Source organism: Manis pentadactyla, chromosome 3 (genome assembly GCF_030020395.1).
Source record: "Manis pentadactyla isolate mManPen7 chromosome 3, mManPen7.hap1, whole genome shotgun sequence".
Taxonomy (NCBI): domain Eukaryota; kingdom Metazoa; phylum Chordata; class Mammalia; order Pholidota; family Manidae; genus Manis; species Manis pentadactyla.
This window is the reverse complement of record NC_080021.1, coordinates 117,339,115-117,627,472: the sequence shown is the minus strand read 5'-3', so window position 1 is coordinate 117,627,472 and position 288,358 is coordinate 117,339,115. Positions and strand designations below refer to the sequence as shown.

Here is a 288,358-nt window from a genome sequence, read left to right as displayed (position 1 = left end):
GTTATTGTAGTGATGGTTACAGTTACACATAATTACCAAGATTCATCAGACACATTAAAATGCATGAATTTACTGTGTATAAATGATACCTTCACAAAAGAAAAAAAGGCAATGGGAAGGTTTTGACAGTGCCTTAAGTTGTGTAAGTGGTTGTGGAAAATTATTTTAGCAGCTGTGTAGAGAATGGTTTGGGGATGATATCAGCAAGGAGGCGATTGCAGAAGTCCAGGCAAGAACAGGCCAGAGTCTGAACAAAGAGCTGGTGGGTTGGAATAGGTGATTTCCAACTACCCTGGAGAAAGGCGAGGGCAATTAAACAGCTATCATTTGCTGCAGCTTGAGTCCATTGTCTCTTTTAATTCTCCCAGTCCCTGAGAAGGAGAGTATTATCCTTCCTTACAGAGAAGAATTGACTCAGAGAAGTTAAGAGAATCCTAGGAGTATGGGCAATGTCCCCTGCTGCTGGCTATCTTCTTTTCCTACCAGAATTCATTCCACTGATGTTCAGCCCTTAAGATCTTCCTTGGTCATATTTGTTTATATTGTAGAATGTGTTTGTTACATAAAACATGACAGGTTTAGCTATTAGGTAGTCTTCCTTTTTAAAGATGATAGACCATAGATCTCGGAAATCATTAGCCAAATGTATATCAACCTTCAGACCTATACTACACCTTACATCCACATTCAGGGAAAAGGAAACCAGACCATGCCCAAGTCACACATTAATATTGGATTATTCTTTAAAATATCTGATAACTCAACATCATAGATTTCATGCTTCTCTGTATCCCCATTATGTGTAGCACTGTGCATTATTCTTGAAGTACAATAATTATTTATTGATGGGTTGGCCTTGACTAGAATCTTATTTGTTTGATTTGGGGAAAAAATGAAGGCATTTGAGCAGACTTTAACCATAACCACAGAAGTTATTTTTTTTATAAATGCCACTATAAGAATGAAAGATCTCAAGGGAAATAGAATTTATCATTCCCATTCACATGTATTGACCAATAAAATATATCTGTGCACATACATGATTGAGGGGACCACTTACTGTATGAATGTGGAATGGCTCCAACATGTACCAGATGCTTATTTATCTACATATTTGCTTTAAGGCCTGCATTCCTTAGGCCTGCAGACCTCCAGGAGAGTGTCTGTGTTCTTTACCAGGGTTACTGGCATCTTTAAGGATCAATAAACAGCTATTGACTGAATGTGCTGGGTACCATATAATGAGGCAGGCACTTTATGAGTTATCTCACTGAACCCTCTCAACAGCCTAAAGGGTTAAGTATCATTCTCACTAGACAGATAAGCAAAAGAGAGCTTAAGTGACTTGAAGATCTTATAGCAAGTAGCCATACCCAATAGGAATTTGAAACCAGAGCTATGAAGTCCTGGAAAGGCCTGGGCTCTTTTCCATTGAGAATAGGAACCACCCAGGAACCATATGTCTGGAAAAATTACTAACCCTGTGGTCTTGCTACTCTTCCCCTGCTGCCCACTTAAAAAAAACAAGGACCCACATACGTGCCACCGCAACCATCCACTGGAAAATAATTATAATTTCAGATTTAGATTTTTTTTAACTCATGAGTTATCAGCCAGTAGGTTGTAAGCTGAATCTGATCCTCCAACATGTTCTGTTTGGCATGGTGGTGGTTTTAAAACTGAATTTGAATTTTTACACAGCCCCCACCAGGCATCATGCTCTTGGACTAGACTCTTGTGCTCATTTACCTTACCTGCCCACTCCCTTGCAGGCAAAACTAAATTGGCTACATTAAAACCGACTCCCAGCTAAAAGGCTAATACCCCTGCGGGAGGCTAATACTTCAAACTATTAGTAGTTTGTACCTTATTGTGACTAAGTTTAAAATCCTCTATTGAGGAGAGGTTTTTGTGGAGAAATAGAGCAGTTGAGTGAGGAAAGGAAGCACTGTGAGCTGGGAGGGCGGGAAACCTGAGTCCTTCCGTGCTTTTCCCATAATCCTCTGTAACTCCCCATCCTCTCCATCTCTCAAAGCTGTCCTTTGTCCATCTGCCCAGCTCTCAATTAAAACTCCCTAACCAATCATTTCCTACTAGTTTGCATTCATTTCTCTGGAAAATTAAATAACCAAAATAATTAGAGGGTAAGGCAATAAAGCTCACTGATGATGTGTAACTCAGACATGCTTAATGCCTCAACCTCATTAAAAGCTCACTTCCCTCTCTGCTGACATTTGAGTAGTCTGAGCCATCGTCCTCTATGACTGATGGAAGTCCGGTAGTTTTATAATAATTTATAAATAATTAAGTAATACATAATAAATATGTTTATTTGTGTAAACATATTTATATACTATTTATCTATTTGTATACATAAATAATATAAAATATACTTATTATATTGATTGTTTATAACATTACATATTTTTTACATCATATCTATATTTATTATTTATATAGAATTATTTTTATGTATATTTTAAATATGTATTTATTATATAAATGCATATTTATATAATAAACATAAATAATAAATAATTTAATTATATATTTAATTATAAATTTAAAAATCAACTTTTATTGACTACTTATTATGTGCCAGGTATTTTTTGTTGTTGTTGTTATCATTAATCTACAATTACATGAAGAACATTATGTTTACTAGGCTCTCCCCTTCACCAAGTCCCCTCCACATACCTCATTATAGCCACTGTCCATCAGTGTAGTAAGATGCTGTAGAATCACTACTTGTCTTCACTATGTTGCACAGCCCTCCCCATGCCCCCCGCTACATGCTAATTATACATGCTAATCGTAACACTCCCTTTCTTTTTCCCCCACCCTTTTCCCTCCTTTCCCACCCATCCTCCCTAGTCCCTTTCCTTTTGGTAACTGTTAGTTCATTCTTGGGTTCTGTGATTCTGTTGCTGTTTTGTTCCTTCAGTTTTTCTTTATTCTTATACTCCACATATGAGTGAAATCATTTGATACTTGTCTTTCTCCACCTGGCTTATTTCACTGAGCATAATACCCTCTAGCTCCATCCCTGTTGTTGCAAATGGTAGGATTTGTTTTCTTCTTATGGCTGAATAATATTCCATTGTGTATATGTCCCACATCTTCTTTATCCATTCATCTACTGAAGGACATTTAGGTTGCTTCCATTTCTTGGCTATTGTAAATAGTGCTATGATAAACATAGGGGTGCATCTGTCTTTTTCAAACTGGGCTGCTGCATTCTTAGGGTAAATTCCTAGAAGTGGTATTCCTTGGTCAAATGGTATTTCTATTTTGAGCTTTTTGAGGAACCTCCAAACTGCTTTCCACAATAGTTGAACTAATTTATATTCCCACCAGCAGTGTAGGAGGGTTCCCCTTTCTCCACAACCTTGCCAACATGTGTTGTTGTTTGTCTTTTGGATGGTGGCAATCCTTACTGGTGTAAGGTGGTATCACATTGTGGTTTTAATTTGCATTTCTCTGATGACTAGTGATGTGGAGCATCTTTTCATGTGTCTGTTGGCCATCTGAATTTCCTCTTTGGAGAAGTGTCTATTCAGATTCTCTGCCCATTTTTTAATTGGATTATTTGCTTTTTGTTTGTTGAGGTCATGAGCTCTTTATATATTTTGGATGTCAACCCTTTATCGGATCTGTCATTTATGAATATATTCTCCTATACTGTAGGATGCCTTTTTGTTCTATTGATAGTGTCCTTTGCTGTACAGAAGCTTTTCGGCTTGATATAGTCCCACTTGTTCATTTTTGCTTTTGTTTCCCTTGCCCGTGGAGATATGTTCTTGAAGAAGTTGCTCATGTTTATGTCCAAGAGATTTTTGCCTATGTTTTTTTCTAAGAGTTTTATGGTTTCATGACTTACATCCAGGTCTTTGATACATTTTGAATTTACTTTTGTGTATGGGATTAGACAGTGATCCAGTTTCATTCTCTTTCATGTAGCTGTCCAGTTTTGCCAGTACCATCTGTTGAAGAGACTGTCATTTCCCCATTGTATGTCCATGGCTCCTTTATCATATATAAATTGACCATATATGTTTGGGTTAATGTCTGGCGTCTCTATTCTGTTCCACTGGTCTGTTGTGCCAGGTATTTTTATCTTAGTTTAAATAAGAACACCCCGACACACATATACATCTGCATGAATAATCAATGATTTCCAAAGACAGAAAAGAGAAAAAACCATATTTAGGAAAAATATATATGTCCTAAAGAAATCATTATTTGCAGGGCTCTAACTTCCAGAATGAAGACAAACGGAACTTTTACTTAGAAGAACAAAGCTCCTCATTTGCTTGGATCTTTTGTTATAAAATAGTATCTTTACTGACAAGTCCACTAACATGTTTTTACAAAAACAGGGGAACAAGGGAACAGTCTGCCCTTAGAGATGTTTAAGACCTCTCTGTAACAGGAAGCTGAATCTTAAAAGTATCTCACAGATTTAAAGATCCCAGAACCCAGATAACCAGGTTATTTGAGCTGTTTGAGCTCTCTCCCTCTAGTTGATGTAGAACTGAGAACCCCCCGCTTATGAGGAGCATAAGCTCTACTTACTCCTGACTCACCAAGGCTTCCAGGTCCCAGTGTTTTCAATTTTCATAGTCTTGATAGGAGATGATTTCAATATCAAAATCTCTGAGATATATAATTGAAATTTTCCACTGTGATAACAGTGAAACTATAAACTTACTATAATATTAAAATAATTTTTCAAGTATAGTATATTGCAGTTAGGTAAAAGCGTACTGATTTCTGCAATTTAAGTGGAAATACATCAAGAAAAGAGATGGATTGATGGGTAGATAGGGTAATGGATAGTCGTATGGATGCATGATAAAGTATAGTGAAATGTTAGTGAATGTAAAATCTGTGGTATGTGTACAGATGTGTACTATAAAGTTCTTTTGATTTTGCTGTAAGTGTAAATTTTTATTTTTATTTTAAAAAATTTGTTGTAAATTTAAAAATTAAAGGTGAGGGAGTAGACTAATAGATCAATAGGGTCCTCAATCCTAGCGAGCCCAGACACATACCAATGGCTATAGGAGGTTTTGATGTTTGGCAGTAGCAATATAAAGTAGTGGAGGATGATTGTTTAATAAATGGTGCTGGGAAAAGAAGCTGTCCATAAAAAAAAAAAGATTACTACCTCAACTAGCCCTATTGTCTAGAGTTTTCCACTAAACTGCTCCAGGTCTGTTTTTTTCTCTATTGTAACCCCAGGCCCTGGTGCTTACTAGGTGGTCACTAAATATTTGTTGAATGAAGGATATAGGAATGAAGACCTCAGTCCTGGAAGATGCACTGTGTGTTGCAGAGTTCCTCTGATTTGTGCTGTTGCCAAGGGTTGGTGGTAAGAACCAGGGAGCTGAGTCCTGAGGCCACCGTCTTCCCTGTTCCTTGTCATCTGGGCTAAAGCCACTGTCACACCAACTCTTGATTGCATGTAAGCAAACTCAATGATGAGTGCTACCAGCTTGTCCTAGACTTCACTCAGTGGCTGACTGCACTCTCTTTAAGAGTTGGAACGGAATTTGTGGTTGTTTGTACTTCCTAAGGCTCTAACAAGTAGGACAGGGGAGTAGGATTTGGGGTGGGGTGGGGGCAAGGAGGAAATAATAATGTAGGCATAAATGACTGATCCCAAGTTGCAGATAATATATTCACAAAATATACATGACAGATATTTGTATTAGAAATGCATGTATATTACATATATGTGTGTGAGTGTGTATGTACATGTGTGTGTAAAGAGATAGCAAAAAATTATATTGTGAACTTAGCCCAGTCTTACACACATTTCCTTTATAGCCCTGAAAAAGAAAACCAAGTTATTTTACAGTGAGACAAATTTGGCAAAAGACACTTTGAACTACTTTCCCATATTGATTTGAAGGTTTTGTAGTCAGGACACACATTGTTCTCTGATGCTGGTAAATCATCTGCTTATTCTCAGCACACCAATGATAAAATGGAAAAGTTGCATGTGAATTATAGATACTCTACTTAGAGTTCCCATTTTGACTTGCTGAATCAATCAAAGTGTGTTTTGTTCCATTTTATCATAAACATTAGTATTTACATTTTAGTAGAGTCTAACATTATTATAAGTCTACTAAATCTTAAAATTCAAAGAAATAACCTAAATAAAAGTGCTCTATTGATCTTCAGTTTTCCTCAAGTATAAAGTAAAGTGGAAACTTGGCAAATACTCTATATATTATTATGTATTACATAGACTGTATATTTCATAGATAGCTAATATGAAAAATATGTTTCTCACAAAAAGGAGCCCATTTTATCTTTGCTTAGATAAGCCAAATATGTGGCAAAGCAACTCTTCTGTTTATTTTAATATATAAATTCAAATAACCTTTTGAGTAAGTCAAAGAAGATAAAGTGTTGCCTATAAAAGAAATGTTTAAGAACAAAGATTCCTCTTACCTAAAATATTTGCTGTTATATGAATGAAAAGACACGTTTTCCTTCTAGTGGTTTCATCATTCATCAACAGTAAAGTCAGCTCTTTATTCTCATGAGCATTAGAACAACCAACTGCAAATATGCTGAGTACAAATAATTTTTAGAAACACCGAACAATCATATGCATTTTAATGTTGTGAATAAAAGGTTTGATGCCTAATAGGTTTATCTAGCAAACAAGCTATTGTAATATTATTCTACTGCCAGTACTATGTAATCACTACCATGAATGAGATATGAACAGTTCTAGGATTTTGGAAAAGACCATACACAGCCCTTATAAAGGTTGTGTTTATACAGCTTTGCCATAGTTAAGTAACCTGATTAGTTTGCATATTTGTGCAGCTGAAACCTGTACCCAAAGGTGAGTCTGCAGTTGTCCTGATTGAGGTGGTACACTCCTGCAAAAGGCTTACCTGGAACAGACATGTCACAACATGATTAGGATTAGGTTGAGAGAAACTTCACCTTCTTGACATAAAAAATCCCCTACTTTAATCCCGTCTGTAACTAAGATGCCTATGATAAAATATTAGACTGTAGTTTCATAAATATTGGACTTCAGGGTCTCCAAAGTAAGAGAGAAATTCTCATTAGCTTTTAGATTGGCTTTGTCCTGACTTCTAATCTTGTGGAGTAACAGTCATAAGCAAATCTAAAAGGCAGGTGGTCAGTGGTGACATGTCAAGGTTCAAGGTTCCAAAGGTTCTTCACCATTAAGAGACACACTGAGAAGGAGTTTTATGCCTACCAGTTAGAAAAGCTGAAAGTACCTGAAGTATGGGAAGCACTGACTGAAAATGAACTTCAAATTGTTTGCCTTTCAATTCAGCTATTTAGACATTTGATTTTTGTTCTTTAACTATGGCAAAACTGTGTACACACAACCTTTATAAGGGCTGTGCATGGTCTTTTCCAAAATCCTAGAACTGTTCATATATCATTCATGGTAGTGATTACATAGTACTGGCAGTAGAATAATATAACAAAAAGAGCAGCTGATGGAAGGGCACAAACTGACAGTTCTTACTATATTAAAAATCAAGTCTTTTGCAGAAATTGACAACATAAAGACTTCCTAAGTACACAGTAACATTGGTGTAGTGGATACCGTGATGTGCCCCCCAAACTCCCAAATCAGTTTATGACCAAGGCTGACTGTGGCTCACAGCTTCCCTGGGAATTGCCCTTCACAGAAGGTATATATAAAATTATGAACCTTTCCCAGGGCTGCCAACATCCAGTGATTAGCCCTTCATCTCAATTAGAACAACTTTGATGGACCATCCCATAAAAATCACTGAAGGCCTCTGTTGCAACTGCATCATGGCTCAGTGTCTCTGCTTAATACTGCTTTCCTCATTTTCTTGCAGGTGATGTTAATGAACACATACACCAGTTAACCTCCTGGAAGCACATTTCTGCTTCAGAGACTTTTCCTCTTCAAACCCAAACCAAGACATCTGGCAAAACTCTTGGGTAGCTAGAGTGGCCAATTAAGTGTGGAAGGTTCAGCATTCACAGTTCTCTTTTATCCCCCTGATACTCTGCTAAAATACCAGTAAAGAAACATAAAAGTTCTAAAGTTCTAAAGTTGCAAGTGTAAGGAAAACTTGAAAGATCATCAGCAAATAGGATTTTGGCAAAATGTTGAAAATGTGTAACTGCCTAAACAGCTTGGAGTATGCTAAAACCTAAGCATGTGGAGCAAAAAGCCAAGAAGTAAGTCAATTCTTCACACAGAATACCAGAAAGCCTCAGGGAAATGTAGACACCAGGAGGTAAGGATACTGTGTAGAGTATTGGGTGATTCAGTTTAAAGTTTACATAGGGAACTGTTAAAATGCAGTTCTCCCCAACTGATGTGCCAGAAGGTTGTTCCCTCCCCCAGCACAACAGAAGAAAGAAAGTGCACTCTCTGGAGAAGTTGAACCAGAGAGGCTGTGGGTTCAGGAACACCAGACACAGGTGAAGAGAGGGACAAGTTGCCTTACTGAAAACGGGGAGATAAAAGTCTACAGACTGAGTATTGAGGTCACCCAACCCTACTCACCTCCAAAAAGATTGGCCACCACACTTATGTTCACCTTGCAAGAAATGAAAGAATTCCTCTCCAGGGAAACTAACCAACCTGAAAGAGATTCTATGGAATGACATCTAGAATTCTCCTAATGAAATTGCTAGATTCTGACCAATCACACAGTGCTAAAGTCCATTAATCTAAAACCTAACTCACATGCACAGAGCTTCCAATAAGTGTTTAATTTCTTACTCAAATACAGTAGAACACCAAGGGCCACCACACATTTGAGGAAATCCTCTGATATGAGTGGCACAGACTCAAACAAACCATGAAGAAAATTTAGAAAACAGAAGAAAAATAAGAAACAAAACAAAAAGAGATGCTCAGAATGATAAGAGAAGATAGTACTCTATGAAGCAAGAACAAATTTAATGAAAATGTCCATTCAGAGAATAAAAATTCAGAAAAGCAAATATACATTTCAGGGGGGGGTCAACATACTAAAGACATTAGTGCATACACATACACATACACATACACAATAACCAATAGAAGAATTGAAAATAAACTCGAGAGTCTTCCAAAAATGAGATCTAAAGAGATGGAATAATAAAACTAAAGGGACAGAAAATAAGGAAGACAAGAGATGTACAGATAAAAAGAAACTGAAAGTTACCTGGAAGACAGAGAAAGACAAATACCAACTGACTTCCCTCATTTGTGGAGTATAACAATGAAGCAAAACTGAAGGAACAAAATAGCAGCAGACTCACAGACTCCAAGAAGGGACAAGTGGTTACCAAAGGGGAGAGGTGTGGGGGGGATGGGTGGGAAGGGAGGGAGAAGGGGATTGTGGGGTATCATGATTGGTGCACATGGTGTGTGAGGGGTCACGGGGAGGACAGTGTAGCTCAGAAAAGACAAATAGGGACTCTGTGGCATCTTAGTACACTGATAGACAGTGGCTGCAACGGGGTATGGGGGGCGACTTGATAATAAGGGTGAATGTAATAACCACATTGTTTTTCTTGTGAAACTTTCATAAGAGTGTATCTCAATGATACCTTAATTTTAAAAAGTAGAACAACAACAACAAAAAAAAAAGTTGCCAGGAAAAAAAATGCAAATCACATACAATGATCAGGACTCAGAAGGAATCAGACTTCTCAATGACAACAAGAGTGAGGAGACTGGGAAAATGCCTTCAAAATATCAAGAGTAGCTTTCTACTTCTGATGGAGATTAGGAATGTGTTAGTAATAAACAATTAGGGGGAAAGGGAGGGATTATTAACTCCAGGAAAAAAAAAAGTTGTACAAGATAGGCAGTGTAATTCTAGTGTGCTATTTGGCTAAGCTGTGAATAATATTTAGGATGTAAGTACTGTATACTAATTTAACTAAAGAATGGTAATAGAAATACATTGGGAAGATAGGGGAAGACTATGTGTGTGTTGATTCAGATGAGAGGCAGTGTAAAAGTTATAACTTCATTTAACAAGAATAAATAATTAATAAATCAACAAGCAGCACTAAAAGAATTATTTAAGACATGTAGGTAAATACCAGAAGAAATTGCCAAAAGAATTAAAGTGACTGACCTAAAGAATGGAAATGAGGATTGGAGTGGGTGGAGCAAGAACTTCTGTTGCACAACTCATAATTTTACTTTTAAACTATGAAGAGTTACTTATCAAAGTGTTACTTTGATAAAAACGTTTTTAAAAAACATGTTCTAAAGAATTAAACTGTGGTATTAATAGAGTTCAGGGATTTTCTGTCTGGCCTGTGAAATGATTCTGTTGTGAAAAAACATTTGCAGAATGTGGGCCTTGAGGAAAGATGAATGATTTGGATGGGCCTAAGGTAGAGAAATTTGGGGTGGGATCACATTACTTTAAAATTAACAAATTATAAGGGGGGGACAGTGAAAAGGCCAGATGACGAGTCACAAAAGTAAGCAGTGGGACAATGGCAATATCCTACTTATATTAGGGGAAGTCAGATAATCTAAGTCGAGGAATGTGAATTTGTTTGCATAAGAAGAAAAGTGAGTTGCAGGTTCTTGAGGAAGGAAATGATGTGATGAAAGCAGTGTTCTAGGGAATTTTTTTTTTTTTAGATAATTATTTTTTATTGAAGGGTAGTTGACGCACAGTATTACATTACATTACTTTCAAGTGTACAACACAGTGATAAAACATTTATATACATAATTCTAGGTTCCAGCTATTACCCTACCAAGCTGTTACAATATCTTGACTGTATTCCTTATGCTATACATTACATCCCGGTTACTTATTTAATTTACCATTGGAAGTCTGTCCTTTTTTTTTTTTTTTTTTTTTTTTGTGAGGGCATCTCTCATATTTATTGATCAAATGGTTGTTAACGACAATAAAATTCTGTATAGGGGAGTCAATGCTCAATGCACAATCATTAATCCACCCCAAGCCTAATTTTCGTCAGTCTCCAATCTTCTGAGGCATAACAAATAAGTTCTTACATGGAGAAAAAATTCTTACATAATGAATAAGTGACATAGTGAACAGTATAAGGGCAGTCATCACAGAAACTTTCGGTTTTGCTCATGCATTATGAACTATAAACAGTCAGTTCAAATATGAATACTCATTTGGTTTTTATACTTGATTTATATGTGGATACCACATTCCTCTCTTTATTATTATTATTTTTAATAAAATGCTGAAGTGGTAGGTAGATACAAAATAAAGGTAGAAAACATAGTTTAGTGTTGTAAGAGAGCAAATGTAGATGATCAGGTGTGTGCCTGTAGACTATGTGTTAATCCAAGCTAGACAAGGGCAATAAAACATTCACGTATGCAGAAGATTTCTCTCAGAACGGGGGGGTGAGGTTCTAAGCCTCACCTCTGTTGATCCCCAATTTCTCACCTGATGACACCCCTGCGACAGTGCCTGTCTTAGGTTGTTCCTCCCTTGAGGAATCTTACCCGTCTCTGGCTAACCAGTCATCTTCCGGGGCCGTACAGGGAAATGTAGAGTTGGTAAGTGAGAGAGAAGCCTTATTGTTTGAAATGGTTAGCTTTTTATTTCTTTGCATATTTATGCCCTGTAGCTTCTATGCCCAGCATTTGTCTTGAGGTATCTTTACCACTTGGAAGAATTATGATACTCGGTAAATTTGATATGAGGCACGAATTCTATTTAAGGGTTGTAATTAGGAAGGAAGAAGAAAAGCTATAGAAGTAGCAGGCAGAAGAAAACATGGGAAGATTGATTATTTCTTTGACATATCTTCTTGTAGAGTAACTTCGGCATGTATATGTTTTAAACTACTACTTAAATTGAACACACACATTAACATAACAAGAGTATAGTTACATAACCAAAGCATACCTGTAATTACCAGCCATCTCCAGTGAAACCAAGAAAACCAGTTAGGCACCTTAGGCATTTGTGAAAACTTATCTATGATATGGTGGATATTGTCCAACTGAACTTGAACAGTCTGAGAGAAATCAGACAAATTAAAACAACCCATTCCTGGGGAATGTTCCCATCCCTTATGTTCTTTTAACAGTAAATAGTCTGTAGTTGTAAGATTTTGGAGCACTACAATTTGCACTTCTCCTAATTCTTGATTGAGTTCCAACAGTATAGATCCAGTCAAATTTGTTGTTTTACTGTATGCACAGGCCAGCTTAGCTATTTCTTTCCTCATTCCCATGGCAAGTCCAGGAACTGGTGGGATGAGTGCATCTACAGCTATAGCAGTGCGTGGATCTTTGTTGGGGTTTTTTGATGAACATCTGGCATGAGTCTTCCAGAGAGTGCTGATGTTGGAAGTTCTTTTTCATATCGTATCTTAGTTCATTTTTGGGGTAGCCCAATTAGGCTTTGATCCTCTGTATAAACGCAAACAGACCCTTTGCCTACACTTTTATATGCCCTTTATACCCTTGTGTAGAACTCATTGGAGGTCACCACACAGGAACTGCCCTTTTTTTTTTTCTTGGTATCACTAATCTACATTTACATGATGAATATTATGTTTACTAGGCTCTCCCCTATAACATGTCCCCCCTATAGACTCCTTTACAGTCACTGTCCATCAGCATAGCAAAATGTTGTAGAATCACTACTTGCCTTCTCTGTGTTGTACAGCCCTCCCTTTTCTCCTACCCCCCCATGCATGCTAATCTTAATACCCCCCTACTTCTCCCCTCCCATTATCCCTCCCTACCCACCCATCCTCCCCAGTCCCTTTCCCTTTGGTACCTGTTAGTCCATTCTTGAGTTCTGTGATTCTGCTGCTGTTTGGTTCCTTCAGTTTTTCCTTTGTTCTTATATTCCACAGATAAGTGAAATCATTTGGTATTTCTCTTTCACCGCTTGGCTTGTTTCACTGAGCATAATACCCTCCAGCTCCATCCATGTTGCTGCAAATGGTTGGATTCGCCCTTTTCTTATGGCTGAGTAGTATTCCATTGTGTATATGTACCACATCTTCTTTATCCATTCATCTATCGATGGACATTTAGGTTGCTTCCAATTCTTGGCTATTGTAAATACTGCTGCAATAAACATAGGGGTGCACTGATCTTTCTCATACTTGATTGCTGCATTCTTAGGGTAAATTCCTAGGAGTGCAATTCCTGGGTCAAATGGTAAGTCTGTTTTGAGCATTTTGATGTACCTCCATACTGCTTTCCACAATGGTTGAACTAACTTACATTCCCACCAGCAGTGTAGGAGGGTTCCCCTTTCTCCACAGCCTCGCCAACATTTGTTGTTGTTTGTCTTTTGGATGGCAGCCATCCTTACTGGTATGAGGTGATACCTCATTGTAGTTTTAATTCGCATTTCTCTGATAATTAGCGATGTGGAGCATCTTTTCATGTGTCTGTTGGCCATCCGTATTTCTTTTTTGGAGAACTGTCTGTTCAGTTCCTCTGCCCATTTTTTAATTGGGTTATTTGTTTTTTGTTTGCTGAGGCGTGTGAGCTCTTTATATATTCTGGACATCAAGCCTTTATCGGATGTGTCATTTTCAAATATATTCTCCCATACTGTAGGGATCCTTTTTGTTCTGTTGAGGGTGTCTTTTGCTGTACAGAAGCTTTTCAGCTTAATATAGTCCCACTTACTCATTTTTGCTGTTGTTTTCCTTGCCCGGGGAGATATGTTCAAGAAGAGGTCACTCATGTTTATGTCTAAGAGGTTTTTGCCTATGTTTTCTTCCAAGAGTTTAATGGTTTCATGACTTACATTCAGGTCTTTGATCCATTTGGAGTTTACTTTTGCATATGGGGTTAGACAATGGTCCAGTTTCATTCTCCTACATGTAGCTGTCCAGTTTTGCCAGCACCATCTGTTGAAGAGACTGTCATTTCGCCATTGTATGTCCATGGCTCCTTTATCAAATATTAATTGACCATATATGTCTGGGTTAATGTCTGGATTCTCTAGTCTGTTCCATTGGTCTGTGGCTCTGCTCTTGTGCCAGTACAAAATTGTCTTGATTACTATGGCTTTATAGTAGAGCTTGAAGTTGGGGAGTGAGATCCCGCCTACTTTATTCTTCTTTCTCAGGATTGCTTTGGCTATTCGGGGTCTTTGGAGTTTCCATATGAATTTTTGAATGATTTGTTCCAGTTCATTGAAGAATGTTGCTGGTAGTTTCATAGGGATTGCATCAAATCTGTATATTGCTTTGGGCAGGATGGCCATTTTGATGATATTAATTCTTCCTAGCCACGAGCATGGGATGAGTTTCCATCTGTTAGTGTCCCCTTTAATTTCTCTTAAGAGTGACTTGTAGTTTTCAGAGTATAAGTCTTTCACTTCTTTGGTTAGGTTTATTCCTAGGTATTTTATTTTTTTTGATGGAACTGTGAATGGAGTTGTTTTCCTGATTTCTCTTTCTGTTGGTTCAATGTTGGTGTATAGGAAAGCCACAGATTTCTGTGTGTTGATTTTGTATCCTGCAACTTTGCTGTATTCCGATATCAGTTCTAGTAGTTTTGGGGTGGAGTCTTTAGGGTTTTTTATGTACAGTATCATGTCATCTGCAAATAGTGACAGTTTAACTTCTTCTTTACCAATCTGGATTCCTTGTATTTGTTTTGTCTGATTGCCGTGGCTAGGACCTCCAGTACTCTGTTAAATAACAGTGGAGAGAGTGGGCATCCCTGTCTAGTTCCCGATCTCAGAGGAAATGCTTTCAGCTTCTCGCTGTTCAATATAATGTTGGCTGTGGGTTTATCATAGATGGCCTTTATTATGTTGAGGTACTTGCCCTCTATTCCCATTTTGCTGAGAGTTTTTATCATGAATGGATGTTGAACTTTTTCAAATGCTTTTTCAGCATCTATGGAGATGATCATGTGGTTTTTGTCTTTCTTTTTGTTGATGTGGTGGATGATGTTGATGGACTTTCGAATGTTGTACCATCCTTGGATCCCTGGGATGAATCCCACTTGGTCATGGTGTATGATCCTTTTCATGTATTTTTGAATTCGGTTTGCTAATATTTTGTTGAGTATTTTTGCATCTACGTTCATCAGGGATATTGGTCTGTAGTTTTCTTTTATGGTGGGGTCGTTGCCTGGTTTTGGTATTAGGGTGATGTTAGCTTCATAGAATAAGTTGGGAGTATCCCCTCCTCCTCTATTTTTTGGAAAGCTTTAAGGAGAATGGGTATTATGTCTTCCCTGTATGTCTGATAAAATTCCGAGGTAAATCCATCTGGCCCGGGCGTTTTTTTCTTTGGTAGTTTTTTGATTACCGCTTCAATTTCGTTGCTGGTAATTGGTCTGTTTAGATTTTCTGTTTCTTTCTGGGTCAATCTTGGAAGGTTGTATTTTTCTAGGAAGTTGTCCATTTCTCCTAGGTTTCCCAGCTTGTTAGCATATAGGTTTTCATAGTATTCTCTAATAATTCTTTGTATTTCTGTGGGGTCCGTCGTGATTTTTCCTTTCTCATTTCTGATACTGTTGATTTGTGTTGACTCTCTTTTTTTTAATAAGTCTGGCTAGAGGCTTATCTATTTTGTTTATTTTCTCGAAGAACCAGCTCTTGGTTTCATTGATTTTTGCTATTGTTTTATTCTTCTCAATTTTATTTATTTCTTCTCTGATCTTTATTATGTCCCTCCTTCTGCTGACCTTAGGCCTCATCTGTTCTTCTTTTTCCAATTTCGATAATTGTGACATTAGACCATTCATTTGGGGTTGCTCTTCTTTTTTTAAATAGGCTTGGATTGCTATATACTTTCCTCTTAAGACTGCTTTTGCTGTGTCCCACAGAAGTTGGAGCTCAGTGTTGTTGTTGTCATTTGTTTCCATATATTGCTGGATCTCCATTTTGATTTGGTCATTGATCTATTGATTATTTAGGAGCGTGTTGTTAAGCCTCCATGTGTTTGTGTGCCTCTTTGCTTTCTTTGTACAGTTCATTTCTAGTTTTATGCCTTTGTGGTCTGAAAAGTTGGTTGGTAGGATTTCAGTCTTTTGGAATTTTCTGAGGCTCTTTTTGTGGCCTAGTATGTGGTCTATTCTGGAGAATGTTCCATGTGCACTTGAGAAGAATGTATATCCTGTTGCTTTTGGATGTAGAGTTCTATAGATGTCTATTAGGTCCATCTGCTCTACTGTGTTGTTCAGTGCTTCTGTGTCCTTACTTATTTTCTGCCCGGTGGATCTATCCTTTGGGGTGAGTGGTGTGTTGAAGTCTCCTAGAATGAATGCATTGCAGTCTATATCCCCCTTTAGTTCTGTTAGTATTTGTTTCACATATGCTGGTGCTCCTGTGTTGTGTGCATATATATTTAGAATGGTTATATCCTCTTGTTTGACTGAGCCCTTTATCATTATGTAGTGTCCTTCTTTATCTCTTGTTACTTTCTTTGTTTTGAAGTCTATTTTGTCTGATATTAGTACTGCAACCCCTGCTTTCTTCTCACTGTTGTTTGCTTGAAATATGTTTTTCCATCCCTTGACTTTTAGTCTGTACATATCTTTGGGTTTGAGGTGAGTTTCTTGTAAGCAGCATATAGATGGGTCTTGCTTTTTTATCCATTCTGTTACTCTGTGTCTTTTGATTGGTGCATTCAACCCATTAACATTTAGGGTGACTATTGAAAGATATGTACTTATTGCCATTGCAGGCTTTAAATTCGTGGTTACCAAAGGTTCAAGGTTATCCTCTTTAGTATCTTACTGCCTAACTTAGCTCGCTTATTGAGCTGTTATATACACTGTCTGGAGATTCTTTTCTTCTCTCCCTTCTTGTTCCTCCTCCTCGATTCTTCATATGTTGGGTGTTTTGTGCTGTGCTCTTTCTAGGAGTACTCCCATCTAGAGCAGTCCCTGTAAGATGTTCTGTAGAGGTGGTTTGTGGAAAGCAAATTCCCTCAGCTTTTGTTTGTCTGGGAATTGTTTATCCCACCGTCATATTTGAATGATAGTCGTGTTGGATACAGTATCCTTGGTTCAAGGCCCTTCTGTTTCATTGTATTAAATATATCATGCCATTCTCTTCTGGCCTGTAGGGTTTCTGCCGAGAAATCTGATGTTAGCCTGATGGGTTTCCCTTTATAGGTGACCTTTTTCTCTCTAGCTGCCTTTAAAACTCTTTCCTTGTCCTTGATCTTTGCCATTTTAATTATTATGTGTCTTGGTGTTGTCCTTCTTGGATACTTTCTGTTGGGGGTTCTGTGTATTTCCGTGGTCTGTTCGATTATTTCCTCCCCCAGTTTGGGTAAGTTTTCAGCAATTATTTCTTCTAAGATACTTTCCATCTCTTTTCCTCTCTCTTCTTCTTCTGGGACCCCTATAATACGGATATTGTTCCTTTTGGATTGGTCACACAGTTCTCTTAATATTGTTTCATTCCTGGAGATCCTTTTGTCTCTCTCTATGTCAGCTTCTATGCGTTCCTGTTCTCTGATTTCAATTCCATCAATGGCCTCTTGCATTCTATCCATTCTGCTTATAAACCCTTCCAGAGTTTGTTTCATTTCTGCGATCTCCTTTCTGGCATCTGTGATCTCCCTCCGGACTTCATCCCATTTCTCTTGCGTATCTCTCTGCATCTCTGTCAGCATGTTTATGATTCTTATTTTGAATTCTTTTTCAGGGAGACTGGTTAGGTCTGTCTCCTTCTCTGGTGTTGTCTCTGTGATCTTTGTCTGCCTGTAGCTTTGCCTTTTCATGGTGATAGGAATAGTCTGCAGAACTGGGACGAGTGACGGCTGGAAGGACTTCCTTTCTTGTTGGTTTGTGGCCCTCCTCTCCTGGGAGAACAGCGACCTCTAGTGGCTTTTGCTGGGCAGCTGCGCTCAGACAGGGTTTCTTCTTCCTGCCCAGCTGCTATGGAGTTAATCTCAGCTGTTGCTGTGGGCGTGGCCTGGCTCGGGCAGCTACTCCAAAGTGGTGGAGTCGCATTGGAGCAGGAGCAGCTGGGAGGCTATTTATCTCCGTAAGGGGCCTCCCTGCTCCCTGCAGCCCAGGGGTTAGGGTGCCCAGAGATCCCCAGATTCCCTACCTCTGGATTTAGTGTCCCGCCCTGTCCCTTTAAGACTCCAAAAGAGCACCCGCCAAAACAAAACAACGACCACCAAAAAAAAAAAAAAAAAAAAATTTTTTTAATTAAAAAAAAAAGGTGGTCGCTCGTTTTCCTTTATTCTCCAGTGTCAGCCTCAGGCCTCTGCTCACCGGTCTTGCTGCCCTGTTTCCCTAGTATTGGGGGCCGTATCCCTTTAAGACTTCCAAAAAGCGCTTGCCATAACAAAACAAAAAAAAAAATGGGCGCTCGCTTTTCTGGTGTCCTCCGGCGCCAGGCCACAGGTGCCTGTTCACTGTTCTTGCTGCCCTGTTTCCCTAGTATTGGGGTCCCTATCCCTTTAAGACTTCCAAAAATCGCTCACCAGAACAAAACAGCAAAAAAGCAAAAAAAAATGGTCGCGCGCTTTTCTTATGTCCTCCAGCACCCGTCCTCCAGTGCCCGCTCACTGTTCTTGCTGCCCTGTTTCCCTAGCATCCAGGGCCCCCTGGGCACGTACTGTGTCTGCGCTCTGGCCCGGATGGCTGGGGCTGGGTGTTCAGCAGTCCTGGGCTCCGTCTCCCTCCCGCTCTGCCTATTCTTCTCCCGCGGGAGTTGGGGGGATGGGCGCTCAGCTCCTGCCGGGCCGGGGCTTGTATCTTACCCCCTTCGCGAGGCTCTGGGTTCTCTCAGGTGCGGATGTGGTCTGGATATTGTCCTGTGTCCTTTGGTCTTTGTTCTAGGAAGGGTTGTGTTTGTTATATTTTCATAGATATATGCTGTTTTGGGAGGAGATTTCTGCTGCTCTACTCACGCCGCCATCTTCCACCCCTCTCCTGTTCTAGGAAATTTTATCTGAAAACTGTGTGTAAAATAGTTGATATAAGAAGGAATTGTTTGGTCTTTTTCACCATTACATCACCAGCACCTATAACAGTGCCTGGCTCAGAGGAGAAGCTCAACCCATATTTACTGAATGGTCAAAGAGTAAAGAAGCTGGGAGCTGTTGTAGTAATTCAGGCATGAACTAATAAAGACTCGGACTAGGAAAGGGTAATGAAATGGAAAGGAACAGGTGCCTCTTGTACACATTTGAAAAAGAAAAATACTCTATTCCTATTCTAAATGCCTATATTTAAAAAGTCTTTTCACATTATGTATAAATTTTCTTATAGTAATAATGTTATAAACAGTAGTTAAGTTATTAGAACCCCCCAGCTCTAATTAATCTAAAATATGGTCCAATCTAAGTACATCTATTATACATAAGCAACATTTTAAAAGATAATTTCCAGGAGATAAATTTTAACTTCTGAGTTGTGGGTTATCATTCCAGTTATCTAGTGCTATATAACAAATTTTCAAAATTGAGTACCTTAAACCAGTAAGTATTTTATTACATCCTATTATTTTACGGGTTAGGAATTTGGGCAGGCCTCAGCTGGGTGATTCTTCTGATCCAAAGGGTAATTCACAATCTCCAATTGAGATTACTCACTGGTATTCAAGTGGTGGGTGTGCTGGTCTAGACATTTCAAGGTGGCTTCCCTTGCAAGTGTGGTGCCTGGGTGGGGTTGGCTGGAAGACTAGAATAAGCTGAGACTCTTGGGCTAGAATATTTACATATATATGGCCTCTCCAGTGGGAATTTTCAGGGAGGTTGGTCTTCTTAAGTGGTAGTTCAGAGCTCCCTGAAACAATGTTCCAACAGATGAAAGTGTGGGCCAAAAGGCTTCTTCTCAACAATGCACACACTATACAGTGTCACACTTCTGCCACATTGTACTGGTTACAAGTAAGTCAAAGGACCAACCTTCAAGGACAGAGTCTACACAATGGTGTGAATTCAGATATGCTTGATTCATTGGAGGACCAGCTTGGGTGGGTAACTTTCATGGTGGAGATTGAATGTTCTCGATTTGTGGAGATCCAAGTTTTCATAAGAGAAAGTTCCATTAATGGGTCTCAAACTGTACTCTCAAGGAAACCTACTCTTTCACCGCCAGTGCTGAATAATGTTTGGAAGAAATACTGGGATTAACTAGTTGGTGTTTTTCGATCAATCATTTGTTTCCATATGAAAGTATTTTTTTAAACCCTATTGTGAGAGGACAATTTTTAGAAATATTTTGTCTTCATATAGCATTTTCCTCCTTCCTGGCTCTGTACAGAGTTGGGCTCTTTGTGCTCACTTGCCCAGAAGCATGTACGTCAGTTCTGAAAGCAGAAGGCTCTTGCGGACACTTCCCTTTCTGGATTTTGTTTTCATTAAAGGCTGAGCTTCCAGAATCTGTGTGTGGGAGGAAGGAAGAGGGAAGAGTTGAATGGCAACTGAAGTGCCTTGAGCAGGAGAGGTACCCAGAGCTTCACAGCTTGGCCCTTCCATCCACTTCCTTTCCCTCCCCACACCCACAAAATCTCCTGAGTCACCTCTTTAGGACCTCTACTCCATGGAGAATTTGAAAATCACTGCTCTAGGTCAATCGCTTCTGTTTTGGGGAACAGATGGGAATGGTGGAGTGTAAGTTGAGAACTTCAGATATAGACATCGTGTTTCTCTTCTGTATGTACAGGTGATGATGGAAATAGTGGAGTTATGGATGACTGGAACTCTTTTAGACTGAAGTATGGAAGGATGTATCAGAAAGTATCAAATTGTCATCAAAGTTCTAAAATTAAGAAGTTGAATTAAGTATTGGCCAGTACTCTAGAGGGTAATTAATTGCATCCCTGGAATTACAAATTTGAGATTAAAGTAGAGAATCCTGAACAAGGTGGCCTATAAGCAGCTGAAGAGATGGAAATGTTATATAGGGGAAAAGGTCAGAGGTGTAGATGAGAAGTTCCAGTAATTGTTGCAGAAATGAGCTCAGGAAGAAACGAGCAGAAGGCTGAGTATAGAGCCTTCATGAGATCCTGCTGCAAAGGTTGAAAGCTGGTGAGCTGCCACAACCACCTTCTTTGTGTAAGCACTGCTGTTTTACTCACTGAAAACCTTGTTCTCTAAAATCATAGATTATCAGAAACTGCTGTTTGAAATTATAGCAGTAAGGATAAAACATTCCACTCTTGACTGGGGATCTAAGAGACAGAGAAGTGGCCTTGATTGATTTCCAACCCAGGTGCAGAGCTTTGGGACAAGGAGTTTCTGAAGACAACATTCCACATTTATCTTAACTTCAGAGTTCCCAAAGAAGCAGGACCTTGGGTTCACTTCTAGTTCAGACCTGCTGTCACAGCTCTGCTTTGTTTGGAGCCTATCAAAAAATGGCATCATTTAAACATTACCTAAGCTGCACACTTCCCCCAAAGTCTGGCAACAAGTCCATCAATTCCCTGTTTTGGTGAGATGCCCCACGGGCTCACAGTGTAAACTGTCTTCCCCTCATAGCAGCTGATCAATACACCTGAATCTGTTGAACTGTGGATTAAGTTCTGGACGTATTAGGATGATTGGGCGAGAACAGAGGGCACTGGAGGTTTTCAAAGGTCCAATCCTTTCTTTTACAATGAATCTAAAACTGGTAACCAGAGGAATGCCTATTTGTCTTGGCAGTTCTCTTTCCAAGGCAGTTCCACATGAAGAGCCACTGTGGCAACAATCTTCCAGAAACAGGAGGTGAAATCCTTACAAATTTCCTTTCCCTTTCTTATTCCTGTCTCCCCAGCCGCAAGCGCTTAAATGAGAGTCACGTCCCAGCCTTCCTTCCAATCTTCCTCTTACTGGCAAAGCAACCAAAAAAGATGAGCTAGGAATCAAACACATACAACCTCCAGACCAAGTAGAAAGCGCATACTTCCTTATAGCAAGACTGCATTTTATTTAAGCAACTACAACATAAAAGTAGCTTTCACAAATTCCTTGTTCCCTGAAGACAAAAGCAATGTGCATCACCCTCATCTCCAGGAACTCTACGGCGGGATGGGAGCTACAGCGGCTGCAGAAGAACCCAGGTTGCGCCTACGAAGGGCGTGCAGATAAATCGAACTACGACCCCGGGGCGAAGAGCCGCGGCGACGGGGCCCGGCGCGGTCGCCGATTGGTAGCCGATTGGTCGCGGGCCCTGCGCGCCTGCGCAGTGCTCCTCCCACGCCGCCCCTCCCGCCAGCCCGTCGCGGGTCTGCAGCCTCAGGAGTGATCGGGCGGCAGCCGGCAAGCCGGCGAGCAGACCGCCGGGTGGGCAGATTGTGGGCTTGGCCTCCGCTCTTCGAGAAGGAAAGAGGAGGCCTCTCTCCCGGTGTGCAGGCTCCCGCCTCAGGCCCTGCAGCTTGCCCAGGCCGGCGAGGGAGTCGCTGAGGAGCCAGGGACGCTCCGTCCGGTGCCGCCGCCATGGCTGCCATCATGGATCGGAAGTGAGCCTCTGGGCAACGGCTGCCTGCGCCGGCTCTTCGATTCAGGGTTCCCCAGCCACCCCTCCCGAGGGAAGCACGACGCGGCGGACTGCTGACCCTCTCGGCCTTCGCGACCCTAGACCCTCCGCTCGGGCCCGCTTCCTCCGAGACTGAGCGGCGGGGAGTGGCTCCCGGCCTCGGGCCCCAGCAGCGAGGAAGATGGCGGACCCGGCCGAGTGCAACATAAAAGTGATGTGTCGCTTCAGGCCTCTCAACGAGTCCGAGGTGATCCGCGGCGATAAGTATGTCGCCAAGTTTCAGGGAGAAGATACGGTCATGATCGCGGTAAGTGGCCCCTGTCCCGCTCCTGGGGGCCTGGTTGGGCCTGGAGTCCGCGGAAGTGGCGGGGTGCGGACCTGAGAAAGGGCTGCGTGGTCCCCGACTCCGACCCCTCCAGGCTGGTGGAGTTTGCTGGTTCCGAGAACCCGGAGGAGGGGGCCTGCGAGGCGCCGCGGGTGTCCTGGGCCGCCCCCACCCCGGCCTGCGGTTCCGGGACTCGCCCGGCGCCTCGTCTCAGTCGGGGACACTCCCCCACCTGCGGCGCTGGAGGAGCTGTTCTGAGAGCTAGTTGAATGAGTGTTTGCCAGTGTTTATGTGGTGTGTGCGGCTCCTGTTGCTGATGCTATTGGTGTTTTGGACTGCCCCTAAATGTAGCTTTCATAAAATATGTAACATGAAAGTTTAGCAGGGAAATTTGAGCTGAGACCAGCTCTACTGTACATTAAATCGTTTAAGATACTTAGTTTTATAGAAATATATAACTACATGTTGAACTGTATTGTTTCCCCATGGGAAGAGGAAAAAGCTACATACAGCTACAATTATATACCTGTACATCAGATGTTTACTGACCCGCCTTTTGAGTGATGAATGGATTTTCTTGTTAACAAATACAAATGGCGAATTGGGGACTGTAAAAAAGAAATAGTGGGTTTGCTTTTAAAATTGGAGAGATCAATTTTGTTTAATTTTCCAACAGATTTAGCCAGTTCAGATTGGGTCAAGTAAGTGCCCAGAAAGACCCATAATCTCACCTACACTGGGTTTTGTGGGCTAACAGTTTAGGAAAGAGTGTTAACTTTTTGTGTGTATATCAAAAGTATTAAAAAGCAAGTTGTTAAAAAAGTAAGATTTGACCAGTAAACTCGGTTTGTTGTATTAGATTTCTACTTCTACAGTTAAGATCAACCTCGAAGAAAATTGATTTTAATAATCCCGAGGATGTTGAAAATACTGTCTTTTGTAGTATAAAACATAATGTAACTAGAGTTGGCTGATCATTTCCAGGTAGACCAGAATGTAAGGTTGATTTTTTTTTGGTAGCCTAATCTCTATTATAGAAAGGTCTCTGAAAATAGCATTCCCAATTCATGGAGATTAAAATGGATAGTAAGACTGCATACAGAACAGTGGACTATGACTAAAAATTAAATTCGTTTTTCTTGGTACTGCCATGTGGCAGAACTTTTTTCTGCATTGCTACCATGGTACAAAATTTGAATGTTAATTTTTTCTCTAATGGTATTCCATATATAGCATACTGTTTGGACAGTTTAATTTGGAAATAGGACAAAGAGGTCACAGGAGATAGGAGTGATTTTAAAAGCATTGACGTAAAAGACAGGACTAAAGTTCTTCAGAGTTTTTATGTGAAGGTTTCCAAAGCTCAGTTCTAGAAAATGAATGTCATAGCTCCATGTTGTTTGATAGATTTTTGGCAAACAAGCCAGCCACTGCTGTGTGAAGACTGTCAGGCTGGTTTTTTTGTTAACAAGTACACAAGAAAAACTCTTGCTATAAATGACGTCATGGTGAGGCCAAGAAGTTAGTAGAGAAGTAGTCATCCTTTTCCTTTAGGATGATATATGTTGGCAAACAGGCTACTCTAGTTTCTCGTAGAGTTTTTGTGATGTGTCAGCCTCAGCAGTGGCTGACACATCAACACTATTTTCCTTTTTGACTTGTGTTAAGAACACCTTGCTTCTCCAGATTGTTCTGTGTGGTTACACAAAATCTGTATTACCAAGATTGTTTTGTTGGATGATAGAAATAAGATTTACAAAATGTGTCAGGATTAGCTTAGAGGGCAACCTCTGGTACGGCCCCAATATGACATAAAATATGAGGAAAGAGATAAATTATCACAGGAAGCACAAGCTTATTCTAGGTTCCTTCGGATAAAATAATCACAAGTTCCTTATATAAGTTTCCTTAGTAGTGTAAATAAATGATAATACTAGAAGTAATGTATTGGTGATTGACTCGTGAAAGTAATAAGTGGTTGGCTGTTAGATAAACTGGTAAGCATGTTAGTCTGTTTTTTAAAAAAGCATAAGCAAAAATACATTACTAACGAGTGACATAGTCTTAAAAAATGTAAGGCAATGTATTCGTTCTTTTGAGGAACTAATCTTCATATAGTAAGTCATTAATTACTGTGAAATGTCATATTTTCAATTTGTTCTAATGAAATTTTTTAAAAAGATTGGAAATTTATAAGGATAGCTGGGAGGAGTGAAAATTTTAAATCTCTTAAGTAAAATTAGCTCTTGGTTTGTGTTTTACTGGATCCCAATCCTGATTCCAAATAAATAGTTTAAGAAGGAATTGCTGCAATGCAACATTTAACACTATTTTAAACATGTTTTCAAAACATTTTTTACAGTCTTATGGATAAATCAAAGAATAAGTATTTCAGTTTATGTCACTGAAGTATAAGTATAGACAGTACCCCCATAGAAAATAATTTTTAAGGATTCTGGTTTTCATCTTAAATTGTTTCCAGTATTTTGTCCAAACTTTCTTCCTGTTACTTGTGTAGTCAGTGATTTTAATACAATGTAACCTTATGACAGTTAAGTCTTGTAATCCTATAGTGTTTCTCTGTGTTTTGCAGCCTTTTATACAGGTGTTTTTTGTAATTAAGTGTTTGGTGAAGTGATATAAATACCACAATTTGAAATGAAAGCAGTGAATTATCTTATGAAACCTTTAAATGATACAAATAGAATCTATTTGCTTTAAATAAGAGAACTTGTCACCAGTAAAAAAGAAAAAGAACAAGGGAAACATCTTATGTAGTTCAGCTGAGTCTGCTGATAGCACCAGTAAAAAATTAATGCAGAAAAAGTATTCCTCTTTCTATCTGTGCATCATAGAGGTGGGACATGTGTATTTGCATCGTTAAGTTTCTTTACTAATCATCATTCCTTATGTGGTATACTGTAGAGGATGACAGAAACAAAGCAGGCTGTTGGAGTTCATTGAAGTGAGAGGGGAGTAAACCGAATTAAGATCATCTTGCCCAGTTCCTTGCCTGCTGGACAGTATGTTCTCTTTTCAAGTGAATGATGATTTCATGCTTGATCTTGATTACCTTCTGATTATTAAAAGAGAAGGAGCCATCCATACATATCTTTAGAGTCAGGGAATGTTAGCCCATAGTTCAAACTAAGGAAAATCTAGTATGATATAAACCCATGTGATCTGAGGATCACTATTCAGAATTCCAGAGAAAGGCATGTTCCTGCCAGAAGGGTGTCCTTTATAACCAAATTTGGTATTCAGCTTGGTCTGTGCAGATTCAAACAGGAACCACGTCACTTAAGAATATCTAAGGTATGGTTGCAGTGCAAATAAACTTAATTCCTGTTTGGTTTTGGCCCCTTGAAGCCTAAGATAGATATGAATACATTTTGTGCCTTGGGGTATTTTTGAAGATACATATAAATAAAGGCTGAGTAATGTACATTTCAAAGCCAAGAACCATGTTTTTAAAATATAAATGTCCAACCTGTGAGTTTTCCTTTCTGTAGTTTATTTGAAAAAAATTTTCAAATTATTTCTCAGATTTTTAAATTAAGAAATATGCTTTAATTATAAACCATTAGCAGTAGTTTTTATGGTGGTCTTGCTTTTCATCCTAGGAAGCGAAGGGTCAGTTAATAACTATGGCTAGCTCTCTAATCAAAACATTTGCCTTTCTTAATACAATTATAACTTAGTTTCAGAATTAAAATAAGACTGTTTTGTCAACTTAATGCTAACCACTTAATTTTTATTTAACAGTGATAAAACTTCTGAAAAAAACTGAATCCTAGTTTAATTTTTTTTTTTGTTTGCATGTTCATATTTTAATAAGGTTTGTAGTGGTAGTTTGCATGTTTGCTCTAAGATGACACTAGAGTAAACCGCTGTATACAGCACTTTTGAGGCAGGCTTTGTTAACTACCTGTTATTTTGGGATATCTTTCTAAATGGTTTGTGAGCACTGTCTTTCAGTGTAAAAATGGGGGTATCACTTGAAGCTCAGTAGTGTTTTTCTAGTCTTTAAATGCTTACTTTAATAAAATTTTATATAATTTATTTTTGAGGGAGCAATTAGCTTCATTCTATGGGCTATTTTCTATTGATATTTTTCCTTGCAAGCAAAATTAGAATTAATCATTGTTTAATTTTTGCTTTTGTACTGTTTTTTTACTTATCTGTTATTAACTGTATGTTTTGGCTAGTTGCTGTCTGTTTTTGACTCTTACCAGGTTGTGAGTTTTTAATGCTACAGGCTGTCTCCATTTCAATTCAGTTAACATTACTTGGTCACTTATCTTAGAATCTGGTGTACAGCTTCTTAGCTTACTAGTGAAGACTCTACCCAGGCTTATTCTCTATTATTATTTAAACCCTACAGTTTGTATTAATTAAATACCATTTCTAAAATTGTTACTTATTTACAGTATCTGATACCTTGTAGGTGCTAAATAAATGTTTGTTGGATAAATGAAGAGGAAAGTTAATTTTTGTATAAAAAATAATAGCATGATTTATCTCTGGGTGGTGATTATTATATTTGTCTTCAGAATTGTTTATCATGAATATTTCTTGTACATACATCAGTAAAACAGTAGATAATCTTTTTTTAGCCACACCTGTAGAGATGAATGTTAGTATCTTAGCAAAATCTTAGCATAAGGGCACTATTAGATATATCATAGGCATAGAATAATCAGACATTGAAACACCTACTTTTAATTGATGCCAAAGTGAGGGCGTCTTAGTATATCCTTCAGGAATGCTGTCAGCTGCTGAGGGAAAACAACTAATAGTGGTGTGAATAAATAAGAGGTTATTTTTCTCACATAAAATGTCTGGAAAAAGGCCCTTAGTGCTACCGCTTACTGACTTTGTTATCCTGTCATCCTTAGTGACTTTTCATCATCCTGCAAAATGGATGCTATAGCTCTACATGTTCATTCCAGAAAGGAGAGAGGGCAGGTTCAACTGAGAAGGTTCTTTTTATTGAGAAAATAAAACCCTTCTCTGAGACCTCCCAGCAGACCATCACTTACTACATAGTATTCAGAACTGGGTCGTGTCGGCACTAGTTGCCAGGAGACTAGGCTAGCTGTTGGTTAGCTTTCCAGGGGAAGGGGAATTGAGAATGGCTTTGAATAGTCAGTCCTGTAGGAGTGTCTGCTTTATGGTTATTGTTACTGCAAGCTTTGGGGAGGGGGATTGTGGGACGTAGTTTCTAAAAAGTGGAGGCCTTTTTTAGGTAAGACCTAGGAAGTTTTCTATAATGTTGAAGGTTTGGGTTGGGGGAGGATCGCGATTGTTTTGTATTTTAGGGTCCAGCTTCCTTTCTTAATTTTAGAAGAGACTAGAGAGCAGGCATATACATATTTTTAAATACCCAGAACCCCCCTACCCCACTCTTATCTTTAGATGATCACTTTTCTCTACTAGATTACTAGATTGTTCATTCATGCCAGAATTTAAACTTCTTCAGGTCTTGCCCATCTTAAAGTATCTTCTTAGACCCACAACCAGAATTTAGCTCTCTACTTAGTTACCTCACAGTATTTTTTCAACCCTTTCCAGTCTGGCCTTTGTCACTGGATACTTTCCTGTTTTGCCTTGCCCTTGCAGCTATATTTGACATAATCACTCCCTCCTTGAAAGTCCTTCCTTAACTTGACTGGATGTTATACTCTATAATTTTTTTCATTCCATCCCTCTGGCTGCTTCTTGGGCCACATCTGTAGTTCTCTAAATGTGTCCTCAAGATGGAATCCCCAAGATCCTTTCTGGGGGCCTGCAAGGTGAAAACTATTTTCAAAATGACATTAAGGTGTTATATTCCCTTTTCACGGTGTTGGCATTTGCATTTGATCTTTAATCTACAACTTCTTTTGGATTCTTGAGTGCTACAAGCTCCTTTCTCCCTTATAATCCTTAAGCATCCAATTGGTAGACTATTTCTCCGAACATAACCCTCCCTCATGACTAATGCAGAGGAGAGCACCAGGGAGCTGTGTGCTGCTTATTCTTCAGTTCTTCAGTGTCCCTTCTCCAGTGTTTCCTGGTATTCTGCCTTCCCCAGATTCAGGTTCCCCTGTTAAATGCTCTCATAGCACTTTAATAGCACTCTGCTGCATGAGTCAGATTTTCAGTCACTTAATTGTGTGTCAGATGTCTGCCCCACTATTACTTAGGCTCCACTAAGCAGAGATTGAACTCTGTCTTGGTCATCATTCTAGCATACTGGGATTCCGTAAGTGTTAAGTGAGTGAGTATAGTACAAAGCTGAATGGAGTAGAGGGAAGAGCCTGGAATGGAAAGACAGGAGATTGGGGTTTGAATTTTACTTTGTCATTAACAACTTTTGTACCTTTCAGGATTCTAGTTTCCCTATCTGCAAGGTGAAATTAGTATTGAAAATAGTGTGTCAGTACCTGCCAGAGTACACTCATTAAGTAAAAGTTCACTCAGCAGTATTGGAGTGCCTCCCATAGTAAAGCGATTTACTGTGCCAGGCCCTGGAAATACAACAAAGACTAAAACAGACATTCTTGGTTTTGTGGAGTTTATTCTGGTAGATTTGTACTTGGTGATTCCAGAGGTCCTTTCCACACAGACTCTGTGACATGAAGTGATGCAGAGAGGGTATCCTATTTGGAAGGTTAATAGCTAATGACATCTTAAAGGAACTTAGAAATGTCCATTCACCTTTAATTTTGTGTAGTTGAACCCTTTGTTTCTGTTTTTCAGTCCAAGCCTTATGCATTTGATCGGGTGTTCCAGTCAAGCACATCTCAAGAGCAAGTGTATAATGACTGTGCAAAGAAGATTGTTAAAGGTAAAAGTATATTTAACCCAAGTTGTCCCAGCAATAAGTAACATTTGTTTGTGATCTTCCCACTTACTATAACTTTTTCATTTTCACTTACTTCCCACTTTTTCATTTTAATGCCCCTTTCTTCTTAGTTAATTGCAGAAGAAAGTTGCTTAAATAATTAGAAGGTAAAATACAATTAGTAAACATACTATTTCTCAAATTCCATGGTCTTAATTTATACACAGTATCTAGTGAAGAGTATTGTGAGAATTATAGCATAACCCACTTGCTCTTGGAAATGAATTTTTATTAGATATTCCCAGGAGAGTGTCTAAGGTAGCAATTCTAGAAAATGAAATGAAAATAAAATGGCTAGGCAGGTTTCTAAAAAGTAGTCAAAAATGGCCATCATTCCATTCCTTTGATATTCCTTCCCCAAAGACTTACTTGTAGTCAATAGAGAAACCCTTGAGGAATTTAACAGGGGTTATGAAGGGTGAGAAAAGCGTGTACTTTCCAGCTAATATTAACTTATACTAAGATATTGTTCAAGTTTGTATTTTCTAAAACTATAGGACCCTAGAACTGAAGAGGGTATTAAGTGATGAACTGGACTTTCCCTTGCTATAGAAATCCCTTTTATTGAGAGGATCTTAAAATTAAATAGCCGTTACTTTATGATACCATTTTTTTTGACAGCTCTAATTGTTAAAAAGTACTTCTTAGATTGAAGCAAAATCTTGTAGCCTTCACTGGGGTGGAGTGGTTGGGATTCATTATAAAAGTGAACAGGTTATGATTAAGTAAGAGTATAGAAAATCACCTAGTAACAGGAGAAGGTAGTTTATGGATAAAAGTAGGTTCATAGGTGCGATGGAGGGGAAATGTAGGTTTCTCTTCATAAGAATTCTATTTTGTCTATGTAACAAGGAGCAAACTCATCACAGCAAGTGAGGATGGGGGAGGCAATTCTAGGAAAAGGTACAGAAGTGAGAGGATTAGGGAAATGTGGCAGTATTGCCAGGCAGCATAAGGGCCCACTTGAGGTTAGCTGCCAGAGGAGTTGGATTTATCCAATTGGGGTTTTGCCAGATGAGTACAAAGAGGAAGAGAAAGGCAAGAGAATTGAGGTTGTAGTCAGGAGAGTAATGTTAATGCTGAACCATGGAATCTTAAGTGGGTGAGGGGAGGGCAAGGGTGCCAGGATTTGAGGGACAGTGGAAAATGTGATAAGATTGGTATGTTACAGTTCAGTGGAGTCAAGGTTTGTTAGAATCAGGTGGGTACTAGAAGGAGTAATAGGAGGTAGATGCTTAAAATTGAGGTGGAAATCTGGAAAAGGTCCAGATTATCATGATGGACAAGATCATGGAAAAATTAGGTCAAGGAACTGAGAAGCCAGGGTGTTTTAGTGGGATCATCTACTACATGATAATTCATTAACCAACAAGAATTATGTAACAGGAATGGTATCAGTGAGACACAGTGCCCTGGATGCTGAAATCTTCATAAAATGAGAGAGAATTAAACTTGAGATTCTATAAATGATTGCAGCAAAGAGGAATAGACAGTGTCATCTTTTGTTGTCGGCATCAAATAGTTTCCCAAATGCATCTCAGTTATATTACCTTCCTTCATTTTGACATACTTTTGTCTTAAACAACCTAAGATTACATTAGCTCTTTTAATAATATGAAGTTACAGATTCATGAACTCAGGGACAATTTAAATGTACAGATCATTTTTACATCTGCTGTAGCCAACATTAAATCACAATCCACACTTGAATATTGGAGTACTTTAATCTAAATGTAAGTCTTTAAAGTGTAGGTTCCATTTTCTTTTTAGCTCTTGATCATGTTTTGAGTTGTTTTTATAGTTACCTTACTAGGGATCTAAGTTGGCTGTTAGCACATTTGATAAGTCTGTTATGGTATCAGACACTGAAGTTTTGTTTTTTTAGGTCCTTTATTTAAGGACATTGGAGTTTGAAAAATATTACTCTAAATCATTTGTAAAATGCTTAATGGGCCATGGCCTTAGCCTAGTCTCTAAAACTGAAATAAGGTGGCAAGTAATTAAATCATACTGTGTATTCAACCAACTTTGGATTCTCTTACTGTACAGTTGTCCAGTTCTTAACTTACGAACGTATCCCTGAGAATATGATGAAAAGCTTGTGTCCTTTTCTGAAATCATGACAGATGACTGGCATTTCTCCCAAAGTATCAATTGAGTGACCCTGTTTGAAGGGAAAATGAGGATAGTTCAACCATAGCTCTTCCTTAGTGCAATTTTGTTAACACTTGTTGCAGTTCCTAGAATCTGTTATTTTCCCCTTTTTGAAAGTGATATATGACATTTCAAGTAAGTTATCATCTGTTACTTTCCTTCTTTATGGCTTTTAAAAGGTACACATGGTAGCTGTGAGGTTTTTATCCGTGGAATATAATTCTCTAATATCTAGAAACTTAGGTTCATTTAAAACAGTTCTTTGGTTGTCTTACCCATCTCAGCCTCACTCTCTCTTGATAGTGTTTATTCTGTTCCTTTTGAGGATGATGTTGTAGAAGATAGAAGAGAATAGGCATGCCTCTGTCTTACATCATCTATTCTAGGCAGTGCAAGTCTACTCATTTTTTTTCTGAGTGTTTTTAAAGCTCTTTTTATTTTTAGGGCCTTAGTTTTTGGTTTGTTTTTGTGAGACTGACTTGTCCTCCCTCTCTCATACTATTCTGGTGATTTTTATCTCTTTTGTGCATCCTTAGTTATGTAGTTTAGGTTATGTAAATTTCCCTTCTTGCCACAAAATTTTGGTCCCTTTCTTCATCAGCAAATTTCTGTTGCTTTGCCATTTGGAACCAGGTTTGCAGGATGGTTAAGATTGAGGACAAGCTTTGGAATCAGACAAACCTAGGTTGAAGTCAAGGCCCTACCACTTTCTAGCTTTGTGACCTTTGACAAGTTAACCTAACCTTTCTACGTCTGTATTTCTTCTGCAAAATAAGGGTACTGAGATGATTTAAAAAGATGATTCTCGAAAAAGTTCTTCACCCAGGGTCTGGTTTGAAGTAAGCATATAAGAGATACCAACTGCTCTTTATTTCCTCTATCTTTGAGAGAAGGTCCTGTCTTCTTAATTTAATCAGCCATACTTGTAGTTGGGATAACTCATAGCCTAAGATACTTTTACTCTACAAAAGTAGACTTCAAGCAATTGTTGTATTAGAATGTTTCTGTAGCTCTCTCTTGCCAGCTTTGTAATTTATATTTGAGAAGTATCACAGATCATTACATCCACCTGGCTGTAACTTAACTCCTTTTTATCTTCTCCCAAATGCTCTGTCGTTTTGGAGGAGCCTGGATATAGTAGCTGGTGGCACTTGACCTTGACAAGGATATGAATGTGACAAAGTTACCAGTAGATAAAGATTTAAGGGGTTGGGGGACAGGTGGTTGGTTCCTGGTGTGGAAATCAATGAAATATATGGGACAATCACTGGCAAACAGATCAAGTGGAAAGCCATGGTTAGAAACTCATGGTAGGCAAGGATCAGCAAAATGATGGACAAGATGGTATTTCTTTTGAGGTGTGATTTGACCAGAAAGCAGCTGGTACTCTCTGGGCCCCTGACAGTCCACTGAGGTTGCATTGTTTTAATAAATTTTTGTGCAGGTGTATAACTTTATTATGTATAGGGCTATTACTACCTTTCCCCTTTTGTAGATTCATTAGATAAGGTTTTTTTGAATAAGGCTTACCCAGTTTTATTCTCTTTTGAATTTTATATCTGAGTGATGTCTGCAAGTTTGTTTCCCTTGTATGAAGTAGTTGTCATTTATTCAGTATATACCATGTGCCAAGCATCATACCAGGCCTGCATAGAATCCTGTTTCCCTCTACAGTTTGCTGACCTGGACTCTCTGCCACTGTATCCACCTGTAATTTTCCAGATGTAGCTTGCCATATATTTATTTTAGTCCCTGTGTTCCTTGAGAACATAGTGTAGTGGCTGAGACCATGGCCTCAGGGTTACACGCTCGTGAGGAAAGCAGACAAGTAAATGGACAGTCACAGTACAGAGTGATAAGCATTATGATTAAGTGCAGATGCTCTAAGAACATATAGACTGTTACCCAGATTTATTTGGGGGTGGGTTTTGGAGTTGGGATGGAGGAAGAAGTCAGTCTTTAAGGATGCACAGAGAGTAGGAAAGAGAGGGACGAGTGTCTTCCAGGCATAGAGATGGCACATGGTCTAAGGCATGCCCACATGAGAAGAGGATCACCTGGGTGAGGAACAGCATACATTGTGGTGTGACTGAATCACATGGAAGTGTCAGATTTGACCATTCTTACTAACAAACACAGCAATATGAGAGGAAAGGTGGTGGGAGATAGCTGAAAAAGCAAACAAGAGCCAAGTCAGAAAATGCCTAATTTGATCTGATTACAGATACGTGATCTCTAGGATTTTCAAATAGAGGAGTATTATTGGTATTTATTTAAAAATCCATACTTAAGATTTGTGCATTTCATTATATTTTACCTCTGAGAAATAAAATTACAACATATTGATTTCTAGTTAATGGTATATGCATGATGTAGTATCTAAGTGTAAATGTATTAAGGTCTGCAGTTCATTTTGAAATGCATTAAAAATAAGATGGATAGATACATGATATTAAAGCAAACAGTAAAAGGACAGTGTTAATGGTAGAATCTGTGGTACAGGTTGTTCACTATGAAATTTACTCAGTTTTTCTGTATGTTTCATTTTCTTTAATAATAAAATATCAGGGATTAAATCACTAGAAAGCAGAGTTGGGAATGGATTTCAAGGTAGGCAAGAAGTGATTCTTTACGTAATTGATACAAATGATACTACTTCATTGATTAACATGGCATATCTAGAAATCACCTGATTAGTCATTATTATATCCCTTGCACCTGGAACAGAGCTTGGATCATAGTGAGTCTTCAGTAAATATTTGAATGTTGAATATCCCATAATCTCTGTAATCATATAAAATTTTTAGTTACGATTGAAGTCCCAAATACAAATGCATTGCATGCATCTCTTATCCTAGGAACTCTCATACTACTAATGTGATCTTGGGAAAGTCACTTAATCATTCACCTGCCAATATTTATTAAGTATTTATTGTAGTAGTTACTAGCTAATTGGATTATATCATGATTGGACCTTTTATAATGTAACAAAAATTTGGAATCTATCCTTAGGTTTTATATAACTTAAGCATATATAAGATCTTAAGATCTTATGCAGAGGATGTGATATAGACATACTGAGAACAATTATATATGAAGGAAGTGAATTGGAAAAGGTCTAGTGCTTTTTTCTCCAGATAATTTTTTGCAGTACTTTTATACTGCAACCCATCCTTTTAAATACAATTTTTGAAATTATGTTGCTTCCCTTCATAAAACATATTTTGAAGGAAAGTTTCAGATGTTTGGAATCTCTTAAAATCTTCCCAGGGAAGAAAGTATTGATGCCTTCTTCTGTAAATGCTTCTGTAGGAAATCTCTTAGTATCTAGTTAAGTTGTGCCCAATGTTGGGATTGTTCTTTTTTTCCTTCCTTTTTTTAATTCAATTACTAATTTAAAAAACAAGGATTAGCTTGCTTACTAATTTACTCTCCACTGTTACCATCTGCTTTTTCCAACTGAGGCCTTTCTATTTTACTTTGGCTTCCTCTGCATACAATTTTGTAGTACCTTTCTGGTTGCCAAACACAAAAAAGAACAAATTGAATCCCTAAAAACTGGAAATCAAAAGGTCACCATGTTCACTCACATTTTTTTTTTTTCCCTCAGCGCAGTAAAGGAAAACACTTAAATGTTAACGTAGAGTACACAAAGGGCTGGAAAAGATTTTTTTAAAATTTCACATGAACTTTGATAATTGGTTTTCATGGTAGAACTGGACTTGTTATACTTTGTATAAGGAGCACTGTTGTATGGGTTTGTAACACCAATTAGTTGTCCTTTTTCTAAAAGCTAATTTATATCTGTATGAATTGGTAAAATGTTTTTTTCCTTTAGGTCACATAAAGCTTTGAAATAAAGATGTAATAACATTGGAAGTATATACTGACATAAGAGATAATTATAAGCAATAAAGTTTAAAATTTGTTTCTTACCACAAAAAGTAGTCTGGGCTGGAGAGAAAGTAATTGCTTAGATGGATCATCACCAAGAAAGTTATTAATATATTTTTAACTTCTTTCCCTTAAATGTTTTTATAGTAACTCTTTCATCTACTAAACTTTGACTTTGATGGACTCTTTCATTGGTGTAAAGAAAATCTGAATCTCCCTCACCATTCTTCCACAAATATTAGGCACATTTGATTATGCATGGATAAGGAACAGGGTTAATGTGTGTGTGTGAATTTTTTCAGAGTGTTTTCTAACATTCTTCAGTAATTTCTTAAGAATCTTGCTTAAGGAAAAAAATCCCCTGAAGTATAAAATCTCTAAATTTCTCATAGATGTACTTGAGGGATACAATGGAACAATATTTGCTTACGGGCAGACATCCTCTGGGAAGACACACACAATGGAGGTAATATTTTATAATCTGTGCTTGGATGTACAGTACAGATAGTAAATTCATTCATTATTTATGAAATTATTTTACCATGCTTAAACATCTTTGTTTGCTCTTTTTTCTCTGTTATAGCAAATACCAGTAACATCATTAGAATCTAATCAGTTTCTGAGTTTGAATAGTGAAACTGTATGTAGCTTTGTTTTATCAACAAAATAAGAAATTTGCAAACATTTTAGAATTAAAACAGAATTTCTGTCAACCTACAATAATGGGAAATTTTGAGTGCTTAGGTGTTAGCAATTCTATTCAGAGTAATTAATTTTTTCTTCTTTGGTCCCCCACCCCCACCCTACCCCTGCCAAATATCTGCCACTCTTCTAATAAGAATGTATCCACAATTATTGGTGCTGCTGTTAAAACAGCTGTGGACCTGCTTAAGCTTTGCTACTAGAAAAACAGCCTATGATCTTCTGCCAGTGCTACAGAACATCTTTTATTGTTTATCTGAGCATTCTATGTAAATGACCACTTGTTTTAGTGTCATCCATGTTACTCATTTTCATAGAGAAGAAGGACATTACTAAGATTTGAGTGAATTTCCCTTGAAGCAGAAGGAACAATGCAGATTTATATGGAAGGAAACTAAAAGCTTTTTCTAGAATATGTTAATTTATAAGCATGGATAATTCATGATTAAATGAAAGGTTAAGATCAGTTGGTAACCCATGTGGTTGATATATACTGTATTTTTCTGTAACTCAACAAAATATGTCAGAGTTGAATTGCTTTTTTTAGATAGAGAGTGGTTTTAACTAAACAATGGCAACAATTACAATTCCTCTCCTCTCTTGACTATAAATTGTAGATTGAAAGTTTTGATTTTTAACTCATACCTTGTTTGTTTAAGAAGTCTAGTTTTGTTTTCTGTAGGGTAAACTTCATGATCCAGAAGGCATGGGAATTATTCCAAGAATAGTGCAAGATATTTTTAATTATATTTACTCCATGGATGAAAATTTGGAATTTCATATTAAGGTAAAAACCTTGGGGAAAGATTGTTCTTTTTTACACCTAGAATAATTCTGTTCCAAAAAATAGTAAGTGCTTTTTTAAAAACATTGTTAAATATTTTAAAAGGTTATTTTAAGGCAAGTATTGTTGAAAGATTGTTAGAGTTAATAGAATGATTATTAGATAACCTTAAACAAGTTAGCTGAGTCTCTTTTGCCTTACCCTTCTTCTCTGTAAAGGCATTTGTTTTACTATAGAATTCAAAGGTTCTTAATATTATAACTAGTCTAATCCATTTCAAATGGAGATATATAATGAAAATTGTTTTTTAGTTACATAAGCAATTAAATGAATTTAGGTCTTCCTAATAGAATGTGAGCTGTGGCTGAGTTGTTGCTCACTCTCTCCCCAAGTCTAGATGGTGCCAGGTACTCACATCCCAATAAATATTTAATGAATAAGTGAATAAATTACTTTATAATTTTAGTTGGTTCATCTTTTTTCCTTTATTTCTCTTAAGGTTTCATATTTTGAAATTTATTTGGATAAGATAAGGGACCTGTTAGATGGTAAGTAATCTTGCTCTCTGATCATTTTAAAATAGCACATGTTAGTAACTTCTTTTAGTAGTAGTGTGCCATTTCACAGTCACCTACATGAAATGGACTTAAATTATAGGAAACAGAGTCCTGAGCTTTCATTGTCTTATGAGCTGTCAGTTAGATATTCTCCTTGGGCAAACCAACCACTATGCCTTAATGTTCTGATTTCCAAAATGAGAGTGGTAGAGGTTATACTGGACCGAAAATTCTGTATTACGTCATTGGTTTTATTTAAATCCCCTATTTCTATAGCGTCTTGCTTTAATAGTGATGTTTTCACCTTTTTAAAGTTTACCTATTGCTCTCAGGTTTTATGGGAAAGGAAATCAATTGAATTAGTTATTTCATACCCAATATTCTAGGTTAGGAGAATGTTACTAATGTTACTTATTTTTCTTCTTCAGTTTCAAAGACCAACCTTTCAGTTCATGAAGATAAAAACCGAGTTCCCTATGTAAAGGTACTTAAAAGTAATAAGGCGAGAATTATAGCTATGTATGGTGACAGACGTTAACTAGACTTAATGTACTAATGATTTTTCTTAATGTAAAAATATTAAATCATCATGTTGTACACCTAAAACTAATAAAAGTTGTATGTGAAGTATACTTTAATAAAAAATAAATACATTTAAAAAAATAATATAGGTGATTGTTCAGAAAAGCCCTGTAATGGAATTTTTTATAGATATTGACATATCTTAAAAAATAATTTTATAGGGGTGCACAGAGCGTTTTGTATGTAGTCCAGATGAAGTTATGGATACTATAGATGAAGGAAAATCCAACAGACATGTAGCAGTTACAAGTAAGTAGAATAATTAATAATACTAGTCAAGGTACAAAACTGACTTAAGATATTTTTATCACTTGATTAATTAGAAGATTTTTCTTATGTAAAATAATACTATAGAAATTATTAGCAAGGGAAAGTCATGTTTGTTTATAGTTTGTGTAATTTCATTGCAGATATGAATGAACATAGCTCTAGGAGTCACAGTATATTTCTTATTAATGTAAAACAAGAGAACACACAAACTGAACAGAAGCTGAGTGGAAAACTTTATCTCGTTGATTTAGCTGGTAGTGAAAAGGTAAAGTCTTTTATATTCTGATGGAATATATCTAAGCATTTTTATAAACTTTAGCTTGAATTTGTACTTGTGCATTATTCATCGTTACATCTTGAAAATTTATCAAATGGATTTGGTAATATTTTTGAGTCTTTGATGTTTTATGAGTATGTAAACCAAGTAATCAGTTGCAGATAACTGTCATTTGAGCCAGAGTCCAGGTCAACCAGTAAGTGTTACTTTGGCTTAAGATGTATGTTTTTATTGAGAACTTGAACAAGTTCTTATGAATTTCATTAGGTATCTTTTTCCTAATTTTTAGTATCTATTTTATCCATATTGGCAGTGGGCTCCTTGTAAGAACATGGTTGTACATGTTTCCTTCCTGGGATGATTATTTAATTCTTAGAGTTCTATACAGCTTATTCTGGTTTATGGCAAAATCAAAATAAGTAACCTCTGTGAACATTTTTGCTACTCTGCTAATTTTGTTTCTTCTGATTAGAATGACATACCTGTTCCCTTCTACTCAAAAATCTTAAGTCTATCTCTCTAATTTTGCAAATTCTGAGAGGCCATTTCTTTAGCCAGTATTGCTAATGTATTATTATATCATATCTTTAACAATATTGTTTTACATTTTTTTAAAGAAGATTTGCTTTTATTTTGAATTCAGTCTTTCTAACAGTTAAAATGTCAACATTAATGCTTTAGCAAATTTTAAAAGGTTCCTCTTTTCTAATGTAGATTAACAAACTAGTACACTTCAAAAGTACATGTAAGTTGGTCATTTTCAAGATTACACACTAGAAATAAAATTTGGTATCTCCTTAATCATATTCTTACCATGCATCCAGTTACTTGACCAAGTTTTCAGAAGAATAATACTCAAGAAATAGTGATAGTTTAAATATTTGTTAGATAAAATTATGAAGCTTTCTATTTTGCTGATTATTGATGAGCTCTGAACTTTTTAGAAAATTCAAAGAAATAATCTTAAACTTGAAATTCTGTTTCATTCTTTTGAAATCTTATCTGTAGGTTAGTAAAACTGGAGCTGAAGGTGCTGTGCTAGATGAAGCTAAGAACATCAACAAGTCACTTTCTGCTCTTGGAAATGTCATTTCTGCTTTGGCTGAGGGTAGTGTGAGTATACATGTCTTCTGTTTCCCTTTTGTTATCTTACGGAGAATTCCTCAAATACTGATGTGTGTGTGTGTGTGTGTGTGTGTATATGCATAGATGTGAATGAAAGCAAGATACACTGTATTTGAGTCAGTGTATATAAATTAGTTTTTTTCAGAATTCATTAGTATGTATATCATTTCCCATCTTAATATTAAGCAGTTAAAATAACTGACATCACTTTGTAACTTACTTAAAGAACCATATTTATATAACAAATTTTATTATGTAAAACCTATTGGTCTTTTGTGTTGTTTTGTTTTTGTATGTAGACTTATGTTCCATACCGTGATAGTAAAATGACAAGAATCCTTCAAGATTCATTAGGTGGAAACTGTAGAACCACTATTGTAATTTGCTGTTCTCCATCATCGTACAATGAATCTGAAACAAAATCTACACTCCTTTTCGGTCAAAGGTTTGTGGTTAATACAAAGTCTAAATGGAGACAGGCCTCTTGTTTATTAAATTTAGGAAAATACCAGGTAGATATTTTTCACTTTGGTGTAATATTGTTAGTGTGCTAGACACAACTTTTTAATTGAGAGACAGATGATACAAGCAGGGTTCATACTTTAGACTGCTTGGGTTTGAGTTAAGTTTTAGTACATATTAAAGTCAAATGTTAACTTCAGTCAAATTTATTTGAGAAGTTTTAATTAAGCATTAAAGAAAATAAGCATTTGAATCAGGTAATAAAGTAGAAGTCTGACAAGTATTATCCTGTATTAAGCCTGTTGGCATATGTGACAGGTTCAAATAATGAACAACCATATATGAATGGTTAGTCTTGGAAAACTGGTAGTGGTGACTTTATCTTTGGCTTTCAATGGTAATTTCTTTTCTTAATTCAAGCTTGCAAATGAATTGGAAAAATATGGGCTCTTGTTTTTTATCCTCATCAGATTGTTGATTTTTCTTTTAAAAGCTATTCACAGATGTGGGAACTGAGCCACATTTATTTGGGTTGTGAATAAGCACTGTATTGATAGCCTTAGTATTTAGTCAAAGAGATAAGTGGCAAGAATAGTTGAGTTAAATTCCTTAGTCATAGATATGTATTGCAATGATAGATACCATGTGAAAATTATTTCAGTCACTTTCTTTTTTCCCCTAATTCTTTCTCTTAGGGCCAAAACAATTAAGAACACAGTTTGTGTCAATGTAGAGTTAACTGCAGAACAATGGAAAAAGAAGTATGAAAGAGAAAAAGAAAAAAATAAGACCCTGCGGAACACCATTCAGTGGCTTGAAAATGAACTCAACCGATGGCGTAATGGTAATAGGTTACAAATTTGTCATTTTGAGAATGTTGAATACAAATGTAGAGTCATTTTATAAATTTGAGACTGATAAAAAAATATACCCTTTTTCACTTTTTAGGCTTAGGGATCATCAAATAAAAATAAAATCTTTTATGTTAAATTCTGATTTTAACCTGAAATAATACATAGAAACACCGAGGCCAGCTAGGAAGCGGTACAAGTCACAAGATGGCAAGGTTCATTGGTTAGGGTGGAAGCAGTTAAAAACGTAACTGGGTGACTGGATTTAGAAGATAGGGGAGAGTTAAAGGTAATTCCAACTTTTCAAATCTCAGTGACTAGACAGAAAAGTTGGTAAGAGCCACTGAATTGAATAATACTAAAAGAAGGTTTTTTATTAACCATTCTATTTCAGGAGAGACGGTGCCTATTGATGAACAATTTGACAAAGAGAAAGCCAACTTGGAAGCTTTCGCAGTGGATAAGGATATTACTATTACCAATGATAAACCAGCAACCACCATTGGAGTCACTGGAAACTTTACTGATGCTGAAAGAAAAAAATGTGAAGAAGAAATTGCTAAACTGTACAAACAACTTGATGACAAGGTAGGTACTGTTCATGGTCAATTCTGTTGTAGCATCATCATTGACATAACTATTTTTCATTTTCTAATTTTGATATGGGTCCATGACATAATCTTCCTTGATTCTCTTAATCTTTTGAAAATCATGATAGTAACAAAAAATTAAAATCACAGTTTCTGTTTCTTTGCTGAACTATGAGGCATATCTCTTTTTCCCCTTCCTTAGGCTGAAAGAATTTTCTAAAGGAACTTGGGCATTGGGTCTTCAGAGAACATTAATGAAATGACCTCTTAGAATCAGGGAACTAGGGACTCTAATAATGAAGATGTTATAAGAGATTAGAGGAAACAACATAGAGTGAAAATACTATCTTCCTACTTTGGTTACATCAGTAATTAGTGGAAAAAATTAATTATGAACTAAGTAGAGAGTAAAGTAAAAACAAAAGCAATAAAAAGACCATAAAGAAATACTTGTGGTTGTGGTTTTTGTTTTTGTTTTTATGTGATATTTCTTAAGTATTTAAAGGAGAGATAGGAGGTTTGAAGTGGCTGAATGGCCATTATTATCAATAATAGCTTTAAACATGTTTATTATTTTTAGCATTTAAAGTTTTTAATGAATAGCCTGTATAAACTTAAGCTCTTTTTCTTACTGTATAACTGTTACAATTATTGGTAATTAAAAGAAATTCCATCTCTCAACATTTTCTTAAGAAAAGAGATTGAAATAAGCTACGTTGAATTTGGAGAAATGGTTTTGAAATATTTGGGGGGATAGTAATCTTACAGTTTGTGTTAGGGAATAGAAACAGTTATGAGCTATTGCGTTAATTTGTTACTTTAAAATTCTAGGATGAAGAAATCAATCAGCAGAGCCAGTTGGTAGAGAAACTGAAGACACAAATGTTGGATCAGGAAGAGGTAAGTTGAATACCTTTCATATTGCTTCCAGAAAAGCTTATAGGTTGTTATTATCATTTAAACATTTTTTTTTTAAATGGAAGAAATCTACAGAGCTCAGAATATACTGGAGTACATTTAAAAATTCTTTGAATATGCCCAGACTTCACTGTGGATATCCTTCCGATGAGCTTGATGTATGGATTGAGGCATTGTTTCTCAAGGCCACTAGGAATGTTTGCTTAATTCTTCCCATTTCATTGTTTTGTCTTGTGCATTATAGTACATAAAACATCCCTGGCCCCTAGTTCTAAGTGCCATTAGCATTCTGCCTTATTTGAAATACTCCCACACATTTCTAAATGCTCCACATGAATGAAAGCCACTAACCCCAGATGACTGCAGTATTTTCCTAACTTGTCTCTTGACTCCAGTTCATGTTTTATATGCTGATACCAAGTTTTCCTGAGGCACAGCTCAGGTGTCACTCCTTGCCCGGAGATAATCTAAATTTTTAAGCATATCTTCTAAACTTGTATTTCTTCCTTTTTCTGTGCACTGTTCATGAATGTAGTGTGCCTTATTCTTTCTACTACATTAATTTGTACATGACTACAGTCTCCCTATCGTAGCCACCTTCTCCAGGAATATCCTACAGAAATACCCCCTTTTACTACCAAACACTTAGTAGTGTTGTTTCTCTCCTTTGTGGCTCTTAACTTTCAATTTTGTGTTGCATTTTTGTATCTGTCTTCTATTCTGTAATAGAAGACAGTGCCTGTGCATGGTAGACATTCAGGAAATCTGTTGAACAAATACATCTTACTGCCCTAATGGCATCCATGTTTCATTCCCTTTGTGCTTAGCAAATGGTGAAGCAAATAGGTTTTTTTAAAACCTGTATACTTTTAAAAAACCTATATGTGTTTGGTAAAAATAAATACTCTACTTTCTCATGTAGCTTTTGGCATCTACAAGAAGGGATCAAGATAATATGCAAGCTGAGCTGAATCGCCTTCAAGCAGAAAATGATGCCTCTAAAGAAGAAGTAAAAGAAGTTTTACAAGCCCTAGAGGAACTTGCTGTCAATTATGATCAGAAGTCTCAGGAAGTTGAAGACAAAACTAAAGAGTATGAATTGCTTAGTGATGAACTCAATCAAAAATCGGTAAGAGATAGTTTTGTTTTCTTTCTTAATACTTTACTGCAAGTATTATTAATTGAAAAATTACCTAAGTAACTTATTTCTACATAAGCTCAAGGCTGGTAGCATCAATTCTCAAGATGCTTAAGTCTAAACTTAGTTCCTCCTATGTATGAAGCCTTAGAGGTCTACAAGGGTTACCTTTGTAGTTCCTGAAGTTCTATTATTATGTAATTAAAAAGCTATTTAAAAATGTTGGCTATTCCTAATACTATTCCACTATTAAAGGAAAGAGGTAAAAGTTAGCTCCTAGTTCAGTAAAGTTTTTAGATTATTATTCAAACTGCAAATTCAGAAATGTGCATATTAAAAACAAAATAGAATATAGAACTTCAAATAATTTGTTTTGTTCAGTTATATTCCCAGCACCTGAAACAGTGTGTAGTATAGTGTGGTTCCCTAGTGAATGAGGTTTTCACTTGTCATCATTGCTATATAGCAGGACTCACCACCCTCCCAACAGGGATGCCAGGAATTGTATGTAACTGATTGCTGCTGCTGTTCTTGGAGCATCACCATGGATGAGCGATCTTTCTTTAAGGTTTTATTATTAATGCTAGTTGATTGTTTAGAAATCACATCTAGAGTTGGACTCAGGATCAGTGCTTAATATTTATTTCCCTATCCATGTTCACCTGTCTAAAGGAAAGCAGTCAACACTATGAAATAGCATTTTTAATAGGTTTCCTGCCCCTAATGAGAAATCCATTTTCCCTTTTTAATCTCCAAAGCTACAGTTAGCTTGAAGATACAATTTAATACCATGGAGGGTAAGACATCTTTATAACTTAACCGAGTTGCATTATGAGCAAACCTAGTTAACTATTTGGAAGAACAATAGAAGTTTCTTACAACTCTGTAAGTTGGTCCTTGGTCACTGATTTCAGTCTTTTATACAGTTGTGTTTATGACCCAGTTGTAAAGCTCAGATCTATCGGTCCTATATTGGTAGTAGGAGTTAGAAAAGAGTTTTCTGCTTTATTTTATATGGTTACAGTATATGGCTTTTCACTTGTTGGAGAAAAGATCTACTAATTTAGACATGTTATTGTAAAAGCATGCTACCTTATGAGACTTGAAAGATAATTGGTATTGTAGATTGTGTATACACACTTTACTGAAATTCAGAAACTTAAGGAAATGAAGAAATGAGCAGCTGAAATGATAGCATCTTTACTAGAAGATACCACTAAAATTAGTTAGTTGAATTAAAAATGGAGTATCTGATCTGTGATGTAATGAATAGTTTTAAAGTGACCAACTTGGGTTGGACTTTTCAAAATTGTGGTGAGTTGGTTGCTGGTAAACCAACTATTATTTTAAATTTATAATTATAGTAATTAACTCACAGTAATGCTACTTCATCACTATCTTCTGGATAATTGTTATATAATAGTGTCAAAAGTTAGTAGTAATTATCAGTGGATTCTTTCCAGTGACTAAATATATAAAAAGTAAGGAAAACACACCAACCATCTAAAATAGTGTCAATTCCATTCTAATATTTATTTGCTCAGACCCAGTTTCCAAAGATAAGCCATACTATGATAATAAATGAAAATGAAAATTATTTTGGAAGTTTCCCATTTCTAAGCAGAAAACATTATCCAGTCTCAGAAATCAGTGAAAGAATATAAACTGCCTGCTTTTAATGGAGTATATAATATGACTACTTTACATAATCTGTTAGATCTAAGATATTTTTTAAGTACGAGTTGGGACCTACTCTAGGACTAGTAGATAGTTCAAGAAAATGAAAGAAAATAATGGTTTTGTGAGTAATAGGTAAAAACTGGAAATACCTATCAATACTTGAACTGATTGTTCATTTAATAGATTTAACTGTATCTCATTTGTTTGGTTCTGTTAGGCAACTTTAGCAAGTATAGATGCTGAGCTTCAGAAACTTAAGGAAATGACCAACCACCAGAAAAAACGAGCAGCTGAGATGATGGCATCTTTACTAAAAGATCTTGCAGAAATAGGAATTGCTGTGGGAAATAATGATGTAAAGGTAATATAATAACCAGATATTAAGTATAATGATCTGTACACACTCATATTTTCATTTACTACTTATTTTTTGCAGAGTTCTTTTCATATTCCCATTATCTCATCCTCACAACAGCTCTGTGTGGTAGATGGTATTAACTTCCATTTTAAATAAATGAGGGAAGACAGAATAAGTGGCACTCAAGTAGATATTTCCAATAAGTAGCATTTATTTGGACCCCATGTTTGGTTCTTTACTATGTAATGATTTCATGAACACCTAGAAATTATGTTAAAAGTATGTAATTGGAACAAATGAAGATTAGTTCATGGGATAAACTCTTAAGTGAGTACGCCTGTGCTTTCTTTAGATGCTTTAAAAGATAAAAGAAGAGCACCACTAATTAACGTTTTAAAAATTTATTATGATAAAGTTCAGACAAAACTACAGAGAATATAACCATAATGTTGTTCAAGTAATTGTACATTAATGATATAAAAAAAAAACTAGAGAGAATAATATCATGAACTTCACAGTTAGCAGTTACCAAAATTTTGCCCCATTTATCTATGCCTTTTTTCTTTTCAAATAATCTTTTTCCTAAGATTTAACATAATAATGATAGCACTAAACATGTATCAAAAAATTTTTAGTGACTTGGTAGATTTTAAAACAGACCAAAAAAGCAAACTTGAGACTCTGTTGCAGAAGGTATTTGACTGGACTTTTTGATTGAAGCCTGTTTACAGGAACAAAGTGAACAGACTTACACTTGGGTTTACAGTGATAGCCTGTTAAGAAGCCCAGTTTAACAAGAGTGGAAATGAACTAAAAGTTTTCAATATCAAGCACATTCCTTCCATTGGTAACTACCCAAAGCTTCTGCTTGTTAATGGAGACATGGACTCACTCTCATATCATGTCAGTTCTTACTGCTGGCTCACCTCATTGACACAAAGGAACAGTGTCACTGTTAAATACTGGAAGACTTGACCTACTCTCTTCACCATCAGTCCTTCCTCCATTTGGTGAAGTAATGTGAGAGGAAAGAACTATGTGGGAATCTTCTGAGAAGGGAGAAGTAGATTTACTCCATACCACTCAACACTGAAGCACTGAAGGGTGTTGTTCATTGTAAATTTGCAACTTCTTTTTAGAAAAATCTTTCCATTTCCTGTTCAAATGATCTTAATTTAAATGAAAAAGTGGTAAAGATAAGAGAAAATAAGATAGTGGAAATGGCTTGTTTGGTGGTAGTGCCAGTACTAATAGATTCCCTGACTCAGACCCTTCTTTTCACTGTCCACTATAGCGTTTTGAAAACAAGTCTGCCTTATACTTAGGTTCTTTGGGTCCACAATATTTTTTTCATTTGCATGTAATTCTTCTGTTAATATTATCACTAAGCACTGTTTGAGCACTACTTGTTTTATGTTTTTTATGTTACGGTTCATTCTTTGTGTGGTACAGTTTTATGGATTCTGGCAAATGCATAATACAGATGCACCGTTTTATGGTATCATGGGATAATTTTGCCACCTCAACAAATCCCTGTGCTATACCTATTCATCCGTAACAGCTACTATTTTTTTTACTATATATGTAGTTTTCCCTTTCCGGAAATGTTATATAGTTGGAATCATGCATTATATATCCTTTTCTTACTGGCTTCTTTTACTTAGCAGTGTGCATTTAAGGTTCTTCCATGTTTTTTCATGTTCATGGCTTTGATAGCTCATTTCTTTTATCACTGAGTAGTACTCCATTTATAGAGGTATCAGTTTGTTTATATATTTACCTATTGAGGGACATCTTGGGTTATTTGCAGTTTTGGGTAATTGTAAATAAAGCAGTTTCATTCATCTGCAGGTTTTTCTGGGTAGAAGTTTTCAATTCAATTTCATAAAAATACCTAGGGCCATGATTGCTCAATCATGCTAAGACTATATTAGCTTTGTGAGAAACTCCCAAACTGTCTTCCAGAGTGGGTGTAGCATTCTGTATTCCCACCAGCAAGGAATCAGAGTTCTGTCACTTCACATCCTCACCAGTATTTGGTGTCATCAGTTTTCTGGTTTAGGCCATCCTAAAAGATGTATACCGTTACCTCATTGTTTTACCTTGCAGTTGCGTTGTTTTCTTGAGTTTAAAGAGTTCTTCCTATGTTGTTGGTAACAATCCTTTTATCAGATAGGTGTTTTACAAATATTTCTCCCAGTCTGTGCCCTGTCTTTTCTCTCTTAAGAGTATCTTTTTTGCAGAGCAGAAGTTTTTAATTTTAATGAAATCCAACTTAACCAGTTTGTCTTTCACAGATTGTGTTGGTCTTGTATCTAAAAACTTTTCTCCAAACCCAGTGACACCTAGATTTTCTTCTGTATCTCCTAGAAGTTTCTTAGTTTGTATGTACATTTAGGTTTGTGATCCATTTGGACTTAATTTTTCTCAAAAGTATAAGGTCTGTCAGGATTACTTGTTTTACATGTGGATGGCTAGTTTTTCCATCACGGTGTACTGAAAAGACTATCCTTTCTCCATTGAATTTCCTTTTCTCCTTTATCAGAGATCTGTTGACTGTATTTGTGGGTCTACTCCTGGGCTCTGCATCCTCTTCCAATGACCTATTTGTCTGTTCTTTTGCCAATACCACACAATTTTGATAACTGTAGCTTTTTTTAGTCTTGAAGTTGGGTAGTGTCATCCTCTGACTTTGTTGGTCTTTAATATTATGTTGGCTGTTAGGGGTCTTTTGACTCTCCATTTAAACTTTACAAGCAATTCATCATTAGCCATAAAATGGCTTGCAGGGATTTTGATTAGGATTATATTAAATTTAGAGATGAAGTTGGGAAGAACTGACATTTTTAATATTGAGCCTTGTGTCCATGAATATTGAATGTCTCCCATTTACTTAGATCCTCTTTGACTTCATTTGTCACATGGATTTTATATGTACAATGTAATGTTTATGTACCTAAGTGTTCCTTTTTTCTTTTTGGTGTGTTTATAACAATTGTATCATCTGCAAGCAAAGGGTTTTATTTTTCCTTCTCAAGCTTCCCTTAATTTTGACACTGAAATTGTGCTAGAATTTGTAAAGAAACTCATGAAAAGTTAAGGAAGGTACAGTGACCACAATTTTTCCCTTGTGAGCTTAAACGTCATCTTCTCCTTGCCGCCTAGACATATCATCTAAGATCTAAACTAGACTTACATGATTAAAATGCAAAGGACATCCAAAAACTGAAAGAGGCAGAGTACATCAGTTTTGTTTTTAGGTTTAAATTCTTTTATTTTCCCTTGTAAGCATGTATTAACACTACATTTTAGAAAGTAAGGAAGGCAAAAATTAAACTATTTTACTTACCTTTATTAAAAATACTATTTAATCAAAGAAACCCAGACTTCCTATGAATATTGAGGAATATTAAAATATATTTTTATATAAAATTTTATTAGAGTCTGGGTAAACACAAACTGGACATTTTTGTCTTTAATTTTTATTTCACTTTTTTCTTATAGCAGCCTGAGGGAACTGGTATGATCGATGAAGAGTTCACTGTTGCAAGACTCTACATTAGCAAAATGAAGTCAGAAGTAAAAACAATGGTAAAACGCTGCAAACAGCTAGAAGGCACACAAACAGAGAGCAACAAAAAAATGGAAGAAAATGACAAGGAGTTGGCAGCATGTCAGCTTCGTATTTCCCAAGTATGTATTACAGAAAAAACTTTATTATTTTTTAAAGAGCTCTTTTTAAATTTTTAAACTTTTAAAACTAAAAGATTTTAAGAAAAATGACCTTCCATAGGTTATTTCGAGTAACAAAATAAAAGGTTTAATTCAATTAGTTTTTCCTAGTCCAGCTTCAGTATAATGACATGAATGATTTAACTAGGTTATACTTGCTAACATTAAGTATAGAAATTTACTAGAAAGACACAGGACTAATTTGACTGTTGGAAGAGTTGAGAAGAATTCTAGGGTAGGCAAAACTTTAGGGCCAGCTTTCTGGCTTTGGCAACCGAATGGATAAGGCTAGTCACCAGGGGAGGAGTTGTAGAAAGAGGGAAGAGAATAATGCTGGATGGAGATAACAGTAAGAATATTATCTCATATTTCAGCCTTCAGTGCCTTAATTTGCAAAAACTATAAGCTAATGCGGATGACCATTTCACTGATTAAATTCTTTGTCATTTTAAGTCTTGTCCCTAAATATTTTAGACTTAAATATCTTGTTCTGTGTGTTACATATTTAGATTATCAATAGAACGTCCTTACTTTCAAACATTCTTAACAATAAAATGTGTGTGTGAGGTTTTTTTTGAACTTCAAATCAGTATATTTTTTCCCAAAGCATGAAGCCAAAATCAAATCATTGACTGAATATCTTCAAAATGTGGAGCAAAAGAAAAGACAGCTGGAGGAATCTGTTGATTCCCTCAGTGAAGAACTAGTCCAGCTTCGAGCACAAGGTATTAGCTTCCAGTTATTTAGGAGTTATATCTATATTATTTCTTTAATATAATTACAGTAAGTATATTCCCACTGATAAAAGAATAGTAGTAATAAGGATAACTTGGAATAGTAAACAAATAATACATTTTAATGTATTGGCTTTGAAACATTTTTGAAATTATGGTTGAATATGAAAGTGGCCAATCCAGGAATTTCCACAAAGTTAAGAAGTTGTCTAACTATTTATTTAAATCTCGACATAAGGGACTTAGAAAACTCTCTTTCCTCTACCATGTCCTGACCAATCTCATCAATATTAGGCAAAGAAAATAGATGAAACCATAATATCAACACAAAGGATAAAATGTAGAGTATTAGTCAACATAACTGGAGTTTAGAGAGCAAGATGTATTATGTCACATTTGAGTAATTTTAAGTCAGTACTCCATAGACCCCTCCTAAAACCCTTGTTCTTTGGTTTATATGAAAGACTTTAAAGCTTATTTCTTCTTCTCTGTTTTCTCTCTCTGCCCAAACAGAGAAAGTACATGAAATGGAAAAGGAGCACTTAAATAAGGTTCAGACTGCAAATGAAGTTAAGGCAAGTTTGATGTTACATTGGATTCTAATGGCTTTAATCCATCATTATTAACCTTGGTTAATTTGACTAAACTTGCTCTTTTCCCCCAATAATTTTAGCAAGCTGTTGAACAACAGATCCAAAGCCACAGAGAAACTCATCAAAAACAAATTAGTAGTTTGAGAGATGAGGTTGAGGCAAAAGAAAAACTTATTACTGATCTTCAAGAGTAAGTATACCTTTCTGTCCTCATCTTAGATATTAGAAACTAATTCAGAACGACTGACTGTTTAGACAAGAGGAAATAATGGGTTAATGGATAATATGTCCTTATTTGAAACCTGCATTTTTTTCATTAAAATTACAGTTTGTGACTTGAAAATCTCTTCATTTATGTCTGTAACTTCTAAGTTCCAGATGAAATTTTTGAAAACATTTCTTAGTTTCTTTGATGGAGGAAATATTTGGTAAAAAGAAAAAAACTCCCAAATAGACACCACAGTCTCTTCCAAATTATTTCCTTAACTTTCTTTTATTTTAAAAGTACTGTAAAAATTAAAAATATTCTTAACTGAGAAAAATTTTATTGGAAATTATGGGATTTAAAGGTTTTTTTTAAGTAGGAGTTAATCTTAGTTTTTCTAGAAGACATTTTCCCTACTTCTATAATATGCATATAGCATAGAATTTATAAATGTGGAGAACTGCAACTAAATAATGATTGGAGAAGGAACCAGAGGAGAGGAATAAAAATTATGACAAAGTTTGAGATATGGGTCTTATTGTTAATACCTAATGGATTTAGGGATAAGGATTCAGGGAGATGACAGATAAAGAATAAAATCATGGTTTCAAACCAAAATATGAAAAAAAATGCTTTGGACCTAAAGGAGCTGGGTCCTCCTCCTTTCTCCCTGTGGTGGGGAACAAGATAAGAGAAGAAGCCTTGGATATTTGAATGTTGAAATTACAGAATTTAAAGGTCTGAATTTTTTAATGACAACATTCAGAAAATGGTGTATTGATAGTTGTGTTACTTTTTTTTCTCGTTTGTCAGCCAAAACCAGAAAATGATGTTAGAGCAGGAACGTCTGAGAGTAGAACATGAGAAGTTGAAAGCTACAGATCAGGAAAAGAGTAGAAAACTGCATGAACTTACGTGAGTAAATAGTTCAACTCAAGTTTAAAAATAAAAACTAAATTAAGAGTAATATAGGCATTATTATTAGATAAATACAGTGGAAACATTTTACTGTTTGAATAGAATGGGTACTTGTGTTAAACTGTATGAATTAGTTTGTTTTATACCTAAAAGCTACAAGTTAGATCTTACATTTCACCGATGGTCAGGATTCAGATATCTTTTTATCAACCTGCTTGCTATTTTTGTGCCACCAGATAACTTCCAGATCCTTCATTAAAAATAAATCTAAAACATGACATAAAGTAATGTAGAAAATTTTAGTATCTGCCACAAAAACTGAATTTGTCAAATTTAACCTTTCATAAAAGAACATTGTTTCATCCTTGTCTGTTGAACAGAGGTTTTCACAATTTATTTTTTCTAATTTTCTAAGAGTGTAGACAATACTCAATTTTCTAGAATCTGAACAACTAGAAAACTCATTTAACTCTTCATGTACCTTGAATTTATAAGAGACAGTTTGGAAATGAATTGCTGTTAGAGTAGTCACACCATCACTACCAGCTCAGAGTTGATCTGCTGAATCTTAACAGTTATTTTAATGTAAAACATGTAAAACATTTTAGTCTTAGATAATTTATAGTCTGTGTAATTCCCAGATAAAACTATTTTGTATCAATAGCAGTATGCTATATGTAGCATATTCTAAAATAAGAACCATTCCTTATTCCTTACATTCTGCCACATTTTATTTCATCTCTTCCATTGTTAGGAGAGTTTTTTTCTGTGGATTTAGAATGAGGTTATAACCCATAGAAAAATATATTTGAAAGACACAATGTGGGTGAACTTTTTAAAGAATCACCTTTCATTTGAATTGAAAAATCAGTCAGATAAAAACATACTTGTTCCAGTGTTTATGCTAAATAAAACGAGAATTTTGTGAAATCAAAGTTGAAAATATGTATATATATTCTTCCATTGTTTAGGGTTATGCAAGATAGACGAGAACAAGCAAGACAAGACTTGAAGGGTTTGGAAGAAACAGTGGTAAGGAAAACATGAAAATAAGTAAGGTTGGGAAATATTTAATGGGTGTTTTCTCCTTGTTTATACTGTTTGAAGACGAAATTCCAAAAACATTGCTGTTCTCAATTTAAGGCAAAAGAACTTCAGACTTTACACAACCTGCGAAAGCTCTTTGTTCAGGACCTGGCCACCAGAGTTAAAAAGGTAATAAAATACACTGTGGTGGGTGTTTATGTAAATAGTGCTGGCCATGTCTGAGTCTTTGTATTCATAAGTGAAGTAATTTGACATTGTCGTCACAAATTTTGTGTAGCTGAGCTTAGCTATAATATATTTTTTATCTTTAAATTACCTCATAGTGTTCATGGACCTTCTTTTCTTAGAGTGCCGAGATCGATTCTGATGACACTGGAGGCAGTGCTGCTCAAAAGCAAAAAATCTCCTTTCTTGAAAATAATCTTGAACAACTCACCAAAGTGCACAAACAGGTAATAAAGAGTATATTTTGTGGTAGCTACAACATTGTAAGAATAAAAATGTGAGGAGTGGCAATTAACTAGACTCTTCCAGAGTCCTAAGGAGTTTTCGTGCCTTGAGCTGTTCTGTCATTTTATCAAGCAATTATGTAAATAAATCACTAGCAATTTTTAGGGGGGGGGTTAATATTTTTAATAACCCTTTTATCAAGAGGCCAGTGAAAAAAATGTATCACTTCTAGGATTTCAGGTCTGTCAGATTACTTAATTTATTCATGGTAATTAAAAAATCTCTAGTAGACAAAATCCTTTGCAGTTAAAATACAGTATTTTTTGCCTTTTTCTAAATTTAATGCCTGAGTGGGAAATATATAAAATAATGAGACAATTCATTTTTTTTTAGGTAATGCTCACTATGTTTTTCTTTTTCTTTTTGCTTATTTTTTAAATTATGTTTTGATAGATGATTTAATTCTTAAAAAAATTTCTTGGCATGCTCAATTCTGGCATCTCTTTGTTATTGTAAAATAACAAAATTTTACACTGATGTTTACACTAGAGTAAAGTTAAGGAATTTTTATCCTTTCTTGCTTTCAACACTTATTAAGGGGCTTGCTAAATTTTTACTTACTTGTGGGTCTTACTGTATCTAAAAGGATATTCATTTCCAACATATTAGTGTCTCACTGAAGAGACTTAACACTATGTTAAAACTTATTGTTGTTGTCTAGGAGGGAAAAGCTGTGTTCCCAAACCCCCCAAACTGAAAGAAATTTTATCTATGAGAGAAATGTATATGTATGATAAGTATTCTTTGTATGCTGCTACCTAAATTAAATAAGCTTAAATAGAAAATACTGATATGAAATGTAGTTTTCTTTTTTTGACTGCTGACAACTCAACACATATTTATTTCAATTCTGCATTCAGTTTATTCCTGTTTTTTACATGAAGATAACTTTGAAAACTCTCATTTCAGAAAAATAGGTAGTGATCAAAGGACAACATGGCATGAGATAGTCTGGTGATGTTACATATTGTATTTATGCTTAGAACTTGAAATCTGTATTATATAAGAGTTCATTATATTTATATATTAACTTCCTACTTAAATTAAGTCCTGTGCTATTAAATTATCTTATTTTCATTTTCCTAAGAAAACATCCACAGTAACTTTCTGAGTAACAAGTTCTCCATCATTCTTCTTTCAATTTCCCATCCTAAACCGTGAAGTTGTTCAGGATGGAAAAACTGAATCCACCCCCTTTCTATAATTTTGGCACTAAAATTCATATATTATGGCTACAACTTTTTGTTGAGAGGGAGATAACACAGCCTTACCTTAAACATAAAAGCTCAGATTTAATTCAGTCATTCTGTTTAACACATAAATATTCAAATATATAAGACTTTGAGGACAGGAACACCTGGCATTTGATCAAACATTGTCTAATTCTCAAAAATAGCAGTTATTTGAACTGAAAAACAGCTGTAATATATTATGAACTTTTTGTCTGTTCATAAATTATAGAATACACAGTTAAGAACCTAAATTTGATATATTTACCAAATTAATATCAATTGATTATACCAGTAAATTGGCAAAACCTTCTTTAACACCAGTTCAAGTACCAAAGGAGCAATGTTTTTTTCTCCGGTGGCATACATTTTTCGCCCATAAACATTCACACTGTAAAATTATTCAGGATAATTAAAATTTCTTCATGAGTGGCACAGGTAGACAGCAGTTTACATCCCAAATAAATTTATATCACAAATAAATTTAAAATTGGAGAATTTTCAGTTATATCTAGTGACTCATATCAAAAGCATTAAATTTCATTGAAAACAACAGATTTTATATCATTTGCCATATTGATTACTTAGTGCTCTACTGATTACCATATTCTGATTTTATTTGTACTTTCAGTCCTACAATTACACTATTTATATTTCAAGAATTGACAATATTTGCTAGAATATTGCTGTGTGATTACATGCCATTACTATTCTAACTTGATAACATTTCTAAATATTTACCTTGATAACTAGTCCGACATAAGAGTTTTTGCATTTCTTTTTACTAGCCTAGCTCTTAATAGCAGGCAAATTTAGTAAGTCTCCTGAATTATTAAATTTGTTTCCATCACTTCTGTTTACTACTGACACTGACAGCATTCAATAGTGAATTTCCTGCTTTATCTTCTGTTTCCTATTTATAAAGTCAATGTCTTAAGGTTTTTGACGGTAGAAGCTGCTGGTCTAAGTAGGGGACTGTTTTATTATGATCTTCATTTTATCATTAATAAACCTTAATCTCCTATCATGTTCCAATGCATCATGTGAGTATTCAACCAAAGAAGTTCGGTTGTTCTCCAGAATTGGCTCTTTCCTAAAGGTCAGAATCAAAAATTTGACATATACTATATTGGAGCCTTGATATTCTGAGTTTCCACTTTTAAGAAGAACCTTCTCTACTTCCCTCTCCCGTACAATATGGAAACAAAGCTTTAAGAAGAGTTGAGCTACTGTAGCAACACCTTTTCCCACCATTGTTTTCCTATGGTAATATGATTTTTTAGTCCGACTGCGCCACCCCTGGCGAAGCTCCAAGGATTGCCTTTTACTCGAAGAAATTTTTAGCGATTTTTTACTGGCTTTTCGGCAAAGTCCTAGTGGCGCTTACACTCTCGGGCAGGTGATTCCGTCCCTCCCACTAGATTGATGAGATCAGGCATCACTCAAAAATGGCACCGAAAGCCTATAGTTTTCTTTTATAATGGTAAGTTGTTTATATTCCTTAAGTCATCTTGTGAAAGCCAGAATCCTTATTTTTTCAATGTGCCCTTAGTTGGTACGTGATAATGCAGATCTTCGCTGTGAACTTCCTAAGTTGGAAAAGCGACTTAGAGCTACAGCTGAGAGAGTGAAAGCTTTGGAATCAGCGCTGAAAGAAGCCAAAGAAAATGCATCTCGTGATCGCAAACGCTATCAGCAGGAAGTAGATCGTATCAAGGAAGCAGTCAGGTCAAAGAATATGGCCAGGAGAGGACATTCTGCACAGATTGGTTAGTAGAACACATTAAAACATTTAAACCTTACTTAGTTTGAATGTTCTTATTTACCTTAAAAACTTAATCTGATTGATTGATTATGTGTTGTGGTATTTGTCTGTATTTTCTAACTTATCAAAGAGTGGCATTGTTGGAAATGAAGAGCATCATTGAAGAATAACCATAGTAACAAGACAGAAAGATAAATAAGAACTAAACAAGCAAACAGGAATGGTCAGGGAAAGGAGTGACTACGTAGAACAATGTTACCACAACAGAGAGACTTACAAATTCTTGCAGGAGAATAAGTCATCAGCAGTATTACATGCTTCAGAATAATCATTGATACACACACAAGTTCTCACAAGCAAAGAATTGTTTAGGACCTGGAGAAAAGGATGTAACCAAAAAGAAGAAGAGAAATTGAGGAAGTTGAGAAACAAAAAAGGCAAAGAAAAACAAAGCATTTGGGAATTTATTGTGAATAAAGAGAAGAAACCTAAAACATCATTGCAGTCACATGTTAAGTTTTATTCTAAAGTCAGTTTTTGTTTTTCACGTTAGCTAAACCTATTCGTCCTGGGCAGCATCCAGCAGCTTCTCCAACTCATCCAAGTGCAATTCGTGGAGGAGGTGCATTTGTTCAGAACAGCCAGCCAGTGGCAGTACGGGGTGGAGGCGGCAAACAAGTGTAAGCTTAACACCATTACCTACAGGTTTGTAGTTGACATCTGACTTTTGAATCGTAGCTACACTTGGAAATGTTCAGCCATTGGTTGTTAAACCCTTTTTTTGGATTCTCACATTAGTATCTTTTTTTTTTGACATTCGTGGTTATAAAAGTAACTTGGCATGGTCTCTTCTAGTCTCTCTTTGTAGTTCAGATCATACTGTATCTTCGAATTTGTGTTACTACTGTTTTTAAACTAACACTGGGTCATTTTTTAAAGTTCCTGTATTCTATCTAATATACCATTGTTTATAGCTATTTCCTTTGACTGGACATTTAATTAAGTATGTTAGTTTTTTCCATCCTTGAAAATTTCAGAATTGGAATTCCTGTATATGAAATTTAAAGTGTGAAACTTCTTTTTATACCCCCTCATCTTTTAGATTATTTCTAGAAGATACCCAGAAGCAGGATTATAAGAAAGTATGAACATTTTTAAGGCTCTTGATACATATTAATATACTGCTCTTCAGAAAGACCACCAAATTGCATCTTAGCCAAAAATACTGTCCAATTTGTTGCATCTTTGCTAGCATTGAGTATTAATAGTTTTTAAGCTTCTAGTTTAATAAGCCAAAATAAGCATTTCATTGACTTGTTAATGTAGCTGGACTTTTCTTACATTTTCCTTTCTTTATGAGTTATTTCTGTGTCCTTTTCCATTTACCTATTGTGAGTAGATTTTCTATCAGATTTATGTGTTCTTATTTGTTTCTAATAATGCAATAATATCTGTGGGGAATAAAGAATTATCACAAAGTAGAAAATAAATATCAAGAGATACTACCCAATATATTGGGTATATCTTTTTGGAGCTTTCTTTACATATTACAACTTTGAAATTAAGAAGTTTAAACTGCTGGTAAATATTTTAATATACTACCCGTATTCTACTACATATACTTCTTTAACTTAATTTATTCTGAACATTTTATACTACGACTTGATTTATCATTTAATAACTACCTGATTTTTCATATCAGGAACTCAGATTTTAATTCTTTAGGAAGTCCCAGGTATATAGATGCTTTGGAAACTAAAGCTACTAGATAATTATGACAGAATTAACTGTTTCTGACAAATACTTAAGTCAGTTTGTTTTAATCTTGCTTGTTTTTACATTTTGCATAACATTAGCTCTCATTTTGATTAGAGTTAACTGATACTGTGGAGGATTCACATCTCCAACAATTTATAATACCATTTTTTGTCCATACAATATGGGATTTAAAAGAGAGTGACACAGTGAAAGGACCACGGACATTGGAGTTCATCTAAGTTTGAATTTTGACCTTTCTACTTTTATGAACTTGAGCAAGTTAATTTTTTTAACTCATTTTGACTCCTTTTATAATTCTTAAGTATAAAAATAAATTATGAATTCATGGTGCAACTATTTAATGTATCTCTAAAATATAATTTTCCTCCCTGTAACAATGTTATCTAATGCCAGTTCATTTTCATATTTCTTTAATTGTGTGGGGTTTTTTTAGTCCTTCATAGCTGATTTTGCTAAACCAGGGTATAATCCAGGATGCTGTTTACATTTGGTTACACCCTTTAAGTCTCTTTTAATCTAGAACATCTCCCCTCCCCCTTTTTAATGACATTGATTTACTGAAGAGTCTAGGTCAGTTATCTTAAGCATATGCTGTATGGATGTGTTTGTTTTTGTGTGTAGTTGCCTTGGTCCTCTGTTCCCTGTGTATTGAAAGCATTTATTAGATTCAGCATAAACGTTTTTTAACAGACTACATCGAAGGTAGTATGTGTTTAATATTGTGTCACATCAGTAGACATTCTTTTCCTGCTAAGTAGAGATGGCCTCTGTTTCTTCCCCCATGAAATAATTTGTTGAGACCCTTTATTAGTATGATGAAAGTCATTCTTAAGAATTATACAAGTTACCTAGTACAAAGTGGGTGTTGAGTAGATGCAAGCTGCCTTTTCCGAAACTGGAGATGGACAAAGGGATTTTCAAAGCATAAATATAGATCACAGATTAAAGTTTATCCTTTATGGATAATGTCCTCACATTTAAATTCATATGTAAGCTTTGAACTATCTCATTTATAGAGGATTGCCTTTGTTAAATAAAGCTGGGTTTTAGCTTGATAAGAGAGTGCCAATGCCAGTGTAATGACAGCTGGTAAGCAAATGCAGGAGGTAGGATAACTAACCTAAACAAACTGGGTTTTCAAGATTTGAAGTAACCGTAAAAGTGTATTTGCTGACAGTTTTTTTTTTCATTACCGTTCCAAAGGATAGTTGTTCTTATTTTTTAAAGTCTTGCATCAGTATTCTTAAACCATGATTTATATGATCTATGTAAGTGATACATTGCTGAAAAATTAAATCCTTTTTAGAGAAAGTTTTAAATTGCTTTTTAATGATTAAGAAAAACATTTCAAAACACTGGGTCGGTTTTTGGGAAAGATGGCAAGTATATTAATAATTCTGATTGCTTTTAGTACTCAGTATAACATGTCTGTTCTTCTAGCTTATACAATACCTTGGACAAGCTGAGTTTTTCTTAACACCTAGGTAAATAAGCAGTTTAATTAATAGAAGGATGCTTTCAGGTAACAACTGCTGGAATTGTTTATTACACTGTCACTTTTACTACCACATGTACCTCTTGTTTATCTCTATCCTTTTACCCCTCTTCAGTCTAGCCCTTTTGTTTTTTCATTCACATCTATTCTGTAAGTAACATTGCTCATTAGTGGTTCTTGGCTTAAGAATGTCACTGACACTGCCCTCTGGCTTCCATTTTATTAACCATCTTTTTCTTTAAGATATAATACATATATATGTGTGTGTATATATATATATATATATATATATATATATATATAATTCATACATCAGCTCATTCATAGTTATCTTGGGAAGAACAAAAACCAATGAAGGGCTGACCTTTTAAACATCCTACTGCTCATAAACAGCTCTACTTAGGGGTAAATAAAGGGAAAAGAAATCAAATCATTTAATGTTACCATCTTTTCAATTGCAGAAAGTGGTCAGAGCTATTAGCTGAAATGTCTTTAAACTATTGGTATATTTTATTTACTTGTTCTTTTCATGATTATCTCAAACATGAGTTTTATATACTAAAAAAATATTTTCTCTATGATTTCTCCCCTTTTCAGATGTTGAAAGTATGAAGAAGACATAATATCAAGCAGAATCATTCAGTGACTATAACCTCTACTCCTGGAAATTGTAGAATTACAACTTTTTTTTTAATGTATAAATTATACCTGGCCTGTACAGCTGTTTCCTAGTCTTCTTGTAAACTCTGCTGCTTTCCAACACAACTAGAGTGCAATTTTGGCATCTTAGGAGAGAAAAATGACAGTTTACAACTGTGGCCCTATTTATTACACAGTTTGTCTTTTGTGTCTTAAATTTAGTCTTCACTGTGCCAAGCTAACTGTATCATATAGGATTGTGCTTTTTGTACTTGTTTGTGTGTATGTGTTTATTTTTTAATCTAGGTTACCTAGCTGCTATTGCTTCCTGTTTTTCTTATTAAAATGTCTTCCTTATTTTAGAGAAATGGAGCATTTAGATTAAATGTCTTAAATTTTACCACTTACAACACTACATGTCCACAAAATAGATCAGTACTGTACTTTAAATCCCTTTGAAATGATTTCAGAGTTAAAATTATTTGTGTCATCTCTAAAGTTTGTTTCTGAGTACTACTGTTTGAGCACTGAAACCTTAAAACTGCCTAGGCATTTGAGACTGAACCAGGCTACTTCATTATCTCATGAAATGCCTGTTGCTGAATTATCCTGAAGTGTTTTGCAATATCAAAAGCAAATCTCACAGTTTAAGAAAGAGAGTTTGAAAAAGAAATTGTATTTCTCTTCTTCCCAGTTCTATAATCAACATAGCTTGATGGAATGAAAATACCCCGCTTCATTCTGGTGAACCTGCTAATTAATACAGGAATTGGACAGATATCAATTTGTCATCTTAATATTGTGAAATGAGCTAAGATAGGATTAAACATAATTTTATACTAGCACTGTATTGATGTATAGCCTATGGAAATTGAGAAAAAGTGTGGAAGGACAGGACAAATACATGGAGAATTTATAAATACATAGATAAATTTTGGTCTGAAATTCTTGAGGTGTTTTTAACTTGCTACGCTAAGTCATACACTATCATTTATTTCTTATTTAGTCTAGAAATAGTATATTATTTGCAAGTCACTAATACTCAAATTTTGTTGGCTGTAGCCCATAATTTTGTAATTAGCACTAAGTGTACCTCTTTTTGCCACTTATTCTCAGATAATTAAGTGAACAGTTTATTTTAGAAAGCTATAAAAGTAATAGGGAAAGATTTCATTATTTGCATATCTGTGCAGGGGGCGGGGGACTGCAACTGTTGGCAGAAATTTACAGAGAATGGTGATGTAAGGTTATTCAGTCAGTAGGGAAAGTTGGAAAGTTCTGTGTGAGGATCTGGCTGGCAGAATTAACTTTTGAAAAAGTTTTATACACAGATATTTGTATTAAATTTGGAGCCATAGAAGACTCAGATCATAATTGGCTTATTTTTCTATTTCCTTAACTATTGTAGTTTCCACTTTTATAATAATTTTGATTTAAAAGATAGATTTATTTATTTATTTTTTTAAACAGTCAAAAATCCTTGCTGTTGTAGTCTGCAGCCTTTTAAATAATTGTGTTGATTTTAGGGTTGATAAAAAAAACACTCCAAATACTGAGATGAAACCTTGGTATGAAACAAGATTGAATAGAGTTAACTTGAAAGGAAGCTACAGCTTATTTATGATGATAGTTTTCTAAATGGAGATATCTTTGGCTGCATTCACGTACGCACTTATATTTTGTTTTCAAATGAAAGCTTGCTTCTTTGGCAATATTCTTAAACGAAGCAGATTTTATTTTTCTCTTTTGAATATGGTAGTTTCCTTTTTTTAAGATACATCACGGGTCTTGGTGCTGTGTAACAATGAACTAATTAGCATCTGGTTCAGAACACAATCATAGGGCTTTTTTTTTTAATATCTCAATCCTTTTCTATTTATAATTTCAAACTTTCACAAAGTGTACAAAGAATTCATAAATTTGTCAGGTGAGCTCTTTTTGCTATGGTATGTCATTAAACAGCATTTACTCTTAAAAATGAACATTTCTGATCATCTAGAACTTTAACACTTCAATTTGCTTTTTTTTTTTGACTGAGTATATTAACGTTCCTCTGAATGGTGTGATAAATGGTTCAGAAGAGAAACAATGAAATGAAAGTAATATTTATTCATGGTGATCAATTAAATTATTTGCTTAATTTAATAAAACTACTGTATGTAACTCAATTTGACATGAGATGATAGAAAGGAGTCTGAGTCTACCTGTGGAATACATTGGTTTATTTTCAGTGCTTGAAGATACATTCAAAGATAATTGGTTTGGGAAGACGCCATGTAATTTTAAGTTAACCTGCATGCTGTAAATGTGTTTTATGTTTAAATAAAGAGGAAAAATTTTTTGCAAGTGGTGACTTTCTTAAAACTTATTTGAAGTACTAGGTTGACCTTATATGACTAAGGCCTTCTATCTTGACACAGTAGTGACTTATATGTCATTACATTCCTGTATATTTTGTCTCCTGATACATTCCATACTCCTGGACAGTGGGTATTAAATATGTAAGCTAAGGAATTAAGAGCTAGAAATGCACAATCAGTCTCATCTGTGTTATCTTACTTTCATGTAGACAATGTTATTCTGTTCTCTGAGCCTGATTGTCTTATTAACCTGTGTAAGAAGCATTCAGGTTTGTTTTTGACTATTTCCTTGATAGTCACTCAGGTCTAGTTGGAGAAAACTAAAGAAAGACTGTTCTTAAATTCTGGTAGTGGTTGGCTATTTTATCTTTTTATATTATTTATTACAGGAGTTTTTAATCATATTAAAAGCAGACTGAGTAATGAAGATCCAAATACCTACCACTCAGTTCCAGCAATTCCCATTGTTAATCTGGCTTCATCCACAGCCTCACTTGTGCACACCCTGTCCCATATCATTTTGCAGCAATCCCAGACATATTTTTATAAGTACTTCAGTGTATGTTTGAAAATACATATGCCTTAAAACACACACCAAATACAATTATCACACCAAAAAATTTCCTGAACAAAATTTTAATTACTGTAAACAATTAGAATGAAGATCAATAAAAGTCCATATATTGCAGTAGAGTTCCCTTTCATCTCTTTTTCCTATGACTGATTTGTGAAGAGTGCAGGTTATTTGTCCTGTAGAATTTCCCAGATTTTGCTGATCACATACATCCCTTTTGATACCATTTAACATAGTCCTGTGTCCTTTGTATGTCCTGTAAATTTGTTTTGGATTTACAGATTTGACCAGATGAAGATTTTTGTTAAGTGTTGAGGGGCAGTATTGCCTCACATGTAGTTGTATTCCATCAGCACATCATGTCCAGTTGGAGCTTCCATTGATAAATAGTGCTTAGATCATTAATGTTAAGAGTTACGGAATGGTAATGCTCTACTTTGATTATCCTTTTATTGGTTAGCTATAATAGAGAACCTTGCCCTCATGTGCTGTTTGGTTATCCAGTGGTATACTGAATAGGAAAAACAGGATAAATTATTCTTTCCCTTTATTTGCAAGTTTAAAAACAAGTTGCTTCATTATTATCTTCCAACTTGCGACCAGTTGTGTGTTTTGTTTTGTGTTTTACTTCTAGTTTCTGTTATTTGACTATTAGTATATTGGTTGCATTGGTTATTGGTTATTTTAAGTATGCTTTATCAACCTCCAAATCATTTTCCTTTCCTGGAGAAGTTTAAATGAAAACAATTTTAAGGTTTATTTCCCACACTCAAGTAAGTGTCATGCCACGGCCTCCAGTGATGAACCACTTGTGGCTCATCCAGCTCAACAGGTGTAATAACAGTTTTGATGTGACTTTCTATGGGGTGACCAGATGTCCATGTCTCTTCAGACTATTATGGCAGAGGGCAGGAGAGTTAACATGGACCTGGGCAAAATCGCGCAGCGTCTCGATGCCGAATGTGAACTGCTTTTGTCCTCTTGTAATCTGAAAAGAAAAGCACATTGTTTTACTATTTTAGCAAGGGGGTGTGGAAAGGGAGGGCACAGCAGTCTTAGAGACTTCTGTTTGGGCTCTGGGGTAGTCTTTATCCCACAAGCCAAAGGAACCTGTGGGGAGTCATGCCAACTAAGTGTGTCAACTCGAGTTACACATACAGAGACAGAGAAATGGCCACCAGGAAGGTCCACAGAGCATACACAGCTTTAATGTGAGCACTTAAATACACATTTATGACTTGGACAGCACTCCCTTTATTACCATGTCTCTATAAGTCCCCCCTATGATGATGCTTCAAATCTTGGATACTGTGTCCAACAGTCCTCCCTCTGAATATTTGGGTATTGCCCTTTCTCCAGCGTAGTTACCTGAGGAAATGGCCGAAGACTAGAGGAATGGTTGCAATCTATACTTGGTAAGTTGTCGTGAGGTCCTTCCTCCTGGGGCCCAACCTCTTCGTTCAGTGTGTTCTGGGTTGGAAAACGAACTGGGCAAGGGATTGTCACTTATTGGAGCAACTTCCCTCAGCCTCTTTGTATTCTATCATTGATAATGTGATGGTAAAACCTGAATAGTATCCTTGTTGGCTGGCCATCAGTCTTGCCCCTCGATTTGCTGTGTTCTATTAGCCATATCCAGAACTCTGTGGGTCCAAACCTGTTGGCTGCCATCCCAGCCCTGCTGCACATAATAATTGTGTTCACCTGTCTTCTCGTACTTAGGTATCACCACCTGACCTATTTCTTCAGCAAATCGAGTTATAGAACAGCCTCATCTACCATCAGCCCTGCCTTAGTTGCTTGGCAACTGCCTCTCCAACATCCAGCAGAAGCCCATGAGTTTATCCTTTAGAAAGGGTAAAAATAGAGAGGCTCTAGACGGAAAAACCAGGAACAGAGGGTGGGCTGAAAACAAAGGGGTGTTCCTGTTAGTGATTCATTGTCTCTCATCTCCAAATTCACCCATCATTGGCACGAGGGATTGAATTGTGTCCACCCCCCAAATTCATATGTTAAAGCCCTAACCAGTATCTCAGAATGTGACCTAACTTGGAAATAGGGTCTTCTCAGAGATAACCAAGATGATCAAGTTAAAAGTTATCTGAGGTGGAGGGGCGTAAGATGGCGGCGTGAGTAGAGCAGGGGAAATCTCCTCCCAAAACAACATATATCTATGAAAATATAACAAAGACAACCCTTCCTAGAATAAAGACCAGAGGACACAGGACAATATCCAGACCACATCCGCACCTGAGAGAACCCAGCGCCTCGCGAAGGGGGTAAGATACAAGCCCCGGCCCCGCGGGAGCCGAGCGCCCCTCCCCCCAGCTCCCGGCGGGAGAAGAGCAGGCAGAGCGGGAGGGAGACGGAGCCCAGGACTGCCGAACACCCAGCCCCAACCATCCGGGCCAGAGCGCAGGGCCCTGGATACTGGGAAAACAGGGCAGCAAGAACAGTGAGCGGGCACTGGAGGCTGGGCGACAGAGGACATAAAAGCGCGCGACCATTTTTTTTTGCTTTTTTGCTGTTTTGTTTGGGCGAGCGCTTTTTGGAAGTCTTAAAGGGATAGGGACCCCAATACTAGGGAAACAGGGCAGTAAGACCGGTGAGCAGAGGCCTGAGGCTGGCACCGGAGAATAAAGAAAAACAAGCGACCACCTTTTTTTAAAAAAAAAAAATTTTTTTTCTTTTTTTTTAATTAAAAAAAATTTTTTTTTCTTTTTTTTTTTTTTTGGTGGGCGCTGTTTTGGCGGGTGCTTTTTGAAAGTCTTAAAGGGGCAGGGCGGGTCACTTAATCCAGAGGTAGGGAATTTGGGATCTCTGGGCACCCTAACTCCTGGGCTGCAGGGAGCAGGGAGGCCCCTTACAGAGATAAATACCCTCCCAGCAGCTCCTGCTCCAACGCGACTCCACCATTTTGGAGTAGCTGCCCGAGCCAGGCCACGCCCACAGCAACAGCGGAGATTAACTCCATAGCAGCCCGGCAGGAAGCAGAAGCCCTGTCTGCGCACAGCTGCGCAGCACAAGCCACTAGAGGTCGCTGTTCTCCCAGGAGAGGAGGGCCACAAACCAACAAGAAAGGAAGTCCTTCCAGCCGTCACTCGTCCCAGCTCTGCAGACTATTCCTATCACCATGAAAAGGCAAAGCTACAGGCAGACAAAGATCACAGAGACAACACCAGAGAAGGAGACAGACCTAACCAGTCTCCCTGAAAAAGAATTCAAAATAAGAATCATAAACATGCTGACAGAGATGCAGAGAAATACGCAAGAGAAATGGGATGAAGTCCGGAGGGAGATCACAGATGCCAGAAAGGAGATCGCAGAAATGAAACAAACTCTGGAAGGGTTTATAAGCAGAATGGATAGAATGCAAGAGGCCATTGATGGAATTGAAATCAGAGAACAGGAACGCATAGAAGCTGACATAGAGAGAGACAAAAGGATCTCCAGGAATGAAACAATATTAAGAGAACTGTGTGACCAATCCAAAAGGAACAATATCCGTATTATAGGGGTCCCAGAAGAAGAAGAGAGAGGAAAAGAGATGGAAAGTATCTTAGAAGAAATAATTGCTGAAAACTTCCCCACACTGGGGGAGGAAGTAATCGAACAGACCACGGAAATACACAGAACCCCCAACAGAAAGGATCCAAGAAGGGCAACACCAAGACACATAATAATTAAAATGGCAAAGATCAAGGACAAGGAAAGAGTGTTAAAGGCAGCTAGAGAGAAAAAGGTCACCTATAAAGGGAAACCCATCAGGCTAACGTCAGATTTCTCAACAGAAACCCTACAGGCCAGAAGAGAATGGCATGATATATTTAATACAATGAAACAGAAGGGCCTTGAACCAAGGATACTGTATCCAACACGACTATCATTCAAATATGACGGTGGGATTAAACAATTCCCAGACAAACAAAAGCTGAGGGAATTTGCTTTCCACAAACCACCTCTACAGAACATCTTACAGGGACTGCTCTAGATGGGAGCACTCCTAGAAAGAGCACAGCACAAAACACCCAACATATGAAGAATCGAGGAGGAGGAACAAGAAGGGAGAGAAGAAAAGAATCTCCAGACAGTGTACATAACAGCTCAATAAGTGAGCTAAGTTAGGCAGTAAGATACTAAAGAGGCTAACCTTGAACCTTTGGTAACCACGAATTTAAAGCCTGCAATGGCAATAAGTACATATCTTTCAATAGTCACCCTAAATGTTAATGGGTTGAATGCACCAATCAAAAGACACAGAGTAACAGAATGGATAAAAAGCAAGACCCATCTATATGCTGCTTACAAGAAACTCACCTCAAACTCAAAGACATGTACAGACTAAAAGTCAAGGGATGGAAAAACATATTTCAGGCAAACAACAGTGAGAAGAAAGCAGGGGTTGCAGTACTAATATCAGACAAAATAGACTTCAAAACAAAGAAAGTAACAAGAGATAAAGAAGGACACTACATAATGATAAAGGGCTCAGTCAAACAAGAGGATATAACCATTCTAAATATATATGCACACAACACAGGAGCACCAGCATATGTGAAACAAATACTAACAGAACTAAAGGGGGATATAGACTGCAATGCATTCATTCTAGGAGACTTCAACACACCACTCACCCCAAAGGATAGATCCACTGGGCAGAAAATAAGTAAGGACACGGAAGCACTGAACAACACAGTAGAGCAGATGGACCTAATAGACATCTATAGAACTCTACATCCAAAAGCAGCGGGATATACATTCTTCTCAAGTGCACATGGAACATTCTCCAGAATAGACCACATTCTAGGCCACAAAAAGAGCCTCAGAAAATTCCAAAAGATTGAAATCCTACCAACCAACTTTTCAGACCACAAAGGCATAAAACTAGAAATAAACTGTACAAAGAAACCAAAGAGGCTCACAAACACATGGAGGCTTAACAACACGCTCCTAAATAATCAATGGATCAATCACCAAATCAAAATGGAGATCCAGCAATATATGGAAACAAATGACAACAACAACACTAAGCCGCAACTTCTGTGGGACACAGCAAAAGCACTCTTAAGAGGAAAGTATATAGCAATCCAAGCATATTTAAAAAAGGAAGAGCAACCCCAAATGAATGGTCTAATGTCACAATTATCGAAATTGGAAAAAGAAGAACAGATGAGGCCTAAGGTCAGCAGAAGGAGGGACATAATAAAGATCAGAGAAGAAATAAATAAAATTGAGAAGAATAAAACAATAGCAAAAATCAATGAAACCAAGAGCTGGTTCTTTGAGAAAATAAACAAAATAGATAAGCCTCTAGCCAGACTTATTAAGAACAAAAGAGAGTCAACACAAATCAACAGTATCCGAAACGAGAAAGGAAAAATCACGACGGACCCCACGAAAATGCAAAGAATTATTGGAGAATACTATGAAAACCTATATGCTAACAAGCTGGGAAACCTAGGAGAAATGGACAACTTCCTAGAAAAATATAACCTTCCAAGATTGACCCAGGAAGAAACAGAAAATCTAAACAGACCAATTACCAGCAACGAAATTGAAGCGGTAATCAAAAAACTACCAAAGAACAAAACCCCTGGGCCAGATGGATTTACCTCGGAATTTTATCAGACATACAGGGAAGACATAATACCCATTCTCCTTAACGTTTTCCAAAAAATAGAGGAGGAGGGGATACTCCCAAACTCATCCTATGAAGCTAACATCACCCTAATACCAAAACCAGGCAAAGACCCCACCAAAAAAGAAAACTACAGACCAATATCCCTGATGAACGTAGATGCAAAAATACTCAACAAAATATTAGCAAACCGAATTCAAAAATACATCAAAAGGATCATACACCATGACCAAGTGGGATTCATTCCAGGGATGCAACGATGGTACAACATTCGAAAGTCCATCAACATCATCCACCACATCAACAAAAAGAAAGACAAAAACCACATGATCATCTCCATAGATGCTGAAAAAGCATTTGACAAAGTTTAACATCCATTCATGTTAAAAACTCTCAGCAAAATGGGAATAGAGGGCAAGTACCTCAACATAATAAAGGCCATCTATGATAAACCCACAGCCAACATTATATTGAACAGCGAGAAGCTGAAAGCATTTCCTCTGAGATCGGGAACTAGAGAGGGATGCCCACTCTCTCCACTGTTATTTAACATAGTACTGGAGGTCCTAGCCACGGCAATCAGACAAAATAAAGAAATACAAGGAATCCAGATTGGTAAAGAAGAAGTTAAACTGTCACTGTTTGCAGATGACATGATACTGTACATAAAAAACCCTAAAGACTCCACCCCAAAACTACTAGAACTGATATCGGAATACAGCAAAGTTGCAGGATACAAAATCAACACACAGAAATCTGTGGCTTTCCTATATACTAACAATGAACCAACAAAAGGAGAAATCAGGAAAACAACTCCATTCACAATTGCATCAAAAAAAATAAAATACCTAGGAATAAACCTAACCAAAGAAGTGAAAGACTAATACTCTGAAAACTACAAGTCACTCTTAAGAGAAATTAAAGGGGACACTAACAGATGGAAACTCAGCCCATGCTCGTGGCTAGGAAGAATTAATATCGTTAAAATGGCCATCCTGCCCAAAGCAATATACAGATTTGATGCAATCCCTATGAAACTACCAGCAACATTCTTCAATGAACTGGAACAAATAATTCAAAAATTCATATGGAAACACCAAAGACCCCGAATAGCCAAAGCAATCCTGAGAAAGAAGAATAAAGTAGGGGGGATCTCACTCCCCAACTTCAAGCTCTACTATAAAGCCATAGTAATCAAGACAATTTGGTACTGGCACAAGAGCAGAGCCACAGACCAATGGAACAGATTAGAGAATCCAGACATTAACCCAGACATATATGGTCAATTAATATTTGATAAAGGAGCCATGGACATACAATGGCGAAATGACAGTCTCTTCAACAGGTGGTGCTGGCAAAACTGGACAGCTACATGTAGGAGAATGAAACTGGACCATTGTCTAACCCCATATACAAAAGTAAACTCAAAATGGATCAAAGACCTGAATGTAAGCCATGAAACCATTAAACTCTTGGAAGAAAACATAGGCGAAAACCTCTTAGACATAAACATGAGTGACCTCTTCTTGAACATATCTCCCCGGGCAAGGAAAACAACAGCAAAAATGAGTAAGTGGGACTATATTAAGCTGAAAAGCTTCTGTACAGCAAAAGACACCATCAATAGAACAAGAAGGATCCCTACAGTATGGGAGAATATATTTGAAAATGACACATCCGATAAAGGCTTGACGTCCAGAATATATAAGGAGCTCTCACGCCTCAACAAACAAAAAACAAATAACCCAATTAAAAAATGGGCAGAGGAACTGAACAGACAGTTCTCCATTAAAGAAATACAGATGGCCAACAGACACATGAAAAGATGCTCCACATCGCTAATCATCAGAGAAATGCAAATTAAAACTACAATGAGGTATCACCTCACACCAGTAAGGATGGCTGCCATCCAAAAGACAAACAACAACAAATGTTGGCGAGGCTGTGGAGAAAGGGGAACCCTCCTACACTGCTGGTGGGAATGTAAGTTAGTTCAACCATTGTGGAAAGCAGTAGAGAAGTACATCAAAATGCTCAAAACAGACTTACCATTTGACCCAGGAATTGCACTCCTAGGAATTTACCCTAAGAATGCAGCAATCAAGTTTGAGAAAAACAGATGCACCCCTATGTTTATTGCAGCACTATTTACAATAGCCAAGAATTGGAAGCAACCTAAATGTCCATCAATAGATGAATGGATAAAGAAGATGTGGTACATATACACAATGGAATACTACTCAGCTATAAGAAAAGGGCAAATCCAATCATTTGCAGCAACATGGATGGAGCTGGAGGGTATTATGCTCAGTGAAACAAGCCAAGCGGAGAAAGAGAAATACCAAATGATTTCACTTCTCTGTGGAATATAAGAACAAAGGAAAAACTGAAGGAACAAAACAGCAGCAGAATCACAGAACTCAAGAATGGACTAACAGGTACCAAAGGGAAAGGGACTGGGGAGGATGGGTGGGTAGGGAGGGATAAGGGGGGGAGAAGTAGGGGGGTATTAAGATTAACATGCATGGGGGGGTAGGAGAAAAGGGAGGGCTGTACAACACAGAGAAGGCAAGTAGTGCTTCTACAACATTTTGCTATGCTGATGGACAGTGACTGTAAAGGGGTTTATAGGGGAGACCTGGTATAGGGGAGAGCCTAGCAAACATAATATTCATCATGTAAGTGTAGATTAGTGATACCAAAAACAAAGCAAAAAAAAAAAAAAAAGGGCAGTTCCTGTGTGGTAACCTCCAATGAGTTCTACACAAGGGTATAAAGGGCATATAAAAGTGTGGGCAAGGGGTCTGTTTGTGTTTATACAGAGGATCAAGGCCTAATTGGGCTACCCCGAAAATGAACTAAGATACGATATGAAAAAGAACTTCCAACATCAGCAGTCTCTGGAAGACTCATGCCAGAAGATGATCATCAAAAAACCCCAACAAAGATCCACACGCTGCTACAGCTGTAGATGCACTCATCCCACCAGTTCCTTGACTTGCCATGGGAATGAGGAAGGAGATATCTAAGCTGGCCTGTGCATACAGTAAAACAACAAATTTGACTGGATCTGTACTGTTGGAACTCAACCAAGAATTTGGAGAAGTGCAAATTGTAGCGCTCCAAAGTCTTACAACTACAGACTATTTACTGTTAAAAGAACATAAGGGATGTGAACATTCCCCAGGAATGGGTTGTTTTAATTTGTCTGATTTCTCTCAGACTGTTCAAGTTCAGTTGGACAATATCCACCATATCATAGATAAGTTTTCACAAATGCCTAAGGTGCCTAACTGGTTTTCTTGGTGTCACTGGAGATGGCTGGTAATTACAGATATGCTTTGGTTATGTAACTATACTCCTATTATGTTAATGTGTGTGCGCAATTTAAGTAGTAGCTTAAAACCTATATATGCTGAAGTTACTCTACAAGAAGATATGTCAAAGAAATAATCAATCTTCCCATGTTTTCTTCCGCCTGCTACTTCTATAGCTTTTCTTCTTCCTTCCTAATTACAACCCTTAAATAGAATTCGTGCCTCATATCAAATTTACCGAGTATCATAATTCTTCCAAGTGGTAAAGATACCTCAAGACAAATGCTGGGCATAGAAGCCACAGGGCATAAATATGCAAAGAAGTAAAAAGCTAACCTTTTCAAACAATAAGGCTTCCCTCTCACTTACCAACTTCACTTTTCCCTGTATGGCCCCGGAAGATGACTGGTTAGCCAGAGACGGGTAAGATTCCTCAAGGGAGGAACAACCTAAGACAGGCACAGTCGCAGGGGGGCCATCAGGTGAGAAATTGGGGATCAACAGAGGTGAGGCTTAGAACCTCACCCCCCTGTTCTGTGAGAAATCTTCGCATACGTGGATGTTTTATTGCCCTTGTCTAGCTTGGATTAACACATAGTCTACAGGCACACACCTGATCATCTACATTTGCTCTCTTACAACACTAAATTATGTTTTCTACCTTTATCTTGTATCTACCTACCACTTCAGCATTTTATTAAAAATAATAATAATAAAGAGAGAAATGTGGTATCCACATATAAATCAAGTATAAAAACCAAATGAGTATTCATATTTGAACTGACTGTTTAGAGTTCATAATGCATGAGCAAAACCGAAAGTTTCTGTGATGACTGCCCTTGTACTATTCACTATGTAACTTATTCATTATGTAAGAATTTGTTCTACATGTAAGAACTTGTTTGTTATGCCTCAGAAGATTGGAGACTGACGAAAATTAGGCTTGGGGTGGATTAATGATTGTGCATTGAGCATTGACTCCCCTATACAAAATTTTATTGTCGTTAACAACCATTTGATCAATAAATATGAGAGATGCCCTCACAAAAAAAAAAAAAAAGGACAGACTTCCAATGGTAAAATCAATAAGTAACCGGGATGTAATGTATAGCATAAGGAATATAGTCAAGATATTGTAACAGCTTGGTAGGGTGATAGCTGGAACCTAGAATTAGGTATATAAATGTTCTACCACTGTGTTGTACACTTGAAACTAATGTAATGTAATACTGTGCATCAACTACCCTTCAATAAAAAATAATTATTTAAAAAAAAAGAAAAGTTATCCGAGTGACTCTAATCCAGTATTGCTGCTGTTCTTTTGAAGGAAAAATTTGACAGAAATACAGAGGCTGCCTACAAGCCCTGGAACAGACCCTTCCCTTTGTGAGGGAACCAACCTGCCAACCCCCTGACTTTGCCTCCAGAACAGTGACCCCACAAATTTGTAAGTTGCCTAGTTGGTTGGTTGTGGTTACAGCAGCCCTGGCAGATGAATACAATTGCCTACACTACGACATTGAGCGGGCGCCTCTAAGCAGTGTTCCTTTTCTCCTTTCTAGCTCTGCAAAGCTTCAGTTTCTTCTTGCTAATACCATCCAGTTGTCGTGTGTGGGCAGGGGGCGGGGTGGGCACATCCAGTGACAGTCAGCCCCAGCGTCCATAGTCCCTTAGTGCGCTTGCAGCCCTGGCCACATGACCACCTCTCTGGCTAGCAAGTAGGCTCTACAGGCCCTGGCTGCTGTAAGCCTGCCCATCAGGCATGTGGAGAGGCACTTCCTGTCCACCTGTGTGCCAGCGCAGGCCACCTGTGTCCCAGTGAGGTGCTTCCTTTTGCCCAGCCCCAGCCATGATGCCCTGCTTACCAGCCTCTGCCTGACTACCCCAGAAGGAGGCTTCCTGCTTGCCTGGGGACTATGGCGCCTCCAGCCCAGGAAACCCAGCAAACCATCCACTGCCCAAGAGGCTTGCAGCCAACACCTGTAACAGTGAGAGCTAAAGCCAGACACGGGGAGGGGCCCCTCCAAGATTGTTTCTTAGAGTAAAGTTCTCTGTCCATTTAAGTTAATCCCCTTGTATCTTGACTGACACAGAGGGTAGCATGAAAGTTTACAATCAAAATATTTTGAAACTCAGCTCTTTTCCTACTACTTGGTTACCTGAATGCTAGCAGCCAGGCTTATGTTGATGGTGTTCAGTGAAAGGGCTCAGTCCTCATCTTCCATGGTAATAAGACAACAGACAATGCTTAAACATGAATAAACAAGAAGTAGCAGAGATTTGGAGATGAAAAAAAATGAAAGTAGCTGCTTCTGGAGAGTGAGAAAAAAGTGAAGTGGGGCAGGGAGCCACTTTTTTCTTTTGCTTTGGGTGGAGGGAACCCTCAATTTCTGAAACAAGTTTTCTAGAGTGTGTATGACTTTTCAGGACTCAGCTTTGTATTCTGTCATCAAGTGGCTGTCCTTTGAAGATGGCTTTGGATCCTAGTCACAGGTTCTTGGCCTAACCTAGAAGCCAACTTGCTCATCTGTAGAACAAAGAATTGTCATTTGAAACCTCAAGGTCTCCTGTTGTTCTATAATTCGGTGATGCCAAGTAATTTTTCTAGAGTTACAGCATCTGGTGCTCGCTTCAGCACCACATAAACTAAAAACTGGAACAATTCAGAGAATATTAACATTGCCCCTGCACAAGGATGTCATGCAAATTTGTGAAGCATTCCATATTTTTAAGTAAAATGTTTCTATGAGTTTGGATATGTAGGTGGATAGATGATAGATACATAGATACAACATCTTAAGGGTTTATTTTAAATTAAGCCTTCATAATCACTGATTTTATTAAAACTAATTTACAAACTGAAATAAACTATTGAAAGTACTTCTTTCTTCATTAAACTAATGCTACCAAATTTTGAAGATTTAGAAGTGTTTCTTTTAATTGTAAAATGTCCATAAAATATACCATCTTAACCAATTTTAAGTATAAAATTCAATAGTGTTGGAAGAGAAGTATTTTTTTTAATGTATGCAGAAATGAGCCCAGGACTGGAAGTATTTGTGTCATGATCTACACCAAAATATTTATTTATGTTCTTCATTTCATATTAGCTTGATGAAATAATGTTAATATTATAAACTTTCAAATGTTTCCATTGTAGGTAAAATTAGAACCTAGGGCAACTATTTAAAATATTCAAGAAATTAACTCATTTTTTTCACCCACTTCACAGTTGAGAGCCATTTCAAATGAAAAAATAAAGTAGTGAACTAAATCTAAGTCATCTCAAATAAGTGCCCATTGTTTCTTGAGAGAGAGACAAGACATCACCAGCATGAGCTAGAGAAAACACCCACCCATGGTTATATTATTCTCTTGCTGAATAAAAAGTCAGGCACACAGCCTCTCTATACAATAACTAGAATTGTGCACAGTCCCCCTCCACACTGCTCTGAAAATGAACTTTTGTTTTACACAGATGTAGGCGAATTAGAATGAACAAAAGGCGCACATTTTAAGTCTGAAAACATTGAACTGAAAATGAAAAATGGGCTTTTCTTCCATAAGGCAGAAGACCAGATGTAAATGTTTTGCAGCAGGCAGGTTAGAGGCAGGCATGGGGTCTTCCTGTTGTACCCACTTTGAAAGTGGTGATCGTGGGCAAATACTTCCTAAGTGCTCCTGTCAAAGGTCCCAACAGGGCCTATCTGGAGGAATAAGCAGGAGGAAGTGATCACCTTTCTGGCCTACTGTGGCCCACCATTGGTGATGAGGACCAGCGTCTTCCCACACCCACTTTTGCAGTGCAGTTGACCCTTGAACAACACAGGTTGGAACTGTGGGGGTCCAATTATATGTGGATGCTTTTCAATTAACATATTAGAAATTTTTTTGGAGTTTACTGTAAGAATACAGTATATAATGTATAGAACATACAAAATATGTATTAGTCAACTTTTCATGTTATCGGTAAAGCTTCCAGGCAACAGTAGGCTATTAGTAGTTAAGTTACGGGGAAGTCAAAATTTATACACGGATTTTCCACTGCGTGGGGGGTGGGCACCCCTAACCCTTGTGTTGTTCAAGGGTCAGTTGTAGCTTGTTCATTTTAAGGTCTGAGCCAGTGCCTAGGGCATTGGGGGCTCAGAGGGGCTGGGAAAGGGCTACAGACCTAACAGAGCTCCTACACGACAGGAAGCCTGGAGACCCATGGAAAGACGCTTGGTTATGAAGGCATGTAGAAGTCCAGATCCTTGAGCCTGGACACAGAGGCAACTATAAAAGTGCCTTCTTCTCACATGCCGTGCACACCCTGTAGAAGGCTAAGTTCACTCTGATGTCTGACAGTAGCTCCACTGAGAACTCTGCAGCCAGCAAACACCACTGTGTCTTCCCTGGCTGCAGTTGCTGGTCACAGCCCAGACAGATTGCACCTCTGCTCTAATTCATACTTCCTTCTCCACTCTTACCTTAATAACTTACCCCAAAGGATTCCTTTATCCATCCCTTAAACAGTAATGTTCCCATTGCTCTTCTGGCAATGCATGCTTTCTGACATGTATTCTCATGATCTTTATTTATTTATTTGTTTGTTGAAGTATAGTTGACATTATATTGGTTTCAGATGTGCAACATAGTGATTCCACAATTATATGCATTACTAAATGCTCACCACAATAAATGTAGCTACCATCTGTTACCATGCAAAGATATTACATTATTCCCTATGCTACAATTTTCATACCTGTTACTTATTTATTTTGTAATTGGAATTTTGTTCCTCTTTCATACCCTTCACCCCTCCGCTAACCCCCCTCCCCTATGGTAACCAACACTTTGGTCCCCACGTTTATGACTCTATTTCTGTTTTGTTGGCTTCTTTGCTTGTTTGTTTGTTTGTTAGATTCCACATATAAATGAAATCATATGGTATTTGTCGTTCTCTGGCTTATTTCACTTAGAATAATAACCTCTTAAGTTCATCCATGTTGTCACAGATGGCAAGATTTTATTCTTTTTTATAGCTGAGTAATATTCCATTATATTGTATATATGCACCACATCTCTATCTATTCATCCATCAGTGGACACTTAGGTTGCTTCCTGTGCTCTCATGATTTTAATTGAACTATTATCTATATGCTAATAAATTCAAAATCTGCTTCTCAAGCCCTAATCTCCCATAAATTTAATATGAATGTGGTTACTACATTTACCTATATTATCAAGTCCCCACCCATACCCCAATGCAGTTACTGTCCATCAGTGTAGTAAGACAAAGCAAAAGCATTTTAAAAATACAAACTGTGTATATTTAAGGTGTGCAATGATTTGCTATACATAGAAATGATTGCTCCAGTCAAGCTAATCAACATTTCTCCTCCCATAATTATCATTTGTTCTTTGTGATGAGAACACCTGAAATATACTCTCAGCATATTTCCAGCATATACTGGAAATATAATTATATATTAGATATAATAAATTATATATATTAGATATAATGTCACATATATGTTATATATATAATGTCACCACTGCTGTGCATTAAATCTCTACACTTATTCATGCTATGTAACTGTGACTTTGTAGCCTTTGACCAACATCTCCTCATTTCTCTCATCTGTTAATGCCTTTCTACTCTCTGCTTCTATAGATTTGACTTTTTTAGATGTGAGATTGTGCAGTTTTTGTCTTTCTATGTCTGGCTTATTTCACTTAGCATAATGTCTTCCAGGTTCATTCACATTGTCAGAAGTGGCAGGATTTCCTTCCTTTTTAAGGCTGAATAATATTCCATTGTATATATATGCCACAGGTTCTTTATCCATTCACCCACTGACAGATATTTAGCTATTGTGAATAATGCTGCCATGAGCATGGGAGTGCAGGTATCTCTTTGAGGTACTGATTTCATTTCCTTTGGGTATATCCCCAGAAGACGGGTTGCTGTATCACATGGCAGCTCTATTTTCATCCATTTAGCTGAAGCATTTAATGAGCGCCATGTGGCATTGCCTCACATTTTTGCAGGTCACTTTGGTATTTGGCTTAGTGTAAGACAGTGGATTCTCATATATGCTTCTGTATCCATTCAGTCTGTTGCAATGTTAGTAGAAGTAATAATAATATTTAAAAACCCAGCCTCACTCAAATATGTAGTTGGAAAAGAAAGAAACTCACTGAACCTTGAAAGGGTCTCAGAGCCCCTTGCGGTTCTGATGTATTTTTTTTTTGGTATCATTAATCTACAATTACATGAGGAACATTATGTTTACTAGGCTCTGCCCTTCACCAAGTCCCCCCCCCAAACAAACCCCATTACAGTCACTATCCATCAGCATAGTAAAATGCTGTAGAGTCACTACTTGTCTTCTCTGTATTGCACAGCCCTCCCCATGTCTCCCCCAATATTATACATGCTAATCGTAATGCCCCCTTTCTTTTTCACCCCCCTTATCCCTCCCTTCCCACCCATCCTCCCCAGTCCCTTTCCCTTAGGTAACTGTTAGTCCATTCTTGGGTTCTGTGATTCTGCTGCTGTTTTGTTCCTTCAGTTTTTCTTTGTTCTTATACTCCACATATGAGTGAAATCATTTGGTACTTGTCTTTCTCTGCCTGGCTTGTTTCACTGAGCATAATACCCTCTAGCTCGACCCAGGTTGTTGCAAATGGTAGGATTTGTTTTCTTCTTATGGCTGAATAATATTCCATTGTGTATATGTACCACATCTTCTTTATCCATTCATCTACCACTGGACACTTAGGTTGCTTCCATTTCTTGGCTATTGTGAATACTACTACTATAAACATAGGGGTGCATCTGTCTTTTTCAAACTGGGCTGCTGCATTCTTAAGGTAAATTCCTAGAAGTGGAATTCCTGGGTCAAATGGAATGTCTATTTTGAGCTTTTTGAGGAACCTGCATATTGCTTTCCTCAATGGTTGAACTAATTTACATTCCCACCAGCAGTGTAGGAGGGTTCCCCTTTCTCCACAACCTTGCCAACATTTATTGCTGTTTGTCTTTTGGATGGTGGCGACCCTTACTGGTGTGAGATGTATCTCATTATGGTTTTAATTTGCATTTCTCTGATGATTAGCGATGTGGAGCATCTTTTCAAGTGTCTGTTGGCCATCTGAATTTCTTCTTTGGAAAACTGTCTGTTCAGCTCCTCTGCCCATTTTTTAATTGGATTATTTGCTTTTTGTCTGTTGAAGTGCGTGAGCTCTTTATATATTTTGGATGTCAACCCTTTATCAGATCTGTCATTTATGAATATATTCTCCCATAGTGTAGGATACCTTTTTGTTCTACTGATGGTGACCTTTGCTGTATGGAAGCTTTCCAGTTTTATATAGTCCCACTTGTTCATTTTTGCTTGTTTCCCTTGCCCGGGGAGATATGTTCATGAAGAAGTCGCTCATGTTTATGTCCCAAGAGATTTTTGCCTATGGTTTTTTCTAAGAGTTTTATGGTTTCATGACTTACATTCAGGTCTTTGATCCATTTCAAATTTACTTTTGTGTTGGGTTAGAAAATGATCCAGTTTCATTCTCTTACATGTACCTGTCCAGTTTTGCCAACCAACTGTTGAAGTGGCTGTCATTTCCCTATTGTATGTCCATGGCTCCTTTATCGTATATTAATTGACCATATATGTTTGGGTTAATGTTTGGAGTCTCTATTCTGTTCCACTGGTCTGTGGCTCTGTTCTTGTGCCAGTACCAAATTGTCTTGATTACTGTGGCTTTGTAATAAAGCTTGAAGTTGGGTAGTGTGATCCCCCCACACTTTATTCTTCCTTCTCAGGATTGCTTTGGCTATTTGGGGTCTTTGGTGGTTCCATATGAATTTTTGAACTATTTGTTCCAGTTCATTGAAGAATGCTGTCGGGAATTTGATAGGGATTGCATTGAATCTGTAGATTGCTTTGGGCAGGATGGCCATTTTGACAATATTAATTCTTCCTAGCCAGCAGCATGGGATGAGTTTCCATTTGTTAGTGTCCTCTTTAATTTCTCTTAAGAATGTCTTATAGTTTTCAGGGTATAGGTCTTTCACTTCCTTGGTTAGGTTTATTCCTAGGTATTTTATTCTTTTTGATGCTATTGTGAATGGAATTGTTTTCCTGATTTCTCTTTATGCTAGTTCATTGTTAGTGTATAGGAAAGCCACATATTTCTGTGTATTAATTTTGTATCCTGCAACTTTGCTGAATTACGATATTAGTTCTAGTAGTTTTGGAGTGGAGTCTTTAGGGTTTTTTATGTACAATATCATGTCATCTGCAAATAGTGACAGTTTGACTTCTTTACCAAGCTGGATTCCTTGTATTTCTTTGTTTTGTCTAACTGCCATGGCTAGGACCTCCAGTACTATGTTGAATAACAGTGGGAGAGTGGGCATCCCTGTCTTATTCCCAATCTTAGAGGAAAAGCTCTCAGGTTCTCACTGTTCAGTATGATGTTGGCTGTGGGTTTGTCATATATGGCCTTTATTATGTTAAGGTACTTGCCCTCTATATTCATTTTGTTGAGAGTTTTTGTCATGAATGGATGTTGAATTTTGTCGAATGCTTTTTCAGCATCTATGGAGATGATCATGTGATTTTTGTCCTTCTTTTTGTTTATGTGGTGGATGATGTTGATGGAATTTCGAATATTGTACCATCCTTGCATCCCTGAGATGAATCCCACTTGGTCATGGTGTATGATCCTCTTGATGTATTTTTGAATTTGGTTTGATAATATTTTGTTGAGTATTTTTGCATCTATGTTCATCAGGGATATTGGTCTGTAATTTTTTGTTTTGGTGGTGTCTTTGCCTGGTTTTTGGTATTAGGGTGATGCTGGCTTCATTGAATGAGTTTGGGAATATTCCGTCCTCTTCTATTTTTTGGAAAACTTTTAGGAGAATGGATATTACATCTTCTCTGTATGTCTGATAAAATTCCACAGTAAATCCATCGGGCCTGGGGGTTTTGCTCTTGGGTAGTTTTTTGATTACTGCTTCAATTTCTGGTAATTGCTGGTAATTGGTCTGTTTATATTTTCTGTTTCTTCCTTGCTCAATCTTGGAAGGTTGTATTTTTCTAGGAAGTTGTCCATTTCTTCGAGGTTTCCAGCTTGTTAGCATATAGCTTTTCATAGTATTCTCTAATAATTCTTTGTATTTCTGTGGGGTCCATCGTGATTTTTCCTTTCTCATTTCTGATTCTGTTGATGTGTGTTGATTCTCTTTTTCTCTTGATAAGTCTGGCTAGAGGCTTATCTATTTTGTTTATTTTCTTGAAGAACCAGCTCTTGGTTTCACTGATTTTTTCTATTGTTTTATTCTTCTCAATTTTATTTATTTCTTGTCTGATCTTTATTATGTCCCTCCTTCTGCTGACTTTAGGCCTCATTTGTTCTTCTTTTTCCAATTTTTGGTAATTGTGACTTTAGACTATTCATTTGGGATTGTTCTTCCTTCTTTAAATATGCCTGGATTGCTATATACTTTCTTCTTAGAACTGCTTTCACTGCGTCCCACAGAAGTTGGAGCTTTGTGTTGTTGTCATTTGTTTTCATATATTGCTGGATCTCTATTTTAATTTGGTCATTGATCCATTGATTATTTAGGAGCATGTTGTTAAGCCTCCATGTGTTTGTGAGCCTCTTTGCTTTCTTAGTACAATTTATTTCCAGTTTTATACCTTTGTGGTCTGAGAAGTTGGTTGGTAGAATTTCAATCTTCTTGAATTTACTGAGGCTCTTTTTGTGGCCTAGTATGTGGTCTATTCTGGAGAATGTTCCATGTGCACTTAAGAAGAATGCGTATCTTGTTGCTTTTGGGTGTAGAGTTCTGCAGATGTCTGTTAGGTCCTTCTGTTCTAGTGTGTTGTTTAGTGCCTCTGTGTCCTTACTTATTTTCTGTCTGGTGGATCTGTCCTTTGTGTGTGTTGAAGTCTCCTAAAATGAATGCATTGTATTCTATTTCCTCCTTTAATTCTGTTAGTATTTGTTTCACATATATTGGTGCTCCTGTATTGGGTGCAAATATATTTATAATGGTTATATCCTCTTATTGGACTGACCCTTTTATCATTATGTAATGTCCTTCTTTATCTCTTGTTACTTTCTTTGTTTTGAAGTCTATTTTGTCTGATACTAGTACTGCAACACCTGCTTTTTTTCCCTGTTGTTTGCATGAAATATCTTTTTCCATCCCTTGACTTTTAGTCTGTGCATGTCTTTGGGTTTGAGGTGCGTCTCTTGTAAGCAGCATATAGATGGTCTTGGTTTTTTATACATTCTCTTACTCTGTGTCTTTTGATTGGTACGTTCAGTCCATTTACATTTAGGGTGATTTTTGAAAGATAGGTACTTATTGCCATTGCAGGCATTAGATTCATGGTTACCGAAGGTTCAAGGGTAGCTTCTTTACTATCTTACTGTCTAACTTAACTCACTTATTGAGCTATTATAAACACAGTCTGATGATTCTTTATTTCTCTCCCTTCTTATTCCTCCTCCTCCATTCTTTATATGCTAGGTGTTTTATTTTGTGCTCTTTGGTGTTTCCTTTGATTGCTTTTGTGGGTAGTTGATTTCATTTTTTGCCTTTAGTTAGTATTTGGTTGGTCTGCTTTCTTTGCTGTGATTTTGTTTTCTCTGGTGACATCTATTTAGCCTTAGGAGTGCTTCAATCTAGAGCAGTCCCTCTAAAATACCCTGTAGAGGTAGTTTGTGGGAGGCAAATTCCCTCAACTTTTGCTTGTCTGGGAATTCTTTAATCCCTCCTTTGTATTTAAATGATAATCGTGATGGATACAGTATCCTTGGTTCAAGGCCCTTCTGTTTCATTGCATTAAATATATCATGCCATTCTCTTCTGGCCTGTAAGGTTTCTGTTTAGAAGTCTGATGATAGCCTGATGGGTTTTCCTTTGTAGGTGACCTTTTTTTTATCTCTCTGGCTGCCTTTAATACTCTGTCCTTGTCCTTGATCGTTTTCATTTTAATTATTATGTGTCTTGGTGTTGTCCTCCTTGGGTCCCTTCTGTTGGGAATTCTGTGTGCTTCCGTGGTCTGAGCAACTATTTCCTCCCCACTTTGGGGGAATTTTTCAGCAATTATTTCTTCAAATACACTTTCTATCCCATTTTCTCTCTTCTTCTTCTGGTACCCCTATAATGCGGATATTGTTCCGTTTGTATTGGTCACACAGTTCTCTTAATATTCTTTCATTCCTGGAGATCCTTTTATCTCTCTCTGCGTCAGCTTCTCTGTGTTCCTGTTCTCTGATTTCTATTCCATTAACAGCCTTTTGCACCTCGTCCATTCTGCTTTTAAGTCCTTCCAGAGATTGTTTTATTTCTGTATTCTCCCTCCTTAGCTCTTACATTTTTCTCTGCAGCTCCATCAGCATGGTTATGACCTTTATTTTGAATTCTTTTTCAGTAAGATTGGTTATGTCTATCACCCCAGGTTCCCTCTCAGGGGTTGTCTGTGTGATTCTTGTCTGTATCAAATTCTTCTGCCTTTTCATGGCGATAGAGGTAGTCATAGGCAGTTGGCACGTGTGTCAGCTGGAAGAACAAAGTCCCTTCCTGCTTGCCTGTCACCTTCCCTTCCTGTGAGAATGGCAACCCCTAGCGGCTTTTGCTGGGCAGCTGTGCACCAAGGGGGCCTCTGAGTCTGGGTGGCTGCGGATGGGGCTCTGCGTGGCTGCTTGGGTGTGGCTAATCTCAGGCTGCTTCTCTGCTATGGCAGAGCCACGTTGGAGGGGGGACGGGCAGGAGGCTGTTTATCACCGTGAGGGGCCTCAGAGCTGTGCTGCTGCTCAGGGGGTTAGGGCGCCTGGACTTCCCGGGATTCCCAGCTGCTGGGCTGAGTGTGCCAGGATGCTTCCACCCAGCTGTGAGGCTCCTGTCCCTTTAAGACTTTCAAAAAGCGCTCGCTTTTCTTTTGTCACCAGGGCACCAGCTGTCGCAACCCGCTCACAAGTTTTACTGTTCCGTTTCCCTGGTATCCAGCACACCACGCACTGCATGTCTGCAATCCCATTGTGGATGACTAGGGCTGGGTATTTAGCAGTCCTGGGCTCCCTCTCCCTCCCCGCTTCGACTCCTCTCCTCCCACCGGGGAGCTGGTTTGGGGGGCATGCTCGGGTCCTGCCAGGCCGCGGCTTGTATCTTACCCCCTTCATGAGGCACTGTGTTCTCACAGGTGTAGATGTAGCCTGGCTGTTGTACTGTATCTTCTGGTCTCTCTTTTAGGAATAGTTGTATTTGTTGTATTTTCAAAAACATAATATGGCTTTGGGAGAAGATTTCCACTGCCCTACTCACACCACCATCTTGGCTCCACCCCCGGTTCTGCTGCATTTTAAGGACCTCTGCCCTAGGAAGGCAGGCCCAGCCCTGGAGCAGGAGGTGAGATCGTTCCCTCTTGGAGCATAGGGTGTTTGGCAAAAGAGTGGGTTCCTGAAAGGAGACTCTGCCAAAAAGGAGAGAGGAGAAAATGGCTGCTGTTAGGAAGAAGGGAGAATACTCACTACACAACCAGCTATGCTCTTCTGCAAACTTTTCTCTAGAACACTTCCAGAGTAAGGCAGCCTTTTCTTAATTGTGGCAAAATACACAAAATATAAAATTCACCATTTTTCCCATTTTTAAGTGTACAGTTTGGTGGCATTAAGTACATTCATGCTGTTGTGCAACCATCACCACCATCCATCCAGCCTCAGAACACTTTCTATCTTGCAAAACTGAAACGCTGTCCCTGTTGAACACTACCACCCTATCCTCCACCCACCAGCCCCTGGTAGCCACCATTTTACTTCCTGTCCTGAGTTTGATGACTCTAAGTACCTTGTGAGTAGAATCACACAGTAGTGATCCTTGTGTGACCAGCTTATTTCACTTGGCATCATGTCTTTACATTTCATCCATGTTGCAGCCGGTGTCAGAATTCCCTTCCTTTCCAAAGCTGCAAAGTGTCCCACTGCATGAGCATACCATGTTTCATTCATCCACCTATTGGTGGACACTTGGGTGGTTTTCCCCTTTTGGCTGCTGTGAATCATGCTGTATGAACACGGGTGTACAAACAGCTGTTTGACTCCCCGCTTTCAATTGCTTTGGGTATGTACCCAGACATGGAATTGCTAGGTCACATGGTGATCCTTTTTTTGATTTTTTGAGGAACTGCCAGGCTGTTGTCCACAGCAGCTGTGCACCAGACACTCCTACCAGCAGGGTACAGGGGCTGCAACTTCCCCACATCCCCACCAGCGCTTGTCATCATGGTCATCACACTTTTGCCATCCTGATAAGTGTAAGGTGGGCAGAGCATAAGTTTGTAAAAGCATAAATCAGATAGTGTCATTTTCCTGATAAATCTACCACGGCTTTCAGCTGCTTTGTAAAATTAAAACTCCTCATCACTAGGGCTGACAAGACCCTGTTGATTTGGCCCTCCTGTCCAACCACATCTTGTATACCCTCCCCTTCTTCACAATCCTCTGGCACATGAACCTTTCTGTTTCTCAAACAGAAGCATTGAGAAAATGAAGAAGCTAATTTCAGTGGTGAATAGTGTTATGAAGACACATGTAAGCCCCATAGAACTTGGATTTTAGTCTGTTTTGTTCATGATTATGTCCCCAGCACTTAGCGTAGGACTTTTGTACAGGACATGCTTGGGAAATACTTGTCAAAAGTCTGAAACAGGATATGAGAGTGATTGGGAAGAGCTCTCAGTAAACACCTGCATGTCGGCTGCGAATGGAGTGTGGGAGCGGCTGGAGGCCAAGGTTACCAGAAAGGAAGACAACAGGCAAAGCATTAGAGGTGGACACTCATTGGTGTGTTTGAGAAACAAAGTTACTAGTTGAATTTTGTTTTTAACAGGTGCTGCCTAGCACCGTAGGCAGTAAGACAGTAGGTCTGTATGAACATGTGCATGTATATTCACATAATTTTCATCATAAAGCTTCAAAGGAATGAACAACAGCAAAAATTAAACAGCTTCAAAATAGTCCTCTATAGTAGTTATGTTATATAAGGAAGGAAAAGGAAAAAGGAAAAAAAAACAATCACCACTCAACCACATGTATATTCATATAATTTTAATCATAAAGCTTCAAAGGAATGAACAACAGCAAAAATTAAACAGCTTCAAAATAGTCCTCTATAGTAGTTATGTTAAATAAGGAAGGAAAAGGAAAAAGAAAAAAAAGCAATCACCACTCAACCACATGTAATATATGCTAAAACCAAATGTAAAATGGAATTTTCTATGCATGAATAAGAATTGATTAAGACAGAGGAATTGGTACCATAAAATGAGTTAACTGGTAGCAAGTAGTGAATTCTAGGTACTCACTGAATTTCAATGAATCCTATGTAATGGGCCCTGCTTCTTGTTCCTTGCAAGAAAACCTAGAGCCTGAAGATGGCAGAGTAGGAAGACCTTGAACTCACCTCCTTTCACAGACACAACAAATTTACAGCTACACATGGAATATGACCACTGAAAACTAGCTGAACAGCCCCCTTCATAGCAAGGGATAAAAGTGCAGCTTCAAGAAAACAGGAGCCCCCAACCCTGCCATGCTGAACCACAACCAGGAGGGATTTCAGGGATCTGGAGCCTCTCGCTGATGAGTGAGGGGTTTCTGTCCCACATAGTATGCCCCAATCCTTGAGCTCTGCACAGAGAAGTGGACCCCAAACAATCTGGCTCTGGAACCAATGCTGCCTAAATCCAGGGAGTGCAGGGGGCTGTGAGGATCTAAGATACTCCTTTCAAGGGACTCTTGTGCAGACTCACTCACCCTGCACAAAGCAATCTTGAGAAAAAAGAACAAAGCTGGTGTTACTATGCTTTGTGATTTAAAACTGTACTACAAAACTATAGTAATCAAAACAGTTTGGTATTGGCCTAAGACACATTGATCAATGGAATAGACCAGATATCCCAAAAATAAACCCACAGATATATGGTCCATTAATTTACAACAAAGGAGCTAAGAATATATGAGGGAAAGACCATCTCTTATTAAATGGTGCTGGGAAAACCAGACAGCCACATGCACAAGAATGAGACTGGATCACTGTCTCACATCATACACAAAAATAAATCAAAATCAATTAAAGACCCAAATATAAGACCTGAAACCATAAAGTTACTAGAAGAAAACATGGGCAGTATACTCTTGAACATAAGCATTAGTAATTTTATTCTGTATAGGTCTCCCCAAGCAAAGGAAACAAAAACAAAAATAAACAAATTAGACCAAATAAACTAAAAAGCTTCTGCACAGCAAAGGACACCACCAGCAAAACGAAAAGGTATCCTACTGTATGGGAGAATGTATTTGCAAATGATATAGCCAATAAAGGGCTAATATCCAAATATATAAAAAGCTCATACAACTCACACCAGAAACACAAATAACCCAATGAAAATGTGGGCAAAGGGCTTAAATAGACATTTTTCCAAAGAAGAGATACAGATGGCCAACAGGCCCATGAAAAGATGCCCCACTTCCCTCACCATCAGGTACCTGCATATCAAAGCCACATGACATACCACCTCACACAGGTTGGCATGGCCAATACCAGCAAGACAAGACATATCACTGGGGGGATGTGGGAAAGAGAGCCCTCAGGCACTGATGGTGGGGCTACAAATTGGTGTGGCCACTGTGGAAAGCAGTACAGAGGCTCTTCCAAAAACTACTACTACCCAGGAATTCCACCTCTGGAAATTTACCCAAAGAAAACAAATTCACTAATCTGAAAAGATATATGCACTCATATGATTACTGCAGCATTATTCATAATAGCCAAAGCATGGGAGCAACCTAAATGTCCATCAGTGGATGAATGGATAAAGAAGATGTGGTACATATACATGGAATATTACTCTGCCATAAAAAGGAAATCTTGCCATCTGTGACAACATGGATGGGCCTAGAGGGTGTGATGCTAAGTGAATATGTCAGACAGAGAAAGACAAATACCGTATGATTTCACTTAGATGTGGAATCTAAACAACAAAACAAAACAAAACTCAAAGATACAGAGAACAGATTAGTGGTTATCAGTAGGGAAGAGGGTTGGGGGTGGGCAAAACTGGTTAGGCGGGTCAATAGCATGGTGACAGATGGTAACTGGACTTGTGGTGATCATTCGGTAGTGTACACAAACATTGAATTCTGATGTTGTACACCTGAAATTAATATAATGTTATATACCAATATTCCTCAAAAATATTAAAAAAACAAAAAAGAAAACCTGGAGTCTATAAGAAGGTGGGAGGCATATTATAGGCTCAGTGTGAGACACTAATCTCATAAAATACGAAAGCAAATCAACTTTGGTTTGGGTCTACATTGAGTACACTAGTTGTCTGGATACAGTTATATCTCACAGAAATAATAACAAATGTAGTGTAGTTCCCTGTGCTACATAATTATCAAGAACACCTTCAGAACTTGTTGGCATCTCCCTCTGTCATATTTGAATAAAGAAATTTACAGTAGCCATTTGAGAGCTGTGTTATGACAGGGTGAAATGTTAATTAGTTGCTAATTAGAATTTTCTGAAATATTAGGTCACTCATCATAGGATAATCTCACTCAACATTATATCAAGTCAAAAATGCCCAGGATAGCTATTAACATCTGAAAATAGTAGCAGGTATAAGCACTCCAGTTGAGGTTAGTCAATATTTCTATTACCTACACAGTTTTCAGAGGTTACAACTTGAGATTTTTTATGGAGCTACATCTGCCTGGTGTTTATACACAGGTTTATAGATTTATGCATTAAAAAATATATGTTATTTTATAATAAAGCTGTTGCTAAAGAAACCTGGCTTTAATAAACATTCTTTTGATATGGGACTCAGTCTTCTTTCTTCTCCCTTGGAGATGTGTTTTAGACTTTGCATCAGGAAGAGGTATTTAGGTAACCTACAAACACCAAGACATAAACATATCTTAAGGACAAAGTCATGCTGACCTCATATGGGCCTTCCCTTCATGGTGATCCATTTCAGATCTTTTAACAATGAGTCAAAGGAAACTTGGCAAAGTGAGTCTTTTTCACCTCAGATTGTAATTGAAAATTCATTTGAAACACTAAAAAATCAGAGAAACAGTCCACCACAACATAGCCATATAATATAGCCTAGACTTTCCCTAGCTACAGAATGCTGTAAGTGCTGTATATTGATTTAAGATCTGAATTTAATAAATAAGATGTAATACAGCTACTATATATTCAGTCTGTTCATGGATAAAATACACAATAGTTTCGTCTAGGGGCAGAAAGTTAGTTTTCTTCACTTTCAACAGAGAAAGTATTCCAACCTGACATTAATCACATATGACATTTCAACATATTTTTTTTGTCTGATCCTGGATATGTTTTATTATTTTTAGTTATTTGTACATAAAAAGAGAAATATTATCTTATTGTACTTATCCTAGTGTACTAATAATCTATTGCTGTTTAACAAATTGCCCCAAAACTTAGTGACTTACAACAACAAAAAAGTATGATCTTTCAGTTTTTGTGGGTCAGGAATCTGGGCACAGTTTAGCTGGGTGCTTCTGGCTCTAGGTCTCTCCTAAGGTTGCAGGTGAGCTGTCAGCTGGATCTGTCATGGCATCCAAAGACTAGACTGGGGAGGATCCACTTTCAAGCTCATATAGTTATTGTCAGTCTTGGAATATCCACTTCCAAACTCACTTACATGGGCCTCTCCATAGGACTGACTCCCAACAGGGTGGCTGGTTCTCCCTGCTCCCTCAAGTGAACAATCCAAGAAAGAATTTGAAAGAGAGCATCTGAGGTGAAAGCTCCAGGGTTTTGTAAACTAATCTCAGAAGTGATGTACTATCGCTTCCATCATATTCTTTTCTTTGGAAGTGGGTCTTTAAATCTAGCCCACGTAAAAAGAGAGGGGATCATGTAGGCTGTGAATAGCAGGAGGCAGGGATCACAGGAGGGTTATCATAGCAGTTCCTACCACAACTGTAGTCAGTCTGTGATGATCTTCTGGAGAGGAAGTAGTTGTTCTCTCACTTTTTGTCTGCTCACCATCAGTTTAGAAAATGACTTCTTCCTTCCTTGTTCTCAGTCTGTATGGTATGGGAAAATGGACATTTCTGACCAGGATTCCCACCTGACCTTAACAGTGCCCATTATATATACATATAAGAGCCTGTTGTCACATCTTTGAGACGTTTACCAGGGGTAGAACAGCTGGCCAGTCATGGGATTACCAGTGCAGGGGAGGGTGGAGAGGAAACACCCATAATCTCCTCTCATCCACTGGTAATTGGTCAGGCATCTGCCAGTTGTCAGAGAGCCACCCATGGGAGTTCCTCCTGGTACTAGGGGCAGAGCGGGCAGAGAGCCATGGAGCCCTGGTGCTGCTGGAGAATTAAGCCTGAGCATGGGAGCAAGGAGCTTAGAGAGCAGGGAGCAAGGAGAGATTGAGACCTATAGCCATGAGAATAAACCTCCCTTTACTCCCAACTTCTTGCCCTTGCCTTTATTTGGTCTTATTCGAATTCACTGAGAACTTGCCCTGGGCAGGGAACTCTCCTCCTCCCAGAGCTACAGTTGTTCTGGGAGGCTGACTGCTCCCCCTCACCCTGGTTCTTGGGGTAGGGAGCTGTGGTGTCCTTGGCCTGGTTGGCAACAGTACATCAACTTTCTGGCCACAGTGAGTGGTTCGGGGATGGGCCATTCAGTGTTTCTTTACAGGAATTGACATGAGTGCTAGGAGAAAAGTGGTCTCCTAAGTCACAGGTACTGTGGAACATAGAAAACTGAATCTCCCCAACTTCTATACCTCTATATAGGCCACCTTTGCTCCATGTGAAAAAAAATTTCTTAGAATGGAACCAACACCAAATAAATCAGAGCTGAGAGGTGGACAGTGAATGAGCTACACCAATCTCTCATGTCATCTTCTGCCTCCCTATGCTCAGCTATGCCTAAAGCCAGGCTTACCTTTTTTTTTAGTTCATTTTTAATTGGGTTTTTGTCACTTGCAGCAAAAGTGGTCCTAATATATCCAGATGTTATGGATGTTGCCCCAAATATTCTAGCTTCCCTTAACAAAACCATCATAGCCTTTTAGGAAATTATCTAAATACTTTGAGCGTATTTACATTTTTCAACCTTATCAGCTTAACTCTTAGAAAACTACACTCTATGAGTTTCCTATTGTGTGAACTACTTCCTTTATTTACCTTAAATTTTTTTTTTCTCAGGATTCAGGAAATATCTCCTTGTTCTATTTAAGTTCTCTAACAGGAGGGAGAAATGTTTTTTTAATTATAATTTCCTCCCCAACTTGTAGCACAGTATCTGGCTACACTGTAGATTTCTCAATAAGTATTTAATGAATGAATAAGTAAATCTTCTGAGTATATTTTAGATATTTTTTCTCTAAGTTCAATACTTTACCTTTGCCCAGTGAAGGGCAATATTTTCTGCCTGTTTACATAGCCTCACACTGACTTCAGTTTATTAAGTGTCCTTGTGCCTTCCCTCCTCCAAATTATTAATAAAAATATTAAACAAGTCAAGTTATAGGGGAATGCCAGTGTTTACATTTCTTCCTTCAAGAGATGACCTTTTATCTTAAACCATTGTTTCTTGTCTCTAAGCAACTTCCCTGAGCATTACACCATTACACCATACCATGATGACTCAATTTTTAAATAGCCTTTTGTGTGCAACTTTGTGAAAGGCTTTTTGACAATCTAAATGGACACCATTCATGAGCTTTTGTCCATATGCATATGTGCAGCCTAAAAGAACTTTAATAGATTGATGAGGCCTGATTTCCCCTGATGGAAACCATATATGCTCCTCCTGCACCTTCCTTGACTCCCCCAGTTATACTGGCACATAACTGTCTTTTGGGGGAGAAGGGCTCAGTTCTTCTCTGTTGATCTGCTTTGATTGGATTGTTCAGTTCTCTGTTAATCTGTTTTAATCCTTGTTAAGTATGGTAGAATAGTGTAGTTAGGATTGCCAAAATCAAACTATTTTGAAAGAGAATAATAACTATGATTAAGTTAGCCTGTTGACTTCAGAAACAAAGATAGATGGACTCAGGTGTGTTAAATATGGGCAGAAAAAAGGAAGACAGGTTAAAAATATAGGAAGTTGATAGTTGCCAATCAAGGGTCAGGAATGTCTTAGGTCCTTTAGGAATTTAACAACACTACTGAGTTTCTCTTTCTTTATATTCTCCTTTCCTTTGATCTCCTCAACATTATGCCCTCATTCTACTCTGATAAACATTCCTTCTTAGAGTCTTTCCCCAGAAGCTCTTTTGTCTCTCTAATGTGGTTTTTCAGGTCCCATCATTGTTTTTGTGTCTCCCTCTACATGTTCTCCATTGTCAATTTCATATACTCCCATGGATTTATGTAGATCCCATGGATTTAGGTCACCTATTTATTCTGTAGAATCAAAATGTAAATTTGAAGTACAGGTAAGTCCATTCACCTATCTAGTGGACATTTCCACAATTGATACTCCCAACATGGGTCTAAAGTCAAATAACATCTTAACATATCCAAAATTAAATGCATCATCTCTATATAACTTAAGGCCTTTCTCATTATACAAGATGAAAACTCTTAATTCATGGAATCCAAGGAGAAGCCAAATAGGACAGAAATTCAACTAAGCTTGGAAATAACTGGCACCAGGACCTGGAAGACTTGATGATTTCTCTCCAAATTCGACCTCTACCTTCCTCTGTTGTCTGTGTCTTTTTTCCCCTTGTTACAAACTAACTTCTGCTCCTCGGTCTACCTGGTGGGAAGCAAGGAAAATTTCTATTGTTCCTGCTTGAGTTACATGGAGTGAGACTAGCTTGATTCTCTCTGGGTCTTAAATTCAAAAATCCCAAGGAAGAAAGCCATAGTCAAGGTGTCCATCCATAAATCAGTCAACTTTGTTACAGTGTATACAATTTGAAGTTGTCCCACAGGGATTGATGCTATGGTAATTTTGCTTTCAAACTTCTTTCTCTGTGTTTCATTTTGGATAACTTCTATTGCTGTATGCAACTTTACTACTCTTTTCTTCTGTTGTATCTAATCTGCTGTTAATTCCATCCAGTATATTTTCACTGTAGATGTATTTTTCATGTCTAGAAGTTCAGTTTGTTTTTAATATTTTCTATTTCTCCACTTCATATGCTCAATCTTTCCTTTAGATTCTTAAACATACGGAATAGAACACATAGAATGTTTTAATGTCTTTGTCTACTCATCCTATCTTTGTCTAATTTAATGTCTGTGTCATTTCTGGGTCTGTTTCTATTGATTGATTTTCCTCATTATTCATTGTCTTTTCCTGCTTGTTTGCATGCCTAGTCATTTTCCACTGGATGCCAGACATTGCCAATTTTACGTTCTTAGGTGCAAGCTATTTTTCTATTCCTATAAATATTTCTTGAGCTTTCTTCTGGGAAGCAATTACATTACATGGAAATATTTCCATCTTCTCTAATCTTCTTTTAAGTTTTGTTAGGCAGGCTAAAAGCAGCCTTTATTCTAGAGAAATTTGGCCATACCACTGAGGCAATGTTCTTTTGAATACTCTACCTGATGTATTGTGAATTACAAGGTTTTCATTCAGGGATTATTCCCTTTGCTCTTGTCCTTGAATAGTTTCCCATACTAGGTGCTGATCAGTACTTTGCTGAAGATTCTTGGAGCCCTCTGCAGGTCTCAGGAGCTCTCTCTCTATGCAGCACTCCCCTCCCTACTACTCTGTCTGAAAGTTCAAGATGCCATGGGCTCCCCAGACACCCAGGCTCCACACTATAAGTTGCAGCCTGGAAACTCTCTCCAGGCAGTAAGCTAGGACAATCACAGGGAAATCTCATTTGTTTCCTCTCTCTCTCAAGGACCACTGTCCTCTGCTCCCTGATTAACAGCATCTGAAAACAGTTGTTTTCTACATTTTTCCTGTTTTTTAAGTTGTTTCAGATACAAGGAGGATAGATCCTGCTCCTTCTTACTCCATCTTGGCCAGACATGAAGTCAAATTTAGTATTTTAGGACTATTTTCAGTTTTTAAAAACTCTGGGCTCTTGCTTGTTTCTGTGCTTTTGTATCAGTTTGTTTATTTTTTTCCCCCACTCTGTCTGTCTGGCAAGTTCCAACACTGTCACATCTGAGACCATCCCAGTGCTGTCATGTCTGCACAAGCATCCCTCTTCTATGCTCGGTGGCATCATACTCACACCATACAGGTGAGTTCCTCTCATTGAACTCTAAGCCCTGTGTCTACAGCTCATAGCTTCATCTTTATATCTTCAAATTTAGCATTGCTGAAATATAGCAGGTACTCAACATATGCTTGGTGAAATGAACAGAAACATTGTCTGTATTTATACCAAAACACAGAACAATCTTCCTTATTTCAGAGTATTTTGTAAGCTGCTGCTTGCAAAATGGGATTTAACTTAAACATTTCTATATTCTGAGGTACTGATATTGCATTTCTTTGAATTAAATACATCATTAGCAAAATTCTCAGCCATTAGACTGAAATGATTCTTAACAAAAGTGGCTTAGTTAGAAGTGTGTCTGAAGCCGTTTGAGAAGGGTTACAGACTGTTTTGCACATGTCTGTGCATTTGGTTTGGTTGCTTATGTTGAGCATGAAATCTTTTCAGTGTGTCATAGATTTTGAAAAGGGGCTTTGTGTGTTTACAGCTCATGCTGAGCAGAATACAACTGTAGAGTGCCAAGCAAAGAATCTCATCATTTGCTTCTCATGCAGTAAAACCCTTTCTGACTCAAGACAAAGTCTTACCACAGTCTCCAGCAGTGCATTATATCTTATGTAAGTCTCATGGCCTGCTTATTGGAAATAGATGTTAAACTTTGCATTAGATTTGTCAAGAGTTAAATCTCTGGGATTCCATCATGAGTCCTTCCTGGTCTGTACATGGTCTGTTATGTTAAAATGTGCCTCCTCTCTACCTCACTGACCCTTCCCCAGCTCTCTGGAACACTTTCATGTAGCTTAAGCTTAAACCTACTTGAGGCCTCAGTGCTTTCTCTTTTTGACCTAAATAAAAAACTGGCATAAATAGGATGTGCTAACTATAAAAGACAAAATATGCATGTATGAGCAAATAAATAATAAATATTACCTACAGTCATACCCCTTAGAGTACATTGTATATCACATATATTACATGAAGTGTATAATATATATCTTATATTGTACTTCCTATGTAAATGGTAATCTGCTTTCCACCCCATCCCATATCTTACCAAGTCAATTAATATATTTTCTAATTCCACAAAGAAGTAAAATTTAACATAAGATCTTTTACAAACATTACTTTTTATGTTTCCTTTCTCTGTCTCTCTCTAATAAAAAAACTCTTTTTTTTATTAGACATAATGCCTAACCCAGAGGAATTACACTAAAGTGCTGGAGTTTCAGGCATAATGGGGATAAATATTTTGAATGCTCTTATGTTGCTATATTCATTTCATTCATTTCTGCAGTGTGCTCTGCCATAGTGTGAATAACAATAACACTACTAAATAAGAAAAGTAGGACTAGAACTGATCATTTTTTAAATTCCAAATGCAATGTCCCACTATGTCCTAAGCATTACTTTTAATTACAACAATAGCTCTGAAACTTTATCAAAAGGAAAAGAGAAAAGAAAAATCAGTGGCTTGACATCTCTAATGTTTTTCAACAAACCACTCAAAGCCAACAATGACCAGTTTCATTTATTTAATTTAATGTTTGTATCTTGAGTTGAGACAGTCAACAACCAATTTCCTTACCTCTCTTTTGGGAAAATATCATAATTTGAAATAGTTTAATGTAGACTGATAAAAAATTAGCATTGGGGTATCTTTAGGAAGATACTCTAACTTCAATAATGGCAAGAATGACGTCTACCTTTAGTGTCTTGTACGGTGCCTGGCAAAGAATAGGTGCTTAAGACATATTTGTAGAATCTTATCAAGTGACAATATGTTTGGAAGTGATCAGGTATAAGTGCATGATAAAGAATCAATATTTGCATTTGAAAACAAAGTATCATCTAAAATTAATTTCCTTTTTTATGCCTATGTTTTAGAATGACTTGATACATATACATATTACACACAACACACACACACACACACACACACACACACGATGTCAGGACTCTAAACAAGCACAAAGACTCAAAAAAGGCAGATCATTCAGATGATATATTACTAGAAACACGTGAATTCAGAGGAAAGATTAATTTAAAAAGTAGGAATATTTCTCTTGATTTTCAGAAAAATATTAGTTATCTTGACAACAATAACTAAGTTCTGAAAAATAAAAAGATCCTGTACCCATGTAAAATACCCTCTTTGAAATGGTCCTGTATTAACTTTACACATCCAGTTATTTATATACTTGAACTTTAAGGGAAATATCACCTGAAATATCCTAGTGATTTAAATAGATTACATTTAAATTTCTTCAGATTAAGATTCTTTCACAGTTAATAAGTTTCTTGTTTTCTTCACTGTGTAAAGTTAATTCTCAGTGACCCACGCATGGATTGTTCTGGTTCTGCCAATGACTAGTTGCATGACCTTAAGTGAGTTGTTAACCCACTCAGGGCCTCAGTTCCTTTACCTGTAACATAGAGATAATACTAATATCTACTCTTAAATGTGCTCTCAGACTGAAAGAGTAATCATGAGTAAAGTGCAAAGAATGGTGATTGATAATCAGAGAACACCCAATGAATGTTAACAATCATGAACATCTACCAATTTATAACCAGTTTTTCATACCAAATGACCCATTCTATTTCCTTGCCACATATCATTTTTGGCTAAGCCATTGTACTAAATTATACTGAGCAGAATGAACTAATTTCAAGATTAGCTTACATAAAATAAAATTGGATAAACACAAGTGTCTCACTGTTCTATTAATACTACTATTCTTCTTTTGAATAAGAATGGAAAATTAGAATTCATGAGACAAGAACAACAGTGGCTTTCATAAATTCTCTATTTTTTTATCCCCAAGGTTAAAATTAATTTTAAATGCATTTGTCCAGGTAATAATATTTTTGTATGAATCCAAACAATAATAGGATCAATAATTTCAAGTACTTACATAGCATTTATCCTCTACCAGGTACATTTCTAAGTATATTATTTAATCCTCAACCCTATAAGATAGGTAACTTTATTATTTCTATTTATAGATGAGGAAGTTATGGCAAAAGAAATCACATGACCTGCTCAAGGACATTCAACTAACAAGTGGTAGCACTTGGCTAAGAGCCTAGGAAATCTGCCTACAGAGTCTGTGCACAGGTTTATGTGACTGTAAAATAACAGTGACAACAACATGGACATTAGGACAAGCTTTGTTCCCTTGGACTTTTCTTAATGTATCTTTAGCATTGAAATAATGATTTCTCATTAGCACTGTGAAGCTGAATGGCAATATCACAAATAAATTACTTATTTGCAACTGAAATGTTAAGTTAACTTTCAGTTGCAGAAAAGTTGGCAAAATTAGCTCTCTGTCCAAAAAAAATCACATTACATTACACTTAATAATAAAGTTTTAGAGGGTGGGACATCAGCAAGATGCCAGAATAGGAAGCCCCAGGACCCTTGTTCCCTTAGAAACACCAAATTAACAAAAACATGCAGATCAAATTGCCTTAGATGTCCAGAAACCAGTGAAGAGGCTGCAGCTCCCAGGCTAATAAAACTCCACTGAAGCAGAGAGGAAGGTTGGATGCATTTTGCCTGCCCTGACTTCCTCCCACCCCCACACTTGGCATAGCACAATTAGGAGAAAACTCCAAGGTCCAGCTTCCCCTTCTGGAAGGGAAGAGAAGAGTGGAATGTATGTCCAAAGTTTTTGTGGGGCTCCTCGTGGAATATTCTGTGTTTCTTGGCTGAAGGCTAGTGATAACTGATGGCATAGTTGCTTGCCAGGTAGGAGGCCACTGAGAACAGAGGCAAACCTCAAGATGCTGTAGCACCAGGGAAACAGCAGTACCTCAGACACCAGGGAGAGTGAGAAGAAACAGGGGCAAGCCTCCTTAACTGGGAACTCACACACACAAGCCCAGGAAAGATATATCCCCAAAGAAACTTCCAGAGGTCCCAAAACCTCCAGCTGGGTTGACTGGTGGCTGTCTCCCACTACATGAAGCCAGTCTATAAAGATTGGGAGAAGTGGCTGTTTTTCAAATGCCAAAATCTCAACAAAAGATCACAAGGCATACCAAGAAAAAGGGAAACATAGCCCAGTCAAAAGACCAAAACAAATCTCTAGAAATCAACCCTAAAGAAACAGTGATTTGTGGATTACATGAAAAACAATTCGAAATAACCATCTTAAAGGTGCTCCATAAGTTAAAATACAAAGAACAGACAACAAACAAAATCAGGAAATTGATGCATGAACAAAATGAGAATATCAACAAAGAGATGGAAACTATAAGGAAGAACCAAACAGACATTCTGAATTGAAGAATACAATAACTGAATTCCAAAATTCAGTAGAGGAGTTCACAAGAGAAAAGCGACTTGTCACATGTAAGGGAGCTTTGTTAAGATATTTGGTGGATTTCTCAGCAGAAACCTTGCAGGCCAGGAGGGACAGAGATAAAACATTCAAAGTGCTGAAAGAAAAAGACATGCCAGCCAAGAATAATGCATCTAGCAAAACTGTCCTTTAAAGATGAAGGAGAAATTAAGATTTTCCCACAAACAAAACTGTGGGAGTTCATCACCACTAAATTTGCTCTACAAGAAATGCTAAAGGGAGTCCTTTATGAAAAGACACTAGACAACAACATGAAACCATATAAAAATATATAACTCCCTGATAAAGACAAATAGATCAATGGAAAAGAACATAATCCAGAGACAGACTCACATAAATACAATCAACTAGATCATAATAGGCCACAGAAATAGCCTCAGTAAATTAAAAAACATTGAAGTTGTACCAACCAGCTTCTCAGATCATAAAGGCATGAAACTATAAGTATATTACACAAAGAAAATGAAAAAGCTCACAAACACATGGAGGCTTAATAACATGCTCCTTAATAATCAATGGATCAATGACCAAATAAAAACAGAGATCAAGCAATATATGGACACAGATGACAACAATAATTCAACACTGCAAAATCTGTGGGACACAGCAAAGGCTGTGCTAAGAGGGAAGTACATTGCAATACAGGCCTAACTGAGGAAAGAAGAACAATCCCAAATTAACAGTCAAAACTCACAATTAGTGAAACTAGAAAAAAAAGAACAAATGAGGCCCAAAGTCAATAGAAGGAGGGACATAATAAAGATAAGAGCAGAAATAAATGAAATCAAGAAGAATAAAACAATAGAAAGGATCAGTGAAAGAAGGAGCTGGTTCTTCAAGAAAATAAACAAAATAGATAAACCCCTAGCCAGACATATCAAGAAAAAAAGAGAGTCTACACACACAAACAGAATCAGAAATAAGAAAGGAAAAATCACTAGGGACACCACAGAAATACAAAGACTTATGAGAGAATACTATGAAAAATTATAAGCTAACAAACTGGATAACCTAGAAGAAATGGACAACTTTCTAGAAAAATACAATTCCAAGGCTGACCCATGAGAAGCAGAAAATCTGAATAGACCAATTACCAGCAAGGAAATTGAATTGGTAATCAAAAACCTACCTAAGAACAAAACGCCTGGACCAGATGGTTTCACTGATGAATTTTATCAAACATTTAGTGAAGACCTAATACCCACCTTCCTTAAATTTTTCCAAAAAGTAGAAGAGGAGGGAATACTCCCAAACTCATTCTATGAGGCCAACAGCACTCTAATACCAAAACCAGGCAAAGACACCACAAAAAAAGAAAATTACAGACCAATAGTCCCTAGTGAACATAGATGCAAAAATACTCAATAAAATATTAGCAAACCAAATTCAAAAATACATCAAAAACATCATCCATCATGATAAAGTAGGATTTATTCCAGGGATGCAAGGTTGGTACAACATTTGAAAATCCATCAACATCATCACCCACATAAACAAAAAGAAGGACAAAAATCACATGATGCCAAAAAAGCATTCGAAAAAATTCAACATTCATTCATGACAAAAACTCTCAACAAAATGGGTACAGAGGACAAGTACCTCAACATAATAAAGGCCATATATGATAAACCCACAGCCAACATCATACTGAACAGCAAGAAACTGAAAGCTTTTCCTTTAAGATCGGGAACAAGACAAGGATGCCCAGTCTCCAACATAGTTCTGGAGATCCTAGCCACAGAAATCAGACAACACAAAGAAATAAAAGGCATCCAGATTGGCAAGGATGAAGTTAAATTGTCCCTGTTTGCAGATGACATGATACGGTACATAAAAAACCCAAAGAATCCACTCCAAAACGACTAGAACTAATATCTGAATTCAGCAAAGTTGCAGGATACAAAATTAATACACAGAAATCTGTTGCACTCCTAAACACTAATGATGAACTAGCAGAAAGAGAAATCAGGAAAACAATTCCATTCACAATTGCATCAAAAAGAATAAAATACCTAGGAATAAACCTAGCCAAGGAAGTGAAAGATGTATACTCAGAAAACTACAAGACACTCATGAGAGAAACTAAAGAAGGTACCAATAAATGGAAACAAATCCTGTGCTCATGGATAGGAAGAATTAATATGGTTAAAATGGCCATCCTGCCTAAAGCAATTTACAGATTCAATGCAATCCATATCAAAATACCAGCAGCATTCTTCAACAAACTGGAACAAATAGTTCTAAAATTCATATGGAACCACAAGAGACCCTGAATGCCAAAGCAATCCTGAGAAGGAAAAATAAAGTGGGGGGGATTATGCTCCCTGACTTCAAGCTCTATTACAAAGCCACAGTAATCAAGATAATTTGGTACTGGCACAAGAACAGACCTATAGACAAATGGATCAGACTAGAGAGTTCTGATATAAACCCAAGCATATATGGTCAATTAATATACAATAAAGGAGCCATGGATATACAATGGGTAAATGACAGCCTCTTCAACAACTGGTATTGGCAAAACTGGACAGCTACATGCAAGAGAATGAAACTGGATTATTGTCTAACCACATACATAAAAGTAAACTCAAAATGGATCAAAGACCTGAATGTAAGTCATGAAACCATAAAACTCTCAGAAGAAAACATAGGCAAAAATCTCTTGAATATAAACATGAGCAACTTTTTCCTGAACACACCTTCTCGAGCAAGGGAAACAAAATAAAAAATGAACAAATGGGACTACATCATGATAAAAAGCTTCTGTACAGCAAAGGACACTATCAGCAGAACAAAAAGGCATCCTACAGTATGGGAGAATATACTCATAAATGACATATCCAACAAGGAGTCATCACCCAAAAAGCTAATAACCCTATTAAAAAATGGGTGGAGGAATGAACAGGCACTTCTCCAAAGAAGAAATTCAGATGGCCAACAGGCACATGAAAAGATGCTACACATCACTAATTATCAGGGAAATGCAAATTAAAACCACAATGAGATATCACCTCACACCAGTTAGGATGGCCAACATAGAAAAAACTAGGAATAACAAATGCTGGCGAGAATGTGGAGAAAGGGAATCCTTCTACACTGCTGGTGGGAATGTAAACTAGTTCAACCATTGTGGAAAGCAGCATGGAGGTTCCTCAAAAAACCAAAAACAGAAATATCATTTGACCCAGGAATTCCACTCCTAGGAATCTGGCCTAAGAATGCAGGAGCCCAGTTTGAAAAAGACATCTGCATCCCTCTGTTTATTGCAGTACTATTTACAATAGCCAAGAAAGGGAAGTAACCTAAGTGTCCATCAGAGGATGAATGGATAAAGAAGCTGTGGTACATAGACACAGTGGAATATTATTCAGGCATAAGAAGAAAACAAATCTTACCATTTGCAACAACCTGGATGGAGCTAGAGGGTATTATGCTCAGTGAAATAAGCCAGGCGGAGAAAGACAAGTACCAAATGATTTCACTTATCTGTGGAGCTAAGAACAAAGCAAAAACTGAAGGAACAAAACAGCAGTAGGCTCACAGAACACAAGAATGGACTAACAGTTACCAAAGGGAAAGGGACTGGGAAGGGTGGGTGAGAAGGGAGGGAGAAGGGGAATAAGGGGCATTATGATTAGCACACATAACGTACGAGGCAGAATAGCATAGAGAAGACAAGTAGTAACTTTATAGCATCTTACTACGCTGATGGACAGTGACTGTAATGGCGTATGTGGTGGGGACTTGATAATGGGGCGAATCTAGTAACCACAATGTTGCTCATGTGATTGTATATTAATGATACCTAAATAAAAAAAAATACGATCAACTAATCTTTGACAAAGGAACAACGGTAACACAATGAGGAAAAGAGAGCCTTTTCACCCAAAGGCGCTAGAAAAACTGGGCATCTACATGCAAATAAATGAATCTAGACACAGAATGGACACCCTTCACAAAAAATAACTTACAATAGGTCATAGACCTAATTGTAAAATTTGAAACTATAAAACTCCTAGAAGATAACATCTAAGTGATCTTTGGTGCGGTGATGACTTTTTAAATCATCAATGACAATAAGGACATGATCCATGAAAGAAATACCTGATAAGCTGGACTTCATTAAAATTAAAAACTTCTGCTCTGTGAAATGCAATGTCAAGAGAATGAGGTAAACAAGCAACAGACTGGGGAAAACATATTTGCGAAAGGCATATCAAATCAAGGACTGTTATCCAAAATATACAAAGAACTCTTAAAACTCAACATTGGGAAAACAAAAACACCTGATTTAAAAAATAGGCTAAAGACCTGAACAGACACCTTCCCAAAGAAGATATACAAGATGTTAACTAAGCATATTAAAAAATGTTCAACATTATTCATGATTAGGAAACTGAAAATTAAAACAACAATGAGATATGATTACACCCCTATTAGAATGGCCAAAATCCAAAAAATTGATACCATCACATAATGACAAGGATGTGGAGCAACAGGAACTCTCATTTATTGCTGACAGGAAACACAAAGTGGTTGCAGCCACCTTAGAAGACAATTTTACAGTTTCTTCCAAAACTAAACATACTTTTACCAAATGTGCCAGCAACTGTGCTCCTGGGTATTGAGAAATTTATGTTCACACAAAAACCAACACATAGATATTTATAGCAACCTTATCCATAATTGCCAAAACTCAGAAGCAACCAAGATGTCCTTCAGTAGGTAAATGGATAAATTAACAGTGGTATATTCAGACAATGGAATGTTATTTGGTGCTGAAAAGAAATGGGCTATCAAGCCTTGAAAAACATGGAAGAAACTTAAATGCATTTACCTAAGTGAAAGAGACCAGTTTGAAAAGAGTACATATTATATGATTCCATGTATATGACTCCCTGGAAAAGGCAAAACTATGGATTCAGTGAAAAGATTAGGGGTTTCCAGGAGTTAGGAAGGAGAGAGGGATGAATGAGCAGAGATAAGAGGATTTTTAGGGCAGTGAAAACACAGTATGATACTATAATGGTAGATACATGTCATTATACATTTGTCAAAACTCATACTGTAAAATAATAGTGACCCCTGATGTAAACTATGGACTTTGAGGGATGATTTATCAATGTAGGTTTATTAACTGTAATAAAGGTATCACTGTGGTGCAGGATGTTGATAGAGGAAGTTTTGCCTGTGTGGGGATAGGGGCATATGGGAATACTCTATACTTTCTGCTCAATTTTGGGATGAACCTACAACTGCTCTAAAGAATACTGTTTATTTTTTATAAAAGCATATTCTAAAAAAGCAACATAAAAACCCAGCCCTCTCCCAAACCAATAAAAATGAAAATAAGAAATGACAAAGCATGGCACTACAAAAAGTCAGTGAAGCACAAAGGAAGCCAGGAAAAGAGGAATAGTTATAAGACAAACAGAAAGTAATTAACAAAATGGCAATAGTAGGCCTTTCCCTATCCGTAATTATTTAACTGTGACTATATCAAACTCCTCAATCAAATGATATAGATTGTTTGAATGGACAAAAAAATTATGTGATATGTAGCACAGGTATGTGTTGATATTCAGCTGAAGACCTGAGGGGAACACTCTGCACTTCTCTGAAGTTCTTTTTCTGTACTTTCTTTGCCCTCCAGTTCTCCACCGTGCAAATTCTAACCACCGCGGTCGCCTCTGTTCTGCCAATTTCAACCATCTTCTCAACTCAGGGAATGCTCCAGGCTGCTTGGGGTCCCCCTTCATGGAGGGGGAAATTGCAGGCAGCAAGCTGGAGTGATGAGAGGGCTCACATCAGTCTTCCTTGTCTTGGCGAGCATCATTCTAAGCTTCCTGTTGTCCACTGTCCGTGAACCAGTGTTCCATGTATTTTGTCCAACGTATTGTTCAAGGTAGAGGGTAAACTCCATTCCTGTTCCATCATGGCTGGAAGCAGGAACTATTTGATGCTTTTTGATCCTACCAAATGAATTTAGTCAGAGCGTGACATCCGGTAACAAGGCAAACAGGCCTGTAATCAGGGTAATAAACTCAGCCCGCAAGCCGCCAGTATCAGTAACATTTTGTATTGTGTGTGCGCTGACAGGGAAGCACTCTTCCCTTTAAAGTTCCTTAAAAGACTATTCTCTTCAGTTGGGGGTCTTTTTCTTCACAACTTTTTATTTTGAAAAATGTGAAGCCTATGGGAACTTTGAAAAAATTGAACAGTGAAAAATCCATAAACCCCTCATCTAGATCACAAATTACTAATATTTTGCTACATAGGCTTAATCTCTCTCCACATATTTTCCAGCCAGTTGAAGTCAGTTTCACACCTAAATACTTATCCTGCATCTTCCAAGAAAAGGACATCCTCTTACATAACCACAGCAGCATTATCCCACTCAAGAAATTTAATACTGGTACAATGATATTAGCTGCTATAGCTCATATTCCAGTTTCTCTGATTATCCTTTTCTTTTTCCAGAATTGCGGTCCAATCAAGAAACACTCACTGGATTTGGTGATTATGTCCTATTAATCTCTTCTTATTTGAAACTATCTGCCTGCCATTTTTGTCCTTTATGATGTTGACAATTTTGAGGAACTCAGGTCTGTTATCTTGTTTCACTTAGATTTTTTAAAATTGTGATAGTGTTAGTAAATTTTATGACAATTTGGAAAAGAGAAACTCATTATTTTGAAATTATATTCATCCTGTCACTTTGAAGACCACTAAATTTTGAATATGAATAAATCTCATTTTAAGAACTAACATGCTGGAAATTGTTCAGTGACTCGTGTGCTACAGAAATTAGATTTGGAAATATCTAACACTGCATTTCTCCCTGCTGCAGAGAAAGGCAACTCAGACATATCAGTCCTGTTTTGTTTGGCCACTTTTGTTTTGTAGTCATAGGGTTTCTTAAAAACCTGGCCCAACTTTTTCTCAAGCACTATTCTTGTATGATCGTTATACAAAGTCAACTTTTCCATTTATTGGGCAGCTGAACTTGCTTACTCCCGCAAGTGAAATGGAACAGAAAAATGCTGGTCATTTTAGAACCCCAGAATGTGCATGAGAGGAAACATGATAAACGTTGGTGCATTTTTTTCCCCTGGTGAAAATGACTTCACTTTACTTCCGGTAATTTCAAAACTCCCATCTGGTAGTCCACCCTGTTCTTCCACCAGATGGCAATAATCCATAATGTGTGAGCAGGATGAATGGAATGTACACAAGGGCGTGAGCATTAAAAGGCTGGGAGCTGGCGGTGTGGTAATGTTGGAAAAATGATGAGTCCCAGGAGGAGAGGATAAATAATGGGTTGCTAAATCTGGCACTCGAGGAACTAACAACTATCATAAAGGGAATCATATCATTCATCTTTAATTTATAAGTGTGGAATCTAACAATAAAACAAGTTGCACCATTTATTACACTTTTTTTTGTTTTCAGAATCCCATTTTAAAGAACAGCAGATAGAGCAGAGATGTTGATATTCATCAAACTGAGCACTAAAAAGACATTGTTATGTTCCTAATAGAGGTCGCAAATTCAGAGAGAGCATTTTAAGAAAGAGGAGGAGGGCAGGAATCTGCAAGGATGGCCACTGGGTTCCGGAGGCTGTTCTCTCCCCCTCCACCGTCCCTTGCAGAGGATCCTGCTGATGCTTCACTGGTCTTTCAAAATCTGTTTAATTGCATATTTCCCCTTAGTTCTGATTTTGGGTGGCATCATTAAAAAACCTAACCCAATGCTACACTATCTCAGGCAACTAATCCAGCATGATCTGTGGTCCACAAGGCCTGTATTGTGCTACTCCTTGACAGGCTTTACTGTAGACCTTCCCTCTGCTAATATCCATGTTTTATCCTCCCCTGGGTTTTTTTTCTTAAGTACTGGTTATTCCTCCCATAAAGGTCATGCTGTTCTTTGACTAACAGAGTCGAAATAGTCTAACAAAAAGACTAAGTAGTACCAATGTCTATCATTGTTTTTACCGTTTTCCTCTCTTTCTTTTTAAAAAATAACAATATGACCACAAACTTTAAAAAGAAATGCTATTCTGAGTTTATTTCAGTTTTGTTTCTTCATTTGTTTTGTTTTCTTAGATCCCTCACATTAAGTGAAATGTGAATAAATAAAGTGAAGCCATAGGAGGGGAGGAGGGGATGGATGAAAAAAGTGGAGGAAAAAAAAAATCAGTGAGGATGTTTTGTGTCTTCTTCTGAGTGAGGTTATATGCGTGTATACACACGTCAGAATTCATCATGCTGGACACTAAGTTTTGTGCATTTTACTGTATATACGTCAATTTTTAAAAAGTTCTAGTTTGTGAGATAAAGATTAGAATTTTAAATGGAGTTCAAACTGGAAAGAATTGAAAAGTTGTTTATTAGGGCACATTTTTACAAAACTTTTAAGGAGACTGTTAGGGACATTTCCTTTTGTTTTGGCAGATAGATCAATTAACTAATAGAGGTAAAGATAGTACATAAAAGAAAAAAAAAAAGACAAGAGTGAGTAGAGTTGGAATCCAGGGAAGATTTCCTTTAGACAATATTTCTTAAAGGGTTTTATAGTGAAAAGTACTGTTTTTGTCTTTGTTTTATACTTTCATCTTCATTATAAAAGTCCTAAGTTTTCAATATAAAAATATTGAAAAATACAGAAAAGTAAAAAAAGACTTACCAATCTGAAGACAACTACTAACATTTTAGTGTATTTTCTTCCATGGTTTTTCCCTGGAAATAAGTTTTTTTTCACCTTTAAAAAAAATCTGTTTGTTTTCATGGCTGTTTCATGGTTTTTAGGACCTGATTTCTCACATTACATGATAACATATGTGTTTTCCTATGTGAATAGAAATACTTAATAAAATGAATGTAATTGCTCTGCAGTGTTTTGGTAAGGATAAGCCATACTTTTATGAAGTTTACTGGACAGTTATTTAGTTTCTCCTTTTTGGTTTAAGAAATAGCACTGTGATGAATATGTTGGTGTATACAAAAGATTTTCCATATTTAGACTTTCATAGAATGGATTCCCAAGACTGAAATTATTAGTTTTAAACAGTATAAAATATTTTAATGCTTTAGTTTTAATTTGTACCACAGCCAATTTCTTTTTAACAGAGCTACATCAACTTACACTGCTGCTAGCAATACGCAAGAAAGCAGCTTTCACACTGATGCTGACCAGTATTAGCACTGGAAACGAACAACCACATACTTTGCTAAATGGTCTCTTATTAGTGTGTTAATTTGCATGTCTTTGATTCTAGTGAGATGGAAACTTTTTCCACTATTTGTCAAACAAGTTTAATTTCCTCTTTTGTGAATTGTTTACTTAATGTCCATTGTTCATCTCCCTGGGTCTTTGTTTTCCCTTTTTACAAAGAGGACTAACAAGGCTGCCCAGAAAAGGTCTTCTGTGTGCACTGCTGCGGAATTTCTCCCCTTTTAAGTCCTTCCAGATTCAACACTGAACAGCAATGTGATGGAGAAGGCAGGGAGAGTAGGAAAGATAAGTGATACAGTCCTCTTTGCTGGGCAAGTAAAATCAAAGTTCATGTTGCTAGGTAAAATGGCTTTCCTTTACTTAGCCCAGTGCTCATTTTAATACTGAATTCATTAAGTTTGACCACTGTCCTACCGTGACATTATATATTACATAACACTAGGAATACTCTCAGCAGGAGTCACTCTGAAGCCATGGTAGTTCCACAAAATGTTGCCATTCCAGGTCATCTTTTTAAAAGATTTAATTAGCTGTGATTTAGTTTAATTGAACTTGGAATGTAATCCCATACTCCATAGCCTTTCCCTGAAAGGCTGGCACTTCCGCGTATAATTTTTCATATAGGGATACAACTCAATTACAAGAAGGGGACTTAAGTACAGACTCCCTGGCTTTGACGTGACAGTGGGTTCGTCGAGCTATTCTCACTCCAACTGGTGACTGTTGAGACCCAGGCTCAAAAAACATGCCTCCTACTGGCAATGGCAGGACTTAAGACCAGTAAATAGGATTTAAATGCTACTAATAATACTCTAAACTCCCTGGATTTCCCCATGTGAAAAATGGGAATAATAACAGTTTTTCTTCTTATCCAGGGGATATTTTAAAGATCACATTATAAGAGAAAAATATTTTGAGGTTGAGAGGAAGAGCAGTGGTTGCCATAGGGGAAGGGGATAGTAGGATGGGTTAAACAGGTGAAGGAGATAGAGGGGTACAAACTTCCAATTATAAAATAAATTAGTTATGGGGATGAAAAGTAAACCATGGGGAATATAGTCAATAATAGCTGTAATAACTTGGTATGGTAACAAATGGTAATTACATTTAGTGTGTTGAGCATTTCATAATGTATATAATGGTTGAATCACTATGTCGCACACCTGAACATAAGATAATGTATTAAAAAATGACACTGCTAATTAATAACAGACCTAGAATGTTAATCTGGGAGTCCTGAATTCCCTCAAAAAGTCTTTCTACTGTCTCCCTACCCCTACCAGTGGATACAAAGTTACTAAGCACCATCAAATAAAGAATTTAATTTTACTTACTTATCTTTAACAGAAACTGTTTCCTGCCCCCTCTTTATTCTATGAGAGCTAAATTTTTGTTCATAGTAAAAACAATTACTTCAAATAGGCTAAAATATGTATGTAAAGTTTTCTGACAATATGTGAACTTATTTAAATGTAAAACACCATATCTCTAAAAGTTTAAGAAATATGTCTCAAGAAGATTTTAATCAAACTGAAACCTCATTTTATTTTATTAAAAAAATTTTTTTGAGGTACGTATAATACAACGCACAAATCTTAATGTTCAGCTCAATGAATTTTGACATGCGTATACACTCATGTAACCATCATCTGGATGAAGATATCAAACATTCTCATTACATTTTTCCCCTTCACCTATTGCATCCATCTCCCCACTATCCACCCCTTGACAACACCAGTCTGTTCTTCTTGTTTATGAGTCTCTTTCTGTTTTGTTGTTTGTTTTGTTTTGTAGATTCCACATACAAGTCAAATCATGTGGTATTTTTCTTTTCAGTCTGACTTACTTCACTTTGCATAATAACCTGTAAGTTCATCCATGTTTTTGGAAATGGCAAGAATTTATTTTTTTTTATGACTGAGTAATATTGCATTGCATATATATATCATATCTTCTTTATCCATTCATCTATCAGTGGCTTCCATATCTTGGCTATTGTAAATAATGTTACAATAAGAGCAGTATATCTTTCTAATTAGTGATTTTGTTTTCTTTGGGTAAATTCCCAGAAGTGGAGTTTTTGGGAATTTGTATGGTATTTCTAGTTTTAGTTTTTTGAGAAACCTCCATATTGCTTTCCATAGTGACTGTACCAACTTGTAATTCCACCAACAGTGCATGAGGATTCTCTTTTTCCACATCCTTGCCAACACTTGTCATTTCTTATCTTGTTGGTATTAGCCATTCTGATGGTATTAGCCATTCTATCAATTCACTGGTGTGAGTTGATATCTTATTGTGGTGTTTATTTGCATTTCCCTGATGAGTAATGTTGTACACTTTTCATGTGTCTGTTGGACATCTGTATTGTCTTCTTTGGATAAATAGCTATTTATGCCCTCTCCCATGTTTTTTATTTTTGGAAGTATTGTTGATATACAGTCTTATATTAGTTTCAAGTATACAACACAGTGGTTTACACCAGTTATCCACATTATTAAATAAATATCCTCATCCAAGTTAATGCAGTTACTATCTGTCAACATAGAAAGATGTTCCAGAATCATTGGGTATATTCTCCATTCTGTACTACCATTCCCATGACCAACTTATATCATGACTGAGAATTTTTGTGCCCTTTTATCCAACTCACCCTCCCCATGCACCCATCCCAACCCCTCCCTCATGGTAATCACCAGTCACTTCTCAGTGTCTATGAGTCTACTGTTTTATTCATTTTGTTTTGTTTTTAGATTCTATAAATAAGTGAAATCATATGGTATTTTTCTTTTTCACCTGCCTCTGCCCATGTTTTAATTAGGATGTTATTTTTTATGTTGAATTGTATTAGTTTTTTTACATATTTTGGATATTAGCTCATTGTCAGGTATATCATTCACAAATATATTCTCCCATACAGTAGGTTGCCTTTTCATTTCATTGATGGTTTTCTTTGCTGTGCAGAAGCTGTTTAGTTTGATGTAGTCCTACTTGTTTATTTTTGCTTTTGTTTCTCTTGTCTGGGGAGATATATCCATAAGAAAATAAATTATGCTGATGTTCAAGAGTGTACTGCCTATGTTTTGTCCTCAGAGTTTTATGATTTCAGGTCTTATATTTGGGTCCTTAATCCATCTTGAGTTGATTTTTGTGTGTGGTGACCACAATAAGAAACAGTGACTCAGTTTCATTCTTTTGTAAGTAGCATCCAGTTTTCCCAAACTCATTTACTGAAAATACTTTTACCCATTGTGTATTCTTGCCTCCTTTCTCATATATCAATCGACCATATAAGTGTGGATTTATTTCCAGGCTCTCTAGTCTAGTCCATTGATCAAAGGATCTGTTCTTGTGCCAGTACCATACTGTTTTGATTACTGTAGCTTTGCAGTATAGTTTGAAACCAAAGAGCATGATCCTCCCAGCATTGTTCTTCTTTCTCAAGACTGCTTTGAGTATTTGGGATCTTTTGTGGTACCATGCACATTTTAGGATTATTTGCTCTAGTTTTGTGAAAAATGCCATTGATATTTTGATAGGGATTGCATTGGATCTGTAGATTGCTTTGGACAGCACTGAAGCCTGATTTTAGACCTCTACTTGCAATGCAGTACCATTCTTTATCAGCTGGGGTAGTACTGTAAACACACAGGAGAACGAAGGTCACTGAAATGAAGTGAAACCAGTTTAACAGAAAGTGTTCAATCTTGTTTCAACAGACTGATTTATGTGAGAAGAAATAAATTTGTTAGCCACTAAGGAGTAGGGCTTTGTAATCTTTGTGCTTTAAGAGAAAACACCCTTCTTTACAAGTAATTGTTTAAGCAAAAGTGTGTGAACTCTTCTACAGAAATAATGTGGACTGCAATAAGGAAACTATCAATACATCAAGAATCTTCATCAAACACTGTGAAAACAGGCAGTAAGTTGGTATATTTGTATGAAGCTAAGGGAAACTGTATTATAGTTACTTTCAAATGGTCAAGAATTCAAACACGTAATTGTAAGTGTGCTCATGAAGCCTCAAGCTCAGATGGAGAGCTGAGACAATTTCATCAAACCAAGGAAGGCAGTTTTTTCTTTTTCCTTCCAACTTCTTTAACTACTAAAGAACTTTTGCTTTCTTTCACATATATTTCCTCAACCTAAGTAAGATTTAACATATACTTAGATATACAAAATTCTCTCCTTTTTCATTCTGTGCATGCACTCACACATATGTGAAATAGTTTGAAAGGGTTAATCAAATAGAAAAAAAGTGGTAGGAAAGTTTTACATGGCAAGAATTTCTCCGGTACTTTTTCAAAGCAGACATTATTTGCCTATTTTTATTCCTTTTTGTTTAACCTTTTGAACTTAGCACACTGTGGATACTGGACATTTCAGATTTACTAGGTAGTGATTTACAAATCACTCTGATTTCACGATCTTACAGAATATACAAAGCGTAGGGCCTTCATTACAACTCTGTATTTGATTTTGGTAGTCATGACAGTTTTAGTTTTTGTCATGTTATGTCAGAAAATGAAGACAAACAACATCTCATTTTAGCCATTAACTTCAATCTCTTTTCTGGTTTTCAAACAAGACCAGTAAGGCAACAAAAAAAATAAAGTCTGTATATTAGCACAAAGTGAAAATCTGTCTCAAAATCAGTGAAAATAGACTTCACAGGAATATTTAATGAAGCCCACACCTTGCTCTCGTGGAAACTGTCACAGATCACATGGTGATTGCATTTTATTATGTCCTGTAATGGTGCCTCTACAGTGCTGAGTGAGAGCGCTGGTGTTTTCTTGGCTCACAAGAACAGGAGTGTGCTGCGTGCTGAATCACCCTCCTTCTTTCCTGGGGTGCCTGAGTGCTCCAAGACACTAATTGAGGATTAAATTATGGTTGTCATGACAGCTACCTAAATGCTGCCATGATTATATCAACAGATGCAGTACAGTGTTCCCTGAAAGTTGGATATTTTTCACCTTTCAAAACCTCAATAATTTTATCATTGAAGTTCTTCAAAAACTATGCAAAGCTGATCTAAAGATTTGATTAAGTCCTTCTTTTGTTTCTTAGATAGGTTGCCATCTGAAGATAGAACTCATCTCTTTACTTAAATATATTCCTTCTGGTGAACGGCAATTGAAGTATGATGTTGCTTACTGTATTTTTTGAAATTAAAATGAATAACAATATCAAAATAGAAATAAAAATGAAAAGTGTTATCAATTTTCTTAAAGGCACAGAAACTCAAATTTGAGAAAGCAAATCTGAATACCTTAAGCATTAGCTAGCATCCTGTGGTTAATGGGCTGGTTTTATGTGTGCCAGTGTCTATGCAAAGTATCACATGTAAGAATCTCCTTATGGAGGGTTTATATTGGGTCGGAAGACATTCTGCCCCTCTCCTCCCTTTGTTTCAGTGATTAGAACCATCAGTGAGAACAGAGCAGCAGCATCAGGGCTTCCTAGAGTACTTGTATTTTTATTTTAAAAAATCTCACTTTTGGGAAGTGCACACTATTTTTAGGAAGATTTGTGTGGAGCCTCAACTACTGAGGAGCACTTAGAATCATCAAAATGAACATCATGGAATGTTCAGTGACTTCAAGGGTTCTAGAAATGCCTTTACTAAAGGTTTTCAAAACTGGGCCTGAGCATTGGTTGCTGCTTTTTATAGAGTGTTTTTCTCCTATTATTTCACTTGCTGTCAGAATACTGGTTATTTTTTTTTTGCTGAGGTGGTCCTTACAAACCTTCTAATTTCAGTGGCACAAAACATAGCAAAAACCCTGTTACATTTCTAAATTGCTTCTCGTTAGGAAAATGGTTACCCAAATGTGTCAGTTGGGTCCTATCAAGAAAAGGTCCACTTACATGAATTTAATGGAAGCAAATTTAATGATTGGACTATTCATTAAAAGGTGTGGGCAGGGTTAAGGGAGCCAAAAAGGGCATGGGGAGCCCCTTAGAGCTTAGTACAGTCAGAAGTCATTCTCGCCCCTAGATCTGGAGTGAGGACAGACCAACATTCCAGAGTCTGGAAAGAACCATGGACAAGCTGTGTAAAGGGAAGTATGTTTTTGGAAAGGAGCAGCTACCTTACTACCAGAAATTTGGCAGGACAGGGAATGAGGGGAGTAAATACCCTGACCTTTCTCTTTCACCCTTTATCTTCTGTCAGTCCCTCCCAATGAAAAGGCACAGGACAAGGGAGCCTACTTTTGATAAAAATAAAAGGGATTAGCCTCCAGGGCATTAAGCGGGTCTGAGATGGCTGGAGAATGGATCTCAGGGTAGTGGTTGGGCATGGTGAATAACCAGCCTATTGAACTCAGAATTTCAGATTGAGTAAGTTTTGTGAATGAACTCTGTTTCATCAGAGTGCCAGCTCCCCCTGCTTTTTTTCTTATTTCTTGATTCTCACCTATTAGGATAGATTAGGATAGTCTCTGTTGTCAGGAATCTGATTTGTACTTGATCTGACTTGGATTAATAATGGGAATTGATAAGGTTACATTTTATGTAGTGATAAAGACGAGTGTACAGTTTGATATTCCAATATTTTTAACATAATCTGTCCACATAAAAACAAATGTTACAAAGGGAGGAGCCAAGATGGCGGCACGAAAAGGGCAGTGGAAATCTCCTCCAAAAACCATATTATGTTTTTGAAAATACAACACATACAACTATTCCTAAAAGAGAGACCAGAAGATACAGTACAACAGCCATGCTACATCTACACCTGTGAGAACCCAGTGCCTCATGAAGGGTAAGACCCAAGCCACGGCCCAGCGGGACCCAAGCGCGCCCCCCACCCCAGCTCCCTGGCAGGAGGAGAGGAGTTGAAGCAGGAGGGAGTGGGAGCCCAGGACTGCTAAACACCCAGCCCTAGCCATCCGCACTGGGAGCTCAGACACACAGTGCATGGTGCACTGGATACTAGGGAAATGGAACAGTAACACTAGTGAGCAGGTTCCCACAGCCGGCGCCCCTATGACAAAAGAAAAGCAAGTGCTTTTTGAAAGTCTTAAAGGGACAGGAGCCTTACAGCTGGACAGAAGCGTCCTGGCACACTCAGCGCAGCAGCTGGGAATCTGGGGAAACTTCGGGCACCCTAAGCCCCGGGAAGCAGCGCACAGCTCAAAGGCCCTTCACGGAGATAAACAGCCTCCCACCTGTTCTCCCTCTGGCATGGCCCCACCAGAGCATAGCAGCAGCCTGAGACCAGCTACACCCACAGCAGACATGCAGACCATCCTCCACAGCGAGCCCGGACTAGACTCAGAGGCCACGTAAGCAAACAGCTGCCCAACACAAGCCTCTAGGGGTTGCTGTTCTCACAGGAATGGAAGGTGAAAGGCAAGCAGGAAGGAACTTTATTCGCCCAGCTGACATACGTGTTAACTGCACACAACTACCTCTATCACCATGAAAAGGCAGAAGAACTAGAAACAGACAAGAATCACACAGACATCCCATGAGAGGGAACTTGGGGAGATAGACATAACCAATCTTTCTGAAAAAAAATTCAAAATAAAGGTCATAACCATGCTGATGGAGCTGCAGAGAAAATGCAAGAGCTAACAGATAAAGTTGGGAGGGAGAATACAGAAATAAAACAGTCTCTGGAAGGAGTTAAAAGCAGACTGGATGAGGTACAAGAGGCTGTTAATGGAATAGAAATCAGAGAACAGGAACACAGGGAAGTTGATGCAGAGAGAGATAAAAGGATCTCCAGGAATGAAAGAATATTAAGAGAACTGTGTGACCAATCCAAATGGGACAATATCTGCATTATAGGGGCACCAGAAGAAGAAGAAGAGAGAAAAAGGGACAGAAAGTGTATTTGAAGAAATAATTGCTGAAAACTTCCCCAAACTGGGAGAGGAAATAGTCGCTCAGACCACAGAAGCACACAGAACTCCCAACAGAAGGGACCCAAGGAGGACAACACCAAGACACATAATAATTAAAATGACAAAGATCAAGGACAAGGACACAGTATTAAAGGCAGCCAGAGAGATAAAAAAGGTCACCTACAAAGGAAAACGCATCAGGCTATCATCAAACTTCTCAACAGAAACCTTACAGGCCAGAAGAGAATGGCATGATATATTTAACGCAATGAAACAGAATGGCCTTGAAACAAGAATACTGTATCCAGCATGATTATCATTTAAATATGAAGGAGGGATTAAACAATTCCCAGACAAGCAAAAGTTGAGGGAATTTGCTTCCCACAAACCAGCTCTACAGGGTATTCTAGAGGGACTGCTCTAGATGGGAGCACTCCTAAGGCTAAATAGATGTCACCAGAGAAAATAAAATCACAGCAAAGAAAGCAGACCAACCAAATACTAACTAAAGGCAAAAAACAAAAACAACTACCCACAAAAGCAATCAAAAGAAACACAAAAGAACACAAAATAAAACACCTAACATATAAAGAATGGAGGAGGAGGAATAAGAAGGGAGAGAAATAAAGAATCATCAGACTGTGTTTATAATAGCTCAATAAGCGATTTAAGTTAGACAGTAAGATAGTAAAGAAGCTAACCGTGAACCTTTCATAACCATGAATCTAAAGCCTGCAATGGCAATAAGTACATATCTATCAATAATCACCCTAAATGTAAATGGACTGAATGTACCAATCAAAAGACACAGAGTAACAGAATGGATAAAAAAGCAAGACCCATCTATATGCTGCTTACAAGAGACTCACCTCAAACCAAAAGGCATGCACAGACTAAAAGTTAAGGGATGGAAAAAGATATTTCATGCAAACAACAGGGAGAAAAAAGCAGGTGTTGCAGTACTAGTATCAGATGAAATAAACTTCAAAACAAAGAAAGTAACAAGAGATTAAGAAGGACATTACATAATGATAAAGGGGTCAGTCCAAAAAGAGGATATAACCATTATAAATACATTTGCACCCAATACAAGAGCACCAACATATATGAAACAAATACTATCACAATTAAAGGAGGAAATAGAACATAATGCATTCATTTTAGGAGACTTCAACACACCACTCACTCCAAAGAACAGATCCACCAGACAGAAAATAAGTAAGGGCACAGAGGCACTGAACAACATACTAGAACAGATGGACGTAATAGACATCTATAGAACTCTACACCCAAAAGTAACAAGATACACATTCTTCTCAAGTGCACATGGAAGATTCTCCAGAATAGACCACATACTAGACCACAAAAAGAGCCTCAGTAAATTCCAACCAATTGACATTTTACCAACCAACTTCTCAGACCACAAAGGCATAAGACTGAAAATAAATTGTATAAAGAAAGCAAAAAGGCTCACAAACACATGGAGGCTTAACAACATGCTCCTAAATAATCAATGGATCAACGACCAAATTAAATTAGAGATCCAGCAATATATGGCAACAAATGACAACAACAACACAAAGCTCCAACTTCTGTGGGACGCAGCAAAAGCAGTTCTAAGAGGAAAGTATATAGCAATCCAGGCATATGTAAAGAAGGAAGAACAATCCCAAATGAATAGTCTGAAGTCACAATTATCGAAATTGGAAAAAGAAGAACAAATGAGGTCTGAAGTCAAGTCATCAGAAGGAGGGACATAATAAAGATCAGACAAGAAATAAATAAAATTGAGAAGAATAAAACAATAGAAAAAAAAATCAATGAAACCAAGAGCTGGTTCTTTGAGAAAATAAACAAAACAGATAAACCTCTAGCCAGACTTATTAAGAGAAAAAGAGAATCAACAGACATCAACAGAATCAGAAACGAGAAAGGAAAAATCACGACGGACCCCACAGAAATACAAAGAATTATTAGAGAATACCATGAAAACCTATATGCTAACAAGCTGCAAAACCTAGAAGAAATGGACAACTTCCTAGAAAAATACAACCTTCCAAGACTGACCAAGAAAGAAACAGAAAATCTAAACAGACCAATTACCAGCAACGAAATTGAGGCCGTAATTTTAAAACTACCCAAGAGCAAAACCTCCGGACCAGATGGATTTACCGCGGAATTTTATCAGACATACAGAGAAGACATAATATCCATTCTCCTAAAAGTTTTCCAAAAAATAGAAGAGGAGGGAATACTCCCAAACTCATTCTATGAAGCCAGCATCACTCTAATACCAAAAACCAGGCAAAGACACCACCAAAACAAAAAATTACAGACCAATATCCCTGATGAACATAGATGCAAAAATACTCAACAAAATATTAGCAAACCGAATTCAAAAATACTTCAAGAGGATCATACACCATGGCCAAGTGGGATTCATCTCAGGGATGCAAGGATGGTACAACATTCGAAAATCCATCAACATCATCCACCACATCAACAAAAAGAACAAAAATCACATGATAATTTCCATAGATGCCTGAAAAAGCATTTGACAAAATTCAACATCCATTCATGGTAAAAACTCTCAACAAAATGGGTATACAGGGCAAGTAACTCAACATAATAAAGGCCATATATGATAAACCCACAGCCAACATCATACTGAACAGCGAGAAGCTAAAAGCTTTTCCTCTAAGATCGTGAACAAGACAGGGATGCCCACTCTCCCTATTGCTATTTAACATAGTACTGGATGTCCTAGCCACGGCAATTAAACAAAACAAAGAAATACAAGGAATCCAGATTGGTAAAGAAGAAGTTAAACTATCACTATTTGCAGATGACATGATATTGTACATAAAAAAATCCTAAAGACTCCATTCCAAAACTACTAGAACTGGTATCGTAATACAGCAAAGTTGCAGGATACAAAATTAACATGCAGAAATCTGTGGCTTTCCTATACACTACAATGAACCAATAGAGAAATCAGGAAAACATTTCCATTCACAATTGCATCAAAAAGAATAAAATACCTAGGAATAAACCTAACCAAGGAAGTGAAAGACCTATACCCTGAAAACTATAAGACACTCCTAAGAGAAATTAAAGAGGACACTAACAAATGGAAACTCATCCCATGCTCTTTGCTAGGAAGAATTAATACTGTCAAAATGGCCATCCTGCCCAAAGCAATCTACAGATTCAATGCAATCCTTATCAAATTACCAACAGCATTCTTCAACGAACTGGAACAAATAGTTCCAAAATTCATATGGAACCACCTAAGAGCCCAAATAGCCAAAGCAATCCTGAGAAGGAAGAATAAAGTGGGAGGGATCTCGCTCCCCAACTTCATGCTCTACTATAAAGCCACAGTAATCAAGACAATTTGGTACTGGCACAAGAACAGAGCCACAGACCAGTGGAACAGAATAGAGACTCCAAACATTAACCCAAACATATACGGTCAATTAATATATGATAAAGGAGCCATGGACATACAATGGGGAAATGACAGCCTCTTCAACAACTGGTGTTAGCAAAACTGGACAGCTACATGTAAGAGAATGAAACTGGACCATTGTCTAACCCCATACACAAAAGTAAATTTGAAATGGATCAAAGACCTGAATTAAGCCATGAAACCATAAAACTCTTAGAAAAAACATAGGCAAAAATCATGAGCAACTTCTTCATGAACATATCTCCCCAGGCAAGGGAAACAAAAGCAAAAATGAACAAGTTAGACTATATGAAACTGAAAAGCTTCTGTACAGCAAAGGACACCATCAGTAGAACAAAAAGGCATCCTACAGTATGGGAGAATACATTCATAAATGACAGATCCAATAAAGGGTTGACATCCAAAATATATAAAGAGCTCATGCACCTCAAACAAAAAGCAAATAATCCAATTAAAAAATGGGCAAAGGAGCTGAACGGATAGTTCTCCAAAGAAGAAATTCAGATAGCCAACAGACACATGAAAAGATGCTCCACATCGCTAATCATTAGAGAAATGCAAATTAAACCACAATGTGATATCACCTCACACCAGTAATGATTGCCACCATCCAAAAGACAAACAACAACAAATGTTGGCAAGGTTGTGGAGAAAGGTGAGCCCTCCTACACTGCTGGTGGGAATGTAAATTAGTTCAACCATTGTGAAAAGCAGTATGGAGTTTCTTCAAAATGCTCAAAATAGAAATACCATTTCACCCAGGATTTCCACTTCTAGGAATTTACCCTAAGAATACAGCAGCCCAATTTGAAGAAGACAGATGCACCCCTATGTTTATTGCAGTACTATTTACAATAGCCAAGAAATGGAAGCAACCTAAGTGTCTAACGGTAGATGAATGGATAAAGAAGAGGTGGTACATATACACAATGGAATATTATTCAGCCATAAGAAGAAAACAAATCCTACCATTTGCAACAACATGGATGGAGCTAGAGGGTATTATGCTCAGTGAAATAAGCCAGGGGGAGAAATACAAGTACCAAATGATTTCAGTCATATGTGGAGTATGAGAACAAAGAAAAAACTGAAGGAACAAAACAGCAGCTGAATTGCAGAACCCAAGAATGGACTAACAGTTACCAAAGGGAAAGGGACTGGGGAGGATGGGTGGGAAGGTTTGGGTAAGGGGGTAGAAAAAGAAAGGGGGCATTACGATTAGCATGTATAATGTGGGGCGAGGCACGGGGAGGGCTATACAACACAAAGAAGTAGTGACTCTACAGCATCTTACTATGCTGATGGAGAGTGATTGTAATGGGTTATGTGTGGGGGACTTGGTGAAGGGGGGGCCTAGTAAACATAATGTTCCTCATGTAATTGTACATTAATGATACCAGAAAAAAAAACACCAAAAAGCAAAAAAACACAAATGTTTCTTTCTAAGCCTGGAACAGAAAGGTCTTCAGGATTGATTTCCTCAGACCAATATTATACACAATTACTAGGATGAATTGGTAGCACATACAAGCCAAGAAATATAAATTCCACATGTTCTTCTAAATGTAGCATGGGCCCCAGGCACTGTGGAGTTGGAGGCTTCATATGGCTTCTTCAGGAAAATGTGATAAGACTGGTTCCAACCTTCACATACACAGTTGATTATGAACATTCAGGAGTTAGGGGTACTGACCCATCGTGCAGTCAGAAATCTGCATATAACTTCACTCCTCAAAAACTTAACTACTAGTAGCCTGCTGTTGGTCAGGAGCCCTACCAATAACATAAAGAGTTGATTACCATGTATTTCTATTATTACTATATTCTTATAATAAAGTCAGTTAGAGAAAAGGAAATGTTTCTTCAAACTGCCACAAATCTCCAAGAAAATTTTCAATGTATTTATTGAAAAAAGTCCATATATTAGTGGACCTGTGCAGTTCAAACCTGTGTTGTTCAAGCATCAACAGTTCTTTGAAAATCCCACAAAGCCAAGTTTGTATTTGAGCTTAGGGCTGCTCAATTTAATCTGAAAACAGAAGAGAGGTTATTCTCTCTCTGCTCCCAGAATTTCTCTAGTGGGATAAAACTCCAAATGTCCACAGTGGCTTGATTAAGCACCCTTTGCCTCCACGAAGTCTCAGTTCCTCAGTCCCATTATTGTTTCTGCCACTGCCTCCCAAATACACTTCTTGGACTTTACCCTTGCCTCAACATCAGTTCCTAGAGGAACCCAAACTAAGAAGTATATTTTCATCTTCTACCTGCATTTCTGTACAGGTTGATCTTCTGCTACTTTATAACAAATCATTCTTTTAGGAAAAGTTGGAAGAACTTCACAGAATTTCAACTTCATCATATACTGACCACCTACCAAATGCCAGGTTTGGGGCTGGATGCTTTTATTTCATTTAATCCTCCCATCTGCGGTGGTAGAACAATTTATGATTTTTAGTAATGTGGTTTGGACATTTTATCTACTGTATCAGATTATATATATTTAAATAAATTTTTAGCTACAAATTTACTTGTTGCCAGGTACTTGCTAGAACTGTCAATACAATGTTGACTGAAAGTGATGAAGATATCTTTGCCTTGTTCCCAAAGTTAGGGAAGCATCTTTATTTTAAACCAAGAAATATTATTTCTATTTTAGCTTTCACATTGAAGCGTTGTATTACTGCCTAACAGTGACAAATTGTAGAGGTTTTTCATACAGTGTAAATAGGCTTAGAGAACGAATTATTGATAATTGACTTTTATTAACTTTAAGGTCATTTCTTAGTTCCTATATCTAAGCCAGTTATATATAAAACCGAAATGAGTACATACTTAATTTGAAGGATATAAGCAGAACAAGTTATCAATTAAAATCCATCTGAATTCTTGATTAGCCGATTACATAAAATTTAAAGTTATTGTTTTTTATTGAAGAGTAATTGTCATTAATTTCCAGTGTACAACATAGTGATTCAACAATTGAACTATACATTACATTAAATATAGTATTGACTATATTCCTTATGCTACAGTTTTCAACTCTGTGACTTATTTATTTTATAATTGGAAGTTGGTACATAGGTTAAATTTTAAGGCCATTTACTAGTTTTCTTGTGTCAGGCAGCCCTAGCTATAAAATTTTGGAAAAATCTCCAGGTGGCAATTTGCACTTTAGTCCTAATAATTTGTCCCTGCACTTGTCTTTAATATAGTGTAAAACATGTAAATTTACATAGTTAAAACTGAAATATCACAAGAAACTATCAAAAAAGCTCTTAAAATATTTGGTGGTGTGTACATTTGAATGTTATTGTAGTCTGTGATTATAATTCCCTTCAAGGTTTCTAGAAATTAAGTTTACAAATAAATATAACCAAATACTGAAACATATTAGGCAAAACCATTTCCAGGGCATCTGTGTAACCTGTGGAAACAGGGGGCAGTTGACATTACAAGCAGGCAAGTTAACAGATATAGAAACACATACCTTCAGTGTTTTTTCCCTGAATATATTTTTCTTGACCTGAATTATGAAATGAACAGATTGCCCATGAAATTCTAATTTTATTGTTTAAAATAGAGGATCCATGCCATTAAAACTTGTTCAAATAAGGCTCTACTTCAAGAACAAGTACTTTTTAAAATGTACATATATTTGATATATTGTATACTAAACTTCAAACTAAGTTTAGTACTTGGATCTTAAATTATTACAGTGAAGTAATAGATATTGTTCAATCTGAACTTGATGAAAATTACTCTGAATTTTTAAAAAATTTACTTGATATGTGTACTAGTTTACATGATATGCTTAGGTGTAAGCAGGTAAACTTTAATAAAGTAAATGAAGCCTGAATGCCTTAATAAAATGAAGATAGCAGAAAAATCTTGAACACTTAATGTTTTGCATGGGTAAACCATTCTCATGATTCAAATATCAGAAAGTTTAAATATGAATATAGTGAAAAGTCTTTCCCATGCCTTCCACCCACCAATTCCTTATACCTCAACAACAGTTTTTCCTTGTCTAAGGCATATACAAACTACATTATTCTAAACCACTTTCCTTTTTGCATTTACCAAAAAAAACATGGGCATGGTAATTGTCTTGCTAATGGGTTTCAGCCTGGGCAAGTTTGCTATGGATTCAGTGTGACCAAAGAAATTGACCACAAAACACTCTTTGGGATGAAAGGGTCTTACAGAAGTGCTGTCCGGCCCATTTCTCTCCCTCCTGTTCCAGCAGCAACCACACTGGCCCTCCCCCTCACCTCTCAGGTACAGATAAGCCCTCTGTTGCCCAGGTAATTACCTATTGATATGGAGATGAAGATGCAAATGCACTAAAGACTATTTCTTTACACCTCTGAACACCTGTTGATATGCAGATATACCAAAGCCAGGCGAGATATTCTGGAAATATTACAATTTTACCCACACTCCACCCCTCTAGGATTCTCACCTTACAATCTACACGCTTTCAATCTTCCACAATGGTCCCTGTGCGAGAAAGCTGGAGCACTGTAACCAGATTCCACAATAGCAACAGAGGATAACAATAACTTAGAGATAATAAAAATTAAGATATAGCAAGGTTTTGATACGAAAATTATAATAATCCTCCAGTCAGAGGAGGTTCCCGTCCACAAAGACTTTAGCGGTGATAAGACACATGTTTTAATGTCACCAACATAGGTAAATCTTGTCCATCAGGTAGGATGCATGTAAGAGAGTGGTCTTGTGATAGAACTGTAGCAGGAAGGGGGTCCCTTCCATGTCTTGTATACCATACTTTTACTCCTTTCCCTGTGGGGGTTACTGAAGGGTCTATATATAGTGTTACTGGAGGTGCATGCACTGGCCACAATGATAAAACAAAACTCCCCGGTAAGATGCTCCTACCTTCTGGCCACTCAGGATATACTACTGTAACCTTTGGCAGCTACTCTGCTGTTATTCCAGGAATACACAGGAGGCCAGCTTCCAGGCCTTGTCCCCAGGGTGCCAGGAGAGCCAGCCATTATTGGTCCGTGTGTTGAAAGGTCCAAGGCCATGTCCACTCAATGGAGTCCCCGGGGTTCAGTGCAGTTGGTGCTGGCCGCAAGAGGTTATTCTGGTAGCCAAACTTCAGCTTCAATGATTCTTCCTTAGTTTGTATAGGGGAGGCAGCCATATGTGTTAACATGTCTATGGGGCTCAGAGCTCCCTTTTGGGATCTCTCATTCAAACACCGTAGCACGGTCCATAAGCAGACTGACCATCCCTGCAGACTATTGGTATCTGACTTTAGTCTGGATTTTAACAAGCCATTGTGCCTCTCTATCATGCCTGCTGTGGTAGGATTGTATGGCACATGAAACTTCCACTTCATTCCCAGCTGTCGCACCCATTCTTGCAGTGTATGTACAGTAAAATGGGTGCCCTGATCTCTCAATCACCTGTGGTCAGCCATAGGCAGCAAAGAGAAACTCCAGGCCTCTTTTGGTCACCTGTTGGTCTATACAACAGGTAGGAAAAGCAACCAGAAGTCCAGTAGCTGTGTCCACACAAGTCATCGCGTACCAATATCCTTCTGACACAGGTAGAGGCCCAATATAGTCTATCTGCCCTCTGACAAGGGGTATAGACCCATTAGCTATTGTCCCATGTTGCTGTGGAACTCGGTGTAAGTCCCTTTTGGAGCACACGACACACTCCTGCCGGGCTCTACTAACTTCTTCAAAGGTCAAAGGCAAGCCCCACCAACAGGCTACAGCCCACATAGTCTTTTGCCCCGCATGCAACAAATGCTAATGTAGCCATTGGGCTACATCAGAGGCAGGCTTTCCTTCGAATCAACATATCTGGGCCAATATATCTGCCTCATCATTTCCTGGGAATGCCAGTGGCAAATGACCTGTAATTATTTTAGTCTGACCACAGGCCCATAAGTCTTGCCACAATTCTTGCCCCCAAAGGGGTCGGTGACCCACCAGCCAGTTGGCATGGTACCAGGTTGGCAGCCACAGGGTCAAGCCCTGATAGACAGCCCAGCTGTTAGTGCAGACAACTAAAGGGGAGGGCTCCTGGCTGATCACAAGCCACACAGCCCGTAACTCTGCCCATTGGCTGCTCTTCCCCTCACCATCTTCCATCCATATTGTCTCAGTCTTAGGATGGAAAGCTATGGCCCTCCATTTTGGGGGCTGCCCGTGGCTGGACCCATCTGTGTATCATGCATCTTCGGGTATAGGGGCTTTTCCCTCCTGAAAGGGACTCTCTGCTGCTAATGGTTCGAAAGCAAGTTCTTCCTGCTTTTCACTAGTATATGTCACCGGCCCCAACAAGCGTTGGAGTTCTTCACTCAAGGGGCTACTAGAGAAGGCACTACGCTGCTGTAGGTAAGCACCCCACTTGGCCAGTGTGGGTGTTTGTGCCACACCACTCCTTGGATTTTGGGCCCAGTCTCGTACCCACCCCAAGATGGGATAGGTGGTTATTACCTTTATTGAGGCCATTCCAGTGATGGGTTCTGTAGCCAGCAAGGCATGATACATGGCAGCCAGCTTTTTTCTACCAAAGTGTATCGTACCTCTGCCCCTTTCCAGAGTTGTGACCAGAATCCAATGGGTTGGTGAGTTCGTTCAAACCGCTGCTAGAGACCCCAGCCATAACCATCTTCAGTGACATGAACATCCAGCTCACAGGGCCTTGATGGGTCTATCACACTCAAGGCCTGTACGGCTTGACTGCCCGTTTTGCTGTAGTAAAGGCAGATGCACAAGTCTCATCACAGTACCACCTGATGCCCTTTCGTACCAACCAGTATAAGTGCTTCAGAATTTGTGTCAGGTGTGGTATAAACACTCCCCAGTAGTCTAGAAGACCCAGAAACTCCTGTAGCAATGCTACAGTTGTGGGGGTAGGAAAGGCCTGTCTATAACTGCTTCTGGTATAACCTTGGTCTTACCCGACCAGACGACCCCTAAGAATTTAACAGACAAACCAGGTCCCTGAACCTTGGTGCTGTTCACAGCCCATCCTTTCTCCTGTAAATGTTGCAGCAGTCTAGGTGCTGCATCTTCTAGATCTGAAAGAGAATCGGACATGAACATGACATCATCAATATAATGGTACAGCTGCACTGTTGGCGGTTTCTCCCATGTAGCTAAGTCCTGGGCTACAAGTCCATGACAGACGGTGGGACTGTGGAGGTATCCCTGTGGGAGGATGGTGAAAGTCCACTGCCGTCCTTCCCACATGAAGGCAAACTGTTCCTGACTTTCCTGTTCAATGTCAATGGAAAAGAAGACATTAGCATGATCTACCACATAATGATATGTTCCTAGCTCATGAATGAGGGTATCCATCAAGGCTGCAATAGAAGGGCCAGCAGCATGCATAGGGGGTATGACTTTATTCAGTTCTCTGTAATCCACAGTCATACGCCAGGAGCCAGCTGGCTTTTTTACAGGCCACACTGGGGAATTGAAAGAAATATGGGTGGGCTTTTTAATACCCACCTTTTCCAGCTCCTGGAGAGTTTCTGCAATCTCTTTATGCCCTCCAGCCAGTTTATATTGTTTGGTATTAGTCACCCGCCGAGGCACAGGCAATGCTATGGGCCGGTGCCCAGCATGTCCCCTCAGAACTGCCTTCACCACATGTCCTCTCAGTCTGAACTCACCTGCAGTGGTCTGCAACCATAGACCCTGCAGGATATCAATCCCCAAAATATACTCAGGAATAGGAGATATATACACAGTATACACTTTTGGGGGTAGATGCCCTATTCCCAAAGGGATTTTGGCTTTTTTTACTCTGATAGCCTTCCCCCTGTAACCATCCGTGATAGTGGGGGTCCCAGGGAACTGCTCAGGGTTACCATGAATCAGTGAACATTCAGCCCCTGTGTCCACCAGAGACAGAACACATTGTATGTTCACTGGGGACCAATGGATAGCTATTTCAACATGTGGCCTCCGGTCACCCCCCGGTCCCTCAGGGCAGATACCTTGACCTTTCCCTCAGTTAAACCGTGTTCCCCAGTCACCTTCCTGTGTGGGCTTAATTGAGGTTGGCTTGTTTTCCAGCAGGAATTTTTGCAAACACACAGGCTGTACTCGTGGCTCTGTCTCTGACCTCTGCCTCTTTGGTCTTAATGGCTGGAACTGCTGCTCTGGTTTCAGCTGTTGCCATAGCTCTAGTAATATCCTATTGGACTTTCCATCTAATTTCTTTCCATCTGCTCCTGCCCATATTAAATCAACCCACATCTAGGTCCTCGTAACCTTCATAGGGCCCTGTAAATTCTTCTTGTGAGTAACTGATCTTATTTATTTCTGGATTCTCGTTGATTCTGGCTCTCCTAAGTCTGCTACTGTATGTGTCACCTCGCTTATGGGCTGCCCTAAGTGAGGGGAAAGAATGGCCACTAGAGACCCAAAGAGGGATGTAGGAGCCATTTAAAGTACAATATTTCTCACCCAGTAGTGAAAACCTCTTCATCTGGGCCATAATACTCTGGACTATAGATGGCATTTCTTATGCCTAGCTCTCATAGCACCTGTTGGAGCTCAGTATATGTCTGCCATCTAACAGGAGAGGATGGTAGATCACCCTGATTGGGCCACACAGCACAAAGTGCAGCCTTAGCCAATAGAGGAGGGAGTGACTCCCTGGGGTCTGATGTGCATTTTGTAACCGCTGCCTCAAGGCAGGCTGAACTGTCAGGGAAGACAGCTTTCCCATCTCTGATCCCGACAGAACAATTCCATCCACCCCTAAATCCCACAGACGCAGGAGCCAAGCTGATATTGACTCTGAGGGCTTCTGCTTAAACCGGGAGCCCAAATCCATCAGCTCAGCCTGAGTACAGGGGTGGACCATAGAGTGCTCCACTACCTGGGGAGGGGGCTGCTCCTCTCCTTGGGGAACTTTCAGCTCCTGGGACTTTATTTTCTTTACCACCACTGGGTGTGCTTTCAATACACGAGGTGCCAGTGCCTCCGGCACCACCCCTTCATCCTGCTCCAGCTCCTCCATTTCTGGGACTGACAGCAACTTTCTCTCCCCTCCCCAGAGTGCCTCCTCTGCTATGACCTTTACCTTTTCTACTGTGCTTCTCAGCAATGCTACCTCTGTCTTCAGAAGGTCTCTTACCTTCAGCTCAATGCTTTGCAGCTGATGTTCTTGTGCCACCTCTGCCTGTGCTTCCCTCAGGAGCTTGTCCTTTTCCTTGATGGCCTCTTCCTCCTTCAGAGCACCTGGCAGCACTGCCATCTTGTCTCCAATGGCTCCTTGCTGCTGGCACTCTTGTGCTGCCTCCTCCCACATCCAGGCCATCTCCTCCCTCAGGGAATCCACAGAGGTTTACAGCTCGTGTTCTCATGCCTCTTCCTCCCGCATGAATACCATCTCCGTCCTCAGGGAATCCACAGAACTCTGCAGCTCATGTTCTTGTGCCACCTCTTGCAACAATGTCACTTCCCTCCTCAGGGAATCTACTGAAGTTTTCAGATCTCGTTCTCACGCTGCCATTTCTTGGGTCTCCTCTGTAGACCTTTTTAAGACTGTGAGAAGCAGCCAACCCACATTCCCCGCTGCCTCAGGGGCACTCTGCTTCTCAAAGGATCTGCTTACTATACTAAGAGCCACCCTACTGCCTCAGGTGTCACCTCCACTTGCCTTCAGTCCTGGGGTGGGGCCCAGTCCTCTAGGAGGCAAGCCACCTCAGACCACATACCCACTGGGGGGACGATCCACTGTCTCCCCATTCACAGGGGCAGCCTGCTGAAGCACCCCTCCCATAAGGGCAGCCTGTCTTCCCTTGTTCAACCGTGAATCCTGCCGACTACGCCAATTGTCTTGCTAATGGGTTTCAGCCCGGGCAAGTTTGCTATGGATTCAGTGTGACCAAAGACATTGACTGCAAAACGCTCTTTGGGGTGAAAGGGTCTTACAAAAGTGCTGTCTGGCCCATCTCTCTCTCCTGCTCCAGCAGCAACCACACTGGCCCTCCCCCTCACCTCTCAGGTACAGATAAGCCCTCTGTTGCCCAGGTAATTACCCACTGATATGGAGATGAAAGATGCAAATGCACTAAAGCCTACTTCTTTACACCTCTGAACGCCTGTTGATATGCAGATGTACCAAAGCCAGGCAAGATATTCTGGAAATATTACAATTTTACCCACAGTAATATTAAAACATAAAGAACTTTGTCTTTTTTTGTTAACAGCTACATAGTATCCAAATGTATGGATATATATTTTAAACAGTGTCCTGTTAATGGATATTTAGGTTGTCCCCAGTCATTTGCTATTCTCAACAATACTATAAGAAATATTTAATTTCTCAGGTATGGAAATATATCTGTGGGCTAAATCCCTATAAGTAAAATTGGAGGTTCAGAGTAAGTATGCACTTGTAATTATGATAGATACTGTGTAATTCCTGCCTCTTTATAGCCTAGCCAAACCAGTGATGCCAGATAGAATTGTATGCTTTTAATTTAGAAACACAAAACAAAAAGTAGTTTACCTATTAAGGACTCACAAAGAAAGCAGGACATACATCTTCAGCAATTTAAAGAGTATTTTCACTCAAAAATACATTCAACAGAAATTTATTGTGCACCACAAGCCAAGAGCTTTTAGGCACATGGGATATACATATACATATACATATTAAATATATATGCAATATAGTGTATATTTTTTCAAATACGCATTTTTTTCAAATCTCTGCCTTTGTTGAATTTACATTTGAATTCTACATTTTGGAACTCTATGTTGCTTCATTAGAAGCTAGTTAAATGTCAATATCCTGAAAATGATCTGTTGGATCCTGAGCACAGGCGCCAGACATATGCTAACAGTGTTATTTAAAAACTAACTAGAGGCAATGTTGCAAATGATTTTATAGTTCTCCCTGAGTTCCTTGAAAACAACACACTTGGGTGAGAGCTCATTTTATCTGACTCCATCTGCTGTTGGTAGTGATCAGCATACTGTGGGCATTGTGGTATCATCTGAGATTAGGCTGTGAAATAGGAAGTGGAGTTCCAGGCAAATCAGCAAGTATATACAAATTAGTTCTATCTCATACTGAAAGTAAGGGTACCCAAATCAGGTTTGGGGAGTAGGGAAGATAAGCTTATCAGCACATTCCCATCAGGGCACAGTTTCCTTTTTGCAGTCTGTCCTTGTTTGGGTTCTAGAAAGAGATCAGATGAGATGTATGGGAAACAGTTTCAGAAGCATACAGCAGCAAACTCTGAATGCGGAACAAGGATATGGAAAAGCCAGCATGTAAGAAACTGAGGGAGCCAGAAAAGACCATCGGTGACAAACAAAGGGGATATAGCAAGGCATTGATAGAGATAGTATGGTCTTATGTTTATCCTTCCTGAAAGGAGAAAACCTTAGTCTCCCCATTAGATCGAATTAAAGTGTTGCCAATATCCCAAGTGGGTTCTTGGCAGCCTTTAAAAAACAATTGGTAGTTCAGCGTGTGATAGACACAGTAGCATAATCCAGTAAGAGGGGAAGAACAGAAAAGAGCCGACTCCAGAGTGGCTCTTGAATCACATCTTGTTTTTTAAGTTTTTATTGGTATTATTAAAATTTCATCCCAGCAACATAATAGACACAATTAACAATTGGTTACTAAATGAGTGGGTTCTGGAGTCCTAATATTTAGCGGTCATTTTTCTCACAGTCGTTACATTTTGGAGCTAAAACAAGGAAGCTGAGTTTAGTCAACTCGCTCCTTTGATAGCCCAGGCCAGAGGGTCAAGTGACAATGGCAGAAGCCGGGTCTTTTCAGATTCCCAGGCCGGCAGAACTCCTGCCACAGGACCCCAGTGAAAACCTTCACTGCCTCTGAATTCTGGGTCCTATGCTGACACACTGCAAACGCAGCAAGCTGGGATGGCCGGGCACTGACACAGTGGCCCCGCAGGCGTGCACTAAGCAGGCCCCAGGACCGCTGAGTTAAGTGGTGGCGCCGCCGCACTGGGCCCCAGGGCCTCCTCGGCCACGAGTGCGCTGCGGGTCCACACGCTGCCCTGGAGGCCCCGGTAATGGCGCAGTATCTGCAGAATTCTATTTTGTCCCGCTGAGGTGGCGTGCGGCACTTTTTCCGGGCCCGTGACCGGCTGACCTACACCGAAGCCGCTCCCACCGGGCCGGGGGGCAGAGGAAGGGGGCGCAGGGCTTCTTTCCCTGGGCTCCATTCCTGTTACCTTGGGCTCCCTCAGCCTCGCGTTCGCCCTGCACTTGTCTGAGAAAACGAGGATTTTGTTTCCTACTCGGTGTTTACAAAGCGCGTATGCCCCGTCGGCCGGCAGCTCCCTCGGCCCGCTCCTCCTCCCATACCCGCTGGGCCGATTCACCCCCAGAGCCCGCCCGGCCCGCCACTTCAGCCCGCCGCTCTAGCCCGCGCAACCTGCACTCCGCACTCCCTCCCCGCCGGCCACCTCACCCGGGGCGCCCACCCGCCCTGCCTGAGTCACGTTGGCCGCGCCCCGCCCCCGGCATCACGTGAGCGCAGCCCCGCCCCCGCGCCGGCGCGCTCCGACGTGCCCTGGAACTTACCCTACCCTGGAGACCAGCCTGCGGGGACCGCCGACCGTGGCCGCAGTGGAGGAGTACCCTTCAGGCTCGTCCCGCGGCCCCGCGCTAGCGGAGGGAGCCGTGTCGCACCCGACTGCCGGGCCCTCGGTAAGGGGGGCGGGCGTGGGTCCCTCGGACGGAGGGCAGGCTGCTGAGGCGCTGCACAAAGGCGCTTTGGTCCGGGTGTGCCCGCGGAGGGCTGCGGAGTTGGGGGGCGTGTGCGGGAGGCGCGGTCGGCGCCGAGGGGCGCGTTCGGAGATGCGGGCAGCTCTGCCGGGGGCCGGGCGCGGCGGGCCGCTGCCCGTCCCGGGACTGACGTGCGTGAGCCGGTGTAAATGACTCGAAGTTGCAGCTCTCTGCCCCCCCCCCGGGTGTCCTGACTTCCTGTGTGAGGGCAGTGCCCGCCCGCCCCGCCCCCAGGAAGGAGGGTGTCGGTGTGTGTGTGTGTGTGTGAGAGAGAGAGAGAGAGAAAAGAGAGAAAAGAGTGTGTGTGTGTGAGAGAGAAAATCTCGGTTTGTGTGTCCGCTCCCTAATGCTGTAGGGTGTGCGAACCTCCTGGGCCCCCTTCCGGGACTGTTGACCTTAGGCTAGACACTGTGGTCCTTGAAATCTTTAGAGGTGCCCCGCCCCTGCTGAATGGACATTTGCTACTTCTTCCCCACCTCTTCTGGGAGGACTCTCGTTAAAGTCCTTGAATTAAAAAAATCTTTACCAGCATGCTGTCCTCCTCTCATTTCAGCTAGTTTTTGATTGTCTTCCAAGAATGACTGTCCTGTACGTGTCTTATTTTAAGTTATTGCAGACCCACTGAGAAGAAGTGTCCACAGGGTCATCGTTAGAGGAAGAGGCAAGGCCTTCGGCTTTACAGAGTCTGATGTTTTTCTTTCTGAATTCAGCAGCAGTTTTAAATGCCTTTGCAAAGGCTAAAGCGAAATGTTTAAAGCATACTATAATGAAAGTTATAGTGTTTTTCCAAGTGAAGTGTTTATTATGGGTAAAGGTAATTAACACTGGTATTGCTTTGTGGTAATTATGACAAATGGGAGTCGATTTTACCGAGGTTGTATGCATATATTCCTAAATAGAGGTAATGTGAAGGAAGGAGCATTGAGTGGAGTCACTGGGGTTCTGGAGCAGTCTGCCACCTGCTTCTTCTACAGGTGGTCCCTAGACATACCCCTTTCGTATTGAAAAGTTGGGAAACGATGGCCTAGACATGTATTTATTTGTCCACATCCAGTGTTCCTGCTTCATCTGTGGGAGGGTGGATTATGGAATGGGACATCTTTCTTGTACCTCTTGTCTGAGTTGTCAGCGTGGCTGCTGATGCCAGTATTTTTTTTTTCCGCTTTAAAAATGCCTTGGAAACGTTTCAGAGCAGGGATTTGGGAGCCTAGAGCAGTGCACGCTGGCATATATGTGACCCATAGTTGCATGTAGCTCTGCTGCTCTGGAGGTCTTCCTCCTTGGGGAAAAGTAAGTGTGATAGATTATGTGTGTGAGTGTGTATGTATATTGCCCCAGTATTTGTTGATAGATTTCTGTTTTATACTTTATCAACCATGGAAGTTGGAGAAGATTGTGATTCTTAATGTACTGCCATCTGTAAAGACTAGTTGTCTGTATCTAATCAATATTTTACGTATCTTCAGATTTTTTTTACTTCACCAGTTGTTGTGAGACATAGTGAAAATATGTAAATGCTGTAGAAAAACAGCATATATTTGTAGTTAATCTTCAGCTTTCCTTTCACTGATCAGAAAGTATCTGTTGAGTGCTTTTTTTAATACGCCAATAGACCATGGACTTACACTTGACATTTCTGAGACTAAAAGGGCAATAAAAATTTTAAATTGGCTAAAATAAAACAGGGAATATGGTGATGTATAAAGTTGTTCTGTGGTAGTACTAGTATTTTGCTTATCTGAGAAAATTGGTAGTAGGAAAAAGAATCCGCTTAAAAGGCATTGCAATTTTGTAATAAACAGTGGGAGAGAAAAGTGAAATTAAACTTTTATCTTTTATTTAATAATTTTAGTTATTGAAGGTATGGACTATTTTGTAGAATGAATCAGATGTGAAAAGGTTATGATGGTAGCACATAATCACTTTTCAAATCATTATCTTTTGAGGAAGCCATTGGACCACTGTCACTGTGGATTTCTTTCTTCAGTTGTTAACTGATCTAATTGTCCCACATCCTTATTTGTGAATCGCTTTGCTGTGATTCAGCCATTTTCCTATTACTTTTATTGGCTTTATTGACTTAAGAAATATCTTGCAGTTGCTTAGCTTTTTATTTGAACTTAGCTGCCAAATGCTGACGTCTCTAAGCACCCCTCCCTTGTTGATAATCTAGTGCTGCTCAAACTTTATTATACATGGGAATCACCTGAACTTCTAACAAGCTCCCAGGTGATACCAATGATACCAGACCAGACCACTGCTGTCAAATAGAAATACAGTGCCAGCTACCTGTGTAATTCTAAAGTTTTCAGTATTCATACAATAAAAGTAAAGTGAAAAAAAAAACCTAAGTGTAATATATTAATGACATGAAATTGTTAATGAGAGACTTTACATTTTTTTTTTTCCAACTGAGGTTCAAAGCCCCATGTGTATCTTATACTTAAAGCACATCCCAATTTAGATTCGCCACACTTCAAATGCTCAATAGTCTAATTTAGCTAGTGGCTACTGTATTCAACACAATTCGGGAGTCTACATTCTAGACCAGTGCTAAGTGCATTTTTAGAATTGGCCCCATCAGCAACCTTTGGGAACCTGTTAGATACATGTTTTGGGGCCCAACCTCACACCTACTTTCATTAGATTATCTGGGTTGTCAGTTATTTGGGTTTTAAAAGCTGTAGGATATGACTGCAAAATATATATGTGGTATTCTGGATGGATCCTAGAACAGAAAAATTCATTAGGGAAAAACTTAGCTGAAAACTAAGGAAAACATGGGCATTATTATTGTGTGTCAGTATTGGTTTATTTTCAGTATTGGATATGACAAATGTACTTTACTAATGTAAGTTAATATAGGGGGAAATGTATACACAGTAAATGGGAGCCCTCTGTACTATCTTTGCATTAATTCTGTAAATCTAAAATCATCTAAAGTACAAAGTTTTTTGTTTTGTTTTGTTTTTAAAGAAGCTCTCTAGGTGATTCCATTGCTCACCAAACATCTCCTGAAGCAGTGATCTAGATCACTAATATGACCTACACTACTGCCCCTTGGGTGCGCAGAATGGAGGCTAGTATTGTTCGGTAGGGTAATAATAACAGCAAAAGCTAAAACTTTTAAAGCATGTACCATGGGCCAGGCATTTTACTAGGTGCTTTACACATTTACACAGCATGTGGGATATAGTATCAGTAAATTGCTTTTCAAAAATGGAAAAAAATTGAGGCTCAGAGGATGTAATCACTTGTCTCAAGTCACATAGTTAAGAGGCAGGGATGGGAACTTTCGAGGACTGACTGTTTTTATAAGTGATCAGTTCATTTGTGAGTATTTTTCTACTGTCACAAATTTTGCTTCCTTGAGTAAGCAGTGATTAGTGTGGATATTCTGTATCGTGCCTTGTGTTTAAAAAGTACTTCTTCTTTTCCCGCTCTCACGAGGATCTTTTGAAGTGTCTATTGTTTCCTTTGTTTTACAGATAAGTTAAGGTACTCAGGGTCAGAGTGCTAGTAAGTGGCAAATCCCAGATAAAAATTTCAGGCCTCTGATCCTGAGTTCTGTTTTCCTTTACCAAAGGAGAATTTAGAATGCAGTGTGAAGTTAGAGTGATGTCTTTAAAAGTTTGCTGAAAATTACCTGTATTTTGCTATATGTTACCAGTTTCTTTAAAAAATCATTTTTATTGAGTTGTATATACACTTAAAATACAATAATAATCAACAATAAAAAGGAATGAACTACAGCTACATACAACAACATCGATGAATCTCAAAAGCATTGTTCTAAGTGAAACAAGCCAGACATGGAAGGCTACATACTCTATGATTTGTGAGTACTTTTCTATTACCACTTTTCTTCCTTATGTAAGCAGTGATTAATGTGATGTTCTGCATCATGCTTTATAGTTTACTAAGTACTTTTTTCACAATTTCTCCCATTCTCACAAGTATCTCTTGAGGTTTATATTGTTTCCTGTTTCACAGATGGATGTACCACAGTTTGTTTAGGCATTCACCAGTTGATAGGTTTTTTTGGTTGTTTCCAATTTCTGGCTACTATGAATAAAGCTATTATGAATGTCCATGTAAGGCCTTGGCATCGACTTAAATGCTCTTATTTTTCTTGGGTAAATACCTATAAGAATAATCGCTGGATCATATGATAAATGTGTGTTTAGCTTTATAAGAAACTGCCAAAATGTTTTCCAAAATGGCTGTACCATTCCTTTTCCACCAGCAGTGAATGAGAATTCCAGTAGCTGGTATCCCTACCGTGCAAAATATGCTTTATATATATTTAAAGCCATTCTATTAGGAGAGTAATGATACCTGGTGGTTTTAGTTTGCATTATTTGGGTTTTAATAGCTTTACTGAGGTATAATTGTTACATAATGTGCACGTATTTTAAGTGTGCAATTTGATTATTTTTGCATATGTATGTACCTGTGAAGCCATCACCATTATCAAAATAATATGTTTCATTCCCCCCACCCCTAAATTTCTAGAGTCCAAACAAGGGTAATTCATTGCGCTTGTTCCTTAGCATCTATTATCTGCTGTCACTATAGATCAGTTTGCATTTTCTAGAATTTTACATAGATGGAATCAAATAGCATGACTTTTTAGACTCAGCAAATTTATTTTGAGATTTATGCAGTTTGTTGTGTGTATCACGAGTTCATTCCTTTTTATTGCTGAGTGATACACTGTTCATTGTGTGGATCTACCACAATTAGTTGATCCATTCACCTGTTGATGGGCATTTGTGTTGTTTCCAGTTTGGGGCTATTACAAATAAAGCTAGTGTGAATAGTCTCACACAGGTCTTTGTGTAGGCATTTACTTTCATTTATTTTGGCTAAACACCTAGGAGTAGAATTCCTGGGTCTTACAGGTCAAGTGTATTTTAAGTTTTTTAAGAACTTACCAAATTGTTTTCCAAGTGGTTGTACCATTTTACATCCCCACCAGCAGTATGTAAGAGTTATAATTGCTCTACATTCTTGAAAACATTTGTGTGGTCAGCCTTTTTATATTTTAGTCATCCCAGTAGATGTTAGTGTTATTTCTTTGGGGCTTTAATTTGCATTTCCCTAATGACTAAAAATGTTGGGCATCTTTTCATGTGCTTATTTATCATCATCTAGATAACTTTAAAAAAATTTTTTGCCCTGCCCATTTTTCATTGGGTTGTCATCTTACTGACTTGATGAAACAGCTGAATCTGAAGGAAAAGGAAGTTAACCTGTTGACTCAAGAAAAAATTCTTTTTGTTCCTTAGATATTTACTAATCATGAGTTTTTTTTAAACCTTCTAGGCTATCTTCTTGATATCCTATGTCATCACATTAAAACTCTTAGTATGCGCAATTGGATCTCAAGGGATTACAGCCAGTTTAATCTTTAATGTTTTTTTGGTCTGAAAGTGCTTCATCAGGGTGATTTACTAAAGTACTGAGTTTGCAAAATTATTTCTAGTACAATAGGGTTCTCACTTTCTGCTCTGGCATGTATCAGCTGGGTCAGTATTTACATTTCCATGTGTAAGAGATTTTAGAATGATTCGGAACATAACAACCAGTAATAATTGGAGAACCCTAGTATCTCTTAAATAATTGTAATTAGTGTTTTGATGAGAACATGTACTATGATTCTCCCATATATGCAGTGTGTAGAAGTAAAGAATGAAAAATATGACAGCATAAGGTGTGTCAATATAAATACTGAATATGCATAACACTTTTAATTTGAGTTATAATTTAAGAAGACAGTTTTCTAATAATGAGGTACTAATCAAGTACTTAAAATTCAGGTAGGGGAGGGGGCAGGGTCACTATGGCATACAAATGCTCCAGGCTCATCTTGTCTATTTCCAGAGCTCAGTCTTTGAAATAGCCATTTCTTCAGAGAGCCTTGATCTCTTTCTTTGGAGAATGGTATTAGAAACTCAGTCTGAGGCTTGTTGCTGCTAGGGTGCCATTTTTACTGACAGCAAGAAAGTATGTCTGTGAGCACTAAGCAATATGTAGACACACTGTAGTACTTTTTTATGTAATCATCTCTATCTGTGGTGAGCTAAAAATGAGTTCATATTGATGTCTCCAATTATAACCCATTAATTACCACATAGACCATTATAGTCTTCTCTCTTTGCTTATCTACAAATTCCCACTCCAATGTTGAGCAAGCTGTCTCCTGCCATCTATAGTCCATTTACTTAATTACTCAGTTCCAATGTACATGTATAGCAGTATCAGAATTTTTAGCTCTTACCCCCATGGGAAACTTTTTTGTCAACCAGAACTTAAGTGCAGTTCCTTTGCCTGTGTTCTTACAGATTCCACTTATTTCCAGAATAAGTTAGGTGAGCATCTCTTCCTTCCTCCTTCTCCAACCCATTCAGTGAGGTGGTTTCATACATTTGTCATATATACTGCTAGACTATTGTGTCATATCTGCTTTCCTGGGATTCCCCTGACCTCCTAAATGATTTTTTTAAATTTGCCTATGTTGAAGTTTATGCTTGGTGTTGTAAAGATTAATGGGTTTTGACAAGTGCATAATGTCTTATATCCATCTTTACAGTATCTACAAAATAGTTGTATCAACCTAAAACGATCTCCTGTGCTTCACCGTGGAAACCTTCCCTTCCCTCCCACCCCTGGCGATCGCTCCCTTGACTTTTTCAGGATTCATGATTGAAATCGTTCAGTATGTGGCTTTTTCAGACTGAGCTTCTTTTACTTAGCAAAATATGCACAAGATACATTTGTGTCTTTTCATAGCTTGATAGCTCACTTCTATAATTTAGTAGTATTCCACTGCATGGCGTCTCCCTGTGTATATCCTTTCTCCTATTGAAGGGCATCTTGGCTGCTTTCGGTTTGTGGCAGTTATAAATAAAATTGCATTCTTGCAACAATCCAAGAAAAAATCATGTGCACCCCATCTCTGACTAACATGGCACAAATCTTCCTGAAATACCCCACGCAAATGTCATTTTTATTAAAATGTGTGTTTCCCCAAATGCTTCTTTCATTGTTTCCTTATTTTTGTTTCAAATTCAAATCTTAGTTTTGCATTCCCTTCACCAGTTTATACTTCATTGTGTTTTCCCCAGCTCTCTGGTTATCCAGTTATTTCCTGTATCTTTTCTGCTGTTCTGATTTTTGCCATTTCCTGATGGCCAGAATAATTTATAATGTTAATCACTATATTCTCCTTCCTTTCGACCTAAAGAAATGTTTTATATTCTGTATCCTTTTATTCTTTGAAAACAGGGTCATGCATTAATAGAAAACTTTTAGTGCCCTATAGTGGCCTATGACTTCTTGTTAAGTGTACAATTTAAAAAATTATTTGGTAGAATAATCTCTTATGCTGGAACTTCTGCTGGAATTATTCTTACCTTTTTTGTTGTGCTAATCAAGTTTACTTGGTTTCTTTAGTAGAGGCCTGTTTAGCAATTGTCTTGGCCTGTTTAGGGATATGTGTTGGTCTTAAATTGCACATATATTACTTATGGATACAGTTATTATATTTTTCTTAAGGTTTTGCTTACTTTTTTGGTACAGGCAGTAAGGATATCATGCTGAGAGATCTAGTTGATTAGAACAGATGTCCTGGGGGAGGAAGATAACATTTGCTGAGCTGTATAATTTGTGGTAAGAAAGAAAATGAGAAAAATGGGCAGACAGAAAGGGGGAGGCTATTGTTCTGAATCTTATTTGGGGGAAGAGACATAAAAGATGTAAGCAGCTGTGTGTCTGTGTGTGTCCATGTATGCGTTTGCTCTTATTGGAACATGAGGAAGATGGGTAAGAGGTGTAAAGAGGCTACATGGGTATTTTTGAAACAGCAGAGTAAAGCAGTGGTTAATGTTGGGTGTAGATACACGAAAACTAGTCGTACACTGGTGGTTGGGTATTTAACAGCTGTAAGTGTGTGCGCAATGAATATGGATGGAGGGGCATTTTAAAGAGCACAGCATGTATTTGAGTTAGAAGAGAATTGTGCTCAGAGCATTGCAGTTTAACAAGATTCTAACCAAAATACTAGAAGTATAAGACATCAGGTCAACCTAATCTAAAGAGAAGAATCTTCAAGTTTGGGGATAGAGGAAGAAACAGACAAAAAGAAATAAAAAATGCAAACATTTGTTTTAATACAGCTTATGTTTTTAAATAAAGTAAGTTTTCATACTTGGCAGAAAGTTTTTACATAGACCCAAAGTTTTAGAGCTAACCCCATAATTCTTTTAATTTTATTTGAGTTCATAGTTCACAGTAAGGCATTTCTCTTTGATTTTATGGATCTTTTACTAGGTCTTGGTTTGTAGTGCATAATTCCTGTTTATGTGACTTTAGAGAAATTTATAGTTTTAATAGCCTTCTTAGGGGCTTCCAGTTTCATTACCCACCAACCCCCCCACCCCTGTGTTAACCTGAAATCTGTATTAGCTCCCATTCTCTTATTCCATTGCACCCACTCTCATTCCCGTCATCTGCCTTGATATCTAACTACCTTTTCTGTATAGGTGTCTTTTGACTGTATCTCCATCTTCTCTGTCTTCCCAGTTCTCATTTCCTTGAAACCTTTAGAGTGGATGTCTCCTGTTGAACAGAGTGCAATTGACTCTTTATCTTTCTCTCTGACTCCTCCTTCATCCTTATCTTTTTAGTCACTGGGGGAGGTGTAGTCATAAAGCCTGGCAGTGAAAGGGACTGGCATGGACAGGCCTTTACAACCCATTGTTGCTCCCTACCCCACAGCCCCTCTTCTTCTGTTAGCATGAAATCATACAGTTTACTTATTACTCTTCATATTTTACTTTTCTCCATTCCTATGGAAAATGTCAGACCAATTATAGTATTTCTGAGCTGTTATAATTTTCTGCATATTCCCTTACTTGTTTCAGTATCCTCAAAGACATTTCTTACTTCCTGAAAGGAAGAAAAAAAAAAATCACCTGGGGATAAGTGCACAAAACTAGAGGCTGACCATTTGGAAGTTTAGAATGTCTGTTCACCTTGATGGTAAAGTTGTGCATATTGAGTAGGGCTTGTGTGAGGTACAGTCAGGAAGTAGATCTTGGATATGGGGGAGTTTAGGCAACTATTAAAACACACAGTGAATTTGGTTGTGTGACACTAGTCTTTTAATCTAGAAGGATCTCCTCCATTTTTTCATTTTTCATGCAATTGATTTTTTTTTTTAAGAGTTCAGGTCTATTGTGTAATAGAATGTCTTATATTTGGCATTTGTTTCCTAATAATCACCAGGTTGTCAGTCTTGGGGTTACTAAGTTTGATCACTTGGTTAAGCCCGGGACTGCCCAGTCTTTACAATGTAAAGGTGTGTTCCCCTTTTTACAGTTAGTAAGTAATCTGTAGGGAAATATCATAGGACTCCCAACAGCTTTTAACATTTGTGTTCATTCTCAGTTACCCACTCAATACCACAAACTAGAAAAACAATTCTGTCATTTAATAACTTTACAAAAGTTGTTTCTCATATTATTAGAAGTTTAAAAAGAAATTTCCCTAAAAAAATAAGGGGCAGAAATTAAGTTGTAACTATGTGGAAGTGAAGCAGGAGAGGGCAGTGGTTGAGTGTATCTTCTGTTTGTGCATATTTGGAGGGTGGTGCAGTACACAGTTGTGACTTATAAGATTGTACTGTGTTCCATGTAACTACTATAAAAAAGTTATGCCTCTAAAGTGTGATTATAATTATATTCCTAAGCCTTCTTTAAGCAATCATGGTTAAAGTTAATAAACTTTATTTTTTTATAGGTTTAATTGCAATACTGGATATTTATTTCTCCTTCTAAGGTAAGTTTTTTTTTACATTTTTTATATTTTGAGACAACATTACTATATTAAATTTGTTATTCAGTTGGTCTGTCTAGAAAGCAAATTTTGGTTGCTGAAATTGTATCACTGATACTTATTTATCACCTGGGTTTATGGGCTTTTTCTAAAATGGGAGAATGTTGTGCTCAGGGGAATGATTATCACTGTACATACTGCTAACAGTGGTATTATGCTCAGCACTTGGTGCTGAGTACAGTTGGTGGTTGTCATGGTGACCTTGGGTTTACACCTCTCTGGTACATCTCACTATTCAGAATTGCTTAGGTTTGCCTTCAGATCCATGAGCCTTGGGATGATTATTAGTTTCCTAGGGCTGCTATAACAAAAGTGCTGTGAACTCGGTGGCATAAAGCAACAGAAACTTATTCTCTCACAGTACTGGAGGCTAGACGTCCAAAATCTCTGTGAAGGCTGGAATGGAGAATCCTTTCTTGCCACCTCCCAGTGTCTGGTGGTTGCTGGCAGTCCTTGGTGGTCCTCGCCTTGTAGCTGCTTCACTCCGTCTCTGCCTCTGTCTTCATGTGGTCTTTCTGTCTCCTGTTGTCTCCAAATCTCCCTCTCCTTATAAAGAAGATATCAGTCATAGGATTTTTGGCCCCACCCTAATCAAGTATGACCTCATGCATGTTAAATTGATTACATCTGCAAAGACCCTGTTTCCAACTAAGGGCACATTCACAGGTCTTAGGGTTTAGACCAGGACCATTTGGGGGTTCCTCTTTTTGGGGAACACAATTTTTCCCACAGTATTTGGGGCTTGACTTGAATTGTGTCAGTATTGTAATGGCCATGATCACTCTGAAGCTTGAATGCTGTGTTCTAGCAGGCACCGAAATACTTTGGCATGGTATGGGAGTAAAAGTGCATCCTAGATTTCTCAAGCCAATTTAGGGCTATTTCTGACAGACTTTGAATGGGGGAGGAGGATGAGCATTTTTAATCTTTCCAAATAAAAAGGCTGGTTATTTGTTGGCATTTGTGGGATTCAACCTAACAAGGATTATGGCCCTTCTGAGGTAGACAAGGAGTCAAAGTATGTTAGCAGTTCTTTTCATCTGTGTGTGTATTTTGCCTAACAGTAACAATGCTGTTCTTTTTATGCATGTATATTAGGAAATGAAACTTGTATAATTGGATAATTTTTTAAAAGCTCATTAATTCTCTTGACCATTTTAGCAAATGGAGAGTACAGGGTCATAGAAATTGAGCTTCACCTCCAAAGGAGGTCTTAGGTAAACCATACAGTGAACCTAGTTCGGTGCCTGGCCCTTGGTAAGTGCCTATTACATATTAGTGGTTATTCACAAGCCTTTCTGAGAAAGTGAGGGAGGTTTGACAGTCTTATGTCTGGTTGGTTAGTGTATTTACTGTTCCAGTCATTGGTTGGGTTTTGATCATAAATGACTGAAAAATGTAGATCATAGTTAGAACAAGAGTGTTTTTAATGCAGGACAATACATGTGATATTAGACACCTGTTTACTTTCTGAGGCTTGAGATTTAAAGGTAATGTTCTTAAAGTGGCTTGTATGATGTTTGTGAGTAAATATTAGAAATTCACTCTGTTAACCTTTTTCTTAATTTCCTTCCCCCATTTAAGTAAAAATAGCTGTGTCAGTCTGACTGGTCATAAAGCCATAATGTGGCATACCGTCCTTTTTGAGAGGTGAATATTATTGAATAAAAATGGCTGACAGAATTGGGAAGATTGCTCCAGGACAAGTGTACATTGAAGTGGAATACGATTATGAATATGAAGCAAAGGACAGAAAGATTGTGATCAAACAAGGGGAACGATACATCTTGGTGAAGAAGACCAACGATGATTGGTGGCAAGTCAAACCAGATGAGAATTCCAAAGCGTTTTATGTGCCAGCCCAGTATGTTAAGGAGGTCGCCCGTAAAGCTCTAATGCCGCCTGTTAAACAGGCAATGGGACTGCCAAATAATTCTGTGAAAATGATACAGAGCCTGCATCTTCAGAGATCAACAGAAAATGTGAACAAATTACCTGAACTTTCAAGTTTTGGAAAGCCATCGTTGTCTGTTCAAGGAACAGGTCTTATTCGTGATGCCAATCAGAATTTTGGACCCAGTTATAATCCAGGTCAGACTCTCAACCTAAGCCTGGACCTGACCCATAATAATGGAAAGTTTAATAGTGACTCACATTCTCCTAAAGTTTTCGGCCAGAATAGGACACGCTTATTTGGTCACTTTCCGGGTCCAGAGTTCTTGGACATAGAGAAAACTAGCTTCTCCCAGGAACAGTCCTGTGATTCAGCAGGAGAAGGCTCAGAAAGACTACATCAGGATTCCGAATCTGGTGATGAACTTAGCAGCAGCTCTACTGAACAGATAAGGGTAAGACTCAAAATGGAGTGCTGAAACAATTGTAGCACATTAATAGAAATGTTACAACTTTTGTTTTAGGTCAAGTCTTTGTAAGAGTTAAGAATGGTTTGTTTTGATTTGTTTTCAGAACATATGGGTTCTGCCCTGATTTAAAGACATAGAAAATATGTGACATAACTTGTGGAGTTCATAAAGGGTCACTGTATGGCTTCCATAATTATTCTTGTTCCTTCAAGGGACTAGAACTACTTTAAATGTGCAGTCTTTTTAATTTTTCTATTGATTATGTATAAGGTAGAAAGGATTTTCTTAATTTTCCCAGTGATGCTCTTTCTTTTACTAGAAAAAAATTGTTTCCTAGTTGTACTCGTTTTGGCTTGTTTCCAATAAGTCTTCAGGTAATAATGGACATATGAAGAAAGCTGTCACTGGAGTATTAACTACTAACCCATGTACTTTGAAACTTGTTTATTAACTTTGAATAGTAAAAAAAATAAAGAGCTCACAACCTTTACTTTCATTCATGCACTCCTGTGTCTTAAGTATCTAAATATCCACACTTGATTGCATTGAACATTAGCCTGGAAAAAAACTGTGGTTTGATTTTTGTTTTTTTCCTTACTAAACTTTGAGATTTGCTTATGACACTTTATTTGTCAAGTAATTTTAAAACACATGTGTGCAATTGGAACTTGAATGTAGTTGGAAAAGTCTAATTTTAACCAAAATTGAAAATTGATAAAATTTTGGCTTAAAGCTCTATTGTAAGATTCATTCATCAGTTAAGTCAGTGAATAATTGTGAGGGGCTGCTCTTAGGTGTGGTCTGATTGTGATGGAACTAGTATGTTCTTTATGTTGTAATTTTTCTTATTATAATTCTGAATGGAAATGAGAAACAGGTAAGGTTCTCTAGGAAAATGTCTGATGTCTGAGATCAAGGCAGTTACGTGAAGTAGCACTGTCAGTTTATCATCATGTATCTTTGTAAGCTTTCATTTCTTTAGTCTTCATGTGATACTTTGACACAGAATATATAGCATTTCCTGGAATATTTCTTTATATGGCTCCTTACTAAACTCATGGGACTTGGGAAAGACAGGTGTTTTATGTTCCATCTAGTCACCAACACTGTTTCATACTTCAAATTACGTTTTATATTTAGGTGTGCTAACAGTCCTGTGTGTTCACTACAGTCATCTTAAATTTACTGCATGGAAGTCCATGGCTCCTCACCTCTCCTGGGTGCTTAACACTGTTTGGAAGCCCTATTAGATTTCTTTAGCCAGTCCTGTTCTGTTTCACACCTTTTCCATTTTCTTCAGTTCTCTCATTCATCTGCTTTTCCCTGCTCACTTAGCAGATAACCTTGTCTTCTGTTTTGCAGCAAAAATAAATGCCATGGGGTGGAAACTGCTTCAGCTTTGGGGAGGGTGTATTGCATAGCAGTTAATAGCAGTAGCTTTAGATTTGAATCTGGTTTCCATATCACTTACCAGCTACGTAATAATGGGACAAATTACTTAACCTCTGTGTGTCTGTTTCCTTCTCTGAAATGGGGTTCTTTGAGTTGTTGAGGATTAAGTAGGTACTGTATCTAATGTGCTTAGAACTAGGCCTTACACTTAAGTGTATTAGGTATCTATTGCTGTTTAATAATTACTCCCAAATCGAGTGGCTTCAAACAGTAAACATTTATTATCTCATAGTTTATGTGGGTTAGGAACTCAGGAGCAGCTTAGTTGGGTGGTTTCAAAGGTATCCCAAGAGGTTGCAGTCTTGTGAAGGCATGGCAGAGGCTGGAGGAGCTGCTCTGAAGGTGGCTTACTCACATGGTGCTTGAATGACTTGACTTGGCTTCCACCAGAAGGAGCTATCCAAGAGAGAGCCAGTAGAAGATGCATTGTCTCTGTCAGCAGTCCTCTCTCCCCCGCATACAATGCAGGCATTGCCTCCCCTGTCAAAGGGCAGTCCCTTCATATTTGCCTTTCCCACTTTTTCACAAACCTTTTGCTAAAGATTCCGTATAGCATTGTGTTCCTGTGGCTTTAGGATTGTTATTTAACATGTTTTTCCATCAGCATTTAAATTTGCTCATGCTTCTCCCATTTTTGTACAGCTTTCTTTCATTGGAGTTTTATAGTTTTCAGTACCTTTTAGCTCTCACCCCATTATCCCTCTATCTTCCCCACCCCCAGACAGCCGTTAATCTACTGTTTGTTTCTGCAAATTTTCCTATTCTGGATTTTTCATTTTAGTGGAAGCATATAATACATGGTCTTTTGTGATTGGCTTCTTTCACTTAGCCAAACATTTTCAGTGTTTATCCATATTGTGGCATGTATCAGTATTTAATTCCTTTTTATCGTGGAATGATAATCTGTTTATCCATGAGTCACTTTTTGGGCATTTTGGTTGTTTCCAACTTTTTTTGCTAGTGTGAATAATACTTTCTTAAAAACTTGTGTACACGTTTTTGTTTATATTTATCCTGGGTAAATACCTAGGAGTGGAATTGCTAGGTCATAGGGTAAACTCTCTGGTTAACTGTTTGAGGGACAGCCAGACTATTTTCCAGAGTGGCTACATGATTCTGTGTCTCCACCAGTAATGTGTGTGGGTTCCAATTTCTCTATATCCTTATTTTCATTATAGCCAGCCTAGTGGGTGAAGTGGTATCACGTTGTGGCTCAATGTGCATTTCCCTCATGATTAACGATGTTGAGTATGTTTTCATGTGTTCATTGACTATTACTGTATCTTGGAGACTATTCAGATCTTTTGCTCATTTTTATTTTATTTTATTTCATTTCATTTCAGTATCATTAATCTACAATTACATGAGGAATATTATGTTTCTAGGCTCCCCCTATCACCAAGTCCACCCACAAACCCCATTACAATCACTGTCCATCAGTGTAGTAAGATATCGTAGAATCACTGCTTATCTTCTCTGTGTTGGACAGCCCTCACCATGCTCTCCCCCACATATACATGCTAATCATAATGCCCTCTTTCTTTCCCCACCCCCTTATCCCTCCCTTCCCACCCATCCTCCCCAGTCCCTTTCCCTTTGGTAACTATTAGTCCATTCTTGGGTTCTGTGATTCTGCTGCAGTTTTATTCCTTCAGTTTTTTCTTTGTTCTTATACCCCACATATGAGTGAAATGATTTGGTACTTGACTTTCTCTGCCTGGCTTATTTCACTGAGCGTAATACCCTCTAGCTCCATCCATGTTGTTGCAAATGGTAGGATTTGTTTTCTTCTTATGGCTGAATAATACTCCATTGTGTATATGTACCACATCTTCTTTATCCATTCATCTACTGATGGACACTTAGGTTGCTTCCATTTCTTGGCTATTGTAAATAGTGCTGCGATAAACATAGGGGTGCATCTGTCTTTTTCAAACTGGGCCTGCTGCATTCTTTGGGTAAATACCTAGGAGTGGAATTCCTAGGTCAAATGCTATGTCTATTTTGAGCTTTTTGAGGTACCTCCATACTGCTTTCCACAATGGTTGAACTAATATACATTCCCACAAGCAGTGTAGGAGGGTTTCCCTTTCTCCACAACCTCACCAACATTTGTTGTTTGTCTTTTGGATCGTGGTGACCCTTACTGGTGTGAGGTGATACCTCATTGTGGTTTTAATTTGCATTTCTTTGATGACGAGTGATGTGAAGCATCTTTTCATGTGTCTGTTGGCCATCTGAATTTCTTCTTTGGAAAACTGTCTGTTCAGCTCCTCTGTCCATTTTTTAATTGGATTATTTGCTTTTTGTTTGTTGAGGTGCGTGAGCTCTTTATATATTTTATATGTCAACCCTTCTTCAGATCTGTCATTTATGAATGTATTCTCCCATACTGTAGGGTTCCTTTTTGTTCTATTGATGGTGTCCTTTGCTGTACAGAAGCTTTTCAGCTTGATATAGTCCCACTTGTTCATTTTTGCTTTTGTTTCCCTTGCCTGGGGAGATATGTTCATGAAGAAGTTGCTCATATTTATGTCCAAGAGATTTTTGCATATTTTTTTCTAAGAGTTTTATGGTTTCATGACTTACATTCAGGTCTTTGATCCATTTTGAATTTACTTTTGTGTATGGGGTTAAACAGTGATCCAGTTTCATTCTCTTACATGTAGCTGTCCAGTTTTGCCAACACCAGCTGTTGAAGAGGCTGTCATTTCCCCATTGTATGACCATGGCTCCTTTATCATATATTAATTGACCATATATGTTTGGGTTAATATCTGGAGTCTCCATTCTGTTCCACTGGTCTGTGACTCTGTTCTTGTGCCAGTACCCAATTGTCTTGATTAGTGTGGCTTTGTAGTAGTGCTAGAAGTTGGGGAGCGAGACCCCCCCACTTTATTCTTCCTTCTCAGGATTGCTTTGGCTATTCGATGTCTTTGGTGGTTCCATATGAATTTTAGAACTATTTGTTCCAGTTCGTTGAAGAATGTATTTTGATAGGGATTGCATTTAATCTATAGATTGCTTTAAGCAGGATGTCCATTTTGACAATATTAATTCTTCCTAGCCAAGAACATGGGATGAGTTTCCATTTGTTAGTGTCCTCTTTAATTTCTCTTAAGAGTGTCTTGTAGTTTTCAGGGTATAGGTCTTTCACTTCCTTGGTTAGGTTTATTCCTAGGTATTTTATTCTTTTTGATGCAATTGTGAATGGAACTGTTTTCCTGATTTCTCTTTGTGCTAGTTCATTGTTAGTGTATAGGAAAGCCACATATATCTGTGTATTAATTTTTATCCTGCAACTTTGCTGAATTCCAATATTAGTTCTAATAGTTTTGGAGTGGAGTCTTTAGGGTTTTTTATGTACAATATCATGTCATCTGCAAATAGTGACAATTTGACTTCTTCTTTACCAATGTGGATTCCTTGTATTTCTTTGTTTTGTCTAATTGCCATGGCTAGGACCTCCAGCACTATATTGAATAACAGTGGGGAATGTGGGCATCCTGTCTTGTTCCTGATCTTAGAGGAAAAGCTTTCAGCTTCTCGCTGTTCAGTATGATATTGTCTGTGGGTTTATCATATATGGCCTTTATTATGTTGAGGTACTTGCCCTCTATACCCATTTTGCTGAGAGTTTTTATCATGAATGGATGTTGAATTTTGTTGAATGCTTTTTCAGCATCTATGGAGATGATCATGTGAGTTTTGTCCTTCTTTTTATTTTTGTGGTGGATGATGTTGATGGATTTTTGAATGTTGTACCATCCTTGCATTCCTGAGATTAATCCCACTTGGTCATGGTTTATGATCCTGTTGATGTATTGTTGAATTCATTTTGCTAATATTTTGTTGAGTATTTTTGCATCTATGTTCATCAGGGATATTGCTCTGTAATTTTCTTTTTTGGTGGGGTCTTTGCCTGGTTTTGGTATTAGGGTGATGTTGGCTTCATAGAATGAGTTTGGGAGTATTCCCTCCTCTTACGTTTTTTGGAAAACTTTAAGAAGAATGGGTATTATGTCTTCTAGGGTGTTGTTCAGTGCCTCTGTGTCCTTACTTATTTTGTGTCTGGTGAATCTGTCCTTTGGAGTGGGTGGTGTGTTGAAGTCTCCTAAAATGAATGCATTACATTCTATTTCCTCCTTTAATTCTGTTAGTATTTGTTTCACATATGTTGGTGCTCCTGTATTGGGTGCATATATATTTAGAATGGTTATATCCTCTTGTTGCACTGAGCCCTTTATCATTATGTAATGTCCTTCTTTATCTCTTGTTACTTTCTTTGTTTTGAAGTCTATTTTGTCTGATACTAGTACTGCAACGCCTGCTTTTTTCTCCCTACTGTTTGCATGAAATATCTTTTTCCATCCCTTGACTTTTAGTCTCTGCATGTCTTTGGGCTTGACGTGAGTCTCTTGTAAGCAGCATATAGATGGGTCTTGCTTTTTTATCCATTCTGTTACTCTATGTCTTCTGATTGGTGCATTCAGTCGATTTACATTTAGGGTGATTATTGAAAGATATGTACTTATTGCCATTGCAGGCTTTAAGTTTGTGGTTACCAAAGTTTCAAGGTTAGCTTCTTTGCTACCTTACTGTCTAACTTAACTCACTTACTGAGCTATTATAAACACAGTCTGATGATTCTTTATTTCTCTCCCTTCTTATTCCTCCTCCTCCATTCTTTATATGTTAGGTGTTTTATTTTGTGCTCTTTTGTGTTTCCTTTGACTGCTTTTGTGTGTAGTTGATTTTTTTTTTTGTAGATAATCACTTTTTTATTGAAGGGTAGTTGACACATGGTATTACATTACATTAGTTTCAGGTGTACAACATAGTGATTCAACATTTATGTACATGACAATTCTAGGTACCAGCTATCACCATACCAAGCTGTTACAATATCTTGACTATATTCATTACATCCCGGTTACTTATTATTTTACCATTGGAAGTGTATACTTTTTTTTTTTTTTTGTGAGGGCATCTCTCATATTTATTGATCAAATGGTTGTTAACAACAACAAAATTCTGTATAGGGGAGTCAATGCTCAATGCACAATCATTAATCCACCCCAAGCCTAATTTTCGTCAGTCTCCAATCTTCTGAGGCATAACAAACAAGTTCTTACATGGAGAATAAATTCTTACATAGTGAATAAGTTCTTACATGGTGAACAGTACAAGGGCAGCCATCACAGAAACCTTCGGTTTTGCTCATGCATTATGAACTATAGACAGTCAGTTCAAATATGAATACTCATTTGATTTTTATACTTGATTTATATGTGGATACCACATATCTCTCTTTATTATTATTATTTTTAATAAAATGCTGAAGTGGTAGGTAGATACAAGGTAAAGGTAGAAAACATAGTGTTGTAAGAGAGCAAACGTAGATGAACACGTGTGTGCCTGTAGACTATGTGTTAATCCAAGCTAGACAAGGGCAATAAAACATCCACATATGCAGAAGATTTCTCTCAGAACAGGGGGTGGTGAGGTTCTAAGCCTCACCTCTGTTGATCCCCAATTTCTCACCTGACGACCCCCCTGCGACTGTGCCTGTTTTAGGTTGTTCCTCCCTTGAGGAATCTTACCCGTCTCTGGCTAACCAGTCATCTTCCGGGGCCATACAGGGAAAAGTGAAGTTGGTAAGTGAGAGGGAAGCCTTATTGTTTGAAAAGGTTAGCTTTTTACTTCTTTGCATATTTATGCCCTGTGGCTTCTATGCCCAGCATTTGTCTTGAGGTATCTTTACCACTTGGAAGAATTATGATACTCGGTAAATTTGATATGAGGCACGAATTCTATTTAATGGTTGTAATTAGGAAGGAAGAAGAAAAGCTATAGAAGTAGCAGGCGGCAGAAAACATGGGAAGATTGATTATTTCTTTGACTTATCTTCTTGTAGAGTAACTTCAGCATGTATAGGTTTTAAGCTACTACTTAAATTACGCACACACATTGACATAATAGGAGTATAGTTACATAACCAAAGCATACCTGTAATTACCAGCCATCTCCAGTGAAACCAAGAAAACCAGTTAGGCACCTTAGGCATTTGTGAAAACTTATCTATGATATGATGGATATTGTCCAACTGAACTTGAACAGTCTGAGAGAACTCAGACAAATTAAAACAACCCATTCCTGGGGCATGTTCACATCCCTTATGTTCTTTTAACAGTAAATAGTCTGTAGTTGTAAGATTTTGGAGCGCTACAATTTGCACTTCTCCTAATTCTTGTTTGAGTTCCAACAGTGTAGATCCAGTCAAATTTGTTGTTTTACTGTATGCACAGGCCACTTAGATATCTCCTTCTACATTCCCATGGCAAGTCCAGGAACTGCTGGGATGAGTGCATCTACAGCTGTAACAGTGCGTGGATCTTTCTTGGGGTTTTTTGATGATCATCTTCTGGCATGAGTCTTCCAGAGAGTGCTGATGTTGGAAGTTCTTTTTCATATCGTATCTTAGTTCATTTTCGGGGTAGCCCAATGAGGCCTTGATCCTCTGTATAAACACAGACAGACCCTTTGCCTACCCTTTTATATGCCCTTTATACCCACGTGTAGGACACATTGGAGGTCTCCACACAGGAACTGCCTTTCTGTTTTTTTTTATTTGGTATCATTAATCTACACTTACACAATGAATATTATGTTTACTAGGCTCTCCCCTATACCAGGTCCCCCCTATAAACCCCTTTACAGTCACTGTCTATCAGCATAGCAAATGTTGCAGAATCACTACTTGCCTTCTCTGTGTTGTACAGCCCTCCCCTTTCTCCCACCCCCCCATGCATGCTAATCTTAATAGCCCCCTTCTTCTCCCCCCCCTTATCCCTCCCTACCCACCCATCCTCCCCAGTCCCTTTCCCTTTGGTACCTGTTAGTCCATTCTTGAGTTCTGTGATTCTGCTGCTGTTTTGTTCCTTCAGTTTTTCCTTTGTTCTTATATTCCACAGATAAGTGAAATCATTTGGTATTTCTCTTTCTCCGCTTGGCTTGTTTCACTGAGCATAATACCCTCCAGCTCCATCCATGTTGCTGCAAATGGTTGGATTTGCCCTTTTCTTATGGCTGAGTAGTATTCCATTGTGTATATGTACCACATCTTCTTTATCCATTCATCTATCGATGGACATTTAGGTTGCTTCCAATTCTTGGCTATTGTAAATAGTGCTGCGATAAACATAGGGGTGCACTGATCTTTCTCATACTTGATTGCTGCATTCTTAGGGTAAATTCCTAGGAGTGCAATTCCTGGGTCAAATGGTAGGTCTGTTTTGAGCATTTTGATGTACCTCCATACTGCTTTCCACAATGGTTGAACTAACTTACATTCCCACCAGCAGTGTAGGAGGGTTCCCCTTTCTCCACAGCCTCACCAGCATTTGTTGTTCTCTGTCTTTTGGATGGAGGCCATCCTTACTGGTGTGAGGTGATACCTCATTGTAGTTTTAATTTGCATTTCTCTGATAATTAGCGATGTGGAGCATCTTTTCATGTGTCTGTTGGCCATCTGTATTTCTTTTTTGGAGAACTGTCTGTTCAGTTCCTCTGCCCATTTTTTAATTGGGTTATTTGTTTTTTGTTTGTTGAGGCGTGTGAGCTCTTTATATATTCTGGACGGCAAGCCTTTATCAGATGTGTCATTTTCAATTATATTCTCCCATACTGTAGGGTTCCTTTTTGTTCTGTTGATGGTGTCTTTTGCTGTACAGAAGCTTTTCAGCTTAATATAGTCCCACTTGTTCATTTTTGCAGTTGTTTTCCTTGCCCGGGGAGATATGTTCAAGAAGAGGTCACTCATGTTTATGTCTAAGAGGTTTTTGCCTATGTTTTCTTCCAAGAGTTTAATGGTTTCATGACTTACATTCAGGTCTTTGATCCATTTTGAGTTTACTTTTGTATATGGGGTTAGACAATGGTCCAGTTTCATTCTCCTACATGTAGCTGTCCAGTTTTGCCAGCACCATCTGTTGAAGAGACTGTCATTTCGCCATTGTATGTCCATGGCTCCTTTATCAAATATTAATTGACCATATATGTCTGGGTTAATGTCTGGATTCTCTAGTCTGTTCCATTGGTCTGTGGCTCTGCTCTTGTGCCAGTACCAAATTGTCTTGATTACTATGGCTTTATAGTAGAGCTTGAAGTTGGGGAGTGAGATCCCCCCTACTTTATTCTTCTTTCTCAGGATTGCTTTGGCTATTCGGGGTCTTTGGTGTTTCCATATAAATTTTTGAATGATTTGTTCCAGTTCATTGAAGAATGTTGCTGGTAGTTTCATAGGGATTGCATCAAATCTGTATATTGCTTTGGCAGGATGGCCATTTTGACGATAATAATTCTTCCTAGCCATGAGCATGGGATGAGTTTCCATCTGTTAGTGTCCCTTTTAATTTCTCTTAATAGTGACTTGTACTTTTCAGAGTATAAGTCTTTCACTTCCTTGGTTAGGTTTATTCCTAGGTATTTTATTTTTTTTGGTGCAATTGTGAATGGAGTTGTTTTCCTGATTTCTCTTTCTGTTGGTTCATTGTCAGTATATAGGAAAGCCACAGATTTCTGTGTGTTGATTTTGTATCTTGCAACTTTGCTGTATTCCAATATCAGTTCTAGTAGTTTTTGGGTGGAGTCTTTAGGGTTTTTTATGTACAATATCATGTCATCTGCAAATAGTGACAGTTTAACTTCTTCTTTACCAATCTGGATTCCTTGTATTTCTTTGTTTTTTCTGATTGCCGTGGCTAGGACCTCCAGTACTATGTTAAATAACAGTGGAGAGAGTGGGCATCCCTGTCTGGTTCCCGATCTCAGAGGAAATGCTTTCAGCTTCTCGCTGTTCAATATAATGTTGGCTGTGGGTTTATCATAGATGGCCTTTATTATGTTGAGGTACTTGCCCTCTATTCCCATTTTGCTGAGAGTTTTTATCATGAATGGATGTTGAACTTTGTCAAATGCTTTTTCAGCATCTATGGAGATGATCATGTGGTTTTTGTCTTTCTTTTTGTTGATGTGGTCGATGATGTTGATGGACTTTCGAATGTTGTACCATCCTTGCATCCCTGGGATGAATCCCACTTGGTCATGGTGTATTATCCTTTTCATATATTTTTGAATTCGGTTTGCTAATATTTTGTTGAGTATTTTTGCATCTACGTTCATCAGGGATATTGGTCTGTAACTTTCTTTTTTGGCGGGATCTTTGCCTGGTTTTGGTATTAGGGTGATGTTAGCTTCATAGAATGAGTTTGGGAGTATCCCCTCCTCCTCTATTTTTTGGAAAACTTTAAGGAGAATGGGTATTATGTCTTCCCTGTATGTCTGATAAAATTCCGAGGTACATCCATCTGGCCCTGGGGTTTTGTTCTTCGGTAGTTTTTTGATTACCACTTGAATTTCGTTGTTGGTAATTGGTCTGTTTAGATTTTCTGTTTCTTTCTGGGTCAATCTTGGAAGGTCATATTTTTCTAGGAAGTTGTCCATTTCTCCTAGGTTTTCCAGCTTGTTAGCATATAGGTTTTCATAGTATTCTCTAATAATTCTTTGTATTTCTGTGGGGTCCGTCGTGATTTTTCCTTTCTCGTTTCTGATACTGTAGATTTGTGTTGACTCTCTTTTCTTTAATAAGTCTGGCTAGAGTCTTATCTATTTTGTTTATTTTCTCGAAGAACCAGCTCTTGGTTTCATTGATTTTTGTTATTGTTTTATTCTTCTCAGTTTTATTTATTTCTTCTCTGATCTTTATTATGTCCCTCCTTCTGCTGACCTTAGGCCTCATTTGTTCTTCTTTTTCCAATATCGATAATTGTGACATTAGACCATTCATTTGGGATTGCTCTTCCTTTTTTAAATATGCTTGGATTGCTATATACTTTCCTCCTAAGACTGCTTTTGCTGTGTCCCACAGAAGTTGGGGCTTAGTGTTGTTGTTGTCATTTGTTTCCATATATTGCTGGATCTCCGTTTTGATTTGGTGATTGAACCATTGATTATTTAGGAGCGTGTTGTTAAGCCTCCATGTGTTTGTGAGCCTCTTTGGTTTCTTTGTACAGTTTATTTCTAGTTTTATGCCTGTGTGGTCTGAAAAGTTGGTTGGTAGGATTTCAATCTTTTGGAATTTTCTGAGGCTCTTTTTGTGGCCTAGTATGTGGTCTATTCTGGAGAATGTTCCATGTGCACTTGAGAAGAATGTATATCCTGTTGCTTTTGGATGTAGAGTTCTATAGATGTCTATTAGGTCCATCTGCTCTACTGTGTTGTTCAGTGCTTCCGTGTCCTTACTTATTTTCTGCCCAGTGGATCTATCCTTTGGGGTGAGTGGTGTGTTGAAGTCTCCTAGAACGAATGCATTGCAGTCTATTTCCCCCTTTAGTTCTGTTAGTATTTGTTTCACATATGCTGGTGCTCCTGTGTTGTGTGCATATATATTTAGAATGGTTATATCCTCTTGTTGGACTGAGCCCTTTATCATTATGTAGTGTCCTTCTTTATCTCTTGTTACTTTCTTTGTTTTGAAGTCTATTTTGTGTGATATTAGTACTGCAACCCCTGCTTTCTTCTCGCTGTTGTTTGCTTGAAATATGTTTTTCCATCCCTTGACTTTTAGTCTGTACATGTCTTTGGGTTTGAGGTGAGTTTCTTGTAAGCAGCATATAGATGGATCTTGCTTTTTTATCCATTCTGTTACTCTATGTCTTTTGATTGGTGCATTCAGCCCATTAACATTTAGGGTGACTATTGAAAGATATGTACTTATTGCCATTGCAGGCTTTAAATTCGTGGTTACCAAAGGTTCAAGGTTCTCCTCTTTAGTATCTTACTGCCTAACTTAGCTCGCTTATTGAGCTGTTATATACACTGTCTGGAGATTCTTTTCTTCTCTCCCTTCTTATTCCTCCTCCTCGATTCTTCATATGTTGGGTGTTTTGTGCTGTGCTGTTTCTAGGAGTGCTCCCATCTAGAGCAGTCCCTGTAAGATGTTCTGTAGAGGTGGTTTGTGGGAAGCAAATTCCCTCAGCTTTTGTTTGTTTGGGAATTGTTTACTCCCACCGTCATATTTGAATGATAGTCGTGCTGGATACAGTATTGTTGGTTCAAGGCCCTTCTGTTTCATTGTATTAAATATATCATGCCATTCTCTTCTGGCCTGTAGGGTTTCTGTCAAGAAGTCTGATGTTAGCCTGATGGGTTTTCCTTTATAGGTGACCTTTTTCTCTCTAGCTGCCTTTAAAACTCTTTCTTTGTCCTTGATCTTTGCCATTTTAATTATTATGTGTCTTGGTGTTGTCCTCCTTGGATCCTTTCTGTTGGGGGTTCTGTGTATTTCCATGGTCTGTTCGAATACTTCCTCCCCCAGTTTGGGTAAGTTTTCAGCAATTATTTCTTCTAAGATACTTTCCATCTCTTTTCCTCTCTCTTCTTCTTCTGGTACCCCTATAATACGGATATTGTTCCTTTTGGATTGGTCACACAGTTCTCTTAATATTGTTTCATTCCTGGAGATCCTTTTGTCTCTCTCTATGTCAGCTTGTATGCGTTCCTGTTCTCTGATTTCAGTTCCATCAATGGCCTCTTGCATTCTATCCATTCTGCTTATAAACCCTTCCAGAGTTTGTTTCATTTCTGCGATCTCCTTTCTGGCATCTGTGATCTCCTTTTGGACTTCATCCCATTTCTCTTGCGTATTTCTCTGCATCTCTGTCAGCATGTTTATGATTCTTATTTTGAATTCTTTTTCAGGGAGACTGTTTAGGTCTGTCTCCTTCTCTGGTGTTGTCTCTGTGATCTTTGTCTGCCTGTAGCTTTGCCTTTTCATGGTGATAGGAATAGTCTGCAGAGCTGGGACGAGTGACGGCTGGAAGGACTTCCTTTCTTGTTGGTTTGTGGCCCTCCTCTCCTGGGAGAACAGCGACCTCTAGTGGCTTGTGCTGGGCAGCTGCGCCCAGACAGGGTTTCTACTTCCTGCCGGACTGCTATGGAGTTTATCTCCGCTGTTGCTGTGGTTGTGGCCTGGTTCGGGCCTCTGCTCCAAAGTGGTGGAGTTGCGTTGGAGAGGGAGCGGTCTGGAGGCTCTTTATCTCCGTAAGGGGCCTCCCTGCTCCCTGGAGCCCAGGGGTTAGGGTGCCCAGAGTTCCCCGGATTCCCTACCTCTGGATTAAGTGTCCCACCCTGCCCCTTTAAGACTTCCAAAAAGCACCTGCCAAAACAAAACAACGACCACACACACAAAAAAAATTTAAATTAAAAAAAAAAAAACAACTTTTTTTTTTTAATTAAAAAAAAAAAAAAGTGGCCGCTCGTTTTTCTTTATTCTCCCGCGCCAGCCTCAGGCATCTGCTCACTGGTCTTGCTGCCCTGTTTCCCTAGTATTGGGGTCCTATCCCTTTAAGAGTTCCAAAAAGCGCTTGCCAGAACAAAACAGAAAAAAAAAGAAATGGTCGCGCGTTTTTCTGGTGTCCTCCGGTGCCAGTCCACCGGTGCCTGCTCACTGTTCTTGCTGCCCTGTTTCCCTAGTATTGGGGGCCCTATCCCTTTAAGACTTCTAGAAAGCGCTCACCAAAACAAAACAGCAAAGAATATATATATATATAATGGTCACGCGGTTTTCTTATGTCCTCTGGCAGCCGGCCTCCGGTGCCCGCTCACTGTTCTTGCTGCCCTGTTTCCCTAGCATCCAGGGCCCCTGGGCACGTACTGTGTCTGCACTCTGGCTTGGATGGCTGGCGCTGGGTGTTCGGCAGCCCTGTGCTCCGTCTCCCTCCCGCTCTGCCTGCTCTTCTCCCGCCGGGAGCTGGGGGGAGGGGCGCTCGGCTCCCGCGGGGCCGGGGCTTGTATCTTACCCCCTTCGCGAGGCACTGGGTTCTCTCAGGTGCGGATGTGGTCTGGATATTTTCCTGTGTCCTCTGGTCTTTATTCTAGGAAGGGTTGTCTTTGTTATATTTTCGTAGATATATGTGGTTTTGGGAGGAGATTTCCGCTGCTCTACTCACGCCGCCATCTTCCGCCCCTCCTCAGTTTATTTTTATTTTTGCCTTTAGTTAGTATTTGATTGTTTCGCTTTCTTTGCTGTGATTTTATTTTCTCTGGTGACATCTGTTTAGTCTTAGGAGTGCTTGCATCTAGAACAGTCCCTCTAAAATACCCTGTAGAGGTGGTTTGTGGGAGGCAAATTCCCTCAACTTTTGCTTCTCTGGGAATTGTTTTATCCCTCCTTCATACTTAAATGTTAATCGTGCTGGATACAGTATCCTTGGTTATGGGCCTTTTTGTTTCATGGCATTAAATATATCATGCTATTCTCTTCTGGCCTGTAAGGTTTCTGGTGAGAAGTCTGATGATAGCCTGATGGGTTTTCCTTTTAGGTGACCTTTTTTCTCTCTCTGGCTGCCTTTAATACTCTGTCCTTTTCCTTGATCTTTGGCATGTTAATTATTATGTGTCTTGGTGTTGTCTTCCTTGGGTCCCTGTGTAGGGAGTTCTGTGCATCTCTGTGGTCTGAGAGACTATTTCCTCTACCAGTTTGGGGAACTTTTCAGCAATTATTTCTTCAAAGACACTTTCTATCCCTTTTTCTGTCTCTTCTTCTGGTGCCCCTATAATGCGAATATTGTTCTATTTGGATTGGTCACACAATTCTGTTAATATTCTTTCATTCCTGGCGATCCTTTTATCTCTCTCTGCCTCAGCTTTTCTGTGTTCCTGTTCTCTGATTTCTGTTCCATTAACGGCCTCCTGCACCTCATCCAGTCTACTCTTAAGTCCTTCCAGAGATTGTTTTATTTATGTATTCTCCCTCCTAACTTGATCCTTTAGCTCTTGCATATTTCTCTGCATGTCCGTCAGCATGGTTATGACCTTTATTTTGAATTCTTTTTCAGGAAGATTGTTTAAATCTATCTCCCCAGGCTCCCTCTCGGGGTTGTCTGGGTAAGTCTGGACTGCATCAAATTCTTCTGCCTTTTCATGGCACTAGAGGTAGTCATAGGCAGTTGGTGCGTGTGTCAGCTGGGAGACAACATCTTGCACATGGGGAGCAGCTTCCGGTTTTATTTCCTGAGCCGCCGTGGGTGGAGCACCTATGGCGGCATCCCAGAGCATTGCAGGGAGATGCATGCGTGCTGGGTGTGCTCTCCTGCAAGAACGGCGAACTTTCGCACCCTGTCCCGGCTTCTTCTGTCTGTGCTGGTCTGCCGCACACCAGTGGGGCCTCTGAATCTGGCCTGTGCATCTGTGGAGGAGGCTCTGGGTGACTGATGTGGCGCAGCTGCTTGCAGGCCGCTCCCCTGATATGGTGGGGTCGCGCCAGAGGGGGAACGTGCGGGAGGCTGTTTATCGCTGTGAGGGGCTTTAGAGCTGCGCTGTCGGCCAGGGGGTTAGGGCGCCTGGAGTTCCCCAGGATTCCCAGCTGCTGGGCTGAGTGTGCCGGGACACTCCCGTCCAGTTGTGAGACCCCTATCCCTTTAAGACTTTTAAAAAAGCACTCGCTTTTCTTTTTGTCCCAGGGGTGCTGGCTGCTGGGACCCGCTTGCAGATTTTACTGTTCCGTTTCCCTAATATCCAGCACATCATGCAATGTGTATCTGCGGTCCCAGTGCGGATGACTAGGGCTGGGTGTTTAGCAGTCCTGAGGCTCCCATTCCCTCCCAACTCCAACTCCTCTCCTCCTGCCGGTGGGCTGGGGTGTGGGTGCAGGTGCTCGGTTCTTGCCGGGCTGCGGCTTGCATCTTACTGTCTTTGTGAGGTACTGAGTTCTCGCAGATGTAGATGTAGCCTGGCTGTTGTACTATATCTTCAGGTCTCTTTTAGGATTAGTTGTATTTGTTGTATTTTCAAATATATATATGGTTTTGGGAGGAGATTTCTGCTGCCCTACTCACGCCACCATCTTGGCTACTTTTGCTCATTTTAAGTTTTCTTTTTATTTTTGAGTTGTAAGAGTTCTTTATATAGTATAGGTACAGGTTCCTTACCAAAATACACAGTTTGCAAATATTTTCTCCCATTCTGTGGGTTATTCTCATTTTCTTGTTAATGCCCTTTTGAGTACAAGTCTAATTTTCATGGAGTCCGGTTTGTTTTTTGTTGTTGTTACTTGTTCTTTTGGCGTCATTTCTAGGACAACATTGCCAAATCTGAGGTTAGGAAGATGTGGTCATACATATGTTCCTAACAATTTTATAGTTTTAGCTCTTATATTTAGTTTTGATCCATTTTGAGTTCATTTTTTATATATGGTGTGAAGTAAGGGCTCAACTTTATTTGTTTGTACGTAGCTATTAAGTCGTTTCCAGGATCATTTGTTGAAAAGATGACTTCTTTCCCTCATCAAATGGTCTTGGCCCCTTTGTTGAAAATAAGTTAGCCACAGACACATGTTTATTGCTGAATAGACACATGTCTATTCCATTGACCTCTATGTCTGCCCTTATACCTGTACTAGACTGTCTTGATTACTCTTGCTTTGTAGTAATTTTGAAAGTGAAAAGTTTTAATCCTCTTTTTTGTTCTTTTTCAAGAGTCTTTTGTCTGTCCTGGCTCCTTTGCTTTGACATTTGCATTTTAGAATTGTTTTTTCAATTTCTACAAAGAAACCTGCTGGGAGTCTGCTAGAGATTGGCTTAAGTCTGTAAGTCACTTTGGGAGTGATGCTGCTTTAACAGTGTTAACATTTCTTACACCACTGGTCTAATGGTGCTGAATTGTTCAAGAAAGTGTTTATTTCTGCTTCATTTTGATCCATAATTTATTCAGATATAGAGTTCTTGTTGCTGATTGTTTTTCTTTCAACATTTTAAATATTTTACCCATTCTCTTTTTGTTTACATGGTTTCTGATAACAAGTACACTATAATTTTTATTCTTGTTCTTCTGTAGTTAAGGTGCTTTTTTCCTGTGGCAGCTTTTGAGATTTTTTTTTTCTCTTTATCTTTGGGTTTCTGTAATTTGCATGTAATATGCCTTTGTGTAGGTTTTTTGATATTTACTCTGTTTTCAGTTTGGGAAGTTTCTGTTGACATTTCTTCAAGCTCACTGATTCTTTACCCAGCCATGTCCAGTCTACTGATCATCCCATAATAGGCATTTTCTATTTCTGTTATAGTGTTTTAATTTCTGGAATTTCTTTTTGATCCTTTCCAACTTTCTGTTTACATTACTCATTTATTCTTGTGTGTTGCTACTTTTTCTTTTATAGCCCTGGTGTTACCACTACTAATTATTAATAGTAATTACTATTTTTTTAAGTAATTACTTAAAATTCCCTGTCCGATAAGTCTGTGCTTATCTGAGCTTGATTCTGATGCTTACTTTATCTCTTCAGACTTTTTTTTTTGCCTTTTGCCATACCTTGTGATTTTTCTTTGAAAGCCAGATATGTTGTATTGGATAATAGGAACTGAAGTAAATAAGTGGTCTTCTAGTGTGAGGTTTAGTTAATCTGACTATAAAGTAGACTGTGTTTTGTTTGCTGTAGTTGTACAAGCTTTAAATTCCTCAAGTATCCATATTTAGTGGCTTCTCTAAGAGTTCCCCATTAGTCTCTAGCTTCCTCCTAAATCTCCCTGCTATCTCCCTGGCTGGGAAGAGTTGATACACTTCACTGCTTGGCCCACATAACCACCTCCAACACCATGGGTTAGGGGATGGCTTCCTGCCACTTGGCAGTGGTGGAAGCTCTGACTTACCAGTTGACCTCCTCTGTTATGTGTGTGGTTGGGGTGTTTGGGGGTCTTGTTACTGTCTGACAGTGGTCCTGTGTCCTTCCTCTGCTGTCTCAGGCACTACCGTGGAGAGCATTTTCAGGTGTCTTGTTACAACCTGGTGGGTATGGATGTCTTGATTCCCTTACTCACCATGGTCGGTGCTCTGTGGGTGGGACTGCTGGTCTTTCTGTGGCCTCTGGCTGGAGTAGAGGGGTTATATCTAAAAGTTTTCAGTCTTGCCAGTCGTCCTGTTTTCTGGTCTTTTTGCTACATGGAGCAGGAATTTGTTAGGGCTTTTTGGTCAGTGCCTGTTGGTGTTTCTGGGTTGTTGACTTCCCAGGGAACTTTCCAGCATGTTTGTTGGGTCCTAAGGTCACTAGTTGGTCTACTTTTCAGAGTCTTGGGTTTGTTTTATATGCTATGCCCTGCATTTTTATTTGTACTTAGTGTGAGGAATAGGTGAAGGTATATTTAATCCTTTTCCCTGGAATTGGAAGTGATTGGTATGTTTTCAGTGGTAGATTTTAGGTGTTAATTTTCTTGACCTCTTAACAGTCTTGTTAGTCTTGACTTTGATGGGGTTCCGTCTTATCATAAGCTTCCATTGCATCCCACAGTCTCCCTCTGTTGTAGTCCATCATATTTATGGCTGTTTTCTTTCTTCTCACTTCTCAGTCTGTAATCTCCAGGCCATGCTTATTACCATAGCTTGTTCATCTCTGTGTATCAAGTCCCTAGGATAGTTCTTGATATATAGCGGGTATGCTAATGTCTCTGGAATGATGACCACTGTTTAGCTACAGATACAGGGAGGTCATAGGGGAAGAGGAAACCTATATTCATCAACCATCAAAGATGCACCTATTTGGAAAACAGTAAAGTGCTATGACCCTGATGCAGCATAGGTTTTAATGAAGAATGTTACTAGAGAGAGGGAGTTGGGGATAAGAAATTATTATATAATAAGAGATTACAAAATTTGAGTTGAAAATCATGAAATTCAGTTTGGTCTCCCACCTCCAATAAAATGGACACATTGAATTCAGTGTGTTCCTTAGAGCGATATGTTTTTAGGTGATTTCAAAGTTCCTACTAATGGTTGATATAAGGATGCAACTTTGAAGATCAGTGTTAGTTAAGAGCTCTAAACCTTTTATAACAGCCTTAAAAACCATACATTTTGCTACTGATGCCTTATTTTTCCCTCATGGTCTCATTAATGTTTCTTGTGTATCTGTCTTACCAGTCTTGAGTATCAAGTTTCTCAGTTCCCTATAGTTAGAAAGTATAATTAAAACTTTAGAGTAGAAATGGTAGTCCTTGTCTATGTCTTGACAAGATGCCATAACGGGAAATGATGAGACAACCTGACATTTAGGAAGAAGGCCAAAAAATATAAAAAACTTCTTATTTTTAAAATACAACATGAATAATTACAATGACAATAAATCTAGGAAAATTATGTTCTGTAACAGCTTTTTAGATTGACAGATATATTTATAGAAGGAGTGTCTTCATTGACAGTGATTAACTAATGTATTTCTGGCATTTGAAGCCTAATCTTAAATTAAATCTGGAAAAATTATATGTGGAAAATTCATCAACCAACTCTTTGAGTTTTACTGGGTTCATGAAACCCATTGTCTAATTTGCTATAGATTTAAGTTTTGTTTCTATTTGAAAAACAGTTAAATACTTCCTTTTAGTCTTTATTCCAAGTTGTGTGGACTGTTAATATAGATGTTTATCGTATTTAAAAATTCAAATTTTAGCTATATATGCATATACACATTTGCATATTTACAAAGTAAGAATTATGTTGTATGTGCAGTTTCACAATAGGAAATTAAAAAGTATATCTGTTATATAAATAGAATACTACACAAAGAAGAATGAGGGATATAACTTTTCATGGTAATTAGATTTTCTGGTTAATTTAGGATTTAGGTATAAAAGGTGTTAGAGATTTTCTAGAGATTGTGCTGAATCTAAAATAGATATAAATTAGCTTTGTGTAACAACAGCTAAGAATGTCCCCTTTCATCCAAATCCTTGCTCACTGTTGATAGATCTTTTTGTTAAGCACTCCCTCTATTGCACTGCTGGAACCAGTGGAGTCATAATTTAGCCACTATTAGTCAAAATTGTGAGGTTTTAAAATTTAGTGTCCTTAAACTTTTCTTTTCTTAGATTTGCCCTCCTAAATGATGTTTGGGAAACTCCATCTAGTGTTTCTGTTTCTGTTTCCTAGGGTCATCTTCTTGTCAAATCTTTTTACTTAATCAAAAAAGGAAAGAATAGTACTTTTAAAATTTGATTTTGATTGACTGTATATTCAGAAAATCACAGAACTTTCAGAATTTGAAAAATGCAAACCATTTTTTCAAATGCACATTTACACAAGATTTTGCTATAATTTCAAGGTATCCAGAAATCCAAGTTCTTTAAAGTTTTGGACAAAGTAATTATGGAGTAAAAATCGATGTCTTCTTTAAGTAAATTTAGGCATAAATATACAGATAGGTGGAAATTTGGGAAAGGAACTAGAGTTTAAATTATATTTGGTTGAAGCCTGAAGGCAGAATTAATTGAGATATTGTAGGATAACTGGTCTTACTTTCTTTGGCATGCCTTCTCTTCTCCAGGAAAAGAATGGCTGGTTATAACCTTGGGGGTTTTTTCCTCAGAAACTGCTGATATTGGAAAGAAAATACTTTGTCATATATCTACCACTAGCTTCCTTCTGGAACACAGAGCTTGCTTTATTTTAGCACAGATATGCTTATCAGGTTCCTTCCTCTCTAATTTTTATTTGGTTGTGACCTTTTTGAGGATCTAGAGAAAACCATGGGCCATCTTTCCAACAAAGTGCCTGCATATTCATTCATGCCTACAGTTTCACTGGGCTCACAGTCTACGTGAAACTCCTCTGTGGTCACCTCCCTTAACCTCTTCCCTGACCCTTTTCTCACGTGTTCCTTTTCTGAGACAGGTTGGTCTCTTTTTTTACCTGTCTCCTGATCTCTACCTTCCTTCTGCCTCATGATTCCTAGATGCATTTGACTGTCCTTTAATTTTATGTTTTTTTACCTTTTTCCACTTAATCCCTGTGTATTAGTCAGGACTTAGGTGGTAGAAATCTAGTGTGACTAGTTTAGGAAAAAGGGAATTTAATGGCTCATGTAACCAAACTACAGGAAGGGATTATTCACCCAGATTTTAGCGGTGATTGGAACTAAGGCCTTGTTCACTGTTATGGTTCCTTTTATCTTTTCTGTCTCTCATCTGATTCTCTCTCTATGATTCTGTTATTCTTCCAAATATAATTCTTCCCCATGGCTGTAGACAAGTTGCCAGCATCTGCTAAGGTCACATTCTAAATTGTGCTATTGAGTATCTATTTTTCTTCCATTAGTTCTAATTCAGAGAATCTTGGAGAAGTAATCTGGCTTGGCTTGGAACATACTCATACTTAATGCCAGGGTATTATTGGACCCTACCCAAACTGCATAGAATTTGAGGACAATCAATTCTCCCAAAAGAAATAGTGGAAACACTGTTTCCAGAATGAAAGATAGGTGCCAGGCATACAAAGTAATAGTTGTTTACCACCTTCTCTTTGTCTGAGATTGAGGGTCCAGGTCTTCCCACAATAAATAAATGTACTGGGTCAGTATTGACACTGCTGTGAAGGCCACAGAGAGAGCAGGCCAGGATGGAGTTCCAAGACTGGTTCTAGTACAGCATAGGACATTGTGAAGATCTAGATTTCAAGTAGAGAGGAGTTTTGTTTTCCGTAAAATAGGAAGAGCAAAGTAATACTCCCTTTGTGCATGCACTCTTCAGAGTGTAGTCTTTAAAGCCAGAGATTGTGTCCTGTCTGTTTCTGCCAGTAAAGTTTTGACAACAGATAACGTAGTAAAAGCAATGCTGATTTTTAAAAAAAATCTTACTATGATGTGTGCACAATTGACAAGAGGTGAACTTATGATGGTTAATTTTGTATGTTGATTTGGCTAAATCATGGTGCCCAGATATTGGTCAAACATTCTGGATGTTTCTGTGAAGGTGTTTTTTGAATGAGATTAACATGTAAATTGGTGGACTCTGATTTGGATATCCCCCAAAATGTGGGTGGGCCTCATCCAATCAGTTGAAGGCCTTGATAGAACAGAGAATAGAATTTCCCCTCAATAAGAAAGAATTCTGCCAGCAGACTGCCTTTGAATTCAAACTGCCATTCTTCTCTTGGTCTCCACCTGCCAGACCTACTCTGCAGATTTTTGGACTTGCCAAGCCTCCACAGTTGTTTGAGCCATTTCCTTAAAATAAATCTTTCTCTCTATATATGTATTCATCCTGTTGAATCTGTTTCTCTGGAGAACCCTGAACTAATCCACATGGTATGGCTACTGACTGCTCCAGGCTTTCATCATCATAATTAGATCCAAAAGAAAGGTCTGAAGTCCTTTGTAGGGACATCTCAACCTAGTTAATTAAGTCTTGTGCTCATCTCTGGGCCAGTTACTCTGGTACGTAGTTTGAGTACTCTGATTTGTCAGAACTGTATTTTGTGCTAGTTCCTTCACAAAGAAGATGTGAGGGGTGTGGCGTAGTATAATTAGCAGTCCCATCAGAATCACATCATTGGGGGAGGGCAGATAACATGGAAAAGGAATGGTGGTGGTGCTAGTACGTGCAAAAGGCGAATGCTAGGCAGTCAAAAACAGTAAATGTTCATATAGCACAATTATTTGCTGTACATTGGGATATATCTTTTGGAATATGGAATGAATATTCATATTTCAGAATTCTTGAATACTGCATTAAGGTCAATTGCATATAAATTTCTTCACATCTATAGATGGATTTTGATAGATATAAATGCATGAATGTTCTAGTCTATGATTTTAAAAAGCCTTAGATGTTGTGCTTAAAGATTAAAGTCACAGTGTCAGTTGACTTGAGGTATTGGAAATTTCTGTCTCTAGACATATGTATGTATATGCATATACACATATAATTATATGATTGTAGTAGAATAGCAATAGAAAAGATGGTTACAAATCTTAATAGAGTCATTTAAAAAATGTGTACATTAAAAATGTTCTGTGTTTTCACCCTGTTTTCTTCCTGGGAAAGAATTTGCTAATGTAGGTGACATATCAACAAAACAACAGATGTGGAAACATTTTTGCATTTTTCTTGAGGAGAATCTCATCTGTATGCATAGAATCTCTTTAGCAGTTGCTTCAGCAAATGCCAGACAGATGGTTTCAACTCAGAGTGACTGCCAAATAATTTTACCACAATAATTATTTTGAAGTGTGGTATAGTAACATTGAAGCTCAGATTTCTGGATAATCATGAATGTAACTTGGTTCAATAAAGAAAGAGCTTTGAGAATAGGTTTCTAAACCAGAGAAATATTTGTCTCAGAGCCTTTCTACAGGATAGTTGACCTCTAAAGCCCTCTTTTTGTAACCTGTGGTTGAACACTACTTGTCTGTTTTTCTGTGTCATAATAGAGTGGAATTCAGTAACTTAAAGTGGTTGGAAAGCAGATGAATGATAAGTTGGTTTTTAATGAGAAAGAAAAGTAAAAAGCCAGAGGGGATTCATTCAAAGTGAAAAATATACAAAGAAAAGGATGAAAGGAACCAACCACTGTGGAACTTCTTTAATATGTCAGCACTAGAGCAGATGCTTACACATGGTTGCTTCACAACTGCTTTGTAAGGCAGGGAGAGGGAGCTTTCTTTTTACATTGAAGAAACAATTTCATATATTCAGTTTACAAAGTTAGAGGAGAGCTTATAATTATTTTTAAGTAATTTTTAAGAGGTATATCAAAATTTTAACATTATAGTCTGAGTTGTGAGTTGAACCAGTCACTTTTTTCAAGAAACACCAATTTTACCTGAAAGAATGATTGACAAACTGATTCATACTAGGACATTTGTTAGACACTCTCTCAAAAATGAATAAAGTAAGCCTATCACTTAAAGGAAAACAATAGGTTTTTGTTGCAAGTGATAAAATGCAAGCTTTCAAGTGAAAATTACACTTTTGAAAACTTGTATCTGCCACCATGAGTTTACAACTTCTCAATCTCAAGATTTTTCCGATGAAAGTAGTGGTGATATTAAGGATTTTGTTTTCTTCTTTTTTGCTATATAATGAAATGTTTCAGCACTTGGAAGATAAGAATAACTCAGTGAACTAGTATTTTTCAAGGGATCAGTGCATGATAGGTACAAGAGTCATTCAAAGGCAAGTGGATTTAATGTGACAAAGTACAAATAACTAATTGTGATTTTAGATGCCACATTGCAACTAATCTTTAAGAAACTACCACTTACTGGATCTTGGTGGAATGTCAGAGAAGAAAATCTACAATTATCTGAAAATTATTAAAATATTTCTCCTTTGTCCAACTATATACCTATATAAGGCCATTTTTTCATCATGTATTTCAATCGAAACACATTTACAACAGATGTAACAGAAATAGATATGTGAATTCAAACAATAAACGGGTCTATAAATGTTTCTCACTAATTTTTGGGGGGACTCTATCATCTTTCATAAATAAATATTTATGTTAACTTGGAACAGGCTTATTATTTTTAAATGAATTTAAGAAATAATTTTAAAATTTCTTAATTTTAATCTCTAATAATAAATATCAATAGACATAAACTACATGAATAGAACTTGATAGTATCCCAAGTAATTTTTAAGAGCATAACAGGACTCTGGGACTAAAAAGTTTGAGAATTGCTGTTTTGGTGAAATATTTGGCTAATTAAGTGAAAGTGGCACTTGATTGAAACCTTGCAGTATTCTTTTTAAAATCTAATCTCTATATGTAGTAGGTACTGGTGTGTTGGTGGTTCAGTGGTTGATAATAAAAATTTTTGATGAAATGTTTTAAAATTTGGCTAAATACTTTTTGGCTAAATTCTTTTTCACTTAGGCAACAGTTAGATGAATGTTAAAATCTATTATCACTTAATTTGGAAAGCATATATTCAGTGTTTTTTTAAATTAAAGTATCATTGATATATAATCTTATGAAGGTTTCACATGACCAACATTGTGGTTTCAGCATTCACCCATATAATCAAGTCCTCACTCCACCATCCCTCCCCACTGCAATCACTGTTCATCTTTGCATAGTAAGATGCTATAATGCCTTCCCCATGATCTACCTTTATTACGATTGCGAATTGTAGCTCTCCTGAATCCCCTCTCCCTCCCTCTTCCCCTCCACAACCCCTCCCCTGTGGTAACTGCTGCTACCTTCTCAGAGTCTCTGAGTCTTCTGCTATTTTGTTCCTTCAGTTTTGCTTTGTTTTTATACTCCACAAATAAGTCATTTGGTACTTGTCTTTCTCCACCTGGCTTATTTCACTGAGCATAATACCCTCTAGCTCTGTCCATGTTGTTGCAAACGTAGGATTTGTTTCTTTCTTATGGCTGAATAATATTCCATTGTGTATATGTACCACATTTTCTTTATCCATTCATCTACTGATGGACACTTAGGTTGCTTCCATATCTTGGCTATTGTAAATAGAGTGCGATAAACATAGGGTGCATATTTCTTTTTGAGTCAGGGATCTTGTTTTCTTCCACTAAATTCCTAGGAGTAGAATTTGTTCAGTGGTCTTTTAACAATACATTTAATAAAAAGCAATTTTTAAGCATATATGTGATATTATGAACTACATAGTAATTTTAAAATGTTCAAAGTGTCTTATCTTAGAAATAGTTTCTATCAGCCTACTCAAAAGTTACTGTACATCAAAAACTGTATATAAAGTCACATTCCCACAAGAAAAGCACTGTATAAAATACTCACTTTCAATATCTGAAAACCTTGAATATGCAAAAATAGAAATTACAAGAAGTGAAAGACCTATGTCTCTAGTAAGGATGGAAAAGAGGAAGAAAGGATTTCCTCTACTCAGACTGTTTAAATATTTTTTGTGCTGAAGTTAGAAAATGGAAAGCTTACCAAGGGCAGAAAAAAATCTGAATAGTCTGCCTACTATATTGATTCTTCCTTAAGCATATAGAACTGTTTTTCAGTACTTTGATATAAGACAGATTAACATCATTGATCTTTTATCTGTTTAGTTTGTTGAACTAAAATTGAAGCAAGTTTGGGTAAGAGGATAATTAAAGTCTTAGGGAATAAATATTTCTTAATGCAGTGAAACTTCAGTCAGTTTTCCTGGGGGACAAATTTTTACCTAATTGAATTTCCCTTAGTAAGACAAGGTATCCGATATCTAATTTTCACTCACCACTTACTAAAGGCCTTCCATGTGCTAGAGAAAATGCAAAGTCTTACCTGTTCTCTGCCTTTAAGGAATCCACTCTAGCAATAGTAATAGTAGTATATGAAAGATTTTGAACCTTTCTTTAAAGAATCAGACTTTTGTAGTTATCCTTAGTATTCTGTCAGTTGTCTTTATAGTAGTGTGTTTGTTAGTTTGTAATGTCTCTAGGACATACTCAGTGTTACTTTTGGAGAATAAATTGTTATGCTATTATGTATCATTTGCCTAATTTCCCCTAGAAAATGTTAAAAAATTCCAGGTAGAAGGTTTGTTTAGATCGACTCTCACTGCTATACTTTTTTAAGGAAACAGTAATGTTTCCCTTACTGTTTTAAGTTTGAAACATTTATTTCTCTTTCCTATTCTGTGGACTCTTAGAATATTTATTATCCATGACATTCATTTAAAATCCTATAGATACTGAGTTGGTCTTATTTTGGTGATTTTACCCTCTGAATTTTACTTACCATTTTTGGCCTCTTAGTTATTGCCCAGAACATATATCTGGCCTTTTAAAAATCTTTCTATCTAGTAGCTTCTCCACAGATGAAGACCGTTGGTAATGTTAGTTAAAATCTCTTAAGTACTTAACCACATCATCCAACTAAATGGTTCACAATGAGGGAATTTTTCTGCCTCCCCATCTTTTTGAGAAATTGAGTGGGTGTTGATCCCTTACTTTCGGAGAGCAGACAGGTACTTGTGCTATTATAGCCAGAAACATATTTAAAGCTCATTTCTAAAAAGAAATTGTGGTATGGCTTGACAGTTGTTTTATAATTTCCGAGTGATTTAAAAAATGTTACCTCAAAGTACTGAAGAACCATGAAAATAAATCTTGAGAGTTACCTCGTTTTGCTTAAGACTACCTCATGCCCCATACTTACAAGGCACTCAATAAGTTGGATGACTATGTATTGAATCAAGTAGTAATCTGTTTCCTAGTGGATCACACTTTTGCACTGTTAATCATCCTGCTTTTATTTTGCATAGTAAAATCAGTTGGAGAGTTAGAAACATTTTGAGTTTGGCTTTTAAGTAGTGTCATGGATGTGGCAACCATACTTTCTGAACCCAAAATCAGGACATTTGTTTTGTTGGGTATGAGATGTGAGAATGTACTTCTGGAGACAGTGGGAGGCAATATTTAACATCTGAACTGTGCTGTATGGTTGCCATGCCATAGAGGGGAGAGCATTATTTAATTATGTAAAATATTTGTAGGTTACTTAGACTGTGCCAAGCAAAGGTGTAGAACCATAGTCTCAATTACTAAAAGGTAAGCGAACTGAAGTTGAAGTGGAACAACTTAGTATTTAATATTTCTTGTGTTTTTCTGTTTGTAGCTTGAGGGAAAGAGAATACCCTTGTTCTTAAATTTGAAAATATTTCACACTGTGGTAACAAAATTATTTATTAAACGTAGCTAAGAAATGATTATTGTTACTTTTACTTAGTAATAGCCTGGACTTTGAAATCAAATAAACCTCCTCTTGAATCTTTGTTTAGCAACTTCCTCATGAAGAGGAATAAACTCCTGGGTGTTGAGAAGATTAATGAGATAAATCAAGTGCCTCGAACAGAGTATATGTTTAATAAATATTAATTGCTATGTACTATTTTTGTCATTGCTAATGAAAAATTTTACTGAAAAAAGTTTAGAACTTTGTTTGATTTGGATTTCTATTTGAGACTCTTCAAAAAGGCTTTTCTAACTCCTAAAGAGGCAAGCCAAAATTCTTAAAATAAATGTTCAGTTGGCAGATTGGTTTAGAATGGATTTGTTTGGGTGTGTGCTTTATGTATTTTGTATGTTGTGTTGGGCTTCTTGTACTGTGTCTGTGGGCCCAGGACATTTATTCCTGTTTTTCAGCCTGTATAGATAACGTTATTGCTTTAGACAAGTTTTTATTAACATAGTGTTGCTCCCTGAATTTTTATTGTATTTGGTAATTCTTTGTCAATTTTAATATTCTGATGGAAAACTGATATGATACAGGATTTTGTAGGAGAATTTAGGATGTAAAGCCTGGGAGGTGCATTTTACTGCTTTGAGTCTAGATTCCCATACCTGAGTTGTAAAGCTTCTCAAGAACAGTACTTTGTCTCTTCTTTCTAGTCCTTCAGGGTTATATTGAATATTTCCTGAATGAAAAAATGAATGAAGGAGAGCATAAAAGTCTACTCCTGAAATTATTAGACATGGATGTTAAAAAGTATGACTTCTCAGTTCTGCTTCCTAATGAATATGGACATGGTCAAACATAAACATTATTTTATTCATCGACACAAATCCTTGTTTTTCCAATTTGGTACATTCCAATTCTGTAATGTATTTCCAAAGAAGGCTTACATTTTGGTCTGGTTTACTTTCTATAGCTAGTAACTGTTAACTGTTCCTAAAAATTTAATATTATGTTTATCACTTTAATAAATTAATAAACCTTTTATCCATTAATAAAGTATAGAGTCAGCATAGTATAAGAGAGGCAAAGAGTATGGATTCTGGAACTAGGTTAACTTAGTTGAGAGATCACATTCTAGTTGTTTGACCTTGGACAAGTACATGAACTTTTCTGGAGCTTCCCCCATTTGTAAAATGGGAGTAATAGTAGTACAAGTGATAGGGTTTTTGAAGTTAAGTGAATTAATGTAAGTACTTAGAATAGTACCTGGTCCACAATATGTACTATATAAGAGGTTTCTATTATATATGTATGTATACTTTGATCTCAGATATACAGATAGAACTATATAATTTTTGACATTTTAATTAAAAATGGAAGAAAAAATAGCTGTAGCCTATTTTAATACTTAGGAAATAAAATTTACTTACGTGAAAGTGTGACTACAAAAGTCATAGGGGTACAATTATCTGTAGTATTAATGGTGGAACTTAGTTAATTACTAGGTATAATTTGATGACTGTGATTATATGTAGCTCTATTTGGTTGTTTTACATGAAATTGTATGAGGCTATGTTTTCTAGATAAGCATGTTTTCTGAGACCATAACAAGTCAGGGTATTTGAAAATAGAATCTACCATGACTTCCCTGCATTTCAAAGAAGTTTAAACTAATAAAATTAAACAATAATTTTTCTAATACCCATTGTGAACTAGGAGCTTCAAGATAACTGTTACATTTCTTTTTTATACATATTTGTTAAATATTTTAATCATTTTAATTTGGAAACGGAAAAAGCACTGATGGAAAAGAATAAAATGAAGCAGTGACTTTAGATTTACTGGAATTATTCATTCATTCACTAAATAAATATTTATTGAGCACCACCTCTAACTTGTATTGTGCAAAGTTCTGGGAATATCGTGAGCAAAGGGCATAGCTGGTAATAAAACTGTATTTTATGAATTAATATTAGATGATACATAGAATAGTAGATTATTTCTGTGGCTTCTATATTATCTACCATGAGAAAAAAATTTAATGTAACTGGACATTCTGTGATCGTCTGGGGGTTGTTAGAAGTACCTTCAGAGAATGAATGTCCAGAAATCTTGTGGATGTGTGTAGGAACCATTACTGTTAACCATCAATAAACTATGCAGGATATTCCAGTATTATTCTGGTAGCGTGGGTTGTGAGGATTTTAATTATGGGATTTATTTGATTCAACAACTTCCAGCCTAGTGTCAGTCTGTTAATCTATATTAACTTTTTTTTTTTTCTGACTAGAGCTAAATGAGCATGTTAAGTAATTTGTTGGGATGCAGGTAGTTAGTAGGATAAGGCAATAAATGGGTTAAGATATGAGGTCAGAGGAAAAATATGTGGCATTTTCCCACATAAGTTAAATAAGCTAATTAAAAGTGGAGAATCTGCATTTAGTTTTGTGTCTATTTGACTTGGTCTGGGTACTAATAAAGTTACATTTTCAAAACACTTTCCTTTTTTAAAGGAAAACACTTAAGTTCTTTGTGGTAATTATTTCTGTAGTTAAGAGAAATAGTCTTGTTTTTTTAGGTAGGTATTAAAACTTACATGTAAATTAAGAAAATCTGTTGAGATTCACTGTTAATATAAAATTACCACTTTTACATAGCCTTAGGATTGCATTTTCTGCTCATCCTTTCTGAGGTTTACAGAAGGAAAAATATCAGTGTTGAAGGGATCTTTCTTAATTATTTTGTAATTATTTAAAGTAATGACTTTGGAAGAATACAGTACAATAAATATTGATCTGACTGTTGTGTACTTGGTTTTAACAAAATGTAACTTAAGATGGGGAGGGCATTTTTTACAAGAACTGCCAAACCTTTTCTAAAAAGACACAGATAGTAAATATTTTAGGTTTTTGTGAGCTGTGTCACAATACCAACTCTCTTGCTGTAACATAAAAGCAGACATAGACAGTATGGAAACAAAGGAGTATGGCTATGTTTCAATAAAACTTTATTTACAAAAACAGGTTTTAGGCTGGATTTGGACAAATAGTCTGTTTATCTACTGTAAGGAAACACAGGAAAAATCTGCAAGTTTTTTCTTTTTCAATTTTTTGCCTCATTTTAGTAAGTGTAAAATACAAGAAAATGTTCAAAAACAAAGTTGTGAAAGCATTGGCATACAGATAATATCTGTGGCTTCTGAAACAGAAATGTCTCTATTTTTTGATTGCTGAGAAAGTTCATCAACTGGTATTAGAGAGTTCATATTTTTGAATTAAAGGAAGCTTAGGAGTTTCATTATGAACTTACAAGATATTTGAAAGTTAAAAATTCTAAGGTCACAGATTGGATCTATTAATGATTACAACTTCATTCAAGACATTAACAGGAGTTATACCTGAAAAATAGATTTCATGAGTTTTTTTAAATCCTATTCTCTATTTTCCAATTTTAAAAAAAGTAGATTTCTTTTTTACTTTTTATATCTATATTTAACAATTTAAGGAAGAGTGTGTCTAACATTTTGTGCAGCCTAGCATATCACTTTTCCAGCCAATAAAGTGTGGTTTTAAAATTTTATAAATTATCTGCTAAATATCTCCCTTAGGTTTATCAGATTTTCTTTCCCATGATTTACTATGCTGCTTATTGAAAAACATTGTTAAGTACCCATGTTGCAAATGGCATTGCTAATCATTCAAGTAATGTAACATATACATAGTGATTAATAGTTTTGTTTCTAATAGAAAAAAACATCTGTTTCATGTATCAGTTAAAGCAAGTTTTCTTTCATTGACAGTTTTGTTACTGTAATTTAAATGAGGTATGGGAAAATAATTTGTATGTTTATCAGTTATGGTAACTTAATAACCAATTGTTCTTTAGGCAAAATCAAACAAGAATGAATATGATCGTTTTAAATTTTCAACTACAGATTTAAACATTTAAATGGGAATTAATCTTAGTGTTCCTTTAGTAACTAAATGCAATTCGAAAAATTGAATGGATACTCTTATAATAGTTACTTGCTCTGATTTCTCATTTTTGATACATAATAGTTTCCATGTTAGTGCATTGACTAAAATAGAAGATGAAGACTTTAACTGTGATAACCAGACTTGTTCCTTCCTATGGTTAGCACTTTCCTCTGTTAAAAGGAACCAGGCTTCTTTATGCCACTTTCAGTATGTTTCATCCTGAAGAGCAACAGTATCCCAAAAGGAAACACTAGGCAAGAAGTTAGTAAATCTTAACTGAATTTAGATCTCTGTGGCAGACTTTTTCATTTGTCTCTTTTTATATGTGGAGATTTCTGAAGCAGGAGTGAAATTTTTTTATTGCTCCTGTGAATGTTCAGATACCTGATGAAAAGGAACAAGCATATAAGTAACTGATTTGGAACCAAAGAGAACCAACATGTCTCAAGTGAGTCTTGGAATAGGGTAGAATAATTAGATGAAGGGCAGGAGTTAAATTGACTTATGGGAAACGTATCTTTTGTATTTAAGAAATTTAAAAAAAAATTCTGAAATGAGAGCTCATTCTAATGAGAGAGGTTGGAAGACCCTTACAAGGAGACTAAGGGTCTTGGAAAACCTCACTTTTGACTAGCCTATCTCTTTGTAGAACTGGAGTGTATTTATTAGGTAGATTTTGTTACCTGCACTTTGAAGTAAGAGGAGAATGTTTTATATTCTCCCTGGGTATAGGGATATATGAAGAGGTTGAGAAGAACAAAATGAAATTTGTTTTTAAACCTTTGCTGATTTTTTCCCCCGCTTTTGGATTAATGGTCTTCTGTGTGTATGTAAGTTGTTAGGAAGTGAAAAACATAAAATAGCAGGGTTATTTTTTATGACGACCTTAACAGCTAACTCTTAAGTTTTATTAGAGGAGTTTCAAAAGTAAAGGACTCTGTGTATAAATCTGTATACACATATTTATGAGAGATATTTATGATGGGAATTGGCTCATGCAGTTATGGGGGCCGAGAATTCCATCCATGCCTGATGTCTGCAGGCTGGAGAACCAGGGAAAACCAGTTTGTAATTCAATCCATGTCTGAAGGGCTGAGAAATGGTGGGGTCTGATGGTGTTAAGTCGCTATTTGAGTTCTAAAGCCCACAAGCTAGAAAACCCAAAGTCCTAGGGCAGAACACATGGAAGTCTGCTCATGCCAAGAGAGTTGAATTTGCCCTTCCTCTGCCTTTGGTTCTATTCAGGCCCTTAACAGATTGGAGGAAGCCTGCCTCTGTTGGGGAGGAAAATCTTCTTGACTCAGTCTACTGATTCAAATTTTAATCTTTTCTGGAAACACCCTTAAAGCACACCCAGAAATAATGCTTTACCAGCTATCTGGGCAACCCTTTAGCCCAGTCAAGTTGACACATAATACTAATCAGCACAATACCCAAAAGAATTGAAAGCAGGGACTCAAACAGTTACTTGTATGCCTGTATTTACAGCAGTAATATTCACAATAGCCAAAGCCACCCAAGTTTTCATCAATGGGTGAATAAACAAAATGTGGTATGTACATATAATGGGATATTATTCAGCCTTAAAAAGGAAAGAAATTTTAACATGTGCTACAGCATGGGTGAACCTTGAGGATGTTGTGCCAAGTGAAATAAGCCAGTTACAAAAGGATACATATTGTGATTCCATTTATATGCGATGCCTGGGATAGTCAAATTCATAGAGTCATAAAGTAGAATTTTGGTTGCCAGGAGCTAAAGAAGAAGGGAATGGAGAGTTATTGTGTGATCTAAACAGAGTTTTGCAAGATGAAAAAAGTTCTAGAGATGGGTGGTGCTGATGGTTGCAAAGAGAGAAGGGCTGGGAATGATTACCTAGTATCTAGACAGGCCACACTTGATAGAACTGTGGGTGAAATGCTCAGTTAGAAGTACTAGACTTTTGACCACTGTCATTATAGAACAATCCCACTCTGCTTCACCCACCTTACCTTTCCCTACCCTACCTTGTCTTACCCATTAGCAACTTGGAGAGCTTGCTCAACTGTGTTCTCATGTGGTTCATTAGTAGGATTATAATTCTGAGCACAGTGACTACATTTCTGATTTAGAATAAACCTAAAATATCTGTGACTGTGAACTAGTCCTTCCTCCTTGCTACTGTGCTGGGTAAACTTGAAGTTTTGAGTATTGGCTTCCATGAGTATCGTTAAATGTTCTTGCCTTTAAGCTGAGGCTATAGAACATCCTAAAAACATTCCAGAATTATTACATGGGCTTAAAACTATGGCCTTTTCTCATCCACAAGTTTTTTCTTTTTAATCTCACTTCAAAATAAATGTTGTTGAAGAGTAAATCGGAAAATAAAAACAAAGCAAAATCTGTAATTCTATGAAATGTTAGAAAAATTTACATGTAGTCTGATTTTTGTATGCATATGTTTGCATATGTTTGTATACCATAATGTGTACCTATGTAACTGGATCAATTTTGTATCTTTTTGAAGTGTATCATTTTGCTATTGCCAGAAACCTCATCTTACAAGCTTCTGGACTTGTGCTTGTAGTATATGCTTTCAACAAGTAAACACAGATGCTTTTTTTCCATTTGTAATTGTGCCATCAACTTTTTACTCTCTAGAAATTTCAGCAACAGAGTATTCTTTAGTCATCCACTGAATGCTGATCATAGAGTTAACCATTCAGGTCCCTAGGGAGGGAGATTTGTAATAATGAATGGCCATGTACAGACCCTTGCATGTTGCCTCATCAGCATAAAATAGTAACTAAGTCTTGCTGTCTCATCATAATGTCCTGTTGAAAAATTTTGTTTGCTTAACTGACTAAGACAGACACATCTGGTTTCATATTTTAACACAAACTAATAATGAGGTTTCAGCAGTAAATATTAATTTCTAGCACCTGTCTCTTTTACCTATTTCTTGAAATTGTGGATTGGAAAGCAGTTACTGGGACAATAAGAATCATTAGTCTGAGTCAGGGCTTCAGAAGGGATCTTCAGTTTATTCGTTTGTTTCTAGACTTTGAAAACACATTATAATTAAGATGTGATCTTGCTTTGAACTCATAAGGAGCCTACAGTTTAGTTGGAGAGACTGAAAAATAACAAGTAGTGTAGTGTGTTGGGGACAGTAGTATAGTGAACACAAAATGCTATAGATTGGCTCTGCCAGTGCAGTAGCCCCTTGCCTTGTGTGGTTGTTGAGTACTTGAATGTGAGACCGAGGAATGAATTTATTTTATTTCAGTTACTAAAATTTAAAAACTGATATAGAATAATTTGAGTATGTGAATCTACTTTTTCAACTGTAAAGTTTATGAAATCTAAATACAGATAAAATTGTAAGATAAATTCTAGCCCAAATAAGCAGGCAAAGAGAGGCAACAAAGGGAAAGGTAATTTATTTGAATACCCCTGGGCGAGGTTCCCCCACCTTGCTGTCACAGGCCAGGGAAATCATGCGAAAGTAGACAGGCAGCGAGTTTTTAAAGAAGGTAGGGGGAGGCAGAGCTTAGATTTACAGGGGCGCCAGGATTGGCTAGCCTAAGGCACATTTTTCAGGTTGGGAGGGGGCAGCAGCTGGGGACTTTGGCACGTCATCAGTGTCTGATGTGCTCACCCCTCCCCCCAGTGCCTTCAACCTTACAAAAATATTTTAAATAAAAATGTAGGGTCTGAATCAAGATGTGCTATAAAATACACATTGAATTTTAAAGACTCCCCAAAAAATAAAATACATCAATAATTCTTATACTGATTATATGGCAAAATGCTAATATTTTGGATATATTTGGTTAAATTAATATGTCATTAGAATTCATTTCACCTCTTTTCAACTTTTGAATGTAGCTACTGGGAAGTTTTAAATCACATACTCGGTTCACATTATATTTGTGTTAGTGCTGCTGTAGGTGTACAGGAAGCCTATGAATTCTGCTGTTGAGGAACAGGGGAGCATCTCAATTAGAAAGCAACCTTTGAAATAGCTCTTTATGGTTTTATGTGTGGTTTACTGGTTGGGGACAGGATATCGCATATAGAGAGAAAAAGAAAAGACATGAAGGTAACTTCATGGGTTGGGGGAAAGCATGGGTATTACTAGTTGATTTGTGAGTAACATTGGGGTTTTAGAGCAAAGAATGTAAAGAGAATGGCAGTAAATGAGGCAGAAAAGATTGGAACTGGGGTGTTCAAGAGTCTTAAATTTACTGTTACGACGTTTGAAAAACTTCTGTCATCAGTGAAATATTCACTGATGCTTTTAAGTAGGTGAGTAACAAGGCCAGAATTGTGTATTTAGAGACTAACTGTTGGTACTGTGAAGGGTCATTTGGACAAGGTGAAGAAATGGAGCAGTCGGCCCCCAGTGGTTGCTTGTAATCACTTAGCAAAAAAGACGAAGAAGACGTAAACTAAGGTAGTTATCTTGGGATAAGAGAGGAAGGAATTCAAGTTATATCAGGAGAAGAGTTTTGTTGGGATAAAGAGACACAAGATGACTTTGAGATTCCAACTGAGAGCTTATGATGCTGTTATTTGAACCAGTGACCATGCAAAGATGGTGCATTACAGAAAAAGTTGAGGCAGAGGATGTAATAAGTTTGAGGTATGTGTGCAAGATCCGTGCTAGTAGTCTTTGAAAATACATGTCTGTCATTCAGGGGAGAGGTGGGTGTTTGAGAGAGAGTTCAGTTTTATTGAGGCAGTGGAATTAGGTGAGATTTCCCAGGGAGACTTTAAAAACAGGAGTAGGGAATTAATTTTTGTGTATGGATTTCATGGTAGTGTCTTTAGTTATATAAAAGTAATTTTCATTCAGGAACATACTGAGTGCTTACTATGTGAGATGAAGAGATAAAGCAGGCAGACATCTGCTTTAAAGGTAATCAGTACTAGAGAGAAAGGTGGACAGGTCAATCTGGGATTAGAGTACAGTGTCATAAGCACCAGGATAAGCTGCAGAGTGATAAGACCACGTGAAGATGCATGGGAGGGCATGACAGAAGGTGACACTGGAGAGGGGAGGGCTTGATCTTAAAGGGTAGATTTGTCTTTTGTTCCTTCCTGGCAAATACTTCTGATGAACTCCCTCATTGCACATGCCCTCATGACTCAGTATGTGTTGGTCCCTTTCACCTGGGCTTTTCTCTATAGTGCCTCTCATCTCTTAGCTGTCCACCTCTAGGTACAGATAGTCTCTAACTATAAGTGCTTTCAGTTTATAGCATGACGTGATGGCACTGTTGTGAGTTGGCAACAGTTACTGCCGGTTGGTGGCACAGAAGTTACTTCATCAGTGTGTTTTCATATGGCTTCCTAGAAACAAGCATTTGTCAGGCCTCCAGTCTTCCTATTCAGGACCTGCCTTATTAATCACCTGTGTCAGAGGGGGAGGCAGACATGGTGACAGACACAATGGTATGACGGGGTTGTGCAGCTTCTTTGCTAAGGTGATCAGAGGAGAGGAAAAGGACAGAAACAAGATGAAAGGTGGGGCTAAAAAAGTTCTGGTATATGATTGGTGTCAAACCCTGTAGGAGTTGAGCAGCCTTGAGATGCAATAGCTAGGAAAACCCTGAAAGAAGAAAACAGTAAGGAAAAGAAGTAGTTTACTGTTAAAGTCTTTCACAATACTGACTTCACTGAGCTAGCAGTTAGGTTTCATTAGAGACTGCTTTTCATTTCTTGTGTTGTGTCAGCCAAAAGCAGACAGTCTGTTTGCCAGGCCGTTCCCTTCTCTCTGCTCACTTGGCTTTCCCCTGCTTTCCTTTGCAGATCCAGTTAAGCTTGTGCTGGGGATCTTTTCTGAAAACCGTGGCTCACCCTTTTCTCCCAGTACAGGGCTGCTTGTTTTGTGCACCCAGAGCATCCCGTACACCCACCTCTCTAAAGCACTTAGCTCATATCATCTGAAAGGTTTCTTCACCTGTTTCTTCCTCTTCACTAGGCTGCTGGCCCTTAAGGACAGGGATTCATCTCCTGCCTTGTTCATAATTAGTTCTTAAATCTTAGCTAAATAAGTAAGTCATAGAAACTACTTGTATACTCTGTAGACCTTGAAATCTCAATGCAGCCATGCTTTAAGATATGAACATCAGAATTTAAAAATTTTTATATTTTAGAGATAATACATGTCATTCCCTACCTACCCTCCCAGAAAATTTGGCTTTAAGCAAAGAAGACTATCTGGAGGGTTACATTTTCCTTCCAAACTGATACACAATTTTCAGTTGTGAAAGTAAAACACGTTTAGCCTTATTTTCACTGAATATTAGCTTGTTGACTGACCTAGTGTTGTAATAATGAGCAATTTAGGTAAGGCAGAGTTGAGCAGGTACATTACCAAAGGCACATAAATGTCTTTCCAGCACGTGAATTCAAATAAATATAAAAAATAAGTTAAAGTCCATTTTGAAGCCTGATGCTTGGTAAATTTTTTCTCTAAATTAAAGGTATGATTATAGCCTACAGAGACTTTTATTGGTTATTCAGTAATACAAATATAATTCTGTATTTGTACTAAGGTAGATACCTAAGTATTAGTAGTGAGTAGCATATGCTAATTAGAAACAAGAGTCGTAACTCCCTCGTTAATATGTATTCTGCCATTCTCTGGTTTATTTTGGAATTCTTGACTAATGTCAGAAGTAAAAGGAGGACAAATTTCAGTATTTTTTATATTAAATAAGGATTTAGGTACAATGTAAGTTTAAAGTTACCTTCTTATATATATGTTTCCTCATTTTTTCCTTTCTGTGGATCAGGAGAGGAGTGTTATAGTCTATGTATAGATAAAGTGGAACAGGCCAAGTCTTTTTTAAAATATAAAATTGGGTCATCTAGTTCCAGTCTAGTTGTTAATTAATGACAGATATGGCCCTAAAATTAACTTTGTTTCTTGTTCTCCTTTTAAAGATTTTCTTTTTGTTTGAAAAGTCTACTTATTTTTGTTGGTGACAATTCATGAACAAGTTGTTTTTTCAGTTTAAGTGCATTATAGTTAAATCTTATATTAGAAAATAACCTGTACTTGTTTCATATACTGGAAGTACTTCTTGCTGCTTATTTTATTTTAACTCTACTTCCTTTGAATTTTCTGCAGAGTAAGAAGCAACTGCTGGTATGGATTTCAGAATTGTCTTTTAGTATTTATTTTTTTATATTTTTTTTATTTAGATATCATTAATGTACAATTACTTGAACAACATTATAGTTACTAGACTCCCCCTATTATCAAGTCCCCCCCACATACCCATTACAGTCACTGTCCATCAGCGTAATAAGATGCTATAGAATCATTACTTGTCTTCTCTGTATATACTGCCTTCCCATGTCCCCCTCACCTACATTATGTGTGCTAATCGTAATGCCCCATTTTCCCCCTTATCCCTCCCGTCCCACCCATCCTCCCCAGTCCCTTTTCCTTTGATAACTGTTAGTCCATTCTTGGGTTCTGTGAGTCTGCTGCTGTTTTGTTCCTTTAGTTTTTTCTTTGTTCTTCTACTCCACATATGAGTGAAATCATTTGGTACTTGTCTTCTCTGCCTGGCTTATTTCACTGCGCATAATACCCTCTAGCTCCATCTATGTTGTTGCAAATGGTAGGATTTGTTTTCTTCTTATGGCTGAATAATATTTCATTGTGTATATATACCACATCTTCTTTATCCATTCATCTACTGATGGACATTTAGGTTGCTTCCATTTCTTGGCTATTGTAAATAGTACTGTGATAAACATAGGAGTGCATATGTCTTTTTCAAACTGGGCTGCTGCATTCTTAGGTTAAATTCCTAGGAGTGGAATTCCTGGGTCAAATGGTATTTTATTTTTAGTTTTTTGAGAAACCTCCATACTGCTTTCCACAATGGTTGAACTAATTTACATTCCCACCAGCAGTGTAGGAGGGTTCCCTTTTCTTCACATCCTCGCCAACATTTGTTGTTGTTTGTCTTTTGGATGGTGGCCATCCTAACTGGAGTGAGGTGATATCTCATTGTGGTTTTAATTTGCATTTCCCTGATGATTAGCGATGTGGAGCATCTTTTCATGTGCCTGTTGGCCATCTGAATTTTTTCTTTGGAGAAGTGTCTGTTCAGATCCTGTGCCCATTTTTTTATTGGATTATTTGCTTTTTGTTTGTTGAGGTGTGTGAGCTCTTTATGTATTTTGGATGTCAACCCTTTATCAGATCTGTCATTTATGAATATATTCTCCCATACTGTAGGATGTCTTTTTGTTCTACTGATGGTGTTCTTTGCTGTACAGAAGCTTTTCAGCTTGATGTAGTCCCACTTGTTCATTTTTACTTTTGTTTCCCTTGCCCAGGGAGATATGTTCATGAAGAAGTCGCTCATGTTTATGTCCAAGAGATTTTTGCCTATGTTTTTTTCTAAGAGTTTTATGGTTTCATGACTTACATTCAGGTCTTAGTATTTATGTTTTTTATAATAAAAATTTACTGGACAAGGGGACCAGTGTGCTCTGTGTCCATTCAGGAAGATTAAGTTTCATCAGTATCTTCTGAATAAAATACATAAAAATCACATAGGATACTTAAAGGTTTAGTAGAATGTGTCCATAAACATCATTCAGAAAATGGATGTTTCTTGGCATCTTTATTTCCCCAGGCCTAATAGAGTAGCAAGAAAAAGGTTCCCCAAGTCTAGTAGAGTAGCAAGGAAAAGGTAAGAACTTCTTTAACACTTGTTGAATAAATATTCTCTAGATAAGGTTCTGGGAAATGATATACTGTACAGAATTATTTTATTAACAGTGTTCATTTTAGTCAGGAAAGTATTGTTATGCTGGATAATTCACCAGGATACGGAATTAGTCTGGAAGAGAAATATGTGGTAGTCTGTCTCCATAGAAAGATGCTGTTTGATGGTAGTCTAAATTCAAAGCTAACGTTTTTAGGAAAACAGTGTAATTTGTATCACTGAGTATGGTATTTTCATAATGACAGTGTATAAAAAGACCAGAGGTAACCATTTTACAAATATGTTCATGTTTTGGATTATTTTTCTGTTTTCTCTTTGAAAGCTTATTCTGTGATTTAGATTCATTATAATAATTTTATATGTAAATATTTCAGAAGTTAAAGTGCTCTGATTTCAATAAAATTGATTTATTGTATCCATCCACATTTCCCTTTTTTAATTCAGTCTTTTTAAACCTTCATAAACTCTGGATTCATTAGAGAAGTAATTGAATATCTGAATATAACTAGGATTTAGGTGATAAAGCAGTAGTTCTCAATCGGGGCAATTTTGTCCCCAGGAGACATTTGGCAACATCTGGAGACTTTTTAATTGTCACAGTGGGGGGATGCCATTATCATCTAGTGGGTAGAGGCCAGAGATGCTAGTAAACATTCTACAATACCCAGCATAGCCCCACAAAACAAAGAATGGTCTGTCCCAAAATGTTAGTGGTGCCAAGGTTAAGAAATTGTGGGAAAAGGAAAGATATATATACACAATAGTACAAATATGCAGTATAAAACATGTTCTCTAACATGTGCTTACCACAGTTTACAATACAATGTCCATATGCTTATGAAGAGTATTCTGCTCTTGACTGACATCTAGTAAGACATTTAAAAATAAAAAGTAAAGCTAGTAGGTTGTGATTAAGCATGTAAATCAGCATTATTGCTAATTCTTATTTTTCCACTGTAAGGAAATTCATAAATAAACTGGAAAGAGATTAAATGATTTATTATGGTTACTGAGAAATTATAACTGGGAAGGAATAGAATGTAGTAAATTCTTGAGGTATTATGTTTCTTTTACATTTCACTGACATTCCTGATTTAATATTAGAGGTATAGGATATAAACTTTCTTTTGATAGTTTTCTTAATAAATGTTGAGTTTCTATATATGACTTTTTTATCTTTTAAAAATTGCCTAAAATCACAGAATTGTAGAGCCAAAGGAGATCTAGCTGGTTTAATCCAATTCCCTCATTTGCAGAGATTTAAAAATGCAGTTTCCTGGAGTTGAAGTGTCCTAATGCAATGTCAGATGATCAGTTAGTGCCATATCTTGAACCAAAGCCCCCAGCTCCTGACTTCTGGTCCAGTATTCTTTCAGGGTGATGGGAAGTTATTAAGCACACTTTAGATTATATTGGAAGCCTTTATGTTTGTTTCTTTGTTTTCAATCAAACTGGGAATACTAAAACTGTTAAATTGTTATTTCCTTAGAATATATATACCTTTAGATATGTTTTTAAATGAATTAGTATGTATGTTTATAAATTAAATTTTAATTTGTAAATGCCATACCAATTTAAACATGAATATTTCTAATTTTCCACAGGCAACGACACCACCAAGTCAAGGACGGCCAGATTCTCCCGTCTATGCCAATCTACAAGAACTGAAAATATCCCAGTCTGCTCTCCCTCCGATTCCTGGGAGCCCAGCAATTCAGATTAATGGTGAATGGGAAACTCATAAAGATAGTTCAGGGCGTTGTTACTACTATAACAGAGGAACACAGGAAAGAACTTGGAAACCACCTCGTTGGACTCGGGATACAAGCACAAGCAAAGGAGATTTCCAAAGCCCAGGAGATCCAGAGGTAGGAGTCAGCCAGTGAGTTACCGAACTTTCTTTTCGTTAAAGATGGAAGAAGCAAATAGATTTGTTTCTTGGTATTGAAATGGTAGCACATTTGAAATCTCTATGATATGAGATGTTCTTTCTAAGTTTTATTAATGTTAATGCTAGTTACTTCTTAATATCTAACTGGTAGGTAGCAGCTAACCTTGTAACATGCTTACTAGTTTCAGAATTAACTGGATTAAAGTTGCCTAAAATCAATGTTTTTCCATCATGGGCTAGAAGATACTAATTTGTTATTGTGTAACAATTATCGTTATTGTTATGTATTACAAATTATATTGTATAAAAATCATTGTTATTGCTCTAGCAGTGACATTTTTTAGAAAAAGAAGGAGAGAAGATATATATGACTTGGCCAAATAAAAACAAAGTTATCTAGCTGACCAAATAGACACTTATCTATGCTGGTTTGGTATGGGTACCAAGATACACCTCAGTTTTTGTCAGTCAGAAGTACAAAATCACATTTTATTTCTATGTAAGAGAACTAAGTATAATTCCTTTGCTACCAATGGACCACACCTTCTGACAATGCACTCTAAAACTATTCTCTCTCAAGGGTTCATACTATTTGCCTTTGACCTTTGTTTCAGTTTCCCTCACACCTCTTGGCATGTGGTGCAGTGAATTGGCCAGCTATATTTTGACACTCACCTCAGGGGTCTAGACTGTTTAGATATGCAGGAGAAGCTTGGATTGGATTGGATTGATAGAATGGAGTTAAATCCTGCAGTTTGATGAACTGGGGACTGTGCCCACAAAGCACTGTTTTGTACAATAAAAACAGAACTTTGCTTAGATAGGAGCCAGAAAAATCAGGTAACACACCCTGTATTTAGCAGAATCTAAAAGCTTTTTGTAGTTAATAGCCCCTCTTCTTGTCCTATTTTTCACTTGGTTATTTATAGCTTTGATTTGGTGATAACTTGTACTTTTAGTGTTCAAGAATGAGACCCAGAATAGTGATAGAAATTGTTCATGTGTTACTATATAGTAAGAAAAGTGGTAGGAAAATTATTTGAATTGTAGCTCTAGAAAGATTTGAAAATAAACTCTCCTGTGTATCAATAATAAAGTAAAATCTTATAATTTGGTTGAATTAGGGAAGGGGCTAAATTATAAAATAATAAAGGAATTTAAAGTACAGAAACTTTTAACATGTTTCTTAGCTTTCTATTTCAACAGAGTGATTTGTATAGTAGAGTCTCAGCTTACACTACTAGTTTCTGCACAGGTTGTATAAAAATAGGTATTTTCCATAGTGGCTGGAGCATGTCTTCTGGAAACTGAGAAAGGTTTTATATGGGAGGTGAAATTGAGACTGTGTATGAAAATGTCTATACTCTGCTCTCTTATTTAATTGTTTGCCTGAGTATAGATTTATAGATTGAAGATACTTTTTCTCACAATTGGGAGGCATTTTGACTTCCCTTGATGGCAATCTGGGTCAGCTACTTGTTGGGGAGTCCAGTGTTAGAACCATGAGGTCTTCCTTTTAGACTAATCAGTCTCCACCAGAGTCTTAAAATCTTCTCCCTAGAAAATGAGGGATGCCAAAGTCTTGGGATTCAACATTTAGTTTCCCCTTAGTGTCTGGTACCCATCCCTACTGTGCCTGTTGTGTTCCAATCAGAATCTCCCTGTTTTTCCCTCTTGAGAGGGAATAAATCCCCATACTTCTGCTGGAATAAGGAGGGTACACACCTAGCAGCCAAACATGAAGAAAGGGATTCTGTTGAGTTTAGTCCTCATTTCAGTATCCCTGCCTCACCCCCCATTCAGGGAGTACTTAATGCTGTAAGCTTATGGTTTATGCTTAGGCTTAATGGTTCCTGAGCCATTGGAAGGTTCTGCTCTGTAAATTCAAAGGATTCATCTTTCCTCCCTATTTCTACTCCCAACCCCCACCAGTTAAGTCTTGCCTTCTTTTCAGATAATTTAGCTTTTTGTTCATCTGCTTCTCAGCTTCCAGAATTTTGTGACTATGGTCTTTCCTGGTGTTCTCCTTGCTCTTGGGAGTTTAGGTCTTTTCAAGCACATTTCAGTACTTTTATATTAGTGGGGTTTGAGAGGGAGCAAGTGTTCAATCTTCCATCTCAACTCAGAAGCTTGTTATTTTAATGTATGCCTTAGAACAGTGGTTCTCAACCAGGGACAGTTTTGCCGCGTGGGGGACAATAGACAATATCTGGAGACATTTTTTGGTTGTAACTTAGGAAGGTTGCAACTGTTGGCATCTAGTGGATAGAAATCAAAGATGCTATTGAATATCTTATGACAGACAGAATAGCTCCTGCAACAACAAAGTATCTGCCTATGATTGTCAGTAGTGCTCCTGGGAAACCCGGACTTAGAAATTTTAACCTGTATGCTTACCCAAGTGTAAAGTTAGTCAGTACTCCTTACTCCTTAAAGTCATACAAGAACTACATGTGCTGTTGTGCTATTGTTGTATTTTATTTTATTTCTATTTTTTACCTCATTGTTGTTGTACATGATGACTCTTAAAATTAATCCTCATGTTTAGCACATTCTTTTGTCACATTTCTTTATGCAAATCATATTATCTTGGATAACTTTTCTACTGTCGTAAGTATATACTTTTACATTTCCTTAGCGAGGGTCTGTTAGTGGTAGAATCAGTTTTGGTTTGTCTGGAAATCTTATTTTTTCCTTCTTTTTTTGAAGAATATCTTTACTCAGTATACAGCTCTAAGTTGACTGACTGTTCACTTGGTTTTTCCTAATTCCCTGAAGATTTTATTCCCTTTTTTTTAGGCTTTCATTGTTGATGTTGAAAATTCATCTGTTAGTCTGATTGTATTTCCTATGATGAGCTTATCTATTCTTGCTGGTGGTAGCTTTTAAGATCTTGTATCTTAATTTCACTATGATGTGATTAGGTGAAGGTATTTTTTTATTTCCTGCCAGGGCTTTTTTGCAAATCCTGAATTTGGGGAAGTCCTCTCTTTGATAGGTTCTGAAAAATTCTTAGTCATTATCAATATATACCATCTGTCCCATTTTCTCTTCTTCTCATTCTGGGACTTTGAATAGATGAATGTTCAGTCTGCTTACTCTGTCATGTCTCTTGATTTCCTTTATACTTTAAAATGTATCACTCTGTCTTCCTCTGCTTCATTCTTAATATCTAGGTCCAGCTCCTGTTTGCTATTTTTCTCTTCATCTAAATTTTTATTTGATATTAAACCAGTCCTTGAATTTAAAAATGTGTTACTTTTTATTTGTTTGGGTGACATTCCCCATCTTATTACTTTGAAAAGTTTTAAACCTACAGAAACGTACAAAGAATAGTGTAGTTAGCATCCATGTACAAGATAGCCTTCATCGAGACTTATCTTTTGTCACATTTGATTTATTTCTTCGGCACCTGCTATCCCTTTACCCTCCATTAATTTTTTTCTAGAGCAGACAACACAATATTTTATTCTGTAAGTAGAAAGATATATATATTTTTTTTAGTGAAAAATACATTTATCACCTCCAGGAAATTTAATACTGGTATGTTATTTAATACACAGTTAATATTCAGGTCTCACTTGTCAAGTAATATCCTTTATAGTTTTTTTCCTGTAATGAAGGATCCAGTGAAGGATCATATATTCCATTTATTTGTCACACCTCTTTAGATTTATTTTATGTTTCATTTTTGATAATTCCGGTATATAAAGTCTGGGAGTTTGATTATGCTGTTTTTCTTCTGACTCTCACTTATGATGTTTTGTTTCACACCTTCTTTATGTGTGTGTTTTAATGCGAGATTGTAGTTCTTGGAAATGCGTATATATGAACTCTTTAATACTGGAATTGTGAGTTTATTCCTTCAGAGAGGATTTTCTTCTGTTTCTGCCAGATGCCTAGGGAAACATATATTCTATAAACACTCAAAACTAAATTCTCAGCTTTTGTTCTTACAGGCCACTTAGGGTAATAGCAGTTTGGATTGCATGAAGACTGGCTTGTGGTTGGGGATTCTCCCTAGTTTCCTCCAGTGTTTCAGGAAGATTCCTGTGATTTCCCTAGTGTGTGTGTGTGGGGGAAGATAAGATTTGTTTCTGGTTTATCCATTATCTGTGTGTGTAATTCCTTGGGTCCTAGTTCTTTACTGTGGGGTGTCCTTTTGGACTCCCTGCCTTTCGTAGTCCTGAGTCCTGTTTCCCAATACCTCTGCATGGACTTGAAAATTAATTCAGGGTTTGGCAAATGCTTTCGAGGAGTAAGCTGGTGTTTTTATTCTGCTTATCTTTCTTTATTCTTGCTTTTGGTTAGTTTTTGACCTTTGAGTATTTCTTAACTAACCTCTTGCTCCTTGGTGATTTTTTTTAACATTCTATGTAATATTTTAAAAAGTTCTCATCTGAATAATCAGTTGAGTTGCCTACCTGTGATTCTCGTAGATGGAACATCCAAATGTTTTATTATGGTGAATTTTTCTAGGGTTGTGTTAATATGATAAAATACCTATTCTTAATTTCACTTCACTACTTAAAATGTACCATTTAAAAGACTAAACGGTTTCTTTTGAAAATTAAGTATTCAAATATATTCAAAATATCTTAGTACTTATAACCAAATAAAGTTGATTGCTTAGATTTTCAACTGCTGCATATATTGCATATATATATATTCAAAGAAGAAAAATCCTAATGTTTCTGACTATTTATAGCTTCTTTCATCAGAAGAAAACTACCACAGCATTTGTTACAGCCAGTCAGATAGTCAGTGTGGTTCTCCTCCAAGGGGTTGGTCAGAAGAGTTGGATGAACGTGGGCATACCTTATATACCAGTGACTATACTAATGAAAAGGTACATTCTTTTTTTCTCTTCTAGTTTTTTTGGCAGAATCCTCAGAAAATGGTGTACTGAAGTTTTAGTACTATTTTTAAAACTTATGAAAAAATCTTTTGTAATTCTGTAATCATGCCAGTTGACAACATGAAAACTCAGTATAAACTACTGATTCATGGTTTTAACTGCTTACAATTAGAGCAGCTTTGTGGTGAGATCCATTTAAGAGAGACCTTTTTAAAAGTAGACTGGTTGTGTCATTCTGTTTAGACTTCTTCAATAAACATATTTCTTTAATATTTTTCTTTTTTTGGGAATAGTTTTCTCAGCCTGTCATGATATACCACCTCACCTCCTATATTCCTTTTATAACCAAGTTATGTAAAACAAAACCCATGAATCTCACATGTTATGATTGATTAACTAGTTTAGGAATGCATATTGAAATTTCACGTGTGTATTGCATCTGGTATCATCAGAGAAGGTAAGTAATTGGTTGTGCTAATTTAGAGAATAGACCCTTGGGAATAAATGGAAGTAGGTTTTTAACCCTCGTTCCTGCTTTAGTTATTCGATACTACAACATAAGGAAATGATAATTTTCCTGACGTCACAATCAAGATCATATGTTTGTATTAGCCGTACTTAGTCTTTTGCCCTTCATATTCCCTGTATTACTGTATGAAGCTTTTTTAGTGTTATTTAAGTTGTGTTGGTTACAGGAGGTAATTCCTGAGGGTTTGAATGAAGTTTGGCTTACATTGTTCAGTAGTTTTATACTTAAAGATTGAAAAACAGTTCCCTTTCATTAATTTCTCAACCATTTTCAGGGTGGGTGTGGCCTAGTGTCCAGTGCATATGCACCTCTGTGATTTCTTTATGTTATATATTTCTTGTTAGATTGTTAAGTGGCGCTTGAATCACTAGCTTAATGTTGGTAGAAAGAGAAAGAAAATAAATTCACATTTCATATCGAGTTTACTTATTCTTAGCAAAGTTAAAGTCTATTAAATTTCTTTTGCAGTGTTTTTGAGCAATAAAATTCATAAGAATAATATCTAGCATCTTTGGTTGCATAAGCTTAAACTCATTTTTATTTAAATTTAAAAACAGCACCTGTTTTGTTTTTTCAGTGGCTCAAGCATGTTGACGATCAAGGTAGACAATATTACTACAGTGCAGATGGATCTCGGTCAGAATGGGAATTGCCAAAGGTAATAAACCTTCATGTTGAATTTCTATTTAAAAATAGTAGATGAAATAATATCTGAAAATGGTTTCAGCAGATTTATTTTTAAATTTTTATTCAACTTTTAGAAAGCAACAAGACTAGCTTTTTTAGAGTTCAATGAGAATCCTTTGACTGGCTAAATTTTTCTAAGATGTGCATTAGCTCTTCCATATAATACTGATAATCCCTAGTCACAAATTCTTCTGGTTTAACTTGAAATTAGTTTTTCATTATTCCTAGAAACAAGAATTCCTTTTGGTGCCAAAAATGCCATCTTGTATCTAGTTATCTTAAATATATTGAGTTTTCTACATGAAGTTGGTCTTATGTTTCACTTTTTTTAAAGAAAGAATAGCAAATCAATATTCAAGTTTATTCTAGTATCTAAATGTTTGTTATAATTGAGTCAGTTATTAGCAACATGTGGTGATAAGATCATCTCAGGTCTCACTATCTAGAGCAGTAGGTTTCAAAGTGGTTATATACCTATTACTATTAGTATTGAGATAATTTTAAATGACATCTGAGCATTCAGATTTTAATTGGTACATTATTTTAATGTTTCAAAAAACAACCATAATTAGCAGACACATCTGTAGTGTCTGTTATCAGATACTTTAGTTTTTAAAGAAATTTGTCTTTTTCCCAAAGTCAATTTAAAGAAAAATATTAGTATAAACATATATGGATATAGAAAAAGTTACTAGGTGTTACTAAATCAACTGAAGATTGAAACCTACTCATCTAGTAGATAGTGCTAATAGTGGTTTTTTGTGAATGTGAATGTTATCTGGCCTTTAATTACTTTATGAAATGATAGGTAGAATAAGATACTTGTACTTGATTTCCAAGAACACTCTTGTGAATTTTTTGAGCCAGTAGCAGAAGAGTTCCATTATAATTCTGACAACTTTTAAAATGTTACTATCTCAGGGAGCCATGTAGGTTGCTATAATGTAAACTTGGTGGCGATGGGGATAGAAATATTGGTTCTTTTGATTAATTTGACTGTCAAGTACCACCCAGAATCTTCTTGTATTAAAAAAACCTTTGTCAAATCTTCAAATAACCATTTTTTGATCCTTTATCACATATTTCACATAGGTACTTTGACTTTTGCTCAGCTCAGTTGAAAAAACGATTTCATATTTTTAACTACTTTGTATTTAAATTAATATTTACTCAATGAGAGGTCATACTAAAATTTACATTTAGACAGTATGATTGTTTTTTAAATCCCTGCTTTATAAACTTAATGTATTAGTGTTAATAAAGATAATTTTTATATTTTGATTACAAAACTCCAATATGCAAAGACTTATGAAGATGTTATCACACCATTAGTTTTCCTTTTTTAAGACTTCATTTTTTTAGAACAGATTGAGGCTTACAACAAAACTGAGAGGAAGGTATAGAGATTTCCCATATGCCACCACCCCTATACATGCGTTGACTCCTCCATTATCAACTTTACTCACTTTTTTTTACCATGGCTGAACCTACATTCACACATTATCACCTCAAGTCCATACTCAACCTTACAGTTCACTCTTGGTATCCTACATTCTGTGGGTTTGGACAAAGGTATAATGCATGTATCCATCATTATAGTATCACAAATAGTACCTATTCACCATTTCCCTACTTCCCTGGGAACCACTGATCTTTTTTATCTCCATAGTTTTGTCACATTGTTTTTACTTAAAGTTAACCTTAAAATAATATCTAGAATGAAGAAAGATCCAAATAAAAATGTATACAGAATGCCATAAATTTCTCCTCCCATATTTTATGGTTGGAAGTTTTATCTCATCACTCTTTAAAATTATGAAATATGATTCAGTAAAACATTTGTAGGCCTTTTTCATTTTCATCATTATATTCATTTGTAGGCCTTTTTCATTTTCATTATTTGTACTTTTAGAACTGATTCTGAAGATAAAACCATTTTTACCCTATAAACTTTGAAGTTGTGCCAACCACTTAGAACCCTTTAGGATTGTTGTTTTCTGAACCATGGCATGGCAGTTGAGTGATACTGTAATAACAGTTAGGGGTATTTTTGTTCATATATTTTTTACAAAAAATTGAGAATGACATGGCCTAACTTTATTTTCCTAATTTGTCTCTCAGTAAAACTTTTAAGGAAAAATAATATTCCAAGCTTAATGTGGTTATTGCCAACTTTTAAGAAAAAAGAAGTATGTGTACAAGATTAATAGTGTTTTTGTTTTTTAACATGGTGGGAGGAAGTTATAAATCCATCGAGTATTACTTTTCAAAACTGGTGCCATCTGTAAAAGAATTGTATTTAATAATTAAATTGGAAAGAAAGATCTTATGGATAGTGATGGCCAAAATATGTAATACCTTATGTGCTGTGATAAGAATATAATTTGGGAGTATAATTATTCAATATTAAAAACTATATAACAGTGTTGGTTCTATTAGGCTTGTAAAACATGTCTGATTTTGACTTAAAGGAACAAAAAGATAAATCTGTTTAAAGTTTAAACAGAAAGTCTAGTTCACTGAAGATGATTTAGATTATTGAAGACTAATATTTTATTGGTATAACATTAATTAAATAATTTAAACATATAATATTAGATTTTTATTCCACTTGTCTAAATTTTATTTGTAGCTCCTATCAGTACCTCAAATATTATTTGAGATATTAGAAGAATCTTTCGTTGAACTGTACCTTCCATCACAGTAGTTTGTAATTACCTGGAGTAATGAGATCAAACATAAGCTTTCTCTTGCCTGATTTGTCCCATGTCAAGGTCCATTGATAGGAAAGGCCTCTTGGATAACCTTGCATAAGGAGAAATTTATAACCTTTAACTTAACTGGTAGCTAAATATTCCTATTTGGTTTCTTACTAACTTTTATACTTTCTTTGGTCAGAAGACTTAAAATTTCAATATTAGGAAACCTATTTACTTCTGGAGATTCCCTGGGTAAAAGAAAGAAGAGAGACTGATTTACATCAAAACCTTACTGGGTAGTTCTGCACCAATGGAAATGGGTGCTGATGGTGATCAGGGTTAAGTGCCTAGTTTTGTGGTATCTCATTTTGTGCTGCCATTTGCTGCTAAGACAAAGTCAGAAGGTCATGGCAGTTTTTGAGCATTCAGTTAAGTTGGATGTAGGGAGGAGGTTTGAATTGGGTAGTGAGATGAGGAAATAAGTAAAAATGTTCTAGAACCACTATTCAATGGATTGGTACTATATGATAAAATTGCACTTTGAATTCTATACCTTAAGCAATTTAACACTTAGTAGTCAAAAGTAAGTTCTGTCAGATAGTTCTATAACTCCCCCCCCATGCAGATAATAGAAATTTAATTTTAACTGCTATTTTCTGAATACATCTTCAAGTGTTCGATACTGTATAGATGTAAAGAATACAAACACCTGGGGCATGGTCTCTTCCCTCAAAGAGTTTGTCATACATTTGGAAAAAAGGAACGTGTTCATATGACAGCTAAGTAAGATAGAATATATACACACATACATTTTTACAACGTGATTCTAGTTTGGGTGTAGGTGAAGGGAACCAGAAAACTGATAGACAGGAGGAAGGATTGGGAGAGGAAAATAAGGAAGAATGGAGAGAACAAAACAAAACGTCTCCTACTCAGAATGAGTCTGCTGTTCAAAATTCCAAATAAAACACATGAAGAACTCTAATGCTATTATAGACATGGAAAATCAGGAATCAGAACATTGTATTCCAGATGAAATTAATTTTCTTAGTATGTTAATAAAGACTATGCTATGGATGTTCAGAGTTAAATGAAGGCTTTTATTTAGAAAGAATGAGAAATTATGAAAAAAACAAATGATACATGAATAGGTGAATATGATGAAAAATAAATCAGACATTTTTGAGATGAAAAAGTCATTGAAATAAAACTACAGTGGATAGTGTAAACTCTAGACAGAGGGACAGGATCATAACAAATATTAAATTAAAGCCCAGCTAAGAGAATGGAAGGTAGATGGAAAGTTTGTATAATCATACAGTAGGAATTCCAGAAGAAAATGGAGGAAATGATAAAGAAATAATATTTAAAAATACAATTTCTGGGAATTTTCTAAAATTGAAGAAAGACATGAGTATTTAGCTGGAAATTATGCCTGGATAGATAGATAAATAATGGGCAGGATAGATTAAATTAAATCCACATGTTGACAAATTTTACTGGATCTGCAGGACTTCAGTACAGTGAGACAGCCTTTAAAACATCAAAGGGTAAAAGACCATGTTACCTACTGTGTGGGTTGTATCACTGCGTCCATTTTTTATCCCCTCCTATATCAGTGATGTTTTGCCATAACTTGCTGATAGCCTTCCACTGTGAATGGGGTGTATTGTCCTGACATTGCTTGAATTCAGTCATGTGACTTGCTTTCACTGATGGATTGTAAACATATGGGTCACAAGCATAGTATTGAAATGGAGCTGTGCACAAGGGCCTGCTCTTTCACCTTTTCTGTTGCCATGAGACCACACCAGGCTAGCCTGCCATCCCCAAAGGAGTAAATGGATTTTTAAAAAATGATCAAGAGCCTCAGAGATCTGTGAGAAAATAAAAAGATATAACATTCATTTCATCAGAGTTACAGAAGAAGAGGAGAAAAAGTATGAGGCTAAAAAATATTTGCAGAAACAAAGTTTGAAAAAATCCAATTTTGGCAAAAGGCAAATCAACAGATTCAAGAAGTTGAGTGAACAATAGGATAGACTCAAAGAAATCCACATCTGACACATTTTGATCAAATTTCTGAAAACTGAAACCATCTGCCTTGCCTCCCCACCCCGCCCCAAATCTTCAAACCAGCTCAGTGGAACTACACAGTCCATGTAGGTTAATAATGATTTGAATTGTGGTAGATATCTTACCAGGAACCATGAAGCCAGGGGGAAGTGGTGTAACATTTTTCATGTGCTAAAAGAAAAAATTCATATTACACATCCAGCAAAAAAAAACCTTCAGGAATGAAAGTAAAATAAAGATATTTTCAGATGAAAATAAACTAAGAGATTTATTATCAGCAGTCTTGTTCTCAAAGAATTACTATAGGAATTCTTTAAAACAGAGGGGAAATGATAACTGAAATAATTGGGACCTCAGGCATGAAGAAAGTACAGTGGAAAGGGTGAATATACATCCTGAGTTCTTAAAGTAATGTTTGACATTCGAAACAAAAATTAAAACATTTCTGAAGAAGTGCTTTTACAGGTGGAGAACAAGTATATCATAAGGGAGAGAGAGAAAGGTGATAGAATTTTTGGTAAGGTTTCTACATTTTACTTGAAGTAGTAAAATGTTGATATTAGTGGACTTGTGATAAATGATGTAATCCCTAAAATTACATCCCTAAAATAAACACTAAAATCTAACAAGAAACTGTAGATAAATTAAAACATGTAAAAATGCCTCAAGTTGCTCACAGGAAAGCAGGAAAGGAGAAACAGTAATGACAGAACAAAAAAAGTAACAAATAAACTGCAACATATACAATTACATTAAATGTAAACGGTCTAAACACAACTACTAAAAGATTTTCAGGAATGACAAAAAAAAACATGACTCAACTGCTTCTACAAAAAATCTCCTGAAATGTAATGATGTATCATATCATGCTGAAGGTTAATCAATCTACAGTAAACCTCATACTTCATGGTGAGATTACAGAAGCTTTCCTATTTAGTGTTGTGAACTAGACTAGAAATTTCTATCACTGCTTCTATTCAGCAATAAAATAAGAAAAGAAAAAAAAAGTTGAAAGAAACACAGTTGTTCTTTTGATTATTAGAAAAATCAAGAGACTTAAACTCCAAACTGATGAAAGCTCTGCAGAGTTGCTGGATATAAAATCAATGTAAAAAGCACCCTAGTAAGAAGTCAGTATTTCTCTAGTAAAGTCACTTTAAAAATGTAGGAATAAAGATCCTCTTTACATTAACAGCAGCAGCAAAAACAAGAAAAGTTGTAAGTAAGAACATACCTGTTTAAGTTTTTTTAGATCTTAATGAAGTAAATTTCAGAGCAGAATTGAAGGACATAAAAGATGAATTGAATAAATGCTGTAATATACCATTATGATCTTGAATTGGGAGGCTTCACTTTATGACAGTGTCCCTACTGATTTATAAATTCATTGCATTTTCACCTCCCGTTCCCTTACCTACCTTTTTTTGGAACTAATGCTAAATTTTATTTGCCAACAAAGGTCTATGAAGAACCAAAATACTCCTGAGTAGGGAGGATGTGGGGGTGGATATATGAGAAATGGGGTTCAGATGGAGTGGTAAGGGCAAGTATACAGAGAAATGACCCAGAAGGACAGAAAAGAAAGCTCAGAGGTTGGTTTACAAACCAGTGGGCTAAGCATGGACTATGTAATAGTTGCTAAGATTTTTGCTTATTTACATGAAAAAAGAAATGTAGAACTTGACCTTACCTCACACTTGCTGATTAATTCTAGATGAGAAATGTAAATATAATAAGCAAAACTTTAAAGGCTGGGGAAGAATATATCAAAGAACATCCTTGACTTCAGAGTGGGATGGATTTCTTAAACATGACTATATAAGGAAAAACTCTGAAAGGAAATTTGATAGATGTGACTACATTAAATTAAACAAAACACCTTCTAATAGATACCATACACAAAGGGAAAAGGTGAGCTACAGACTAGGAAAAGATACACTCAGCTAACAAAGCTTACAAAGATTTAGAAGCCAAAATGCATGAAGAGCTCCTGTTTTTTTCTGTATGTACAGGTGAGAGAAAGAAAACCCAATGAAAACAGGCAAAATATATGACTAAGCTAGTACACAGAGGAGGAAATACATGAAATAAGTATATGAAAAGATGTCCAAATTTACAGGTAATCAGGAAAATGTGAATTAAAACAATGAGGTGGCATTTCACCCTTCAGATAAATTTTTAAAAATGTATCCATAGGTACATGCATTTCTACCTTGGAAATGTCCATTTATAGCAAAATGGTTAAACTGTGATATCTACATGTAAATGGACTACTATTATGTAGAAGTGAAAATAAGGTAGATCTGCATGCTTACAAACATGGATTAAAAAAATAATAAAAACAGTGAAAAAAGAAAAATGATGCCTGTGATATAATTCCATTTATATAAAGTGTAAAATCCCACAAGTAGTATGTATTTATACTTTGTATCAAAGTATAAAATGCAGAAGAGTGATGAACATTGAATTGGGTGGTTCTGCAGGGAGGCAGGGCGAGGAATGGAGTCTGGAAGATGTATTCAGAGGGCCTCTAATATGCCTATAATAGTTTATTTCTTACAAAAAAAAAAACAACCCTGAAGCAAATGTCTTACGTTAGGTATGCCAAAACTCAGTGGTGGGTTTTCATTATAGTCTCCATTATTTTGTACATATTTGAAATAATTCAAGTAAAAATTCAGTTAAAAATTTTAAAACAAAAAGGTGTTTTTAAAGAAAATGGAGGATTCCATTAAAGTTCATATGCAGTGTTATACACAACTGTACATTTTAATTACTGCTAACAATGATTGCATTGAAGGGAAAATACAGCTCTGTTGAATAATTGGGTCTCTTAGAGATTTCTGGCACAAAAATTTTCTTTGGAGTAGCCTTTAAACTTCATCTTTGTTCATTCTAGAACTGATCCCTTTGTGAACTTCTGTGACAAGATTTATGATTGCTATTTGTTTAAGCACCAGTGAATTAAAAACCAACACCCATATGTGATTGCCTTGCTTTGGCAAATTTTAATGTAACAGATGAAGTAACAGCTTTGAGAGACAGTTTGGGGGGGCCTGTATAGACTCATTTTGGGAAATAAAGAAATGGCATATTTTGGAGAAAGATATTGAGAGACTTTTAAATATTAAAAATATTCCCATAATATAATTTTATTGAAATAATCAGTCATCAAAATTGAAGATATACTGGGCTTTTTAGGGATGGGAGAAGTAGATATTAGGTATCCTTTGGTTTCAGGAGATGAATGTATACCTTAAAAAGTAGAGTAATTTTCTTTTGTCATTTCATTATTATTTATTATTTAAAATTGCTAAAATTGCCTGTATAGAACAGCATAACTCCTAAACCTCACATTTCTCAAATGTTTATGCTTGGTGATCTCCTTGACATTTCAAACACTTTTATGATTTAATATCTTATTGATAATGTGTTCTTAATTTTACATGCAATTTTCTTTTGGTAGTTTTATCTAACCTTTGTGAGCAACTGATATATTCAGGATCAGTCTTTGGAACCATCTCTTGCCTTTAAACAAATAATAGTACGTTTAGCCTATAAATGAAAATGAAAGTAAAAGCAAACAAACAAAAAAAACCTTTAAATGTGAGACAACTGCTGTGTAAGTAAGCATTATCTTAAAAACCTAAATCAAAAATTGGATTCATGTGTATTTTTAAAGTAGAAGGAACCTTAAAAAAGAATTTGTCCACTGACCTCATTTCATAACCTGATATTTATTGAGAGCCTACCTATCGGGGCAGTATGTGGCACTTTTTATAGTGTTTTAGTGTTTAATCCTTAAAACCTGTTATTGAGATGATATTTCTGTTATATCTTTTACAGTTGATAAAACTTACACTTAGGGAAAATAAATACTTTGCCAAAGATAACATTAACCTGGTCCCTCCAACACCAGACTCTGTGGTCTTCTCAGTTGTGCCACAGTGCTTCATCAGAGATGAGAAAACTGTCATATGATGAGCTTTGCCTCACATCATGTGTCATTTGGAGCCAGCATGTTTAGGTTCCACTTTTGCTTCTGTTATTTATGAAGTATAATTTTTTTTTCCTTTAGTATAATGCTTCATCCCAACAGCAAAGAGACATAATTAAAAGTAGGAGCCTGGACAGGCGGCTGCAAGAACCAATAATATTAACAAAGTGGAGACATAGCACCATTGTGTTGGACACCAATGACAAGGTAGGACTCTGAGAAAATCTGTTGAGAATGTCAGCAAGTTCTTTAGCAAGTTCTTTATCCTTTATTATTTTATTTTCTCCTGAATCTGATACCTTGGTAACTCCTGTTTTATTGTGTGTATCATCAGTTTGTCTTGGAGTGGGATTTGGTTTTGACTTTTTTTTATTATTATAATCATTATTTTATTAAGGTATCATTGATATACAATGTTATATGTATATGAAGGTTTCACATAAGCAACATTGTGGTTACAACATTCACCCATATTATCAAGTCCTCCTCCCCCACACACCCCATTGCAGTCACTGTCCATCAGTGTAGTAAGAAGCTATAGAGTCACTACTCGTCTTCTGTGTACTATACTGCCTTTCCCGTGATCCCCCTACATTACATATGCTAATCATATTGAAGGTTTCTGATTTTTGCACAGTGGACTAACTGGTGTGTGGCTTAATGATGCTGGATACATTTGACCTTGGTAGGTGACAGATTTTTTGACAACCCTGTTTTAAAGTCATATCTGTCATTTGTTTGTCTTCAGTGAGGCTTTGTAGTAAAAACATCTAATAAATTTTCCCCATTCCAGAGAAGATTGGAATCCTATTCCATTTCCCTGAATACTCTGTACAAAGTGCTTCTTTCATCAATCTAAGAAGTAATGCTGTCTATTTCAAATAGGGGATGAATTTCGATGTAAACATCAAAAGGGAAAAGCCATAAAGTTTTTAAGTTCCTTGTGTGAGCTACATCCTTACATTGTGGCTTCATCTTAGAGATGGAGTACGAGATTATTTTGAATTTTGTCTAATTAGAAATACTAATGTTAAAATATGAGGGTGGTGGTAATACGCTGAAACTCAATAAATTATTTTTAATAGACATCTGTCATTGAGGACTCTTATTTTACCATTGGGCTTCCCATTTGGCATTAAATTAATGGGTTTCCTGCATTTTTAGGTATGTTAATAAAAACCAAATGAACTCTCCTAAGGCATATTTCTCTATGTTTGAATACTTTGAGTCTTAAAATAACTTTATAAGTTATCTCTGCAATCAGTCAAAACAAGTATTATTTTTTAGTACTGCAGGTTGACTATAAAGTTGGTCTTCGTTAACTGAAAGGCAGACATTTGTGGAGCTGTAGAAACAGTTTACACACATTGTTTGTAAGATGGACTAAAAGTACAACAGTGAAGATAGTAGACCAGTTTCTAGTTTTTAGTTTGAAAGGATGTCATGTGATTGAATGTAGAGGGCATATTAAAGGAATGAAATTCTAGACTCTCTGCTGTTGGAGAATGCTTGGATATACATTAGCATTATGATTAACCCAAGGAGGTAAGATTCCTAGAAACTTTAATAGAAAAAGTCATTTAACTCCAAGGAACAGATGCAATTCAGTGTATGTGGAAAGCCCCTAAAAACCGTGTATGATGCTGTAATCGAAAAGCCATTGTCAAACCAACTCCACAGCCTCTTCATGCTAGCACAGACAGAGTGATTATTTTGGTGATGTAAACTTAAAATTTTTTACTTATTTTTAATCTTTTCTGAGGTTCATTTTGTCTGTTACTGGAATAACTTGAAGATCTTATGACACCTTTCTCATCTGATTGTTTCAGAGTTGTTGAGAACATGATTTTCTTGAGACCAGAGATTTACTTATTTTTGGTGGAAATGTCTTTTTCCCCCCATCTTACCCTTTATATATGGAGTCATAGATAATTACTTCTCCAAGTAAACTTTTCTATTTATTAACATCATCTAGTAGATATGTTTTTAAGATTTGAGGTTATGAAAGAGGGGTTCTATCAGGACAAACTAGCTGACTAATGTATAATGAGGGGTAAAGTGTGTATATTTTGATATAATCAGAGAAACCTAATACTGTATAGCAAATATTGTTACAATGATGTAGGTCCTAATTTAGTTGCCAGTTTTGGAGGAATAGGTGTGTGTATGTTTGTGTGTGAGTATTTGGGGTGCAACTGTTTATTTCTGCCTATGGTACAGTTTTTACTAAAACCTGCTATTGGTAGACATTTAAGATGTATTCATGTATACATATACATTTGTAAATACATGTAAAGTATATAAATGTAAAATTGTTTCTTGTTAATAATTATAATTTTTATACATACATTATTACTCCATTTGCTATGGTTTTTATTTCTGTGGGATTGATGATGCTATGAAAAGTAAATCATAATTGCCATTCATTTTATTAAGTTACTTATATTCTAGTTTGTGGGTCATCACATCTTTCCTCTTTTCTCATACTGTTTTAATATTAGACACTCTTTCAGAAGTCAAGCAATGGAAAAGTGAAACATCTGCAGCTGTCAGAAAAACTTAATGAGGCTAAACTGAGATTTGGACATTGTTAATTTCTTTTTGTAAAGATATATTTGATAAGGTTTTAATATTTTATCCATTAATAGTATATAGGATATTTGATTTTTAAGGTTGTTCCTTCAAGGATTTTTCCTGTAAACTTTCACTGCTACCCAGTTTCTGTTTACAAATTGTATATAATAAAACCCAAAGACAGTTTTCCCAAATGAATGGATGTTAACATTTTTGCAGTGTGATTTTAATGCAAATTCCCAGGTCTGTCAACAGTGTCTTGTCCAGCTTCATAAGCCTAGAAGAATAAACTGATCCAGATGTGAAGATGAATGTTCAGAGAAATTATTTGGTTTTATAGAAAACTTAGTAATAGGTATTGGCATGATTTTTCTAATTCTCTTTGCCTGAAACTATTCAGATCATCTAAGGGAATGGAGAACATTTAAATGGAGCTTGGCTCTTGGTACCAAAACAATGTTTTTTCAGGCTTATCCTCCATGAATAGTCTTAACAAATATCCATAGTAAAAACCACATACTGCATTTTAATATTGACAATGCAGAATTGCTTTAAAAATGCATAATTTTGGTTTGTTTCCATTATATTCTCATAGGCTTAGATATTAATTAAAACATTTCTGGTGAGTTATTAATAAAATTAAAGTTCCTTTTTTGCAATTTTTAAAATCTTCTAATAATTGAAAAGTTAGCTATAAATTACTTTAAATATTAATAGCGGTTTAATTTTTTCATAGCTATTGACTAAAATAAAATTTCTGACAGGTGTCAAGTAATTCCTGTGACTACTCCTTGCCTTATTCTGGGTCTTCATACTTACCATTCCAAGAGCCAGTGTGGTGATGGTTACATTTTTACCCACAAATGTTTTAAATTTTACCTATTTTAAATGTAGTTAATTCAAGTTAATGCAGCATCATGATTTTAAGGCAGTGTCATTTCTTTTAAGTAATTCTCTGTGGTATTTAAGTTTAACTGTAACTGGTATAATAATACCAGTTTTCATAAACTATATGACATCTGTAGTTTTCAGATCAGTAACATTCGTTTCAGAGCTGAATATAGAAGGAAAATAGCTAGGAAAAAAATTTCTTAGCCTTCCCTATTAAGCTCTCTCACTGAGAATAGAGGGAGAAATATAATTATATAAAATAGAGTAACATTTTTCATTACTTATTTCTTGTAGGAATCTCCACCTGCCTCAAAACCCTGCTTTCCTGAAAATGAATCTTCTCCCTCCTCACCAAAGCACCAAGATACAGTTAGTATGATAGCAGCATATAGTATAATATAGTTCAGTTATTTTAATCAGGTTCAGTAAATCAATCTTCTCTTTAGTGCTTAAATATTTCTTGGGCTTCTATTAAATTTCATTGGTTTAAAAAAATCACAATTAAAGTAGGCTTAAATTAAGAATTAGATTTTATTGATTTAAAAGCCCCCTTTTATGCAAAGTATGGTATCTTCATGATGAACTAAATTATATACCATATTTGTAAGTGATGAATTTAGATTTGGTTTTTAACAGTAAGTATAAAAATCCTTGGAAAATACTATTTTATTACATATTACCATTTTTCCTCAGGCCAGCAGTCAACAGGTAAGAATTATTTCCCTCCTTCTTAATGAGCACAGACATCATTTTTTAGGCCAGATGAATATTGCAGGTCTGTAACTCAACTAAATTTCCTTAAACTGAAAAACCTCTGAGTGCCTCTCCGTGGAGCCCTTTGTTAACTGTGATGAAGTTTTACTTACCACTGAGCTGGTCTCCCTTCATCTTTCCTGTAATTTGCTGATCCTGTTGTTCCCCCGCACTGGCTTCCTTTCCTTTAGAAGGAAGACTAACATTTGTAATGAGGATGGAGACTGCATATCTGACTCTGACTGCTTCTCTCACCTCCCCTCATACTCGTGGTGCCCTCATCTTTCCCCCTCCAGCTACCCTGCCCTCCTTTCCTCAGAGGAGCCTGCTTTTCCCTTCTGGGCCCTTGCACATGTCCTTCCTCTGCCCACTGAAACATTCCTCTTTTACCTCTGCCTGGTTGACTTCTGTTCATCTTTAAGGAAGAACTGTGCTTCCTCAGAGAATCTTCTTTGAGTACTCTAGATTTGATTGGATTTCCCTGTAATACTCTTCATAGCACTTAATGTTATTTGATTACATAACATAGAGTCACTCTTTTCATTTCTTATTTCTTAGAGGAGCAGTCAGCTCCCTCTCTGTTCTTGTGTGTCTTCCACACTAGACAAAGAGAAGCTTCATCTGAGCAGGAATAGAGTGGCCCCAGTACCTGCTGCAGTCCATGTAGTAGTTCAGTAAATGTTTGTTGAATGAGTAAATGAAACTTCAAACTTTTTAAAAAGCGAACTTGTATAGTTGCATCTTCTGTGAAGCTGTAGTAGACAGGCACTAGGATACTTCTGATTTCTTGTAGGCAATGATTTCCACAGATGCCATTGCCTTTTCTTTCTCCATTTTTAACCTAATCATACATTTTATGGTTCATTACATGTGTACACATTTCCTTCAGATATTGCCCAGGAAGCTGCCCTGGCCAGTGATGGTCCTTGGCTTTTCTACTCTTAAACTTGAGTCCTGTACTGACATTTAAGACCAGCTTTAGGAGGCCTTGTTAGACTAACCTCAGCATAGTAATGATCTTTTCTTTTCCTGAATTCCTAAGTCACTTACTGCACAGGATGGTGTGAGAGTTATGTCATGAACCCTTCAGTTCTTCCCACTAAGATTTTAAACTCATAAGGGATAATTTGGGACTACATTTCTACTTGTTATCTTTTGCATTATCAAACACAGTAATGTTTAACACATAAACATTAAGTAAAGATAAAAGTGAACATGATTTTAGTGGTTTTCTAATTTAAGGTGCTGTCACTACAATATTCCATCTAGGAAAAAAGCAGAAACTCATTTTCAACTTTTTAAAAATATCATGTGTAATTCCTAAAAGACCTTTTATAAATTATTTACATTTGATACAGGGGGGTTACTAGGAATCCTAGAAACGTGAATTTATGAATGTTTCACATAGAAGTAAGAACTGTTTACAAATGCATTTCCCCATGCACTTAACCCCTTTCTCAAGAGTTTGACAGCGACTAGACTGGACTCTCGGTACCCTCTGATGGTCGTCACCAGGAACTGCCTCACCAGTATCTGTTTCTTTATCTTGAGGTGAAAAAATGAATAGCTCTGCCAATTCCCCTGAGGCCATTCTGGTCTTAGTGAACATACAGCATTCCTTTCCAGCCTGGATGGCCTCTTCTGTGCTGCCCTGCCCACCCCACTGGGGTTTTCACCCTCCTGGACTTCTGCCTCCTTCACCCTCTGCTCTTCTGCTCCACTTGCTCTGAATCTTGTCTGTCTTTCCCATTCCCACTCAATTAATACAAGGAGATATTTCTTTCCTCTTTGCAAGTTAAAATCTGTTTAGTTTAAAGCCTCAGTGGTAAGAAAAAGGAAGCTATAGATTTAGAAATGAAAATGATACTACAATCAGTGTTAGTAGCTACCTGATGTCAGCTTAAAATGTATACCAGTTGCCTGTCTACCTCTTCAATCTGTTATTTTGGTTTTGTTTTGTTTTTATGAGAGCTTTATTGAAATATACTATATTAAAGTGTACAGTTCAAGTATATTAGTCTATTCAGATATTAGTATATACTAATACTATATGTTAGTATATTCAAATATGTACAGTCATCCTCACAGTCACTTTTAAAATATTTTTATCAGCTCAAAAGGAAATCCGGTACTAATTTGCTGTCTACCTCCACATCCCATACCCCCTAAGCAACCAGTAATCTTTCTGTCTCAATAGATTTGCCTATTCTGGACATTTCATATGAATAGAATCATGTAATATGTGGTCTTTTTGACAGGCTTTGTTTACTTAGCATTATGTTTTCACTCAGTGTTTTCTAATCAAACCAGATTTAAATTTCTGCCCTTTAATATTAATTTGAAACGTGTTCATTTTTTCCTCCTTTCATTTCTAATCTTCACATGTATTATGCTATTTTTTTCACATATTTCAAATTATTTTTTGAAAATAGGCAGTGCATATTTTTTTTTTAAATCAATCATTTGTTTCTCTATAATATGACCACAATATGGATTAAATGGGATTTTATGGGTGGATCTAATAACCTAATCTCTGTTTGTCCCAATGTGCCTGTGAGAATAACAGAATCCAGAGTACATAAATTGGAAGCTTGAGCTTCTAATCCTGTATTTCCAGTATGGTATTAAAACACATTACCCATTTTGGAGTAAAGGACATTTCAACACTTTAACAAAATTATTAGTGGACAAATTTGCTAATTTTTTTTCATTGAATATTACTGTTGTAAAGCCTTTCTAAAAACATGATTTAAACATGTAATTTTTTTTTTTGAGGGCATCTCTCATATTTATTGATCAAAAGGTTGTTAACAACAATAAAATTCTGTATAGGGAGTCAATGCTCAATGCACAATCATTAATCCACCCAAGCCTAATTTTCATCAGTCTCCAATCTTCCGAAGCATAACGAACAAGTTCTTACATGGAGAACAAATTCTTACATAGTGAATAAGTTACATGGTGAACAGTACAAGGGCAGTCATCACAGAAACTTTCGGTTTTGCTCATGCATTATGAACTATAAACAGTTCAAATATGAATACTCATTTGATTTTTATACTTGATTTATATGTGGATACCACATTTCTCTCTTTATTATTATTATTTTTAATAAAATGCTGAAGTGGTAGGTAGATACAAGATAAAGGTAGAAAACATAGTTTAGTGTTGTAAGAGAGCAAATGTAGATGATCAGGTGTGTGCCTGTAGACTATGTGTTAATCCAAGCTAGACCAGGGCAATAAAACATCCACGTATGCAGAAGATTTCTCTCAGAACAGGGGGGGTGAGGTTCTAAGCCTCACCTCTGTTGATCCCCAATTTCTCACCTGATGGCCCCCCTGCGACTGTGCCTGTCTTAGGTTGTTCCTCCCTTGAGGAATCTTACCCGTCTCTGGCTAACCAGTCATCTTCCGGGGCCATACAGGGAAATGTGAAGTTGGTAAGTGAGAGGGAAGCCTTATTGTTTGAAAAGGTGAGCTTTTTACTTCTTTGCATATTTATGCCCTGTGGCTTCTATGCCCAGCATTTGTCTTGAGGTATCTTTACCACTTGGAAGAATTATGATACTCGGTAAATTTGATATGAGGCACGAATTCTATTTAAGGGTTGTAATTAGGAAGGAAGAAGAAAAGCTATAGAAGTAGCAGGCGGCAGAAAACATGGGAAGATTGATTATTTCTTTGACTTACCTTCTTGTAGAGTAACTTCAGCATGTATAGGTTTTAGACTACTAATTAAATTGCGCACACACATTAACATAATAGGAGTATAGTTACATAACCAAAGCATACCTGTAATTACCAGCCATCTCAGTGAAGCCAAGAAAACCAGTTAGGCACCTTAGGCATTTGTGAAAACTTATCTATGATATGGTGGATATTGTCCAACTGAGCTTGAACAGTCTGAGAGAAATCAGACAAATTAAAACAACCCATTCCTGGGGACTGTTCACATCCCATATGTTCTTTTAACAGTAAATAGTCTGTAGTTGAAAGATTTTGGAGCGCTACAATTTGAACTTCTCCTAATTCTTGTTTGAGTTCCAACAGTATAGATCCAGTCAAATTTGTTGTTTTACTATATGCACAGGCCACTTAGATATCTCCTTCTACATTCCCATGGCAAGTCCAGGAACTGGTGGGATGAGTGCATCTACACCTGTAGCAGTGTGTGGATCTTTGTTGGGGTTTTTTGTTGATCATCTTCTGGCATGAGTCTTCCAGAGAGTGCTGATGTTGGAAGTTCTCTTCCATATCGTATCTTAGTTCATTTTCAGGGTAGCCCAATGAGGCTTTGATCCTCTGTATAAACACAAACAGACCCTTTGCCTACACTTTTATATGCCCTTTATACCCTTCTGTAGAACGCATTGGAGGTTACCACACAGGAACTGCCCTTTTTTTTTTTTTGATTTGTTTTTGGTATCACTAATCTACACTTACATGACGAATATTATGTTTACTAGGCTCTCCCCTATACCAGGTCTCCCCTATAAACCCCTTTACAGTCACCGTCCATCAGCATAGCAAAATGTTGTAGAATCACTACTTGCCTTCTCTGTGTTGTGTAGCCCTCCCTTTTCTCCTACCCCCCCATGCATGTTAATCTTAAAACCCCCCTACTTCTCCCCCCCTTATCCCTCCCTACCCACCCATCCTCCCCAGTCCCTTTCCCTTTGGTACCTGTTAGTCCATTCTTGAGTTCTGTGATTCTGCTGCTGTTTTGTTCCTTCAGTTTTTCCTTTGTTCTTATATTCCACAGATGAGTGAAATCATTTGGTATTTCTCTTTCTCCGCTTGGCTTGTTTCACTGAGCATAATACCCTCCAGCTCCATCCATGTTGCTGCAAATGGTAGGATTTGCCCTTTTCTTACGGCTGAGTAGTATTCCATTGTGTATATGTACCACATCTTCTTTATCCATTCATCTATCGATGGACATTTAGGTTGCTTCCAATTCTTGGCTATTGTAAATAGTGCTGCGATAAACATAGGGGTGCATTGGTCTTTCTCAAACTTGATTGCTGCATTCTTAGGGTAAATTCCTAGGAGTGCAATTCCTGGGTCAAATGGTAAGTCTGTTTTGAGCATTTTGATGTACTTCTCTACTGCTTTCCACAATGGTTGAACTAACTTACATTCCCACCAGCAGTGTAGGAGGGTTCCCCTTTCTCCACAGCCTCGCCAAATTTGTTGTTGTTTGTCTTTTGGATGGCAGCCATCCTTACTGGTGTGAGGTGATACCTCATTGTAGTTTTAATTTGTATTTCTCTGATAATTAGTGATGTGGAGCATCTTTTCATGTGTCTGTTGGCCATCTGTATTTCTTTTTTGGAGAACCGTCTGTTCAGTTCCTCTGCCCATTTTTTAATTGGGTTATTTGTTTTTTGTTTGTTGAGGCATGTGAGCTCTTTATATATTCTGGACGTCAAGCCTTTATCAGATGTGTCATTTTCAAATATATTCTTCCATACTGTAGGGTTCCTTTTTGTTCTATTGATGGTGTCTTTTGCTGTATAGAAGCTTTTCAGCTTAACATAGTCCCACTTGTTCATTTTTGCTGTTGTTTTCCTTGCCCGGGGAGATATGTTCAAGAAGAGGTCACTCATGTTTATGTCTAAGACATTTTTGCCTATGTTTTCTTCCAAGAGTTTAATGGTTTCATGACTTACATTCAGGTCTTTGATCCATTTTGAGTTTACTTTTGTATATGGGGTTAGACAAAGGTCCAGTTTCATTCTCCTACGTGTAGCTGTCCAGTTTTGCCAGCACCATCTGTTGAAGAGACTGTCATTTCGCCATTGTATGTCCATGGCTCCTTTATCAAATATTAATTGGCCATATATGTCTGGGTTAATGTCTGGATTCTCTAGTCTGTTCCATTGGTCTGTGGCTCTGTTCTTGTGCCAGTACCAAATTGTCTTGATTACTATGGCTTTATAGTAGAGCTTGAAGTTGGGAAGTGAGATCCCGCCTACTTTATTCTTCTTTCTCAGGATTGCTTTGGCTATTCGGGGTCTTTGGAGTTTCCATATGAATTTTTGAATGATTTGTTCCAGTTCATTGAAGAATGTTGCTGGTAGTTTCATAGGGATTGCGTCAAATCTGTATATTGCTTTGGGCAGGATGGCCATTTTGATGATATTAATTCTTCCTAGCCATGAGCATGGGATGAGTTTCCATCTGTTAGTGTCCCCTTTAATATCTCTTAAGAGTGACTTGTAGTTTTCAGAGTATAAGTCTTTCACTTCTTCGGTTAGGTTTATTCGTAGGTATTTTATTTTTTTTGATGGAATTGTGAATGGAGTTGTTTTCCTGATTTCTCTTTTTGTTGGTTCATTGTTAGTATATAGGAAAGCCACAGATTTCTCTGTGTTGATTTTGTATCCTGCAACTTTGCTGTATTCCGCTATCAGTTCTAGTAGTTTTTGGGTGGAGTCTTTAGGGTTTTTTATGTACAGTATCATGTCATCTGCAAATAGTGACAGTTTAACTTCTTCTTTACCGATCTGGATTCCTTGTATTTTTTTGTTTTGTCTGATTGCCGTGGCTCGGACCTCCAGTACCATGTTAAATAACAGTGGGGAGAGTGGGCATCCCTGTCTAGTTCCAGATCTCAGAGGAAATGCTTTCAGCTTCTCACTGTTCAATATAATGTTGGCTGTGGGTTTATCATAGATGGCCTTTATTATGTTGAGGTACTTGCCCTCTATTACCATTTTGCTGAGAGTTTTTATCATGAATGGATGTTGAACTTTGTCAAATGCTTTTTCAGCATCTATGGAGATGATCATGTGGTTTTTGTCTTTCTTTTTGTTGATGTGGTGGATGATATAGATGGACTTTCGAATGTTGTACCATCCTTGCATCCCTGGGATGAATCCCACTTGGTCATGGTGTATGATCCTTTTCATGTATTTTTGAATTCGGTTTGCTAATATTTTGTTGAGTATTTTTGCATCTACGTTCATCAGGGATATTGGTCTGTAGTTTTCTTTTTTGGTGGGGTCTTTGCCTGGTTTTGGTATTAGGGTGGTGTTAGCTTCATAGAATGAGTTTGGGAGTATCCCCTCCTCCTCTATTTTTTGGAAAACTTTAAGGAGAATGGGTATTATGTCTTCCCTGTGTGTCTGATAAAATTCCGAGGTAAATCCATCTGGCCCAGGGGTTTTGTTCTTGGGTAGTGTTTTGATTACCCCGTCAATTTCATTGCTGGTAATTGGTCTGTTTAGATTTTCTGTTTCTTTCTGGGTCATTCTTGGAAGGTTGTATTTTTCTAGGAAGTTGTCCATTTCTCCTAGGTTTCCCAGCTTGTTAGCATATAGGTTTTCATAGTATTCTCTAATAATTCTTTGTATTTCTGTGGGGTCCGTCGTGATTTTTCCTTTCTCGTTTCTGATACTGCTGATTTGTGTTGACTCTCTATTCTTCTTAATAAGTCTGGCTAGAGGCTTATCTATTTTGTTTATTTTCTCAAAGAACCAGCTCTTGGTTTCATTGATTTTTGCTATTGTTTTATTCTTCTCAATTTTATTTATTTCTTCTCTGATCTTTATTATGTCCCTCCTTCTGCTGACCTTAGGCCTCATTTGTTCTTCTTTTTCCAACTTCGATAATTGTGACATTAGACCATTCATTTGGGATTGTTCTTCCTTTTTAAAATATGATTGGATTGCTATATACTTTTCTCTTAAGACTGCTTTTGCTGTGTCCCACAGAAGTTGGGGCTTAGTGTTGTTGTTGTCATTTGTTTCCATATATTGCTGGATCTCCATTTTGATTTGGTCATTGATCCATTGATTATTTATGAGCGTGTTGTTAAGCCTCCATGTGTTTGTGAGCCTCTTTGCTTTCTTTGTACAGTTTATTTCTAGTTTTATGCCTTTGTGGTCTGAAAAGTTGGTTGGTAGGATTTCAATCTTTTGTAATTTTCTGAAGCTCTTTTTGTGGCCTAGTATGTGGTCTATTCTGGAGAATATTCCATGTCCACTTGAGAAGAATGTGTATCGTGTTGCTGTTGGATGTAAAGTTCTGTAGATGTCTATTATGTCCATCTGCTCTACTGTGTTGTTCAGTGCTTCTGTGTCTTTAGTTATTTTCTGCCTGGTGGATCTATCCTTTGGGGTGAGTGGTGTGTTGAAGTCTCCTAGAATGAATGCATTGCAGTCTATTTCCCCCTTTAGTTCTGTTAGTATTTGTTTCACATATGCTGGGGCTCCTGTGTTGGGTGCATATATATTTAGAATGGTTATATCCTCTTGTTGGACTGAGCCCTTTATCTTTATGTGGTGTCTTTCTTTATCTCTTGTTACTTACTTTGTTTTGAAGTCTATTTTGTCTGATATTAGTACTGCAACCCCTGCTTTCTTCTTGCTGTTGTTTGCCTGAAATATGTTTTTCCATCCCTTGACTTTTAGTCTGTACATGTCTTTGGGTTTGAGGTGAGTTTCTTGTAAGCAGCATATAGATGGGTCTTGCTTTTTTATCCATTCTGTTACTCTGTGTCTTTTGATTGGTGCATTCAGCCCATTAACATTTAGGGTGACTATTGAAAGATATGTACTTACTGCCATTGCAGGCTTTAAATTCGTGGTTACCAAAGGTTCAAAGTTAGCCTCTTTAGTATCGTACTGCCTAACTTAGCTCGCTTATTGAGCTGTTATATACACTGTCTGGAGATTCTTTTCTTCTCTCCCTTCTTATTCCTCCTCCTTGATTCTTCATATGTTGGTTGTTTTGTGCTGTGCTCTTCTAGGAGTGCTCCCATCTAGAGCAGTCCCTGTAAGATGTTCTGTAGAGGTGGTTTGTGGGAAGCAAGTTCCCTCAGCTTTTGTTTGTCTGGGAATTGTTTAATCCCACCATCATATTTAAATGATAGTCGTGCTGGATATAGTGTCCTTGGTTCAAGGCCCTTCTGTTTCATTGCATTAAATATATCATGCCATTCTCTTCTGGCCTGTAGGGTGTCTGTTGAGAAGTCTGACGTTAGCCTGATGGGTTTTCCTTTATAGGTGACCTTTTTGTCTCTAACTGCCTTTAAAACTCTTTCCTTGTCCTTGATCTTTGCCATTTTAATTATTATGTGTCTTGGTTTTGTCCTCCTTGAATCCTTTCTGTTGGGGCTCTGTGTATTTCCATGGTCTGTTCGATTATTTCCTCCCCCAGTTTGGGGTAGTTTTCAGCAGTTGTTTCTTCTAAGATATTTTCCATCCCTTTTCCTCTCTCTTCTTCTTCTGGTACCCCTATAATACGGTTATTGTTCCTTTTGGATTGGTCACACAGTTCTATTAATATTGTTTCATTCCTGTAGATCCTTTTATCTCTCTCTGTGTCAGCTTCTATGCGTTCCTGTTCTCTGGTTTCAATTCCATCAATGGCCTCTTGCATCCTATCCATTCTGCTTATAAACCCTTCCAGAGTTTGTTTCATTTCTGTAATCTCCTTTCTGGCATCTGTGATCTCCCTCCGGACTTCATCCCATTTCTCTTGCATATTTCTCTGCATCTCTGTCAGCATGTTTATGATTTTTATTTTGAATTCTTTGTCAGGAAGACTGGTTAGGTCTGTCTCCTTCTCTGGTGTTGTCTCTGTGATCTTTGTCTTCCTGTAGTTTTGTCTTTTCATGGTGATAGGAATAGTTTGCAGAGCTGGAACGAGTGACGGCTGGAAGAACTTCCCTTCTTGTTCGTTTGTGGCCCTCCTCTCCTGGGAGAACAGCGGCCTCTAGTGGCTTGTGCTGGGCAGCCGCGCACAGACAGGGCTTCTTCTTCCTGCCCGGCTGCTATAGAGTTTATCTCCGCTGTTGCTGTGGTTGTGGCCTGGTTCGGGCCTCTGCTCCAAAGGGGTGGAGTCGCGTTGGAGGGGGAGCTGCCGGGAGGCTATTTATCTCCGTAAGGGGCCTCCCTGCTCCCTGCAGCCCAGGGGATTAGGGTGCCCAGAGATCCCCGGATTCCCTACCTCTGGATTAAGTGTCCCACCGTGCCCCTTTAAGACTTCCAAAAAGCACCTGCCGTAATAAAACAACGACCACAAAAAAAAAATTTTTTTTAATTTAAAAAATAAAAAATAAAAATAAATAATGGCCGCTCGTTTTTCTTTATTCTCCTGTGCCAGCCTCAGGCATCTGCTCACCGGTCTTGCTGCCCTGTTTCCCTAGTATTGGGGACCCTATCCCTTTAAGACTTCCAAGAAGCGCTTGCCAAAACAAAACAGTAAAAAAAAAAAATTGGCCGCTCACTTTTCTTTTGTTCTCCGGCACCAGCCTCCAATGCCCGCTCACTGGTCTTGCTGCCCTGGTTCCTTAGTATTGGGTTCCCTGTCCCTTTAAGACTTCCAAAAAGCGCTCGCCAAAACAAAACAGAAAAAAAAAGGCCCCTCGCTTTTCTTATGTCCTCCGACGCCAGGCCTCCGGTACCCTCTCACCATTCTTGCTGCCCTGTTTCCCTAGTATCCAGGGCCCCGCGCACGCACTGTGTCTGCGCTCTGGTCCAGATGGCGGGGGCTAGGTGTTCAGCAGTCCTGGGCTCCGTCTCCCTCCCGCTCTGCCTACTCTTCTCCCGCCGGGAGCTGGAGGGAGGGGCGCTCGGGTCCCGCAGGGCCGGGGCTTGTATCTTACCCCCTTCGTGAGGCGCTGGGTTCTCTCAGGTGCGGATATGGTCTGGATATTGTCCTGTGTCCTCTGGTCTTTATCTAGGAAGAGTTGTCTTTGTTATATTTTCATAGATATATGTGGTTTTGGGAGGAGATTTCTGCTGCTCTACTCACGCCGCCATCTCGGCTCCCTGCAAACATGTAATTTTTTTAAGTTTTAAACTTTTTAAAAGTTTGTTATTTTAGATGAAATTCACACAACAAAAGTACCAGTTAATCATGTTAAATTACACAGTTCAGTGGCAGTATACAGTGTTTGCAAAAGTTTCATCATATTAGTTCTCTTTTAATACTACATCATGCTGCAAGGTTACTTACTCTGTGTAAAATGACAATTACTTGATTACAACATGATTAACTGAAGATAGGGTTTTTGATGGGCCCTATTGATTTTTATTGATTTTGATGTAATGATTGTTAGCCAAAATTGAGAAATGCCTGTTTTATTAAATGAATGCAACATTGGTTAGAAATTCTGGAGCCTGCAAAATGATTATGAACCATTGGAAATATTCTCAGATTACTTAATAGAATGACATTTTGTTGTTTTCTTACCTTATTAGGATAGGATAACTGAAACAATCTTTGGTTAAGATTTACCCATATTTTGATAATCCTTATTAGGACATTTCTGTTTATTTTCAATATGAAGTTTCCTTTGAGGTATCAAGTGTATTTAGACTGAGAAATATGTGTAAATATGGGCATTTTTTGCAGGACTTCATACTTTTATGAAGTTATTTTAGTAAACAACACAAAAACTTAGGTTCATTTTAAATCATATTAAGTAGAGAAAATAGTATGAAATAAAAATCGAATTCCCCCTCCCAATTTTTTCACTTATATAGCCAAACCTATATTATCCACCTGCCTTCTCAGCACTTTTTTTTGTCAGATTCAGAAACTTCAGTATTTAAAAGTTAGTTTTATTTTCTCCATCACCGCCCTTGTATTTCTTTCTTGTGATAGTACTGCTAATTTGTTGGCTAATTACTTCAACAAATATGTATTGAACACTGACTACATGCTAGACACTGTCGTAGGCACTGGTCATACATTGATGAACACAACAAATGTGGTCCCATCTCTTGCTCTCTCTTTTCCCTCCCAGATTGAGTTTCTCACAGCACTTACCACATTGTGTCATTGTGTGCTAATTGTTACTGTATTCGTACATTTTTGGATGTGGCAAATTTTGTTCTTACTTTATGGTCAAGTTAGAGTGCTTAATATTTAGAGCATTAGTACTTGGGTCTTGATTCCTGTGAGAATTTCTAAATGTGAATTTTCTGGACCCTTTACTTAAGCAGTGCATATACACAAACAGTTGTGTATCAATTTGGCCATCCATTGACTCAGGTAAGAATCACTGATTTAGAGTGTCTCTCATCCTAAGACATAAGTTGTCTGTCACCACTGCTGTCCCGTCCATTTTTCTTCGAGTTTTGGCACCTGTATTTCCTTCCTACCTCTGCTTTGTGCCCCTCACAGTTCCAGCTTTGACCTTCTTTATAGGCTTGATTCCCACCCCTCTGCCCCCTGCTTCCTCCCAGTGTACATAACCAGTCATCTTTTCAGATTAATGTTGTTACTTAGTTTCTGTATCATTAAAAGTATTTTTTACCTCTCTGCTTCTGATAGTAATTTGGGATAGTAAGTTGGAATGTTCTTACTTAACATGTTGCGCATATTTACAACTGTGTAATTGATGTTTTTGTTGAGAGGCAGCAGAGAGCTCTTAGGACAAGTGGCAGACTTGCACAGCTAAGAAAGTCTCACCTGTGCTTTGTGAAAAAATTACAGTAAACTTCATATGGTTATTTCCCAAGTTCCCAGTATATCAAAAATGAATTAACATAACTGCTTTTCAGCTTTGTCTGTATATATGAGTTTTTATTAGAACAGGCAAAACTTTCAAACATTGTCTTGGAGACATTAGTGAGAAAATACTCTATATTATGTTTATCTTCTGTACAAGAAAATTTTATTTTTTTCTGATCAAAGTGCATTGAGAAAATAGCTGAGGTATGAATTAAATAGTAACACATTCCAAATTGAGAATGTGTTTTCCTGTGTGTGTGAGTGTCATGTACGTTGTTCACCATGTTCCAGGTGAAGTAAAATCAGCTGCTCTGGCACGTTTGTAGCGCTTCCAAGTGTCGATGATGGTGGCTCTAAACGACAACTCATTTTTATTAAATTCGTTTAAATTTAGGAAGCTAAAGGAGTGAGAAAGTGCTTCTTCAGTTTCTTCTGAAGGAATTTTAAGATTACATCTAAAGTGGCTTTTGCCCTCATAAGGTTTGAAGATAAAGCTGTGTCACTATTTTTTGACATCAGCTGACTAACATATCTAGTTTGTCCAGAGCCCAGTTCATCATCTAATAATATGTTTAATGAAGCACTTTTTGAATTTTTTTTATGCCACATTAAGGCCAGTTCTATGCATAGTACAATTTACTTTTGAGTAATTAAATATAGTTACCACATTCATTCTACCTAGTTATTTTTACATTCTGGCTGAATGGATTAGTATCTTAAGCAATTTTCAGACTGTCTTGTTGTAAAATTGCAGCAAAGTAAATAGTTCCTTTTTTGTGGTATTTACTATTCTAGCATTATATCACTTTCTTTGAGTAGGAGGTCATAAATCATTCTTCCAGTGCTGACTAGTAGCATTCATATGGAAATCTAATTTGATAGCAGAGTAACTAACGGCTGTATGACTTAAGAAGAGGAAGTGTTTAATTATAAAATTACTGAAAATAACTTTACAGAAGTATTAGGAAATTATATTCTTAATGTATTTGAGAACTAAGTACATTACATACTGACTAACCTTTTCTTTTAAGCTGATTTTTAGAGTACCAGGTCATTTTAATTCAATCGTGTAAGAATTTGGACCTTACTGCCCGTATGAATGATATATAAATGGTTTTACTCTGTTCCATAGAGTCAAGAGAAATATGGATTGTTAAATGTAACAAAAACCACTGAAAATGGGAAGAAGGTTCGGTAAGTACACAGATTATTGTTTTCAAATATTTCACTTGATTGAAATAAAGCTATGAATATAATTATATTCTAGTAGAAATGATTAAAAGGTCCATAAAAATTTCAAATAATTTATTTAATGTATTAATATAATGTATTGTCATGAAATGCATGAAAGTTTTCCTGTCTTGTCATATTCATTTCTTAAGGTAATATTAAAATCAGAAGTGAGAAGGCAGAAGATTCCAGAGCAAGTATTAGCTTTATTTAAATATTTTTCAATAATAAATACACATGGTAAAAAACAAATTTACATATTATCTTGTCAAAAGTCAGTCACCTGACCATCAATTCCCTTCCTCCAAGGCAACCACTTGAGTCTCATGAGAGGTAATGTTTTCCTCCAGAGATAGAATATGTATATCTATATATTTGTATATGCATAGATTAATTTTTTAAACACAATCTCTTATTAACATTTAGGATGTTTGCTTTTTTTGCTATTGCAAGTAACTTAGTAACTTGCATTGTTCATTTTGCAAGTATGTAAATATGCCTGTGGAATAAATTTTACAAAAGTGGAATTGCTAGGCCATATGCAACAGTCCTTTTTTTTTATATACAAACAGTGATGCAATGGATTTTATTTTACATGTCATTTTATAGGTATGCAAGTACATCTTTGTGGATAAATTTCCAGAAGTGTTGCTGGTTCAAAAGTTATGTGCATTTGTAATTTTTGAAACATTGGCCGCTTATTTTCTATAGAGATCGTAACCAACTGACACTCCCTTTAGGAACCTCAGAGATTGGCTGTTCAGTGTCCTTAACAGAGTGTGTTACTAGTTTTTTACTTCTTCCCATCTCTTACATGAAATTGTTCTCAGTGTAGCTATAATTTGCAATTTTTCTCCTAAAAATGAGGTTGAACATCTTTTTTTGGTATTTTTTAAAATTAAGGTATCATTGATATATACTCTTATAAAGGTTTCACAAGAAAAACAATGTGGTTACTACATTCACCCTTATTATCGAGTCCCACCCCCCATACCCCATTGCCATCACTGTCCATCAGTGTAGTAAGATGCCACAGAGTCCCTACTTGTCTTTTCTGTGCTACACTATCTTCCCCATGACTCCACACATACCATGTGCACTTATCATGATAGCCCTCAATCCCCTTCTCCCTCTCTCCCCACCCCGCCCTCTCCCACCCCTCCCCTTTGGTAACTGCTTGTTTCTTCTTGGAGTCTGTGAATCTGCTGCTGTTTTGTTCCTTCAGTTTTGCTTCGTTGTTATACCCCACAAATGCAACAGTCATTTTGATAGTGTTCCAAATTGTGTTCTGAGGCATTAAATAAGTTCATACCTCTAAGAGCAGTGGATTTCTCCACACTTTTTGCCAATTTAATATGTTGTCATATCCTTTGATCTTTGCTAATAGAGATTAGAGAGAAACTGGTATTTTTTTTTTTTTACATTTCTTTTTAGTGGGGTAGAGGATCATAAGCTACTTGGATGTCTTGTTTGAATTGTCAGTTCATCCCCTTAGTTTTTCTATTCAATTTTTGGCTTTTTTGGTTAATATGTAGTACTTCCTAATAAATTAGAAAATTAACTCTTAGTAAGATAAGAGTTGCACTTTCCCCAGTTTTTAAAAACTGCTAATGACTTTATAGTCAACATGAGATCAGTCTGTTGTTTAGGGAGTTCTAAATTTACATTAGTTGAGATTTTTAGATTTGCTTTAATTAAACTGTCTTTGTCAGATTTTAGTACTTGGGAGGTTTTTTCCTAAGTGCTCTGAAATAGCTTTACAAATACTGCAATTATCTGTTCCTTAAACCATTCCTTGGTGGAATTCAGTTGTGAAATGGGTCTTTATTTTTCTCTTTCTCTGTCTTGGCATATGTTGTGCAGATAGTGCTTTGGCCACTTTCTCCGTTGTCATTTTTCCTGTGATAATTCTGTTTTAGGTTTTCTACTTTTAGAATATTTTTGGTAATTTATGCTTTCCTAAGAATATCATCAATTTCATCATCTTCAAATATATAGAGAGAGTTGAGCAAAATAGTCTTCTAATTTCTTGTACATTAGTGGTTCTCAAACATTTTGATCTGAGGACCCCTTTAATTTAACCCTTAAAAATTATCAATTACTGCAGAGTACATTTGTATAGTTTATAGGTTCTGTGAGAAATTAAGACAGATAAATAATAACAATATTAACACTTTTAAAACCTGTTACATGAATAGCATTTCTATGAAGAAAACCCCTGTATTTTCCAATGCAGAAAAATTTTCATGAGAAGTGTGGCATTGTTATACAGTTTTGCAAAACTTTAACATTTGTCTGGGTTCTCATATCTCCTTGCAGTTAGTCTGCTGTGATACATTATTTTGGTTGAGGGTATATGAAGAAAATCTGCCCTTCAGTGGATAAAGTAGGAAATGGTAGGAATATTTTAGTATCCTTCTCAGGTAATTGTGCATATTTTTCTACTATACCAGTAAAACTTGACAAATGTTAGTTACAGTGAAGACTGAAAAACTCTCAGTGAACTTTTCATACTCAGTTACATCTAAATCCAATGGTGTACACTGTTTTGAATGACTCTTTACCCATGCATAATTTTGTAGCATCTTACAGATCGTTTGGAAAATAATGGTTTACTAAGTTTGCCGATTTTTCAAATGTTGACATATTTAATAATAGCAAAGACTCAAAAATCAGTAGTATCACCAGAAAAGTCCTTAAATATTGGCAAGTTGTCAACCTCACATTGGCAGATATGCCAAGTTTTCCAAAATTATACTTTCTGTTAGAAAACTTTCATTTTTTATTGTCAACAAGTGCTACCATTTATTTTCTTTGAAATGACCAGCTTTCTTCAGAGATTGAGATAATGTCTTATTATTTTTTAGATAATTCCTACCTGCCAAATATTCAAGTCTAAATAACCGTATTGTGTCCATTAGTCATTTTTTTAAGGAAAAAAAATGGATTCCATGAAGAAAATGTAACTAATTCTGCTTGCAACATGCTTCAGTCCTTGAGGCAACTACCATAATTCAGTATTCAAATATTCAATATTTGCTCTCAGATATATATTTAGTAATTTTCCAGCTTTTTTGGTTTTGAATAACTCAAAAAGTTAATTCAAAGTGGAGATACCTACTTATTTTAACATTTTTCAGAGTAGGGAGTCAGTAGATGTTATCTAAAGAAATAGTAGATAGAATATAAAATAAATTTACAAATAAGAATAGACATCCACACAAAACAAAGTGAAAATATAACAAAATGACAGAACAAGCCTCAAACATATCCATTGTATCAATAACTGTAAGTGGACTGTACTCATCTGTTGAAAAATAAAGGTGCTCAGGCTGAAACCCAAAACAAAACCCAACTAAATATTATGTACAAGGAGGCATCTGAAAAATGATTTAAAGCTAAAAAAAAGAAACCAAAAAGTCAAGTCAGAGGTATAACAAGTAAAGTAGAAATAGGGTCTTAGTAGCAGACACACAGTTCAGGGGAAAAGCTACAGGCATCACAAAGATGGGCATGTGAAATGATAAAGTGGTGGGTAAATCCACAGTGAAGACAGACATAGCCATTAGGAATAGCCAGTCTCCAAATAAAGAGCATTAACAGCCATAAGCAAAACTACCAGGAATAAAAGGAAAAACAAACTCAGTCATAGTGGACTTGATTTCACTTTTAAGCCATGAAGTTCCAGTAGATGTAAAAAGGAACAAAATAGTAAGGTAGGTCTAAATGATGTTAAATTCTCCATTCTGCAAATGGAGAATAAACCTCCCTTTGAGTCCCTATAGAGTTTTCACAAAACTGGCTATATGTTTGGCCATAGGTAAGACCTAACAAATTCCTATAGTAGACATATTTGTCATTCATTTTAGCCTGCCAGCAATAATTTCCTTTATAAGGTAAATACTGGTTACCTCTGCATTGTGTGTTGAAGGAGAAGAAATGGGAACCTTTTTCTTTATACATTTCTGTTTTCCGAGTTTTGATATTATGTGTTGATTTTGTAATTTAGGAATTTTTTTTTAAACCTCATCTTTGTAGCCTCAATAACCAGTGTATTTAGTTTATTGTATTCTTACAGTGTACTTAGTATCTACCACTTACCTAGTGTAGCCTTATGGGAAGGGAGGTAGTAAAGAAATACAACACCATCTGTATCTATAAAGAAATAGGTGAGATAAGCATGTTTGTCTAATTGTAACTCATGAGTAATTCTTGCCAAATACAGTGTTCTGTTCAAGTGATTTTAAATTACTGCCCTTGAACACAAATGTGCTAGATTAGTCCATGTGAGCATAATTAGGTATATAGTTATTCTGATAACATGTATCTGTAATTAACTTCATTTGTTTTGGGACTTTTATGGTTAGTTTGGGAGAATGAAATGATTGTAATTTCTGTTAGCATTGTAGACAGCAGTGATACCAGGTAAGTAGGTTTTAATTTTTAAAATTTGGTTGAACAGACTGAATAGGGGAGTTTTAATAGATCATCTTTTATAATTACAGAAAGAACTGGTTGTCTTCATGGGCTGTGTTGCAGGGTTCATCTTTACTCTTTACCAAAACTCAAGGAAGCAGCACAAGTTGGGTAAGTATTATTTCTTCTCTTTAGAGACTTTTACATGTAAATTATGTAGCTGATATTGTAACTGAATTTCACGAAGTGTTCCAAAGTCATTGTACGTACAGCAAGGGTGCAAGTTAAAGGAATTATGTTTTCATAGTTAAAGATACCATTTGACTCAGAAAGAAGAGGACTAGTTAGAAAATTCTGATAAGTTGTCTTACCGAGATGAGCAGCTTCCCTTGTATCCTTTGAACTGAAGGGTTCTCCAGTGGGGTGCTCAGAGCAGATGGAGTGCTTGGGTCATCATCTGGGTGCCTCAGATTTCCCCTGCTCTCGGAAAGGACAGCATTCTCCTGAAATCTTTCATCAGCCAAAATGGCATAAAGTAAGAAGGCAATTACCATTCATTTATATGGAGAAGTTTCTGAGCATTCCCAAATCCAAAAAGTAACTTCTCTTACTTAGGTTTTTCTGATATTTCAGGATACATCTTGCTAGTGGATATACAAAAACAATTGAGATAAAGCACAGATGCTCACAGACACAGTTCAGAGCTCTGGCAGCTGGATGTTGAGATTCTGAGTGTAGTTCCTGGGGTAGGAGCTTGACAGGGTGCGTGCTGCCTCTGTAACTAGATCTGTTGTAGGTGAAATGTAGCCTTTTTAGAAAGTGAAATCAAATCTTACCTGAGGATGAGATTCAAAGGCTAATACATGAGCCAAAAAGATAAAAATTGCTTACAGTAAAAATTATCCCTGAGTATCTCTTAGGAAGATGTTAGCTAGAAGTCATTCTCTAGCAGAGCCAGTTTTTCCCTTTGATGTTGGAAGAGACTGCTTTTCTTTCACTTGAGTTTGGGGGCCATTTTGGAAGTATGATTCTTTAAAAAATTAGTTTCACAGTTAATGCAGAAACCTCCTGTAATACCTTGATCCACTTGAAAAAATTGCAGGTTCAAATCTTATACTCATTCCAGGAAATATACTCATTGAATGCTGAGCAGAATCACCCACACTATTTGATGCTGTTTTTTAAAAATTATTAATGCTTTGTGTGTCTATTTTTGCTTCATGGATTGATAAAATCAAGTAAATGAAATGTACAGCATACAGGTCCACTGTACAAGATGAATTTTGCATAGATGCTGTACCATCCAGTGAGCCTTTCCTTTTCCTTTAGTATACATACTTTCCAGTTGTTTTCTGGAAAATACTAGTTTTTTGCTGAATTGTTGTATCTGTAGCATAAAGTACAATTGCTTTTTTATTACTTCATTATACCTATTTGTTCAACAGACATAAAAGCAGGTTATGTTTTGAGCATTGTGTTAAGCTTGGGGGTTGAGAAGTAAATAGCATGGACTCTGTCTTCATCACGTACAGTGTAAAGGGAAGAGCAACAGTTACAGTGCAACATGACATATATTATGCTCCCTTTTCCCGATATCGTTCATCATATTCCTTAAGCTTGTTAAAATCACCCCACAAATATCAGTTGTTATTCATGTTTTCAAATTTCTAAAAACAGCCCTCCTTTTTGACCAGATAATTCATTGTTATGGGGGCTGTCCTATAAGTTGTAGGGTGTTGGATAGATGCCAGTAGCTTCCCCACCTCCAGCTGTGACAACTAAGAATGTCCCCAGACATTGCCCATGTCCCCTGGGGGATGAAATTGCCTCTGGTTGAGAACCACTATTCTAGAAGAAGGGGAAGGCAAGCTGGATGGCCGGGCCACTCTCAAGAGAAGACTTAGAAGGGGATACCAGGGAACATTGCCCAGAAGGTCACAAAGAGGAAGCTGAAGGATTTCTGAGTAGGGGGCTAAGCAAGATGATGGGGGACCAGATGTGACCCCTCCACATTACCCCTCATCTTCTGCTCTAGTTAGGCTAAGACAGCCTGTTTAATGAAGTTGTCTAAAGCATTCATCTTGAAAACAAAACATGAATTTATGTAATAAAGTCAGAAAATACCCTGAGCTAAACACTAAGGCCTTTGTGAAAATACTTGAAAGTTTAGCTTTGCTTGTGTTGTCTCTGGTTGTAGAATTGTATTTTGTCCTTTTGGTTCCATTATGCTTTTTCTCTTGTGTGTCATTTTGCCATTGTGCATTATTATGACATCGTCATTTTCTTCCCTTTTTCCATCAAGTCATTCTGCCAACAGGGCTCAATCTCTGAGCTCTTGCTTTTGCTGCTTTCTTCTTGGAAAAATTCTGTCAGGTGGTGGCCTGCATATGTAAAGTCTGATCGGTTTCAGTCGTCACTATGTGTGTTCTTGCTGCATGCCCCTTTCCACAATAATTCTTTTTTCTTTGCCATGAATACATTGGAATACACTGGAGAGATGATTGCAGTAGAGAAAAGTGGACTAGATTTTGAGAAAGAATGAATAACACAAAATTTTATCAAGCATATCAAATGCATTTTTACTAGCATTCCACATTGTGTCATTGTATGTCTTTTTGACTGCTGTATCTTATTTGATTAGTTACTTGTGTCTTTGCTTACAGCTAACCATCTGCAGAGCATGTAATTACAAGTTAAATTGGTTTTTATCTCTTTGATAATGTATATGTTTTAGTTTTATAGCTTTTGAGTTCTGTCATTTTTGCTCAAAGTTTTCTATGCCCATTGTAACTTAATGATAATTAAATGTCTTTTGAATGGCAAAAGGTACTTAAGAAGGCCAAGACTTTGTAGAACAGTTTAAATTTTTATTGTTATTTTTATCATGATTTCACTAATAAAATTCCACATAATAGTCTATATTTTGTTTTGATTCCTTTAATAAATTCCATACAATTGAATTTTGTTGTGTTATTACAAGTACATTGTTTAAGTCCACCTTGCTAGCTGAAAAGATGAAGTGAAGGGGAACAGATGAAGTTGAACTGGGTATTAGATGTGAACCTACTGAGCAGAGTAAATAGTGAATAAATTATCACTGATGGGTAAGATCCATTTCCAATGACAAACATAATTTGACTTGAAAATATTTTAACAAATGAAATTTGCTGTAATGAATCTTTTTGACCTTAAGATTATAATTCATCAGACCTTAAAGATTTTAAAACTTCCAAACCTTTCAGTAGCATAAGAATATTATTTTCTAATCTTAGTTAACAAACTAAACAAAAATTTAGGTAAACGGTGGCAAGATACAGAGTAAGTCTATATTTAACATAAATTGTCTGCTCCTTGCTAATCTTTTCCTTATCTGGTTAACAAAATATAATCACTAGCTAAGTGCTTTTTTTCCTCAAACCACCCATATCAACTGTCTTCCTATTCTTTTCACAGCTGCTCATTAAATTGCTGAGGCTTTATAGCATCTGGCTCTAGTTACAATTTCCAACAAAGAGGGAATAAAAGAACATGGGGCTAAGAGTTTTCTGTTTTTACAAGTTGCTGTTAGCTGTTGACAACATAAGTAGTCAATAAAGAAATAACTCTTGAAAGCACAAGATCAGTTTAGAGAATGTTTAATAGGTGGAAAAACATTTGTTATTTGCCAAATATTATTTATATATAAATAAGAATATATTGGTGCCTGCCTTTTTGAACACACTATTTTCCATAGTCATACGTAGTCTAGGATAAATTCCAAGAAATGACATTGCCAAGCCAAAGGATACATGTATTTGTAAATTTGCAAATATAGTATACCAACTTTCCCTCTCTCGAGTCACTCTAATTTATACTTCACTTGCAAATGAGGGGCTCCATAGGCCTCACCAACAGTTTTTCATCAAGCTTTTGGATTGTTTTTCCTACACGGACAGGTAAAATATGATTTTAGTGTGGCTTTATTTTGTACTTTTCCTACTAGGATTAAAAGTTGAACCATTTTGTTTCCTTTCCCAGGAAACATATATTCATGTCTTACATTTTTCAATTTTAAAGTAGGAATTGTTATTTTGTAATATAGAAAAAGATTTGAGGTTATCACTTTGATTTATTGTTAATATAAAATCGGTCTTAATTCTTTTTGAATCTGCACATGTAATGTGAATATAAAATAAAGGTTTTTTTTCCATTTCTCTAAAATGAAGTTTGGGAGTAATCAATCCAAACCAGAGTTCACAGTGGATCTTAAGGGAGCGACAATTGAGATGGCTTCAAAGGATAAATCCAGCAAAAAGAATGTATTTGAGGTAATAAATTTTTTTCCTAAGTATAACTGACACTCTTAACCATGGTAATTGGATGTTCTTTTCTTGAGTTGTTTTGGGAAATTCTGTCAGTGTGACTAGTTAAGGCAAAGTTGTTCATTAAGTCAGTTTATATCATAATTTCAAAAGTGGTATAAAGATCTGGACTTCATTTGCATAAAATTTTGAATCTCAGACTATGTACTACAAACCTTTGTTCTATAATCTTGCCTTTTCCCAGCAACAATAAAAAGGGTTTACTTTCCTTTACCTACCAAATATAATATTGAAAAATAAATTAAAACTGTTCCATTTTGGCATTAAAAACCCTCCACAGTAATATATGATTCTGTATCAGTTATTTATTACTGTATATCAGACTATCCCAAATTTAGTAACTTATGGAAAGAGCCATTTTGTTTGCTCAGCTTAGCCTGCACTGAACTAAGCGATTCATCCAGTCTTACCTGGGACCATTCATGAGGTGTCAGTCAACTAGGTCTTGACTGGGCTACAAGGTCTGGGTAACATGGCTTGTGTTGGTAACAGCTGTGGGCCTGGCCTCTTTCTCCACAGGGCCTCTCACTCTCCAGGCGGCTATTCCAGGCTTCTTCACTTGGCGGGGTCAGGGTTCCAAGAGGAACCTGCAGGATTTCTGCAGGAGTCACCCATCGGTGATTCTGCTAGCTAAAGCAAGTCAGAAAGCCAGCCAGGTGTTAGGCCTTTGGAGCTGGAGTCTGTCTGTTAGAGGAGTAGCGAAGGGATGCTGAGGGCTGCATCTACAGAGACTGGTGGGAGTTTGAAGATGGCATTCGCAGACTGCCTTTCGTTATAGCTTCATGGCTCAGTCCTTGCCTGTCTTGGTGTCTAGGCAGGTTGGATTAGTTGCTGTTTTCCCAGATTTTCCTGCCTCTATGACTTTTTCTCTCTATTATTCTGCTGTGAGGACCCATGCCAGTCTCCCCTTGTCAGATGTTACTCATCTTCTTTGACCCGTAGAAAACATTGCCACCACACTGATGCTTCGCTTTTGTGCATGCTTTTAAAATAGCATTTATTTTAGTGTAACTTGGGTTATCATTATCTGTAAGTTATTTCCTCCACTAGATGACTAAAATGTTTTTTGTCTTTTTTAAAAGCAGAGAGACTGTATTTTTCCTCATCTTTAAGTAAGAACTTCCAACCGAGTATTTATGTTTAGTGGATATTCAGTAGTAGCTGACTGGCTTGACCCACTCTTTAGAAAGAAGTACAAGAAAGGACCCCACTGTTCCCTGTAGTAGCTTTGCAGTTTTAATAAGTGATTCCAGAATGAAAAGGATTCCATGGTCAGATAAATTTGTGAAATGGTTTATATTTTATTCTGCTCAGAAAATCACAGTGTGGGATCTCAAATCCCTGAGAGGTCTTGGAGATAATCTTATTTAACTTCTTTCAGTCCCATATTTCCCAAATTAATATTCCTGTAACTGGGTTTTTTTTTTGAGGCGGGGGGATACCTTTTTTAAACATTAGTTTGGGAACTGAGTTTGTAGCATATATCTCAGAATGTCATTTGGGAAACACTGCCGTATGGCTGTATGTTCCTCTAGGGAAAAAACAAATCAGTTACCAACCAGAAAATGGGAGGAATGCTTTCTCCAACCACCTCAAATTCTTCCTCAGTCAAGGATAAGAAGCTCTGAACCAAAGAGATTATACAAAAATCTGTTGTGGCCTTCATGAAGAATATTACATAATACCCTTACTTGAGTTAGCTTATGATCTCACACTTAATTTAGTTAACTTTTCTGCCCAAAAGTGTTGTGACAGTTATTGTCTGTGCCCTCTTTGTACTGAGCCATTATATTTGCCTATCAAATAGGAAATAATGAGTTTCTTTGTACATTTGCCTACATTTGTTTTTTAGCCACAGATAAATAATTTCTCAGATTTATGTAAAAAAATCACAGATTTTATTTCTTTACATATAAATAATGTTTCAGTTCTGATTAAAATGCACAGATTTGGTACTTGAACTTATTTTTTAATGATAAAGCATACTAGATTTCAGGCAAGTTTTATAGCATTTGTGTGATGGAGTTTGGGACTTCAGGTTATTAGATTTGCATTGAGAATTTACTGTGAGAAAAACTTTGTATTATAAAATAATTCAGGTGGTGTTATTTTACACTAAAATAAAAGATACTCCATCACTGTTCTGTACTTTAACCTTTTGTCGCCTCATATATGTCACCTAATCTGGTGGTTTTATAGATTTTGAATTAAATGTATTTATTTGGTTGAGAGCGCTAATCATACTTGCAAATCATACTTTTTTTTCCTCTCCTTTTCTAAAGCTGAAAACCCGTCAGGGAACAGAATTGCTGATTCAATCTGATAATGACGCTGTTATTAACGATTGGTTTAAGGTTCTTTGTAGTACCATCAATAATCAGGTATGTTTTTGACATAGGTAAATTTTCTTACTTTAGAGCTGTTTTTCTTTCTGGCTTTCTAATTGGTTATTGCATATCTAGTTTCCAATTTTTATGTAAAAACCACTTTTAAAATAATATTTTGAGAGATGTGGGGAAGACAGTGGTCAATTTAGCAATTCCCAGAGGCTGGTGAATGATTTAACATTGTCGTTTATGTAAGATCTGCTACCAGTTGATTTCACAAAATTTTTTTTTTTTTTTTGTAGATAATTATTTTTTATTGAAGGGTAGTTGACACACAGTATTACATTACATTAGTTTCAGGTGTACAACATAGTGATTCAACATTTATATACATGACAATTCTAGGTACCAGCTATCACCCTACCAAGCTGTTACAATATCTTGACTATATTCCTTATGCTATACATTACATCCCGGTTACTTATTTATTTTACCATTGAAAGTGTGTACTTTTTTTTTTTTTTTGTGAGGGCATCTCTCATATTTATTGATCAAATGGTTGTTAAAAACAATAAAATTCTGTATAGGGGAGTCAATGCTCAATGCACAATCATTAATCCACCCCAAGCCTAATTTTCGTCAGTCTCCAATCTTCTGAGGCATAACAAACAAGTTCTTACATGGAGAACAAATTCTTACATAGTGAATAAGTTACATAGGATTTCACAAAATTTTTACATGAGGCATTGGTCTGAAAAGAAATTGTTCAAGAGGAAGGGACAGTCAGACTGTGAGAGTGCACTGTATTTATTCAGAGGGAATAGCCCTTTTTAGTGGAAACAGGTCCAAGGCCAAATTGTGAAATCAATGAAGCTGTAGTCTACTCAGCATGTTTTCTGTCCTAGTGACACCTCACTAGCTTACCCTCCCCCTCCCCCAAGGTGTTCCCAGTTGTTCTGGCTGTTCCCCTCCCCCCATCAGGTGGGTGTTCAGTATCCTCATGCTCCTGGTAAATTTCTTCTTGTATATGTAACAACCAAATAGAACATCAGATTGACATTCTGGAGCTGTGTTAGAACAGAAGTATACAACCAGGAGCTGTGCTTTTTCAGACTATAGTCTCTGCCCCCCTCACCAAATGGGGACATGGCTCACGGTTAGGATCATATGTTGGTGACAAAAGCAGAAACTTACAGGAGTGTGTTACGGTTTTAAACAAAAGAGAGACAGGAAAAAGTTGGGAAGCACCAGCTTTAGAGAGAGAAACTTTAGAGGTGAAGCCTCATTATTAATAAGGTTTGTGGTCTTACCACAGTATTCTACCTCTATGGACCTCAGTTTTTTAACTAGTAAAATAGAGGTTAGATTCTATTATCTCCAAGTATTCTTTTCAGCTCCAAAATTTTATGATTCACTTAGTTCAAAGTAACCGGACTTGGAATGAATATTCTTTAGGTCTTCCTCCTCCAACTTTTACCTCTTCTAGCACATTATTCACCAGTCTATGTATATATTCTTTCTTTGCAGCTTGTAATATTGTATGATATTTCTGAATCTTGTTGCTTCTTTTTCATTTATTTCTGAAACTAGGGTTGGGCCTTTAAACATTTATAGTAAAGAATTTGCCTTATCGCATCTCATCTTCCACCAGTCTATTCTTTTTTGTTGTTGTTAAGGTATCATTGATATACACTCTTACTAAGGTTTCACATGAAAAACATTCTGGTTACTGCATTCACCCATATGATCAAGTCCCCCCTCAAACACCCCATTGCAGTCACTGCCCATCAGCGTAGTAAGATGCCACAGAGTCACTACTTGTCTTTTCTGTGCTTCACTGTCTTCCCCGTGACCTCCCCCCACACACACACCATGTGTGCCAATCATAATACCCCCTCAGTCCCCTTCTCCCTCCTTCCCCACCCATCTTCCCCCACCCTTCCCCTTTGGTAACCTCTAGTCTCTTCTTAGAGTCTGTGAGTCTGCCCCACCAGTCTATTCTTAATACCATTGCTCTATGAAACTTCCTACTGCCAATTTTATAATCCCCTCCTGCTCAGAAAATTTCTGTGACTCCCATTCAAATTCAACAACTTGAGCCCAATCTATCTTTTCAAATGTACAATATGGGCTTTTGGCTCTAGGCATGGTAATCTGTTTGCTGCACCTTGAAAACAAGTGTGACTGCTTTCAGAACAAACGTGTGAGTGCTGCATATGCTGGGAGGTACAACAGCATGCACTCAGACACTGTATGTACCTTTCCGTATGGCACTCACAGTCAGAGACAGAAGGTTGCTGAGGACAGACATCTGAGCAGTTAATATAATGAAATGTGATGATGTTTATGATGGTAAGGGATGTATAAAATATTATAAAAACACTGATTAGGTGTAGGGGTTAGGGAAGGCTTTGCAGAGAAAGTGTTTTGTTTTTAATTGAAGCCTACAGGATTAGGAAATAAGCCAAGTGAAAAGAGAGGAGCATTCTATTAACTGTAAAATATTAAAATATGCTGTATATAAAATGGCAAGAGATAGGAATAAATATAGCAAGAGATGTGTAAGATTTCTGAAGGGAAAACTACAAAACTTTATTGAGAGACATTGAAGGAAACCTAATTAAATGAGAAGTATATCATGTTTTTGGATTAAGAGATTCAATAATATAAAGATAATATTCTTCAAATAACTTATACATTTATAGATTTGAGATTGTTTGAATCTCACTCAAAATCCTAGCAGGTTTTCTGGTAGAACTTGACAGACTTACTCTAAAATTCATGTAGAAATGCAAAGGGCTAAGAATATTCAAGACACTGTAGAAGAAAAATGTGGAAGGACTTGCTTTATCAGATGTCAAGGCTTTATAAAGCTGTATTCATTAATGCAATGTATCCATCTTGGGATAGACATACAGACTTGTGGCACAGAACAGAGAACCCAGAAACAGACCTACATGCTGCGGAGACCATAGAAAAATAAGTTAGAGTAAACGAGAGTGAGTGGTGCTGAGACAGCAGGATGGCCATCGTTATTCTGTGTACTGGAGTGAGATCTGGGTGGAGGAAGGCCTCACTGTGAAGGGCAAAGCAATGTTTTAGCTCTGAGAACTCAGTCCAGTTGTTTAGCCTGTAAAAATTGTCTTGGTGAAGCCTCAGATGAACTCTAGGGTTTCTTTCAATTCTCATGTCCATCAGTCTATGAGGAATGCTTAACTATGGACCAAAAGGGTAGTTGAAAAAGACATTTGGTGTGAAAACCTATCGTTTCATTGGCTGGTTAGCTGTATCTTGTACTGTTACCACAGAACATAGCGCCATCGTGTTTTGTCACCATAGACTGTAGCCTGACCCATTAACTGTTGTTACTGTCACCCATATGCTGTTGATCAAATAAGGCAGGATAGCCTCATCATCAGTGTAAACCCATAATCCTGTGAATTATCAGTAATTTTTTCTTTTAAAGTTTAGAATTAATGCCATAGAGGGGGAAATTTTTTTTTTAAGATTTATCATTTATCTAAATCATGTATATACTATATACTAATTGGTTCCCTAAAATCATTTGGAAGAGTCAGTTACTGATCATTCTGACAATATGTCATTACATCTATCTAAAGCATTATTGAAAGTAATACATGTTTGGGAACTCTGATCAACAGACAGTAGAAACTGATGATGCAGCTGAAGAGGAGGTACCAGACTCACCAGGCACAGAAAAGCACGATAAAGAAAAGGACCATAAGGATCCTAAAAAACTGCATTGTAAGTCTTTCTTTCTCTATTTTGCTAGTGTTTTGGTGAGTATATTCTCTCAACTTTTCAAATATTTAGGAAATATATGTATATATATATATATATATATATATATATAAAAGCTGAGTGGAATCTCCAGTGTGATAAAGTTTTAAAATTAAGTAATTGCAATCTCAGTTTCAGTACTCTCTCTCCTTTGTAACACATTGTCATTTTCAGCCTCCCTGTATGCATCCCTAGAGCATCAGGTTAATTTTAAGATACTGTGATACTTCAAGAGAAACAATATATTAGAATACGTTTCTGTTGTAGACTCTCTAAGAAGTTGAACTTTATTGATTTAATACTATATAATTACTGTTTAATATTCTAGATAGAGTCTGATAGTTAAAGTCAAAAGTTCTGGGGTTTGTACCATCTCTCCATCCTGGATACCAGGCAGCCATCTGTGGACCAGAAGATGCCTGCCTGCAGGAGCTGCATGCATTCATATCTCCAGATCATATGTACATAAAGGACTGAACTAAAGCCAGCAATTTTAAGAGTAACGTTTTCTAATACATGCCCCTGAAAATAACAGTGTTTAAATAGGCCATTAGCTATGACTCAGAACTTTGTTAAATCTCTTTTAACAAATTCACATTTAACTGAGAATTTCTTGGCCTTTAAATAATCTGAATGATTAGAAAATCAGTTCTAAGTTTGTTCTCCTAAATTCTAATGCAGTTCAGGCCTGTTACTGACACTATCACTGTAAAACAGTGTAAACTCATGAAAGTTTGATCATTTTAATTCTCTACTGATACAGTGTTTGTGCTCTCAACTTTCCTCAAGTGTAGTTATTTTCAAGAAATTTACTTGTTGAATTTTTGTAACTAACCAAAAAAGATATCAGGACTAAGAGCCATGTAGAACATTTTCTAGGTGGTTCCATTCTTAGTTCAGAGACAGATATGATGAGACATAGTCTCGAGTATAAATAATTGTGCTGGATATGTATATAATTCCTAGTTCAGTAAGGATAGGGGCCTTTTTGTTTACGGTTTGTGGGTTGGTTTTTTGGCTGGTCATTTTACTTTCTAAAATTGATGGAGCACCATATACAAATTGTATTATTTAAGAAATACAAGTTGTATTATTTAGAATAACTTTGGAATATCTTGGCACATATACCGAAGAAGGTACAGTTTATGGTTAGTGTTTAGTAATAAAAATGCCTGGTTTTGTTTGGCTTATCCCTTTGAAATTGGATATGTGTTTGATTCTTCACGTTACTCTTAAACTATATTAAAGTTAGAATAACTGAATTTATACTGTGGTTTTTACATATGAGCTTAATATGTTTTGAGTGCTAGGTGGGGGAACCTTTATCAGAAAAGTTTTTATTTTATGAAATGCTTACTGTCTTAAGCCACAAAAGTGCCTAGCATGGATTCTTCAGAACAGAAGAAAACCAAGAAAAACTTAAAGAAGTTTCTTACACGACGCCCCACTTTACAAGCTGTTCGTGAGAAAGGTTATATTAAAGGTAGGTAGAAGTGATGTTTGTAATGATGACTTTGGTCAAAATCAGAAATAAGATATTTTAAATGAAAACTGAAAAAACTTCCAAACAGTAAAAATGTTCTCATTGTTTATTCATAGAGTTCTGAGGTTCAGTGATTAAAATACATTTGAGTAAAATTGATTTTTTGAAGAGTTTAAAGCATTGAGTAAGGCATAAACACAAGACTTTAGTTTTTAGAAACTCTGACCAAGGGAACTACCCAGATGCGATGGACAGGTGGCAGTTAGATGACATGACAATAAAAATTTTTAGTGTTGAGATGCATATATCAGGAAATTTTGATTAAATGATCACTGACATGTAGAAAGAAAGAAAAAATATTGAACAATTTTCATTAATGTTAGCATGTAGTTCTCATTTAAGGTAATTTTAAAATTAGTATTAGGCATTTTTTCCCAATTTATACATTTGTTATTTCATTTATAAGCACCCTAGAGAACTAATAGGATCTTAATAAGAAAGTATTCTGTAAAATCACATATACTTGTATATACCTTAGTTCTTACAAGTATGTTTGATTCCAAAGGTGAAAATTTTGTAGTACATGACTCAAAACTGTGACATTTATTTGTAGATAAAGCTATAGGTAAATATGTCTTTGATTGTGAAGTTTATGACAAAGACCAACACTGAAACATCTGTTTGCAAAGTATCTAAATTAAAATACACAAATGGATTTCATTAAAAAGATATTTAAAGCTTCTAAGAAGACTTCAGTTAATTAAATAAAGCAACCTTAAGAATTATAAATGGGTACTCCCAGGTAATGGGTATGAATTTAGCATATTGAGTTTAGAACCTTAAAAAAAATCCTAGGAAATATATACATAGAAACTTCTGCTGCTGATTTGTTCATCACGCCTTTTCATTGAGAAATATGAACTGTTGCCACTTTATGATATTACTCATCACTTCAAATATTTTGTTTGTTTTCTTGAATATTTAGCACTAATGTGGCATTGCATAACTGTTGGGTTAAAAGATTAATAGAACAGCTTTTGAAATATGTTTTGTGAAATGAAGTGTTAGCACGTGATGGGGTGTGCACATGCTTGTTTTAATAGTTCAGAATATATTCAGGGATTTACTAAGTGTGAGGCATGAGTCTAGGTGCTGTCAATACCTGTTGGTGTTTGAGAATTACAAGTTCCATGCCCTCACGAAACTTACATGACATGAGGACTGGCAACGTTGTTTAAAGTGGAGATGACTGCTGTGAAGAAATGCTCATAGTAATAAAATAGAGAGTGACTGAACTGGGTTACCTTAGACAGGCTAGTCAGAGGGGTTTCCTAAGGAGATGACATCTTAGCCGAGGCCAGGAGTTAAAAAGAGCTAAATTTGGAGGAAGATACATCTGGGTAAAAGGAGTGGAAAGTAAAAAGGCTCTCAGGCAGAATGAGTTGTGGTGTTCATGGAGTTTAGTAAAGAACGGAAATTGTTTGAAATGAAATTGGAAGGGGTAGGCACAGTGCAGATGATGCAAGGCATGAGTCATGGTGAACAATGCCTGAATGCCCTGAAATGTCTTTTGTTGCACTATGAATGCTTTAGCCACTTTGTGACCCAAATTTTAGCAAGGTGGTTCATTAAAAAAAAAATCTCTTTCAGATCAAGTGTTTGGATCTAATCTTGCTAATCTGTGTCAGAGAGAGAATAGTACAGTGCCAAAATTTGTGAAGTTATGCATTGAACATGTTGAAGAATATGGTAAGCAAATGATTTTTTAGTGTTAAGCACCCTAAACCATTTTTCTGCATTAAAATCCCTAGGATTTTTTTGATTTTTGAGTGATGCAACCAAAAGTTATTTAGAGTCACAAGACAGTAAGAAAAGCATCTTGTTTGCAAAAAACTGACATGCTCGTATCTGTTTTAAATTCAGACCTTTGCAGACGTCCATTAAACGTTGTTCACTTCTGGTTGATGAAGTGTATAACTTTCTTTGAAGCCATTTGAAATTGACATTTGCTTAAATGAAGGAGTGGTGATTGAGAAACTGAGTTTATTAGGGAGTGATTTGACAGCGTGGAAGACAGGAGGTTGTGTTTACTTTCCAAGAGAAAGTTTTCTTATGTTTATAATAAAAATGAAATGACGTTTAAAAACTGTTAAATCAACTGTAAAGTGTCTAAATGGACAAATCCTTTTTATTTCATTTCCTGCTGAAGAAGCCTTAAACTGACTTCTATTTTGATTAATTTTAACATGTTTATAATATTTATACTAATTTTGTATAAGCTAATGAAATCATGACTGTAAATACATTTACTTGTATCTCTATCATGAAAAATCATCTTCTACAATTAAAATATTTGCATGATTTGTAAATTTCTGCCAGTGTTAGATCTCATTTCTGACATTTCTCGTCAACATGACAATAGAGACACCATGACTTTATTTAAAGTTATAGGAATAGCACATTAATGTGTTTTGTTAAATGTGTACATTATCATTTAGTGAGTATTTGAATTTTTTTAGGCTTAGTTGTATGAATTTCAAATGATTCTATCCTGCATGTAAAAGAAATTAATAAACTATGTAAAATGATCAATAGTTTTAATAGAACTATTATTTTAGTTGCTAGCTTATATTAAGTTTATTTATTACAGGCATTTAATATGACAAACCTTTTTAAGAGTGCTTTATTTAATAAGTATATTTACATTATAAAATGGCATGCAGAAAAAATGGGTGGGCTGATTTTATCTGCTGGCTTCCTTTACTTTCTGAACAATCCCCAGGTGCAGAAGTTTATCTTAAATTGTTAGTATTTCAAGTTTAATGAGATGATTTCCTTGAGATGATCCATAGCCTACATGGTAATAGAGCAGAATTGTTGCTGTGTATTAAACAGAATCCAGAGTGTATCTCCGTGTTAACACCTCTCTCACTGCCAAGCATCTATAAAAAGCCATTAGAGGAAGAGAATATTTGCTCATTTGATTTCAAGTGAGAATTAATGAATAAGGATTCTGAAATATGCAAGCATCTTTAGGAGAGACAAAGAGGTACTTTATACGTAAAAATATTTGTCTCTTAGGTTTGGATGTTGATGGGATATACAGAGTAAGTGGCAACCTTGCGGTAATCCAGAAACTGAGATTTGCAGTCAATCATGGTAAGATCATATTCTCTGTTGTTATGTCAAAAAAAAAAAATCACTCATAACTTTTAATTTTAAAAAGTTTTCTATCCATACTGTGTTTCAGATGAGAAATTGGACTTGAATGATAGTAAATGGGAAGATATTCATGTCATTACTGGAGCACTCAAAATGTTTTTTCGAGAATTACCAGAACCTCTTTTTACATTTAATCATTTTAATGATTTTGTTAATGCAATTAGTAAGTATGTCTTTCCACTCAGTTTTTTTTCCCGAATGTTAAAAATCCTCTGTAACGATTAAGCCACTACATTCTGTTTGATCTTTGAGTTTTTCTGAAACAGTTTTACTCCAGAAATTTAAAATGTGACCACCAGATGTCACTGTGTATTACCAAATATTAGGTCTAAAATATGTCACTGCTTTCAGTTTCCTGTAAAATCTCTAGTTGTTAATCCTTTTTCAGAACAAGAACCAAGACAGCGAGTCCCTGCTGTTAAGGACCTAATCAAACAGTTGCCAAAGCCAAATCAAGATACAATGCAGGTTCTTTTTAGACATCTCAAAAGGTAAGAGGCTCACAAGAAAGAAATAGTAATTAGAGGGAAAAGGAAAGAGAAACGCAGTTAGGAGATGTGATGTAGAACCCGGGGTTGCTCAGACTCTGGTTCAGAACCTAGCTGTGCTACTTGAGCTCTTTGCAACTTGAAAAAAGAGAACTCCTTTGGACATCAGTTCCTCATAAGCAGAATGGTTTCGTATAAAGAATACATTAAAGTAAATATTATATCTGAAACATATAATGCCTACCTAACACATGTTCAGAAATTGTTGCTAAAGTCAATTAATATGAAGATGAGACTGGTATTAAATGAGGAATATTAAATTACCTTAAAATAAAGCCCTCATGGCTATACTTTCCTTCTAATAGAAAGACTACCAGACTACTACAATTATTACTGTGAGAAGTTTTTTTTTTAATAAATTAAGTAAAACTGCAAGTTTAATCTCTGTGCCCTACTGAAAATTTTTTCCCCTATCAACTTAGAAATCATTATTACCTGAATTGTAACTCACTTAAGCCTGTCTTATTTTAAACATTAAGCTGAAATATCACACATTTGATGTTTGTTAGAGTATGTGTAATCATACCTCTCAGCTGTGTTTACCCAAAGCTCACATGGCTTTTGGACTGAGTTCTATTAGGTTAAGTAGTTTATATGGGCCTTAGGAAAATGAGCATTAGTTCTCATTTCTAAATGCAAACTATGTTTATAATACAAGTTGAAGAATTTTGCCTCTACAATTTATTTTATTTTTATTTTTGTATGATATTTTAAATTTTTCTCTTTTAACTATTTTTTTCCCTTTTAGAGTTATAGAAAATGGAGAGAAAAACCGAATGACCTATCAAAGTATAGCAATTGTTTTTGGCCCCACTCTATTAAAGCCAGAGAAAGAGACTGGTAATATAGCAGTTCATACTGTTTACCAAAATCAGATTGTAGAATTAATTCTTCTGGAACTAAGTTCCATCTTCGGACGTTGATTCTTATTGAAGACAACCTGTGGAATAGAAGCTGGATTCCATCAAATTTCAGATCCTTATACGTGCTGTATTTTATTTTTGGACCAAGCAGTGACTCTTTGACTTTGCACTTTTTGGAGGGATGAGAAGGGAATGGGGGAGTCGAGATACGTGTTAGACCCTTTTATTTGCTGCTTTGTTGCAAGTTCATAAGAACTGTGTAATTTTGAACTAATTTTATCCTTAATGTTTGCATTTCATACTCTGAATTTCAGTAAAAATCAAAACTTGCGATTCTAACCAGTCATACACACTGGATGATTTGGTAAGAAAACTACTTATTTTTTTTCCCTCAAACTGGATAATGTAGAATTTCTTAAGATTTGTTAGATTCATCACTTGATAGAACAATACTTACTATTAGTTATTTTGAAAACGCTCTTGGGCATTCTAAACAAAATGAAGTATACCCCTTTTGAAACCTGCGTGTTTCTTTTTCAGGGTTTCCGCATGCAGTGGCAGTCTAAGTGCTAAAATTCATTGTAACCCATTGTAATCCTTTGGATATCTTAGTGGCTTGTTGGGGCAGCACACTAATATTACTTAAACACTGTGATATACTGGAGTTCAATTTAGCGTTAAGTCAGTTCAGGGTATTTTTAGGCTGTCTGTGCTACGCTGATATGTAGCTTAACAATCCTAATTATATCTAGTGCCATACTGAGTTCTTGGTATGACCCTGTGGAAATAGACATTATTTGATGTAAATATACGCTAAGGACTTAGTGACCTTTAGCTTATGTATATAATTATGTTGTATAGTCTCAGAGGACATTCTAACCCTACATTTCTAATCATGATATTGGTAATCTTTTCCATGAATATTAGGTTACCTCCAGATATAGGCTGTTATTTGAGAAAATTAACTGTGTGCACTTTCAGATTTTAATTACATTTACAGGCAAATCACTGTAATGCAAATGGTACTGGAAAAATACTGAATAGACTTGCTAAATGGTAAATGCACTACAAGAGGAACCTTTAGGTTATTTAATATGTACAGAATACATTAGAAAAATTTATTACAGAATTCTAACTCTGCAGTATGAATAGTGGAAAACCATATGTAAATTAGATGGATGTCAGGTAGAAAATGACATTGTTAAATTCAAGAATTTCTTTTTACATTACTAGTGTAGATTGATTTGTATAATAAAACAGGGTTTGGAAGGTTTTGTTACAGAGAGCATGGTCTGTTGAAGATATTTTAAAAGGTATTTTTCTAGATTAACTGCTGTATATGAAATGTCTAATCTAAATAAAGAAAACTATAAGAGGTTTAAAGATTTTTCCATTGGAAATGTGCATTTTGGTTTTTGATTTTTTTGTTTTTGTAGTTACTGGCATACTGTTTATACCTCATTTTAAAAAATTAACTGAATCCACTGTTTCCTGTGGTAAATATATTTTCCTCATTTCACACCTTATCTGCTCCCCACCCTGTCAATACCCCTCCCCTACCAACCCTAGTTTTTATTTCTTTATCACTTTTTGAAACTGAATGATTTATAACCAAGACTCTTTTTCTTAGAATTGCATTTATAATTTATAGATTGCTTTCCTTGGGAAACAAGTGTTTTTTTTGTATGATCTGGCAAAAACTCCTTACCTGAGTTTGTTGTAAAAATAATTACTTGTTGTTGTGATCTTGTTAAATTGATAACAAACCAAGCTACATGATAGCTGTGGGAAAACAGATTTTTTGGGCAGGGAGAAAAAGCCCCCAAATAAGAATGTTTGTATTTGCCTAATGATGTCCTTAACGATACAATATGCTTTAGGACTGGCCTATATAGTGAATTTATGCCAGGAAAACAATTAGATTCAAATCAATGATGTTCTTCTCTTGGTAGTTATGGACATATCATAGATTTAAATTGTCCTGTGTTTCTTGTTTCAAAGTACATATGCATGTATGTGAAGTATTAAATGTTTTCTTAGTCTAAAGCTAATCAGTTTATTGTAATACTGTATGTCAAGACAGTGAGATCAGTGTCTTGTGTTTTCATCCTTTGTGAATTAAAAATTCTCACTTGTTTTTTGTAGTAACAAATCCAGTAATATTTTCCTGTTTTGACAGCTTTATTTTTAGTAGAAAATATATTAAAGAGTGAAATAAATTGTCAGCTGGATTTCATTTACTAACAGGCCTTCCTTCAGAATGTCATTAAAAAAAGTAGTTGGAAATTGAAAGAACAAGAATATTCCAATATGTTAGTACATTTCAGTTAGAAGAAAAATACTTATTTAAATTTTACAGCAGTAAGAAATTTTACCTTTTACTCAGGAAAGTTACTATGAAAAATCTGAAAAAATGATGCTGCCTTTTAGACTGGGGCAAATCAATAGATATTTTTTTCTTACATGAAAAGCACAAATGGAATGATTCAGCCAAACTTTGGGCTTAGATGTGTTACACACACACACGCAAATGTGTGTGCACACATGCCAAATGAAAACTCATAAATAACAATATAATGGCAGATACCTGGAGACATTTATACTGTTCAAGTTTCATCCCATGCTGCTTTGTAAGCCTGTAATATTAGATGTGAAGATAGCAGTGGGAGGAAAGAGAGTTTATTCCCGAACTGTGCCAAGAGATTTTTTTCCAGCTCATGGGAGAGACTTCTAATTAAACATTTAAAGTGAACATGTAGCTTCCCATGACACTAATTTCTGCAACATATTTAGACATTTAAAAGATACACAGAGGAGTCTACAATGTGTCATTTTAGTAAAGAAGAAAATAAATCAATTGAGCGTCATGTGCTCACTGGTCTGATAAAAGTCAAATGTGCAAGTATTGCATCTATATGGAAAATTGAAAATGGATAGAAATAATATGGAGTTTACTAACTCCTGCCATCAGCTCTAATGTTCCTCTTTTATAGAAAGCACTTATTGAGTGCAAGACTAGGTGTTAATAGGGACTTTAACCTGTATGTTACCATCCTGGAGGTGGGATACAGTTTTTTTTTAAACAGTATTTCAATATGACTAATATAGTCCTGTTAAATGCAACTTTGGTTTTAAACAACGGTGACAACAAGAAATGGCAAAGGGGCTGCAAAACAGAATCAACAGTCTTACAATAATGGTTCATTAGAATCTATTGGAAATTCACAAGCTGTGAACCCAGGCCAAGCAGAGTCAGATTTAGTATTCCAGAGAAGGGGGAGGTACGGAATGCCTAATGAGACATTCTGTAACTACTAGAGACAAGGGAGTTCTCCTGAAGAATCTCAATTAGCTTTCTCAACTGAAGTTTTGTGGGCCAGTGGTGGCTATAAATATATTCAGCTGGTTGAGCTTTTACAAATTAGCCTGATGTGAGTATGGCACTTAAATGAACCCTTTCATTTCCTCCATTGCTTCCCTTCTCCCACAGGAAGAAAAGGAAAGAAAAAAAAGCACTTTCACGGTACTCTGATAAACACAGCACTTGTAGAGCAAGGTAACTGTTAACAAACCACTACAATACACATTTAGAAAAGTCTGGTTTCTTTTTCTCATCAGCCCTCCCCTCCCTTTATTTTACTCTCTCAGCGTTTTCAGAAAAGCAGTTCTTGGTAAAGATTTTTAATTACTAAAACCAGTAGCCAGATATTTCAGGTAGTTCCAATAGTTGTGGCTCTTAGGAGTAACATTGAAACTTGTAATGTCATGCACCTTGGACTGTTGATGAAATTCATAGTGATGTCAGAGTGATAAATGAAGCTCTTATCAATATGGCCTCTGCAGAGGGAGGTAGAAATGACTACCATAAGGTCAAGGTAGGCTGACCAGTGAAGACCTAGCATAGCATTCAAGGCATCTTTTCTTCTCCTGGGTGTTTTTGAGATACTGTTTTTATTTAGGCATAAGAAGTGGGAATGTTAGATACTCATGTAAAGCTGAGTTTTATCAGTTGATAAGGCAGGATATGACCAATAAGGGCCTTCACATTCATAGTTTTATTTTACACAGGTCCAGAATGGTGGCGAATGCCTCAAGCCATATGGTTGGTTAGAGGTGCAAAATGATAAGTGTAAGGCTTAAAAGGAGGACTTATCTTGATTAGTTACATTGTTCCTACTTAAAGTTTGTGATCAATTTAAATTAAGCATATTCGGGCATGTTCAGTATAATTTGAGGAAGAAACAAGTAACTTGTATTACGGGCATCTGTTTTTAAGCTAAGTTAATTTTTATTCACCTAAAATTAACTTCTGTTTCTCATATATTATGTACATTTGTTATGAATGTGGAGGTGGCAGGGGTAGGTATTGCTTTCTGCTTGTCTTCCCTAATCCTAGTTGTATAGACAATAAACCAGCACCTGTCTACCTCCCCTCACAAATAATCAGACGTCAGTGGTTGCATTTCTACCTGCTGCTGTTCTTAGATAGGCTGTTGTGTACATTAATCTGTTTAGTATGGATAGCAGCTTTTCTTGTGTTCTAGAACTGTGCTGTCCAATACTGTAGACACCAACCATGTGTAGTAATTTGAATTGCATTAGATGTACATGAAACCTAAAAATTCAGTTAGTCACAGTGGTCACATTTCAAAAATTCAGTAGTGACATGGAGCTAATAGCCACCATATTGGACACTGCAGAGGAACATTTTCATCCTCGCAGAAAATCTCAGTGCTGTTCTAGAGGGTTGGTTGTGAGGAATAACTAATTGCAAAATGCAAAATTCTTTGAAGAAATACATGGCCCTGAGGCTTTATATAGTACTTCATAATTCTCCCTCTTGCTTGTCTCAAGAACTTGACACTAGAAGTCTTAAAAATCAAGAAAGAAAATACATTTTTATAACAGGTCTGCCAAATTTTGAATATTTGTCCCCCTGTGTGCTTTCTTCTCATGGGGGCTGAAAGGAGTGGTAAATGTGATTTGACTGCCAATACAACTCCATCTAAGTGCTTGCAATTTGGAAGAAATCAGTTTGAAACTGTGGCTTAAAAAAACCCACAGTTGACATTATTCTATGGGAAATTTCAGAATGCTGTACTTTGAGATAATTCGCATTTCTGAGGTTTATGTCATAGTATTCTTACAGTTAGATTTTAGGAACTTTCACTTTGTTAGGAAAGATTTTCTGAAATCCTATTTTAGAAACTGTGTCGAAACAATGAAAGAAATGGTTCTAATTAGAGCTTTCCCTTGGGATCTAAGCTACTTCTCCTTGTATTTACTTCTGATTTTTAATAAAATCCTAGGTGAAGTAGGGGAAATCTACATACAAAATTTCTCTTTAAATGGAAGCTGAAATCTAACCACAGTTACAAGGAAATTGTTGGTGCTATGAAAGTGAATTAGTAGCTCTGCACATGATTTCACCAGATGCTAAAGTGGGCTGTGATGTTGTATATAGATGCCATCGACTAGTGGTCATTAGCAGTTTTGTTCTTGTTTTAATCAAAATTAATTTTTTTAAAGGCCCACCAGGCCAAATTCTTTCAGAGCTGGTACTTCTATGCTTAGTTAACAAATACAATACACTCATTGAAGAAGATGCTACTGATATATTTTCAACCCTGTTGTAAAGGCTTTCCTATTAATAAGTTTCTTAAAGTTTCTAAGTAGGGAGTGTAATAGTTTGTTAGTAACTCTACTAACCCAACCCACTGGCAAGATGCTTTAGTTCAAATTTAAGCAGATCATGGGATGAAGAAGCTTTACCATCTGATAAAATTAACTCACTAAACTGTCTCATTAAGAGGTACACTGAAACACTGGGGCTTCTTTCTGTCGTCTTCTGCCTTCCCTCTGTCTCCTCTTCCCTCCCCTGTTTCACCAGTTGCTGTTGCCTCAGTCGAAGAGTGACTACTCACAGAGGCTGTATTAGGGTTCAGGGAGGCCCTGGTGTCCAGTGTGTACAGGTTCCCTGGAGAGGATGAACTTAGAGGAATCCAGAGGCTCCATGGAGCCAGCACAGCTGTGCTGAGCAGGATACTAAACCTTTACAGGGGGTCATCCCAGTGTCATTGGATGATACAGTCTAACTGTGGGGGTCTCTGAATTCAACCCCTTATGTTAGGGAACCAAAGCTGATGTAACATTTCTGACATCTGGCTACATTTTAGGCTTGCCTTATCTGATCATGTCCCTTTCCTCTGACCTATTACCTAGGCCATGTTGATTGCCAGTAACCACTGTACCTTCTTACCTATCTTATCACTCTTGGAAATGCCTGCAGCATATTTGGTTGGCATTAATGGTTCCACAAAGCCAGAGTCAGACAGTATGAAATTGCTGTTTTGAGTAATAGTACTGAAACGTCTTCCACTGAAGAAGAGATTGGGAAGAGTTTAATATAAATAATCTGCTAAGATCCCATTTATTCATTCAGCAAATTCAGTGAGCTTGTTTTAGATATTTAAGCTTAGCGTTAATCTCTGAAGATCCAATGGTAAGCAAAACAGAATCTCTGCTCTGATGTTTCTAGTCTTGACATTGGTAATATGATAGCTGGTATGTATTTAATTTTGACGTATACCCATATTGAATAGATGAACTCAAAATGGTCAATCTCAGTAGTTTTACTAATGTGCCTTCCAAGTCAGCTAGTCATGCTGTGGTCATGCCAATCTACTGGGATTGAGCTAAAATTTTTTGCTGCATAATTGGATAACAGAATGACATAATTCTTTAATACTTTTGAAGTAAGGCAAATTTGTCAAATACAAGAAATGTTGACAGCTTTAATGAAGCATAGTTTCAGTTATGAGGCTTTGTTTTAAACAGCAAATGGACTATCCTGGTATGAATTGTTAAAATGTAAAATGGAACATTCTCAACTAAAGTGTCAGAAAAAGTATAGATTTAATAACAGTAGTGGTCACATAATCTACATCATACTTCTGTACTGAAATTAAGTCTAGAGAGGATTCTGTAAAGATGGTGGTGGCCACAGTATAGTTTTTCAGTTCCCCCATGAAAGCAACATACTGATATTGACAGCAAAACTAGATGACAGGGTATCCTCACAACCCCCAAATTATGAGCAGGTGAGGACAAAGCACCTACAGTGCCAAGATTTGCAATGGTACTGGTGTCTGGGAGAGAGAAACAAGAAAGAAGCAGGAGGGTCACAGCTGATGGACCTGAGAGCTGGAGATCAGCAGTATGACCATGCCTGAAGGGTGGAAACACTCTCCCCACTGGGAGTTCTCAAATCAAGGCCAAATTCCATGTAAAATTCTATGAAAGAATAAGAAGCAGAGTAATATCCCTCTGGAAAATGGAAGCATGCCAGAAACACATGCCCATAAAGAAAACTGTAACCTATTGCAGAATGAGTTCAGAGTTTTGAGGAAGTGATGTAAGGCAGAAAAGCACAACATAAATCAACTGTAAGAACTAAGGTGACAAGATTCAAAAGCATTAGAAATAAAAGATTTTAGAATTGTAAATAGAAACATGACAGCAAGTAAAACAGATAATGTCATAAAAAGGAAGTATGAAAAGAAAAATCTTTAAGTTAAAAATGAAAGATTTAAAGATTTTTTTAAAAGATTAAAAAGAACATTGAAGATAGGCACAGGAGATGAAACAATAGACATTCATAAAAAAGAAATCCAAACAAAAGACAGTAAAAATAGCTCAAGAATACCCTCCTGAAATTATGTATTGAAAGAGCACACCAAATAATACTGACCTAAAATAACCCCAAGATGCATTCTAGTGAAATTATTGGACTATAAAGAAAAAGAAGAAAATCTTTTGGGAATCCATTTAAAAAGGGCATGTGACTTGTAGGGGAAAGTATTAGATTATCAGAATTTTCAACAGCAACACTTCATTCCCAATGAAAATGGAGCAATATATTTAAGATTCTCAAGGAAAGAAAGAAGGATTTTCTAGCAATTTCCATCAAAATTGGAAGAGGCATAGATTATTATCACATAAGAATTAAATACTCCTCCCATGCTTCCATCTTTTAAGAATCTATTACAGGACAAGTTTCAGACTACCAAAATGTCCTTGGGACATTGGCATAGGACTGGTGGTTGAGCATTAAATATTTAATTGCTTATAGAAATAAGATTAAATGAGGACCAACAGGGAGACTATATAGGCCTTAATGACTACCTATTCCCTTGCTAATGAAGATCTAGTCCCATTTTTACAGTGGAAGAATAGGAAAACATATGCAAAAAAAATTGTTTTAATGTTTTCAGCCATCATATTGGTGTGGTATTCTGATTGTTGTGTATATGCAATAGGACATTAAACAAATGCATACTTCTGGGAGAGTCTAATTCTGTCATCCCCTGAATCTTTGAGAATCAGGATTCTCAGAATAGAAGAAAGGAGTCACAGTTGCAATAAGTAAAATCTATAGTCTTTAATTTGAATTGGGAGTATCAAGGTGAAGCCGTGAGAGAATTTATCTATCTAGGTGTACATCTATATAATTTACTAACTCTCCACTGAAGAGACCTAGGAAAAATGACCAACCCCCAGAGCTTCTCTAGCACCTACCTAAATTTTGACCTTGACATATAATTTCTCATTAAAAGAACCAGTCTTTTTAGAGATATAGCTGATTCCAGGTCTGGTACAGAAATGTACACAATGACCCTGGAAGATCTTGTCATAATGGATAGCAAGGAAGCTATGAAATATTACTAGGATCTTGACAAAAAGGATCTGAAACTTAAAAAGGCTCCCACTGGTGAAAGACAGGATAGCATAAGCTTCAATGATGAGAACAATTGCTATGAATTAAGACCCATTAATATATTTTAGCCCATGAATTCATCCTTAAGAGGATGGTACAGAATCAATATCTTGTAAGCTAGTAAGTAAAGGGAAAGAAGCATTTACCAGTGGCACTTGGCCACTGGTAACCAAATGGCAGATAAAGGAAAGGATCTCTCTATACAGGAATTCTAACTAATAATTTGAAATGAAATGATATAATATCACCCATTTTGTGCCCACTCCATTGAGTTAATAAATATAGATATTAACCATCATTGGCTACTAGTGTCATAAAAAGAGAAATTACGACTCTTGATGAAGAACACAAGACCTCTTACAGTCTTGTCAAAGGAATTACCCCTTGAATCTGGATCAGTCTTTGAATTCAGCTTCCAATTTGTAGGAAATACAGAGGACACAGAACTACATCTTGTGTATGAAATCAAGAAAATCCAGACTCAGAGACTAAAGGTCAAGGTGCTTGCATTCTTCAACAAAAAGCAAGCATTGTAAGGAAAAGAAAGGGATGGAGAGGGACCCTCTAGATTTGTATAGGTTTTTGTTTGTTTGTTTTTAGTTGAGATGTGGGTAACATTTAAAAACGAAGACAATAGTCAAAACATTTATTATTGTGTTACATATTCCTTTTAAACTTAACTTTTTTAAGGTTTTACTTTGTGTGGTAGAAATACTAGATAATGGTATGCTTTTTACAACATAGGAATTTGGAGCTGGCCATAATGCTGATATTTGGACCAAATCAAAGATTGTTTACTGTTTTGTTGACTTGTCTAGATTGAAGAAGGTGATGCGGAAAATATTAATACAGACTAAACTTAAAAATGTGCATGTAGCCTTTACCCTGTGAATAAAACAAAAATTGAGGAAATATTCTTCCAGCATTAAACTATTATCCAGTTCAACAAAGAAGTACCATCATTGAAAATCCATCCTTGACAAATGAATGAAGTTCTTACATATGTGTTTGTGCACTTTTGTGTTACTCATTAATGTAAGTGAAAATGTGAACCAAAATTCATACCAGATTATACTCATTCATCAACTGTAATCACAGGATGGCTGCAAGAGTTTGGCAAAAATAAAACATTCTTTGAGGATAAATTTGTTAGGTGGAATTTGCAGTAAAAGTATTGTAAATCATATTCATATCAATAAAATTGGATATAATGTGTGTGTGTGTGTGTGTGTGTGTGTGTGTGTGTTTTGTGCCAGTTCTTAAACATTTACCAGCATACACTGGGAGTTTGGTAACTGCATAATAAGTGTTAATTGTTTTTACTGTCAGTTTTAAGTGTAACAGTAACAGAATCACACGTTCCTGGGAAGGAATGATGTTCATAAAGACCAGAAAGAATGTTTGGCAAGAAACTAAACTCATCAAGTTGGCTTAAAGTAAATTCTCAAGGGAATGACAGGAAAGCACATATATAACCCCTGAACTGTAAGAGGGAAGAACTGTAACAGAAGCACCATGGTGGTAGCATACACAGCAATGGCCTTTCCAGGACAGCTGCCTGGGCCCCATGTTTTGCTTTCAGGTATCTGTGATACACAGTATTAAAAAAAATAGCGGGAAGAAGCCAAGATGGCGGCATGAGTAGAGCAGCGGAAATCTCCTCCCAAAACCATATGTATTTTTGAAAATACAACAAATACAACTGTTCCTAAAAGAGAGACCAGAAGATACAGGACAACAGCCAGGCTACATCAACACCTGCGAGAACCCAGTGCCTCGTGAAGGGGGTAAGATACAAGCCGTGGCCTGGCGGGACCCAAGCAACACCCCCACCCCAGCTCCCCAGCTGGAGGAGAGAGGTCGAAGTGGGGAGGGAGTGGAAGCCCAGGACTGCTGAATAGCCAGTCCTAGCCATCCGCACCAGGAGGGCAGACACCGTGTGGTGTGCTGGATACTAGGGAAACGGGACAGTAAAACCTGCGACCGGGTTCCCTCAGCTGGCACCCCTGGGACAAAAGGAAAGCGAGTGCATTTTGAAAGTCTTAAAGGGACAGAGACCTCACAGCTGGATGGAAGCATCCTGGTGCACTCAGCCCAGCAGCTGGGAATCCTGGGGAACTCCAGGCTCCCTAACCCCATAGACGGCAGCACAGGATGGAAGCCCCTTATGGTGATAAACAGCCTCCCACCTGTTCCCCCTCCGGCATGTCCCCACCATAGCAGAGCAGCAGCCTGAGAGTGGCCACACCCACAGCAACCGCGGAGCTTACTCCACAGCGGCCGGGCAAGAATCAGAGACCCCGTCTGCGTGCAACTCCCCAGCACAAGCTGCTAGGGGCTGCCGTTCTCCCAGGAAAGGAAGGCCAGGAGCAAGTGGAAAGGGTCTTGGTTCTTCCAGCTGACAGACGTGCCAACTGCACACGACTACTTCTATCACCATGAAAAGGCAGAAGAATTTGATACACACCAGACTAACCCAGACATCCTCCCCTGAAAGGTAATCTGAGGAGATAGATTTAACCAATCTTCCTGAAAAAGAATTCAAAATAAAGGTCATAACCATGCTGATGGACTTGCAGAGAAATATGCAAGAGCTTAGGAGGGAGAATATGGAAATAAAACAATCTCTGGAAGGACTTAAAAGCAGAAAGGATGAGATTCAAGAGGCCATTAATGGAATAGAAATCAAGAGAACAGGAACCCAGAGAAGCTGATGCAGAGAGAGAGAAAAGGATCTCCAGGAATGACAGAATAGTAAGAGAACTGTGTGACCAATCGAAATGGAACAATATCCGCATTATAGGGGTACCAGAAGAAGAAGAGGGAGAAAAAGGGATAGAAAGAGTCTTTGAAGAAATAGTTGCTGAAAACTTCCCCAAACTGGGGGAGGAAATAGCCTCTCAGACAACAGAAGCACACAGAACTCCCAACACAAGGGACCAAAAGAGGACAACACCAAGACACAAAATAATTAAAATGGCAAAGATCAAAGACAAGGACAGAGTATTAAAGGCAGCCAGAGAGACAAAAAAGGTCACCTACAAAGGAAAACCCATCAGGTTATCATCAGGCTTTCCAACAGAAACCTTACAGGCCAGAAGAGAATGGAATGATATATTTAATATGATGTATTTTTTATATTGTAAATATATAAAATTTACAATATATTGTAATTGAAAATTACAAGGGCCTTGAAACAAAGATACTGTATCCAGCACAATTATCATTTAAATATGAAGGAGGGATTAAACAATTCCCAGACAAGCAAAAGTTGAGGGAATTGGTCTCCCACAAAACACCTCTACAGGGTATTTTAGAGGGACTGCTCTAGATGGAAGCACTCCGAAAGCTAAATAGATGTCACCAGAGAAAATAAAATCACAGCAAAGAAAGCAGACCAACCAAATACTAACTAAAGGCAAAAATTAAAATCAACTACTCACAAAAGCAGTCAAAGGAAACACAAAAGAGCACAGAATAAAACACCTGACATATAAAGAATAGAGGAGGAGGAGTAATAAGGGAGAGAAATAAAGAATCATCAGACTGTGTTTATAATAGCTTAATAAGCAAGTTAGGTTAGACAGTAAGATAGTAAAAAAGCTAACCTTGAACCTTTGGTAATGATGAACCTAAAGCCTGCAATGGCAATAAGTACATATCTTTCAATAATCACCCTACATGTAAATGGACTAAATGTACCAATCAAAAGACACAGAGTAATAGAATGGATAAAAAAGCAAGACCCATCTATATGCTGCTTACAAAAGACTTACCTCAAACCCAAACACATGCACAGACTAAAAGTCAAGGGATGGAAAAAGATATTTCAAGCAAACAACACGGAGAAAAAAGCAGGTGTTGCAGTACTGGTATCAGACAAAATAGACTTCAAAACAAAGAAAGTCACAAGAGATAAAGAAGGACATTACATAATGATAAAGGGGTCAATCCAACAGGAGGATATAACCATTATAAATATGTATGCACCCAATACAGGAGCACCAACATATGTGAAACAAGTACTAACAAAATTAAAGAAGGAAATAGAATGCAATGCATTCGTTTTAGGAGACTTCAACACACCACTCACTCAAAAGGACAGATTCACCAGACACTAATTAAGGACACAGAGGCACTGAACAACACACTAGAACAGATGGACCTAATAGACATCTATAGAACTCTACACCCAAAAGCAACAAGATACACATTCTTCTCAAGCACATTGAACATTCTCCAGAATAGACCACAAAAAGAGCCTCAGTAAATTCAAAAACATTGAAATTCTACCAGCCAACTTCTCAGACCACAATGGTGTAACACTGGAAATAAATTGCACAAAGATAGCAAAAAGGCTCACAAACACATGGAGTCTTAACAACATGCTCTTAAATAATCAATGGATCAAAGGCCAAATCAAAATAGAGATCAAGCAATACATGGAAACAAATAACAACAACACAAAGCCCCAACTTCTGTCGGACGCAGCGAAAGCAGTTTTAAGAGGAAAGTATATAGCAATCCAGGCATATTTAAAGAAGGAAGAACAATCCCAAATGAATAGTCTAAAGACAAAATTATCAAAATTGGAAAAGAAGAACAAATGAGGCCTAAAGTCAGCAGAAAGAGGGACATAATAAAGATCAGAGAAGAAATAAATAAAATTGAGAAGAATAAAACAATAGAAAAAAATCAATGAAACCAAGAGCTGGTTCTTTGAGAAAATAAACAAAATAGATAAGCCCCTAGCCAGACTTACAAAAAGAAAACGAGAATCTACACACATCAACAGAATCAGAAATGAGAAAGGAAAAATCACGACGGACCCCACAGAAATACAAAGAATTTTTAGAGAATGCTACAAAAAACTATATGCTAACAAGCTGGAAAACCCAGAAGAAATGGACAACTTCCTAGAAAAATAGAACCTTCCAAGACTGACCAAGGAAGAAATAAAATCTAAACAGACCAATTACCAGCAAAGAAATTGAATTGGTAATCAAAAAACTACCCAAGAGCAAAACTCCCAGGCCAGATGGATTTACTGTGGAGTTTTATCAGACATACAGAGAGGACATAATACCCATTCTCCTTAAAGTTTTCCAAAAAATAGAAGAAGAGGGAATACTTCCAGACTCATTCTATGAAGCCAGCATCACCCTAATACCAAAACCAGGCAAAGACCCCACCAAAAAAGAAAATTACAGACCAATATCCCTGATGAACATAGATGCAAAAATACTCAACAAAATATTAGCAAACCAAATTCAAAAGTACATCAAGAGGATCATACACCATGATCAAGTGGGATTCATCTCAGGGGTGCAAGGATGGTACAACATTTGAAAATCCATCAACATCATCCACCACATAAACAAAAAGAAGGACAAAAATCACATGATCATCTCCATAGATACTGAAAAAGCATTCGACAAAATTCAACATCCATTCATGATAAAAACTCTCAGCAAAATGGGTATAGAGGGCAAGTTCCTCAACATAATAAAGGCCATATATGAAAAACCCACAGCCAACATCATACTGAACAGTGAGAGACTGAAAGCTTTTCCTCTAAGATCAGGAACAAGACAGGGATGCCCACTCTCCCCACTGTTATTCAACATAGTTCTGGAGGTCCTAGCCACAGCAGTCAGACAAAACAAATAAATACAAGGAATCCAGATTGGTAAAGAAGAAGTCAAACTGTCACTATTTGCAGATGACATGATATTGTACATAAAAAACCCTAAAGACTCCACTCCAAAACTACTAGAACTTATATTGGAATACAGCAAAGTTACAGGATACAAAATTAATACACAGATATCTGAGGCTTTCCTATACACTAACAATGAACTAATAGAAAGAGAAGCCAGGAAAACAATTGCATTAAAAAAAAAATACCTAGGAATAAACTTAACCAAGGAAGTGAAAGACCTATAACCCGAAAACTACAAGACATTCTTAAGAGAAATTAAAGCGGACACTAACAAATGGAAACTCATCCCATGCTCTTGGCTAGGAAGAATTAATATCAAAATGGCCATCCTGCCCAAAGCAATCTACAGATTTAATGCAATCTCTATCAAATTACCAACAGCATTCTTTAACTAACTGGAACAAAGAGCTCTAAAATTCATATGGAACCACCAAAGACACTGAATAGCCACAGCAATCCTGAGAAGGAAGAATAAAGTGGGGGGGATCTCGCTCCCCAACTTCAAGCACCACTACAAAGCCACAGTAATCAAGACAATTTGGTACTGGCACAAGAACAGAGTCACCGACCAGTGAAACCGAACAGAGTCTCCAGACATTAACCCAAACATATATGGTCAATTAATATATGATAAAGGAGCCTTGGACATACAATGGGGAAATGACAGCCTCTTCAACAGCTGGTGTTGGCAAAACTGGACAGCTACATGTAAGAGAATGAAACTGGATCACTTTCTAACCCTATACACAAAAGTAAATTTGAAATGGATCAAAGACCTGAATGTAAGCCATGAAACCATAAAACTCTTAGAAAAAAACTTAGGCAAAGATATCTTGGACATAAACATGAGCGACTTCTTCATGAACATATCTCCCTGGGCAAGGGAAACAAAAGCAAAAATGAACAAGTGAGACTATATCAAGCTGGAAAGCTTCTGTACAGCAAAGGACACCATCAATAGAACAAAAAGGCATCCTACAGTATGGGAGAATATATTCATAAATGACAGATCCAATAAAGGCTTGACATCCAAAATATATAAAGAGCTCATGCACCTCAACAAACAAAAAGTGAACACTCCAATTAAAATATGGGCAGAGGAGCTGAACAGACAGTTCTCCAAAGAAGAAATACAGATGGCCAACAGGCACATGAAAACATGCTCCACATCACTAGTCATCAGAGAAATGCAAATTAAAACCACAATGAGATATCACCTCACACCAGCAAGGATCGCCACCATCCAAAAGACAAACAACAACAAATGTTGACAAGGTTGCGGAGAAAGGGGAACCCTCCTACACTGCTGGTGAGAATGTAAATTAGTCCAACCATTGTGGAAAGCAGTATGGAGGTTTCTCAAAAAGCTCAAAATAGAAATACCATTTGACCCAGGAATTCCACTTCTAGGAGTTTACCCTAAGAATGCAGCAGCCCAATTTGAAAAAGACAGATGCACCCCTATGTTTATTGCAGCACTATTTACAGTAGCCAAGAAATGGAAGCAACCTAAGTGTCCATCAGTAGATTAATGGATAAAGAAGAGGTGGTGCATATACACAATGGAATATTATTCAGCCATAAGAAGAAAACAAATCCTACCATTTGCAACAACATGGATGGAGCTAGAGGGTATTATGCTCAGTGAAATAAGCCAGGCGGATAAAGACAAGTACAAAATGATTTCACTCATATGTGGAATACAAGAACAAAGGAAAAACTGAAGGAACAAAACAGCAGCAGATTGACAGAACCCAAGAATGAACTAACAGTTACCAAAGGGAAAGGGTCTGGGGAGGATGGGAGGGAAGGGAGGGAGAAGGGGGGAAGAAGAAAGGGGGCCTTACGATTAGCATGTATAATGTGTGGGGGGTGCACGCGGAGGGCTGTGCAACACAGAGAAGACAAGTAGTGATTTTACAGCATCTTACTACACTGATGGACAGTGACTAATGGGGTATGTGGGGGGACTTGGTGAAGGCGGAAGTCTAGTAAACATAATGTTCCTCATGTAATTGTAGATTAATGATACCAAAATAAAAAAAATAGGGTGAGCTTAATATTTTGTTAGAAGCTACATATAATCCTGTAGATACTGCAGAGACTTACAGAAAGAATGTTCAGAGTTCATAGCCATATACTGGCAACAGATGCCTTAGGTTCAAGTGAAATAGGTTTAGTAGGAAAGGCACATTGGGCAATCTTGTGACTTATAATAAATACATATTTGATCATTCAGATGATCAAATACTTACTTGGTCTTTGTTTACAGTTGCTGGCCCACAGCACCCAAAACCCCTGGGGTTCCCTCAGCGATGGGAGGGACAAGAGCATCTTTTGTCAGGGTGTTTGGTCTCCTGCCCTCACTTCCTGAGATTGCTTGAGTCAGAAGGAGATACAGGTGTCTCGTTACTCATAACAAGCCTCTTTCCACCGCAACTGGGTTTATGTTAACAAGGGGACTCGGAAGCTCCTAAGGGTGGGAGGCAGTTGCCAGGGGCCCAGCCTTGATTAGAGGGAAAACTTTCAGTCCCACCTCCAGATTTCAGGGAAGTGAGAGGGGCTGGAAGTTAAGTCCAATCACCAGTGGCCTATGATTTAATCAATTATGCCTATGTGATGAAGCCTCCATAAACACCGAAAGGACAGAGGTCAGAGAGCTTCCAGGTTGGTGAGCACATGTATGTGGTGGGAAAATGGCAGACCAGAGAGGCCATGGACACTGCCCCTTCCTCATATGTTGCCCTGTGCATCTCTTCCATCTGGCTGTTTCTGAATACTCTCCTTTCATAATTAGTCTAGTCTCAGTTCTGTGAGCTGTGGTAGCAAATTAACCCAAGAAGGGATCGTTGGAACCTCCAAGCTAAAGCTGGTCTGTCACAAGCCTAGGTGACAACCTGGCCTTGCCACTGGCATCTAAAGTTGGGGGTGTCTTTTAGAGCTGAACCTTTAACCTGTGAAGTCTGACACTACCTCTGGGCAGATAGCATCGGACTTGAACTGTAGGGCATCTAGCTGGTGTCCAAGAACTGTTTGTTGATGATCTGAGGAGGCCGCCCGCACTCCTTGCCTTGCATCGGAATCCCTTAACACTCAGCAATGCCATCCTTCACAGAGGAAGAAAAAGACAAGTTTCAGAAGAATTAAAATGAGAATTTACTTGTATTTTCTTGATAAATGAAATAATAAATGTAGTTTCTTAAGCAGAAGGAAAAATGATACCGGATGAAAGCATAGAGATCAAGGTAAAAATGAAAAGTATTGAAAGGTAAATGTGTAGAATGATTTGTGGGGTGGGGGATGTGTATGTGGGTACTCATGGCTACAACACATTACAATAATACAAAAAGTAAATAGAATGCTGGGAGGTATTGGCATTGTTCAGGAAGTGGTGAAAGTACTAATTTATCAGATTTAATAAATCAAGAGACAAGTTTTATGGTAATCAAAAGAAATGTAAATATATAGCTAATAAGCTATAGTAAGGGATGTGAAATATTGGAAGCCCATTAGATTCAAAGGAAGGCAAAAAAAAGGAAAATAGTAATATATTAAATGGAAAAAATAGAAAACAGAGTAAGATGATGAATCCAAATATTAAAAAATAATACATGGAATGTAAACAGACTAAGTGCTTTTCTTAAAGGTTTATCATACTAGATGAAACAAAACCAAAACTTAGAAGTTTCCTATTTATGCCCTGAATGTAAAAATACAAAAATATTTAAAGTAAAAGAACGGAAATGATGTACTATGTAAACATTAACAAAAGGAAACGGTGTTACAAATTAGACTTCAAGGCAAAAAAGTATTACTAGGGATAAAAAGGGAATTTTCATATTGATAAAAGGGCCAAAATTCCAGGAAGAGACAAAAATTCTAAGCTGTATGCACCTGTTTCCAGAGCCTCAAAATATGGGAAGCCACCACTGACAGAACTGAAAGAAGAAATAGACATATCCACAATCAGTGGGAAATTCTAATCCAGCCCCCTCAGTAACCAGCAAGGATAGAAAAAATTTAAACACCGCTGATTAATTGGCCCTAATTGACCAGTGTAGAACACCCAGCAATATTAGAATGCATGTTCATTTAAAGTGCAGGGGAAACATTTACCCAAATTGACCATATGTTGAGCAATAAAGCTTCAACAGTTTTCAGTGGATTCAAATTATACAATGTGTGCTCTCTAAACAGGAGTTAAGCAAGAAATCTGTATCACAGGTAACTAAAGTTGCATATGCTTGGAAATTAAGCGGCACACTTTTAAATCATCCATGGGACCAAGAAGAAATCACAATGGAATTTTAAAAATATTCTAACTGAATGATATTGAGAAGATGACAGTTCACCTGTAAATAATAGCAAATTAAACCCAAAGAAGTAGAAGGAAGGAAATAAGTTTTTTAAAAAAATAGAAGGTAAGTGTACAATAGAAGAGATTGGTAAAGACAATAAATAGTTCTTTGAAAAAATTTAATAAAGCTGATAAATTCTCAGCTAGATATGGACACACACACACACAGAACAAATAATCCATATCAAAAATGAAAAAAACAGGGTGGATGTCATTGCAAAATCTAGAGATACCTGAAGGGTAAAAAGAGGATTTAATGAGAATATGCCCATAATTTTGAAAATTTAGATAAAATGGACAAAGTCCAAGGGGAATAAAAACTTCCCAAGACTGACACAAAAGAGATCGGAGAGAATCCATTGTAGTCAAAGAGTTAATCCCTCTAAATAAAGAGCTCTAAGAAATTAAGAAGTGAAAGGCCAATAATCCAGTTGAAAAAATGAACAAAGGAGGAGAAGAGCAACCACCATGGAAGTGAGAAGCGATTGAGGGGAGAATCCTCAGTGGGGGCTCAGCTGGTGAGTGAGAGGTCAGCAAGACCTGAGGGAGGCTCCATCCTCTTCTCTCAACCATTCTTAGAATGACTGGGAAAGTGCTTTACTTTCTGGAGACTGGAGCCCTCGCTATAGCTTTATTATAACAATATATAAATATATGAGTATATGTAATATATAAAAACATGTAAATATAAAATATACAAAAATAACAGTACTTTTGGATCTGGAGACAATGTCAAAAATTTAAAACTGGTCAATAATTATTATTTCTACTACTATTACTATTTTTATACCAGCCCTCTACTTATTCTTTTCTTTGTTGAAGGAGCTACGCTTGACCTTGTTAAGCCTTAGAAACTGACTTGTACCCCATTTGGCATCAGTATTCTTGTAATTGTTAACTTCCACTTCAAGAAGATACTATCTTGAAACCAAAGCTCTTGGATTCTCAGGTGCTTTGTTTGGTAGTTGGTTAAAGGGGAACCAATGTCAAAATTAGAAACATTTAAACTACATTTGAAGTGTAAGAAATCTAATTTGTTTTTAAAGTTATATACCACTATTTTTTCAAAACCGATCATTGGGAAGAAAAACTTCCCTATACGACAAATATTTGTGTCTGAGGCTGATCTCAAACTACTTACCTGTTTACAAAAACTCAGTTTCTGAAAACGCTGATACACAGGAGGATCTGTAAGAGTCTTGTCCCAGTCATGTTTGGATGAGTTTATACCTGGGCTTACAGCACAGGAGTATGTCTGGCATCTGTCTGCATATTCCATATCGGCATATGATTTTGTTGAAACAACCATGTTGTGTTGCATTGGGATAACCAACACAGAATTGTCAACTCATTTAAAAATGGCTACATTTTGCATGACATTCAGAAGGAAAGAAGAAAAACATCTTTCATTTAGTGAGTATAGAATTTATTTGTCTGGAGAATGCCCTGCCTGCCTGCATTTCACCTAAATGGAGTGATAAATCTGCACAGATTTCCAGTTGTCACATCAGTCATCAATAAAAGGCACATGGTCTCTTTCTGCAAGTCACCGAGTCTGCTTGAAACTTTAATAGTACTATTTTACTAGCTGAGCTGCTTAAAGTTTTTCTCTTAGAGAGTGGTGTGCTGCCAGGTAATGGAAAATAAACATTCAACACCAATACTATCATCTTTTTGACTTGTCTCATTTTCCTGGTTCATAATGCATTGTGGCTGGACTGACGAAATCAAACCATGAATGGTAAATGACCTGTCAGATTGATTTGTCTGCCCTGTTCATTATCTTTGGTGACATTATCTTTGGTGAAAATACTGCTGAGATGGCTGTGTGTGTGTGTGTGTGTGTGTGTGTGTGTGTGTGTGTGGTTTTTCTTGAGCTTAGAATAGAAGTTGGAAGTGCCTCTTTGCCAAAAGTAAACTTACTATTTATATATTTAAAATAAAATAGCAACCCACTCATAATCAAGTTAGATGTTCAAAATACAATCAGCAAACTCTTACTGTTTTGGCTTTTCTTTGTTTATAATGATTTTTGGATCCTGGAAAACAACAGTGGGCCACAGTTCATCTGTACACCCAGAGGGAATTTTAAGGACATGCCTATGCCCATCACTGGGCCAGGCGCTGAGCAGATGGTGTTCCTGCTCCTGGGGTGATTGAGCTGGAAGACCACTTTGCCATAAATGGAACAAAGGACAAAATGGAAACTAAATTGGTTCCAAAGCCAACTGAAGTGTACTTCTGTTCAAAGACTTAGGAAACAGTACTTCTGGGTCTGGAGACAGTGGCAAAAATTTTAAACTGGTTTTTGTCTTAAGGTTGAAAGGTCTATTTCTTTTAACCTTTTGTTAATTGAAAAAGAACATCCTTTAGTATCAGCCTCTCCTCCATGATCTTTTAGATGCTCGAGGACTGCTTGAACTGTGTCAGTGAAAGAAGGCAAGACTACAGCCATGGTGACCTGAGGCAGATCTCGGGCAGTCGGGGCAAGTGGCCCCCATCACCGCAGTCACAGGGAGACCTCTGAAGGGGCAGAGAGCGATTAGATGCTTCCTTTCCCCCCACAGGTCTAGGCTCTTGCCACACTCTTTAGACTAGGACTGCTGTGCCCTGGTGACTCTCAATTTATCCTCATGAATTCAGGAAGCACATGGACAGGAGAAGACTGTGATCTTCCTTCCTTGACTCTTAGCTAGGCAGACGGTCAGTTCCAAGGTGGGCATCGCTTCCTCACGGTGGCGCTGGGTGGGGTGGGCTCGGACGGCACGGAGGTCCAGGGGCAAGAGCGTGCGAGGCCTGGGACCAGACAGGTCCAACCAAGCTCAGGCCCCAAATTTCTCAACTGAAGTTGAAGCAAATTTCTCAAATATTTCAGGACTTCAATTTCTTCATATGTCTTCTAAGACAACAATACCTTCTTCACAGTGTTTAAATAAGGATTAAATTAGATAAGGTATTCGCAGCACCTTGCCTGGTGCTTGGTTTAAAATAAGGACCCAGTGAGGGCTAATCATGTAGCAAAATTTGATGTTACTCTAGCTACAATCCTATAATAAAATTCCTTCCATTTTTCATTTATTGGGTTTTATGGTCCTTATAAGAACCCTGGGAAATAGGTTGGTAGGTCTCATTGTTCCATTATACAAGAGAAACTCAACTTCAGAAAGATTAATGCCTGGCAAAGGGCATGACATAAGACTCAAAGTTGAGGTAAACCTTATCCGAGCTCCATCAATTCAGCCATTCAAAAATGATTTTGAGTGTTTCCTGTGTGTTAAGCATTGGAATTTGTGATGAATATTACAAAATACATACTTTCTGCTATCAGGGGTTTGCTAGTCCTGTGAGGGATAGAGATATTCATTAAGCAATCCCACTAATCAATGTATAATTGAAATTGATTTAAATGTTCTAAAAGCAAGGAACAAAGATTGATAAAGGTGTATGTACAAAAGGACCTGGTTTAGACTTGGGGTCAGAGCAGGCTTCTGTCACTGGAGAATGTCACTGGGGCTAAGGTCCAAAGGGTCAATAGGAGTTAGCTGGTCACTGAGAGAATGTAGAGGCCAGGGCCAAAGGAGCTAGGGGCTTCTGGAAATGAGAGGAAGCCAGTGCAGAGAGATGGGGTGGACTTAAATGGGGTGGACTCGGGTGGTGGCGAGGAGGGGTAACAGTGGCTGCTGATGTTTACTGACCCTGTGTGTGCCACGTTGGCTGGGCCCATCTGGGACTCTGTACACCAAGTTCTTAGCTTGAGCTCCCCTGTAAGCCTAGGTTGCAAATCCATGCTGGGCCTGGTGGTCAGGGATGCGTTTGTCCCTTGCCCTGCCCTACTGGCTGCTGAAGCAGTTTCCCTGTGCCCCCTGGGGTGTGTGCATGCCAGGGTGAGTAGAAAGTGGACACAGGCCATGGAGTGGAGACCTCCATGTGGGAAGGGGTCCTGTTAAAGACCCTGTCTTGGTGGGACGCAGGCCTTGGCTCCTGTTCCCTTGCTCCAAGAAGCTTTCAGAGAGAAAATCCATTTAGTTTGCCCATTTTAGCAAGTCTTCGGGCCAAAGCATCCTAAAGGCTTGGACATTCCGCTACACATCCCATTTCCCCTGGTTTCGCCTGTTACTGTCTGGTCAACTTGTTAATGTGTTTAAGGGGTTTGTTTCTATTTTATCCAGTTTTTTTTTTTTTCAGTGGGCAGCTTGGTCTGCAAATCTGGCCTGCCATTGCAGGAATCAAAAGCACACCTAACCCCACTGCTGTCTTCTCTCTCAGCCTGTGGAAGCTTTATGTAATCTGGGAGGGACATGGGTTTTTTTCCCCCTGAAGAGTTAACTGAAGAAATTTATTTTATTGTGGAAAAATATATATAACATAAAATTAGCATTTTAAGCATTTTAAGTATACAATTCAGTGGCATTAAGAACATTCACAATGTTGTACAACCATCACCAGAACTTTTCATTCCAAACAGGAAGTCTACAATTACTCCTCTTGCCCCTCACCCCAGCCATTAGGAACTTCCAATCTACTTTCTGTCTCTATGAGTTTGACCACTATAAGTACCTCATATAGGTGGAATCATGCAGTATTTCTTCTTCTGTGTCTAGATTATTTCATTTAGCATGATTTCAAGGTTCATCATGTAGTATGTCAGAACTTCATTCTGTTTTATGACTGAATACTAATTACATCATTTATATATTATATATGTCTCTCATATATATACACACATGTATACACATCATATATATGTACATATATATTATACACAGATATATGTGTGTGTATATATATATACACATTATACACAAACACACACTCTACCCATCTGTTGATGGACACTTGGGTGGTTTTCTTCTTTAGGCTATTGTGAATAATACTGCTATGAACATGAGTATTCAGATGTCTGAGTCCCTGATTTTCATTCTTTTGGGTATATACCTAGGAATGGAATTGCTGGATCATGTGGTAAATCTGTGTTTAACTTTTTGAGTAACTAATTATGTATTTTTTGAAGTTGCTTTTTATGGTACGACCTTTATGCCCTGGGCCCCTACCAAAACAGATCCTCAAACCCGGTCCTCTCTGAGACATGTGTCCAACCTCTGTACTCCTGTAAGCCCTGCACTGGCCCTGTGCCCACACAGATGGTGCTTACGTGCATCTCTCAGAGGTTGCAGTGGGACTGGGTGTGTGTGTGTCATCCTGAACGAACTACTTTTGATGGATGTGTTATGCTCGCCCTTACAGGGGTTGTGGCCTTGGAACATGCCCTCTGAGAACCGGTTCCCCCTTCATCTACACTTAGTGCAGAAGCAGCTGGGACAGGATGCGCTGAGCTCAGCCACACCCTGCCTCTAGCTCTGTGGACACAGGAGCCTGGGATCCACCCTGGATTGGATTTTAACCGGGAGGGCAGAAGATGCAGCACGGTGCCCAAATCCAAGGTGTGCCCGTGCTGGGCACTAATCACTGGCCAGGCCTGGGAGCTGGGGCTGGGCTGACCCTCCCTGGCAAGTGCTTCCCCTGCTCTGCTGAGCACTGCAGGGCTTAAACAACCTGTCCACAGGCTACATCTGGAAGCAGTTGAACGCTTTTGTCTTTGCTCCCATTAGGTTTCTTTTCCTTTTTTTAAGTTGTGGTAACCTACACATAAAATGTACCATTTTAACCATTTTTAAGCATTGAGTTCAGGGGCTTTAGTACATTGACATTGTTGTGCAACTTTCCCGTTAGTTTTGGGGAGATCTTTATTTATGGCCAGAAGAGATTTTGCCTTTCTAAACACTAAAAGGAGTTTTGCCTTAAGGAAGTGGACAGTTCCCCCGATGAATGTGATTTTCATAAATTCGTACAGCATTGCAACTATAATAGACCCCGGTGAGGCGGACCCTCGCTGTGGAAGAGAGAGCTACAGAACCAGAGCTCTTCTCCAGGCTTCAGGTTATTCTCTCCCTCTCATCTCTCTTCTTGCCCTCCATCCTTCTCCCCTTCATTTCCAGAGTATTGGAAGTCTATACACCCCAGGTTGTTCACAGCGTCCAGGCGCCTCAGCGGCTCTGACGCTGCCGGAGGGGATGTGGCTGCTCTGTGAGTAACAGTGATTCATTCCAGCTTTTGTCTGCAGGAGGTGATGGGGCCGGGCAGGAAGCCAAAGCAAAGCCAAGGAGCTGGAGCCGAAGGCTTTATTATTATTATTATTATTACCAAACCAACACGATTTTCATCTATAAACCCATTCGGTTTTATTTCAGTGTCATTGCTTCAGAGAGCAAGTCCCATTTCAGAAACTGCCTCCACGAAGCGGAGACCCGACCGGGGCCCTGGCCACGGGGTCCGAGCAGGGTCGTCATCGGCCTTGGGCGTGCCCGTGACTTCTCGGAACTCAGTCTCCACCTCTGCGAAGTGAGAGCAGTGGGCGCAGTGCCCGTCAAGGTCCCGGCTCCAAAGAGGTGTAATCATCTTCCTTCCGCCGGTCAGGCAGGGACTGACGGCACCTGGATGCTCTGCACAACTGCAGGACTGGATGCAGGGGGGCGGGGGGCATGCGAGGGTACTAATCCAGGGCCCCACCTTGCAGTTGGGTTCACTGGGCTCTCAGCAGGCGGTACCTTTTTGTTGAGACAGATCAGGAGCAGAAGCAAACTCCGGAGGAGACCACCACGCCTGTCACCCCAGCCCCCGCCCCCGCCGCAAGACCGCAGGATGTCTGCACCGGGTTGGACAGCGCTGGCCCGGCTCGGCCAGAGCCGGGGCTCTGCAGGAGGAGATGGGGATCCTGGGGCTCTTGGCCTACATCTGCCGCCTGGTGCCTTGTGCTCCTACAGCACGGCCACGGCCCCTCCCTTTTCGCTTCTTTCCCCAGGGCCGCAGGCCTGGCGTTGATTTACTGGCCGCTCTCTGCGTGCTCCTGGCCGCATAACAAGGGCCCCGTCGCCTGCGAGAGACGCCGCACAGCTGCGCGGGAGCAGCTGCCTCCTCCTCCTTTGTTTGGTCTCGGCTCTCAGCTCCTCCAGCGGCTGTGGGACCCTCTCTGCTCCAGGCCCCTTGATTTCCCTGCCCACCAAGGCCTGGGAGCCTGAAGTATTTACAGCGTCTTGCGCACAGTTTACGGTAGTGCGGGTGAGCAAAGGTCGTTCATAAACAGTGAGTCGTGGGTGGTAGCATCAGCTCTTAAAAATCATAATCAGCTCTCCTGGTGGCCTCTTAAATTGGCGCGGGGTTGTCTTACCCTGTACAAAATAGGCTGCGTTAGGCAGAGGCCCCAGAGCTGGCCAGAATCCCATCACGTGTTTGGTCTTTGGCACCTCAAACTGGAGTCCAATCCCCAGCTCGGACTGGTGGGTCTGTGTCCCCCTCAGACCACAGCTGCCGGTGCATACACATGCACTCCCCTCCTGAACACACGCACTCACTCACAAATGCACACACACACTCCCCAGAGTACATGAAGTCCCTTGGCCTCGGGGCTGGAGCTCTGGGCCTTGGGAGCTGGTGTGGGGGCCACAATGGGCTCACTGCAGGTTGGGCACGAGAAATGTTTCCCTCTAGGCCTTGGCTCCCACTCTACTTTAAAATCTCAGTGCCTCCTACCTTTCCCCTACCAAATCCCAGAGAAGATCTACTATGGTTTAAGGCCTTGTCTAGGGACATTTGTAGTGGAAGACTCCTGGATTGTGGAGCAAACCCTGCTGAGTAGGTGGGACACATCTCTGAGGCTGCCAGTCCCTCCCTGGTGCTGAGTGCCACACCATGTGCCCTTTCCTCAGTGGGCACCAGAGTGGGCGTTGGGACAGGAGTTCACAGTAGGCCCTAAAATCACCTAGTGACTGGTCAAAACTTGAGGGGTGCTGGCTGGAGAAAGGAACACAGGATTCCCAGACACACCTGGGTCTGTAGCTTTTCCAATTCCTGGAGGTGAGGCCTTGGGCAAACTAACCTCTGAGTCTCACTTTCCTCACTTATAAAAATGAGGATGAAGAAACCTACTCTCTGGGGGATGTTGATAGGATTAAAATAAGAATGTCTGAAAAAGGCCTATTGCTTTATTGGGGCTCAATACTTTGCTGCTCTAATAAATATTTTATTATCTCTCTGGCCCAAAGCTTTAATCCGGGGAAGAGGAGACACCTAGCGGCCACATATGCTGACAGACGAAACTCTGGCTTCTGTGGCAGGGAGGGAAAGCCTCCCCTTTAGGTGAGTGTCTTAATAGGATGGAAGCCCTAGTGCATGCTGGATGCTGGGCCATCAGGGCTCTGACCCATTCCCAAGTTCCTCTGGGGTTCCTTGCGCTCTCCCTTGGCCCTGGTGCATCTCCATCTGGGAGGCCAGACCTCCCTGCGGTGAGCACAGAAGGCCAAGGGGTATGGGGATGCTGAAGGTCCATGGTGAGTCCTGGGCCACCACAGGGATCTCCCTCGGCTTCTGGCAGATTTCCAGGCTCCTAGAAGACCTGCTAAACAGATGTTAAGAGAGAGGCCATGTGCCCTAGCCAGCTGTTTGGTGTCAGCATTGGCCAGAGCCCTTGCTTTGAGGGGGGAAAGGCATGGAGACAAGAGGCCGCAGGAGTCCCTCAAGTGAGGGCTGAGCAGAACAGGAGGAAACGAGGAGTCCGGGACCAACAGCTGTGGGCCAGGTGCTTCATGTTTCCCAGGTGTCGGGTGCCCCATTTCTGGTCAGCAAGTGAGAGCAACCTCCTCCCGATGTGAGGACCCAAAGCGCATGGGCACGTGAGGACAGGACCTGACGCCTCGGAAGTCCCCTGGGAGAACCACAGTTCAGTGCCACAGGCCATTGATGAGGGCCAGGCTGGCAGGACGCCTGCTCCAGCACAGGGCTGGAAGCCAGCAAATGCTCCTGCCAGCTCCTACATTGTACTTCCCTTGCCCCTGCACTGGGCACTCACTCCGATTCCAGGCAGCTCATGGCTCACCTGGGCTGCTCCCATAGGTCTCGACTCCAGGCCTCCCCGCGGTTCATCCCATGATCACACAGGACCAGTTCTGCCCATTTGTTCATGCTGAGGGCCAGACTCATTCTCTGCCTTTCTTGGGACGATGTGCATACCCCACCTCCACTTTACCCGAAAGAATGCAGATTAGCAGAGGTGAGGATGGGCATCAGGGATTGTCAGGCGATCATTTAGATTTATCTCCTGCCATTTATGTGAATACCTGTCATATATGTATGCATACTTGATATATAAAGTTATCCTGTATATCCTGTTTTTGAACCTGACTTTTTCTATTCAGTATATTGTGATTGTTTTCTCATATCCTTATATACAGTCTTTGCAACATAATTTTTAATAACTGCAGAGTATTCCCTTGTGGTCCCCAAAGTGAGATGCATGCAAGACAATTCAATGGAGTGAGGAAGAAAATACTGCAACTTCCCTTCATGTTAAGTTTTATCCAAAAATAAGAAGAAAACTAAGCTTTACTGATATTTTGGTACCTGGGCTCATCTTGGTGTCTGATGGTTACCTGTGGTACCTGCGGATCTGGGAGGAGGAGATCTGATTATGGGGAAGTGGCACCCTAAGAGCAGTTTGTTTTTAGTAAATTGCAATTTACTGCAGTTTATAAGTTTTGGTTGAATATATTTCCAGATTGTATTCTTTTAACTAATAACCCTCATGAAATGAACATGAGGCCTAAAAAGCTTCCTGCAAAGAGAATGTAGAGCATGAGAAGAGAACAAGAAAATGGCAGAGTAGCTTCTTCTAAAAGCTCTAGTATTAGCTTATCATAACTCTAATTAGATGTAAAAACAACAACATAAACAGATCTGAAAGGAAGTCAGCCAAAAATGTATTCACATCTTGAGAAGATATGTTAATAATGGATATGTAGCTATTTCATTCATGATAGCCTTAGCCTGTGACATATTAGCTAATGAGAGTCTCAGCAGACATAAGATATTAAAAAATAAACATTGAGAATATAAAGATAAATCTCAACGTTTTCCCACCAATGTTTTAAGTCATGTAATATTATAGTACTTAAACATCTTTTATTAAACTACTAATAAATTTTTGGAAGCATAAAAGCCATATACCATAGTAACACTGGAAAAAATGTGGGATAAACTTCAATGTCTTTTTGTCAGAAAATGCTGTGGGAGGATGCGCGGAAAGGGACTGCTGAGTATTTGAAAAAACAAGCATCAGAATTCAGATGCAGTGTGGGGGTTTTGCCATAAAGTCAGATGAAGTATATATGTTTCCGACATGACTCAGTTAAGGCATTTGCTAAATTCTCCTTCAAAAACAAAACACTTGCATTAGGTTTTTATGAGCCACTACAGGAAAGATAATTGAAGGATACATATTCTTGATATTAAAGGGTGTCTTCACTAATGGTTAAAAAAAACAACAGAAAATGATGTAGGTATATTGTGAATTGGGTGCCTGCTTTGATCCCAATAATTATGAACATCATTAAACAGATAATGTTCTAACATGGGTTGGCTGCTGGGCACTTGACTGTCACAGTTCAAAATGCAGGACAGCTGGTGTTAGCTGGGTGACCTTGGGCAAGTTACCCAACCTTCCTCTGCCTCAGTTTCTTCTCCTGTAAATGGGGATAATTGTACCCAAATGCGGGGTAGTGGCAAAAATTAAATGAAATAGTATAAATAAAGTGCTTAAGTTATGCCTGACACATAGTAAATGCTCAACAAATATCAGCTAATAATTTATATATACCACACTTAAAATTTCTTTACAGACCAAGTACTATAGTAAAGAATTTGAAGCTGGAAGTTACACACTGAGTATCAGTGCTGTGGTTCACTTTGTAAAATGAAGCTTTTAATATATAGTAGAATCTGTCTAATATTTTATGTCATATAAACATATACAATATATATTTCTATCGTATATGCTTATATAAAATACTTATACTATTTTAAATATTTTATTATATTAAAGACAGAAGAAGCAAAAGATCTTTTATGTACACAAAGGTCAGATGTGTGTAGCAAATTACTTAAAAGAGTTAATAAATACAAAGATGAGTTAGGAATTTTTGTGGCTTTCCATATTACATTATGTAACTTTCAAAAGATATGCATAATTACATGGAATCTGTCCTTTCAAGTTATAGTGACATTAAAAAATGAGTTTAAAAAAGAATGCTTTTTGAAAGAGAGAGAGCATTTTGATTTTCAATGTTATGTGATTTTATTGCTGGAGAAAAGGTGCTATAATGTATTTGCCCACTCATATTTTCTCACTTTAAAATACAGAAGCAGAATTTACTAATTGTTTAAAAATCTTTCAATTAAACTTGTAGTGTTTTGGATACATTTATTAGAAATATAAAAGATGTAAGACCTATCAATTGGCATCATAGAGGTAGGAAATTTGCTAAGCCTAATTTCAATAAAATTCTCTGTATATTTAATATATGAGAATGGAAAATTACTTAATTAATAAGTGTGCCCAATTATGCCCTTCTACTTGTATCTGTGTCTTTAAAAAAATGTTGTTTTCAATTATGGCAACTGTTAACCAAGTATCAAAATATATTGAATTTTCAACTGTTGTGTCACAACGTGTTAAACTAATATTTTAAGAAATAATTGCGCATATCCAAACTCATGTTGCTCTAAAGCAAAGTATTTCTGTAGTATTAATAAAATTAAAACATTTTTATTATTTAAAAATATTGTTCAGAATATTGTATATTTTATAGTGCATATAACATTATAGCTCAGTAATATGCATACTCAAAACTTATGTGTGCTCAGAGTATGTGAAATACTCAAAGTACAAGAGACCACTTAATCTCCTATTGTTGGGCATTTAAGTTGTTTCCAATTTTTTTTTGTTACATTTCTGCTTATTTTCTGGAACAGGTTCTTAGAAATGGAAATGCTTGGTCAAAGAGTATGTTCATTTTAAGGGAATATTTTAATATTTATTTATTACGAATTGCCTACAGAGACAGGAAATCTGTAATAACTGATGTGTCCACCAGCATCAATCAGTGCGCTCCTTCCTGGCCCTCAGGTCTATTTTCATCTGATGCCATCTGCTAGCAGGAGGGCAGTGGACTCTGGGGAAGCCAGTTTTGGGCAGCAAGCTGGGGTGACCACAGATAATGCCCACCAAGGGCAGCCTCTGCTTCAGGCCTTTCCTCTCTGAGATGATGATGTCCCTGGGGCCATGGGGGCATGGCCCTCAGAAGGTCATGGCGTGGGATGCAGGATGGTGTGGGAACTTGGTCATCTCGCTCCAAGGTGGGGGTGGGGTCAGCAGCGAGGGCCTGTTTCTGGAAACTGTCTGTGGGATGATGATTATTTACATGCTTCAGTGTATAAGGATCAAAAGCGAGTGGAAAGATGCCTCCTCCACTCAGGACATGTGGAAAGCATTTATCTCCCGCTGGAAACCTTGCATGAGAACAAAAGCCAGTCTTGCAGAATGCTTTCAGGCCCTGCTTCCAGCTCTGTTACTGGGGCCCACAGCCTTTTGCTAAGACAGCAGAGTGGGGCTTCCCACTAGAACCAGAAAAGCCAGATTTCCCAAGCAGAATGGACTCACAGCCAAATGGGGGCATTTTATTCTGTTTCCTGGTCTTGCTAAAACTGCACCTTGTTCCATATTCAGCTGTTTCTCTGACCAGAGGCCTAGCCCCTTGGAGCCATGCAAGGGGACCGGCTGATTTGACACAGGAATTCAGATGATAGCATTGAAGTTGACTCCTGGGTGAAGGTGTTAACCTCACAAATTGCATTTGCACATTGGCCTTAGATTCCTCTCTCAAGGGGCAGCGTGGGAGTGGAGGACAATGCTAGGGCAGACGAGACCTGTTATGCTGCCCCTCACCACTCTGGCCACCAACAGCCTGCCTCTTTTCAGGGTGGGTCCTTGGGGGTCAGAGGACCCACCTTGTGATGGGAGTGGGGGAGTGTCTGCTTCCACCTTTGTCTCTGACCCCACAGGGAGCCCTAACCTGGTGGGTCAGTAGCCCCCCACCCCTTCTTCCTTCCTGGGTCCTTCTAACCCCAGCCAGGGCTGGAGGGAAACTCTAGGAGCTGGAAAATCTGTAGGCCCAGGGAGGGGTGACTGCAATTGTGGGGTCTGAGGAGAGGGGCATTGTATTTGCCCTCAGGAGCAAAGGACTCTGGGAAATTGTGACCACTTGCTTCAGGTCATGTGCATAGATGTCCAGCAGCCAAAGAGTCTGGACTTCCCAGGAGAAGGATCTCCCAGAGTAAGTCAGGGGGAGTAAGAGGCCAGATCAACTTCTCATTGGTGCTCTTGATTTATCTCCCTCTCCCCTAGAACCTTACCCTATTTGTCTCCAAATTATCGACACACAGACACACACACTCACATATACACACACACTGGTTCCTTCCATCCATTCATCCATCCATCCAACTAGCCAACCAGTCAGCCATCTATATGTTTTTTCATTTATTCGTTCATGCATCCACCCATCCATTCAGTCAACAAATACGAGAATATTTTAGAGCAGATGGCTGCTCCTGCAGGGTTTGAGAGGGCTCTGGCTCTGATCGACTGCTCTGAGGATGTCACAGATGGGCAGGGCTTCGGAGAGAATCTAGTTCATAGCTTTGCAGGTCTAGAAACTAAATGTTATTGACTTTCTCAGAGGTTCTGAGACAATGATTTAGTCTAAAGAAGTTGTAAGACCAAAATATGAAGGCCAAAAAGCAATTATACTCCAAGCTAGACTTGGTGGGAAACCAGTACCAGTGTCCCCTCCTGGGCAAATTAAAGTCAAGAAGGGGGATGTCTACTCAGGACAACTGAATGGATTTTTTCTTGTGCCAAGAAAATTCCTCTCTAGATAATGCTATGGTCCATTAGCCACACAGCAGCCAGAATGTTGTTTATAAATGTTAATCAGATCATGTCTCTCCCCTGCTTAAAATCCAGCAATTGTTTTTCACTATTTAAAATAAAATGCCAGTTCCTTACATTTGATCACAAAGCTCGCAAGAGCTGGTCCTGTTTCCACTCTCCAACTTCACCTGCTACCACCTTACCTCTGAGCACTAGGCTCCAACCATGCCATTCTTCTTTCTGTTCTTTCACTATCCAACTGATCGCTTCACACTGTTGCTGTGCTGGGAACTTCTGCCTGCAGCCTCCACCTCAGCCTGGAGCCTGAAGGTCCAAGTGGAAAGGGCCCATCTGTCTTATCACCAGTGAGCTAAGGTGATAGAGCATGAAAAGGTCAGAGGAGACTTTCTGTGATGATCAAGGACCCTTGCCTCACAGGTGTGAGCATCGTTTGATGAGATTTCATAGGAGTTGAGTCAACGCTTGATGCTGGGGTAGAGAAGTGTGGATAAAATTGAAACATTTCCAGAATTTCTCACCTGGCTTTGGTGCATCTGCATATCAACAGGCGTTCAGAGGTGTAAACAAGTAGGCTTTAGTGCATTTGCATCTTTCCTCAGGGATGGAGAAGTTCATCTCCATATCAATGGGTGATTACCTGGGCAACAGAGGGCTTATCTGTACCAGTGAGATGAGGGGCTGGGCCAGTGTGGTTGCTGCTTGAGCAGAGAAGAAAGATGGCCTGGGACTGCAGTTTTTGAGCAATAAATGGGTTTTAAACTTTATTTCTCCCTTTGACTGATTTTGGTTTTTAGAGGTGTTTTGCCCCGGGATTTCCTTTCCCCCGACTTATAAGGAGGTTGCCCAAGGTACAGGTACAGAGAATGAAGTGGGTTTGGTAAAATGAGAAAATACATTCATGGATATCTTCAAGACTTTACAGGGGCCAAATCCAGCTGATTGTGTGTCGTGAGTTTAGGACATTTGGAAAATAAGTGAATCCAGCCCTCACCCACAATACTGCTGACCTAATGTGTCACCACTTTGCCCTTTAAGGCTTGGAAAGTTTGTGAAATCACCCGCAAGTCTTGCAAAGTCAAAGCCTGCATGTTGCAGAATCACTGGAATGCTCCAGAGCTTCAGATTGTGGCTAAGTTAAACGAAGCTTCTCTCTATTTTCAAGGAATCCATCTTGGCTAGTGTGGGTAAAATTGTAATATTTCCAGAATATCTTGCTTGGCTTTAGTACATCTACATATCAATAGGCATTCAGAGGTGGAAATAAGTATGGCTTTAGTGCATTTGCATCGTCCCTCAGAGGTGGAGAGAAGTTCATCTCCATATCAATGGGTAATTACCTGGGCAACAGAGGGCTTATCTGTACCTGAGAGGTGAGGGGGAGGGCTGGTTTTTGCTTCTGCCAGAGCAGGGAAGAGAGAAGGCTCTGGACTGCAGTTTGTAAGCAATAAATGGGTTTTAAACTTTACTTCTCCCTTTGACTGATTTTGGTTTTTAGGGGTATTTTGCCCTGGGATTTCCTTTCCTCCGACTTATAGCTAAGATCAGGAAACTGAGCTTGCTCCTTGCCTGCAAGGTTGTAAGAGATGGATTTGTATATTGCCGATTATTATTGGACAGTGTGAAAGGAGGAGGAAGGGGAGGGGAGGCACAGCAAACAGGGTCCCTGAGTGTAAGCCCAGGGAGAGGAAATCCCGGGGCAAAATACCTTTAAAACATCAAACAGGGTCCCTGAATCTAAGTCCAGGAAGGGGAAATCCCGGGGCAAAATACCTTTTAAACTGAAATCAGTCAAAGGGGGAAATAAAGTTTAAAATCCATTTATTGCTTACAAACTGCAGTCCAGGGCCATTTCTCTCTCCTGCTCTGGCAGAAGCAAAATCAGCCCTCCCCCTCACCTCTCAGGTACAGATAAGCCCTCTGTTGCCCAGGTAATTACCCATTGATATGGAGATGAACTCTCCACCCCTGAGGAACGATGCAAATGCACTTAAGCATACTTCTTTCCACCTCTGAACGCCTATTAATATGCAGATGTACTAAAGCCAGGAGAGATGTTCTGGAAATGTTATAATTTTACCCACACTATGATAACTGGTCTTGCTTCTGCTCTCCATCACCTGCTAGAACCATTGCAGGATTAATCTTCCTAAAATACTGTTTTCACCATGTTCACATTTCTCCTCAGAAATTTCTCCTTTGAAAGCTGGTTTGAATACAGCTCCAATCTATCCATCCAGGCTTTCCCCACTCTCCTGCTGCATGGGACCCCTGATCCAGCCAAAGATTGCTTCCCTTTCAAAATTGCACCTCCACTCTAACCTCTGGGAGCATCCCCTCAGTCAGCTTCAGCTGCGTCCACTTCCATCATCAGGAAATATTGGAAAATATTACGATTTTACCCACAGGCCACCCCTCCAGAAATCTTGCCTTACAATTTACTCATTCCCCCTCTTTGGCAATAGTCCATGGACTCGAAAACTGAAGCACTGTGACCAGACGAATGACATACACAATAGCAACAGCAATAAAATTATGATAATCCTCAAACCAGAGGATTCAGCCTTTTCAGATTAAATAAATGTGCTTTATACCACAATCTCTCAGTAAGAACAAAATGTTTAATACACTACACACTATTATTATCACTTGCTACACTTGTTTACTCATTCCTAACAACCATGCTAGATTATTCACAAAACTTTCACTGAACATTAAAGTCAAGCCTCTCCTTAATCATTTTTTCTTGACAACAACAATAAAAATCACAATAATCCTCAAGCCAGAGGATTCAGCTAGGTTCAAAGTCCCATGCAGATTAAGTTCAAAGCTCATCCATTCCAGCCATCATGTGGCAGCTGCAGCCAGGGGGTGCATCCAGGACACAAGGACTGTAGAAGCAAATAACCGTGATTGTGGGGGGCCAATTTGCTGTTACTCCAGGAATACACAGGAGGCCAGCTTCCAGGCCTTGTCCCCAAGGTGCCAGAAGGGTCAGCCATCTTTGGTCCATGTGTTGAAATGTCCAGGGCCATGTCCATTTTATTCCTAATTGCTGCACCCATCCTTGCAACGCATGTCCAATAAAGTGGGTGCTTTGATCACTCTTAATCACCTGTGGCCGGCCATAGGCTACAAAGAGATGCTCTAGGCCCCTCTTGGCAGTTTGCTGATCTGCACAATGTCCAGGGCACTCTTTCCAGGCTCAGCTGACTTCTTCAAAGGTCAATGCAAGCCCCACCAACAGGCTACAGCCCACATTGTCTTTTGCCTCATGTGCCACAAACGCTGATGTAGCCATTGGGCCCCATCAGAGGCGGGCTTTCCTTCTAGCCATCACACCTGGGCCAATGCGTCTGCTTCATCATTCCCTGGGCATGCCAAAGGTATATGGCCAGTCACATGATATATGGTAGGTATCTGTGCCACACCACTCCGTGGCCTTTGGGTCCAGTCTCTCACCCACCCCATGACAGGATAGGTGGTTATTACCTTGGTCGGAGCTTCTCCCGTGATGGGCTCTGTACCCAGCAAGGTGTGGTACACAGCAGGCAGTTGCTTCTCTATCAAGGTGACCCGGACCTCTGCTCCTTTCCATAGTTGTGACCAGGCTCCGGCTGGCAGTAGAGGCAGCAGCAGCCTTCGGCTCGGGCCTTGGGCCAGGGTTGGCGCAGCCAGCAGCAGTGGTGGTGCCTCCATGACCACACGAGTGTAGACACACGTCCCTTGGCCCAAGTACTACTTCTCCCCATCATTTCTAGGGGAAACCCTCCCAAAGGTCACAACTCATTATGACAGATTTTGTGTTCAGAGGAATCCTGTCAACTACTGCCAGATGTAAGTCTGGGGAGAGGATATCTTGGGGGCAAAATACCTCTAAAAACCGAAATCAGTCAAAGGGAGAAACAAAGTTTAAACTCCATTTATTGCTTACAAACTGCAGTATGGGGCCTTCTCTCTTTCCTGCTCCTGCAGAAGCAAAACTGGTCCCTCCCCCTCACCTCTCAGGTACAGATAAGCCCTCCATTGCCCAGGTAATTACCCATTGATATGGAGATGAACTTCTCTCCACCCGATATGCAAATGCACTAAAGCCATACTTCTTTCCACCTCTGAATGCTTATTGATATGTAGATGTACTAAAGCCAGGCGAGATATTCGGGAAATATTACAATTTTACCCACAGTGAGGAAAGCTAATTGTTAGAGCTGCCCAGCATGGTGTGGTGGAAAGGGCATTGATTTCTATCGTCTGTGACAGCTGTGTGGCTTTGAGAAAGTTCCCTAGTATCTCTGGGCCTCCGACTCCTTATCTGTAGAGCTAGGGGTTTGGATGGGCTTGTTTAAGGCCTCTGCTGGCTCTGACATCTGACATTTCTTACCAATCCTCCGCCCAGGGCCGTCCCACATCTCCCTGAGTAAGGTGGCAAATTCATCTCCCTTGCAAATTAAACACCTATTGATTTTTATTTTCCCCAGGCAAAGGGGAATGAGACAGCTCTTCTTTTCTCTATAGACAGAGGCAAAGAAAAAAGCAGTCTATCAGCCTCCCATTCCGTGATTTTCGACTCAGGCCTGAATACTAAACAGCGTTGACTCCCCGGGCTCTCAGGGTTCTGCAGCTCATAGAAATCGGAGTTGGAAGGGTCCCGGCAGACCATCCAGTCCCTCTAAGTTGAGGTAATAGAGACACCCACATGGGAAGTGACGCGGAACTAGGTAGTGATGGAGCCCGAACGAGTCTAGATAGATATCCAGGAGAACGCAATCTGATGGCTCTTCGCCACGGAAACCTTTCCAGGGTGGATTTTAACTGCTGCTGGGCTCCTTTGTGTACATACGGTTAGATACTCCTGCTCGTGTTTTGCCTCTGATTGAAGTTTACATTAACCTCGCTTAAGCCATCAGCCTGACATCCCACAGAGCTGGGTGGGCAAGAGGCGTCTCTCCACCCTCTGTAAGGAGACGCGGCCGCTGATTGGTGGCTTCGGGAGCGCCTGGACCGGAGACCAATGGGGAGCGCAGGGAGTCGGGGTGTCCCGCGGCGCCCTGTCGCCGTGGTTACCGATGCCCGCGGCAGATTGGTAAATACTAAGCGTGCAGCCCAGGACCGCGGCTGCCTGGGGAGACCGAAAGGACTCTCCAGGCCGCCGGGACTCCGCTGTTGTTAATTTTACGGCTCCTGTCCTTGAATCTGTCCAAGTTCGTTCGTGTCCTTGCAAAGTTTCCCGCCAGGACGTGGGTGGAGATCTCCGGGAGACAATCTGCTTTCCCAGCCTGGAGAAGCCGGACGGGCCAGCCCTCCGGTGCCTGCTCGGGCCTGAGGCGTGCGCTCGGGGTCGCAGATGGGCAGAAACGCCGTAGGGTGTGAGGGCGCGTCTCCTGAAGGACAGCCACGGATTTGCGCGCACCCCTCCTCCAGAATTCAGCCCAGCGCCATCTCACTTGGCCAGGGAGACAGGCACGGCCGCCCGCAATGGACGTCCCCCCGCCCGGGACACCTGACTCCGCCGCCCTCGCGCGCCCTCGCTGCCCCGCCACCAGCCCCAGCTGGCCCTCCCGCAGTCAGGGGACGTGAGCGCACGCATATGCACAGCCGCTGCCGCGCTCGCCGGCCAGCGATCCCAGTCCTACTCCAGCCCCTCCCCACCTAAGGGATTACTAGCTTCCTCGTGGGCCCTGCGGTGCAGGACACTGCGCAGACACCAAACGCCCACCTTCGCCTTCCCCACGCGGTCCTTATTTGATTACCTGCTGTCAGTCCGGGGAGAGGAAATCCCGGGACAAAATACCCCTAAAAACCAAAATCAGTCAAAGGGAGAAATAAAGTTTAAAACCCGTTTATTGCTCACAAACTGCAGTCCTAGGACGTCTTTCTTCTCTGCCCAGCAGCAACAACACCGGCCCTCTCCTTCACCTCTCAGGTACAGATAAGCCCTCTGTTGCCCAGGTAATCACCCATTGATATGGAGATGAACTTCTCCACCCCTGAGGAAAGATGCAAATGCTCTAAAGCCATACTTCCTTCCACCTCTGAACGCCTGTTGATATGCAGATATACTAAAGCCAGGCGAGATATTCTGGAAATGCTACAATTTTACCCACACCTGCCTTTCCACTTCTTGTGTATGCACATTTCCCCAGGTCGCTCACAGACTTCACAGTCTCAGATAAAACCTGGCAGTCACTAAATGCACTGCCCAGAGAATAAAAAGACGAAAATAAAAACAAACACTTTTATTAGGGTGTAGAGGTTAGTCCTAAGTGAGTAAGATTCTCACCTAGCGCCCGTCTTCAGTCCCAAGAGGGAGATAGGCGTGAGATGAGCTGGCCTGCATCCTTTGCATTCCAGGCTTGCTTTTCCTTATACTTTTAGATAATTTCATTTTTCCCCCTTTAGCTATCAAGACACTGACCTGCTTATGAGTTGCTCCAAGTAGAAAACAGATCCATTTAAAAACATCAGTTTTAGAACCTTAAATTTCATGGAAACTTAAGTATGAAGGGGCTGGAAGGAGCAGAATGTAAGCCCGAGGTGGCTGTTTCTTTCAGGTAAGGGGCATGAGCCTTTTAGTGCAGTGAACCTCCTCATTCCCACCCTTGAAAAAAATGTGCTTTCATCAATCTGTGCTCAGAAACCTAAGATGATTCCTGGCTTTGCCCTAAAGTATTATAAACACAAACTCCTACCTCCACAAACTGAGGCCTGGAGCTACAGCCCTAATAAACCACAGACGTAGGATGTTGTTCCCACTTGTATGCTTAGCCCTGCCCAGAATACCTTCCTTTCATCCTTCAAACTCCTCTCTGCCCTGCAAATGCCCTGTTCTCCACATCTGGTCAGTGGCACAGTCCAGCTGTTAGCTGCTTTTGCCTCATTAAGTACTAGAGTAGAATAAAAGGGCTTTCAAATGGGAGGGTTAGGTTGGTCCTGGGTAAGAGGCCTCCAGTTCCCACAGGGTCTGGTTCTGGCTTTCATGTGGTCCTGGGTTTGGAGCAGCGTGGAAAGGTTTGAGGAAGGAGTTTCCTGTAGTCAGTGAACAGGAATGAAAGTGAGAGGTGCCAGGAAAGCTGAGAGGTGCCAGTTTAGGTCGGCATCCACAGCAGCTGAGACCTGCTTGGGATTTGTCCCAAGTTCTGTAATAACCCGAGACAAGACAGCAAGATAATCTGGAGAGCTGTGTTTTTCCCTGTCAATTTATGACTGGCCATGTCTGGCCAAGAAAAAAGAGCTGGAGGAAACCCGCCAGGAGCGATTTGCCAGACGACTCGGCAAATAAGGCTGAGTCTGAAACTGAGGCAGTCTAGAAATTGCAATTAGTGTGGAAATGAAGATCTTTTCAGAAAAGAAACTGGCTCCATACTTGTTCCCTACTGTCTCCTCCATCCCTGGTGCCCACCCAGACATCCTTGAGACAGCCCCTTGGCTCACAGATTTGTGAACACCCTACCAGGAGAGCGGGAGTGGCCGCAGTGCTCACCTGCTTCTGGAAGGGCCAGGCTGCCTGTCCCAGGAGAAACCCAGGCCCTGGGAGACTGGTGCCACAGGTCCTCGGTAGGGAGGATGGAGATCAGCTCCCTCGAGTCTGTTTCCGTTTGGGAGGAGTCTCCCCAAAGGCAAGTCCTTCTGCCAACATGCGTAGTTAAAAAGGGTGTCTGACCTTTTTGCCTCATCCTTTTCCATGGGAAGACATTAACTACCTAAAAAGCAAGTGCTCTCTGTGAGAAGGCTGGGAACTCTGAGTTAAAGTCAGAGGACACAAATGCACCATTTTGGGGGGTATTCTTTTCATTTTCATTCTAATTTCTTTATTATAGACTCTGGCTGAGAGTCCTGCTAGCCTGTACATTATACATTCTACTCATTCAAAGGAAGTCATCATCATTTGAGCACTTACGTGAGACAGACTCAGGGCTGAGTGCTTTGTATGGACAGTTTCGTTTTATTCCACCACTGCATTGCCCATTTGGCATTAATATTGCCCCAGTTTGTGGAAGAGGAACTGGGGGCTCAGAGAGGTTAAGTAACTTACCCAAGTCCACACAGCTCATGAGTGGTAGTGGGACTCAGACCTGTGTATCTGATGCTGCTGCTCAGCAGGCCTTGGCACGACCTCCTGCAAGGCAGAGCAGTGGGGAACAGAGGATGAGGCCATGACCCCAGTGGTCTGGGGGGTGCCTGCAGGGTAGGGCAGCAAAAAGCCAGCCAACGGCAGCTGCCTGCACCAGGAAAGGCCTAGGTGGGAGGGTGGCCTGGAGGACATTGTGTCCTGCAGCCACTGTGGGTCTCCTCCCGCGTCAGGCCTCGGCCGCCTTAGACTCTCTGCCACCAAGACCCAGGAAGGCCACCAAAACTAACTTGTCCCTGGGCCAGGGTAGGGTCCAGGTCCCCACAGCAGGGTTTCCTGTTTTTGGCCAAGTGCCCACCTCTGGGTTCCTGACTGGCGGGTCCCAGTGCCTTGTCTATGGCCTGTGCCAGTGTGACCAGGACCCAAAGATGGTTGGCAGGCCTGTTGCAGGAGCATGGTTACCGAGGATGGGATGCCCTGGGGTGCCCTGCACTTGTCATTTCTCACTTGGTTCCCACAACACCCTTCAGGGCAGACAATCTTTATTCCTGTTTTACAGATTGAGAGGGAATCAGAGGGTAAAATAACTAATGTAGAGTTGAATTTGACTCACCTACGACAGGACAGGGAACTGGGGAGGGCTAAGAAAAGTCCTGGACTCTTAGGAAGTGTCAGGAAGGCAAGGAGTGTGGGGATACAGGGGCTTATGGGTGTTTATGGGTGTGGGTGTGGGGGATCTGCAAGGCAATGAAATAAGTTCAATGTTTCCATTTGCTCAGGTCCTAAGGCTTTTTATGACCTCTGCTGCTGTGACCAAGCCACCACCAAACCTCCCCAAGACGATTGCAGCCCGTGCTGAGAACCTTGCTCCTACCTTACCCTCCTTTAGTCTGGGTTCGACCTCACATCCACAGCCAGCCAGCGAGAAGTCAGACCTCAGCATTCCTCTGCGAACCCTCCGGGGTTGCCTCTACAAGTGTGACTTGTCTCCTGACCACCTACCCCACCTTATCTTTGGCCACTGTCTTGTCTCTCCCTCTGCTCCTGCCGCAACACCTTTGCACCTGCTGTTATAACTGGAATGTTTTCCCCCAGGTATCCACATGGTTGTCTCCTCACTTCTTCACATCTTTACTCAAAAGTAACTTCAGTAAGGCTTTCCCTGGTCTCCTTATCTGAAATTTCAACCACCCCTTACTCTTCATCTCTCTCTTTTCTGTTTTCCTTTTCTCCTTATCACTTACTTACTTCATACTTTCTTATTTTTCTTCACCTTCTGTCTTCCCAGCTGGAGTGGGAGATCCGTGAGGGCAGGGGTTTTGTCCATATTGTTGTTTGGTTGGTTTTTCTTATTCACTGATACATTCCCAGTGCCCAGAACAGTGCCTGGCACATGTCATGAACTTAATAAATATCTGCTGAACAAATAAATGAATGCATAAGCCCCATGACTTACCCAATGGCATGGGAAGGAGCCAGACTTTTCTGATAGGACAGCAAGAGAGGAAGGTGGGGAGCAGGGGTTGATGAAGGAGAGATGAAGAAGACCAATGGGAGCAAAGCCCTATGGGCTAAAAATGTATGTCACTGAAGGGGGTGGGTTTGGGGGAGCCCCTCCATATCACCCACCAGCTCTCTTTCATTACATTTTGGGGTAACAGATCATGGTGACTGGGCCCTAGCACCCAGTGTCAGCCTGGTGAGTCCCATAGAAGCCCTCTGTGGGTCCAGGAACAGAATGAAATAATGTCAGAGACGTCAGTGTGTATAGCACAGCTCCCACTGCGGTAGCTGGTATGAAGTGGTCCTGTGGCAAGGACCAGGAAACCAAAAGAAAAGCCAAGGAGTCTCTTGGACACCAGATGCGATTGGCATCAGGGTGGGACTGACTGCTTCTCTGGTGGGGCTGTCTGGTTCCTGGCAAACGTGTTCCTGCCCCACCCCCCCCCAGGGGTGTCATCTGAGAGCTGCTGGGGAAGACCGCAGGCCCAGTGGCAAACCCAGGGCCCTGCCTGCCGGCTCAGCTCAGTCTGCAAAGCAAGAAGGCTGGGGGATGGGGCAGGAAGGCCTCCTGACCAGGCGGAGCTGTGGCCACAAAGCAAATGGGGTAAATTCTCCAATGATAGCCCAGCAGGAGGGTTCCTGGTATTCTACCTGCTTTTGCTAGTAATTTAAAAAAGCACAGGCTAAAGATATAGAAACAACTGAAATATCCATTACTGATGAATGGAATATTATTCAGCCACAAGAAAGGAAGACAGCCTCCCATTTACAACACAAGGATGGACCTTGAGCATATTATGCTAAGTCAAAGAGACAAATACTTATTTGTATGATATCACATATGTGGAATCAAAAAAGTTACACCTGTAAAAATCAGAGAGTAAAATGGTGGTTCCCAGGGAATTGGGGAGGTGGGGGGTTAAGATTGATGACATTTAAGGCTACAAACTTACAACAAGTATTAAATAAGCCACAGAGATCTAAGGCACAGTAGAATGAATATAGACAATATTGTACAGTAATTATGTAATGTGACAAATGTAGCTACATTGGCAATCATATTATAATACATAAATGTATCAAAGTAACACACCATATACCTTAAACTCACCTAGTGTGTTACAGGTTAAATTTATTTTTAAGAAAATACAGGCTCATGTTACCCAGTTATGGGCTGTTTGGGACTTGGAGTTAGACCCGGGAGAGTCCTGACTCCAGCTTCATTGTCTGTGTAATGTTGGGCGGGTCTTTCTAAGACAAATCGTGGAAGATGAGGTCCAATGAGACAGAGCTACTGTTGGGATGAAGGAGATAGTGCATAGGAAGTGCCAGGCATACAGGCGCCCAGTCAGACCATCAGAGTTGTATTTTCTTTTCTGCCAGAGTCATATATGGGAGCTGGAATGGTATCTAATAGTGCACTCAAGAAAGCGAGAACCTGAGGAATGTGGAAACCCACTCCAGCTGGCCTGTGGTCTGAGCAAGGCTGCTCCATGTCTCCCGGGGGGTGCTGCCTCATAGGTACATGGGGCTGGAACTCCATGTCCCCTTATGGTGCTCTCCGGCTCCAATACCCTGTGGTTTGTGATTCTGAGCAGAGGTCATTTTTAATTGGATGCCACTGGAAAGAGCAACTCGGAAGCAAGGGCCATTCAGACTGCACAAAGGGGGTTTTCAGAGATTTTTCTCTGGAGTTGGGCATTTATGATTTATGCTCACACACTGAGAAATCTGAGGAGCTACAGTAACATCCCTACTATCATTCTTACTCAAGACCTGATATCAGCCTGGCCTATGAAATGCTGGGACATCCTTCACGCACTGGCAGCTGGGTTTGTGATGCCTGAACCTGGCTGTGCCTCCAGTTCACCTGGGAACTTGCTAAAAGCACAGACTCTCAGACCCCACTTCACATTTATTGGTTTAGAATCTTTGTGGGCAGGCTCAGGACTCTGTATTTTTTTTATCAGTTTCCCCTTGTGATACAGCTATAAGCTATAGAAGGACAAGCTTTTGGGACCTTGGGGCAGGGAATCATCTGCAGTGTTGGGTATGAGATGGGCAGGATGCACCTTCTCCCCAAATGCCTTAGCAGCATGACAGCAATCTCTGATGGACGGTGTTCCCCAGTTGACATGCCCCAGTGAGAATGCTGTAAGCAGGCACCATGCATGTGTTTGCTAGGCCAGTTAGGGGAGCAGCTCCTTGTGGGACATCCCACAGGGCAGAAGCACAGGTAGGAAAGTGGGAAGGGGCTGTATTGGTCACTACAACTGCCATTGCAAAGGATGGCAGGCTGGAAGGCTGAAGCAACAGACATGCGTTATCTCAGCTCTGGAGGCTGGAAGCCTGAGATCAAGGTGTCGGCAGGGTTGGTTTCCTCTGAGGCTCCCTCCTAAGCTTGTAGATGGCTGCCTTCTGATGTTTTCACATGGTCATCCCTTTGTACAAGTCTGTGTCCCCATCTACTCTCCTTATAAGGACAGTAGTCATATTGGGTTGTGCTCACCCTCTTTAAGAATCCTATCTCCAAATATGGCCACATCCTGAGGTCCCAGGGATTGGACTTCAACATATGAATTTGGGGGACACAATTCAGCCTAGAGCAGGAGCTCCCAGGGACAGCAGGCCTGTTTCCAGGCTTGTCCCAGGGCTGCCTAACCTCTGGTATAAACCCCCAGGCTCTGGGGGCCCAGCCCTTCCCTGCCTGCCTGGAGTTCCCAAAGGCCCTCCTGGCTCTCCGTCTATTTACCTTTCACAACCGTTCTGTAAGGCAAGCAGGGAATGTTTGTTTTTGCAGGAAAACAGACATTCAGAGAAGCTGAATGGTGTATCTGCGGACTCCATGATGGGCACCCAGATTGTCTGGCACCCAGAATAGTGTCCTTTCCACAGGCACACTGGGCACCTGCTCTGAATACTGTGTCCTTTCCCTTGGCTTCCAGGGACTTGGGGGCAATGTCTCGAGGAGCTGGCAAGGGTTCACACAAGAAGAGATTCCAGTTCTTTCTTTCTTTCTTTCTTTTTTTTTTTTTGCTTTGATTACCTCTCACATTCTAGTCTCTAATGGAACTCCTGAGAGAAGAAAGCCCATTCTGTGTACATGGTTAAATGTTTTTTTCCCCTTTTTGCCCTACTGAAAGCATAGGCTTGCCTAATTCATTAAAAATACATGTTCCCTTTGCTTTGGTGTGGATGGTGAGAAGGCTGAGGAGCCGAGAAGCCCAGGCTAGCTTGTGTTAGGCTGGCCCCCAGCAGCTGGGCCTGTGGGGCTGGACAGCTGAGCTCGGAATTAGGGGACCATCCAGAGGATTCAGTTCACTCCACAAACATGGAACAGCACTGGCTGTCCCAGGCCACAAATGAGACACACCTCTGTCTCCACTTCATGGAACTGGAGAGGGAGACAGTCAAATAAGTGGATGATGATGTAGAGAGCAGTGTGTTGGAGATGTATGTCAAGGTCCTAAGTAATGACAGGACAAATGGGATGGCAGAGACAGGGTGTGGAGGGAGTTGGAGGCTAAAGATGGAGTTGGGCATTGTGTGAAGTTTACCCTGCCTGTGTGTGTGTGTGTGTGTGTGTGTGTGTGTGCACATGTGCGTGTGTGTGATACATGGTGCATTCCACTGTGCATCCTCTCTGTTTCCTGGAGCCTGAGCCATACTGGCAGAAGCTTTGTGCCATTCACAGAATTCCCCAGCTGCCCACTCACCCTCAGCCAGGACTGGGGGTCCTCAGAGGCCAGCAAACTGCAAGCAGCTGCTGACACATTGTGGGGAATGACTGGGGCTGTCACAGGGATCCCCACCCTGTGGTCACCTAGAAGGCAAGCCAACTGCTTGGGATGTTCTCTGATGTGTCTCTGAGTCACCAGGAGGGTGGGAAAGAAGATGAAAGGCCAGTTCACCAAAACCAGAGGGTGGGAGCAAGGGGCAGACACAGATGGCAAACCAGCCGAGGACAGCTGGTGCAGGTGCTGGCGAGGGGAGACTGGCTGCCTCGCACTCTGCTGCTGTCCTCTGACTTGGGGACTTCCAGAAAGGGGCATCTGTGGACTGCTTAGGCCGACAGCACAGTGTTCTCTTATAGACACAGGTCCCACTAGCCATGGGGGATAACACTCCTGCTGTGACTGGGCCTGGCAGTCAAGTTTGGTGCCATCTCCCTGCAGGATCACTGCTTCATATCCGGGACCTAATCAGCAGTGTGCCTGCAGGTTGCCTGAGAGTCTTGGGAGACATAAATGTCTGGGTCCCTTTGTCAGTCTGTAAACTGCTCTCCTGACAGAGCTGCTTGTTTGTAAATCCATCTACTAATTGAGGTGTGAGGACAGTCTTTTTCTTGCTTCCAAGCAGGCTCATAGAAGTGGCTTGGTGTCCTTGATAGAGCTTTCACCCAAAAACCAATCCCTCATCTCCCAGTCTTGAAGCTCCCCACCCACCCCCGCTCGCCCCATTCTTGGCCAAGGGAATGAAAAAGCTTCCAGGGTGGAGGGTCTACCTGTTCAGGGAGGCTCCAGGCTGGTGACTGAGGGAGAAGCTGCCTTGCTCTTTCCATCCCACAGGGGCCGGTGCCTGTGTCCCGCAGGCACTTGGCCCCCAGCGCCACAGCCCAACAATCCCGGGGGGCCTCTGAGAGGGGCGGCAAACCAGGCCAGAGAGCAAGGAGGGCTTCTGTCCTGGAGCTGAGCTGCCCAGGGTAGGGAGCAGCATGTCAGGGAAAGGCCCCAAGTGTGGGTGGGCAGGGCGCCAGCTGGGACAGCTGCCAGCAGGCAGCTTTGTTCTTCCGTGGTGGCAGTTTGCTGTGATGGGTCTCTCTCCGGAGGCGCCAGCTGAGAGGGGGAGGGGAGAAGATTCAGGCATGAAAGGGACAGACTGTGGCCACGTCGGAGGAGCCAGTGCTTGGCGCAGCTGCGGGGTATGGGCTGCCTGACACCCGCCCCTCGGATCCCCTGCATCCGCCCTTCAGATCTCCTGGCCAGGGGAGCAGA

General features: G+C 38.1%; 3 protein-coding genes, 1 long non-coding RNA gene and 1 other non-coding gene across 14 annotated transcripts; 3 read left to right on the top strand and 2 right to left on the bottom strand.

Annotated features, from left to right (window-relative positions):
- Window positions 1-22,106: 22,106 nt before the first annotated feature.
- On the top strand, window positions 22,107-62,478 carry KIF5B (kinesin family member 5B). Of its 3 annotated transcripts, none has more exons than XM_057498353.1 (26): window positions 22,107-22,730; window positions 29,493-29,580; window positions 36,078-36,151; window positions 37,070-37,174; window positions 37,671-37,719; window positions 38,157-38,212; window positions 38,472-38,559; window positions 38,721-38,845; window positions 39,866-39,970; window positions 40,282-40,427; window positions 41,140-41,288; window positions 41,690-41,883; window positions 42,717-42,785; window positions 43,726-43,932; window positions 45,839-45,982; window positions 49,484-49,672; window positions 50,319-50,436; window positions 50,959-51,020; window positions 51,119-51,228; window positions 52,057-52,158; window positions 53,133-53,193; window positions 53,305-53,376; window positions 53,556-53,660; window positions 56,500-56,716; window positions 57,266-57,392; window positions 60,584-62,478. In XM_057498353.1, exons 1-26 carry the CDS (start codon window positions 22,605-22,607, stop codon window positions 60,588-60,590), a joined length of 2,895 nt encoding a protein of 964 aa, XP_057354336.1. In that variant the 5' UTR covers window positions 22,107-22,604; the 3' UTR covers window positions 60,591-62,478. The 3 variants fall into 3 exon arrangements, with proteins under 3 accessions (XP_057354336.1, XP_057354337.1, XP_036768113.2); XM_057498354.1 differs by having other exon boundaries at window positions 50,959-51,024; window positions 51,123-51,228; XM_036912218.2 differs by having other exon boundaries at window positions 22,110-22,730; window positions 57,266-57,417.
- A 1,709-nt stretch (window positions 62,479-64,187) lies between these two features.
- Window positions 64,188-90,749, bottom strand: LOC130682935 (uncharacterized). Its single transcript, XR_008996400.1, has 2 exons — window positions 90,544-90,749; window positions 64,188-64,547 (listed from the first exon to the last, which is right to left on the bottom strand). It is a non-coding gene; the product is annotated as an uncharacterized LOC130682935 (long non-coding RNA).
- Window positions 75,137-75,244, top strand: LOC118925925 (U6 spliceosomal RNA). The gene has a single exon (XR_005030242.1). It is a non-coding gene; the product is annotated as a U6 spliceosomal RNA (small nuclear RNA).
- Window positions 90,750-128,244: 37,495 nt separating the features above from the next.
- On the bottom strand, window positions 128,245-132,436 carry LOC130682934 (uncharacterized). The gene is made up of 2 exons (XM_057498356.1): window positions 132,305-132,436; window positions 128,245-129,277 (listed from the first exon to the last, which is right to left on the bottom strand). Exon 2 carries the CDS (start codon window positions 129,048-129,050, stop codon window positions 128,256-128,258), a length of 795 nt encoding a protein of 264 aa, XP_057354339.1. The 5' UTR covers window positions 129,051-129,277; window positions 132,305-132,436; the 3' UTR covers window positions 128,245-128,255.
- Window positions 132,252-243,341, top strand: ARHGAP12 (Rho GTPase activating protein 12). 8 transcript variants are annotated; one of them, XM_036912220.2, is made up of 19 exons: window positions 132,252-132,430; window positions 142,313-142,351; window positions 143,993-144,756; window positions 187,027-187,290; window positions 192,022-192,162; window positions 193,278-193,358; window positions 202,262-202,366; window positions 205,919-205,993; window positions 219,983-220,044; window positions 224,586-224,667; window positions 228,702-228,803; window positions 231,140-231,238; window positions 234,847-234,949; window positions 236,352-236,468; window positions 238,119-238,217; window positions 239,550-239,627; window positions 239,719-239,853; window positions 240,079-240,181; window positions 240,987-243,341. In XM_036912220.2, the coding sequence occupies exons 3-19, from the start codon at window positions 144,079-144,081 to the stop codon at window positions 241,159-241,161; spliced, it is 2,499 nt and encodes an 832-aa protein (XP_036768115.2). In that variant the 5' UTR covers window positions 132,252-132,430; window positions 142,313-142,351; window positions 143,993-144,078; the 3' UTR covers window positions 241,162-243,341. The 8 variants fall into 8 exon arrangements, with proteins under 8 accessions (XP_036768115.2, XP_057354338.1, XP_036768116.2 ...); XM_036912219.2 differs by having other exon boundaries at window positions 132,253-132,430; window positions 202,241-202,366; XM_057498355.1 differs by lacking the exon at window positions 205,919-205,993.
- Window positions 243,342-288,358: the final 45,017 nt, after the last annotated feature.

Bases quoted from the DNA above. Each gene is read 5' to 3' on its own strand.
- KIF5B (XM_057498353.1), top strand. From the start codon at position 22,605: ATGGCGGACCCGGCCGAGTGCAACATAAAAGTGATGTGTCGCTTCAGG. The intron at 29,581-36,077 runs GTAAAAGTATAT...AATTTCTCATAG, and splicing joins TGCAAAGAAGATTGTTAAAG to ATGTACTTGAGGGATACAAT. The intron at 51,229-52,056 runs GTAAGTATACCT...CTCGTTTGTCAG, and splicing joins CTTATTACTGATCTTCAAGA to CCAAAACCAGAAAATGATGT.
- LOC130682934 (XM_057498356.1), bottom strand. From the start codon at position 129,050: ATGGCCTGGATGTGGGAGGAGGCAGCACAAGAGTGCCAGCAGCAAGGA.
- ARHGAP12 (XM_036912219.2), top strand. From the start codon at position 144,079: ATGGCTGACAGAATTGGGAAGATTGCTCCAGGACAAGTGTACATTGAA. The intron at 236,469-238,118 runs GTAGGTAGAAGT...AATCTCTTTCAG, and splicing joins TGAGAAAGGTTATATTAAAG to ATCAAGTGTTTGGATCTAAT. The intron at 239,628-239,718 runs GTAAGATCATAT...ACTGTGTTTCAG, and splicing joins GAGATTTGCAGTCAATCATG to ATGAGAAATTGGACTTGAAT.